The sequence below is a fragment of the Carcharodon carcharias genome, chromosome 5 (assembly GCF_017639515.1).
Source record: "Carcharodon carcharias isolate sCarCar2 chromosome 5, sCarCar2.pri, whole genome shotgun sequence".
Taxonomy (NCBI): Eukaryota; Metazoa; Chordata; class Chondrichthyes; order Lamniformes; family Lamnidae; genus Carcharodon; species Carcharodon carcharias.
Window position 1 is genome coordinate 184,393,481 of NC_054471.1, and position 288,358 is coordinate 184,681,838.

The following is a 288,358-nucleotide window of genomic DNA, read 5'->3' on the forward strand; positions in this document are numbered from 1 at the left end:
GTTGGAAGTCAGGGGGTGTAGGAGGTCGGGGGGGTGTGGGGTATGTCAGAGGTCAGGGTTGCGGCGGTACCGGAGGTCAGGGGGTGCAGGGTGTCAGAGGTCAAGAGGTGGGAGGTGTCGGAGGTTTGGGGGTGTGGGGTGTGTTGGAGGTCAGGGGGTTGGGGGGGGAGTCCTGTGTTTGGGGTAGGGCAGTGCTCAGTGGTGTGGGGGAGTCCCATGGGGTCAGTCTGGAGCTTTACAATAGTTACCCAGAAGGTAGAAGAGGTTTTAATTCTCCCAACTTTTTTTAGGTAACTATTGGGATAACCCCGGCAGAGCCATCGAAGTTTGCAGTTTTTAATCTAATTTTCGAATGGTTCCCAGTGCAGCACAATTGTCCAGAGGAAGTTAGCACTTCTGGGCAATTGCCATGCAAATCCTTACCTGGGAACCTGCCAGAGGGATACCCCAGTGCGTCTTCGGGTATCCCCCAAATCCGACGATGGGGAGCGCGGAAGTTACAGAGCCATTATAACACACACGACAATCGTGTCTGATGTGTATTCTAACTCCATTAACTTGCCTTAGGTCCATATCCCCTAATACCTTGGTTAGTAAAAATCTATCAATTTCAATTTAAAATTATTCTTTGTGCTAGCATCTACTGCTTTTTCTGGGAGAGAGTTCCAAAATCCTATTACCTTTTGCATGAATAAGTGTTTCCCAACTTCTCTCATGAATTACCTGGTTTGATTTTGAGGATGTATCCCCTCTTCCTTGACTCCCCTATAAACAGAAAATGTTTCTCTTTATCTATCATATTAATGCCTCTCAAAATCCTAAAAACCTTGATCAAATCACCCCCTTAATCTTTTCATTCCAGGTAACACAAGTCTACATTATGTAATCTCTCCTCATTACCTAACCCTTGAAGCCCTCACAATATTCTAGTGAATCTCCCCTGCTCTCTTTCCAAGGCCAATGCATCCTTTCTAAGGGCCAGTGCTCCGAACTATGCAAACTGCTCCAGGTCTAACCAGGACTTTTTATAACTAGCAAAAAGTTAAATCTTGCCTAGTTATAAAGGCTAATATTCCATTTGCTGTTTTGATCATTATTTTAGTGATCTGTGTATATGGACACCTAAAGCTCTTTGGACCTCCACTGTTTCTAGTTTTTCATTATTTTGGAAAATATTTGAAGTTATATAGGCCAAAGTGGATAACCTCACTCTTACCTGTATTGATATCTAGCTGCCACTGTTTTGCCCGCTCAATATATTGATACGTATTTTTCTTATAATTTAACGTTCCCACCTACATTACTTTCTATGCCATCAATTTTTGTGTCATCAGCATCTGGCTCTCTATTGTGTAATCTAGGTCATTAATAAATGTAATGAATGGTTGAAGCCCAAGTACAGGTCATTGTGTGAACAATTGGTCACCTCCTTCTACTTTGAGTACTATCCATTATTCCTACTCTCTGTCTTCTACCACCGAAACAATCTTCTAACCAGGTCAATAATTTGCTTCCAATTCCATGAGTTTTATTTTTACCTAGCAGAATCTTATGTGGAACCTTAATTATCAAATGACTTCTGGAAGTCTATATAAACTACATTTATAAGCATTCCCCTGCCTCCTACTTCAGTTACTTCCCTTCAGTTACTTCCTCAAAAATCCAATTAGATGTGTTAGACACAATCTACCCATTACAAATGGATTCTGTTAATTAGCTCAAACTTCTTCAAGTGCTCATTCACTCTGTCTTTAATTATAGGTTCCAATGACTTCCCCACAAAAGATATTAGACTAACAGGTCTATCATCTTCTGGTTTCTCTCACTTTCTCTCTTGCCTTTGTTAAGCAATGGAGTCACATTTGCAATTTTCCAATCCTGAAGGAAGATTCCTGAATTGAGTTTTAAAAGGTTATGGTTAGAGCAGCAGAAAATTCATCATGTACTTCATTTAACTCGCTGGGGTAGAAGTCACCAGATCCTAGGGATTTTTCAGTCCGTCGCATTATTTTTCTAATACTGTTTTCTTGTTTAAATTAACTTTAGTGAAAACAGTCCTTGATTCATTATTAGTTTCCCTGGAATGTCAGGTATATTATCCTTTTCCTTAACTGTGAAGAATGATACAAGGTGATTATTCAACAAGTCCGCCATTGCCTTAATTTCATTTTCAGTATTACCTGCTCTGTATTTAAAGGTCCTGCATACTATTGATTATCTTTTTCCCCTTAATATAATTCTGAAAACTTTTTGTGTTAATTTTGATATCCCTCACAAGTATTTATACATTATCCGAGAAAAAAAAATTATGGTGATGTAATCAAGTAATCGTATAATATTAATCTCTTGTAATGAGGTTTCACAGAGCTTTTAATTAGTTGCTTTCAGATAAAGCATCAGTGAGTGCCTTCAGTATACCTTGAGTATTATAGTGCTGAATTTTAGTTCCAATTTTCACATCTTTAGTCTCAACAGTATGGATTTGTAATGTTAGAAATTAAATTGAGAAACTGCTGAACAACAGAACAGTCCTATGTGCACAATTCTAGAAAAACTGAGAATGTGTCAGGTTTTTTTTTCTACATTTGGGAATCGGATGTTCTTATATCCTCAGATAATTAACTTACCATGCTTGTTTCTTTTCCCCATGCACCAAGCTTTCTAACAGACTTTACTGTGGGCCTATAAAATGGCATGTAATGAAATGTATATTTTTAGTGGTCTCACGACAGCTTTCTCCCTTGTATTCCTGAGCTCATTAAATATGTCAAATCTCAATGCAGTTACAATAAAACTGCTGCTGCCATAACACATCTACAAATTCCTTTGTTGTTTCCCATTCTTCCATGCGTCAGTTGGAGGGTTACTGTTCCCACTTCAGCAATGAAATGTAAAATAACATTTGACTGTAGCAGACTCATTGTTGTAAAAACATTTCAGATTAACATAAATCAAGTGACAATAAAAATGAAGGTTGTCAGCAGAAATACCACAATGAAAATGTGGCTGTGATAACCTCAGGGCAGCTGCAACCTTTATCAACTTTGAGTAAGCTCGTAACAGTTAACACTTCATTTTATTTGCTCGCTATAAAAATGTTTTTAATGTTGAATAAAGCTGTAGCACACCAACTATGTAAAAACAGCTGCTTGAGTAACAGTGTGGTACCAATGCTGCAAATAATTAGCATGTGTTTAATAAAATGTTGAATCACTATAATAATGAATTAGTAATGGACCAGTGAAGCTATGCGTACAGAAGCATAACTAGCTCATAAAGGTTTTATAATGTTGTGTAATGTGTTATTAATTTTTATTCTATGGGAATTAGTGATAATTTCACAGAGCAAGTAAATATAGGTGGAAAACAGTAATTCAAAACAGTACAGAGGAACCATACTGGGTTAGAATATTCACTATATCTGGTATTTGCACCAAGAGGAGGTGCAGAATTCATAGGAAGAAGGAAAACATTAAGGAAATACTTATCTTTGATTCCTAAGATCAAGCTGCAGAAAGAATGCCAGAAAAGTCTAACATTGGTCACCTATTATCAAAGTTGGGTATGAAAGGAGAGAAAATGCATAAATGTTTGTGTAGCAAAATAACTGAGACAGATGTTATTATAGAAGGTAAAATATCAAAAGTAGCATGGCACAGATTCAAACTTTGTCAGAAGTTTGTCAGAAATTCTGGTGTTCCAGAATTTCCATCTGCTCACAGCACCATTACTAAAACCATCCATTACCAGACTTCAATTTCACTATGTTTGAAGCACCCTGGAGAGCAAAGGTTCATTTTAGGCCCTTGTCCTTGCTGCTGCCCTCCCTTTCCCTAGACCACCAAGACAAATTTTCCCTAAGGTTTCCTTCCCCTATACCCTAGCCCTGAACTTGCACCTCTCTCTAGTTTATCTCTCATCTCCCCTCATGCTCTCTCTGATCTCATCTTATCCAGTGAGACCCAGTTCCTGCTCCATCAACCCACTTCCCATCAAACTTCCCTTCTTGGTCCATATGTTAGCTAATATTGTTAATGGTTTCCGCTCTTCAGGAACTGTCCTCTTCTCCATCAATCTACCATTATCACACCCATCCTTCAAAAAAAAACACTCTTCATCTCTCTGTCCTTGCAAACTATCACCCCATCGCCATTCTTCTTTTCCTCTCCAATGTCCTTGAACATGTTTGTCACTTCCTAAATCCATGCCCATCTTTCCTGCAACTCCAAGTTTGAAACCCCCAAGTTTGGTTTCTACTCTTGCCATAGCACTGAAATGGCCCTCAACAAAGTGACTAATAACATCTGATGTGAACTGACCATGGTAAATTTCCTTCCTAATCCTTCACAAACTGTTTGCAGCTTTCGACACAATAGATCTTCCTCCAGTCCTTCTCCTCCACTGTCCACCGAGTTGGACTGCCATCACTTGGTTCCAATCTTAATACCCGTAATGGCTTCACTCACCTATCATGCACCATTGACTCTGGAGTCCTCCAAGGATCTGTCCTTGTCCCTCCCCTGCTTCCCATCTACCTGCTGCTCCTTGGAGACATCCTCCTCAAACATGATGTCTGGTTTCACACACACACTGATAGTACTCAGCTCCATATCTCATAGCCACATCTTTCAACGGTGGCCCTGTCTGATTTGTAATGCTGCTTGTCCAACATCCAGTCCTGGATGAGCAGAACCTGCAACTAAATATTGGGAAGCGTGAAGCTATTGTCTTCAGTCCTCACCATAAGACTATTCCCTAGCCACTGACATCATGAACTGACTATTCGGTCCCTGCTGGGGCTGGGGTTAGAGCGGGGGTTGGGAGCTAAAAATAGCTGCCTGGGTCTATGTGCAGTTCCCTGGCTCCATCCTGCTTTCAGGCCATTTTTGTAGAGATGGGAACAGGGTTGGCAGAGCTACCCACCTCCCCCCATGTGATGGATACCTAATCAGGTTAATTAAGAGCTTTACTGAGACCAATTAAAGCAAGCTGCCTGGAATTTTCCAGTTGACCTCCAGGTTCTCACACCAGCAGGGACCAGTTTAGGTGCCTTGAAGTGGGCACCCAGTGGCTGACCAGGAGGCCAGCACTTCAGACAGACCTAGAGGCCCTTCCTGCCTGCCTGAATACAGGGGCAGCCACATACTGTCATGTAGAGGGATAACCCTGCAAACTCCATGCCCCGCCTCCCTCTTCCACCCACCACAGTGGTATCCTGGATGTTGAATCTATTTTTTAATTAAAAATTTGATAAAGGTTGGAGAGAAAGTGCCTCAATGTTGAAGTACCCTCTCTCTTACTTACCGTCCACTACACAATGCTGCACCTCTCAAACCAGAAGGCCTCTCTCTGGCCCGCCAGCTTCCTGTCCCCGCCGTCCTTAATTCAATGGCCAGATAAGTGGGTAGCCCTGTGAAAATCCCAATAACTAACTGCTTTCCCCTGTGGGGGCAGGTTTAGGACTCAGGGACAGAAACAGCAGCAATCTCTGGATTACTGCTAGTACCACATGCAAGTGAGTACAGAAATAGGAGGATAAGGCAGATGAACGCATGGCTGGAAAGATGGGGCAGAAGAGAGTGTTTTAGATTCTTGGGGCATGAGGACCAAGGTAGGGAAGATGAGACCTGAACAGGCCAGATGGGTAGCACCAAAATAGAGCCAGGACTGAGTTCCTTTCAGGAGCGTTGTTCTAGTGTAATTGGGGATGGTTTAAACTAACTTGGTAGGGGTGTGGGAACCAAGCGATATAGGTCAGAACTTCCATGGAGTGGCAATCACAGTTAGATTACCATCCCGCTACCTTTTTTCCTAGCTTAGCCGGGAGCTGCAGCTTGCTCTTCTGACCTTCCAATTCAGGCCAGATGAGAAAAGTGCAGTGCAGCATGTTCCTGAGGCTTTCAGGGCAGGGCAGCAGTGCCAAGGTAAGTGAAAGCATGCCCCCTTTTTACAGCACTAGCTGTAAAAGATTCCACCCAGTTTGAGAAGACAGGGAGAAGGATAAGTGTTTAAGGTAAGTGGGTAGGATTGAGGGGGCTGGAGGACAGAGGGATGGAGGGAAAGGGGGTGGGTTGGGGAGTTAGGATGAAGTGGGAAGGGGTAGGATGAGGTAGGGATGTAGAATGGGTCTGGGGGGAGGGTGATGGTAGGCGGTGGGGGAGGGGTGGATGCATCGGCCGGTAGTAGCATGGGTCGGGGGCATAGGATGGATGGGGGCGAGGGTGTTTTAGGACGGGAGAGAGGGTAGGATGAGGTAGGGGTGTAGAATGGGTCGGGGGGGTAGTAGGATGGGGGGAGGAGGTAGGATAGTTTGAGGAATAGGATGGAGTGGAAGCAGGGTAGAAGTGGGGAGGGATTAGGATGTGAGTTGGGGTGTAGAATGTGTCGGGGGAGTGGTAGGATGGAGGGAGGCGAGTAGGGTGAGTCAGGGATAGGGGGATATTAGGATGGTTCAGTGTGGTAGACAATGTCCGGGAGGTTAGGTATCCCAGAAGGAAAAAACAGTAAAAACTGGGAAATAAACGTACAGGTCAAAACTGTTTTTTCCGTCAGTTGGGAGCCAGGGAGGGCCAGTCGTGGTTCGGGAGGGTAATCGGTGGTGTGGGCAGTGGTCGGGAATTGGGAGGCTGGGGGTGGTCAGGGGTTTGGGAGGATAGTCAGGAGTCAGGAGGGTAATTGGGGTGATGGGGTTAGTTGAGGGTGGGGCGGATTAGTCGAGGGTTCTGGGGGGTGGTCTGGGCATGGGAGGGGAAGTTGGGGAGATGGCGGGGGGTTAATTGGGTGTGAGGCAGGTCGGAGGGTGGTGGTCAAGGGGTCCAGTGGGGTTCGGGAGAAGGACAATACTATAGCTACCCAGGAGTGAGAAGTGGTTTTATTTTTTCTACCTTTTCCCAACTATTCTGCTAAGAGTGTCGGAACCATCTAAAAGTGCAGGGTAATTGCCCATTGGAAGTTTAAACTTCCTGGGCAAATTCCATGCAATCCTTGCATCGGGGCTTCCAGAGAGATTCCCCCATCCCCCCAGTGCATCATCTGGGGTACCTCCCGGGTAAGACTACCCCGGAGATTGGATGTTATGCGCTATTACCAAAGAGGAATACCAACGTGTACAGAATTTTGGGAGATAGCACTAGAATATGGAATATTAAGTTAATAGATGGGTTCAGAGATAAGGGAAAAAGTAATAAAGTCTAAATCAGGGTTACTGTGCGTGAGGAATCTGGACAGAGTAAACAGGGAGAAACTGTTCCCACTCGTGAAAGGATCAAGAACGAGAGGGCACAGGTTTAAAGTAATTGGTAAAAGAAGCAAAAGCAACATGAGGAAATTTTTTTCATTCAGCGGGCAGATAAGGTCTAGAATGCAGTACCTGAGAGTGTAGTGGAGGCAGGTTCAATAGAAGCGTTCAAAAGTCAACTAGACTGTTATCTAAAAAGGAAGAATGTGCAGAGTTATGGGGAGAAGGCGCGAGAATGGCACTCAGTGAATTAGTCATTTGGAAAGCAGGTATAGACACAATGGACTGAATGACCTCCTTCTGCTCTGTAACATTTGTGTGAATCTGTGATTCTGTGATTCAGTCCTGACATCTGTTTCCCACCCCTGGAGGGAAAATCCAGCCCCAGCTCTCTCCCTGCCCACTGGCTGAAGCTGAACCAGGCCATCTGCAAGCTTGGTGTCCTATTAGACCCTGGGGTGAACTTCCAACCACATATCTGCCCCATCACTAAGACTGCCTACTTCCACCTCGGTAGCATTGTCCTTCTCTGCCCCGTTTCAACTCATTTCCTGCTGTAACTCTAGTCCATGTCTTTGTAACCTCTAGATTTAACTATTCCAATGCTCTCCTGGCTGGCCTACCATATTCACCCTCCATAAACTTGACTTCATCCAATACCCTGCTGCTCGAATCCAATTTCGCACCAAATCCCATTCACCGATTACTATTGTGTTCAACAACCTACATTGGCTCCCAATCCAGTAACCATAAGGTTTCAAAATTTTCATCCATGTTCCCAAATCACTTCATAGTCCTATCCTTCCCTATTTCTAACCTACTCTGGCTTTACAACCTTCATAGGTCTCTGCACTCTTCCAATTCTGGCCTCTTGTCACATCCTGGATTTTAATCCCTCCACCATTGGCGGCCATGTCTTCATTTGTCTGTGCCCTAACCTCTGAAATATTCTCTCTAAGCCTCTCCATCTCTTTACTCTCTCTCCTTCAAGACATTCATTAAAACCCACCCTTTTGACCTCGTTTTTTTGTTATCTGTCCTAAAGTCTCCTTCAATCCTGGCTGGAACATTTCCTTTGATAATCCACTGATAAAGCACCTTGGGATGTTTTACTACATTAAAGTCACTATATAACTGCAAGCTGTTGTCATATCTCTGCTGCCATGGACATCCTTAAACCTCTCTCTCTTGCCCCCTCCACCTCAAACAACGATTTTCACTTACCTGTTTGGTGAGCGCACCTCAGTGTCCCCGAGGTCACCAAGCTGCCTCAACAGTGCCAACCTCTCCTATTGGTGCTGCTAAGGCTTCAGAGCTGCTGGCCCTCTGCAGGTGGCAAACAACGCGTGCAGGGAGGACATACGTTTTTTCATTCTCAAAATAGAAACCATGGGCCCGAATTTTACCATAGGCTTCAGGACCCCAATATCAGGCCGAAAAGCAGGACTGAGTCTGTACTTGCCAGCTGCAGGACCAACTCAGCAATTTTACCACAGGCTGTTTCCTAATTGGCCACCTGCAGAGGGCCAGCAGCTCTGAAGCCTTAGCAGCACCAATAGGAGAGGTTGGCACTGCTGAGGTAGCTTGGTGACCTCGGGGACACTGAGGTGCGCTCACAAACAGGTAAGTGAAAGTTAAAGTTCAATGTGGACAAGGGGGGTAGGCCCCGCCGATTGGAGGAAAACTGCTATGGAGGGATCAATGGGACCATGGGAGGGTGCTGCATTTCTTATCTGCAGATCTCTACGTGGGCCGTGGAACCTTCCGCTTTGATGGGCCTCCCGAGTTGCCAGAGGAAGCCGCCTCCTTAAAACTGGCTGCATCCCTACACAGTGAGAGGCTGCTCTCCCACCGTAAGAAGACCCCTAACTGAACCCTTACACAAATCCGCTGACCACTCATGTGGAGTGGGCAGCCAATCAATCACACAGACCGCTGCTGGGAAATTTCCCCAGTGGAGGGACAGTAACAGGGAGCTGACCCAAAATTGCATCCTGTTATTTTACCAGCCCACCCCCCGCCCCCCCCCCCCCCCCCACCCCCCCCGCCACCCGCAACAGCCCTCCACTTCTGTTCCTGACACCTTGGCGCCAGTAATGTTCAACTCCACCAATCAGATACCCCTGCTGGTTCTCCTCTTCTCTTTGCCAATCATCAAGCTGAAGCTTTCTCTTTCCACCCTTACCCTGAACCCCTGTCCCCATCAACCTTTCAATGCTCCTCGTTCACCTCACCGATGAGACCCACTTCCTGCATTGGCTTCAGCCCATTAAACTCATGACCAGCCATCTTTTCTTCCTGGTCCCATGTTAACTGGCATTTTAAATTGTTCTATCTCCTCTGGCATTATTCTGTCTTTTATAACAGTTATCATCCACCTCCTTTAAAAGAGCAACTCTTGATCCTTCTATTCTAGTTAATTGCTGCCCCATTTCCAGCCTCCATGAGTTGCATTAATATGTTGCCATCTCCCAGATCCGTACCCATTTTTAACATAATTTCCCAGTGGAATGCTCCCACTCAAGTTTCTAAAAAGCTACGGTACTGAAAAGATCTTCGTCAGAGCCGTGAATGACACTCTTTGACTGTGACTGTGGTCCTTCAACCTCTGAAGGCTTTAGGCGGAATCATCTCAGATTTGCACTAAGTGAGGTGGCAGGCGGGTAAAATGATGGGCGTGCTCTCATCTGCCACCAGGGCATCACCTCGCCGCTTCATCTCACAGGGCGCCATATTTAAAGTTCAACCATGCGCAAACTGCTCAGTGCTCCCATTCCAGAACTGCCACATGAGGACTGGATGATCCTGAAAGGCAAAAAGACCGCAGCCTCCTGTTTCAGTGATGTGCCCCTCGAACGCCTTTTGAACGCTGTGGAGGCCCGCCATGATATCTTCTACCCCTGCTCTGGCCACCGGATGGGCAGCTGCATCACCAATCCAGCATGGGAGGTGGTGGCAGTGATGGTCAGCACCAATGCTCTGAAAAAGAGGGCAGACACCCAGTGCCACTACAGGATGAATGGTCTCCGTTCTGCCAGAGTAACTCACTCTTCTCATCACTCTCACTTCACACACTCACAAACCCTGTACACATCCACAGGGATCTCACAGCTCAAGGGACATCATCACTAACTCTCACACACACCCTCACATCTCCATCAGGCTCATCTCCTCTCCTGTCCCCATCCTGTCCATCGCTCCGCTCACCACACAAACATTCCACGCAGTGCCATGTGTCCTGTTCACTCTCTTTCCATCTGTTTTCATGCAGGAAAAGCCTGCTCACATCAACAGGGAGAAGTCCCAGACACAAGTGTGGAATGGTCCACTTTAGGCCCCTCAATCATTTTGGGGAGCATGCTATCCCGCTGACTGGTGAGGACATGAATAACGATTGCAATGACGGTTAGGTCAGTGGTGCACACTCTCATGAGGATCCTGCAACACACTATCCCCCTCTCAATACAAATGTGAGTGCTCCCTCTCTTGCTTCTGACTCTGCTGCCATGCACTAATTATCTCTACTTTGGTTCACAGGGAGCTCTGCCAAGGGACCGACACCCCCAGCCAGCCAGTCCCTCAGCTCCATCCAGGTCTTCACCTCCAGCCAAGAGGACACGTCCTCCATTGAAGAGCTGGAAATAAGCAGCTTGTAAGACCCGTCACAGTGCTTACCCAGGCCCTGCACCAGCGCAAGAAACACACCCCAGTGGGACCTAGATCTAGAGCAGGTTCGGGTTCACAACCTGGTGGTGGCCGCATAGACATGTGTCTGCAGCAGAAGGAGGCAGGTTTGGCTGAGCTCTCCGGCACTCAGAGGACTGCTGGGGAAGAGACATCTTTGAGGTCTGAGTCAGATGACGGGTCTCTGGATTTGGCCTTTCAGCTCATCCTAGAGAATCAACAGAAGACGTGGGAACATCACACAGCTGTTGGAAGACCTCAACAGATTGGCACGGGAGTCAGGGGAGTGCATCCACATGCTCCCTGATGAAGTGGTGCCCACATATGCATGTATGGATGTCTCCATGGGGAGGATGGGGCGGACACCATGGGAATCCTGGTCCAGCAGAACGCAGAGATATGTGGAGACTTGCACTGCATCGCGGGAGCCATGGATGAGTTCCTGCAGTGGCAACGCAAGAGGGAAACGGGGCAAATTGACATCCCTCCAGGTGCTCCTTCTCCTCAAGGTGCCTGACCAGGGCCCCCAGGCACCCCAACAGAGGAGAGGCAGCTGGAGACCCCTGGGTCATCCACTCTGAGTCCCCTTTACCCCTGAGCCCTTCAACCTCATCCTCCGTCACCGCAGAGGGAGCAGCTGGCCAATGAGTGATTCTGGAGGGAGAAGTGTGTGTGTGTGTACGTGGCCGGGCCTTTTAGAGCCTCGTGCAAGCATTCTCCCACAAACACGGATCCTTCACGTATCACACTCACCTCAATGTCCCAAGCATTTTCAATGCTGCCTGCTGGAGTTCACTTTCAGTTGTCCATCTGAGCTGACCTGCATCTCCGCCCACCCACTGATCACACTCCCATGCAGCACCTGATCTCGCCCACCATGACTGTTGTTTCACTTTTGATTTAGACAGCATGGCCTTGATTTGGTTTCTTGTGCCCCCCCATATTTTCCCCTCCGCCATTCACCCATTTCCTTTCCCCCATTACACTTGACCCACTGGCTTCACCTTCCACCTCTCCTCCGTGACCTACCAGCCACAGCCCTTTTCTTTTGGGGATGCCCAGGTGAACATGCACGTTCCCTTCCTTCCCAAAAATCCCACCTCCATCCACATTCACCTTCCCGACCTCCTCCTTCCCACCCCCAGGTCCCGTGTCTGCCTCCAAGTTCCCACTAACCACCCTCACCGCCCCTCCTAACATTACCGTTGAACCCTCACCTTCCCACCTCCCTCTGCCCTTGGTCATTCTCACTATTTGCTCATTCCATGCCCACTCTCGGTTCACTCCCAGGAGGTAGTAATGGACCCATCGGACCCCTCTCTTGCACAGCACCTGGATATTCTGCTTGATTTGTGACCCTCCTGTAATCCTATTGTATCTGTTTAAAACGCCAAATATTCACTTTGAAGTTCACTAATTTTAGTTGCTTTGGGGATTTTTTTATCACTTATTCTCAGCATGGCACTAATCAAAATCAACCCAATTATGCTCAATACTGTACTTTCCAGGTAATTAACTGTCTGTTGTTACTGACAACAGAGCAGCTGTGATTGCTGGCGGCCATCAGTTATGGCAAATGTTTACAGGAAAGTCCAAAGGAAAATGTTTTGCAGTCTTGGAAGAAATGTATATCTTTTATGTTTTCTTACTTTCAATGCATCTGCAGTGTTGGTTGTTAGCTTAGTGTGTTATATTATAGACTGGATCAGACTGGCACGGAATGCTGGCTGGCTGCCCAATTCAATTGGCGGAGGGGCCTGGATCATAGAGATGAGCTACTCTGTCATGCCACCAGTGAACTACAGGCTCCAAAGGAGCACCCCGGCTGCAGCTCACTAGTTCCAGGCTGACTTAATATCTAAAGCCAATCATGCAGGGGGGGGTGACCTCAGGGTGGCTGTGGTGCACATTCAGGCCCATAGCTTCTGATCTCCATGGGGTTGTACCCCAGAAGCAACCCAGAAGATGAATTGAGGGACCCGCCCACCCCAGAAGTCCCCTTGCAAAGACTGCACGGGAATTGCCCAGGAAGTTCAAACTTCTGGTGGGCAATTACCCTGTACTGGGAACCATTTGAAACTCCAATTTAACTTGGAGACTTTGGGTGGTTTGGACTATTAAACTCATTGCACAAAAGCTGCTGCTAACTGTGTAGGAATTGGCTACAAAGAGAAACATACGAAGTGGAGCAACAGGGAAGAAAAAACCCTTTGGTTCTTTGATGTGGTGTCAAAAATATTAGTCTAAAAGGTAGAAAGGAAGGAGATACAGCAGGGCCACAGAAAGCCTGAATGCAAACTCTGAGGAGGGAATGGGTGAAGGTGGTGCAGTTGTAATTTTATTAAGCTAGTATTCCAGGGGTCAAGCTAATTACATGGGGGTACGGGCTCAAATCGCACCATGGTGGTTGGTGAGATGTAAATTCAATTAATACTCCTGGAATTAAAAACCAATTTGAGTAATAGGGACCATGAAAAACTATCATTCATTTTTTTTTGAAAACCCATCTGGTTCACTAATGCCCCTTAGAGAAGGAAATCTGTCATCCTTTCCTGGCCTGGCCTACATGTGAATGCAGGCCACCATCAATGTGGTTGACTCTTAATGCCCTCTGAAATGGTCTGGCAAGTCACTCAGTTCAAGGGCAAATGCTGGCCTTGCCAGCGACCTGCACATCCCATGAAGTAATTTTAAAAAGGCAAAGAGTCTGGTCTTGAGGACCTCGCAGCAGTATCAGAAAAAGTTCAATAGCAGATCTCATAGCTGGCCGAGGTCACTAATACATCATCACATGATATTTCCTTCTCATCCCTCCACCAGCTTTTCTTGATGCACAAACAAGACCAGCTGAATGGCCTCCTTCTGGGATGTAAATTTTTCTATCTGTAATGGTGGCAAGGGCTGATCCCTCATGATCGCGAGCTTGTGGAGGACACAGCAGACCACCATAAACTTGGGCACATTGCTCTGGTGAATATTGGAAGGCTCCTTCCAATTGGCCCAGGCAGCTGAACCATTGCTTCAGGATGCCAATGGTTTGCTCTACAGTTTTCCTTTTGGCTACATGGTTTCCAGTTTTGGCACTTTGTTATTGAGTGGTAGTGGAAAATCATCAGCCAGAAGCGGAGAGAGTACCCCTATCTCCAAGCAACCAGCTTCTGGTTGGCTATGATGACCCTAAGATGATGGGAAAGGCATTTTGCGTCAGGATGGAGGTGCCCTGGCAGCTGCCAAGATAGCTGCATTCAGTGACTTTCCTGGGCATGGCTGTACATCAACTTCCCACTCCTGGAACAATAGTACTTTTGGATCCTGTTTAGATGCAGGGCACATGCATAGAGTTGTTGAAGCCTGTTATCCCGATAAAGCCAAGAACCCATCAATCCTACTTCTCTCTCATAGGAGAGAAGATGATGATGTCCCATCAGCTGCTCCTGCTGGAAGAATCCACTTTCATAGAAGTTGATGGAGATAGTGACCTTGATGACCACTGGCAGTGCCATCCTTGCTTGTTGTATGGCACTAGGTCCTGTTAACACAGTGGCACAGCTCTCCTGACTAAATCATAGACACCTCAGATGTTGCTCCTGGCTGAGGTGGAGGTAGAAGTGCTTCCTGAAGACCCATGGTGGGTAGGGCCTTCTGTGGAGAGCCCTCCTCCTTCTCTCTCTATGGGTAGCTTTCCCTCTGCAGCCTGAGCTCCATATGCCTGTTGTATTGCAGCCCAAGAGCAACTGCATTTATAGCCCCCATAACTCTAGGAGGATTTCTATTGACAGTGTACGGATGGCACACTCGGACTAGCATGCCCACAAGTATACCATGCAGGCCATGCCAGAAGTGGCTCGAAGCAGTCCACCTGTAATTTTGCAGCTACTCCGGCTTCTGTCGTGCCACTTCAGACAGTGCTCCAGAGCCACATTTTGTTTTTTACATACTCCTACATTGCTATATTTTGCAGAAATTAAGTAAATGCTGAATGTCATCCATGAAATATCAAACTGTCTCATTAGACCCGGAACAAACAAATAAACTCTGTCAGTCACAAGTCATTGCTCTTGCATGCATGTCCAGATATGAACTTTAATTGGTGTAGTGATAAATATCTGCAGGTTTTTTTTTTCCTATTTCCAGATGGAATATTCCTCAAAGAATAATGAAAACAATATGAGAGACCTTGGAGTATAATTGCTTACTCCCATCAAGGGCTGACCTTGTGTTTGATTAACAGTATTCAAGTGTTAGTACATTTAACAATACCTGGATGAATTCAGGGTACCAGCCAGGTTAAAACAGATATTTATGTAAATTTTATTTCTAATACAAGCGAGAGGACATTTGCAGATTACTTTTATTAAAATCATATGCAGCAAAAAGCATGGGATAACGACATCACAATTGTTCTACTAATGCTTCATTTGTGCAGTCCAATTTCTTTAAAAATAAGTGGCAAATGTTTCACAGCAACAATAACATTTTGAAAGTACATTGCAATCGCATTGATGTCACAAGGTTATTATTTTGTAACAAAATTGCAAGTTATAAATAGCTTCCTAATGTCATTAAAGATTAGTTCCGTGGATATTTATATGGCAGCTATTTGACCCTGTATTATGTTCAACATTGTAATCTCATCCTGTTAGGTGCAGACTCCATTTAATTTAAAAAAAACTTGCATGTATGTAACAACTTTGAAGAAAAGAGAGACAAAGGATATTCTAGTCAACAATATAAATGAGGGAATGATAGTAGAAGGAAGTCATTAATTTCCAGCTTTATATATCCAAAAGTGAAGATAGCTGTCATATTGTAACTAGGTATATTTCTTTGGCTATGTTCTGTAAAAGATGATAAACATGTTCTTGTGTTAGGCCACATTAGGCACTGATATTATTTTCCCTTTATTACACACTGAAATCACAGTTTTATAATACTGACAAAGTATGTATTGTGAAACAAAAATTGCAATCTGTTTTGTTTTATTGCTATCGCAAAAGGCTATCATATTTGCTGTTCAGGGGCTACCAGATGAGATAGCCTGTGAGGTACTCCACCAGCCATGTGAAAAGCAAAGATAATAGCACAATCGTTCTTTGATACCAATCATTCATCATAGTTATATTTTCAACGTTGTCTCTGTCTGCAACCTCTATCAATCCTCCATTAAAGATGGTAAAAAAAATCTCAAATGAATTACAGAAAGTGCTGCAAACATTCAGCCAGTCAGGAAGCATATTGATGGAGGGAACAGACAAGTTAACTAAGGGATAAAAACAAAAAAACTGCGGATGCTGGAAATCCAAAAACAAAACAAAAACAGAATTACCTGGAAAAACTCAGCAGGTCTGGCAGCATCGGCGGAGAAGAAAAGAGTTGACGTTTCGAGTCCTCATGACCCTTCGACAGAACTTGAGTTCGAGTCCAGGAAAGAGCTGAAATATAAGCTGGTTTAAGGTGTGTGTGTGGGGGGCGGAGAGATAGAGATAAAAACAAAAAAACTGCGGATGCTGGATTGCCCTTTACCAGGTGAAGCGAGGGCCTCATTGCCAGAGTGAAAAGTGGGTCCCGAGACCTCACCTACCAGCAGCAGGACCTGTTGGGCAATTTTACCTCAGGAGGCCTCCGAACTGACCACAGACGGGCTCGCTGTCTGGTTAAGGATTGCAAGTGAGCTCTCATGCTCTTGGCCCTATCAGAGGTCACCGGAAGAATTGATTGCTGCTGAAGAATGCAGGAGACCTCAGCGGGTAGGCAGTTAATGAAGAAGAAAAAAAAAAATTCACAAGGCCAAGGGTCGAAGGGCAAACCACTCCGCAGAGGTCATTGGGGTCGCAGGTGTTACCTTCCCTGCCCACAGATCCATGGAGCCTTCCCCGCTGACCACCCAAGCTGCCACTGGGAGAGTGTCTCCATTGAGATGGCAGCCTGCTGACATGCCGAGTTCGCCCCGCTGTGGGCAAAGTGCCAACAGCAATGTAAAGTGGCCCCTAATAAGGTCTTTAATTATGTAACTTGACTGGTCTCCCCATTGGAGTGGGCAGCCTGGCCACTTCCAATCCCACCATTGGTGAATTTGCCCAATGGTGGACCCGTGTCAGGGAGCCAATCCAATCCGGTTTTCTGCAATTTTACTGACCTTATAGCTTCCAAGCCTGGCTCCCGGGGACCAGTAAAATTCAGCCCAAGACTTCAGGTGTGGGCCCTTTTTATAACTGGATTAAAAATGAAGATAAAATATATGGGGCTGAATTTTCAGGATGTCAGGGGCTTGGCCGACTCCTGCAGCCCTGATACCATGTTACGTTCTAATGAGTGTTGATTGGCACAAGGCGGGAATTCCGCCCCTCACTCAGGAGGAAGTCCCACCTTGAAGATCTGCCGGCCAATCTGGTTGGCCAACAGCCCTCCATTCCCTCCAGGCTCGGAGCTGCAGTGGTCAGAAGAGGCACTGCAGGGAGCTGCCTGGCACCAAGTCCCAGGAACCGGAGGACAGGTAAGTGGCGGGGGTCCCAGGGCAGAAAGATAAGGAAAGCCCCGTGGAGTCCTGAGGGGAGGTGATCTGGGTCGGGGGATAGGGCAGGGGATGGGGGAGGGAGGTCCCGGGGGGGTCACCAGGCCTTAAGGGGAGGGCTTCCCCTATCAGAAGAGGGCTTCTGATGGAGGTGCCTCTCCCCACAACCTTCCTGCCCAAACTTACTTTATTTTTCCATTTCCCACCACCGCCCCCCCACCGCCCCCCCCACCCACCCCTCCCCTACCCCACCCTGAGCTGTCATCTGCCCGCCAGCCTTAACATTAAGGCTAAGTGAGAAAAGGCCCATTATTGGTCATTAAGTGGCCATTCGAAGGCCCTAATTGGGGAAAGGGTGGGCTTCCCATCCAAGGACCTGCCCGCCCCAGCGAAAAATCACTACCGGGTTGGTAGACTTAAGTGAGGGCAGTGAAGGTATGGTAGCTAAATATGCAGATGACACAAAGGTAGGGTAGGAAAGTATGTTGTGAAGAGGACATAAGGAGGTTGCAGATGGATATAGATAGGTTGAGTGAGTGGGCAAAAATATGGCAGATGGAGTATAATGTGGGAAAATGTGAAGTTGTTCACTTTGGCAGGAAGAATAAAAAAAAGAGTATTAGTTAAGTGGCGAACGGCTGCAAAATTCCGAGCTGCAGAGTGATATCATGTTCGAGTGCATAAGCCGCAAAAAGTTAGCAGATGCAGCAAGTAATTAAGAAGGCTAATGGAATGCTATCCTTTATTACAAGAGGAATTGAACATGAAAATAAGAGTGTTATGCTTCAGTTATACAGGGCATTGGTGAGACTACAGCTCAAATACTGTGTGCAGATTTGGTCTCCTTATTTAAGGAAGGATGTAAATGCGTTGGAGGCAGTTCGGAGGAGGTTTACTAGATTGATACCTGGAATAAGTGTGTTGTCTCATGAAGAAAGGTTGGACAGACCGGGCTTGTTTCCACTAGAGTTTAGAAGAGTGAGGGGTAACTTTATTGAAGTATATAAGATCCTGAATGGTATTGGCAAGGTGGACATGGAAAGGATGTTTCCTCTTGTGGGTGAGTCCAGAACTAAGAGGCACTATTTTAAAATTAGGGGTCGCCCTTTTTGGACTGAGATTAGGAGAATTCTTTTCTCTCAGAGGGTTGTGTGTCTTTGGAACTCTGATTCAGAAGGTAGTGGAGGCAGGGTCATTGGATATTTTTGAGGCAGAGGCAGACAGATTCTTGCTAGGCAAGGAAATCAAAAGTTATCGGGCGGAGATGGGCATGTGGAATTTGAAACACAAACAGATGGTATTAATGAATGGTGGAGCAGGCTCAAGGGGCCGAATGGTCTACTTCTGCTCCAGTTCACATGTTCGAATCCCGTCCTTACAATTTCACGCTCCCCCTCCTTTCTCAGAACCAGCCAGTGGGGGGAGGGGGAGCGTAAAATTCTGGCCATAAAGGAACAAGACCATTTGCCATAAGATTATGGTTGATCTGATTGTGGCCTTCACTCCATTTTCATGTCTGCCCCCCTCATAAACGTTGACTCCCTTGTAGATCAGAAACCTGTCTGAATATATTCAATGACCCAGCCTCTGGGAGAAGAAATTTGTCCACAGCTCCATCTTAAATGGGAGAGCCTTAATATGAAACTGTGTCCCCTAGTTCTAGATTCCCTCACAAGGGGAAATATCTGCTCACCACCTACCCTGTCATGCTCCCTCAGATTTTTAGCCACTTCAATAAGATCACCTCTTATAAACTCCAATGATGAGTATAAGCCTAACCTGCTCAACCTTTCTCCCTAAGACAACCCCTTCAGCACAGGAATCAACCTCGTGAACCTTGTCTGAACTACCTCCAATTCAAGTATATCCCCCCTTAAACAAGGAGAGCAAAACTCTACACAGTATTACTGGGCCTTGATTTTACAGCACCACCCCACCCCCTCCCCCAACCCCGGTGAACCTGTTTTTGGAGGGGGGCACATAAAATAAGAGGGGTGGAAAGCCCACCACCTTCCTGCCCATCCCCAGCCTATTCCCCATAATACGGTAGGTGGGCAGGCACCAATGTCAGCAGCACACTTCACCCTTTTAAACTAAATAATTAGGGGCCAGTTGAGCTTGTTACCAAGCCAATTGACCCAGATAATACACTGCCCACACCATAATATGGTTGGCCTCCGGGCGGGCAGGCAGGAGTGGACTGGCATTTTCTAAGCAAACTGCTTCCAAGGCGGGAAGGAAGTGGGGACAAAAGCAAAATACTGCAGGTGCTGGAAATCTGAAATAAAAACAGAAACTGTGAAGAAGGGGAATATGGACTCAAAATGTTAACTGTTACTCTCTCCACAGGTGCTGCCAGACCTGCTGAGTTTTTTCCAGCATTTTCTGTTTTTTTTAGGAGGTGGGGGTACATCATTTGGTGGGGTGGGGGGGGGGGGGATGGTCTTGTGTACACTGGGGACACCTCACCCCAAGATGATACTCCCCATTCCTTCCATCTGGCCTCCAAACACTACCCCCCCCAACTACTTCATGCCCCTCCCTCGGTTGCCAGATCCCTTCCCACCCTCAAAGCTCAGGTCTTACCTCATTCTGAATGCCATCGCCCTTCCTCATGGGCATACTTGCGATCCTAGCAGAGGCCACTACTGAGCTCAGGCGCTGCTGGGAAATGATAGAGCTGCCAGACAATCAGATTGTCTGACAGACTCTTGAGGGTGGGACTTCCTCCCACTGAGGGGCAGAAGTCCCACTCTCAACCTGGTTAGACTGCCAGCAGCGCGCTAAGGGTGTGGGGCGGGCTTAGGTTAGGTGTGTCGGCTGCTGGTCAACTCTTGCAATGGGTGGGGTGTGGGGGGTGAGGCAAGGAATATTCCCCCCCCCACACCCTGTGAAATCCAATTGAGGTGCGGTCTCACCAATACCCTATACGGTTGGAATACTTCACTACTTTTCCATTCCCCTTCCAATAAAGGCCAAGTGCCTGGTCATCTCAGAGCAGAACACACCATCAGTGGGGCAACCTTCACCCTTGTTGACCAACTTTTTTCTTAGACTCTTGGGCCAGGTTTTCCAGTTTACTTATCTGTGCTTTACCCCCGCAACAGAAGCAAAATACTGCAGATGCTGCTTTACTCCTGCCTCAGTTATTCGCACATTCTGTGTCTTAAATGTGTTAATTTTTTTTTGTTATACCTCTTCCTATTATTTTGTTACTATTCCTTCAGCTATTTAACTATTCCCTTTTCTCCATTTAAGCACTTGAACAGTCATTTTACTTCCAGTCTTCTATCTGTGTTTTTCTGTTCCCCTACTTGCTGTTCTATCCCTTTCTTTAAGCACCCTTCTTCAGTCCATCAGGCTGGCTCCTGGACAGGGAATTTGAGGAAATTGAGGCCTTGACATTGGCCGACCATAATTCCTATCCTTGCTTCAAAGCCTGGCCCAGTGAATATCAGGGCCCTGCTATTTGTATTTCATATTTCTGGCGTTAGGGGAGATAATAGCGCATTGGTAATGTCACTGGGCCTAGTAAGGCTGCATGCCCTGGGGACATGGGGTCAAATTGCAGCATGTGGAATTTAAATTCAATCAAAGAAAATCTAGAATTGAAACTTAGGGGCTAAATTTGACATCCCACGGGCAGGTGTGCGCCCAACCCGATCGGGCATAAAATCACGCAAGAAGATGACGAGCCGAGCATCCTGATGTCATCACGCACCCGTACAATATTTCTCTCGGCAGGCACACGCAAAAGTTGGAAGTGTACCCACCGGCAATTAAGAAGGCAATTAAGTCCATTAGTGGCGCAATTGTCTCCAATTCCTCGTGGCCCATCCAACCCTACGGTTGGCGGATGGGCAAATCGGCCAGGCGGCCTTTGCATTTCTCATCAAACCTCATCAAAGGGCAGGATGACATTTTTTGTTATGAAATAAAATAAAAATAAATATCTGTGGGCAGCATTTTTATCAGTTCTATTTTCAGGTCATTGATTGTGATGCACGGACATTCTTTTCGAGCTTTTCAAACCTTTATTTTAACTTTTTCAGTTCCGTAGCTCCCTGAGGCAGCTGTCCGCCTTCAGGGAGCTTTCTTGCAGCGCTCACCCCTGCCCGTGGTATTGTGGTTGTCTGCTCTCTTCCTGACCCCACCCCGGCAGCGCTGAGCTTTTCAGTGCCTTGCACGCTGGCTGGTTGTTAATTGGCCAGCCAGTGTGAAATTGCAGTCGGGGGCCCTTTTCCCTACTACTCCCAGGCCCGCTGATCGCACACGCCAGCCAAAGGTAAAATTCAGTGTCAGTATGGCAATGACTGTTGTAAAAACCCAGCTGGTACACAAATGTACCAGTGAAGGAAGTCTGTCCTACATGTGACTCCAGACCCATTGCAATGTGCTTGACTCTTAACTGCCCTCTGAAATAATTTAAAGTGGTAAAATTCACCTCTGGTGAGAGAATAAAATGGATGGTAGTTAATCAGCTGCCTGTTATTTCCCACCAAGCAAAATATGTAACCAGCAGCTGATTCACTATTGCTCAGTTTACATTCTCCAGAGTTAACTCTCGCTCCCCAAAAATCCAAACGCAGTATCTGTACATTCAATATCATATCTAATCTATATGGTAGAATCTTCCCCTCCCACTATCGAATTTAGACTCCAGAATGGAAGATTCTGCCCATTGTGTCTTTTCACAGTAGAAAGTCATTGACAAATTTATCCTCATAAATGTAGCGCAGGGAAGGTTGATAAAGGAAACACTGTTGATATGGTTTATATGGATTCTCAAAAGGAAATTGACACAGTGCCACAAAACAAACTTGTGAGCGAAATTCTAGGTCATGGAATAAACGGGAAAGTAGGCACTTGAATAAGAAATTGGCTGAGTGACAGGAAATAGTTGTTTTCAGACTGGGGGAAGATTTGTAGTGTTGGGTGTTGGGACCCTTGCTCTTCCTGATATATATTAATGACCTAGACTGTGGTGTGCAAGGCATGATTTCAAAATTTACAGATGATATGAAGATTAGAAATGTTGTCAACTGTGATGAGGATAGTCTTGAACTTCAAAAGGACATAGACACGTTGGTGGACTGGCCAAACAAGTGGCAGATGAAGTTCATTGCAGTGACGTATGAGGTGATTTGTTTTGGCAGGAAAGATATGGTGAAACATTGAAAAATAAAAAGAAAGCCTCGAGGTGCAGGAACAGAGGGACCTCATTTTATATGTACATATTGAAGGTGGCAGGGCATGATGAGAGAGCAGTTAAAGAAGCATTTAGTATTTTAGGCATTATTAATAGGGTGTTGAATACAAGAGTAAGGAGGTCATGTTGAACTTGTATATGACACTAGTTAGGCCTCATCTGGAGGACTGCATCCAGTTCTGGGCCCAAATTAAGGAAGGATGTGAAGGCATCAGAGAGATTACAGAGAGATTCACAAGAATGATTCCTGAGATGAAGAACTGTAGCTATGAGGATAGATTGGAGATGTTGAGACTGTTTTCCTGGAGAAAAGAATGTTGAGTAGAGACTTGATAGAGGTATTCATACTCCTAAGGGGCATGGACAGGGTAAATAGTGAGAAACTGTTCTCACTCAAGAGAACATCAAGAACTAAAGGGCACAGATTCAAAATAATTGGCAAAAGGCATAAGTGTGATGTGAGGAAAGATGTTTTCACCCAGAGGGTGGTTAGAGTCTGGGACAAACTTCCTGGAAGCGTGGTGGAGGCAAGTTGGATCGAGGTATTCAAAAGGGAATTGGATTGCTATCTGAAAAGAGAGAATGTGCAAGGTTACAGGGATAAGGCAGGGGATTGGGACTAGGTGGAATGCTCTTTCAGAGAGCCCGTGCGGACTCGATGGGCTGAATGGCCTCCTTCTGCACTGTAAAGGTACTATGATAGTGTGAAACTATGAGTAATCCGCTCAGTTCAAGGGCAATTAGGGATGTGCAACAAATGTTGGCCTTGTCAGTGATGCCCACATCCCAGCAAAGAATAAACATAATTTGTGCATTTAATTTATAAATGCATTACATTTATGAGGGTAAATTTGTCACAGACTACCTATTGTGAAAAGACATTATGGACGGAATCTTCCATTCTGGAATCAAAGTCCGGTTGCAGGAGGGGAAGGTTCCATCCTATAGATTACATATGATACTGAATGTATGGACCCTGCGCTTGGATTTTTAGGGAGTGTGAGTTCATTCTGGAGAATGTAAACGGAACAGTAGTGAATGGGCTGCTGGTTATATATTTTGGATAATGGGAGGTATCAGGTGGCGGATTTATTACCATCCATTTTATTCTCTCACCAGAGGTGAATTTTACCCCTATAGAGTCCCTCTCCTTACAGGAATGTTTCCAATGGCAAAACTCCTGTCAGGAACAACCAGGGAAAGGATCTTCCGGTCAGTGACTGGGGGCGGGGCCCGTTCGCCAACACATAAAATGACGCGGGATGACATCAGGTGGAACTCCCGAAGTCACCCCGTGTCATTTCCATTTTCAGATTGGCGGGGCCACAGCCGAGTCAGCTGCTCGCCCGCCGACCTGTCAACAGCCTACTGAGGCCACTGAAAAGCTAATTAAAATCATTAATGGATGCGCCCATCCAACCTTAAGAAAAAGCACAGGATGAGGTTTCATGAGGGTATTTATATTTTAATAAAGGTTTCAGTTAGTTATAGACATGTCCCAACTCATGTGACACCGTCATATGAGGAGACATGTCAGGGAAATTTCTCTACCATTTGTATTTCAAATTTTAATTGGAGCTGATCTCCCTGAGGCAGCACTTAGCCTCAGGGAGATCAATGTGCTCTTTCTTGCGCATGCCCACATAAAATGGTGGCGCACCCCCAATTGGTGGCGCCAATCAGAGACGCACCCACCCGCGCCCGCTCCCACACATCCCCCCCAACAGGGCGGGGGGAATTTTTCCCCAGGTAATGATGTAGCCCATCAAGATAGCAAGCTCCCCTCATGAGGTAGTGCCCCTGGGTGCCAGTGTACCACTGGTGATAAAGCTAAACGGCCACTGTCACTTACATTTCGAATGTATCAGCTCAAGGCTGTTGTAAGATTAACAAGTTATTGGTATTGGAAACCAGAGGTATTTTGTGAATACCCAACGTGATTGTGTGAGTAAAGTTATTTATCTTGTAGACCAAAGTGGAAATAATGTTGCTGTAAAATTGTTCTGTTGTAAGGTTTGGCAGAGGTGAATGAAGTGGTTTTTCCGCATCCTTTCATAAGGAACATTCAGCTTTATCTGGTATCCTATATTTTCAGTTGCTAGTGAGAACTGGCATGTGGTCTTATTACATTTATTATACATCTGTATTTTTGTACAGTTGCAATATCCATGTAGGAGCCCCTTAAAGGAAGGATTAGATCTGAGCTACAGCGTTTTAAAGCCATAAAATTCACGGCTCAAAAACACAATAGCTCAGCTTCATAACTTGCAGCATCTCTTTTTATTTTACTCCATTGAACATTGAAAGCTTCTTCTATTACGTTTTGCATTCTAGAATTTATATGTTCCGTTTCTTAGGAACAAAAATGGCTTTTATTAACAATTATGTAGAACAATAACAACCTGAATTTATATAGCACGTTTAATGTTGGAAAACATCCAATATATCTCTACAAGCAATCTATGATTTCAAATTGCACTGAATCTCCTTGCAACCCCATTATTTTATAGCATGCTCATTGGCTCAAGTTGATATAGTAACATACAACACATAACTTTTCTCATGAATTGTATAAATGTGCACGTAAGATTGTCCCTAATAGGGGCAAGAGGCCAAGCAATGTTTAGGATTATAGATTTTAAATTATGAGAATTGATTTGCAGCTGATGAAAATTGAAAATTGCATTGCACCTGCACTGACGTTAAAGAAAAATAATTTTATGTCCATTGTAGGAATGTGCTCACCCAAAAAACTAGGCTGGCTGGCAGTAAAATTCAACTTTATTGGAAGCACAAAAGCAAACAGTAGTGGAACAGCCTCCTGATGTTCACCTCCCTCGAATTGCCCAGGTAATCAGGCAGGCTGTGCAATGGATTTCCGACTCCCTACCACCTTCTTACCCTCCTCAGGTGGCCGAAATTGAATTTCACCAGTCCCACGCTGATTCTAAACTGAGCAGGTAGTCAGCTCCATATGCACCCAGAATACACAGGGTTGTTGTACCTTAACCAGATGGGAGCTGCAGTTTGTACTTGAACATACGAACAAGTTGTAGGAGTAGGCCATTCAGCCCCTCGAGTCTGCTTTGCTATTTAATAAGATCATGGCTGATCTGATAGTAACATGAAACTTATATCCCACTTACCTGCGATAACCTTTCACCCCCTTGCTTACCAAGAATCTATCCACCTCTGCCTTAAAAATAGTCAAAGACTCTGCTTCCACCACCTTTTCAGGAAGAGAGTTCCAAAGACTCACAACCCTGTAAGTGAAAATAATTTTTCCTCATACCTGTTTAAATGACCGATGCCTTATTTTTAAACAGTGACCCCCAGTTCTAGATTTTTCCACAAGAGGAAACATCTTCTCTACATTCATGCAAGCAAATAGATATGCTTTTGTCTTTGAATCAAATCGAAGTTCATCAATCAAATTTAAATCCTTTATTCAGCACCGTCAGCTGCAACTGTTACAGAGATGTTAGCACAGATTGAAAGGTCCACTTAATGTCAAAAAATAATTGCAGTATTTTATGAGCTAGGATTGTACCTTCTTTGAGATCTAGATTTTAACTTCAGCTGCCTGATCCAAATGGGGGGTGGTGGGGGGGGGGTGGGGGGGGTGGGGGGGTGATGGTGGGGTAGGGGATAACAGTCCAAAAATGTCATATCACCTATTAACGCCAACACTCCAGTCACTGGCATCCTCGAAAGAACCTTCCACTGGCAGCTACGCGCCTTCCTGTTTCAGACCGTAGGGTTTTATAATATGGACGGTGAGGCTCTGCCGAACACTGATTGCAATTTTGATTGGCAATGGGTTGTACGGCAGAAGAGGCACCCAAAAGATAAATTAAAAACCAACACTGTATGGCCAGCAGGAGTCCATAAGAATAATAATGTTGTCGCATCCTGGCAATGGCCACTCCACCCCACCCCAGATTGACTTTCCTGCTGGCCAGGAATAACCCTCCGGACTGCCTGGTGCTGTGTCAGCCAGAGCTGAGAGCTGCAGAGGATTGCCTGTTTGGTGCCTGCAACTCACCAGCAAAATCTACCTCATAAACATTCATTTCACTGCATTTCTCTTTCAAAAATAATCCATTGGCTTTGAAAAAAAACTTTGGGAAATGCTGAGGACAACTTCATAAAGTCAAGTCCTTCCTTCCTTTCTTTACATATTTCTGATTGACAAGTGACGGAGTATTCTGAGTATTACAGACTATAAGTGAAAATGCAAAACATACCAGAATGCTCAAGAGTAGCCTGGTAGAATTTGGATGTGCTTTGTGGATGCTTCACATCCCAAACCTTACAAGACTAAAACTACAATTTGGCTCCTTTTCAAGAGAACAATTATTTTAATTTGTTCTCAGTTCACTTCAACAAACATCCAGTTATAAAACATCCAAACCTCTTATAAAACTAAATGCTACAAGAAATGAAAGCTCAATGAGTCAATCATTAATTGAGGGGACAAAAACAACAAATGCTGGAAGAACTCAGCAGGTCTGACAGCATCTGTGGAGAGAAAGACAGAGTTAACGTTTTGAATTCATATGACTCTTCTTCAGAGCTAAAGGGAAGTAGAAGTGTGGTGAAATATACACTGTTGAAAGGGGGTGGAACGGATGATGCTGGATAAAAGGCCAGCAATAGGTGGAGGCAAAGGAGAGGTGGAAAAGATGTCTTAAACAAAAGGTCAAAGGGGTGGTAATGGTGGTGGTACTGGATGAAGGAGGTGCTAATGGTGACATTAAGAGTAGAAAGCAGAATGTGATAATGGCCTGGCCAGGGTAAGCACTCTGGAAAGAACAACATGAGCAAGTGGTTCAACCATGGACAAAAGAGCTGAATTCCTGAGGTGAGGTGAGAGTGACTGCCCTTGACATCAAGGCAGCATTTGACAGAGTGTGGCATCAAGGAGGCCTCGCAAAACTGGAGTCAATGGGAATCAAGGGGAAAACTCTCTGCTGGTTGGAGTCACACCTAGCACAAAGGAAGATGGTTGTGGTTGTTGGAGGTCAGTGATTTCAGCTCCAGGACATCACTGTAGGAGTTCCTCAGGATAGCGTCCTTGGCCCAACCATCTTCAGCTTTCTTCCATCATAAGGTCAGAAGTGGGGATGTTCGCTGATGATTGCACAATGTTCAGCACCGTTCGTGACTCCTCAGATACTGAAGCAGTCCATGTCCAAAGGCAGCAAGACCTGGACAATATCCAGGCTTGGGCTGACAAGTGGCAAGTAACATTCGTGCCACACAAGTGACAGACAATGACCATCTCCAACAAGAGAGAATCCAATCATCACCCCTTGATGATTAATGGCATTAGCATCACTGAATCTCCCATTATCAACATTCTGGGAGTTACTATTGACCAGAAACTGAACTGGACTAGCCATATAAACACTGTGGCTACAAGAGTAGGTCAGAGGCTAGGAATCACCTCCTGATTCTTCAAAGCCTGTCCAGCATCTACAAGACACAAGTCAGGAGTGTGATGGAATACTCCCCACTCGCCTGGATGAGTGCAGCTCCTGCAGCACTGAAGAAACTGGGCACTATCCAGGACAAAGCAGCCCACTTGATTGGCACCACATTCATAAACATTCACTCCTTCCACCATCAACACACAGCAGCAGCAGTGTGTACAATCTACAAGATGCACTGCTGGAATTCACCAAGGCTCCTTAGACAGCACCTTCCAAACCTACAACCACTACCACCTAGAAGGACAAGGACAGCAGACACATGGGAACACCACCATCTGGAAGTTCCCCTTCAAGTCACTCACCATCCTGACTTGGAAATATATCGCCGTTCTTTCACTGTCGCTGGGTCAAAATCCTGGAACTCCCTCCTTAACTGCACTGTGGGTGTACCTACACCACATGGACTGCAGCGATTCAAGAAGGCAGCTCACCACCACCTTCTCAAGGGCAACTAGGGATGGGCAATAAATTCTGGCCTAACCAGCAAAGCCCACATCCCGTGAATGAATAAAAAAAAGTGACAGATAGCCCTAGTAGGTGTGGGGTGGGGGGAGGGGACGGTGGTGAGAAAAGAATCGAAAATAGGCTAAAAGCTGGGGATAAAACAATGAATAAAAATGGAAATACATGCTCATGCTCCATCTCTCTACTCCATCCTCACTCCCTTTTATCCCCTTTTTTCAATATTCATTTTTATTTTTAAATATTTATTTACAAGTTTTTTCCACTTATTTCTATTATTAACATTTTTTAAATGTATTTCCATTTTTATTTCTCTCCACAAATGCTGTCAGACCTGCTTAGTTCTTCCAGCATTTTTTGTTTTTTGTTTCAGGTTTCCAGTATCTGCAGCATTTTGCCTTTCTCATTAATTGAGGGGATTTAACTACTGAATACCAAATGCAAACTCAGAAATCACAACGTGAGCTCTCTCTTTGACCCCTGGGCTTACCATATTTACCTAACTATTGGATGGATAAATATTTACATGCCAGGCTGACAGGCGTAACAGAGTGCTCTGTGACAGTGAACCCAAGGAACATTTCCAATGGAAACTTTCTGACTCATGCCCCGGCCCAGAGACTTACAGCACACAATGCACAAATTGCCCGAGGTGCATTTTAGACGGTGGAACTCCCTATTCAACTGTGGAAAAGCATACCCCTGGTGTTAAAACCCAAAAGCTTAACAGATGCAAAAGAGATTTATCTTCCCATTTGTTAGAGAAGCAGCCTGGCAAGTAAAAATAAGCCAAGACAGGAAAACTGAGAAAACACTTGTTAAAATAATTTATGTGGAACTGTATCCTAACCTAAAGTGTAATTCACAAGATTGAAAGATCATTGCAGCTATACAATACCAACTGAGGACTGAAGCAAGGATATGTCAATACAATTTACAATTCCCTGTGGACACTACTATTTCATATTGTTAAATGTGTTTTATTTACCAGACTGAAAAATCTGAATCAATAAATCAGTGACTGCACTGTTTCTAAATGGAATAAATAGAACCTCTCACATACCATCAAGGACGTGGCTAAACCCCTTGGCAGTCTTATGACCAGGTGCGAGGAGTGAATCGGCTCCCCTCTATTTAGCTTCCTCAGTTGCTCACAACAAAGGTTAAAGTTTCTTTTCTGCGAGGGTATGCCTTTCCCGAATCAGACTGCATTTTACTGGTTATGCAGTGAGCTATAAGGAGCCAATTGAACAAGGTTTTCTTGAGTTAAAGCAAAAGAAAATTTATTAACCACTATATCTGAGGAAAAATAATAAAAAGGTGATGTCTCACACACACACACACATCAGAATAAGGGAAGTTGGAATCCAATAAAAAAGTTAAATAATATACGGTTAAGTGTCCTTTGGTTGTCCTGGAGGCATAGATTCTTAAACGTTGTGGCTGATTTGGATTGGCTGGCTTTGTTGATGCAGTCAGATATAGAAGATGTTGCATTTATTAAGAGATCTCAGTTCGCTGGTAGATTTCTAGTAAGATTGTCTTCCGAACCAGGTAATACACTTGGCCCAAAAGAGAGGGAGGGATAGGGGGAGAGCTTTAAGCCTGTCTCTTCTGCTGAAGTCTTTCTTGCATTCTCTCTGCATGGGCTGCAGCCCGAACTGCTATACTTCATCCATTGTGCATTTTCAAGGGGTTTTGGGTGGGTCTGCCTCTGGCAGCCATTATTTCAATATCCAGCACTTGGCATTTTAATGTCTTTCTTTAGGCACTGAAGAGTTTCAGTGGGTCTCTGAATTAGAGGAAATGTCCCTCTCTTCACATTCTCCTTGTTTGCTTTTCACCTTCACTTGAATGGTGGCCTTGCATTTTTAAGTAACTTGTTCTATCTCATTTCAAATTGAAAAATGTGCAGTCAATTGACAGTTGAAAAGTCATATTTTCAAAAATAAAGGGGTACAGCATTGTGACAATAGAAACAGAGGCCTTAACTCCCTCTGCTCTGTGGAACTCAGACAGAGTACAGCTCAAACAAAGGCAGTCAATTACACCCTTTCACTCTGTTGCCTTCTTGCTATGTCTCAATGTTAATCCATTCTTTGGAAGAGGCTTGCAAGATACCTGCAGCAAGAAAATCCAAAATCGGCTGTTGGGGTGGGGTGGGGAGAAGGTTGTTCTCCAGCAACAGAGCTCACCTGATTTTCTCCCTTTTGATATTAATAGAAGGAAAGTCCAACTTTTTCTGTTTCTGCCATGTGATCTTCCAGTCCCATTTAACCTCTCTGCTTGCCACCCAGGTATGCTCCAACCCAAAAAGACAAAAGTCTGTTGAGGTCAAAGTCCAATCTAAACAGATGGCTTTAATCGATATTATCCATTTATGACAGCTTTTCTAGTTAAAATGCTCAATTACATAAAATCTAGTTCAGTTTCTAACCATCTGTTGATAAATTAGACCCTCAAGTCCTAGAATCGGCATTAACTATGTTTCTTGAACAGTTTTGAAGCATATTAATGTTTTCATGAAGTTAGGTTACCCATATCCTGTACACATAGGGTAAACTCACTGATCCCGCAATTTGGGGGAAATTGTCTCCTCTTGACTTCCTTCATAGTGCAGGGTTTGATTTCCATTTGACTCCGAAATCAGGGTCCTGCTCCAAAGGTCAAAATGCTGCCACACATCTATACAATACCGTCTATGTGCTATCTTAGTGTTGCTGTGTATTTTTATTTTCATCCCAGTAAGCTCTTCCCCCTTTAATTCCCCCTTCAGGGTATATATTTGATAATCTCATACAAATGGAAGTCGAATTGCTACACATCAAGGAGGTCAGAAATGATCAGGGAAGGTCTCTGACCATTACCAGCATTTAATGTAAAACACTAAGGCACTAAGCACACTGGTTCCCTGCCTCCCATTGCCCATATATAGAAGCCCATCCATTCCATTTTCACCCTCCAGAACTGGGGCAGAACTTTTCTCTCGCCGAGCGAGCGTGGGCCCGACCCGAACAAGGGTAAAATAACACGTGGTGACGTTGGGTGAGCGTCCCGACATCATCGCGCACTCATGATGTTTTGCTTGGCAGGTGCGCCGAGAGGCAGCAGCGCGCCCGCCAACAATTAAGAGGCCTATTAGGGATCTTCGTCAATCAATTAAATCAGAGTTTTCTCTGCCTGTCGAACCATTCAGTTGGTGGGTGGGTGAAAAGGCCAAGCGGCCGTTGGATTATTTCTTTTTGAATGAAACTTCATCCATGGGTGGGATGAGACTTCCAACAGGGATTAAAAATAAAAGTGTTTAAATCTCATAGATGGAGTCACATGAGGGGGATGTGTTTTTAACACTTTTAAAGTCCGTATTTATGTTTTCAAGAATCTTCAGCTCCCTGAGGCAGCTCTGTGCTTTCAGGGAGCTCTCAGTGAGCGCATACCCAAACCTCCGCCCTCACCCTGGCACGACTCATGTTGACTGGCCGATAATTAGCGTGAAATCGCAGTCAGGGCCCGATCAGGGGCGGCGGTAAGTTTTGCAACCACTCCCGGGTCTGCTCATCCGACGAGGTGAAAATCCTGCCCCAGGTTTTATTCCTGTGTAACTATGTTTTCCTAATTTTGCCAGTTTATCTCAGACGATACATGCACAAAGGGCCCCTAACCTTTGAACTCTGTCAAATAGTCTGCATTCTGGCCTTCACTTTCCACCTTAACAAAGGTGCCCCTTCTTGCCTTGACTATGTTACAGTCTCCCAAGCACTGTGATCCTTCCTTCACCTAACCCAAATTATTTTTTCAGGGGGCCGTTCAGCAGCATGCACATACTGAAGCCAGTTGTCAGTCTATGGGTTTTGGGAAAGGATGTCCTGTGATTCACTGCGCATCCAATTAACAAGGAACAATGGTAACATCACACTGTTGCCCTTGTACTATGAAGGTTGTTCTTTGGCTTTAGCTGGGCCTCTTTAGAACCTATATGAGCTAGAGAAATAAGGAGTGTTACAGAGCACTCTGAATTTGGAATATTTGGCTTAACTGTGGTGTGAGCAATGGAGTATATCATCATCATTGTGGCCATCAATTACTACTACAGATTAATGCAATGGATACACAGGTAGGGTATCATTTGTGTGGGTGTGCAGTGGAAAATGGCACATCAGTTGTTGGTCAGACATTGTGATTGAAAACTGAGGACACATTAATATCAATAGCACACGTGGTTTGCCTTCGTACCTAAACTATTTTTCAAAAAATGAAAAGGTGCAGCCATATATTCATCATCCACTGCACAGAACCCCACCCTCAGAGGGATAGGAGCAATCTCTGGATCCATATGTCTTTACAGCCGGCGCCCTGATATTATAGGCCAATAAAGTCATGTAGGAAACAGGTGGGAGAGAGAAAGAACATTGGACACAAACAGTTATGTAGATCATTAGGTTGATCAGTATTTAGAAGAATTCAAATTGCATTATGAAAAGAGAATGGTTAATTTATAGTAGGATTGAGACTTTGGGGGAATTATCCCAGAATTGCACAAAGTGCGATAGTGGGTGTGAAACCACTTTTACATGCCTGATGCAATGGCAGGTTTTCACGTTGTATCATTCGCTTCCCACCTCATTAATTATGCAGCCATGGGAAACTCGCCATCTCGCTAGCGAGCCGCCTCTGAATTGCCCACCACGTCGTTACCTCACTGTTCCCTCACTCCGGGTGCTGTATTTAAACTGCAGCCACCCACACAGTTCTCAATGCTTGCAGCCCAGGACTGCTCCAGTGAAGACAGGGCCCTGAAAGACAAGAAGAGTTCAGTAACCCGTCAGTGGAATGTCTTTTGGAGGCCCACCATGATGTCCTCCACCCCCACTCTGGCCGCACGAGGTCCAGCAATCTCACCGCTCCAGCTTGAGAGGGGTGGCAGTGGCGATCAGTGCCAATGCTGCACAGAAGAGGTTGGTCATCCAGTGCAGAAAGAGGATGAATTATCTCATCTGTGCCACCAGGGTAAGGAAACCATCTCATCACTCTAAACTCACACACTCAAAAGACCATCACACACTGGCACCTCATTCACTGCCGGCTCAAGGGACATCACCACTCAGTCTCTCTCACACACACCCTCACATCTCCATCTAGCCTCCTCCTCTGGAGACTGACTCATCAGCCCTCACCATCTTGAGGTCACTTGCACAGGTCAACATGTGCCCCCACACACACCTTGGGATAACCCCTTTCCCCAGTACAGCCCTCGCCCTGCAGCCTCTTCCATCACCTGAAACCACTTCTCCCCCCTTGGCAAGGAAGCCCTAGCTCTGTAGCCATTGAAAAGCCACCCCTCTTTACAGCTGGTTTGGGGGAGACCTGCCTGTGAGCACACACCCAAAGTGATGTGGTGCTGCCTGTGAAGCCTGGCGCTGATGACTGCGAGTGCTGACCGAAGCAAGGTAGGCAAACAAACCATGAAGCCCTGAGCAAAGTGCAGTCCGCCAGGTGCATGTCTCTGATGTACTTTCATGGAACACGTCGGCATGGCCTGGATGATCCAGTGTGGAGGGGGCAGGGTGTGAGGGGGTGGGGGGATGATTCCGGTGAGCAGGGCTTCTAATGAGATGCTAAAGTGTTAAAATTAAGTTCTCTATATGCAGCGGCGGGAAACACAGCCCATCACTGACAGGTGGAGCGAACAATCTCAAACTGTTCTCACGAGGGTGTAAAACCAATGATTGATCTTCTTGCCATATTGTTCACTCATGCCACCACCAACAGGAGTGGAAAATTCAGCCCTTGGAATTGATTGCTGCCACATGCCTGCAGAGTGAAGCAATATGTTTGGTCACTTAATATTCCAATAGATAATGTTTTGTTGTAAGCTTATTCTGGGGCAACTGAAAAATTGCGACCATGTAGGAAATTGGACAGACAATCTGGGGAAATAATTTAAAAGCAGACAGATCTACCAGAATATGCAAAGGAGCAAGTGAATAAGCAGCCTCTGTTTAGTCACAATATCTAGTCCAGTTAAGCTTCTGGTCAATGGTGGAAAACCTGATAATGGCGATGCTGTTTAAGGTCAATGGAGGCCATTGAGCTCTTTCTCACTGCTGCTAATAGAAAAGTTCTTATAATGTCCACAATGGAAAAGTAAACCAGAGGCTGAAATAATAAAATATCCAAACATAAAATCTAAATGGTGGCTTTCTGTAGCGAGGAAGGTTGATCATTCTTGACCCCTACAGTTGTCCCTATAGTAACAGACTTTATCTTTTTAAGTATTCTAGAGGCGACACAGTATAAAAACCAGCTGTAGACAGGAATTGTTTTTCTCTTTTTCTCAAGCAACAGCAAAATGTTTCTGGAAAAGGAGCCAGGCAGTTGAAAATCTCCACCTTTGCCTTTTCCCTCCTGTATGTGCGGTGAAACATTACACATGCAAAAGAGATAATGTGCCAATGCATTGCTGGGCCATTTAGAATAAATAACATTCGATGCTACGTGCAGCCAGTGTGAGTGAGGCCAGAAATGCTGATTGTAGTATGCAAAATAAGAACAGTTGGAAACAATAGGTTCTTACGTAACTACCCAATACGAATGACAGAAAGGGCTCTGTAAACCAACAGGATTGTTTCATGGGGAAGGATTTTCTCCTCCTTCGGTGGGAAAGTGCAGGAGCGGGCGTAGGCTGGCGCACCTCCGATAGGCGCCATTTTATGTGGGTGGGCCAATTAGGCCCGCCCAGCGTGATGTCCGCCAGGAAGCGCTGAGCACTCCCTGTGTGAGCAGTGGGGATTCCCTCAGCCGAGAGTGGGGATTCCCTCGTCGGGCGGGCGCACACCTGAGCCGACTGATTATATAAGTAACGCACGAGGGTGTTGGACGGGCGTCCTGATGTCATCCCCGTGCAGTATTTTGGTTGGCGGGCAAGCACAGGAGTTGGCAGCGCCTCCCACTGACAATTAAAAAGACCTATTAAGGCCATTAAAGATTTAATTAAATGTTATTTTACGCCACCCGCCCAGCCTTACGGTTGGCGGGCAGGTGAAAAAGCCAAGCAGCCTTTGCACTGTTTAGGAAACCTCATCCACGGGCGGGACGAGCATTTCCAACAGCAATTAAAAATGGAAAAAAAAAATTGACATTTCATTAAGAGCATGGCCCTGCTCATGCAATCAAGGGGGACATTTTTTTTTTAACACCTCAAAACGCTTCATTTTTTTATTTCCAAAACTGTTCGTCTCTTCCGAGGTAGCCCTGTGCCTGGGGGAGCTTTTCCGGCGCGCGCCTGCGTGCGAGCGTGAATTTGCACCCTTGCCCTCCTCTCCCCCACCCCCCCCCCCCCCCACCCCCCACCCCCCCCCCCCCCCCCCCCACACACACACAGGCAGCAGCGATCGCTTCCACGTGCCTTTCATGCCGGGCGGGCCTTAATTGGCCCCGCCGGCGTGAATTTGTGGTCCAGCCCCGATCGCAGGTGGCGGTGGGCTTCCCAATCGCTGCCGCCACCCCCCCCCACCCCCACACCCCACCCGTCGAGGCCACCTGGCCAAGGGAAAAATCCTGGCCTGAGCTTCAGGAATTGACAGTCATTTCTCAAGCAGCCAAATTGGCTGAAGGGATTTCCATGGAAACAGAAGCGTTCTAAATAAATGGCAAACGGCAGTAAGGTAGCGAACAAGAGGAAGCTGCAAAACTTAAAAAAAACCAGAAAACGCTGGAAAATCACAGCTGGTCCGACAGCATCTGCGGAGTGAGAAACAGAGTTAACGTTTCAAGTCTGTATGACCCTTCTTCAGGGCCGATCAGCATCTGCAGTATTACACATTTATTTTTGCTAAATTAAATGTTTAGCAACTTACAGCTGACATTTTTCAACTGTCTAGTCAAAGCTTTGCTTCCAAAGAAACAGGATTTCAATGCATTCACCTAACTTTAGAATAGTCACAGAAATGTAACTTCTTTATTTGTCTGGGTGGATCGATGTGATTGCAGTTAAGAGTATTTGCCAATTTATGTATGTTTTGTACTTGATAGATAAAATGATTTGTTATTGTTGGTAATGGCTTACTGCCCATAAGACAGAACTTGGTTATCTGCAGCAGGTTGGCACGGTAACAGACCCATCATCAAAACCTTTCATTTTTATAACTTGTTAGTGGTGATAAAACCATCTTAAAGGCTATTTTTCTGTCCTTCAAGAGGCAGAACTGCCAATCACATGTTCAAACAGAACTCAGGCAGGAGAGGAATGGCTCAAGGAAAGTAGTCCCATCTTGTTTTTATTATTTCAGCCTCTGGTTTACTTTTCCGGTGTGAACATTATAAGAACTTTTCTATTATCAGCAGTGAGAAAGAGTTCAATGGCCTCCATTGACCTTGATCAGCACTGGTGCTATATCAGGTTTTCCACCACTGACCAGAAGCTTAACTGGATTAGATATTGTGACTGGACAGAGGCTGCACTGTCTGTTGAATGGCTCACCTTTTGACTCCTCAAAACCCTGCCACCATCTATAGGATCAGTTCAGAAGTGCGTGATGGACACTCACCTGGATAACAGCAGCTGTCACACTGGAACAGAGTAACCTGCTTGTAATCTGCACCCCTGCTGCTGGATTCAATATGCCCAGTGTCCACCAGTGGCACACAGGATGTACCGTCTGCTCAGTCTGCCAGCAGTAGAGCAGCAAGGCAAACCTATGCCACGCAGACCACTCATTGCCATCTTCTCAAAGGCACTTAAGGATGGGCAATTATTATTAACCTACCACCACGTACCATGAGTGAATAAACAAAAGTATACAGTTGTCTCTGGCTGACAAGCCAGTCTCAAATTGTGCTGTTGGGATCCCTTACATGAACACAGCAGGTAGGCCATGTTTGTATGAGTGCATCAGCAGAGTCCACTGCAATCCATTGATGGAGAGCAGAATGATTCAAATCAGCTCCAACAGGATGAGCTTGAGGCTTATCTGGGCCTAAAGGCTTAAAAAAAAAGCCAAAAAGGACTTCAGCTTTTTCTAAGGTAGCCATTAGGTATGAAATGTAGTAATCAATTCTTTCCAGAATTGATCCCCTTTGTCTGTGCAAGGTCTGGGGCTTTCTGAACTTATGCTAGCTGTCAGGCGGAGGACGTTACATTGAGACATATCAAAGGCGTAACAAGTCGCATTGCTGCCTGAATGACCCAGGAACTTTCTTTCAGGTGTGCTTCCCGATGCAGGGGAAGGAAGCAGGCAAAATATTTGACCGTCCCTTCCTTCAGAACTTCTGAAGCTAGTATATTGTGATGGAATCCCAGAGCCAGAAAACAAATCCCACTACAAATGTTGGTCTCAGTTGAGTCAGTTACCAAAAAGAAGGAGCATTACTTAAATATTGTAATGAACGTATGGTAGCATTTTTTTTAAAATAACGCTACAGACCGTTTCAATATAAGTTGTTGGGAAAGATGTATTGAGATGAGTTTTCATGGCTACTTTAAGAGGCTGATCTGAAATCCGAATGAGATGCTCCTGCCGCTAATGTGCAGCCCTGCTGCCAGCATCAGTTCCGACTACAATGGCGTAATCGAAAGAAATTAAATAGTAGCATTGCTGCCTGGGGCAGTATGAAGAGGCACCTCACGTGTTTTCCTGCATTTCATTATACAGAATATAAAATGAGACCACAGACATGACTGACCATCATGGGTAACATGTTTTCTCCTGTCTAGTGCTAGTCTGATCTATGTCAAGTTTTATAATGGCTGTCAGATTCAAACAGCCACAGCTTATTAAATAACCCCCCAAAACAGTTACTTGGGCTTAAGTCCTCCATTTAAATAAGTAACTGCAAATAACCAACCATCAGTCACATAATGGAACAATTCACACAACTAGCTGCCAGATCACTACAAAGTTAAAGCGATTTTTAGCATAAACTCACACTGTGACCATGGCTGTTGGAAATCAGTCAAATGTGACATTTGAAATAAAGTTGAGTTAGTGAGCACTTTTAAGGCAGTTTCCACTTTGTGTAAGTGGGCTTGCGGGAATGGGGAGGGGTATGTTGCAAGCTTTCAACTTGCTGGGAATTATTCTGTTGTTTCATTTCTTTCCTGGGGCTTCATTCATTCCGTCAATGAGTTGACCCCAAATGTAACCCATATATTCATGAAATAAAAACAGAAGACGCTGAGAAACCTCAGCTGCTCCGACATTGTAGGCAGCTTGTATGACTCCTCTTCAGAGCTGGGCTCGAAAAATATCAGCTCTGTTTCTCTCTCCACAGGCGCTGTCAGGCCTGCCGGGTTTTTCCAGCACTTTCTGCTTTTATTTCAGATTTCCACAGTATTTTTGCTTTTAACATATACTCATGAGCTGTTTTGTGAAATAAAAGGAGATCCAGTCGTCAGGACAGGATGGGATGCATCACAGAATTGATACAAGTGCAGGGAAGGCCATTCAGCCCATCGTGTCTGTACTGGTTCTCCGAATGAGCATTCACCGACTGCCATTCTCCTGCCTTCACTCCATAACCCTGCAGGTTGTTTATTTTCAAATAATCATCTGATTCCCTCTTGAAAGCCTCGATTGAACCTCCTAGGGAAGCAAGGGTGCAAGCTGCAGGGACTCTGGTACCACTTCCATATCTAAGAAATGTTGGAAGATTGCAGACAGAGGACAAGAGGATTGTAAATGTTACACCACTGTTCAAAAAAAAAAGGAGAAACAGCAGCTACGGTGGGGGCGGGGGGGGGGTTGGTGCAGGGGGTGCAGGGAGAGACGGCTGGGGATCTTGATGGAGAGGCTGGTAAAGGGGAAAGGGCGGGGATGGGAGGGGTCACCCGCAGGCGGAACACCTTCAGGGTGCACTCAATATGGCAATGGGGCTCTTGTGTTAGGTGCCCCACCCTTCCCACCTGAGGCCCAAGCAAGGTGACCTGCCAGGAATCTCCCCCCACCCACCTCCCTGCCCCGCCCCCCCCCCACCACCCCTCCACCCCACCCCTGTCCTGAACCCCTCCCAGCGCACAGAAGATTGAGGCCGGGTGGAGCCTCAATTTGGTTGAGGGCAGGTGGGTCACCCTAGGCCTCGCCCACTAAATGTAAAATTGCCGGCAGGCCAATGCCAGGAGGGAGGGTGACAGGATGGCCACCTGGGGAATTCTACATGCATCCCTCCCACTGGCGGGGACCATAATGTGCTGCCCTAAAGACACTAATCCAAGCTGAAGTTAATAACTGGGCCTCAAAAAATATGGGCAAAGAACCATAAGTCAGCATGGGTTTGTTAAAGGCCAATTGTCTTTTATGAACTTGACTGAATTCTTCGATGAACAGAATGCTGATAGAGGCAGTTCTTTTGCTGTTGTTTATAAGGACTTCCAAAAGGCATTGATAAAGTACCATGTAATGGACTTGCTAGCAAAATTAAAGCACAATGGGACAAACCTGATACACAAAAGCCAAACTAACCATAATGCTGATGGTTCTTCAGGAGCCACCTTTATGCAGTGTGCCCAATTTAAATTGGACTGTATAAAAGATGACATTCCGCAGTAATTAATGCCAGGAAAACCTAATTTGTTGCATGTCCCAAGGTGTCACCCACTATACCTGCAGAAATCGGTGCATCCATCTGGCATCAACTGGCTGTGGGAACAACTATGTGAAACTGGCTTTAATTAGACAGACGCAGGGTGGTGCCATCTGCCCCAAGGGTACATTGATAACATAAACAATAAGATTGGCACTGCAAGTGACAAAAATGGTAAGCAAGAACAAGTTGCATTTATATAATGCCTTTAACATAGCAAAATGTTCCAAAGTAATTTGGGGAGGCTCAAGGATAAAGAAACAACATTTCAACAAAGAGGAAGGAGACGGCCAAAAGTTTGGTCAAAGTAGGAGGTCAAAAAGGAATAGAGGGAGGTGTAGAGGGGTGGGATTTATGGAGAGAATTTCAGAATTTGAGGCCTAGCTAGCTGCCAATGGAGCAAAGGGTGAAGGATGTGCATGAGGCTGGTGTCAGAAGAGTGGAAAGTTTTCTCGAGATGTAGTTGTGGTGAAAAAGCATAGAGAGAGATGGAAGGCCAAATACATAAGAGTGATTTAGATACAGGGGTGAGAATTTTAAATTTCATTTTTCGGGGGATCAAAAGTCAGTGTAGGTCAGCGAGAATGAGGTGATCACCAAGCAGTGCTTGGTGTGGGATAAGGTACGGGGGACAGGGTTTTGAATGAGCTGAGGGTGGCAATTGGGAGGTTAGCCAGGAGAATATTGAGCTAATTGATTCTGAATGTGACAATTGAATGGGTGATGGTTCCATCAGTCGATAAGGAAAGAGCAAAGGTGGATATTGTTCTAGAAATGGAAGTAGGTGATCTTCATGATGGAGGAAATGGGGTCAGAAGCTTAGCTAGGCATTGAATAGGATGTCATGTTTGCAAACTGTCTGATTCAGCCTGAGACAGCAGCCATAGAAGAGGACAAAGTCTGTTTCAAAGGTATAAATTATGTCTGCAGATGACATTGCCAAGAGGGGCATATAGATGCAAGATGTAAATAAGGCCAAGGATCGATCCTTAAGGGACCCTGGAAGTTACAATGCCAGGATGAAAAGGGCAGTCATCGCTAGAAATTCTTTGATTTATGATCAAATAGATCAGAGCGGAAGCAAGTGCAAGCAGACCCACTGGTTATGGATAATGCAGCAAAAGCATTTTTTAGGAGGACCATGTGGTCAACCATGGCAAAGGCTACAGAGAGGTCAAGGAGGGCAAGAAGGAATGATGCATCAAGGTTATAGTCACAGAAAAGGTTGAAAATGAGACACTGTGGGTGCTGGAAATCTGAAATAAAAACAGCAAATGCTGGAAGCACACAGCAGATAAGGCAGCATCAGTGGAGAGAGAAAGAGGGGAGGGGGCTGCTTTAGTACCCCAAAATAGGTGGATTTGGGATGGAGTATGGAAAAACAATAAAATCCACCTCTTACCTTCCTCTTCTGGCTGTAACAGAGGCAGAATAGATTGGGGGAGGGGCCCAGGCACCATCAGGAGGCAGCTTTACTCTCTGTTTCAGTTTTAAACCTAGCTGACTTGTTTCCTGGAGCCTCAGGAGACCTGGCAATTGAAGGGAGGTGAGAACTGCTTGATGGAAGAGGTAACTGTCTTTCCATCATTTCTTGTCGGCCAGGAGGAGCAGAAATGCTTCCTCACAGCTCATTAAGCAATGTTGTTAACCTCCCCAGTGATTGAGACATAGAAAGTCAATCCTGGAGTGCTGCAATGCACAAACAATGGGAATGATGCCCGGGAGTGACAAGTAACCTGCTCAGAAGTATTTCATGCAGAGTCACGTGCACTTCACCAGCCATTGAACAAGGGGCCAGGTTCTGGCTTGCCCCACCACTTATCTGCAAACTACCCTCCTCCACTTTGAATTTCCATCCTGCCTGTCACTTCTTTTCTCTATTTCCCCTTCAGCCTTGCCTTTTGAACCTTATTTGAACGCCTTCCGGCTCTTCTTTTGCAAAAAGTATCTGCCTACCTATAAGTTGCATCTACGCCAACATTTCTAACCTCCCAAGAATGGTGAATGAGTATGCAAAAGATCTGAAAATTTAGCACCAGTTCTTAACCAGGTCTAAATGATGTCAATGCATTATAGTTGGCCTGAATCATTTGTATGTAATAACTGGGGCCAGCTGGAGCCAAGATGTCCTTCTATTTGAAGACAAAGTTTTATGATACAAAAACGCTGCAGGATTGATTTGGACTAGAAAGATTGACATACATTGTTCAACCATGAGAGCATAAGGCAAACAAAAGATTGAAGGGATTATCACTACCACAACCCCCAGACCATTTGGACTGCTAAGGCCAGAGTGAGGAAATACACACCTTCCACTAGACCACCAGGATGCAGAGAAGCAGAATGAGTTCCTTCCTTTGTCATTCTACTGGAAGCAAAGACAAATAACTTTTCCAATGAGTTGGTAGTCGAATACGTACATGACACCTTTCTATGTAACATATTTTAGAACCCAAAGAAATCAGAAGAACAGCCCGAGCCAAATCTCTTTAAAAATTACAATTTTTAAAGATGTGCTTAAGCCAACTGTCCAATTATAAAATCAATGGACTCCCTATGGTAATGACAACCCTGTGAGATGCTTTAAACACAGTTCTTACATGATATATAAACACGTTTTTTTTCTGAACCTGTTTATTCATTGAAACAAAAATGGCCAACTAATATGCTGCTACTTTCAGCTGATATTAAGTGTAGAATAGAATGCATGTCATCATAGTGAAAACATGAATAACCAATATATACATGCATAAATACATCAAATAAAGCACCAATAAAAACGGAACATGCTGGAAATACTTGGCAGGTCGGGCAGCATCCGTGGAGAGAGAAACTCTGATGAAAGGTTATCAATCCGAAATGTTAACTCTGTTACTCTCTCCACAGATGCTGCCTGACCTGCTATGTATTTCTAGCATTTTCTATTTTTATTTCAGACTTCCAGCCTCCAACAAATTTGACTTTTGTGTCAAATAAAGTCCATCTGGATTAGGAATTCCATAAAACCAAAATGATTGGGAAGGAATTTGCGAATTTAACCTAGAAAATGTCAATTCTAACACAAGAATTACCCATTAATTGCACATTTCAAAGCTATTGCTGTTCAAAGTGGTATTAATGAAGCGTTCATTCTGAAAAAAACAGCGATTCTCACATTTTTCAACAATGGTAACTTCCGTAAGATGTTAATATTATTCAGAGCCAGACTATAACCAGTACTTGATATTTCTTCTCTTCTGCTGCATGATATATGTCCAACACAAGGAATAAACAAAATCATCAGTGGATAGAAAAAACAGTAAAACAGGAAAAAACTGGCATCAACATGTCCTTCTGAACATTTGCTACCTAAGTCTATTTAACACATAATTTGGTTAGAATGATTGACTATACCTATAGAGATAATCAACTTAATAAATTTGAGGGCAATGTTCATCTTTCAGTTGCCTGTTGTCTGCTTAGCAGTAGTTAAAAAACAGGATGAGGCATGTCGGACATCAGGGCTTGTCAATGAATGGAGCAATGCAGGGTCCCAAACAGGTAGCAGGCTATTCAGATATGCACAGGCGTCCAAAGTCATTGTAGGACATTGATTTTACTGTTGAAATATGAATGGGCAGAGTAAGCATCCTGAATACTCCACCCATTTGTAACAGTCGGTGAACAGTCTAAGAGTCCTTAAAGGGACCACTAAAGGTGACTCAACAAAAAGGTCCCAAACTTTTTTTTTGTGTGGAGTGAAGGAGATAGAGAGCTACTGTGGGGTCTACAGGAATAACGTGGCTCATCATTGCCCACTCTGGCATTGGTTCCTCCCTCAGGCTTGAGCTGACAGCCTAGTGTAAGACTTGTCCCGGTTCTTGCATTCCACTACTGGTAAGCTCAGCAGAGTATCTATTCGGCACCTGCAGCTCAACAGCTACAGTCAAATAAAGCACAGATTTGAAAATGGTGCAGGCATGCCACATCTTGGGTGGAAGTGGATGATTTCCCACCCCCATAATGACCTTTAAATTAAAGAGGGCATTTTCAAGGTAATCTAGCTGGTTTCATCCAGAAATAATTTTTATAACCAGTATGCAAATTTAGCTTCAATAAAAGGAGAAGATGAATTAATATTCATAGAGAAAAGTAAAATTGCAGTATGCTAGCATTTGAAGATCACAAAAACCATTTTCTAATCCCTTCTGTGTCCTTTCCTAAATATATTTACCAGAAATAATCATGACACCATTGAAAGCTCATCATTTGAGAGAAACAGAAGTAGATGCAGGAGATGATTACAGCTGGTAAAATGAAGTCACTATATCTATTGAGGTCCAGTTTCATTTAAGGTTCAAAGAAGTCTAACCATCTCATCTCAATGTGCTGTTGCTATTTCCCTGTAAATAAGGATTGCTGCATTATTATCTTTACAAACTGCAATTTGGCTCTTTCTAATTCAGTCTCTTAGTAAGTTTACATCATCATTTCGCTTGACAGTTGATGAAATATTTTACAATACGATATATTTGTATTTGAATTTTTCAGCATTGAAACTTGACAGGTATTTTTACTGTTTAAAACAAGCGGAGTCAGATAATGCTATTCATCAATTCATTGAAATTCTGTATATTAAATATGTCTGGCAATTCTTAAAAAGCTTTTTATGAGGAATATTATATAATTAATTATTATTAATTTAAGTCATTCGAAATGGTCTGATGTCATACTCATGCGGTATGGACTCATGGACTTATGAAATATAAATTCTAAATAGACACTTTTGCCTGGATTTACCTGACTCGGGAGTCCTTTAAAAATGGTGGGCGGGTTCCGATTCCAGGATTCCCAACCCCATTCCCGGGCTGTCTGATTTTCAGGAATGCCTTTAAAGGGTGAGGGCTGGGTCCTGTCAAAAGCCCACATCCAGCACCCCTGACCTGGCTGGTTCCATTACGGGAATAGGAATGTCCTAATCCTCTGCAATTTTCATGGAGTTGGGCCCGGTTTTTAAAGAGTTGTTATTCAGAGGAGTTGTGAATGCTGGTGTGCATGAGAGAACCTTTTAACAGGTAAGTTCAAAAGGTCCTCCTCATGCCTCCTATGCCAAGCTCTGCCCTTCTACCCACCCCAAGGCCCCTCATGCATCTTCATGCCAAGATCACCTAACACCCCCCATGGCCCCTAACGCCACCAACGTTTCCCCCCGCCCCCCACCCCATGCAAAGCTTTGGCACTTCCAGGCCCATTGATACACTATGCATGTAATAGATCCAATGAACATAATAGTGACAGGTGGTGTTGTTAAAAAATAAAGCTCTAAAAACAGTAATTCATTCATAAGTTTCTCATATGTTGAAAAAGAGTAATTTCACTACAAACCAACAAAAGTGTCAATCATCCAGGCTCTTTCAAGTGTCAATAACAAAAAAACACAAGCCCTTGAAACCAGTTAATGTTGGGTAAACATTGTATGTTGTATTCATTTTGTATGCTTGACTGAGAGCCCAGGCAACTATTACTCTTGTTGAAGCACCTGAACCCTGGAGAAAACATTGTTTAATTGACAGATCAAACTTTATGTTCTCTGCTGTCAATGTCACAATGTTTGTTTACACAACATTAAGCGGCTTGTGATTTTTAGACCCACTTGGACCCATCTTGAGATTGATATGCCTCAGCTCTCTTAGTAACCTGGTCTCCGGTTCCTCTGCTGGGTCCTCACCAAGCGCAGAAGTGAGAAATTCTAGCATAGTGAATCCCTGCCTGAGGTTTCACTCCATTGGCTTGATCTCATTGGTTTGTAAGGGATGGCTGAAGGTTTCTCCCCTTAGAAGGCCAATAGAACATTTCTCGAAGTGGCAAGGACTTAGTACAAAAGAATCCCTGTCACTTTCTGGTTGAGTTTGTTGGACCATGGCTAAAGTTATGGTAGAACTCATGAGGTTAATGGGGGCCAAGTTATGGAGGCAAAGGCTGAATAGGGAAACATTCTTTTCTAAATTACAAAGTCTGGCAAGCGGTGAATAAAACATGTGAAATGTAGTTAAAAGCAAAATACTGCGGATGCTGGAAATCTGAAACAAAAACAAAAATAGCTGGAAAAACTCAGCAGGTCTGATAGCATCTGCGGAGAGGAACATAGTTAACATTTCAAGTCCGCATGACTCTTCAGCAGAACTAAAGAAATATGGAAATGTGGTAAAATATAAGCTGGTTGAAGGGGGGATGGGATAGGTAGAACTGGATAGAGGGCCAGTGATAGGTGGAGGCAAAGAAGAGATTGCCAAAGATGTCATAGACAAAAGGACTAAGGGGTGTTGACGGTGGTGATATTAGCTGAGCAATGTGCTAATGGTGACATTAAGGATAGAAAGCATGACAAGCAAGTGGGTGTGGGGTGGGGGGAAGGGATCGAAATGGGCTAAAAGGTGGAGATAAAATGATAGATCGAAATAAATTTAAAAATAGGTGGGAAAAGAAAAATATATTTTAAAAGCAATAAATTATTGGAAGAAGGGGGATCGGAAATGGGGTGGAGATGGAGGAGAGAGTTCATGATCTGAAGTTGTTGAACTCAGTGTTAAGTCCGGAAGGCTGTAGAGTGCCTAGTCGGAAGATGAGATGTTGTTTCCTGTTCCTCCAGTTTGCGTTGAGCTTCACTGGAACATTGCAGTAGGCCAAGGATGGACGTGTGGGCATGAGGGCAGGCTGGTGTGTTGAAATTGCAAGTGACAGGGAGGTCTGGGTCATGCTTGCAGACAGACTGAAGGCGTTTCGCAAAGCGGTCACCCAGTCTGTGTTTGGTCTCTCCAATGTAGAGAAAGCCGCATTAGGAGCAGTGAATGCAGTAGACTAAATTGAGGGAAGTGCAAATGAAGCATTGCTTCACTTGAAAGGAGTGTTTGGGCCCTTGGACGGTGACATTCCTCCATCACCCCCTACACCTCAACCCCCTCCCACAGCACCTTCCCATGCAATCGCAGAAGGTGTAACACCAGCCCCTTTACCTCTCCCCTCCTCACCATCTAAGGGTGCGGAGGAGAAGGGTAAAAGATAACACACACACGGAGGGCCAAAGGGGCAGGAAGGCTTTGCAAAGGGGTGGAGGATGAAGGGGAAATGATGGAAGGCAGAGGGGAAACCAAGGGATGGGAAGCTGGAGCCTGACAAAGGAAACTGAAATGCTGACAAACAAGGGGTTGAGTGGGGTCCACACTATGAACATATATAACAGGAGGGAACTCTACCTTCACATCGTGAGATTGCAGGTAGATTTCTGGGATGTGGGCAGTGAGAAAGGGAGCATCTAAGCTCCATCATCTTGCACTATCGAAGTTCTGGCGCAGTTATAAATCAAAAGTAGAAGCAAATCTGAATGGTAGGGGTCTGAGGCAGTGCAAGAGGAGTGCACTGCTGGACTAAAGGGCCCTTTCTGGAGGTGCTCTCCAACTTGTTGCTGCCACAAATGTAAACTGGAGTCTGAGTAGAGAGAAAGGAGGAAGACCTCCTTGAGTAGATAGCCATTGGAACCCATGCCTTTTTCAGCACTGTAACAGGGATATTTAGGAGGAAATGGCTTAATATCTTAGTCACTGCAATTCAACATCAACACATAGGAATGTGAAATTTGGAAATTCAGGCGACCCATTGAGGCACATCAATGAAAGACTGCCATGTGCCTTCCAGAATTGGCATTCATAACAGACCAAAGGGCATCCAGTCATTATCATGAGCAACTCATTGTTAATTGCAACCCCAGATCAGAGATTGGAGCACTGAGTAGGTCAGGTTGCATATGTCATTCAAACCTTCTCCAACCACTGAGGGATTCAGATGTTAGGTCTCAGGGATAGCATCTTGGTCACCTCAATGTATCTGTTAGCACCTCAGATACAAGGCTGCATCAGCAGCAAGGCTAGTGGGGCAGAAGCCACAATAGACCAGTTGCTATTGGTAACAGACTGTGAGATTCTTTCACCTGCTATTCATTAATATCTTCAATCTGTTATTACAGCAAGAAGGATAAAGCAATTATGGATCCAGGGCTCATTGCTGCCTTTTTGATTGTTCTAATTCAATGGAGGAAAAGAAAGGGGTAGAAGTGACACCGAGCACAACTTCAGGAGGTCCACGGTCTAGGGGAGCCACAGCAAGAACATGAGGGTCAGGAGGATAGACCTAGATAACCAAGATGACTTGTCAGACCAAGACTATACCAAAGAAAACTCTCCTATTTACAGATGAGTGAGAGACAGTGCCATGCACATCTGCAGTTGTCCCGAGCTCTGGTGGACCACATCTGCCACATTCTTTGCGAAGACCTAATGCCAGGGTGAGTAGGAGGCTATCCACTGCCAGCGGCTTTAAAAGTGGCTGTGGTGCTCAATTCTTTGCCTGTGGATCATTTCTGGGATCCAAAGTATAGGGGGTGGTGGTGTGTGTCAGCTTCACCTCTGACTTCTGAACGGTCCGAATTGCTCCCACTCTCTGGGTTCTAGACCTTGGACTTGTGGGTTGTGACAAAATGCAGCAGACAACTGGTTTTGGTGCAAGAAAAAAACTGGGTTTATTGAAATTACAAATGAATGTATAACATTAGGATTACACTGAGATTACACAGACCTACAAAGTACACTTAGTTAAGAGTGGGGAACACACTGCATAACGAGGGAAAATCATGCTACTAATCCCCTTACCCTTGTCCCACCCCCAAAACCTAACTAAATTGAACTAGGAGAGGTCAAGGATCATGCTCACCAACCAGGGTTCCTTGACAGTTCGAAATCCAGCCAGGTAAGCCGGTTGCAGCTTTGAGGTACACTCTTTGTGTCCTCTGGGGCCTGCCGTCCCCACGTGGTCCTGGTCTGTGGAATCTGTGAAGGTTCTTCAGTTGGGTGGAGGGCGTGGTTGTGGGTGGTCAATCTTCATGGAGGGCTGCGGTTGCGGCCTTGTTGTCTTCGGTTGAGCCTGTCACCCCATTTCCCTCGTCGTGATGTTGCCTGCGGGCCTGCAAACCTCCAGATCTCCTTCCTCTACTTGGATCAGCTCCCTGCTTGAACTCTGCTTCAGATGCTCCAAAAACTTCTCCCCATCCTGTGTCGGCTTCACCTTCCTAACTGGTGGCCCAGTTATACTGTTTTTCGAATTTCTTATCTCAATCCAATTCAAGGTTAGTTCTTTGTCTGATTTTGGTGGACTTCCTCAGGTGATTGTTGTCTCGTTGTTTTTAATGGGCTTGCATGATATTTATCGTTGTCTTTCTGTCTCCATAACTAGTCTTGAACTGAAAGCCATTGTATATGTGGAGTATTGATAGGTTTGCATAATTGCATTGATTGCAGCCTTCCTGCCTTAGTAGTTAGTAGCGATTATTTATGCAAGATTTTGATGGGCTTTAGTTTTGTGTAAGATGAAGTCTTTCTCTGAGTTGATTGTTTTAAAGGGAAGAATGCATATTCTGTCTCCTCTCATTGTCTGGATTCAGGCAACAAACCACACTGCACTCAACAAGCCCGAGTATGTCCATTCCCAGGCCTTCATGAGCTGCAGGGTTCTACACTTAATTCAGCAGTTGGGCCTTCTGCCATAAAAGTCCAAAAGTCATATCCTTGTTGATGATATGAACAATGTGGGAATTTTGAGAACCCTTCAACACACAGGAGACCTGTGTGGCATCTCGTAGTCGGCCACATAGATGCATCATAGAGGTCACAGATGCGCTCTACAGAAAGGCACATCACTATGTGAGGTATACACTCAATGTAGATAGTGAGGCTGCAAGACTCAACAGCTTTGCAGCTATATCAGGCTTGCAAAGAGTTCAGGATGCAATTGACTGTACCAATGTGGCTTTAAGGCCTCCATGGCAGCAGGCCCTAGTGTTTATCATCCATAAAGGCCTTCAACTGGTGTGTGATCATCAGAAGCACATAATGCATGTTTGTGCCGGGTACCTTGGGAGTTGCCATGACTCCTACATCCTGAGTCACTCCCGGATGCCTCAGATCTTCAAAGGGCCTGAACACCTGCAGGGATGGCTGCTTGGGGATAAGGGGCACCCACTGAAACACTGGCTGATGACACTGGTGTGCCAGCCTCAGAATGGTTCGGAGGAGAGGTAGATCACAGCTCACAGCTTCATTCAGTCTCTAATCGAGCAGACCGTGGGCATTCTGAAGATGCACTTCAGATGCTTGGACCACTCAGGTGGCTCACTATAATACACTCCGAACAGGGTTTCCCACATCATCGCAGTGTGTTACGCCCTTCACAATCTGGCACTGCAAAAAGGTGATCCCTTGCCAGTGGGTGAAACGGAGGAGGCTCCTCGGAGGAAGAAGATCAGGAGGGTCAGGAAACTGGAGAGGGTGATGAGGGTCAGTTTGAATGTGACAACACTATAGAAAAAGCAAGGCATGGGAAAAATGCCCAGAATATTTTAATAGCTACCAGTTTCCAAGAGGAGTAAAGTGAAGGCAAGGACAAATGGCCACATTTCTCCTGGCCCTGAATGCTGTTCTATTTCATTGAAAGGGATGTCTAACCTGTCGCATTGACAGTTAGTTCATCATCAACAATTGCACCTTCTAGCCTTGTGGTTCACCAGGACTCTAAGAAGGTCAGCGGTGCTCCTGTGTGTGCTTGTTCTGGGAAGTGAGAATCCACTCAACAGCGAGAACACTGTGAAAACTCAGTTAAAGCAGTTGTCACCACATACTGTGGCCAATGAGATAAGGGCATGGTTGGGGAATTCCTCCTCCCGCCCAGGTCTTGTCCTTTGGCACAACGACCGAGGAAACACAACTACCGCTAATCCCTTAAGGCTGCTGAGCTACCCTCACACAATGGTGTAACATGCGAGTGAAGAGTCACAAACTCTTTAATCACTCTCAATAAAGATTCTAACACGTCACACAAGAGTGCAGAGACTATCTTCAGTGAGGCTGACATCACCTGAATGTGAACCTCACAGAGGGGAACTATCATTGCCTGGGAGGATAGCTAAACCTCAAAATAAGAGGATTCAAATGTACATAATCACAACGCCTTCAGCTGACCAAGCCATTCACATAAACATCAAATGTATTTACAAAAGTGCAACATTTAAACAGTGGTTACACAATCATGACCCAAAAGTGGTTTCAAAGTTTCATAACTGGCCTGACCCTACCACCACGCCTGGGTGCAGCCCCAACATCTGCAGCAGAGGCGGAGGCCGCCTCCTGACTGCTATGTCCTGATGTCTGTGATGACCTTGGCGGACACCCTCGGGTGGCCCGAGGCCTTGAGAGCCCCGGCCTGATGATGGTCTCCTGCTCAGGGGCAGGTGCACCGTCCTCATTCTGAGCAGCTAGAGTGGGTGAAGTCCCAGGCAGACAGGATTATGAGCGCCTAGACGTCCTTGGAGTGTCCTGAGTGGAGGCCCCGAGGGGTGTCCGGCTGTTGCCCATCCTCCCTATGGGTGCCCCGCCCTTACGCCTTGAGGAGAAGGGGCACCTGGAGGGAGGTCAAGGTGCCTTGTCCCCTCTCACCTACACACTGATGGTGCCCACCAGGGTGTGTGGCCATGGAGTCCGGGGCTGAGTGCAAATTTGGCAAAACCTGTTGGACCAAGGTCTCCATAGCGTTCGCCAGCCTTCCCATGGTCACCTCAAGGCACTCACATGTCGGAGCCAAGACATCAGACAGAACTTGGATGGACTCCCCCATCGTTCGCGCTAGTCTGCTGAGTGACTGTTGAATTGCTACCTGATGTTCCACCGTTTACCGTTGCACCTCCAGCATTGAGTCGGCAGTCGCTGGCAGAGGCTCATCGTCTGACTTGGACTGAGTGGCTGGCTTGTCCCTGTCAGTGGCAGAGACCTGGGCTGCCCCTGCCTGTGACCACTGGGACGTGTCAGGGAGGTGTTCTCCAGTAGCGACGCCCCAAGCCCAATCTAGAACTACGCCCCGTCGAGGTGTGTGTCACTGCGCTGGTGGAGGATGCGAGTGAGTGCAGCTTTCTCATCTGATGTGGCCTGGAGGCCTGGGACATATGTTGGCCAGCCTTGTGGGCCTCTATCTGCTTATAAGAGACAGAAAAGAGTTTTCGTTCATGGGCATGCAGATTGCAAGATTGCATGACACTCACTGTGATTGTCAGGATGCGATGAACTGATGGAGGTGTGATCTGCTGAGACAATCCGATCTCCCCTTCCCCACAGGAATGGTCCCTGTCCTCCGCAATGATCTTGAAATTCTGTGAGGGGTACGATGTCGGCTGTCCCTCCTCTGGTCTGTGACCTTTCCCACCTGTTGTGGGCAAGCTTGCCCTGGATGAAGACAAAAGAAAGGCCTGTGATGAGAAGAGATGGAGCAGAGGCTGAGGGAGATGTATGTCCCCCTGTGTGTTGTGGTCCCTCTCCAGGAGGGCCAGAGGATGGAGCGCAAGCAACATGATAGATGGGATGGTGGTGACGTGAAAGTTCCATGAGACAATCAGTGATGATATGTGTCCCCCGCTAATGGTTGTGTGGGATCCCTGAAGAGAGTCACCCTTTGATTACATGCTGCCTCGATATTAGAGGGAGTTGAAGGATGACTTACCCTGGTGGAGCAGGTGAGGTCATTCACACTCTTCCTACACCAAGTGGCATTTTGAGCGTGGTGGCCAGCCATGCTGATCTGCTGTGATGGCCACCCAGGCCGGAGAGGTGAGGCTAGTGTGCTTCCTGGAGCTGTCCCTGGGATAGAGCACATCCCTATGCGCCCGCACTCCTCTTATCAAGGCCTGGAGGGCGTCGTGGCTGAAGTGGGCTGCAGCCTTCTTCTTTTCGTTGGCAGACATCTCCTGGAGATAGGTGGGCTGGAGACTGTGAGATGTGTGTGCTCCGCTGGCATTTAAATCTGGCGCCCAGACCTTCAACCCCGCCCGCGGGCTGGACGAATCAGCTCCTGACCTGCCAGGTGATTCAGAGAGATACTGGCCTGTGCATAATTAAAGAACTTCCAAAGGCAGAATCGGGCACAATTCCTCACCATTCCGAATGGCGGGATATGTACCGCTGAATCCGTCGGCCACCATACTTAGTTTCAAAACCCACAGCTTTTACTCATCGCCATCTTTATTTCATTATATAACTTCCATTAATTAAAGTGCTCTTTATTGTTTCATTTCTGTAGGGAAAGTATGAAAAGTTGAACCTCAGATTGATTATTTTTGTGATTAAACTTTTCTCAAAGAATTACTAGAAAAGAGCAAAGTATTTCAAACTTCTGGGTTGTGGAGTGAATTATTCACTTGAAACAGTTGTGGGTTGCTAATAATTTGCTGTACTGCACACTTCATTTATACTATGACAAAAACATTGGGTGGAATTTTCTGCTCCCACCAGCAGTGGGAATCGTGATGTGTGGGGACATAAAATTTGGCATGGTGGAAAACTGACTTTTCCCATCAACAGGAAATTAGTGTGGAATTTAGTTCTCCCGGCTATGATTGCAGGTTAAAGGCGGGCTGAGTTTCCAGCTGAACCATATTTACATTCATTTGCATCTCACGAATGCTCATTAAAAGGCTGACTCCGCTGGATTTACGTGCCCCCTCCAAATTAAGTGTCCAGCCAGCAGATAATTAGAACATTCTCTTTCCCGACTGTATCTAAATGTCATGCACCTGGCGAGTTTCAGTTCACCAATTACCTCAAGGTACATAGACGTTGCTTTTGCCTACCTTTAAGAGCATTGAGGACTCAGGTGCCTGTAGCACAAGCTATGCCAAGTCTAGGCATGGGAGGCAAGAACCAGTGGGGAGGGAGAAGATGGTGGAAAGACTTGGGGAATGGGGAGGTGGTGGGGATGTGGAACAGAGGAGGGGAGGGGGGAGCCAGAGGCAGGACTTGGGGGTGATGGTAGAGCAAGAAAGGGAATGGGGAAGACAGAGGCAGAACAAAGTTGAGTCGTGAAAGACTCTTCTGGGGCATGCGTTTTAAAACTGTCCAAGGAAGAGTCAGAGACTGTCCTGGGGCTGAGGCCACACTGTCTGGGGGGAGACTGAAGAGACTGTCCTAGGGTTGAGGCCAGGCTGTTGAGGGCAGATTGAAGAGACTGCCCTGGAGTTGTGTGGGCCACGTTAGAGGGCTCTGCATGGCACATATTTATTGATCCTGGTCTTGGGTGGGGCATGACCTCTCTAGGCAGTGACCATCATGCACAGTATGGTGTGCAAGGTGTGCTCAGTCACCTAAGGAATTTGTTCTTGGGGGTTTGAGTCATGGCATTTTGAGGCAGAGGCACAGTAGTGTTTAAGGAAAGCACCTGGATCCTGCAAGTTGGTAGCTGAGAAGTCTTTGGGGAGGGTTGGTGTATTAGATTGTCTCATGGGGAGGATTTCTTAAAGTCAGGGCACCTGTGGCCTCAAGGAGGGGAGGGGTCAGGTTGACAGAGGGCATGGGGACATCTACATTAAAGGGCTCGGGGGGAGAACAGGAATATCCACATGGACAATGATGGGGTCAAGGGGAACAGGGGGAGGCTGGATAATGACAGGAGGAAGAGCAATTATGAGGTGGTGAGTATGGAGGAGGATTGGAGGGACTTGGTGGGTGATAGAAGGAGGTTGGAAGCTGCTCGCCCAGATGAAATTCAGCAGCATCATTTTTGATCTCACTTAATGAGGAGGGGACGCATAGCAGTATTGTCACTGGCCTAGTATTCCACAGACCCAAGGTAATGCTCTGGGGTCCCAGGTTTGAATCCCACCATAGCGGTATTGGATGGTCTCATGGGGAGCATCCCTATGCAGGATTGGATGCAGGGTCCAAGAATCGAAGGCCATGTCCGCTGCACAGAGTCAGCATGGGCCCTACAAGCCTCCATGTTCCTAGTGCGCTGCTGATGGCAAGGCGCCATGCTTTCAGTCATGACATAAGTGCAAGGGTTGGGTATCTATAGTTATTGTCAAGGCCACTGGAGGACAAGAAACTCAAGGCTGAATGTGGATCCTAGGACTTGGGTCTTTTGACCTGAATTAAGACTCTCCTCTGAATGCGCAGTCATGCCTGAGGGGAAAGCTCAGTCACCTGTCATTCTCCAGGGTGATATCATCCCCAAAGGGTTGGCCTTGATATGCGATGTCCAGACCATGGGAAAGTCAAGGGCTGGAGACTGCATTCCTGTCTTGTATATGGAAGGAGACTATTCCATGGGATTACCGTTCATTGTTCAATATTATCCGTTCACAAATGTAAGGTGGGGTGGAGAATGCAAGCTGCAGGCAATGTTGCCTTCTTGTTAGCTTTGATTAGCATGAGGAGGAGAAGGGCCTTCGCCTATTGGCACAGTTCAGGGAAGACCATCGCCTTGAGGAACAGGAGCCAGCAGGGCCCCAGGAAGTCCCAGGTGCTTACGAAGAGGGACCAAATCCATGAAGACGTTTGGCACAACCAAACGGTCCACATAAGGTGTAGCTCATACATGGAAATGAGCGAGAGACAGTGCTTTAGGTGAACATACAAAGGTATGAATTAGGAGCTGGAGTAGGCCACTCAGCCTCTTGAGCCTACTCCGCCATTCAGTAAGAGAATGGCTGATCTGACTGTAACCTCAACATTCACATTCCTGCCTCCCCTGATAATCTTTCACCCCGTTGCTTATCAAGAAACTATCTACCTCTGCTTTGAAAATATTCAGAGATTCTGCCTCCACCACCTTTTGAGGAACAGAGTTCCGAAGGCTCATGACCTCTGAGGGAAAAAATTCTTCTCATCTCTGTCTTAAGTGGACGACCCCTTATTTTTAAACAGTGACCCCTAGGGTGGAATTTTCCCATCCTATCCATGGCGAGTTTCGGGGAGGGCAGGAGCGGAGAATCCAGCGACAGGCAAAAAGTCAGAAAACCGCCGGTGAAAGAATAACTTGTAATTCTCCCGATGGTGGGTTTATGGGGGTCGGTTATCCCGCTGACTAATGGGGTGATCGCCATTTGCACTCATTAACATCTCGTGAATGTACATTGAAACATCAGTGCATAAAGGAGGTCACAGGAATCACAAGGTCATGCCTTCCAACCTTGCATCACGCCAGCAGGAAATTACATAGGCCTTAAACCCGTTTGAAAAGGGGTGATGTGCACAAGTCTGACCTCAGTTCGCTGGTAACTTCTAGGTGAGTGGAACATGCATAGCCCACTTGCCATAGCGCTGCACCGGTCTTGTTGCGATGAGCACCACACTGCTCAGGCTGCAGGGTTGGTCTGCTCCTGCTTTTTGCCTACATTGTCCCGAAGAACACCACCATGCTGTGCAATGTCGGGGAGGGGAAAGGGCGAACACACGGTGGCCATTCTGGGATCGCCCTCTAACTTCTTGTTGTTGCAAGAGTCCGCTTAGAAAGAAGGGAGGAAGACCTTCTTGCAAGGAAAGCCACCAAAATCCGATGCCTTCATTAGCACTGTTAAAGGGCTACTCAGAACTCAGTGGCTTCACATCACTGTCACTGCATCTCGAGAGTAACACATAGGGATTTAGAATTTGGGAATGCAGGCAATAGTGAAGGAGGCATAGCTGTATCATACATTGCATTCTATCAATGAAGGACTGTCATGTATTCACAAAATTTGACAATCCTAACGAGCCAAAGTACATCAACTCATTGACCATGTTGTGGCGCTTGGAGGTCAACCATCTCAGTTCCAGGACATCACTGCAGGAGTTCCTCAGGATAGTGTCCAAGGCCCAACCATCTTCAGTTGCTTCATCAATGACCTTCCTTCCATCATAAGTCAGAAGTGAGGATGTTTGCTGATGATTGCACAATGTTCAGCACCATTCATGACTCCTCAGATACTGAAGCAGTCCATGTCCAAATGCAGAAAGACCTGGACAATATCTAGGATTGAGCTATCAAGTGGCAAGTAACATTCACGTCACACAAGTGCCAGGCAATAACCATTTCCAACAAGAGAGGATCTAACCAAGCCCCCTTGACAATCAATAGCATGACCGTTGCTGAAACCCCATTATCAACAATCTGGACAATCTGATTCTGAGTTACAACTGATCAGAAACTGAACTGGACTAACCATATAAATAGAGTAGCTACAAAAGCAGGTCAGAAGCTAGGAATCCTGCAGCGAGAAACTCACCTCCTGACTCCCCAAAGCCTGTCCACCATCTACAAGGCACAAGTCAGGAGTGTAATGTAATACTCCCCACTTGCCTGGATATGTGCAGCTCCCACAACACTCAAGAAGCTTGACACCATCCAGGACGAAGCAGCCCATTTGATTGACACCCCTTCCACAAACATTTACCCCCTCCACCACTGATGCACAGTGGCAGCGGTGTGTACCATCTACAAGATGCACTGCAGGAATTCACCAAGGCTCCTTAGACAGCACCTTCTAAACCCAGGACCACTATCATCCAGAAAGACAAAGGCAGCAGACACATGGGAACACCATCCTAACTTGGAAATATATCACCGTTCCTTCACTGTCGCTGGGTCAAAATCCTGGAAGTCCTTTCCTAACAGCACTGTGGGTGTACCTACACCACGGGTACTGCAGCAGTTCAAGAAGGCTGCGCACAATCACCTTCTCAAGGGCAATTAGGAATGGGCAATAAATTCTGACCTAACCAGCGACACTCACATCCAGTAAATTAATTTTTAAAAAGCTGATTGGCCATTAATATCCCACATCAGGGATAGGAGCACAATCAGAGTTGGATAACTTATCTCAATTAAACTTTAGCATCCCATGCAAGGCTTAAGAAGTTGCGTACCTGCGATGCCAGCTTAGTCACCTCCATGTGTGTGCCAGTGTCTCAGGGACAAGGTGGCATCAGCCACCATGCAAGTAGGGCAGGAAAAACTATGGACCCTTACAGTTTCCATAAGTTTCATCTTTTGAGCTTCACTTTCATTCCCCTTGAATCATTAATGATTTCAATGTTTCTTTTCAGAGGGGATATAAAAGCACATATGGATCCAGGGCTCAACACTGCCTTTGTCAGGGTCCTAATGTGATGGAGGAGGTGAAGCGGGGGGAGAGGCAACTCCGCACCCAGCTCCAGCAGGAGGGACATAATCAAATGGAGCCAGAATATGAACAGGAGGGTCAGGAGGAGAAATCCAGACATTGGGGCCGACTCACCAGGCCTAAGGTTTATTGTAGAAGAGTCTCCTATTTACAAATGAGTGAGAGGCAATGCCTCCGCTTGTCTCAAGCTCTGGTACATCACATATGCCACATTCTTCATGGAGTCCTGAAGCCACGTGGAATTGGAGGGTATCCCCTGCCAGTGGCTTTGAAGGTAACTGTAGTGCTAAACTTCTTTGCCTCCATTTCTTTCCAAGGATCAACAGGGGACCTGAGCGGCATATCTCAATCTGCAACATATCGATGCATAAAGAAGGTCACAGATGCCCTTTACAAGAAGGCCCATTATTATGTAAGGTTTGCTGTGGACGAAGATATCCAGACTGCAAAAATTGCCAGCTTTGCTGCCATCTCAGGCTTCTCATACTGTGTCATTCCCCAGTGCCTGAGATTTTTGGGGGCCATTGTGCCTGCAGGGATGGCTGCTTGGGAATAAGGAGTGCCCCCTGAAGTGCTGGCTGATGACACTGAGGGCATTGCCCTCAGAGTCGTTCTGAGGATTGATACAATTCTGTTCAGAGCTCACGCATTCCTTTATAGAGCAGACCATAAGGCTTCTGAAGATGCACTCAGGTGACTCACTACAATACACTCCCAACAGGGTTTCTCGCATCATTGCAGTGTGTTGCACCCTTCACAATCTGGCAATGCAAAGAGGTGAACCCCCTGCCAGAGAATGAACTGGAGGAGGACGAGAGCTCATCGGAGGATGAAGAACCAGAGGCTCAGGAGGCTGCTAAAGCTCACCATGAGTCCAATCACGCCATGGGGGAAGGAAGGTGTGGGAGACGTGACCATGATATGTTAATTGCTGATGGGTTCCAGCAAGACTAAAGTGAGAGTATATGACTGGATCTCTCCTAGTCCTCAATGCTATTTACTTTCATCTCCAGGGATGTCCACCCACTTGCAGCGAGAACAAGTCCTGCATTCACACTTGTGCGTTCTGGCCTCATGAATCGCCAGGCCATGATCTTTGCTTTGGTCTATGGGGCCCTGTGAGGGAGCTCATTCTGGAAACTAAGAGTCCACTTAAGGAAGAAGAGCAATGCAAGAGAAGACTCGAAGCCTTCGCTGCTATCTAATGATGCGAACACTGCTGCGACTGAGATGTGGACATGCCGAGGGATCTCCTCCTCCTGTGCATGTCTTTCCTTATGCCATTAGCACTGGAGAGAAACAAATGCCACGAGAATATCAAGGCTGATGAGGTTCCTTGAGGAAGAAGGGTTAGAAACGCTTACATCACACACTTCCAATAAAGAAGACACATCGCCCTGACATCACACAAGGGGTGCAGAGATTAGTTCCACTGTGGTTGACATCACAGGAATGTGAAACTCACAGTGGGAAACTATCACTGAATTGAAGGATGGCTAAACCTCAACAAAAGGGATTCCTGCTACATCCTGATGTCTGTGATGACCTTGACAGGCATCCTATGGTGGCCCAGGGCCTGGAGGGCTCCAGTCTGATAAGGGTCGCCTGCTCAGGGACCAAAGTGCCCTCAGTGGCCTGAGAAGCTGGAGTGGATGGGGTCACAGGCAACGGGGGCTGTGAGCGGCTGCACACCCTTGGAGTGTCCCGAGAGGAAGCCCCCGGGGTGTCCGGCTGATGGCCATCCTCCCCGTGGGTGCCCAAGGTCCCCGCCTCGACTCCTGTAGGAGAGGGTGCGCCTGGAGGAAGGTCAATGTGCCTTATCCACATGCTGCCTGTGTCCTGATGGTGCCCACCAGGATGTGTGCCCATGGAGTGCAGGGCCGAGTGCAAATCCGGCAAGACCTGCTGGACAACGGTTTCCACGGTGGTCGCCAGCATCCCCATGGTGACCTTGAGGCACTCGCATGTCAGTGCCACAATATCAGACAGAATGAGAACGGACTCCTCCATCGTTCGCTCTCATCTGCTGAGTGACTGTAGAATCTCTGTCTGATGTTCCACTGTCTGTCGTTGCATCTCCAGCATTGAGTTGGCAGCCACTTCCAGAGGCTCATCATCTGACTTGGACTGGGTGGGTGTCTAGTCTCCAGCAGCCTACCGAGTGCCTGAGACTTGGGCTGTCCCTGTCTCTGACTACTACAGGGACGTGTCAGTGAGGGTTCTTTTTTATTCATTCATAGGATGTGGACTTCACTGGCTGGGCCAGCATTTATTGCCCATCCCTAGTTGCCCTTGAGAAGGTGGCGGTGAGCTGCCTTCTTGAACCGCTGAAGTCCATGTGGTGTAGGCCACATACCAGGAAGGGTATTCCCCAGAAAGTGAGCCAAGCCTAATCTACAACTATGCCCCACTGACGTGTGTGTCTCTGAGCTGGTGGAGGGTGTGTGTGAGTGCCGTGATGGTTCTTCTGGAGCTTCCTCTTCGGATGTGGTCTGAGGGGCTTGCAGAGGTACTCGAGTAGCTAGGGGACCTCGATCTGCTAGTGCCTAGAAAATAGAAAATGGAGTTTCAGTTAATAAGCATGAGCTAGATAAGACTGCATGTGACTCACTGTGAATGTCAGGGTTTGATGAGGTGATGGAGCTGTGATCCATACCGGGTTGCTGGGAGAGGTCGATCTCCACTTCCCCACAGGAGCGATCCCTGTCCTCTCCAGCCAGCTCAGTTGCAGCCTCCTCAAACTCACTGAGGGCGAGGATGTCAGCCGTCCCTTGCCCAGTCAGCGGTCTCTCGCTCTTTTTATGCACCAGCTTGGCCTGTATGAAGAAGAAAGAAAGGCATGTGATGACAAGGGATGGAGCAGAGGTTGGGTGAGTCCCCTGTGTGTGGTGAGCCCTCCCCAGCAGGGCCAGAGGATAGAGCGTGAGCAACTATTAGATGGGATGGTGGTGATGTGAAAGTCTCGGTGAGAGAATGAGTGTTGATATCTCCCCCCCCGCTAATGGTTGTGTGAGATCCCTGAAGTGAGTAGCCATTTGAGTGCATGGTGCCATGATGAGAGTTTGATATTGGAGGGAGTTGAAGGATGACTTACCCTGGCAGAGCAGATGAGATCATTCACCCTCTTCCTGCACTGGCTGGCATTTCAGGCACCGTTGTCAGCAGCTTCAACTTGCTCCGCAACAGCCTCCCAGGCCAGAGAGGTGAGGCTGCTGCACTTCCTGCAGCCATCCCTGGGATGCAGGACTAGCCTATGCGCCTGCACTCCTCTAATCAAGGCCGGGAGAGCCTCATGGTGAAGCGGGGTGCTGCCCCTTTCTTGAGCCTCTTAGCCTTTTTCTTCTGGCTGCAAGACATCTCTGCGCATGTCCAGAAGGCAAGTGGGCTGGTGTAGAAATCTGATGTATAATATACCTTTAAGACAAATGTTGCAATGTAAGATCACATGATCTTGATACCCAATAACAGAGTAGCCCAAGGCTACCTATGTGGTCAGTAGTCTTGAGTTAGGGTCTGAAGAGAAAAGACAGAGTTTTGAGTTGTAAGCACACAAGTGCAACTGCCAAGTTCCTTTTGTAAATCAACAGAACGTGTTTCTTCTAAGAATGGTCTATGGAGGTTCTCTGTCTTGGTACCAACTCAGTCACTCTGAAACAAGCATGCAATCCAGATCCTTTAGCCCCAACAAACCAGGGCACTGGACCCAACAAACTAGTGATGAGAGTGAAAAGCAAGAAAGAATGAAGGAAATCGGAAGAACCAAAATCGGGCTGTACCTCACATGGTAGTCGTAAGTAAAGGAAAATTTCCTTCTTGATCGTTGAAGCAATCCTCTCAGAGCATGTCGCAATTTGGAAGAGTTGAGCCTTTCAGTCCAACCTCGGACGACTGGTCTCATTATATCAGACGCCACACGTTCTTCTTCCAGATGAACAACATCGTGGGGGAGAAGAAACACGTGATCCTTTTAACAAAATGTGGGAGTTAGACATATGGATTAATTCAAAATTTGTTGGCACCCAGTGCCCCAGATTCGAAAAGTTTTGATGACTTAGTGAACCTCGTAAAGAATCATCACCAGCCCAAGCCATCGGTGACGATGCAATGGTTCATATTTAACTCAAGGAGTAGAACCGCGTCAGAGTTATTTGCTTGTTATGTGGCAAGCCTGAAGCAATTAACTGAATATTGCGAATTTGGTCCATCTATGAATGGTACGCTTAGAGATTGTTTGGTGTTTGATGTAAACAAAGAGGCGATTTGGAAGAGATTACTGTCTGAAACAAATTTCGATTTTCAGAAGGCATTGGAAATCACTCTAGCAATGGAAGGTGCAGTGTGAGAATTGAAAACCACACAGGGAATGCAAAATGGCACTGTCCTCCATGTTGCACTGGGAGCCTCAGACAAAAAGAGTGTGAAAGTGCAAAGCTTTACGCAGAAGTGGGAAGCAGCCACCACTAGCAGACAAATTAAAAGCGATAACTTAGCAGCAAAAACATGGCATAATGGTAACAGAGGTGGAAGCAGACAACCTTGTAATGAATCACAGTTTAAAAAGTCCAAAAGCTTTTATTGTCATCGAAATGGACACGTCATGAAACATTGTAAACATAGAATCAGGCAGATTTTCAGACAAAAGCAAGAACCCAATGAGATAAATAGTGTTTAAAAGCCTGAAGTAATAGAGTCTGATATTCATTTGTTATACAATTTAAAAGTAGGAAGACCAGAATCTATCTATGTAAACATGAGGGTGAATGAGGGGCCAATCTGAATGGAGGTGGATACTGGAGCAGTCACTATGGTGATAGGTGAACATACTTTTAAATGTCTAAATCATGGGAAATGTTAGCTAAATTTGGAAGAAACTGAAAGCTTATGTGGGACAAGACGTACAAGTCAAGGGCGTATGTAACGTCACAGTACACTATGGAGGTCAAACAGTGAAATTACCCTTGATGGTGGTAGCAGGCAGAGGACCAAGCACACTAGGATGAAACTGTGGCTAAGGGAAATGAATCTTGATTTGTCACAGAGATCGCAAAAGAAAAGTGAAAACCTGCTGAAAGACCTTCACATACCATCAGTTTCCCTCCTGTCTCGTATGTACCCCTGGAAAAGTATGAAGAGAAACAGAAAGAGTTCTGCACTTCTCTAATTAAAATGAAGGATGAATTGTCAGAGAAGACACAGCAATGCTTAATTTTCCAGGAGGCGGTACTCCAATGCAAAAAAGAGATGGAAGAGCTGAAAAATCAGCTATGTGAAACCAAAGAGGCTTTGGAGACAAAAGTTGTAGAATTTTCTAAGAAGCAGACAGATGTTGGAATTCTGGAAAACTCAACCACTGAGTTCATTCAAGTTGAGCTTACACCTGAGACTAGTCTGGCCAATATGGAAAAGAAGGCTGAGAATAAAGGCAGTGTCGGAAAGAAGAATGTCCATCAAAAGAAGACACAGAAGCTCAAATAATACCGTTGATCTTGGCAGCGTATGAGTATACTTTCATTCAAATTGCAAATGCAGATGCATTCAGTTGATTGCCCACGCAAGTAAAAGATGAGGATGTTGCAATTCCTCAAGAATTCCTTTTATTATTGAACTTCCTGGACTCATCACCGATATGTGCCAGACAGATTAAAGATTGGACAAACCGAGACGCAGTCTTATCCAAAGTACGAGATCAATTTCTTCATGGTTGTTCACAAAAATAAAAATCTGATGAAACAAAACTGTATTTCCAGACAAGATATGAAATAACCAGCCAGGAAGGTATTTTATTGTGAGGAGCTTGAGTGACTGTTCCTCCAAAAAGACGAAAGCCTTTGTTATCTGAACTTCACAGTGCACATCCTGGAGTTTCCAAAATGAAGGTGATAGCATGTAGTTATATGTGGTGGCCTGGGATGGATGGAGAAATAGAAATCTTAGTGAGAAATTGTAAGCAGTGTCAGCAAGCACAAAAATTACCTTCTACTGCTCCGTTACACCCCTGGGTGTGGCCAGGAAGGCCATGGATGTGAGTACACATCAACTATGTGGGACCTTTTATGGGAACAATGTTTCTACTTATTGTTGATGCTCACTCAAAATGGATGGACTTACAAGGAGAAGTTGCCAACATCTGCTACAATTGAAACGCTATGACAAAATTTCGCAATCAACGGACTATCTGAAGTAGTCATATCAGATAATGGAACAGTGTTTATGAGTGCTGAATTTCACCGAGTTATCAGCCTCAACGATATTACTCATGTGAAAACTTCACCATACCACTCCTCTTCAAATGGACTGGCCAACAGAGCAGTTCAGGCATTCAAATCTGGTGTGAAGAAATTGTCTGGAGATCCTATAGTGAATAAATTAGCACGATTTTTTTTCCGTTATAGAACCACCCCTCATACGACAACAGGTGTCACACCAGTGGAATTGTTGCTGAAGCACCATCGCTGATCGAGATTGAACCTAATTATGCCAAACTTGGCGGTGGGGGGGAAGATGGAAAGGAGACAGGGAAGTCAGAACATTGGGCATGACTGTCATGGTCATGACAGGATGCTTAACGTAGGAGAGAAAGTATTTGTGAACGATTTTAGAGAAGGACCGACATGGTTGTCGGTTGAAATAACTGCAGTAACAGGACCTCTTTCCTACCACGTGACAATGGAAGATCGAGTCATACGGAGACATGTAGATCATATAAGAAGGGGAGAAACAAAATACTCAGAAATTATTCCACCAGTGTTCGTGACTGAATCAATGTCTCCTGTTGAAAGAACTCAACTGAGTACAGATGTGTCTCAGGGGCCAACTGTACCTGAATGAGTCGAAGAAACAGATTTGCAGATACCTCCTGAAGAACCAGATACTCAGGCGACTACAGCGAGGGAGGATCCGGATCAAACACCAGAAGCTGTAGAGCTGAGACGTTCTACACACATAAGGAAACGCCCAGAAAGACTGATTTTGTGAATTATTTATTTGTGTTAATAATTTGATATTTTGAGAAAAATTGTAAAATGTATTTCTGAGTAAAAGGCGAGGAATGTAGTAATCTGATGGGTAATATATCTTTAAGACAAATGTTGTAATGTAAGATCACATGACCTTGATTCCCAACAGCAGAGTAGTGCGAGCTACCTCCGTAGAGTAGTCTTGAGTTAGAGTCTGAAGAGTAAACACAGAGTTCTGTGTTGTAAGCACACAAGTGTAGCCGCTGAGTTCCTTTTGTAAAAAAGCAGAATGTGTTTCTTCTTAGAACAGTCTACTGATCTTCTCTGTCTTGGCACCAATTTGGTCACCCCGAAACAAGTGTACAATCCGGATCCTTTAGCCCCAACAAACTAGGGCACTGGATCCAACAACTGGAGAGAGTGAGATTATGTGCTGGACTGGACTTTAAACATGGTACCCAGGCCTTTGAACCCGCCAGCTGACGTGGGTGGATGAATCAACTCCTGAGCTGCAAGGTGATTTGGCCCGATGCTCACCTAGGCATAATTAATGACCCTCCAAGCGCAGAATTGGGCAAGGGCTCCAGCCATTTTGGAGAGCGAGGTGGGCACCGCCAAAACCTCCCACCACCGCACTTCATCTCATGAATGGAAAACTCCGCCCCTAGTTCTAGATTCTCCCACAAGAGGAAACATCCTTTCCACATCCACCCTGTCAAGTGCCCTCAGAATCTTATATGTTTCATTCAAGTCACCTCTTACTCTCCAAACTCCAGTGGAAACAAAAACAAAAAAACTGCGGATGCTGGAAATCCAAAAACAGAATTACCTGGAAAAACTCAGCAGGTCTGGCAGCATCGGCGGAGAAGGAAAGAGTTGACGTTCACTTCCTCTCTCCTCACCGTCCAAGGACCCAAACACTCCTTTCAAGTGAAGCAGCATTTCACTTGCATTTCCCCCAACTTAGTCTACTGCATTCGTTGCTCCCAATGTGGTCTCCTCTACATTGGAGAGACCAAACGTAAACTGGGCGACCGCTTTGCAGAACACCTGCGGTCTGTCCGCAAGAATGACCCAAACCTCCCTGTCGCTTGCCATTTTAACACTCCACCCTGCTCTCTTGCCCACATGTCTGTCCTTGGCTTGCTGCATTGTTCCAGTGAAGCCCAATGCAAACTGGAGGAACAACACCTCATCTTCCGACAAGGGACTTTACAGCCTTCCGGACTGAATATTGAATTCAACAACTTTAGGTCGTAAGCTCCCTCCCCCATCCCCACCCCCTTTCTGTTTCCCCATTCCTTTTTTTTCCAATAAATTATAAAGATTTTCCTTTTCCCACCTATTTCCATTTCTAAAAAAAACCCCCACTAGAGCTATACCTTGAGTGCCCTACCATCCATTCTTAATTAGCACATTCGTTTAGATAATATCACCAACTTTAACTTTAACACCTATGTGTTCTATTGTACTATTGTCGTTGACATCTTTTGATGATCTGCTTCTATCACTGCTTGTTTGTCCCTACAACCACACCCTCCCCCCCACCTCTCTCTCTCTCTATCTCTCCGCCCCCCACACACACACCTTAAACCAGCTTATATTTCAACTCTTTCTTGGACTCGAACTCAAGTTCTGTCGAAGGGTCATTAGGACTCGAAACGTCAACTCTTTTCTTCTCCGCCGATGCTGCCAGACCTGCTGAGTTTTTCCAGGTAATTCTGTTTTTGTTTTGGATTTCCAGCATCCACAGTTTTTTTGTTTTTATCTCTGTGTTTAATTGACTGCCACTGCTCTTCAAGAAATGCCTACCTCCTTGAAGAAGTTTTGTTCCTCTCTGCGACAAGATTTCCGTTCCTCTCTTTTGCCCTGCTCACCTTCCTTGCTTTCCATTTCCCTCCTAGTGTTTGACAAGGTGTTTACTAAAACCCGCTTTCACAGCCATATCTCCTTTCTCAGTGACTGTCTCCGTCTCCGACTTACCCCACGTGGATTTCAACTGAAATTCCACCCCACATGTTTCGAACCCACCCAGGATTACAGGTATCTCCGGGACATAAAACGTTTCTCGGACTGCTGTTCCCGTCACATTCTGAAATCCACTCTCAGTGCCATGCGCCGCCATATGAACACACTCGACCTCTCCCTCCAGCAGTACCGCCGTACCCTTTTTCAAAGCTGCGCGTGCCCCCAGTTTCATTTTATTCTTCGGCTCATCCGACGCCTCAACAAGAAACTTTTTCTCTTTCTCTCAAGTGCTAAGAAACGCAAGCTCCAACAACTCATCGACACCAACACCCATCTAGGACCCTCCACCCCTGCCTGTCCCTCCGTCCCCACCCTTTCTTCCAATCCCAACCCCAGCCGTGTATTCACTATACCCCCTGACCTTCCCCTCTCCGATGCTGAACGTTCAGTGCTCAGCAAAGGACTTAGTTTCATACCCTTATGCCCTCATCTCAATGAATTTCGGGCTCGGCATGATACAGAACTCTTCTTCTGCCGTCTTCGTCTCCGGGCTCACTTCTTTGGGCAGGAGTCCTCTCCCAGTTCAACGGATCCTTTTACCCATCTCCAATATTCTCCCTCCACCTGGACCCCTCCCTCTGGATTCTTACCTTCTCTCGATCTTTTCATTGAGAACTGTCGGTGCGACATTAGTCGTCTCAATTTCTCTGCTCCTCTCACCCATTCTAACCTGTCTCTCTCTGAACTTACTGCACTCCATTCTCTCAGGTCCAACCCTGACATTGTCATCAAACCCGCTGACAAGGGTGGTGCTGTTGTTGTCTGGCGCACTGACCTCTACCTCGCGGAGGCTGAGCGTCAACTCACAGACACTTCCTCCTACCTCTCCCTGGACCATGACCCCACCACTGAACATCAAGCCATTGTTTCCAGGACTGTCACTGACCTCATCTCCTCTGGGGATCTCCCTCCCACAGCTTCCAACCTGATAGTCGCCCAACCTCGGACGGCCCGCTTCTATCTCCTACCCAAAATCCACAAACAGAACTGCCCCGGTAGACCGATCGTCTCAGCTTGCTCCTGCCCCACAGAACTCATTTCTCGTTATCTTGACTCCCTTCTCTCTCCCCTTGTCCAGTCCCTTCCCACCTACATCCGTGATTCCTCTGACACCTTACGTCACATCAGCAATTTCCAGTTCCCTGGCCCCAACCGCTTCCTCTTCACCATGGACGTCCAATCCCTCTACACCTCCATCCCCCACCAGGATGGTCTGAGGGCCCTTAGCTTCTTCCTCGAACAGAGGCCCGAACAATCCCCATCCACCACTACTCTCCTCCGTCTGGCTGAACTTGTTCTCACGCTGATCAATTTCTCCTTCAACTCCTCTCACTTCCTCCAAATAAAAGGTGTGGCTATGGGTACCCGCATGGGCCCCAGCTATGCCTGTCTCTTTATGGGGTATGTGGAACGTTCCTTGTTGCAATCCTACTCCGGCCCCCTTCCATAACTCTTTCTCCGGTACATCGATGATTACTTCGGTGCAGCTTCATGCTCTCGTCGGGACTTGGAAAAATTTATTAATTTTGCTTCCAATCTCCACCCCTCCATCATTTTCATGTGGTCCATCTCTGACACTTCCCTTCCCTTCCTTGACCTCTCTGTCTCAATCTCTGGTGATAGACTATCCACCAATATCCATTACCAACCCACCGACTCCCACAGCTATCTCGAATACAGCTCCACACACCCCGCTTCCTGTAAGGACTCCATCCCATTCTCTCAGTTCCTTCGCCTCCGTCGCATCTGTTCTGATGATGCTACATTCAAAAACAGTTCATCTGACATGTCCTCCTTCTTCCTTAACCGAGGTTTTCCACCCGCGGTCGTTGACAGGGCCCTCAACCGTGTCCAGCCCATCTCCCTCGCATCCGCCCTCACGCCTTCTCCTCCCTCCCAGAAACATGATAGGGTCCCCCTTGTCCTCACTTATCACCCCACCAGCCTCCGCATTCAAAGGATCATCCTCCGCCATTTCCACCAACTCCAGCATGATTCCACTACCAAACACATCTTCCCTTCACCCTCCTTATCGGCATTCCGTAGGGATCGCTCCCTCCGGGACACCCTGGTCCACTCCTCCATCACCCCCTACTCCTCAACCCCCTCCTATGGCACCACCCCATGCCCACGCAAAAGATGCAACACCTGCCCCTTCACTTCCTCTCTCCTCACCGTCCAAGGACCCAAACACTCCTTTCAAGTGAAGCAGCATTTCACTTGCATTTCCCCCAACTTAGTCTACTGCATTCGTTGCTCCCAACGTGGTCTCCTCTACATTGCAGAGACCAAACGTAAACTGGGCGACTGCTTTGCAGAACACCTGCGGTCTGTCCGCAAGAATGACCCAAACCTCCCTGTCGCTTGCCATTTTAACACTCCACCCTGCTCTCTTGCCCACATGTCTGTCCTTGGCTTGCTGCATTGTTCCAGTGAAGCCCAACGCAAACTGGAGGAACAACACCTCATCTTCCGACTAGGCACTTTACAGCCTTCCGGACTGAATATTGAATTCAACAACTTTAGGTTGTGAGCTCCCCCCCACATCCCCACCCCCTTTCTGTTTCCCCCTTCCTTTTTTTTCCAATAAATTATAAAGATTTTCCTTTTCCCACCTATTTCCATTATATAAAAAAAAACCCCACTAGAGCTATACCTTGAGTGCCCTACCATCCATTCTTAGTTAGCACATTCGTTTAGATAATATCACCAACTTTAACTTTAACACCTATGTGTTCTATTGTACTATTGTCGTTGACATCTTTTGATGGTCTGCTTCTATCACTGCTTGTTTGTCCCTACAACCACACCGCCCCCCCCCACCTCTCTCTCTCTCTCTATCTCTCTGCCCCCCACACACACACCTTAAACCAGCTTATATTTCAGCTCTTTCTTGGACTCGAACTCAAGTTCTGTCGAAGGGTCATGAGGACTCGAAACGTCAACTCTTTTCTTCTCCGCCGATGCTGCCAGACCTGCTGAGTTTTTCCAGGTAATTCTGTTTTTGTTCCAGTGGAAACAAGCCTAGCTTGCCTAGCCTTTCATCATAAAACAGCCCGCCTATTCCAGGTATAAGTTTTATAAACCTTCTCTGAACTGCTCCCAAAGCATTTCAATCCTTTCTTAAATAAGGTGACCAATACTGTACACAGTACTCCAGGTGTGGTCTCACTAATGCCATGTATAACTGAAGCATAACATCCCTACTTTGGTATTCAATTCTGCTCGCAATAAATGATAACATTATATTAGCTTTCCTAATTGCTTGCTGAACCTGCATACTACCCTTGTGATTCAAGGGCAGTTAGGGATGGGCAATAAATGCTGGCCTGGCCAACCATGCCCACATCCCTTGAATGAATAAAAATAAATGCACTAAGACACACATCTCAGACGTCTGCAATCTCTCACCATTTAGATAAATATGTTTCTTTTTTATCCTTCCTGCCAAAATGGACAATTTCACATTTTTCCACATTATACCCCATTTGCCAGAATTTTTGCCCACTCACCTAACCTATCAATGTCCTTTTGTAGCCTCCTTCTGTCCTCTTGACAGCTTACTTTCCGACCTATCTTTGTGTCATCAGCAAATTTAGCAACCATACCTTTGGTCCCTTCAACCAAATCCTTTATGTAAAATGTAAAGAACTAAGGCTCTCAGCACTGATCCCTGAGGCGCCTTTGCTTGTTTAGGGATGTGATGGCTCAATTGTGCCACATTCTCCATGAGGAACTCATGTCTCATGGACTTGGTGGTCATCCATGCTGGTTGCTTTGAAGGTTACCACCGCACTGAAATTTTTTGGCCAGCAGATCCTTCCAGGGATCCACTGGGGACCTTTGAGGAATCTCACAATCAGCAACACACAAATAAGGGAGGTGACAGATGCCATTTTCAGTAAAGCTCACCATTACATGGAGGTCCGCATGGATGAAGCAAGCCAGGCTGCCAGAGCTGTGGAATTTGCTGTGATATCAGGCTTCCCACAAGGTCAGGGCACTGTCGACTACACACATGTGGCCTTGAGAGCTCCCTGGCAGCCGCCTGTGAAATTCATTAATAGAAAGGGATTTCACTCTCTGAACATTGTGATCACAGAAAGCAGATCATGCATGTTTGTGCTCGGTACCCAGGGAGCTCACATGACTTCTGCATTTTGAGTCACTCCCAGGTGCCAGAGCTATTTGAGGGAGCTCAGTGGCTGGAGAGTTGGTTCCTTAATGATAAAGGTCTGAATTTTTCAGATGGTGGGGTCTCGCTTCCCGCCATCTGAAGAGTTGGTGGGGAATACATCCCCGCTGACTCTGAGTGCTCCGCAACCATTTCATGCCTGATTGAGCATCGATTGGCTGGAGGTGGGACTTCTGCCTCTCACTCAACAGGAAGTCCTGCCTTAGTGCGCTGCCAGTCAATCTGATTAGCCAGCAGCTCTCCAGTCCCTGCAGTGACAAGGGCTGCAGTGGGCTGAAGAGGAACTTCAGGATGATACCAGAGCCTAAGTCCAGGACCAGGGGGCAAGGCAGGCTTAAGGGGCCAAAGGGTGGGGAGGGTAGGGAAGGCCTGGGGTCAAGCAAAGGGGTCGATTGAGGTGATGGAGGAGAGGCTGAGAGTGGTGTGGAGGGAGGTCCAGTTACACCCAGACCTTAAGGGACCTGAAGTCAGAAGAGGGCTTCTGATGGAGGCACCACTCCCCTAACCACACAAGATCTAAGCCTGTTCATTGTCAGGCTTCCCCCACTCCAGGTAAATCCTCCCACCAGCCTAGAAATTGAAGCTGTGTGGGAAATGGCCCTTAAGTGGCCAATTATTGGCCACTTAATTGCTTCAATTGGAGCAGGGCTGGCTATCCCATCTGAGACCTTGTCCACTCTAGCGTGAAATTGCTGCGAGGTCAGTGTGGGCTGGAACCCAGAAGGAATCCTGTCCCTTCAATTTCACGCTCCCCCCACCCTGCCTAAACACTCGCTGGTGGGGAAGCGTGAAATTCAGGGCAAGGGATACATCTAGAAGACATAGCTAATGAGGCCCATTTGTTGTGCACAGAGTGCATCTGAGGAGAGATACAATGCTGCACATTAAGCCATGGGCCTCTTAAAGATGTATTTCAGATGTCTGGGTCGATCAGGTGGGCTCTCCAACACTCACCACAGAGAATGTCCTGCATGTTCGTTGTTTGCTGCATCCTGCATGCCTTACGCTGCTAAAGCGGGGGTTGTTCTTCCACAGGGAGATATGGAGGAGCTAGACATCTCCTTGGACAAAGAGGTTGTTGAAGGGGATGAAACTGAAGATGGTAAGGGTTCAGATGAGCCACATGTGGACGTCACTGCACAGGCATGAAGCAGAAGATGTGCCCGTGACAACCTGATAGTTACAAGACTGCAGGAGGAATAAGGTGAAGACAAGTTGTTATAAGCACAGTTCTCTTCACACTTCAATGCAGGTGACACTACAGCACCTTCATTGTCACCTTCAATATGCCACGAAAGGTCATCAATCTCCCAATGAACACTAAGGAAGCATGAGTCACCTTCAATCTTAAAGATCCTTGGAAGGCACAGTAACCTAGGGACCATGTGGCCGATGTGGAATGGGATAAGCACTCCACCAGCGTGTATTCTCAAGCAGTCCTTTCAGTGTAGTCCTTTCAAACATGCTGCCAACAAGTCAGTGGCCATGGCATACTTCAAGAGGCTGAAACACCATTTCACACATTGATGCACTCCTGCCAATATGGCAGCAGCATATCAAGGCGGCTCCATCATGAGAAACATTTGTCAATGGTTAGAGCTGGATTGTCTCAAGAGGGATCTCCATCCAGACTTGAAGAGGGATAAATGGAAAATATATTCACAGTGGTGCCGATTATGTACAGTGAATGACCAACTGTGCCACATTGTGCATTCAAAACTTTTTAATTTTCCTCACTCAATTGCCATGTCTAGGGGCAGTCTCACCATCCACAGCAGAGGGGGAGGCAGCCTGCTGACTGCTATGCCCTGTTGTCTGAGATGACTTTGGTGGGGGGCGTCCTCAGAAGGCCAGAGGCCTGGATTGCCTTGGCCTGCTAAGGATCTCCTGCTCTGGAGCAGGTGTACGCTCCACGGCCTGACCTGCTGGAGCTGATGGAATTACAGGCAGAGGGGATTTGGAGTGGCAGGACACCCTAAGAGTGCCCAAGGACCCCTCCCTGACTCCTTGAGGAGAAGCGGCACCTGTAAGAAAGCAGGGATGCCCCATCCCCCTCTTGCTTAGCCACTGCTGAAATGCACCCATGGCTAGCATGATGGTGTGCAGATCTGAGCGCAAATCCGGCAGAAACTGCTGAACCTGGGTCTCCAAGGTGGCCACAACCCGTCCCATGGAGACTTTGATGTGCTTGCGTGCCAGTGTCACAACATCAGACAGGATATGGATGGATTCCTCCAACCTTCATTCCAGTCTGGTGACAGCCCCTGACAACTCTGCTTGATGTACCCCTGCCTGTCTCTGCACCTCCAACATTTCTCTTACAACCAATTGCAGAAGTTCATCATTGGACTTGGACTCAGCAGGGGCCGGGTCACCAGCAGTCCTCCAAGTATCCGAGACTTCACCTGTCCATGAGCTGATCGCCAAATAGTGATCCCAGGCGTACTCTAGAACTAGGACCTACTGAAGTGCACGTATCTGCGCTGGTGGAGGGTGCAGGTGAATGTAGTGGCAGCTCTTCACCCAATGGTTCCTTGGCATCCTCATCTGAAGTGGTCTCGGGGCTGGGTCTCAGGTGCTTGCTCAAACTCTTCTTCCATCTTTCCTTGCAGGTGGCTGGAATAGAAAGAAGACACAATTAGTGATTGACTAGGTAGGCTCATACATTATAGGTCATTCAGAGTCAGTGTCCACATGTGGCCGATGTATACTGGATGGACACTCACAGGCTTGTTGTGGGAGGCCGATCGTGCCTTCCATGCAGGAACTATCTCTGTCCTCACCAGTCAGCCCTGCTGCCTGCTCCTCTTGAGAGGAAAATGACCTTAGTTCCTCGGTATCTCCATTGTCTTCACGCTCCCCCATCGATTATAGGCAATCTTGCATAAAAGCAGATGGATTGACTATGAGCACTATGGATAAAAGAGAATTTCAGAAGCCTGCATGCTTATTGTGTGCGCTGAGCCCCATAGTAAGGGGTTAAGATACTGGTTGTGCAGAGTCTTACATGAGATGGTGAGCTCACAGTGGCTGGCAGACATTCAGTGCTGATTTCCCACCTGCTGGTAGTGCGTGACATCCCTGTGGCCTCTAACCCTTATACTGCCTGATTCCCTTTTGAGAGTGTGAATTTGAAGCGAGACCTTTTTTTGGGTGCCAAGGGCATGACCTCCCTGACCTCCGAGGCCGATGTGGTCGGATGGCTCCCATCCTGAGGAAGGAGGACCTCCCACCTTCCCTGAACAGCCTGGAAGAGAATCCCCAGGGAGGCCTCTCTGTACCATGGAGCCCAAGGTGTTATACGTTTGGTCAGCTTGCTAGTGGTAAACATTCAGCCCACACTTGGCCTGCAGAGAGTGAATGTCTGTCCAGGTGCTGGTTAAATATGGCGTCAGGTCTTTAGACCACATGTGGTAACCGGTAACCGCGGGGTGGAGTAATTAACGCATGTGCCGCTACAAGATTCGGCAAGGTCCTCATTGATGCATAATTCATGAGCTGAAAAGTGGAAAATCCACCCCACAGTTCAGCAGGAATCACACTGACTTTCCTACCGACCACTGCACTTTGTTTCCAGAATGGAAAATTCAGCCCACTGCCTGGCAAAATTGTGCGCAATTCTTGACGTTTGTCATTTGACAATCTGATAATGTTTTAAGTCCCATTCTCTCAGGGACAGTCAGTTCACACAATCATTAAACACCAAAAAAAACATTTAAGTTGCTTTTACACCTGTGTCGAAACTGTTGGCTGAGGAGATTAAAATCAGTTAGAACACAAGTGACATCATGTTCTCTGCACCATACTTCTTACCTCCAACAATCATGTGTCTTTCACTGGAGGACCTGGAGAATGAACCAAGCCATCCAAAAAGTCAAGCTTATCAGATTTCACAAGAATTTCCCTGTAACCTCTTAGAAAGTTTGCTTTGTTTAATGCGCCTAAATTTTTCTTTTTGTTTTGTCATCTGAACATGTGGACGGATAAGCTGCTTAGGTAGAAATTAAACAGTCTCACATTGATTGTAAAATCTTCTGATAGCTGACCATAATTTCAATATTTACTACAGAACAAATGCAACAACAAAGAAGAGAGGGCAATTAAAGCAGTCGCTGCTTTATCGTTTTAGCAAAACAGACTGACTCGGTGTGAAAAACTCACAAATTGTAGACTCCAAAGTCCAATGGGATAAGAAAATGAATGATGGGAAAAGCACCTGGTCACAACGGCTGATCGGGAACAAAATGAAAATCACAAAACAACATCAAGAGCAGCAATGCCCTCTCCCATTATGATTATGACACCACTGACAGGAGTCCTAGCACACCTCTTTGGCAATGACCAAAGGCTCCACGTCAACCACTGAAAGCAACTGCATACTTGTACCATTTGCCTGCAGCCAACCTACAACCAAGCGACAATACCTCCAGAGGCAACCAAAGATATCACTGCCCACAATAACTCAACCTGCACCTCTTCTTGGCTCAAAGCTTCTGATACTGACAGTGGGGGGTGGGAGGGGGGTTCTAAGCCAGTAGGGATATAGGGGCAAAGTTTCAATCACAAAAGTGCAAATCTGTGTTTCCCACATGCGTGGGGTTTTAACTCCAGACTCTTTGCATTTCTTTTTAACATGATCCCTGCCTAGAATTCTGTGGGAACTGGCAACAGCCCCAAGTAAGGAGCTTGCTGCAGCAGTTAGTGAGAACATGGGGCTTCCAATCATTAACCCTTGCAGACAGTTCCAATCTCAGGGATGCAAGTGAGCTTTAGTGGGTTGGGAAGAAGAACTCCTGGTCCTCTTGGCCCACAAGCAGTGTTGCAAAGACACTTACCTTTTTTCCCCAAAGCTGCCTTCACCTCCCTTGAGCTCTTAGGCTTCCCAAGGCCTGAGAAACCCAGTCAGGAAGGATTACCCCAGTAAAGGAAGTTAAATATGAGACACGCAGCCTCATTATAATATTTAAGTGGCCAACTCAAGCCCGAGGAGCAAGTTAGCAGCCCGCCCCCAGTCCTGTCTCTGTTAAACCCAGAAATGAATGATTAGGAGACTTATTTTATTTGTAATTACACTTCCTGGGCAGTGCAGATTCTACAGATCCATTTTAACACAAACTGGCAGGCATTCTGTACCAGTCTCCTGTGGGAAAGATGCTCCGGAACATCCAGCAGGACTCCTTCCATCAACCCTGCCCATCTTGCAGTTCTGCCAAAATTGCTTTGACCCCCCATAAACTAGCAAACTGCCGACCAACACCTTCTCAAGGACAATTAGGCATGGGTAATAAATGCTGGTTTTGCCAGTGTGCTCACATATCAAGAGTGAATTTTTAAAAAAAATGACCAAATCTTCACCACAAAGGTTTATCTGCAAAAATGGACCTGCCTTTTAAATAACAGTAGCCCTTAAAATGGCTGCAGCTGAATCAGATATCTCAGCCCTAGATCAGCAGCAGCAGAATTGTACACAATCACAATCTGTAACCTTATGGCCTGGCATATCCCCCACGCTACTATAACCACCAAGCCAGGCAATTAACCCTGGTTCAATGAAGAGTGCCGGAGGACATGCCAAGAGCAGCACCCAGCATACCTAAAAATGAGGGGATGACCTGGTGAAACTATAACACAGGACTATTGCATGCCAAACAGCATAAGCAGCTGGTGAGTCCACAACAACAAACAGGTCAGATCTAAGTTCTGCAGTTCTGCCACACCCAGTCGGAAATGGTGGTGAACAATTAAACAACTCACTGGAGAAGGAGGCTCCACAAATGTCCCCATCTCAGTGATGGAGGAGCTCAGCAATCAGTGCAAACGATAAGGCTGAAGCATTCGCAACAAATCTTCAGCCAGGAGTGCTGAGTGGATGATCCATCTCCTCCAGAGGCCTCCAGCATCACAGATGCCAGGCAGCCCATTCAATTCACTCCACATTAAATCAAAAAATGGCTGAAGGAACTGGATACTGCAAACGCTATTGCCCTGACAATATTCCAGCAATAGTACTGAAGACTTGTGTTCAAGAATTTGCTGCGTCCCTAGCCAAGCTGTTCCAGTACAGCTACAACACTGGCATTCGCCCAGGTATGTCGCAAATTGTCAATGTATGTCCTGTACACCAAGAACTGTACAAATCTAACCCAGCCAATTACTGCCGCATCAGTCTACTCTCGATAATCAGTAAAGTAATGGAAGGGGTCATCAACAGTGCTATCAAGTGGCACTTGCTTAGCAATAACCTGCTCACTGACGCTCAGTTTGGGTTCCACCAGGGCCACTCAGCTTCTGACTTCATTACAGCCTTGGTTCAAACATGGAGCAAAGAGCTGAACTCCAGAGGCGAGGTGAAAGTGATTCCCATTGACATTGCGGTAGCATTTGACCGAGTGTGGCATCACTGAGCCCTAGAAAAACTGGAGTCAAAGGGAATGAGGGGAAAACTCTTCATTGGCTGGGATCATACCTAGCACAAAGGAAGATGGCTGTGGTTGTTGGAGGTCAGTCATCTCAGCTCCAGGGCATCACTGATGGAGTTTCTCAGGGTATTGTCCTCGGCCCAACCATCTTCAGCTGCTTCATCAATCACCCTCCTTTCAACATAAGGTCAGAGGTGGGGATGTTCGCTGATGATTGCACAATGTTCAGCACCATTTGTGACTCCTCACATACTGAAGCAGTCCATGTCCAATTGCAACAGGACCTGGACAATATCCAGGCTTGGGCTGACAAGTGACAAGTAACATTCCCACCACACAAGTGCCAGGCAATGACCATCCCCAACAAGAGAGAATCTAACCATCGCTCCTTGACATTCAATGGCATTACCATTGCTGAATCCCCCACTATCAATATTCTGGATGTTAACATTGACCAGAAACTGAACTGGACTAGCCATATAAATACTGTGGTTACAATAGCAGGTCAGAGACTAGGAATCCTGCAGTGAGTAACTTGCCTCCTGACAAAGCCTGTCCACCATCTACAAGGCACAAGTCAGGTGTGTGATGGAATACTCCCCACTTGCCTGGATATGTGCGGATCCAACAACATTCAAGAAGCTCAACACCATCCAGGACAAAGCAGTCCATGTGTTTTTTTTTTAACTCATTCACAGGATGTGGGCTTCGTTGGGCTGGGCCAGCATTTATTACCCATCCCTAGTTACTCATGAGAAGGTGGCGAGAGCTGCCTTCTTGAACCGTTGCAATCCATGTAGTGTAGGTACACCCACAGTGCTGTTGGGAAGGAAGTTCCAGCATTTTGACCCAGTGACAGTGAAGGAACAATGATATATTCCCAAGTCAGGATAGTGAGTGACTTGGAGGGGATCTTCCAGGTGGTGGTGTTCCTATCTATCTACTGCCTTTGTCCTTTTAGATGGTAGGTTTGGAGGTCATTGGGTTTGGAAGATGCTATCTAAGGAGCTTTGGTGTATTCCTACAGTGTATCTTGTAGATTGTACACACTGCTGCTACTGTGCATCGGTGGTGGAGGGAGTGAATGTTTGCAGATGTGGTGCCAATCAAGCGGACTGCTTTGTCCTGATAGGGTCAAGCTATGAGTGTTGTGGAAGCTGCACTCATCCAGGCAAGTGGAGAGTATTTCATCACACTCCTGACTTGTGCCTTGAAGATGGTGGACAGGCCTTGGGTAGTCAGGAGGTGAGTTACAACCCATCGCACGATTCCTAGCCTCTGACCTGCTCTTGTAGCCACAGTATTTATATGCCTAGTCCAGTTCAGTTGGTAACTGATTGGACTGGTTCAGTCCAGTCAATGGTAACTCCCAGGATGTTGATAGTGGGGGATTCAGTGATGGCAATGCCATTGAATGTCAAGGGGCGATGGTTAGATGCTGTCTAGTTGGAGATGGTCATTGCCTGGCTTCTAATGGGTTACCTGCCCTCAAATCTTAATAAGTTAAAGTTTGCTATCCCCAAAGAGTGTTGCATGATGATATGAGTTACAGTTGCGTTCCTTGCCCCGACCCTTCACGTTCTCAGATTCTGCATGCATCATTGGTTATACCAAGGGACCTTTCTACTGTCAGTTTACAATAAGGTTTATAATATTATTCTTCTGTGCGGTAAATTACATCAGGCAGGCAGCCACCCATATTCATGTCGAAATGTCAGCTGTGACACAGTTCACTTCATTATGCATTATTCATGGTGCAGGGCAGAGAATGAACTGTATTACAGTCTTTTCAAGGGCTCTAATCTTACCATAATTGTGGAAAAGTTGAATAATCACTCAACAGTAGCTCTTTGTTAGAAACTGGGCAGAGCTGCTGCTTTTTCTCATGCTGGTTTCTGAAACTGGCCTTACACCAATTGTCTTTGTCCTCGAGTTACCTTGTTTCTGTGAACTCTAGTTACTGACCCACCTGCTAGCGGAAACCATTTTCTCTTACTTTATCAACGCCTCTCAAAATTTTGACCACTGCCATTAAATCTCCACTTGCTCTTCTTTCATTTAGGGAAAGCAATCACTAGATAACTAAAGCTCCTCATGCAGCATACGCTCTGAGCTAACATTCTGTCAAATCTCTCCTTTCCAAATTCAAAGGAAACATACGCTCACAACTACTGCAGGAACTAAGTTACAAAAACTACCACGGAGATGGGTTAAAAAAAAGTCAATGGCAGAGGAGCAGCCACTAGACATGTCAGATTTTTCAACCCTTCAACCTGCTTGCCATCGGAAGAACATACTACTCTTCTCCAGCTCCACTCTTAATACCCCAGGTCAATTACATGGTCCAGCAACGTCCTGCTCACAAGCCCGCACCTCAGCCTGAACTCACAAGAACAAAGGCTTCCTTTGAAATTGAGATAATGGGATGAACTTCTACTGTTACCACTAAACAGAACTGGGTGGTAGCATATTGACCACGGGCTGAATCTTCCGGGCGGAGGGCGGGGGCGGTCCCGACTTGTAAAATGACACGTGATGACATCATTGCGTGTCATCTCGAGATTTCATTCAGCAGCCATGCGCCAGAGGCCGTTAAGAAAGCAATTAAACCGGTTGAGAACGCTGCCTGTCCTACTTTAAGGTTGGCGGGCAGCCGAAAAGCCCAAGCGGCCTTCGCGTTTTTCAGGAAACCCCACCCACAGGCGGGATGAGGTTTCCAGAAGCTTTTATAAAATAAATAAATAATTTTCCCCAACTCCACAAACATATCCCAACTCATGTGACACTGTCACATAAGGGGACATGTTTCAATACATTTTTACTTCATTTATTAAAATATTTTATAATCTATTCAATCTCCCTAAGGCAGCTCCATACCTCGGGGAGATTGCTGCTCTCTTCCACTCTCACGTGATGGTGGTGGGGAGTGGGGAGTACCAGACCACTAGAAGCCTGGATTACCATTGTGGGGCCTAGATGAATACTCCTACTTCTCTGGGCTCCTCAGAAATAATTTCAAAATTAATTGCTTGGACACATTGGAGCGTCCATGACACAGATTCAGAACAATTCTGACCGAAAGTGGCATTTTTATGAGCTGGATTTGCACATTACAAAGAACATGCTTCACTTGAAACAGGCAAACACAATGGACACCCATTGATGCCCTTTCAAAATGGTGCTGGTCTCCTAATCAATGTTAACAGGGTAGTAAAACTACATTTTGAGGCTGTTACTGCTTTGTTAACCCTTTGTCAACTCTAGACATAGCAAATGAAATCAGTCACAATGCTTCTGTATATTTTTGTAAATTTTCCTGTGGCTACCAGCTGAGAAAATTATGAAACCACATTATTAGCTACCGATGAATGCAGAAAACATGGTTGGGATTTCTGGACCGTGTTAACCCGCAAATGCTCTTTCTCTAATCATTGGCCTTGCAATAACTGGTTACACCCTAAAAAATACTTGCAGCGATTTACTCACACTTGTTTACAGTGTTGTAGTTTTAATTACACTGCGCACTTTCAATGAAGAAATGTGGCATATCATTTCTCTCAGTCTCTTTTCTTGAAGTATCATTCCCTATTTTGCTCCCTGTGCCTTTGTAAAGGCCATGCTTCTGTAAAGTCGTGGGCTAAGATTTAATAATGCAAGTTACCAGGTTCTGGGATCACAATGAACGCTGAGTGATTTCGGTGCCAGGGCCCTTAGAAACCTGGCATGGTGTGTGGGCTGCATGGACTGGAAGGGGCCTGAAGTAGTACAGTCACCATTTTTGGGTCTCCAGACTTACATAGCGCAGACACCAGTTACACTAAAAAGCTAAATTTTACCATGCAAATACAAGAACGAGGAGCAAGAGTATGTACCACAGACCAATCGAGTCTGCTCCACCACTCAAGATGATTGTGGCTGATCTTTGGTTTCAACTCCAGTTCCCTGCCTGTCTCCATATCCCTCTGTTCCCTGAGAGACCAAAATTCTGTCTATCCCAACTTTAAATGTATTCAACAATGGAGCATCCAAAAGCCTCTGTGATAGAGGATTCCAAAGATTCACAACACTTTGACGAAGTAAATTCCCCTCCTCTCAATCCAAAATGCTTGGTCTCTTACCATGAGACTGTGCCCCCATATTTTAGATTCCCCGACCACTGGAAACAATCTCTCAGTGTCAGAATTCTGTATGTTTCAATGAGATTAACTCTGATTCTTCTAAACTCCAGAGAAAATAAGCCCAGTTTACTTAGCTTCTCAACAACCCCATCCAAGGGACTGATTAAGAAGGGGAAAATAGAGTACGAGAGTAAGCTTGCAGGGAACATAAAAACTGACTGTAAAAGTTTCTATAGGTATGTGAAGAGAAAAAGATTGGTGAAGACAAATGTAGGTCTCTTACAGTCAGAAACAGGGGAATTTATAATGGGGAACAAAGAATTGGCTGACCAACTAAATACATACTTTGGTTCTAACTTCACAAAGGAGGACACAAATAACATACCAGAAATGTTGGAGAACATAGGGGTTAATGAGAGAGAGGACCTGAAAGAAATCAATGTTAGTCATGAAATTGTGTTGGAGAAATTGATGGGATTGAAGGCCGATAAGTCCCCAGGACCTGATAATCTACATCCCAGCGTGATTAAGGAAGTGGCCGTAGAAATAGTAGATGCATAGGTGGTCATCTTCTGAGATTCTATAGACTCTGGAACAGTTCCTACAGATTGGAGGGTAGCTAATGTAACCCCACCATTTAAAAAGGGAGATAGAGAGAAAACAGGGAATTATAGACCAGTCAGCCTGATGTCAGTAGTGGAGAAAATTGTAGAGTCTATTATAAAAGATTTAATAGCTGAGCACTTGGAAAACAGTGGCAGAATCGGACAGAGTCAGCATGGATTTATGAAAGGGAATCATGCTTGACAAATCTACTGGAATTTTTCGAGGATGTAACCAGTAGAGATGAGGAGGGGGAGCAAGTGGATGTGGTTTATTTGGACTTTCAGAAGTCTTTCGATAAAGTCCCACATAAGAGATTAGCATGTAAAATTAAAGTACATGGGATTGGGGTTGGGTATTGGGATAGCTGGAAAACTGGTTGGCAGACAGGAAACAAAGAGTAGGAATAAATGGGTCTTTTTCCGAATGGCAGGCAGTAACTAGTGGAGTACCGCAGAGATCGGTGCTGGGACCCCAGCTATTCATGATATATATTAATGATTTAAATGAGGGAACTAAACATAATATCTCCAAATTTGCAGATGGCACAAAGCTGGGTGGGAGGGTGAGCTGTGAGGAGGATGCAGAGATGCTTCAGTGTGATTTGGACAAGCCGAGTGAGTGGGCAAATGTATGGCAGATGCAGTATAATGTGGATAAATGTGAGGTTAACCACTTTGGTAGCAAAAACAGGAAGGCAGATTATTATCTGAATGGCTAGAAATTGAGAGAGGTGAGTATGCAACGAGACCTGGATGTCTTCGTTCACTAGTCGCTGAAGGTAAGCATGCAGGTGCAGCAGGCAGTAAAGAAGGCAAATGGTACGTTGGCCTTCATAGCCAGAGGATTCGAGTACAGGAGCAGGGATGTCTTGCTGCAATTGTACAGGGCCTTGGTGAGACCACATCTGGAATATTGTGTGCAGTTTTGATCTCCTTATCTGAGGAAGGATGTTCTTGCTATAGAGGGAGTGCAGTGAAGGTTTATCAGACTGATTCCTGGGATGGTGGCTCTGACATATGAGGAGAGATTGAGTCAGTTAGGATTATATTCACTGGAGTTCAAAAGAATGAGGGAGGATCTCATAGAAACCTGTGAAATTCTAACAGGACTAGGCAGGGTAGATGCAGGAAGGATGTTCCCGATGGTGGGGGAGTCCAGAGCCAGGGGTCACAGTCTGAGGATATGGGGTAGACCATTTAGGACTGAGATGAGGAGAAATTTCTTCACCCAGAGAGTAGTGAGCCTGTGGAATTCGCTACCACAGAAAGTAGTTGAAGTCAAAACAATGTATGTTTTCAAGAAGGAGTTAGATATAGCTCTTGGGGTGAAAGGGATCAAAGGATATGGGGAAAAAGCGGGAGCAGGCTATTGAGTTGGATGACTAGCCATGATCATAATGAATGAGGGAGCAGGTTTGAAGGGTCAAATGGCCTACTCCTGCTCCTAGTTTTTATGTTTCTATGTTTATGTTTCTCTCCCAGGATCCAATTTAGTGAACCTTCCCTGAAACCACCTCCAATCCAAGAATATTCTACCCTAAATATGGAGACCAAAGCTGCATGTGAACCATCTTACTCTCAAATTTGGGATGGTCTAGTTTGACTGTTGAGCGAACTAATCCTTAGGCGTGAGAATTCAGTTCTTCACTACTTAGTACTGGTAATATGTTTACTGAATAAATTCACGGAATTGCCAGCACGGCTCATATGGAACCAAATATAAATTACGCAACTTCTTTGGCAACAAGATTATCATTAATCTTACATTGCTGTTGTTTAAATGCAGTAGACGATATTGGAAGTGAGTCACGTTGGAGACTTGCATGTGATTTATTGAAAGAAAATCACAGGATCATGGAATCACGCAGTGCAAAGGAGGCCCTTTGGCCCATCGAGTCTGCACTGACACGTGAGAAACACAATGAATACAGATGGAAAAAGTAAAAATCCAAGAAACATTTTTGAAGTTATTTTTGATATTCTTTTACATTTCATTGTTCTACCGTTGAAATTACCTATTGGATTGTCCCTTTTCAGTGCTTATCTGAAGGAATAGTTGCCAGTTGAAACTTTAGAAGAAGAGGGAAGATAGCCTGCCAACTAAATATCAGAAGATACAACTTTAATTTTTAATTGAGATTGATGTTTTTGCTGGCCATGCTTTTTCACTGCAGGCAGAGTAATACCGCTTGGGAGCTAATTAGAGTAATTTAACTGCAAACTACTGTAGCCCACATGCAATACATTCATTTTCTTTCTCTTCCATTTAAAACTCATTTACATCAGGATTGTAATTTAGATACAAAATAATTCCAGGCTAATTGTTTCTACCAAATACTTAGACTAAAAGAGTAAAACCATGCCCTTAAGCATAATTAGACATTATTATGCACCTCAATCTTTAAGAAATATTCCTGAGCTGCGCTATCGTGCAGACTATAGCAAGGCAAAAGAAAAATGGCACAAAAATGAAGCAGTACCAGAAATCAGAGCAAAATAAGGCAGTGTGATTATGCCTTGCACGGAGATGATGGCCTGAGGCCCACTCAGAATTGGTGCTCAAGGCCTGTTTGCATCAAAGCTGTAAGCTGCAGGTGTCAATTTTGCCTAGAGCCTTAGGAGATTCATCTTGCTCCAACAGAAAGTAGAGTCTGGCGAGGAAAGCAAGCCAAATGGTAGGCCAAGCCTGGGAATGGAGCAGCCTGCTGCATCCTTGTGGAGCCAGGAAGAGCACCCCTGGTTCTCTCAACTCCAAAGAAACAGCACACTATAATACCTACCTTTTTTGCCAGTGGTCTCCCCTGTTCAGGGTCATCAGATACACCACTAAAGTCCAACATCAATATCAGATACACCACTAAAGTCCAACATCAATATCAGATACACCACTAAAGTCCAACATCAATATCAGATACACCACTAAAGTCCAACATCAATATCAGATACACCACTAAAGTCCAACATCAATATCAGATACACCACTAAAGTCCAACATCAATATCAGATACACCACTAAAGTCCAACATCAATATCAGATACACCACTAAACTCCAACATCAATATCAGATACACCACTAAAGTCCAACATCAATATCAGATACACCACTAAAGACCGGGGTCAACATCAGATACACCATAAAAGACTGGGATCAACATCAGGTACACCATAAAAGACCGGGATCAACATCAGGTACACCATAAAAGACCGGGATCAACATCAGATACACCATAAAAGACCGGGATCACCATCAGGTACACCATTAAAAACTAGGATCAACATCAGATACACCATAAAAGACTGGGATCAACATCAGGTACACCATTAAAAACCAGGATCAACATCAGATACACCATAAAAGACCGGGATCAACATCACGCACAGCATTAAAGACTTGGATCAATATCCAGTACACCACTAAAGACTGGGGTAAATATCAGATACACTGGGCGGAATCGTCTCAGGTTTACACTAAGTGTGGACGTGGGCATAGAAAATGATGTTTTACCTGCCGGCCGTAGCGGCAGCTTCTCATGCCATATCATCCCAGACATGCCGCATCACTTATGCATTCCCGGGAAACATGCCGTTTCGATGGTGGGTGCTCTCTCATTCGCCCGCCACACCACCAGCTCGCCGCTTCATCATGCTGGGCGCCACATTTAAGGTGCAGCCGTGTACACAACTGTCAGTGCTCCCAGCCCAGGACTGCAGCACAGAAGACAGGATGGACTGGAAAGGCAATAAGACTGCAGCCCCCCACCCCTGTTTAGTGATGCATCCTTTGACTGACCTTTGGATGCTGTGGAGGTCTGCCTTGGTGCCCTCTACCCCCGATCTGGCCGCAGGATGGACACTTGTATCACCAATCCAGCATAGAAGGCAGCAGCAGTGGTGGTCAGTGCCAATGCCCTGCAAAAGAGGACAGCCACCCAGTGCTGCAACCGGATGAATGCTCTCATCCTTTCCGCCAGGGTAAGTCACTCTTCTCATCAATCTCAACTCACACCAGAAGGACCACCTGGCATCGACCTAGGCACTGGAAATGACAACGGCAAACTCAGCCCTGTCAGCCCTGCAACATCCTCCTTACTAACTTCAGGGGGCTGGTACCAAAACTGGGTGAGCTGTCTCACAGGCTAGTCAAGTAACAGCCTGACGTAGTCATCCACACGGAATCATAACTTACAGATAACATCCCAGACACCACCATCACCATCCCTGGATACATCCTGCCCCACCAAAAAGACAGACCTACCAGGGGTGGTGGCACTGTGGTACACAATCAGAAGGGAGTTGCCCTGGGAGTTCTCAACATCGGATTCCAGACCCCATGAAGTCTCATGACATCAGGTCAAACATGGGCAAGGAAACCTTCTGCTGATTACCACTCACCACCCTCCCTCAGCTGATGAATCAGTGCTCCTCCATGTTGAACATTGCTTGGAGGTAGCACTGAGTGTGGCAAGGGTGCAGAATGTACTCTGGGTGGGGGACTTCAATATCCATCACCAAGAGTGGTTCAGTCGCACCATTACTGAGCGAACTGGCCTAGTCCTGAATGACATAGCTGCCAGACTGGGTCCGCTGGTGGTGAGGGAAGCAACAAGAGTAAAACACACTTGACCTCATCCTCACCAACCTGCCTGCCGCAGATGCTTCTGTCCATGTCAGAATCAGTAGGAGTGACCATCGCACAGTCGTTGTGGAGATGAAATCCCATCTTCACATTGAGGACCCTCCATCGTGTGGTGTGGCACTACCGCAGTCCCAAATGGGATAGATTATGAACAGATCTAGCAAGTCAAGACTGGGCATCAATGAGGCACTGTGGACTATCAGCAGCAGTAGAATTGTCCTCGAACACAATCTGTGACCTCTTGGCCCGACATATTCCCCAATCTACCATTACCATCAAGCCAGGGGATCAACCCTGGTTCAATGAAGAGTGCAGGAGGGCATGCCAGGAGCAGCACCAGGCATACCTAAAAATGAGGTGTCAACCTGGTGAAGCTACAACACAGGACTACTTGTGTGCCAAGCAGCATAAGCAGCAATTGATAGACAGAACTAAGTGATCCCACAACCAATGGATCAGATCTAAGCTCTGCTATCCTGCCACATCCAGTCGTGAATGGTGGTAGACAATTAAACAAGTCACTGGAGGAGGAATCTCCACAAATATCCCCATCCTCAATGAGTTGGGAGCTCAGCACATCAGTGCAAAAGATGAGGCTGAAGCATGTGCTACAATTTTCAGCTAGAAGTGCCCAGTGGATGATTCATTTCAGACTCCTCTGGAAGTCCCCAGCATCACAGATGCCAATCTTCAGCGAAATCAATTCACTCCACATGATATCAAGAAATAGCTGAAGGCACTGAATACTGAAAAGGCTATGGACCCTGTCAATATTCTTGCAACAGTACTGACGACTTGTGCTCCAGAACTTGCAGCCCCCCTAGCAAAGATGTTCCCGTACAGCTACAACACCGGCATCTACCCCGTTATGTGAAAAATTGCCCAGGTATGCCCTGTACACAAAATGCAGGAGAAATCCAACCCAGCCAGTTACTTCCCCATCAGTCTACTCTCCATCATCAGTAATGGAAGGAGTCATCAACAGTACTATCAAGGGGCACTTGCTTAGCTATTACCTGCTCACTGATGCCCAATTTGGGTTCCACCAGGGCCACTCAGCTCCTGACTTCATTACAGCCTTGGTTCAAACATGGGCAAGAAAGTTGAACTCCCGAGGTGAGGTGAGAGTGACTGCCCTTGACATCAAGGCCACATTTGACTGAGTGTGGCATCAAGGAGCAAAACTGGAGTAAATGGGAATCAGTGGGAAAACTCTCCGCTGGTTGGAGTCATACCTAGCACAAAGGAAGGTGATTATGATTGTTTGAGGTCAGTCATCTCAGCTCCAGGACATCACTGCAGGAGTTCCTCAGGGTAGTGTCCTCGGCCCAACCATTTTCAGCTGCTTCATTAATGACCTTCCTTCCATCATAAGGTCAGAAGTGGGGATGTTCGCTGATGATTGCACAATGTTCAGCACCATTCGTGTCTCCTCAGATACTGAAGCAATCCATGTCCAATTGCAGCAAGACCTGGACAATATCTAGGCTTGGGCTGACAAGTAGCAAGTAACATTTATGCCACACAAGTGTCAGGCAATGACCATCTCCAATAAAAGAGAATCTAACCATCACCCCTGGATGTTCAATGGCATTAACCATGACTGAGTCCTTCGCTATCAACATCCTGGGGTTACCATTGACCAAAACCTGAGCTGGACTAGCCATATTAATGACTGTGGCCAGAAGAGCAGGTCAGAGACTAGGAATCCTGCAATGAGTAACTCATCTTCTGACTCTGCAAACCCTGTCCACCGTCAACTAGGCACAAGTCAAGAGTGTGATAGAATACCCCTCGCTTGCATGGTGCAACTCCCACAACACTCAAGAAGCTTGACACCATCCAGGACAAAGCAGCCCGCTTGCTAGGCACCACATCCATAAACATTCACTCCCTCCATACCAACCCACAGTAGCAGCAGTGTATGCCATCTACCAGATGCACTGCAGGAATTCACCAAGGCTCCTTAGGCAGCACCTTCCAAACCCATGACTGCTACCATCTAGAAGAACAAGGGCAACAGATAGATAGAAACACCACGACCTGGAAATCCCCCTCCAAGTCACTCACCATCCTGATTTGGAAATATATTGCCATTCCTTCACTGTCGCTGGGTCAAAATACTGGAACTCCCTTCTAACATCAGAAGGTAGAGTTCTCAGACCTGGGGTGGATGGCCCACATTAGACCCTTCACTCACTTTGCGGAGTTTGCCATCATTCTGCCTGGTGAGGACATGGACCGTGCCTGTGATGATGGTGAGGTCGGTGGTAAATACCCACATGAGGATCTTGCAGCACATCATCCCTCTCTCAATACAAATGAGAGTGCTCTCTCTCTCCTGATTTTGACTCTGCTAAAATGCATGAATCATCTCTACTTTGGTTCACAGAGAACTCTGCTAAGCGACCAACCAGGTCTTCACCTCCAGCCAAGAGGACACGTCCTCCATTGAAGAGCTCGAAATAAGCAGCCTGGAAGATCTATCACAGCGCTTACCCACACCCTGCACCAGCGCAGAGATACATACCGCGATAGGACCTAGATCTGGAGCAGGCTCGGGTTCACAATCTGGTAGTCAAAGCACGAACATGTGTCCACATCAGGAGGAGGCAGGTTTGGCCGAGCACTGTGGCACTCGGAGGACTGCTGGGGAAGAGGCAGCTGTGAGGCCCGAGTCATGTGACGAACTTCAGGATTCGGCTTTCGAACTCACCCTGGAGAGTCAACAGAAGGCAGGGGAACATCATGCAGAGCTGTTGGAAGCCCTCAACAGAATGGTTCACGAGTCGGAGGTGTGCATCCGCCTGCTCTCTGATTAAATGTTACCCATATGTACGTATTTGGATGTCTCTATGTGGAGAATGGCGGATGCCATGGAGACCCTGGTCCAACAGAATGTGAAGATGCGTGCAGACCTGCACTTCATTGTGGGAGCATCGAGTGAGTTTCTGCAGTGGTAACATGAGAGGGAAATGGGGTACCTCGATGTCTCTCCAGATGTTCCTACCCCTCATGTTGGTGACCCCAGGCACCCGAAAGGAGTTGGAGCAACAGCTGGACACCCCTGGGTAAACCACACAGGAATCTCAGAGGCTGTCCTCTCCCTCCAAGTCCCCTTTACCTGTCAGCCTCTCAACCCTGTCCTCTGTCATCGCAGAGGGAGCAGCTGGCCAACGAGTGATTCTGGAGGGAGAAGTGTGTGTGTGTGGCAGGGCCTTTCAGAGCCTCGTGCAAGCACTCTCCACCCACGCAGATCCTTCACGCATCACACTCACCTCAATGTCCTGAGCATTTTCAATGCTGCCTGCTGGGGTTCGCTTTCAGTTGTCCATCTGAGCTGACCTGCATCTCCACCCACCCACTGATCACAGTCCCATGCAGCCCCTGATCTCGCCCACCATGACTCTCGTTTAGACAGCGTGGTGGTGATACAGCATTTCATTTGCTCCCCCCTCATTTCCCCTCCCCCTGTCACCCATCTCCTTCCCCCAATCACTGTTGGCACCCCTGGCATCACCTTCCACCTCCCCTCCACGACCTACCAGCCACAATCCTTTTCTTTCGGCGATGGCCAGGTGAACATGCACATTCCCTTCCTTCCCGAAAATCCCATTGCCATCCACATTCACCTCCCTGACCACCTGCTTCCTACCCCCAGGATTTGTGCCTGCCACCAAGCCTGCCACCCTTGCCATCCTTCCTAGTGATACCATTGAACCCTCATCCTCCCACCCTACGCCTCATTCAGCCCGTGGTCATTCTCACCATTCCCTCGTACCACACCCACACTCAGCTCGCTCCCCAGGAGGCAGTCATGAACTCATTAGAGCCCTTCCTTGCACGTTCACCCGGACATCCGGACATCACCCCCTCCAGAGCCCTTTCTTTCTTGGAACCCCTTTTCCTCTTGGAACTGCTTCCCCCCACTGGACTCCTCCTGACTTAATCCTTACCCCCTTCCGAATCCTTCCTCTGGCCTTACTTCTCCAGCCTTACTGCTTCTCCTTTCCCAATCCTCCTTCATCCTCCCTCTGGAACCCCTCCCCTCTCCACACTCCTTCTTCCCCCTGGACTCCCTCCCCTCTCTGCACTCCTTCCTCCCACAGGACTCCTTCTCCCCTCCACACTCCTTCTTCCTCCTAGACTGCCACCCCTCTCCACACTCCTTCCTCCCTCTGAACTTCTTCCCTTACTCCTTCCGCTCCTCTTACACCTACCTCCCCAGTTGCTGTCTCCTCCCCCATTACCCCCTCCTCCCCCTGTACTCTCTCCACCCCTCCCACTTACCCACCCAATGCCTTCAGTCCCTCCTTCCCAACTTCAATCCCCAATGCCTTTGTTTCCTCCCCTCCCAACTTCAACCCCTGACACCTTTGTTCCTCCCTTCCAACCTCACCCCTCCAACAACTTCGACTCCCCCAACCCCCATCCCCCAACCTCACCCACCTGACACCTCTTCCTGTCCCACACAATCCCAGACCATCTCCTTTCATCGTCTGGCGCATCTTCCTCTCCCAAGCATAGCCGGACATTCCCCTCCGCCCCCTCACCATCATCTGTTGTGAGCAGACCCTCAGCGGTGACTTTCCAACTTCCGTGACCTGCTTCACAGCAGAGCCAAACCCATGAAAATCCAGCCAGCATGCCATGGTCATTCCTCCAGTGTGCCGTTGCTGTCGAGTTACAGCATCTTCTGCTCCTTGGATGTCTGTGATATGAGCAAGGCCCTGATGGTAATTCCCAACTTCTGAACGTTACACTTGTCAAGACATGTTCTGTATGGGCCTGTTTTCCCACTGACGTGGGCGGACGATCCAGCGGTGGTGGGCATGATTCCGGCGGGCTGGCTTTATAATGATAGGCAGATGTATTACTAACGAGGCTCCTGACATTTGATGTTGGAGAACGCGGCCCACCATCGAGGGGCTGAGCAGATGATCGCAAACTGGTTTCACGACATCGTCAAACCGATTTCTGGCCTTCTCGCCATGCTGTCTGCTCATGCTACTGAACACACCCGATGCCAGAGGACACAGAAAATTCTGCCCACCATTAAAGACTGGGATCAACATCAGATACACCATTAAAGATCGGGTTCAATATCAGATACACTATTAAAGATCGGGTTCAACATCAGACACACCATTAAAGAGCAGGATCAACAGGGGAAAACACGTATAGCACCAACTCAATATAATTAATATCCAAGGTTGATGAAGCTCCTAAACCTTTCCCCCTCCCCTGATCTTTTTTATCTTTTATTAAAAGTGCTATGATCTATGTTCCATTAAGGTCTTATGCCTTGCTGCTGCTAGGCTGCTCCTCCCTCCATTCTCACTTTGTCAGCCAATTCACTTCTGGGGAGATAGTGACCCAAAATTTACCCCCACTCCTGCCTTTACCATTCATCCCCACCAACAATCCTTGTTCACCCAGAAAATCAGCATGACAATGTTCAATTTCTGCCCCTGGTGTCTTCACTATACAAGTCAAAGCGTTCTTCCATCATTTTGTATAAACAATATCTCAATATTTAGTAACAAAATTTTCTCTATTGTCCAATTATAATTTATTAGCTTATAAATATATAATTTTACAAAGCAGAAAATAATTGATAATGTCACGCAAGCCCCTTTCCTTCAAAGGGATGCTTTTAAGTCTAATGCACCTAAATGATACTTGTATCTGCCATTCTCCTTTCCAGCAAATCTTCGATAGCAGAAATCCTGATGTAAAAGAGGATATGAATCATTATTATAAAGGGGAAGTAGCAGTAATTGAAGGTAGAAAGTTGAACAGCAAAAGCTATCACTGAAAGTAAAGAATAGGTCTTGTGAACAAAATCCTTTTAGTGCTAATGGGCGATATAGAAGAACATAAAAAAAAGATGTTATCCTTATTATTGTACTTTCCAAGTGGCGGTAGGTTGATGTCAGTATAACAGGCAGGCAGCAAATTGTCTTCATCTACTCTTAGATATTTCTGCTATGGTTATTTGCCTCCTACGGGCGATTAAAGGGGTGATATTTTTGCCTTGAAGGCTTTAATGCTCTGTAAATGGTAATGTGGCAGTAATTGGCTTCATGCTTTTTCCCAATTCGAAACACTGCAATTTGTAAAACACAGCAGCTTAACTTTCTCCCCGCAGTAAAATTTCCTAGCAACAAAGCTAAGACATTCAGTTAAATATTAGCTGGTGTTATATGAATCTACTGTTCTAATGATCCACTTTTCACATCTTAATTTATGCTAATGATTTCAGTACTGGTAAATGTGATATCATAAACTATTGGCAGTGGAGGACATAAAAATTCAAAATAGAGTTGAGAAGGAAGCAGAGGTGATCAAATTGTGCAGAATCTGAACTGTTTACTTTAGCCAAATAGTTCAGAAGACATAAGGGCACTTCCTTTGGACTGCCTTCAATTGTAACCATTTCAGATAGTAAAATTATGCATTGAATAAAATTTCAAAAAATATAAATAAAATATTTAAAATTTAGCAATACCATCAGACTGTGGTGAATTCTACAGCACAACAGAAAATGCTAGAACCAAGTCAAAAGCCTGTGAAAAAAAGTTTAAGACCCACTACGTCAAATTGCTCCCTGCTTGAAAGAAAAGCAGTCACACGACTTAAATACATGTGGATTACATTTTCCTCCTGGTACAAGTAGCCCAGTACACATTTGTATTTGTTGATGGGATGTGAGCATTCCTGCAAGGCCAGCATTTATTGCCCATCCCTAATTGCCCTTGGGAAGGTGGTGGTGAGCTGCCTTCTTGAAACTCTGAAGTCCATGTGGCGTAGGTACACCCATAGTGATGAAGGAGGACTATGGAATAACAGCATTATATTTCCAAGTTAGGATGGCATGTTATATGAAAGAAACTTGCAGGTGGTGGTCTTCCCATGTGCCTGCTACCCTTGTTCTTCTGGGGAGTAGAGATGGCAGGTTTGGAAAGTGCTGCAGAAGCCTTGGGAGTTGCTGCAGAGCATCGTGTAAATACTACACACTGTTGCCACTGTGCACTGGTGGTAGAGGGGTGAATGGGAATTCACTAATACATATGAAGGAAACCCCTTGGAAATGTTCCGTATCTGCACTTGACCTGCATGGATGAGTCTCTGCTTGTATGGTTTCAAGAGCTGTCATTTTACCTTTCCAGTGCAAGAGCCCTTTCAAGTAATGATGCGTTCAAAGTTCCTCTTGTATTCACAAAAATGTTATCCTCATCCAGCCATAGGGCCATAAGTATTTTGGATTATTGTAACAAGATGCAGAAAGGTAGAAAATATACTGAATGTACTACTCCACGGTGAGCAGAAATAAAAATTGGGAGTGGTATAAACAAGCTGCTAATTCGCTTACTTTACACTATCAGACAAAATCTGAATTATCCACAATACTTATGTCTTGCATCAATTTTCTTGAAACCTATTTTTTAAAGCTATGATTGTTTTAAGTGTGTCACATGTTCAGTAGTAAATAGGCAGTTTAACATTGTGTAGCGTGATATTTATAAAAAGGTATTACATTTATTTGGGATGCCATTACTGTATGTTCAAAGAGGAACAATTGATTATGGTGAGATTGCACATTCAGCATATATTGTGTTATACTACTGTGAAATAAAATTATACTTTCTAAATAGATTGTTGTTCGTGGAATTTAAAACAATGCATTGCCAAAAAATAATAGTGCTCAGAATGTCTTTCTAGTACAGCAGGGTGTAGGCAACACTAGCTAGAGTTAAAGGTAAATGTAAGTTATGTGCAATGGTTATAACTTTAACAAGACTGGCCTTATTTTTAAAAATGCTGACAGGAACTGAACTGAATTGATATTTCAGTTAATAGCAATGATTGGACTGAAAATACTTTGGAGGTTAAGTTGTAGAGAGAAAAAAACACTTTTGAGTATTTTACAAGATTAATGTGAGCTGATTTTCTGTTAGGATTAGTTGACCTTCAGGCTGCCATATAGCTTTGATGCCAATATGTAAATTATATGACTTTGCATTGAATAGTGACATCTGTGCAATATGATTGATAAAAGGGTGCAGTTGCATTTGCCTTGGTTTAGTTCTCGGTGAGAACATGATGGCTTTCACCCTTAAAAACACAAATTCATAAGATTCCCATTAACTCAGTATGTAAATACACCATATACTGAGCCATGGAGACCAGGGAAATTGGAGGTTCAATTTTAATGTTTTTAGAGTTAAGGATAAAGAAAGCATGGAATAAGAAAATACCATTTGACCTATCAAGCCCACTTGTTCCACAGGCAATGTACAATTAATTCTAATGCTCACTACTGACTCAATTATGTGGTCTCACTTTGAGCAGTGATGGGAGAATTATAATTAGCATTGATTTTTATAGTCTAGGGATTTCTAGTCCTTTCATGATCCAATAATCTTTGTCAGAAAATGGTTATGTGAGGAGTAATGCTTTTCATGGGTTAATAGCCTGTCAACACACATATGATTGTACTTAGAACTATATAGAATGTACAACATAGCAACAGCCATTTGACCTAATAGGTATATGCCAGTGATAAAAACAAAAAAACTGCAGATGCTGGAAATCCAAAACAAAAACAGAATTACCTGGAAAAACTCAGCAGGTCTGGCAGCATCGGCGGAGAAGAAAAGAGTTGATGTTTCGAGTCCTCATGACCCTTCGACAGAACTTGAGTTCGAGTCCAAGAAAGAGTTGAAATATAAGCTGGTTTAAGGTGTGTGTGTAGGTGGCGGGGGGGGGTGGGGCGGTGGTGGGGGCGGAGAGAGAGAGAGAGGGAGAGAGAGAAGTGGGGGGGGGTGTGGTTGTAGGGACAAACAAGTAGTGATAGAAGCAGATCATCAAAAGATGTCAACAACAATAGAACAAAAGAACACATAGGTGTTAAAGTTGGTGATATTATCTAAACGAATGTGCTAATTAAGAATGGATGGTCGGGCACTCAAGGTATAGCTCTAGTGGGGGTGGAGGGAGCATAAAAGATTTTAAAATATTTAAAAATAATGGAAATAGGTGGGAAAAGAAAAATCTATATAATTTATTGGAAAAAAAAGGAAGGGGGAAACAGAAAGGGGGTGGGGATGGAGGAGGGAGCTCACGACCTAAAGTTGTTGAATTCAATATTCAGTCTGGAAGGTTGTAAAGTGCCTAGTCGGAAGATGAGGTGTTGTTCCTCCAGTTTGCGTTGGGCTTCACTGGAACAATGCAGCAAGCCAAGGACAGACATGTGGGCAAGAATGCAGGGTGGAGTGTTAAAATGGCAAGCGACAGGGAGGTTTGGGTCATTCTTGCGGACAGACCGCAGGTTTGGGTCATTCTTGCGGACAGACCGCAGGTGTTCTGCAGAACACCTGTGGTCTGTCCGCAAGAATGACCCAAACCTCCCTGTCGCTTGCCATTTTAACACTTCACCCTGCTCTCTTGCCCACATGTCTGTCCTTGGCTTGCTGCATTGTTCCAGTGAAGCCCAACGCAAACTGGAGGAACAACACCTCATCTTCCGACTAGGCACTTTACAACCTTCCGGACTGAATATTGAATTCAACAACTTTAGGTCTTGAGCTCCCTCCTCCATCCCCACCCCCTTTCTGTTTCCCCCTTTCTTTTTTTTTCCAATAAATTATATAGATTTTTCTTTTCCCACCTATTTCCATTATTTTTAAATATTTTAAAATCTTTTATGCTCCCTCCACCCCCACTAGAGCTATACCTTGAGTGCCCGACCATCCATTCTTAATTAGCACATTCGTTTAGATAATATCACCAACTTTAACAACTATGTGTTCTTTTGTTCTATTGTTGTTGACATCTTTTGATGATCTGCTTCTATCACTGCTTGTTTGTCCCTACAACCACACCCCCCCTCCACTTCTCTCTCTCTCTCTCTCTCTCTCTCTTCGCCCCCACCACACACCTTAAATCAGCTTATATTTTAACTCTTTCTTGGACTCAAACTCAAGTTCTGTCGAAGGGTCATGAGGACTCGAAACATTAACTCTTTTCTTCTCCGCCGATGCTGCCAGACCTGCTGAGTTTTTCCAGGTAATTCTGTTTTTGTTTTAGGTATATGCCAGTGTTTGTGCACCACACCAGCCCCTCGCAACTTATTTCACCTCCTCCTATCAACACTTCATTTTATTCCTTTTCCCTCATGCACTTATTGAGCTTCTACCTGTCTTCACAGTAGAAGGCAAAAAGAACATCCCAATAATAATAGGACAAAATTAAAGGACAAAAGGGAACGAGAACCTTGAAACAATCACCATTACTGGAGAAAAAGTACTAGGAAAATTAACGGAACTAAAAACTAACGGAACTAAGGGCTGACAAGTCACCTCAACCTGATGGCCTGCATCCTTGGGTCTTAAAGGAAGTGGCTGCAGAGATAGTGAATGTATTGGTTGTAATCTTCCGAAAAAAATCCTTCATTCTAAAAAGCTCCCAGTGAATTGGAAAACCATAAATGTAACATTTCTACCGAGAAGGAGGGCGACAGAAAGCAGGAAACTATGGGTTTAATGCAGCCTGTCACAGCGGGAAACATGGCAGCCGGGCCCACTGGATCATGGGAGAGGCCCCACATTAGTCTCCTGGTAGCAGCAAAACATCCCTTGATTAATCAGAGGGCAGAAGGAGCTGACACTGGATTCCTGGCCACCACTGGCAGGATGTCAATCAGACTCATTAATGAGCCAATTGACACACATTATTCATGAGCCTATTCATAATTAGTGGTGGCTCAGGGCTTAAATGTGGGCCTCACAGTTTCCTGCGTACACAGAAGGCCACCCAGCAAACCCTGTTGGGTTTCCCAGTAACCCCCTGGGGGTCCCTCCTGGTCAGGCACCCTGTGCTGCTGAAAGCCATCCCCTGATATCGCCTCTGAACCACCCCCCTCCCTTCCTATGACCCCCACCCCATGACCCAATCCCGCCCTCACTCACCTTTGGCCCCGGGTTCCATGATGTTAGTGTTTGGAATTCTCTGCCCCAGCAAGCAATGGAGGCTGAATCTTGTGTTCTTATGCTCTTATGTTTTCATGCTCCAATGTTCCTTCTAAGCTGTGCGCAATGATCTGCATGCAGGTCATGCACAAGTCGTCTGTCTTAAGTTTCCATGCATGCGCAGCTGCACAAAAAAATGTAGTGCACAAAAAATGTAAAGGTACTGTGCACTTAATAGAGTAGGGTGTGCACAACAAAGCAAAAAATTAGAGGGGATTTTGCTAGCTTTTTCATAAGTAGTGAGTTCCACATTCTCAACTCTCACCAATTAAAGAAGCTTCTTCTGTATTTCTCATTGGTTTTATTAGTCACTGTCTTATTCGCAAGTTGAAAGATCTTTTTCACATCTACCTCATCAAACCCCCTCATAATTGCAAAACAGTTATCGGGTCACCACTTAGCCTTCATTTTTTTAAAGACAGGACCCCCGGCCAAACTGTCACTTGAGTTAGATAGTAGATGGATGCCGGTGCCCATTTGGCTACTTTTCAGCATTAGCTGCCATCTTCAGGTTGGATAGGTGAGTCAGGAGGGGAAGGGGAAACGCGAGGAAAAAGATGAAATCCGATTCAACATCACAGAATATCAATCAAATACCAAAGTTATGATTGTATCACTTTGTAAAATGTTTGTTGTTAGAAATAGTTCTTTAATGAAAATGGAAAAAGATTCTTTTCTTTACCGTAATCAATTCAAAGTACTGTAACAGCATTTGCTATGTTTGTACTAATACATATGGATCCTAACACAGATCAAATGGAGTATTTTAAGATGCTAGGAACATAGCAAATAGGAGCATGAGTAGGCTAATTGGCCTCTTGAGTCTGCTTAGCCTTCAGTAAGATCGTGGCTGATCTGATTGTGGCGTTAACTCCCCTTTCCTGCCTACCCCCTCGCCCTCCCTAACGCTTGACTCCCTTGTAGATCAAATTTCTGTCTAACTCAGCCTTGAATACATTCAATGATCCAGCCTCCCCTGCTCAGTGGGGGAGAGAATTCCAAAAGCTAACCACCTTCTTAGAGAAAAAATTCCTCCTCAACTCTATGTTAAATGGGAGACCCCTTATTTTTAAACTGTGCCCCCTAGTTCCAGGTTCACCCACGAGGGGAAACTTCCTCTCAGCATCTACCCTGTCAAACCCCTTCAGGCTCTTCGATAAGAGCAAAACACTGCAGATGCTGGAAATCTGAAACAAAAACAAAAATTGATGGAAAAGCACAGCAGGTCTGACAGCATCTGTGGAAAGAAAGATAGAGTTAACGTTTTGAGTCCATATGACTCTTCTTCAGAACTCCCACACCAGACAGACCTGCTGAGGTTTCCCCTCAGACCCTTATTTGTTTCAATCAGATCACTTCTCATTCCTCTAAGCTCCAATGAATATGGCCCAATATCTGTTCAACCTTTCCTCAAAAGACTACCCAAGAATCATCCCAAGAATCAACTTAGCGAACCTACTCTGAATTGCCTCCATTACAAGTATATCACTCCTTAAATAAGGAGACTAAAACTGTACACATTACTCTAGGTGCAGTCTTACCAATGTCCTGTATGGTTATAACAAGACTTCCCTACTTTTATACTCCATCCCCCTGGCATTAAAGGCCAGCAGTCCATTTGTCTTCATAATTATTTCTGTACCTGTATGTCAACTTTTTGATTCATTTCATGATAAGGGCTATTTGGCTATTAGAAGGATCATTACGCACACACACACACATGTCTCACATCTGTTAAATTTATCACATTGTATCTCATTAAGCATTTTTCAACATGGAAGCTGGTCGCACACCATCTGTCAGCATGGCTTGTAATTGTCCATATGCAGTAATATCCTGATTGAGAGCACAAGGAATTAAAAGGCACCAGAGCTCCTGATTAAAACAGTACAACCATTATTTTGTAAAATTCAATTTTCATGAGACCTTGTTTGAAGCCGACTGGCACGGTGGGTGCATAGTGCTTTCTTGGTCTATGGTGTTGCTGAATCTCAGATCATTATAGGATCTGTTATTTTATTCCATGCTTTAGCACACTACTGGAGCAGCAAATTGCATGTGTGAGAAGAGATTTGGCAGTTTTGTGGTGAAGTACACTCTCACAAATCAATATAATGATATAGATAAACTTCTGGTTGCATTTTGTAAAACAGTTACATTTTACATCAATCTTTTTTTGTGAACAAATAAATTCTAATTATAAGACAGCCAATTGTTCCTGCCTTTCTTTCTTAATTTTTGTACTAATGCAAATATTATTTTTCACTGAAATGTATTATATTTCATGGAATTCAGCAGTACTTTGCTTTCTTCAGATTAATGGGCAGAAATTGAGCTATGAAATATTGGAAACGATGTGACCTGATGTGATTATGGAGCACAATCCTCACATACCTGCAGCCTTTGATGGAGTCAACCACATCATCTTCCTCCAAAGGCTCTCTCCTCCATTCTCCAGCTGAGCGGGTCTGCCCTCACCTGCTTCTATTCCTGTCTATCCAGCCATGGCCTCACTTCCTGCTTCCACACCATTACCTCTGGAGTGCCCCAAGGGTCGATCTCCTTTGCCCTCTCTTGTTTCTCATTTACTTGCTGCCCCTTAGCAACATCATCCAAACATATGGCATCATGTTCCATATGTGTAATGATGAAAGGAACCTTTCCACCACTACCCTTGATTCCCCCACTGCACTTGAGTTGTCAGTTTGCTGGTCTGCCTTCCAATCCTGGATGAGCCAGGTTTACTCACAGTTAAACATTGTGAAAATAAGAACCATCAAGCAGAATCGCCCCAGATTTGAACTAAGTGCGAAAGCAAGTGGGGAAAATGACATTTTACACGCCAGCTGCAATGGCAGCTTTCCACACCTTTTTCATGCAAACCCGCCACATTAATTATGTGTTCCTGGGAAACACACCCTTTCCATGGCGGAACTCGCTGCTTCATCACGCCGGGTGCCATATTTAAAGCACAGCCGTGCGCACACCTCTCAGTGCTTCTAGCCTGCGACTCCTGCAAAAGAGACATGGCCATCAAAGGCAAAAACACTGCAGCCCCGGTTCAACAATGCGTCCCTCGAGCACCTTTTGGACACCATGGAAGCTCGCCGTGGTGTCCTCTACCCCCTGCTCTGGCCGCAGGATAGGCAGCAACATCACCAATCCAGCTTGGGAGGCGGTGGCAGCGGTGGTCAGTGCTATCGCCCTGCAAAAGAGGACAGCCACCCAGTGCCACAAGAGGATAAATGATCTCCGTTCAGCCAGGGTAAGTCACTCTTCTCATCACTCTTAACTCACACACTCACAAACCCATCACACATCCACAGGGCCCTCACTCACTGCCAGTTCAAGTGACATCACCGTTCATTCGCTCACACAAACCTTCATTGTCCTCATCCGATCGATGGGACCACTCACCACCCACAGATGCCAGGCATACTTATCATCTAGCCTGGCAGGTATCCTGCTTATTCTTTCTCCATCTATATTCATGCAGGACAAGCTGGCACACAACAGTAGGGAGAGGTCACAGACCAGTGGAGGAATGCCTGAAGTCAAAGTCCTCATAAACTTTGAAAATAGTGCCATCCAGCTGATCAGGGAGGACCTGGACTGGTCCTGTGCTGACGGTGAGGTCAGCGCCTCTCTATGAAGTGACGATCCAGCAGTGCAACATCCATCAGACAACATAGGAACATAGAAACTAGGAGCAGGCATAGGTCATTCAGCCTGCTTTGCAATTCAGTATGATCATGGCTGATCCTCTATCTCAACGCCGCTTTCTCGCCATACCCCTTAATGTCCCTAAGGTCCAAAAAATTACCAATTTCTTCCTTGACTATACTCAGTGACCCAGCCCCCACAGCTTTCTGTGGTAGAGAATTCCATATGTTGACCACCCTCTGAGTGAACAAATGTTTCCTCATCTCAGCCCTAAATGGTTTGCCCCTTATCCCGAGACTATGGCCCCTGGTTCCAGACTCCCCAACCAGGAGAAACATCGTCCCTGCATCCAGCCTGTCTAGCCCTGTTAGAATTTTAGACATTTCAAACAGGTCCCCTCTCATTCTTCTAAACCCTAGTGAATAGAGGCCCAGTTGAACCAATCTCTCCTCATACGGCAGTCCTGCCATCTCCAGTATCAGCCTAGTTAACCTTTGCTGCACTCCCTCTATGGCAAGTATATCTTTTCTTAGGTAGGGAGACCAAAACTGCATGCAGTACAACCATGCTGTGAGTGATGTGTCCTGTTTCACAGGCCACTGCCATGCACTAATTATCTCCCCTTGCTTTCGCAAGCACATCTGCCAAACAGCCGATGGAGTCCACAACCCAGGGCCTCCAATCAAGCCCTGAAGAAACCTCTGAAGAGGAATCTGAAGACATTCTCCCTGAAGGCCCTTCACAGCGCTCACCCACACCCTCCACCAGCGCAGAGACAAACATCCCTTTAGACTAGCCACGGGATCACTATCTGGTGAGCACATCACACTTTCTGATCCGCAGCAGGGACTTCTCAGATGTCCAGCACTCGGAGGGCTGCTGGAGGGCAGAAATTTGCTGAGCCCGAGTCAGATGACGAGACTCTGGACTCAGTCATGTCACAATTGCTGGAGCTGCAAAGGCAAGTTCAGGGGCAACAATTTCTAGCAATTGATCATAATCCAGCTATTCCTCAGCCAGCGGCTACTTCTTGTAACCTCCATGTCTGAGGCTGCCGCAAGGGTGTCATCAGCCACATCCTCTGTGTCCCCGAGGAGCCAACCCTGCAGCATCTGTGGACCCTGGAAGACTCCAGGGATCTGTGACTGACTGAGAACGTAAGAGTTGTGCACACTCACTGGAAACCGTGCGCAGACCTGCAGGATGTGTCTGTGGTGGTTGTAGCACACCAGCTGCACATTCAGCAAATGGAACCCTTGCAGTTGACTATGTGTTGCGAATGGAGATCTGGACAGTATGTGAGTACAGTCAATAGCACCCTGCACCTGTGGGAAACCTGAGATCTGGGCAAATCCAATCGCTCTTGCATCCTGGCTGTCCTGGTCACGGGCAAAACGCACAAAGTTGTGTGCCCTCATGAAGATGGCATCCATGACCTCATGGATGCATTTGTGGGAGGAGGCTTGTGATATCCCACAGGGGTCACCTGTGGAGCCCTGAAAGGAGCCACTGGCATAGAAATTGAGCGCCACTGTCGCTTTCACAGCTGCTGGCAGTGGATGCCCTCCATGTCCCATGGAGCCAAATCCTGCAATGGCTGGCAGCTGTGACCAACCAGTTCCCTAGACATGCTCAGTCTTCGGCGACACTGGTTCTCGGTTATCTGCAGGAATGAAAGGCGGAATTTACAGATCCTGGATCTAGCTCGGCACTGACCAGTGACGGCTCACTGTGGATCTTCAGTGGTGTGTACAGGAGCCCCAGCTGCCCCTTCTTCCAGAGGGTGTTGCTCCTCCCTTTGTGCAACCAGCTGCCTCTGTCATTCTCTTCTCTGTTGTTTTTGCTCTCTCTATGCCACGAGGCATACAGTTAGTTCTCCAGGCCCCATGATCCTGGTGTACTCCTCCTGCAGGGTGAAAGCGAGACACATGCGTTAACATGGGTGTACTAAGAACCTCTCTTGGTTAAGTCTGAAGGTCCCTTAATGCATCCCGGAGAGTGCTGGCCACCACTTGGAAGGCCAGAGTTTAGTGAGCTGCATGGCTGTCCAAAACCCCAAACACCTCCGCCCCACTCCACCTGACCGATTGGCAGCAGCTTTGCCCACTGGACTGCATGTTGTGCTCTCAGCTCAGGCACAGGCATGCTCCTAACCCACACTGCAAGGCTCCACTGTTGAACCATGGGGGAGACTGTTCCAAGCCGGGATGCTGACGTTACAAGGGGCTGTGAGTGCCTCCCACAGTGACTGCTCCTTGGCCAACTTTAGCAAGGAGATTGTACAATGTGCCCAGTCATCCAACTGTTCTGCAGCCCACTAAAATACTATTTGGTTTGCAGCCTGCGCTCAAGGGGTGAAAAGCTCTGTCGCTTAGTGGTACTTTGATGCCTCTGTGTTGCTTGAGTGGGCAGATAAGCTCGCAGCCTGACACCAGGCATGTCAATGTGGCTGCGCCTGAACTGTCTCAGCTGCAGAGGAATGCTCACTTTATACAAGGTTTCCCGAATGTGTGGCTGCTTCACTCCCCACCACTTTGCATGTTCTTATGTAGCACCATCAACCGCTGGGCAGTCCTTGCCCACACCCAAGTCTTTGAACCGAACTGCAACGCTTACCCACCCACCCAAATCGCCTCAACTGCAGTATAGCCCCTTGCACCCACCCACCCCACCCCCCAATTCGCCTCAGCCACAGGGCAGTCCTTGTCCCGGCACCGCACTATTAGCCAGCAGGGAAAATTGTGACTCGACTGTGCCCTTGCCTGAATATACAACGCCTCAGCCTTGAAGTCCAACAGGTGACCCTGCAAGTGCTGCACGGTATTACTGTGCACTCACCTCTGAGTTCCCTGCCAATGCACGCCCTATATATGCTGTTGTGACATGTCGGCGGAGTGGACAATACAGCAAGGGGGGATGTTTCCGGCGGGTTGGCCTTATAATGATATGCAGATGGATTACAATGAAGTCCCTGATGTCCAAAGGCCGGAAACACTGCCTGCCATTGACGGGCAGAGCAGATGATTGCAAACTGGTTTCAAAACATCATGAAACCGATTTTTGGCTTTCTCGCCATATTGTCCGCGTACACTGCCAAACACGCCCGACGCCAGTGGGCACGGAAAATTCCGCCCATAGTCTTATATGGCGACGTGAGCCTGCAGTTCACCAGCTCTATATACCATGCTATGTGCATTTCACACATGGTCTCTCAAACCCATCTTAGGTTGTCTTGCATTTGCCCTCTAAATAATTCCTCCTGCTTCTGAACTACACTTTACTCCAGTGTTGTTTGTCTTTTGCAGTCCTCTTTGCACATTGCTTTATCTCTCTCATATTTCACTCTGATACTTAGCCCCTTTATGATTAGCCTAAACTCTACACCACAGCACTAGCTAGCCTCCCCATAAGGGCATTAGACCCCGCTCTGTTGAAGTGCAAGCTGTTCACCATGAACAGGTTGCACTTCAACAGAGCGAGGACTAATGTCGTCATGAACAGGTCCTTCCTGCCCCAGAACTGATCCCCAGAACTCAGAAATTTAATGTGTTGTGTATTCTCCAGTTTGCTGTATATCTTTGATTTATCTCAGAACAATGCAGAGATAACACTGGTTCTAAATCTGCAACAGTTTATTTATAATACATTTTAAACATCTTAGGACCCACAGGATTCTCCATACACACATATGGTCTCAGCTTACAGCTTCAGTCTTTCTGGAACTTTCTCTGAGTTTTGTTTTTTTAGTACTCTAGCTCCACCCATAGGATTAAGAAATTTAGCACAGTGAATAAGGATCAGTTATCAGAGTAACATAATCAAACACAGGTCAATCAAACCATTGAATATTCATAATTCTTTCCCTCCTGTACCATTTCTCCAGCCATACATTAACTTCTCTTACCTTACTATTTTTATACTCACTAATGTGTGACACCACAGTGTTGAATATTGGTAGGGTGAACAAATCTTGAAGGAACACAATCCAGAGTATGACAGGTGGGGCTAAGACTGTATGAAGTAGGTTCATGGCAAAGGGGGAATTACTGCCATTGAGGTCCTTCTTTTTAATTTCATCCCCAGCCCAAAAACTCTAACTGCAGGACTTTAACTCTAACTGCAGGACTTTAACTCTAACTGCAGGACTTTAACTCTAACTGCAGGAATTTAACTCTTTTTTTTGCTATGCCTTTGGTTCCTAAATGGGGCATGAATTCTAGTTGTTCCTCTTACCCCCTCCTGCTTCAAATGTTATGCGTCCCCTCAATGATGCCTTTTGCCCTGGCACCAGAGAAGCAAGGACCTTGTTCTCCCTCCCCGACACCCCTTGCTTGCCAACTCCATCCCCACCACCCCTGCCACTACCACCCCACCCCAAGCAGTCTATTACCCATGATGTCTCTGGGTTATATTCCTTCCAGGCATCGGCTCCCTACCCATATTCAATACTGAAAAACTGTGAACACCACAGTCCCAGGGGATTTCTGCACTGCCTGCTTCTTCCTAGCCTGGATGGTCACCCACATACTGCCCTGAGCTCCCTGTGTCTGTGGGGTTATCGCCCCATGGAGAATATGCAACTTGGTGGCTTCTAGTTACTAGTCAAGCTCAGAAATGGTGAGTTTGACCTTGAGATGCTGGAAGCACTTCCTGCAAGCATGGTCACCCAGGACATCTGAAGTGACCTGGAGTTCCCAAGAGAATTAGGAATTGTTGACAAGGGATTTCATCATTCCTGCCATTCAATTTAGAATCTACTTGTAATAGCACCATATTGTGAACATCTGTGTGTAGTTATATGTATAAGAAAAAACTGAATAAACCAGTGGCTTCTGCCTGATCTCCATGCTGTACACACAAGTGATGTTGTCAGGAAAGATACGACACTACTTATATAAACATGTATATGCCCATTATGTAATTTATACGTTTCATCTCTTTGACACTTCTTTATTAATTCTTTATTTAATATGTATGTATACCAAATTCTTATTTAATATAACTTTGGATGCCTTTCATGCTGGTATCCTCTACCTTGTTTATTCTATCCTCTTAGCTACTTATCGTCAATAGCTATCTTAAATACTTGCCTGTAATTTCTTGGGCTGGCTGTAAAGCCACTTCTTCAGCTTTTCCTCCTCTGCGTGTTTTACGATGCTGCCTGCTGTTCTAATCCCACCTGCATTGTGCTTATGCTTCTCTGACCTCCTTTGAATAATGTCCTAATATCATCTTCTTTAGCTCAGCATCTATTTTTTTTTGTTTGATTAAGCTTCTGTTACGTGCCAGGATATGGTTTACTACATAAACAGTGCTGCATAAATGCAAGCTGTTGTTATTCAACATCCCATGTGTGCACCTGCTGTGATTGAACATGCCTGCCCAATGCACAGGCCTGTTTTCAGAAAACAAGATTAGGTTAGTCTCAGCTTCTAAGTACCATTCTCCAAATGTAGGTGTCAAGTTAACCGATCTGTAATGCCCACCATTAATTTTCTGGTCTTTTTCAATAATAGTGTACAAAATTATGAGGGGAATAGATAGCATGGACAGGATAAAATTGTTTCCCTGGGTGGAGAATTCTAGCACCAGGGGACATAGATTCAAGATAAGTGGCATAAGGTGTAGGGGGGATATGAGGAAGAACTTTTTTACGCAGAGGGTAGTGGGTGTCTGGAATTCGCTGCCCAAGTTGGTGGTAGAGGCAGAAACTCTAAACTCTTTTAAAAAGTACCTGGATCTGCACCTAAAGATGCTGTAAGCTGCAGGGCTATGGGCCTGGTGCAGGAAGGTGGGATTAGGAAGGGCACCTGGTGTCCTCAGGCTGGCATGGACAAGATGGGCCGAACGGCTTCCTTCTGTGCTGTAACTTTTCTATGGTTCTAGTGAAAAGCTTGCAATATTCAGAATTTCTAGTTCCCTGCCATTGTTTAACCAATGCTTGGGGTGGGTTTGACCTCTTGTAGTATATAACTGATAGATATGTGGAAAACTAATCTAACTCATTGGTCGACTGCATCTGTCATCCATTTTCTTCTTTGCTTCCCTCTCCTATGTGCTCCATTGATCTTTCCTTCCAATAATTGTCTCTGTCTACCGTCTGCTCTAATGATGTGACCAAAATAACGTTCTTTTCTCTCTTTGATGTTACACGCTAATTTCCTCTTTTCTCTAGCCACTTTCAGCACTTCCTGATTAGTCTTTGGAGTGAATTTAATGGTGGGACATTGAGTGGGGAGGGGGTGGGGTGCATATTGCTTGCCCCCTGGTAAAAAGGTCAATTGGCAACTCGCTGACTTTGAAAAGGGCTGCCCCACAGCAATAATACGCTGCGGGTGGCCTTAACAAGGTGAGAGTGAGACTTCTACCCCTGAGGGACAGGAAGACCCCTTGAGAACTGATTGGCCAATCCGATAGGCGAGCAGCTGAGTAGTCCCAGCAGTGCCAGAATGCATAGTGGCTGCTGCTACAAGGAGTCCCAAGAAGAAAGAACATGGATACCATGGACTTTCACTTAAGTCCCGGGTTTTTGGTTGGGGAGGGATTGGGAGCCGTAGCGAGTGAGGGCAGGGTGGTGGGGTGATAGTGTTCAAGAGGCTACGGGGAGTACCTTTGTGGGGGGAGGGGAGGGGGGGGGGTTGCCTCAAATGGACACGGGGATCCCCCCAAAGGAAGTATCCCCATTCCTTCCTGACTTTTACCCTGAATAGGGAAAGTTGTGGGCTGGCAACTTCGCTTCTGCCTTCCCCCGCCTGTCATATTATGGTGGTGAAGGCAGAAAGCGGCCTTTACTTGGCATCTTCAAAGTCTCGATAGGCTGAAGATTGGACAGTGTGGCTGACCCCTTTACCTGCACATCGTAATATGGGGGTCAGCTCGGGGGGCGAGCAGGAACACATTGGATTAGCCACCCACTTTATCTTACATTCCCCACCCACCCGTGTATGCTGGCAGGGGGTGTGGGGGTGCATAAACTCCCCCCTTTCCCTCTGTGTAGGATATGAGGAACATCCTCCTATATATCAACATCACAGCTGGATCTTCAGCTAGAGACTAAAAAACTGAAATGAATGTTGCAGGGAAAATCCTTATAATGGCGAAAAATAGTTGACATATTGCTGACTGACTGACACTCTAAGGGTTTCAATAGTACTAGTAGGAGAAAAGGCGTGAGCTGGACATCCCTTCCCTGGTGTCTGCAACGTAAAATTCATGCCTCTTTGGAACCGCAAAGTCTTTCTTTCATTTACTCACCCAGGCAGTAAAGCATCTGTTTGTTAATCTAAATCTGAAAATATAGTGCATTTCAGGCCAGTCTGCAATAATTTCTGTTGCTGCTAAAGAGGGCTTGCTTCTTTATCATGCCACTAACCTGGTTACTGCTAATCATTACAATATTTTCCGGCTTGAATCCTTCCCATGTAAATATGCTTCTGTACTGTACATTGTTTATTATATTGCTTCCTCTCAGCGTGAACAAGTGAAAATTGAATGATCATTGCCCCTCATGATTTTTGTCATAATGTTTCCTATGTCTGTATGTCTGTCATGTATGTTGATTCAGTCAAGTCTGTTAGCTGCATCAATCGTTAGTCAAATTTCCTCTTCCTCACTGGGTTAAGTGTTTTAAGTCTTTGCATTTTTGCCTTTTTTCCACTTTGTTATTTTCGACTCCAGTATTCACAAGACATATTAACTGAATCCTTTTGTTCCCCTTTTTCAATTCTTCCTCAAGTCATATTCCTATGGAAAAAAAAAATTCCATCTTACCAAAAATAAAAATCTCCCCTAGCAGCAAGCCCTTTTTACCACCTACCTTGTCTGGTCATATAAGAGTTAAGAAACACATCAGAACAGTTGGAGAGGACATTTTACATGCACTCGACACAACCTACAGGGCTGAATGATTAAGAAGTGGATTTCACATGCCTCATTTCTTGTAGGTGAAAATTGGCTCAGCGTGCCAAAAGAAATCTAGTCACCAGCTTTCAGCAGGAATTCTGTCTCACGGAAGCCTTTTTTTTGAGGACTGTAGCAGCAACTGTTTTTATTTTATTTGGTCATACAGGGCATGAGCTACAACATCAAACATTAACCAAATTCAGTTCTAAAGCTGTGAAAACAAGCTGATAGTTTTTAGTGCAATGAGGCGTTAGATGCAGACGGCAAACCCCGCCAATATAATCATACCTATTGTTCATCTGAACTACATGGCACGTATACTACGTGTATTAGAGAATAAATCTGTAACCCAATTGATTAGAGTGCAAATGGCTTTCTTTAAACTGTAGTTATATTTCTTTGTTAAGTCAGTAAAAACCATTGCTTGTGTGAAAATGTTTTAAAAATCAAATATCGTTAAACTCCTCATTTGTTTGGTTTCATTATTTTGTAATCTTATTCCACAGCAATTGAACTGAAAGGAAGTTGATGAATGCTGGAAATAAGAAATACCAAGAGGAAATGATGGAGATACAAAGAATTTTAGTCAATAATTTTTAAATGGGTTTTATGTTTCAAATCCAAGTGCTGTCTGTTGGTAATAAGAGGGAAGGATTTTAAAGCTAAATAAAAATGCGCTTTATAACCATCTGTGCAACCATCTTAAATCTATACTGCAGCTGTTAAGCATACACATGCATCACCCGGATACCTCCTGTACACAACATTTAATTCATATTATTGAAGCCATAACATAATTTATTGTTTCATACCAACAAGACTGTTAATGTGTTTTGTGATAAATTATTTCTTTGTTAAAGGTAGCTTTCATGGTGGGTGAGTAGGTGTGGTATATGGAAGGTACAGGTTACCTTCTAACTGCTCCTCCTTAGCCAGTAGATTTTGTTTCTTGAGTTTTGATAATCTATCCACTATCATAGTGCACAGAACTCATTTCTCGTTATCTTGACTCCCTTCTCTCTCCCCTTGTGCAGTCCCTTCCCACTTACATCCGTGATTCCTGACACCTTACGTCACATCAACAATTTCCAGTTCCCAACCGCTTCCTCTTCACCATGGAAGTCCAATCCCTCTACACCTCCATCCCCCACCAGGATGGTCTGAGGACCCTTAGCTTCTTCCTCGAACAGAGGCCCAAACAATCCCCATCCACCACTACTCTCCTCCGTCTGGCTGAACTTGTTCTCACGCTGAACAATTTCTCCTTCAACTCCTCTCACTTCCTCCAAATAAAAGATGTGGCTATGGGTACCCGCATGGGTCCCAGCTATGCCTGTCTCTTTATGGGGTATGTGGAACATTCCTTGTTCCAGTCCTACTCCGGCCCCCTTCTACAACTCTTTCTCTGGTACATCAATGATTACTTCGGTGCCGCTTCATGCTCTCGTTGGGACTTGGAAAAATTTATTAATTTTGCTTCCAATCTCCACCCCTCCATCATTTTCATGTGGTCCATCTCTGACACTTCCCTTCCCTTCCTTGACCTCTCTGTCTCAATCTCTGGTGATAGACTGTCCACCAATATCCATTACAAACCCACCGACTCCCACAGCTACCTCCACTACAGCTCCTCACACCCCGCTTCCTGTAAGGACTCCATCCCATTCTCTCAGTTCCTTCGCCTCCGTCGCATCTGTTCCGATGATGCTACCTTCAAAAACAATTCCTCTGACATGTCCTCCTTCTTCCTTAACCGAGGTTTTTCACCCACGGTCGTTGACAGGGCCCTCAACCGTGTCCGGCCCATCTCCCACGCATCTGCCCTCACGCCTTCTCCTCCCTCCCAGAAACATGATAGGGTCCCCCTTGTCCTCACTTATCACCCCACCAGCCTCCACCATTTCCGCCAACTCCAGCATGATGCCACCACCAAACACATCTTCCTTTCACCCCCGTATCAGCATTCCGTAGGGATCGCTCCCTCCGGGACACCCTGGTCCACTCCTCCATCACCCCCTACTCCTCAACCCCCTCCTATGGCACCACCCCATGCCCACACAAAAGATGCAACACCTGCCCCTTCACTTCCTCTCTCCTCACCGTCCAAGGGCCCAAACACTCCTTTCAAGTGAAGCAGCATTTCACTTGCATTTCCCCCAACTTAGTCTATTGCATTCGTTGCTCCCAATGTGGTCTCCTCTACATTGGAGAGACCAAACGTAAACTGGGCAACCGCTTTGCAGTACACCTGCGGTCTGTCCACAAGAATGACCCAAACCTCCCTCTCGCTTGCCATTTTAACACTCCACCCTGCTCTCTTGCCCACATGTCTGTCCTTGGCTTGCTGCACTGTTCCAGTGAAGCCCAACGCAAACTGGAGGAACAACACCTCATCTTCCGACTAGGCACTTTACAGCCTTCCGGACTGAATATTGAATTCAACAACTTTAGGTCGTGAGCTCCCTCCCCCATCCCCACCCCCTTTCCGTTTCCCCCTTCCTTTTTTTTCCAATAAATTATATAGATTTTTCTTTTCCCACCTATTTCCATTATTTTTAAATATTTTAAAATCTTTTATGCTCTCCCCACCCCCATGAGAGCTATACCTTGAGTGCCCTACCATCCATTCTTAATTAGCACATTCGTTTAGATAATATCACCAACTTTAACACCTATGTGTTCTTTTGTTCTATTGTTGTTGACATCTTTTGATGATCTGCTTCTATCACTGCTTGTTTGTCCCTACAACCACACCCCCCCTCCACTTCTCTCTCTCTCTCTCCGCCCCCCCGCCCACACACCTTAAACCAGCTTATATTTCAACTCTTTCTTGGACTCGAACTCAAGTTCTGTCGAAGGGTCATGAGGACTCGAAATGTCAACTCTTTTCTTCTCCGCCGATGCTGCCAGACCTGCTGAGTTTTTCCAGGTAATTCTGTTTTTGTTTTGGATTTCCAGCATCCGCAATTTTTTTGTTTTTATTACTATCATAGTGTTCTTGGTTCTAATGGTTCATTGATATAAATTGTATATGTTGAATAACTGGCATCTACAACTGATCCATGTCCATTTGAAATAAAATCGGATAACACTGGAAACACACAGGAGGTCAGGCAACATCTGTGGTGAGAACAAACATTTTGGATATAGATGTTCTTTGAAGGAAAGAAAGACTTGCATTTCTATAGCACTTTTCATGACTACTGTATGTCTTAAATTGCTTTATGCCAATGAAGTACTTTTGAAGTGTAGTCACTGATGTATAATGCAGGAAATGTGACAGCCAATTTTGCACACAGCAAATCCCCACAAACAGTGATATGATAATGATCAGATAATCTGTTTTTATGATGTTGATTGAAGGATAGATTTTGGCCAGGACACCAGGGATAATTCCCTGTTCTCCCAAACAGCACCATGGTGTCCTTTACAGACACCAGCACAGGCTGAGGGGATCTAGTTTTAATGCCTCAGACAGCACCACCAGTAGCACAGCACACCCTCAGTACTGCACTAGAGTGGTAGCTAAGTCCAGGGGAGGGACTTGGCCAGAACCTTGTGACTCTGAGGTGAGAGTGCTATCAACTGGAAGACAGAGATGTATACTTGAAGCAACATTAATGAAAGTCTCTAGATCAAGGCCAGAGTAGGAAGCAATATCAATCCAGTCATCAATATAATGGGGGGGAAAGGTCAGAAAGGTAACTGTGAGGCTGCCTGTGAGCACTTGTTCAGTGCTTGGAGCCTGCTGGTTAAATGGAAATGAAGTCCAAACAGCTAAATTGATCTTGGATTTTTATCAAAAGCATCAGGCCTGCAACATGACATAATCACATTGTCCACACAAAGTTAATGTTGGTCTCTGCACTTCTTCCTAAGTTCTTTTTTTCAGTTTCATTGATGTCAGCACACCAGCTTCACATCTGTGGATGAAAGCTTTAGAAATCAATTTTGGTTCTAGTGAAAATCTCTTAACACATTATTCTGTATGTCAATAGCTATTCTGGGGTAGGTTTTTATCTGACCACCCAAGAATCAAACAGACATTGCAGACTGGCTGCCTGGTAAACAGGCTGCCTGATTTGAATATCCATTTAAACAATGGAAATCATTACCTGGTAGTTTTTAATAATAGAGGATGATCCCTGTTGTCAGTTTTATGTCTAGCCAGAAGTTGAAAATCAGCCTCAGGGCTTGTGACCAGGCTTCCAACTACAACCCACTGTTTTATGTTCTGGCTAGGTTTCCAGCTTACTTACAGTTAGAAAGTTTCATAAGAGTTTTGACCCAGTTGTTGAAAGAAAGAAGATAAGAAAGAAAAAAAATTGCATTTACATGTCTTCCTGACATTAAACTGTCTCATTTATATCTTTCATTTGTTTCACAATCCCCACAGAACCATCCATTTTGGTGAGAACATCAATGTTAACCTTGTCCTCAGTGCCTTTTGGCCAATCTAGCAAGTAGTGTAGTTATGGTATTTCTAACACTTTCTGAATGCTGAGTAACACATGATCCAATCTTATAGCTGTTCCATATTCTATGTAAACTTTCAAAAAAATTACCCACCATTTCTGGAGTTGTTGTGGAGGCCGCATGTTGTATGATAGCCTTAGAGTGATTGAATTCTTAGGAATCCACACAGAAGTAAATCCAGTGTAGTGTTTATTGTTAGTTGGCAGTCAGTAATGAACACCAAAACTACGGAGTTGAAACAAAAGCAGAAAATGCTGGAAAAATTCAGCAGGTCCAGCAGCACCTGTGGAGAGAGTAACAGAGTTAATGCGGTCTGTCCGCAAGAATGACCCAAATCTCCCTGTCGCTTGCCATTTTAACACTCCACCCCGCTCTCTTGCCCACATGTCTGTCCTTGGCTTGCTGCATTGTTCCAGTGAAGCCCAACGCAAACTGGAGGAACAACTCCTCATCTTCCGACTAGGCACTTTACAGCCTTCTGGACTGAATATTGAATTCAACAACTTTAGGTCGTGAGCTCCCTCCTCCATCCCCACCCCCTTTCTGTTTCCCCCTCCTTTTTTTTCCAATAAATTATAAAGATTTTCCTTTTCCCACCTAATTCCATTATATAAAAAAAACCCCACTAGAGCTATACCTTGAGTGCCCTACCATCCATTCTTAATTAGCACATTCGTTTAGATAATATCACCAACTTTAACTTTAACACCTATGTGTTCTATTGTACTATTGCCGTTGACATCTTTTGATGATCTGCTTCTATCACTGCTTGTTTGTCCCTACAACCACACCGCCCCCCCCACCTCTCTCTCTCTCTCTATCTCTCCGCCCCCCACATACACACCTTAAACCAGCTTATATTTCAACTCTTTCTTGGACTCGAACTCAAGTTCTGTCGAAGGGTCATGAGGACTCGAAACGTCAACTCTTTTCTTCTCCACCGATGCTGCCAGACCTGCTGAGTTTTTCCAGGTAATTCTGTTTTTGTTAATATTTTGAGTCTGTTTGACCCTTCTACAGGGCTGAATGAGTTTAATTGTTTACCAGTAAGTCATCTTAACTCTACACGCCAGCTGTCAATCATACCAGCAACCTCTAGGTCAGAGGATACAGTCAGGGTCTCCATTCCTTTCCTGCTCCGACTTTTCTGTCCTCCCATACTTTTCCAGTCTGCACATATGACCCTGGGCTTCCTATCGCCTGTCATTTCAATTCTCCACCTTGCTCCCACTCTGACCTTTCTGTCCTTATCCTGCTACAGTGTCCAAAGAAGGACAGTACAAGATCAAGGAACAGCACCTGATCTTTTGAATTGGCAATACAGCCTTCTGGTCTCAACATTGTGTTCAACAATTTTAGACCCTGCCACCATCTTATTCTGTGTCTTTTTTTTTTGCTGGTTCATTTTTTTTTTGTCTTGTTTATTTCTTAATCCCTTTATTTTGTATCTGGATGGCAGCTATCCAGCCATTCACCATTTCTACTATTCTTCAGTTCTGATGAAAGGTCATAGACCTGAAATATTGGGCAGAATTTTACGGCCCTGTCATGGATGAACGGGGCCATAAAATGTGGCAAACTATTCAAAACTCCATTGACTTTGGTGGGACCGGAAGATCCCACCGGGCTGGAGCGGCTGTAAATTTCCACTCATTAACCCTGTTTTCTCTCCACAGATGCTGCCTGACATGCTGAGTGTTTCCAGCATTTTCTGTTTTTATTTCTGTTCCAGTGAAGTTCAACTCAGGTTTGAGAAACAGTGCCTAATTTTTCGACATGGGGTTTTACAACCGTTTGGTCTTATCATTTAGTTTAACAACTTCAGACAGTAACCACAGTACCCATTTTCTCTGGGACAGCTGGTAAATAGGATGTGTGCTCCTGGGCTGGCGATTGACTTTGGAATCCTCTATCAGTATACAGCTGGATAGGTTGCCTGTACCCCAGTTCACTTGTCTTATTCTCCCACCATACTCCTAGGCCCATGGAGCTTTCTCCACTTTGCTGGAATCAGATGTCAAATTCCTGAGAATGACACAAAATTAGAGGCTATTATTAATACTGAAGAAGACTTCATGCAAATACAAGAAAGACAATGACAAAAGTGCACAATGGACCTGTAAATGGCAAATGAATTTCAGTACACTGAACTATAAGGTAGTGAGTTTTGATAGGAGGAATGCCCTCTTCCCCTTGCAAAATAACACCTCGAATTTTACGATGGCCGGTGGTGGCAAGGCGTGGGGGGCGGTAGGGGGAGGTGTATATGGGATGGGAAAGGTGCAGCAGGCAACGAACCCTGCAAGGTGCAAGGTCAGGGGTGTGGAGGCCTTGCTGATCTAAATGATAACGTAGAGCAGAATCATCCAAGATTTGCACAAAGTGCAGTAATGGACAGGGAAAAACCTGCCAGCCGCAAAGGCAGCTTTTCGCACCCTATTGCCCCATTCCCGCCTCATTGTTTATGCAGCCACAGGAAACCTCTGTCTTGCAGGTGGGGGACCTCCGATTTGTCCGTCATGCCGTTACCTTGCTGTCTCCTCACGCACAGCACCATATTTAAACTGCTGCCAATGCTGCACACAAGAGATCAGCCATCCAGGGCAGAAAATGGATGAATGATCTCATCTGTGCCACCAGGGTAAGGCAAAGATCTCATCACTCTAACCTCACACACTCACAAGGCCATCATACATTCACTGGCATCTCACTCACTACTAGCTCAGGGGACATCGCCACTCAGTCTCTCACACACAGACTCCCACAGCTCCATCTGGCTTAATCTCCTCTGGAGACTGCCCCGTCAGCCCTCACCAGCTTGAGGCCACTTGCACAGATCGACATGATCCCCACACACACACACCCTGGGTTCCCCCTGCTTCCCCAGTACGGCCCTCGTCCTGTAGCATCTTCCCTTCCCTGAGGCCACTTCCCTCCCTTCCCCAAGCAATCCCTAGCCCTGCAGCTGTTGAAAAGCCACCCCCCGCTTTACGGTCGGTCTGGTAGGTAGAAAGTGATGTGGTGCTATCTGTGAAGCCTGGTGCTGATGACTGCGAGTGCTGACCGAAGCAAGGTAGGCAAACAAACATCAAAGTCCCAAGCCAAGTGCAGCTCGGCCAGATGCATGTTGCTTATGTACAGTTGTGAATCATGTCAGCATGATTCTGGATGATCCAGCATTGGGGGGGGGCGGGGGGGTGCGATTCTGGTGAGTGGGGCTTACAATGAGATGCTAGACTATTGAAATTAGGTTCTCGACGTGCGGCAGTGGGAAACACAGCCCCGCCATTGACAGGTGGAGCGGACAATCGCAAACTGGTTTCACAACGGTGGAAACTGACTTTTGTGCGTCACGCCATATTTTCTACCCCCACCTGTCATGACCGCCAATGTTAAGTGGGCTGGAAAATACAGACGTAGTTCTAAATTCATCTTTTTTTTAACTACCATTTTATGTGGTTCACATAAGTAAGCTTCCTATTCAATAGGATTTGATGGTGTATGAAAGCACTTCTTGCAACCTGTCTTTCAGGAACATTTTGCTGGCAGCAACAATAATATTCGCAGAGAAATTCCCAAAATATTAATAGAAAACTGTATTTTAATAGCTAGCAACATTATGGCAACATGGCACAAGAGCCTGATTTAGATCCGTTAATGCATTTAGCTCTTACACCATCTGAAATATTATACAGTACCCTGCTCTCATGCTCATTTGTGGACAATAAACCAATAATCTGAGAAATTTAATAGCCTTATGTGATGACGCATTTTTGTGTTTTGCGTTATATTTTGTTGAAGGTTTACAATATGGAAAATAGAACTATTAATGCTGCAAGTCAGAAACAAAAAGAGAGAATGTTGCAAATATTCAGCAGGTTCATCAAGATTTGAAAGAAAATGATGGTTTAATGTTTCGGCCCGATTTTTGAAGGGTGCATTAAGAAACTGCCAAGTTTTGATTCCAATGTATATGCATTTCTGAACTGGTACATCGGTGGTTACTATTGCAGAGTTTCTCATCAATTTTACAATGACTGATATTATTAATATGAACATACTGTTGTTAAAAAGGCATCACTCAAGATTTCTTGGTGTTGTATTACTTTCATAGACCGGTCTGACATCTCCAGCTCTCTGAGATTTAAATGTAATGAGTAAATGCTTTAAGGATGTATACTGGAGTTAAGAGGATTTAGTGTTATACTCATACGATATATGCAGTGTGAGAGCAACCATTGCTATCACCTTCTATTCAGCTCATACCTTTCATATTCCTGTCAGAGCAAATACAGGCATTAGTCAGTCAGTAATGCCTAAATTAATTTCTTATGTCACTATTGCTTTGCTCAAATGTCAATTTAATCTTACAACGTCTCTGGAATAACAAAGGTGTTTTACTACTGCTGCATTTCCCAATTCCTATTTCTTTTTATCAACTTTTCTCTCCTTTCATGAAGGTGTCCTGGGCTCCTTGAGGTTACTTAATTTAAGGGAATTTTCTAAATGCCAGAGGCTTGAGAGCTACCGCTGATGGCAGTTTGACTGTGGGGATCATCGTACTTGAATCCCAATGTTGCATGGCTTTAGATCAGCAGCCACCAATTAAAACAAATGCTGCCAGATAGCGATTAAGAATGGGAAGTTTGGCCTAGTTACTCCTCCATCAGTAATCCAGGTGAAAGTAGATGATTTAACTTTAGCTGTGAGTATAGAACCAAAAGGCTAGAAGCAATGAAAATCACATTTTTATCGCCACTTGCAGTAGTGTATATATATCCAGCAGAAAAGGTTAATGCCCAATCACCTTATTCAAGAAGAATTGACAAGCATATCTGATTAGGAATGGGATTGAGGATGTAAGAATGAATGGAGATAATCAAATACTCTATGGAAAATTATGGCACAGGTACTGCTGTGCTGTGGTTAATGAATAAAAATATAGTCACTTTTAATAGTGGAGACAGGGGACCAGGTAGATATTGAGGCGTTTTTGATCAAGGGAATGTACTGCAAATCATTCCCCTGGAGATAAATAAATAAAGTGGTATTGAGTCCTTGGTGTGTGTGGTTATGCAGGGTTTGTTCAAATGGAAGGGACTTTGAAACAAATAATCATAATGATACAGAACATGAGACAATTCAGCCCTGTGTGCCGGTATTGGGTCTCTGAAAAGGCTGTCTAATTAGCCCCATTCTCCTGCTCTTTCCCCATAGCCTTGCAAATTTTTCTCTTCAATTATTCATCCAACTCCCTTTTGAAAGTTGTTATTGAGACTGCTTCCACCATCTTTACATGCGGCGAATTCCAGATCATAACAACCCTCTGTATATATTTTTTTCTCCCCTCATACCTGCCTCTGGTACCTTTGCCTGTCACCTTAAATCTGTGACCTCTGGTTACAGGCATTCTGCCACCGGAAACAACTTCTCCTTGTTTATTCTGTAAAGATCCTTCATGATTTTGAAAACCTCGATCAAATCTTCTCTTAACCTTCTCTGCCCTTGTTGCAGCCTTTTCTATGCTGAATGGTCTTTTCTTGTACTTTTGTTTCCTTAACAACACAAAGGACCTTTGTTGTATGTTGCACATTCGACATCACCAACTCTTGTGTAAATCCCTTTGGTAGGTATGTGTGGCAGCAGTTTGCACCGAGCAAGAAAAGTAAATTTGGAAGGATGCAGAGGTGCGACCTTTAGGCCCCACTGGGACCAAGATCAGAGATGGGTGGGTGGGTGCTACAAATTGCCCCGCCGGCCTGCATGCCAGTTCACAAACTCCATCATGACGCAGGTCATTTTTGCAGAGGCGGGGTGGGGAGGTTGGCAGGGATTGGCAGGGCTACATGCCTGGACATAGCGGGTAGGTGATCCGAAAAGGCCAGTTAAAGCCACTGAAGGAGTCGGACAGGAATTTTTCAGTTGGCCTCCAGGTGTCTGCGGGTGTCTGGGACCAGTCAGGACGTCTGCAGGTGGTCTGCCGGTGGGAGACCGGGGTCGGGGACGGGGGTAGGGGCGGGGGGAAGGGGTTGGTGGGGGAAGCTGGTGGAGGGGGCAGCACTCCAGGCAGGTTAGAGGCCCTCCTGTCTGCATGGGTGCTGCAGCAGCCACAGGCCATTTTGTAGAGTAGCTCCCCCAACTCCCCAGATGGGTAGTTGCAAAATTTTAATTTCAAAATGTTGGAGGGAGAGTCCCTTCATTTTGAAGTGTCCCCTTCCTTACTTACTTTCCATGACAGTCTGTTATATTGTTATATCATTCAAATATGTAGGACCTATATTGTGATATGCATGCATACATATATATCCAGAATGCCATATCACTCACTACTGCACTATAGACAGTGTACCAAAGGAACACTGCATCATTCCACCGCACATGGTCTGAGAAATATCTGTGCAAAACATTGTGATTATTTTAAACCTTTGGGAACCACAAGACATAATATAACCTGCTGCTCCTGATTGGTCCTTCAGCTTCAAAGGTGTGTGCCCACGGTCCTTAATGCACAAAGGCATTCTGACTTAGAGCAGCAGTAGTACGTGCCATCTACAAGATGCACTGCAGAAACCTGCCAAGGTTTCTTTGAAAGTACCTTCCAAACCGGAAAACTCTACCGTCTAATAGAACAAGAGCAACAGATGCAAGAGAATACCACCACCTGCCGGTTCCCCTCCAACCATCCCAACTTGGAAATATACGGACAACAAATGCTGCCTTTGCCAGGGATGCTCCTATCCTTAAGGAGCCTGTCCTCTGCTTATTAATTGGCCATCCCAAAGAAAATCATAATGAGCAACTGTTGTTGTAGGGTGTTGGATACCATTTGGTAGGCCTTAATGAAGTCCTTGTGGTTTTAAGTAGATTAACTGTATGCATTTATTAACTACAAGAACTATGTACATATATACAGTAAAGCCTTCGAACTAGAGCTGTCTCCATGCTTGTTTGTGCACAGACTGACCCCTCAGTGCAGGTCATGTGTCCTCTTACTCATTGGCCTGAATTTTCCCGTCGGTGAGTTGGGGGTGGGGCCCGCTCGCTGATGGGAAAATGATGCGGAATGACATTGGGAGGAACCCCTGACGTCATCCCGGTCCCTTTAAATTTTCAGGAAGGCGGGCGGACAGCGAAATCAGCTGTCCACCCGCCGACGTGTCAATGGCCAATTGAGGCCATTGACAGGATAATTAAGATAATTAAAGACCTGCCCGTCCAACCTTAAGGCTAGCAGGCAGGCCAGGAGCCCCAGCGGGCTTCTGATAATACATGAAACCTTATCCACTGGCGGGATGAGGTTTCAAGTCTGTTTTTAAAAACTTTAATACATTTTATGTGATATTTATTAACATGTCCCATCTCGTGTGACATTGTCACATGAGGGGGACAGGTTAATAATTTTTTAATTTTTCTATTTTGGAAGTTTTTTTTACCTGTCAGTAATCTCCTTGAGACATCACTTGGTCTCAGGGAGCAGTGCGCACTTTGGCAGCTGGGTAATCCCTCCCCCCCTGCACAGGAAGTGCATAGCGCTTCCAGTCGGGCAGGCCGCTGGGTGGGACTTAATTGGCCCGCCCACTAAAAATGGCGGCGGGCCCCGTTTCGGCGGCGGGTGTCGGCTGTCTGCCCACTGCCGAGCCGGTGGGGCCCGTATGCCCACCAAGGGCAAAATTCTGCCCACTGTGTGGGTGGTACTGTACTCGGTGCCACATTAACCCTTATATGTACCAGACGCTTATATTAAAGCTGTTTCTTACATAGTAAGGGCTTTAGATCCATTTTTCAGCCTGATGGCAGGGTTCAGAATCTCACAAGGAAAATCCTGTCCCATGATACAGATCCAGATATATTATGGTATGAGTCCCTGCCAAATATTGCATCTTCATCAGTACACATAAACTGTCAGACATAAACAGGTAAAACTTAATTCATTGCTTTCGCCCTGCATAATTTGTACTGTCCTCTATCTAAACAGTTCTCATTCTCCTTCTTCTAAATAATTTTAAACTAAAGCTACAAATTATCTCAAGTTTATTGTGTTACACAAAATTCAGAAGTAAAGGTTTTAAAATCGCCTGTACACATTTGGCAGGGCTTATCAATTATTTAACAAGCTTTTTTAGAGAAATAGTAAGTAGTAATTGGAGGATTTTCTCTCCTATTCTATTCCTAGGCATTATGAATATGGATTATTTATGAAAAGCACAGTTTTCTCATTTATATTCTGAAGTGAGAATTCAGAGGGACTGCAAAAAAAGCGTTTTATTTTGCTACTCGCATACCAAAATAAATAATTCTCACTTATACTACCAGATTTTTAATCCTGATGATCCAAATTCAGACCTGTAACTACACTGCCGAAGACTTCCAAACACTGCATTCCTGTAAACGAAGACTATGATCTCCTGCTGAATGGGTTTAACAGGCTATTTTCGTTCAAACTTTTCTTCTCACCACTCTTATTTTGGAAGTAAAGGGAGCCTTAACTTAAAAGAAAATCTGCAAAATAGGCAAACATACCATAGTAACAAAGCACTAAAGAAATGTTGACTCTTTCAATTGCAAAATAAATGTGCTGAGATGATGAATGAAGGTTAAAAAACAAAATTAGTGTGTTTTTTTGGCAAAGGTATCCCTGATTTGATGGACAATGGTGGTGCAGTAGCATTATGTGTTTGGATTCACAGTTTAATGCAAAGTTCTGTCTGGGTGATTAAAGGATAAGGTAGGGCATCATTCAATTCTAAGAAATATGACACTGATTAAATGATTCCCCTAACTGGGGAGAAGTCATTATGCAAAAATGGGATGTGCTGACTGAAGGGAACATTTTCATTAAGGCTCATGCAAATTAGCATTATTGAAACATAAGGCTAATTTCACCTCAGCAAAGCTAACACATTCTGGCTGCAATCTTTTCCTAAGGGAAACTCCGTGACACCAGAGGGCAGAATTTTAGGTTCCCCTGCCAGCAGACTTGAGGTGGGGAAGAGGCTGTAAAATTTCTCGGATGGCGTTCCCCACACGTTCCCGTCCCTCCTGACCTCTCTGCAGTTAGATGTTGGGATAGGCGGCTCCTAGGCTGGCCAGCCTGCCCTTGCTCCAATTGAGGCCATTAAGTGGCCAACTATTGATCGCTTAAGGGCTGTTTCCTGCCCAGCCTCAATTTTCAGGTTAGCAGGCGGAGTTCAGGAGCAGGGTGAAGTCTGAAAAGTAACCTATTCAGGCTGGGGGAGGTGGAAGCCTTCTTTTAACACCAGGAGACCATCCCCAACTTCACACAAAAGACTGACCCCTGCAGGTCCTCCCTCCTCCCTAGCCTCTCCACCAACGCCACCCCCCCCACCCCCCACCTTCCCACTGTCCTGGGCCCCACCTTTCCACGTCACCCTGAGACTCCTAAAACATCCTGGACTCCCGGGACTTAGGTTCGGGGGACTGGCACTACAGGGGCTAGAGAGTTGCTGGCCAATCAGATCTCTGAGGCGGGACTCTCTCCTGGATGAGGGGTGGATGTCTCCAGCCCATCAATGCTTGTTGGAACGTTAAATGGCCATGGGGCATGTGTATCAACATGGATGTGTTCTCCACTGACTCCTCGGATGGCGGGAAGGGAAATACCGTCATCCTAAAAATCCTGGCCAGAATATTTTACAAGTGAACAACAACTTATTGTTTAAGAGCGTCCGACTGTACTTCCGTTCATAACTTAAATTCCTGATATTTGTTAACGCCGTCGTTCCTTACCTGTATTCATTCATGATCAATACTATTTTTCTTATGATCAGTGCCTTTGCAAATGAAGTCCAGAGTTTAATTTGTTCTCTTTAGGTAGTGCAATTTAACCAGTGGTGGTTTCATAGATTTATCCATCTAATTCCATTATACCCTTCCTGAGTAACATGGTGTTTGACTTTGGTTTGGGAAACTAATTATTTTATGTCTGTCTATACTGGACCGTATCTGCTATGGAACACATTGTCCCTCATTAATTGCCCCTATTTTGATACTTTCAGCAAATTTGAAGATTTTGCTTGCAATTTTCAAAGTTATGTAATCAAGCAACATAACTGATTGCAATCTATTTTAGTGATTGGAACTGGGCATTTTGCAGCATCAGAAGGACAAGTGGGATTCTAGGAAATCGGGAAGTCTTCAACTGACTGATCCAACATGCTTGGTCTTATTTTTTAATTGGCTTGAATTGACTGCTTTGATCCATCCTTGGTATAAAAGACCTGCGGCCAGCAAGCAATTGAAGTCACACAGGCGTGTCCTGAACTGCTTTAATTGACTGAATCTGGACTAATTTAAACTGAAGTTAAGTACTTTAAAGTAATTACGGCAGCAACGGGAGAAACATAACATGGTTAGATTTTAATTGCCTGGTGATCACTGTAGGTATGGATGATTAAAGTAGCCAGAGGCCTATGTGCATCCAAGTTCCTGAGGGAATGGCCAGTTTTGTGCACGCTGACCCTTTGGTGAATGGTCTTTTGTACTAGAGTGACAGATTGTGGGGGTTATTTGAGTGTGAAGTAGTTGTTGCCACTCAATTACATTTGAAGTTCTGCTGGATTGTGCACTATTCCATATAATTGCATCCAGTTTCCACAATTTTCTAGGCACACCAGAGGGACAGCAAGAAGGCGGCTCATCATCATCCCCAAAGGCAATTAGGAAGGCAAAAAATGCTGACCTTGCCAATGACACTCATGTCCCATGTGTTAGGAACTAGAGATAGTTCCACTAAGTTATATGTGTATTTGTGTGTGTTAGGAATAAGGTATACTTTTAAGTGTAATAAGTTTTTCTGTGTTGGAGTGTTAAGAAAGGGGGAACTTGAGTTTTAGTTTCACTTTAAAAGATGCCTGCATTCTAATAAAGTGTTATGGCTCTTGAAGGGAAGTTATATCAAACATAATGTCAAAAAAAACTGCGCTGTTGCCTAGCAACAGGGTTCTAGCAAGAGGGGCCCACAGACACAGAGAAATAAATGCAGTGTGAGTTCAGTTGGTCACTATTCTCTAAGGTGGAGGAAATAGTTTAATTCTTTCTCCAGCTGGACATACTAGAAGATTGCTGGGGGAAATAAGTCTAAGAATCTTAGATCAGTTGCTCTAAAGTTAAAGTAACAGTGAATGTTGAGTGAGTTCTAGATCTCAAGGGAAATGCCAAGTTGTCAGCAATCTACTAGGAGAGGGAACTGCAGGGAGCAGGTGCTAAAGGAAAAAGAGAAGGTCCCAGAAACCCTTTAAGTTAAGTCAAAGGACAAGGACAGGAATCTGGATCAAGACCCGGTTCAGTGGAAGTGAAGCAAGGAGCAGAGAGGAAGGCTCCAAATTTAGAGACAGAAAGCTACAGGAAGCAGACTCAAGGCAAAATAGGCTTGCAAGAAACCAAAAGATCCAAGGAGACAGCCAGGTTTGTGACACCTTAATATGGGCATGTGAAGCTGTGGTGTTCTGTTGGCATGGCTGAGTATCTGAGAGAGAGTGCGTGGAAGACATCCAAGAGAAAGCATCATTTGAGAGAAGATTCCAAATCAGGTTCTTCAAGAGTGGAGATTGGAAACCCTTGTGTGAAAGATAGGATTCAGTAAGACCAGCTAGCTTGCGGTATGACTAGCATCTGGGGGGGAGTTGATGAGAGATCCATAGCACTTGTTTGGGGTGCCATCCATCACTTGGTTTCAGAGTGTGTTGTGCCTGACCACAGGTTGCCTATTGGTTTGCATGGACTGTGTACTTACTGTGATCACAGGAGTATAAGATAGCTTTTGCAACTTGTGTTACCCTTATGAATCTGTATATATCTGTATAGTTGTTGGTGAAGGAGTATTGTAATATAGTTCATCTATTCTTGTTTATTAATTTTTTTTGTTAAAGGTTCAGCAGCTGCCTCCTGTGACTCTGTTCAGTAGCCGCCCTCCACGTTTCTGAACAAAAAATAAAAGTTAGAATCTACCGAGCTGGGAATCTCCAGTAATGACATCAGCTGAGATCATAACACATGAAAAAGACAACAATTAAATAAATCATGGGGCAGGAATTTGAAGTCATTAGGCGGGCCCAGGAATGGCCGGAAAATGGTCCACTGCCTGCGATTAGCCCCTGATCGCAATTTCACCCTGGCAGGTCAAATAAGGCTCACCCAGCGTGAAACATGGCTCCGCACTGGCTGGGAAGGGGGGGTGGGCTGTCGGCCACCTGGTCTGGTGGCGACCCGGCGGCCTGTTTAAAAAAAGCCCAGGCAGCCCCTGGAAGGCTGCCACAGAAGGACGTGTGTTAAGTGTTCCCAATGGAGCTGAGTGTGGCCGGACATAGCAGGGCAGGTCGGGTGGGCACTCGGGGCCCCCCTCTTTTCCGGCGAGTGCCTCGCCGTCCTCCTGGGGGAGGTGGCTGACAGGAGGGGCACCCTTGCCCCCAGAGTTGGGAGGAGGAGGCCACCGCACCTCACCAAGAGGGCATGGGAGGAGGTGGCAGCGCTGGTCAGCAGCCATGGTGTGGTGCGGCACACATGGGTGCAGTGCCGGAAGCGCTTCAATGCCCTGCTGTGCTCAGGAAGGGTGAATACCATGTTGGCATAGGCCAGTGTGCATAAGTGTTAAGCTGTGGCCTTTCCCCCCCCGCTACATGGAGCTCAGGGGTGCTAGAGTCTGAGTCTGAATGTCAACTGTCAATGACACCAGAGCTGGCCAAGGGGGTGAGCCCTGGCTGCTTGGACTGAGTGACTTGCATCTCAAAAACCACTACTTGGAGGTGCCCAGTGAGGTGTTCCTCAGCTGGGGCTGGCCAAGCTGCAATGGCACGGCAGGTAGACAGTGGACTAATGAAGGGTTCTCAAAATTCCCACATTCTTCATATCATCAACAAGGATATGACTTTTGGACTTTTAAACTGTTGAGTTAAATGTAAAACCCTGCAGACAGGAGGCTGGGCCCATGAAGGCCAGGGGCTGGACATGCCTGGGCTTATTGAGTGCAGTGTGGATTGTTTTGCCTGTAACCAGACAAGAGGAGACAGAATGCGCATTCTTCCCTTTAAAACAATCAACCCAGAGAAAGACTTCACCTCACACGAAACCGAAGCCCATCAAAATCTTGCATAAATATTCACTACTAGCTATGAAGACAGCAAGGCACAATCAATTCAATTATGCGAACCCATTAATACTCCACACATACAATGGCTTTCAGTTCAAAACTAGTTACTAGGACAGGAAGGCAATGATAAACATCATGCAAGCCCATTAAAAACAACGAGACAACAGTCATGGTGGGGGAAGCCCACCAAAATCAAACAAAGAACTTGATTTGGATTCCGATAAGAAATTGGAAAGACAGTATAACTGGGCAGTCAGTTACGAGGGGGAGAGAGAAAGGGAAACCAAATAGCAGGCAGTGAGTAGTTGGGAGCGGTTGAAACAGAGTTTAAGCAAGAAGATCTGGAGGTTTGCAGGCCCACAGGCAACATCATGGCGAGGGGTACAGGGTGACAGGCTCAACCGAAGACAACAAGGCTGCAACCACAGCCCTCCATGAAGATCAACCACCCACAACCGCCCCCTCCAGCCAACTGAAGAACCTTCGCAGATTCCACAGACCAGGACCACGTGGGGACGGCAGGCCCCAGAGGACACAAAGAGCGTACCCCAAAGCTGCAACCGGCTTACCTGGCTGGATTTCGAACTATCAAGGAACCCTGGTTGGTGAGCATGATCCCTGACCTCTCCTAGTTCAATTTAGTTTTGTTTTTGGGGTTGGGACAAGGGTAAGGGGACTCGTAGCATGATTTGCCGTGTGTTCCCCATTCTTAACTAAGTGTACTTTGTAGGTCTGTATAATCTCAGTGTAATCCTAATGATATAATTTCAGTTGTGACTTCAATAAACCCAGTTTTTCTTACACCAAAACCAGTTGTCTGCTGCACTTTGTCACAGCCCCCAAATAAGTCCAAAATCTAGAACCCAGGGAGTGGGAGTGATTCAAACCGCTCAGAAGTCAGAGGTGAAGCTGACACACAACACCACTCCCGACACTAATCAATGTTCCTCTGTCCTTTCAGGAGAAGACAAGCAGAGAGGTCACATACAGGCGGAGGACAGCCCAACCTCCTGCTGCTCAGCAGGTTCGAGCAAGATGCCCTAGAGCTCAAGAGCCGGCATGTTCCATGTGCAACCAGGTGTGGAGAGGCAGGAGTACCAGATGAAGGTAAGAGTGTAGTGTACAGAGTGCAACCATTCTAGTGTGGTGTCTTCATTCGTTTGAGCCTCGAACCTGGAGTCCCCATTGACCATTGAAAGATGATGGCACCATGATGCACATCTCCATTGTCTCACCCGTGTGCCTGGCATGCACAGTGACAGTCTGATGACTTTAATTAATGACATGTCCTTCTTTTCCCTTTTAGGTTCACCAGCAGGTGTCTGATCTGCAGACCCTGAAGGGTGACCCCTGACACCGGGGGACCACTGGGTGTCATTTTGACCTGCATCAAACCCGCTCTCTGAAGCAGGCACCAGCGCAGATACCAGCACTTCGGTGGGCATTAGTTCTGTGGCTAGTATCTCGGTGTACATTGGTGAGGACACTTCACACTTGATTGAGATGCAGACAGAGGCAAAAGAGCCCAGGATGCCAGTAGTCGAAGGAGTGCTAGGGCCAAGGACCATGCTCGGTCGAAAGCTTATGATGATGCTCTGGAGTCATCCATTAGGTGGCAGATGCTGGATGTCCAGCGAAATGTACTGGAGGATCTGGCGGAGATCCATGAGGGTGTGCATACCATGGTCTCCATTATGGAGGGGTCAGCATCAGCACTGCGTTGACCCTCATGGCCGAGAACACTGCCCTATCCATTGAGAGAGCGGCGACTCTCATGGTGAGGCAGGTCCAGGAACAGAATCAAGGATTCCTGGGGTTATGCTTGGATCTGCAAACTCTCACACAGGCAATGACCTCAGATGGTGAGTGCCAGTGTGGGAGATGGATGTGGTATTCAATATCCCAGCTCGGTGCCCGTCCATCAATGGTGAGCAGGGAGGTTGAGAGCGACTTCACGTTGGCAGAAGAGCTGTTTGTCATCTCTGTGGGTTCCTTTCAGGGCGCTCTGGGTGATGGCAACAGCTCCTCCTCTGCCAGTGACCATGGCATCTGATGAGGCTGCAGCGACTGGGGAGATGCCAGCCGTGGCACTGATCGCTCCCTCCCAGGCTGGACCAGCACAGGCTCCACTGGTCAGAGTACGACTGCCAAGGTCATCAAGGCCAATGAGACAGCAGAGTCAGTAGCTTTCTCCAATGCTGGTGCCAGCGAGGCTGGGGGAGATGGGGGGATGGTCACCAAGATGTAGCACTTGCAAACGTAAGTTAAAGGTACAATGAGCATAAGAGGGGCAGGTCACAAGTGATTTTATGTTAATTTATGTTTACTTTATCGATACTGGTCTGGGAACGAAGACCAGAGAAATTTATGAAAATAGTTTGGATTTGTCAAGACGAGATCATTTTTGTTTTTGTCATCATGGCCTGAGGGTGCTTCACTTTTTTAGTTTATTGGTGCAGGGTACACCAGTCTATAATGCTGGATGTGAGTGGCTCTGAACTTTATTGCACAGGCACTGAGTGTTCTGTGTGTTCAAATGACAGGGTCATTTCAAACACCCAGGATGGAGGCAGCAGCCCTGGCATGTGGTTGAAGCTGATTCTTGGCAGCCTAGCTGAAGGAGCATTGGATCAAGGTGTCCCTGGTGTCCCTGCCTCCCTGGAGGTTACCGAGTTCTGGCTCCACACCCTCAGCATTCTCCTCACCGTGCTCCTCTTCGGACTCATCATCTGTGGCCTGTGCAACTGTGTCAACATCATCTTCCTCCAGTGGGTCCCCCCTTGCCAGTGCCAGATTGTGGAGAGCACAACATGTAACCACTATGACTGACACCCACTCTGGAGGGGTATTGTAGTGCTTCCCCTGAACAATCCAGGCATCAGAAGCACATCTTGAGAAGACCTATGATCCTCTCTACCACTGGCCTTGTGGTAGCATGATTTATATTGTACCGCTTCTTTGTCTCTGTTCTTGGGTGGCAGAGAGATGTCTTGAGCCACCTCTTCAACAGATAGCCCTTGTCATCCAGCAGCCTTCCATCCTGTCGGGCTGGAGCACTGAAGAGCCTCGGCGTCCGGGAGTGTCTCAGGATGTAAGCATCATGGGAGCTGCCTGGGTACCTTGCACTGACTTGCAGAATCTGTATCCTCTGGTTACACGCTGTCTAGATATTCATGGAGTGGGAGCCCTTCCTGTTGACAAAGGCACCCAACTGACCCCTGCGCACCTTGATGGCCACATGTGTGCAGTCGAATGCACCCTGGACGTGGGGGAACCCAGCAATCGCTGCAAAGCCTTTGGCTCACTCAGCCTGGCTGGTCTCGTCCATACAGAAAAGAATAAAGGTCAGTACCTGCTTGAACAGAGCTTTTGTCGCCAGCTTAATGCAACTATGGACAGCTGACTGGGAGACTCCACTCAGATCCCTCAGTAACTTCTGGAAAGAGATGAAGGCACAAAGGTTGAGGTCCGTTGTGACCTTCAGAGCCACTCGCCCAATCATCTGACAAATGAAGGTCACTGACTCCCTTGAGAGATGGAGCCTCCTTCGGCACTGCAACTCGGACATATTCTCTAACCTCTGGCAGCAGGATAGTGGCGTCTTCTGAGGTCCCTTCCACCTTGGACTTCCTGATGGCCCTGCACCCCTTGTGCCTGCACCTCTCCTTCCACAGGTCCCTCCCCTGAAAGCTTCATTGGGACACTTGGCCTCCTCTCCCTTCTTCCCCTCTCTTCCTCCTCAGAGGGGGTCCTTCCAACAGAGACCACAATCCCCATCACCAGGGTAACGGGTGACTGTTTGATTCCTGGAAGGGTCCACACTGTCTGAATCTTCCGGTGGCCTTTGCAGATACCAAAGAGTGCTGAAGTGAAGCCTGGAAATGCTAAGAATGAAGCCATGAACAGAGATGAAGCTGCCAAGCACCAATAAGCAACCAGCAGCAAACTATCTACCAAACTCCTCACTACTCACACTGGCAATGCTACTGAGCATTTTTATCCCACCTTTGGGTGAGGTTTTTGAAAATGTCGGCTAGCTGCCAGCCTGTTTTGCCTGTGCGATGAGCGCAAAATCGCACGGGCAACGAAAAATCGCCGTCACTTGGAGTGTTAATGTCCTTAAGTGGCCTGTCAACTAATAGTGGACATGCTCCGGTATCTGCTTGCGCCTGCCGAGTGAAATATCGCACGATGACAGTGGGACGCTTGCCCAATGTCATCACGTGCTATTTTACTCCCAATCGGGTCAGGCGCACACCGGCCCACAGGACGTAAAATTCTGCCCATGCAGAATCGCGACCTCTCTGTTAATAACATATTGTGGGCATCATACAGAGAAGTTGAGGATCTTATGTATCATTGTCTGAATCATGCTTTGGAACTACAAAATTCTGTAGAGTCAAAAATTATGATGATGGGACAAGATAAAATAACCTAATCTATCTCCATTACAATTAGAAATGACACCAAATTCTACAGTGACTAATCTCTGTCATATTATGACCGACACTGAAATTTGCAATGGCTCTTGACTGAAAATGTTGGGCATGCACACCATGATTTTTTTTTTAACAACTGCAGATTGCATCAGCTAATGGACTTACTTGCTAGCTTTGGACCATCTAGCCAAGGCTGCAGGAAATCTGGATATTACATGACTTTATCTGTTATCAGGGAAGATTTTCAGTAGCATATAATCTCTTCCATGACAGCCTTTCAGTAGATCAAAGCCTCACTGACAATGTTATTCTATTACTGGCATGAAAGCTCTTTGAAATTTCAATTGCAAGGATCCAAAAGAGAAATCAATTTAAATTTTCACAACCCTACAATTTTCATTACTTTTAAGTTTATCTGCTGGAAGTGTAATTTTTTATTCATTGAAGATGGCATTGCTAAAATATATTAACAGTTCGACAGGATGTACAAGAAGGCAGCTCACCACCACCTTCTCAAAGGCAATTAGGAATGAGCCACTCACATCAAGTGAGCAAATAAGTAAAATAAAGCTAAGTTGTAGACACAGGAATTGCACATAAATGCTTTTCAAAAAGCAAATAAAAAAGCTTCAGTTCTTACAAGATTGTAAAAACTCAATAATGCATTTTTCAGAATAGCGTAACTTTGCTGATGTTATTATATTGTCTTAATTTCTTGCATTTCATTATTGTTTGAAATTTGGGCCTGGTAGTCTCTTCATTTTATAACCTTAGAGAAAAAAAATCCCTCTAGAATAATCACAGTTCCTTTGCTGCCAAACCCTTTCTGGGTGATTTTCCAGCCCCCATTAGGGTACTACTTGTGTATTTTGAGTAGCGCATCAAGCAAGAGAGCCTAAAATCTGGTGGTTCCACCACTGGGCTAAGGCAATATGGAAAATGTAATGGGAGGTGGTTCCAGAGAATGTTTGCTGTATTTCGGGAATTGAGTTTGGGGGATCTATCTGTTTCTGTTAATTTAAAAATCTGTTTTTGAGTCTTTTTTTCAGCAGCCTGCAGGGACTTCCTAAAGACCACAGGTTAGTTTGCTCAACACCAGATAGCAATGAACAGAGCATGTAACTCTTTTGAGTACAAACACATTTCCCTCTGTTCCTATTCAGATGAAATTACATTGTTTCATAATTGGCCATGGTGAGATTTAAACTCTTGATCCTGGGGTTACAAGCCCAGTACCATAACCATTTGGCTATCATACCAGAACTTGAACAGAGCATGTACACACACAGTCTGTCCACTGATGCTTAGAAGCATGTCAAGGTCTTATTGACATCATTGGACTACAATTTGCATGGGCTAATGAGACTCCAGCCAGCTGTGTCATCCATGTCAACAAGCACAATAAAATGATGCCTGGTTCATTGGGTGAACCGGGTGGTAAATATTGCACCATGCTTTGCAGCATACAACCATGCTATGCCAGCCTGGTGGGGGGGATTAACCTCAGTACCTATGCCCCAGTTTGTGCTCTCCATGCTCCCAACCCTGTATTCAGACAAGTTTAAAGAAAGGCTGAGCAATTCATTAGATTGTTTCAGCGATGGGAAATACCTCATATTGAATGTATATTAGAATTTATTTGATCCCATTTTCTGGTGGTGAGCAACAAACAATAAGATGGAGCGCTGGGAGACAGGCTTTTTTAAAACAGGGAGGCTAGAAGGGAATTCAGCTATTTAAAGAGAAAGCTGCATGAACATTCAGTGATTAAAAACAAAAAACTACGGATGCTGAAAATCCAAAACAAAAAGAGAATTACCTGGAAAAACTCAGCAGGTCTGGCAGCATCGGCGGAGAAGAAAAGAGTTGACGTTTCGAGTCCTCATGACCCTTCAGCAGAACTGGCAGTTCTGCTAAAGGGTCATGAGGACTCGAAACGCCAACCCTTTTCTTCTCCGCCGATGCTGCCAGACCTGCTGAGTTTTTCCAGGTAATTCTCTTTTTGTTTTGAACATTCAGTGAGATGCCAGATCAGAAATGCTGAAGGAATAGTTAAAATCATCTTGTTTAGGCCATAAACTGTGTGGGGAAGCATGGCATCTTCCTTAATTTGTATCATTATAAAAAGATAAGATTGTATAGCTTGCATCAAGTAAGTCCAATTATAGCTGTCAGTGTGCATATTTATCTTACTGTGTAATGAAGCAATTTATTGCTGCGTGTCAAGCTTCATTTTCACAAATATTTGACCTTTCCATTTGTGGCTTTAAGCATAAGAAACCCTATGGTTGTGGAGCAAACATTTCAACACTTGTTATTAAAATGGATTAATTCAGAACAGACAGTAGGAATTCTTTCTGCATAGTGATTGTTTCTTTTTCAGTTCACCCCTTGGAGAAGGGTATGAATTAGCGGGAGAATTCACAGGCTGTTTAACACTCCTTCCGTGGCTGGAGTCATTTAATTCCAGCTGATCTGTGGGTTGGCCTTTAACTGGGAGAGTTCTCTGGGTAAAAGCAAAAGTAAGGGGGCTTAAAAAATGATAGAGAGAGCGAGACTTGCTCTGCAGGAAACAGCAAGAGCAGTGAGGCTTAAAAAATGGCAGAAAGAGTGAATCTTGCCTTTCGGGGAACAGTGAAAAGAGCGGGGATAGATGCCTGTAACCTGAAGCCAGTCAGAACCCACATTCTAAAGGAAAAGGTCAATGTGTGAAATCACAGGGAAGCAGGTAGGTGAGTATTTCCTACTTGTCTTATCTAAACCAGGGAATTTCAACCGGGGTAAGTAGAGCATTCACAGAGATATTAAAAATATAGGCACAGGCAGGACTAGAGACATTAATTAAAATTTAATTTGTAAAATAATTAATTAAAGTACTGTAAAGATGGTAAGGCAGGTGATGTGATGCAGCTGTTGTATGTGGGTGCTTGTGGCTGCCCCTGTGACCCATGGCAACCACATCTTTAGTAAGAATCTGCAGCTTGAGGAATTTCAGCTCAGATTCATTGAGCTGGAGGCTGAGCTGCAGACATTACGATGCATCCTGGGAAGGGAGGGGCAGGTGGGGGGGAGTTATCTGGACTCTTTGTTCCAGGAGGCAGTCACACCCCTTAGGATAGGGTCTTCTAATTTGGTCAGTGGTTAGTGGGGGTGTACTGTAAGTGAGGCAGATATGGGAACCCAGAAATGGAAATGGGGGAGCCTCAGCCTTTATAATTTCCCAACAGGTTTGAGGTTCTTGCAACTGGTATGGATGAAAGTGGGTGCTGCAGCGTGGATGAGCAGACTGACCATGGCATCGTGGTACAGGAAGCCATTCTAGTGAGTGGAGGTAATAGCAATTTAGTGATAGTAGGGGACAGTATAGTCAGTGGGATAAATACAGTTACCTGCAATCAAGAGTGAGAGTGCTGGAGGCTGTGTTGCCTGCTTGGTGCCAGGGTTTGTGACACCTGATCTGGGCTGGGGAGGCACTTGCAGTGGGAGTGGGAGTATCCTGTTGTCATGGTCCACGTAGGTACCAATGACATAGATAGGACTAAGAAAGAGTTTCTGCTTATGGAGCATGAGCACCTAGGGACTAAATTAAAAAAAACAGAACATCAAAGAAGATTATTACCTGAGCTTCAAGCAAATTGGTTTAGGGAAAATAAGATTAGAGAGTTGAATGCATGGATGAAAGATTGTTGTGGGAGAAATGGGTTTCAATTCATGAGGTACTGGCACCAGTACTGGGGAAAGTGGGAGTTGTACTGTTGGTCTTCACCTAAACTGTGCTGGGACCAGTGTTCTGGCGAGTGGTATACCTGTATCTGAATGCACATAGCATTGTAACAAAACAGATTAACCATCAGCTCAAATAGAAATAAATATGTATAATCTGATAGTCATTACAGGGACATGGTTGCAAGATGACAAAGGCTAGGACCTGAATATACAAAGGTACATCACATTTCAGAAGGACAGGAAGCTAGCAAAAGGAGGTGGGGTAACTCTATAAATTAAGGATGACTTTAGTACAATGGCAAGAGGCGGACTTGGTTCTGAAGATCAAGAGATAGAATCAGTTTGAGTAGAGATAAGAAATAGCAATGGTAAGAAGTCACTTGTGGGAGTGGATTGTAGATCCCCTAATGATCACTACACTGTAGAACAAGGTATTGGAAGACATAATGGGAGCTTATGGGAAAAGGCACTATGATAATCATGGCTGATTTTAATCTATACATAGATTGAGCAAATCAGATTGGCCAAGGGAGCCTGGAAGATGAGTTCATAGAGTGTTTTGAAGACAGTTTTCTAGGGCAGCATGTTCTAGAGCCAACCAGAGAGCAGGCCATAATAGACCTGGCAATGTGCAATGAGACAGGATTAATTAATGTCCTCATAGCAAAGGCACCTTTAGTTAGCAGTGACCATAGTAAGATTGAATTTCCTATTCAGTTTGAGGGAGAGAAAAGCCAGTCTAAGACTAGTGTTTTAAACTTAAATAAAGGCAACAATGAGAGCACAAAGACAAAGCTAGCTAACGTGAAGTGGAGAATTAGGTTAAGGGACAGATCAGTAGAGAGGCAGTAGCAGACATTTCAGGAGATATTTTGTAACACTCAGCAAAAATATATTCCAGTGAGAAAGAAAGACATTAGGGGGGGAATATTTCCTATGGCAAGCGGGCTGGGCGGGAGTGGGCAGGGGCAGGCACGGAGCTGATCGCTGCCCCCGATCGGCTGTGTGCCGCCAGTTTACACGGATGAGCCAATTAAGGTGCGGCCTGTAGCACTCAGTGTCACCTGTGCAGGCCGGGAGAGGAGGGAGAGTCGGGGCCTGCACTCTTTCACACGCATGCACATGAAAGAGCACAGCAATCTCCCTGAGGCACGGAGCTGCCTTGGGAAGATTAAATGGATAATAGAACATTTTAATAAATGAAAGTAAGAATTCATTTAAACATGCTCCCTCATGTGACTGCGTTAAATGAGTTGGGACATGTTTGTGAAGTTGGGAAAATTTGTTTAATTGCTTTATAAAAGCTTCAGGAAATCTCATCCTGCCCATGGATGAGGTTTCCTGAAAGATGCTCTTTGCCTGCCCGCCAACGTTAAGGTTGGACGGGCAGTGTTCTAAAGTATTTTAATTAATCCCTCAATGGGCCCTTAACATCTCGCAGGGCGCACAGCTGACTCCAGCGCACGCCTGCCAAATGAAATATCGAGATGACGCACAATGATGTCGGGACGCACGCCCGACGCCATCGCTCGTCATTTTACACATCGTCATGTCAAGCCCACCCCCACACGCCGACTGGAAGATTCAGTCCTAAGGGAAGGATATACCATCTGTGGCTAACTATGGAAGTTAAAGATAATATCAAATTAAAGGAAAAAGTGTACAATTCCACAAAGGTTAGTGGCAGGTCAGAAGATGGGACAAAATATTAAATAAAGCAAATAATTACAGAAAAAGTAATGAGAGAAAAATTAATGTGCAAGAAAAAGCTAGCTAGACATATAAAAATAGGGAGTGAGTTTCTACAGGTATTTTAAAAGGGAGACAATAACTACAGCGAGCATTGATCCTCTAGAAAGTGGGTCTGGAGAATTAATAATGGAAAATAAGGAAATGGGCAGATGAATTGAACAGATAGTTATGCCTGTCTTCACTGTAGAAAACACAAATAACATCCCAGAAATACATGTAAACCGAGAGGTGAAAGGGAGGATCTTAAAACAATCACAATCACCAGGGAAAGGGTACTGAGAAAATTACTAGAACTAAAGGCTGATAAGTGCTCGGGTCTTGGTGGACTTCATCCTAAGGACTTAAAAGAAGTGGATGCTGAGATAGTAGATGCATTGGTTTCAAATTTCCAAAGTTCCCTAGATTCTGGAAAGGTCGCATCAGATTGGAAATTAGCAAATGTAACTCCTCTATTCAAGATGGGAGGGAGACAGAACGCAGGAAACTACAGGCCAGTTAGCTTAACACCTCTCATAAGGAAAATGCTGGAATCTATTATTAAGGAGGTTATAGCAGGGCACTTCGCAATTCTTAATACAATCAGGCAGAGTCAGCATGGTTTTGTGAAAGGGGAATTGTGTTTGACTAATTTATTCGATTTCTTTGAGGAAGAAGCAAGCAGTGTGGATAAGGGGGAACCTGTAGATGTGGGGCAGGATTTTACGTTCCGCGGGGGGGGGTGGTGGGTGGGGGGGGGTGCGCACCCAAGCCGATCGAGCGTAAGATATTTTGCGATGACATCAGATGAACGTCATCGCTTACTAGTGCTGTATTTTGGTCAGCGGGTGGGCGCGAGAGCCGGTAGTGCGCCCACCGACAATTAAGAGGTCTATAAAGTCCCTTAATCAACTAATTTAAACATAATCTTCACTGCCAGTCCAACCTTACGGTTGACGGGCAGACGAATCGGCCAGGCAGCCTTCGGACCTTTTAGCAAACCTTATCCACGGACGGGATGAGGTTTCCACAATTAGATAAAGAACAAGTCTAAATTTTTGGGCAGAATTTTTATCCTGTTCATTTTAATGTGAGGTAGTCCCGAGTTGGGACATTTTTTCAGGTTTTAAAAGTCTTTATTTTTGATTTTAAAATCGTTCAGCTCCCTAAGGCAGCTCCCTGCCTTCAGGGAGCTTTCACTGTGCGGCTCCCCAAAGTATGCGCAGACTTTTACGCTTGCACTCTTCCCGGCCCCAGCCCACAGAGCTGAGCTTCCCAGCGCACGTTTTGCGCCGGCTGGCTGTCAATCGGCCAGCCAGCGTGAGATCATGGTCTGGGGGCCAATCGCAGGCAGCGGACCATTTCCTGGCTGCCCCTGGGCCTGCCAAAAATCCTGCCCATGGTGTACTTCGATTTCCAGAGGCATTTGACAAGTTGCCACATCAAAGGTTACTGCACAAAATAGGATCTCTTGATGAAGGGAATACTACATTAGCATGGATAGGGTTAGCTAACAGACAAACGAGCAGGCATAAATGTGTTATTTTTGGGTTGGCTAGATGTAATGGGTGGCATGTCACAGTTATCAGTGCTAGGGCCTCAACTATTTACAATCTATATCAATGACTTGGATAAAGAGACCAAATTTGCTAAATTTGCTAAAGTTGCCAAATTTTCTGATGACACAAAAGTAGGTAGGAGAGTATGTTGCAAAGAGACATGTGGAGTTTGCAAAGGGATTAAGATAGGTTAAGTGAGTAGGCAAAATTTAGGCAAGTGGAGTTTAATGTGGGAAAACGTGAACTTGTCCACTTTGGCAGGAAGAACGGTAAAGCAGCAAATTATCTAAATGGAGAGAGATTGCAGAACTCTGTGCTACAGAGGGATCAGAGTTCCCTGGTACATGAATCACAAAAAGTCACTTTGCAGGTACAGCAAGTGATTAGGAAGGCAAATGGAATGTTATCATTTATTAGAAGGTTAATGGAATTTAAAAGTAGGGAACTTTTGCTACAGTTGTACAGTTGGTGAGACAACAACTAAAGTACTGTGCACAGTTTTGGTCTCCTTATTTAAGAAAGGACATAAGTACGTTAGAAGCAATTTAGAGAGGATTCACTTGTCTGATTCCTGGGATGAAGGGGTTGTCTTACCAGGAAATATGGGACAGGTTGGGCCTGTATCCATTGGAGTTTAGGAGAATGAGAGGTGATCAATGAAGAGTACAGGAGGGCATTCCAGGAGCAGCACCAGGCATACCTTAAAATGAGGTGTCAACCTGGTAAAGCTACAACACAAGACTACTTGTATGCAAAACAGCATTAGCAGCAAGTGATAGACAGAACTAAGTGATTCCATAGCCAATGGATCAATTCTAAGCTCTGCAGTCCTGCCACATCCTGTCGTGAATGATGTTGAACAATTAAACAACTAATTCGAGGAGGAGGAGGAGGTTCCACAAATATCCCAATCCTCAATGATGGAGGAGCCCAGCACATCAGTGCAAAAGATAAGGCTGAAGCTTTTGCAACAATCTTCAGCAAGAAATGCCAAGTGGATGATACATCTTGACCTCCTCCAGAGGTCCCCAGGATCACAGATGTCAGCCTTCAGTCAATTCTATTCACTCCATATGATATCAAGAGACAGCTGAAGGCACTGGATAGTGCAAAGGCTAGGGGCCCTGACAATATTCCGGCAATAGTGCTGAAGACTTGTACTCCAGAACTTGCTATTCCCCTATCCAAGCTGTTCTAGTGCAGCCACAACACTGGCATCTACCTGGAAATGTGGAAAATTGCCCAGATATGTCCTGTGCACAAAAAGCAGGACAAATCCAACCCGGCAAATTACCTCCCCATGAGTCCACGCTTGATCATCAGTAAAGTGATGGAAGGGGCCATCAACAGTGGCACTTGCTTAGCAATAATCTGCTCACTGATGCTCAGCTTGAGATCCGCCAGGGCTACTCAGCTTCTGACCTCATTACAGCCTTGGTTCAAAAATGGACAAAAGAGCTGAACTCCAGAAGTGATGTGAGAGAGACTGCTCTTCACATCAAAGCAGCATTTGACCAAGTGTGGCATCAAGGAGCCCTAGCAAAACTGAAGTCAATGGGAATCAGAGAAAAAACTCTCCACTGGTTGGTGTCATACCTAGCACAAAGGATTGTGGTTGTTAGTGGTCAATCATCTCAGCTCCAGGACATCACTGCAGGAGTTCCTCAGGGTAGCATCCTAGGCCCAACATCTTCAGCTGCTTCATCAATGACCTTCCTTCCATCATAAGGTCAGAAGTGGGGATGTTCGCTGATGATTGCACAATGTTCAGCACCATTTGCAACTCCTCATACACTGAAGCAGTCCATGTCCAAATGGTGCAAAACCTGGACAATATCCAGGCTTGGGCTGACAAGTGGCAAGTAACATTCACGCCACACAAGTGCGAAACAAAGACCATCTCCAATAAAAGAGAATCTAACCATCACCCATTAATATTCAATTGCATTACCATTGCTGAGTCCCCAAATATCAACATCCTGGGGGTTAGCATTGACCAGAAACTGAACTGGACTAGTGATATAAACACTGTGGCTACAATAGCAGGTCAGAGGCTAGGAATCCTGCGATGAATAACTCACCTCCTGACTCCCCAAAGCCTGTCCACCATCTACAAGGCACAAGTCAGGAGTGTGATGGAATACTCCCCAGTTGCCCAGATGAGTGCAGCTCCAAATATGCTCAAGAAGCTTGACACCGTCCAGGACAAAGCAGCCCACTTGATTAGCACTTCATCCACAAACATTCACTCCCTCCACCACCGTCACACAGTGGCAGCAGTGTGCACCATCTACACGTTTTACTATAGAAGCTCTCCAATGCTCCTTAGACAGCACCATTCAAACCCACAACCGCTACCACCTAGAAGGTCAAGGGCAGCAGATAGATGGGAACATCACTACCTTCAAGTTCATCGCCAAGCCACTCACCATCCTGATTTGGAAATATATCGCCATTACTTCACTGTCACTGGGTCAAAATCCTGGAACTCCCTTCCAAACAGCACTGTGGGTGTACCACAACATGCAGACTATAGTGGTTAAGATGGCAGCTCACCACCACGTTCTCAAGGGCAATTAGGGATGGGCAATAAATGCTGGCCTAGCCAGCGAAGCCCACATTCTGTAAAAATGAATTTAAAAAAGTAAGATTCTGACTAGGCTTGACAGGGAGGACAATGAAAGGATGTTTCCCCTCGTGGGAGAGACTAAAACTAGAAGACACAGTTTAAAAATTAGGTGTCCCTTATTAAAGATGGAGATGAGGAATTTTCTCTCTCTGACAGTCATTAGTCTGTGGAATTCTTTTCCCCAGAGTGTGTTGGAGGCATGGTCATTGAATATTTTTAAGACTGAGTTCAATAGATTTTTGATTGACAAGGGAGACAAAGGTTTAAAGGAATACCAATGACACAGGTAGAACGAGGGGTGAGGTCCTGCAAGCAGAATTTAGGGAGCTAGGAAGCAGATTGAAAAACAGGACATCAAAAGTAGTGATCTCTGGATTACTTCCGGTGCCACACGCTAGTGAGTATAGAAATAGAAGGTTAGTTCAGGTAAATGCGTGACTGGAGAGATGATGCAGGGGGGAAGGCTTTAGATTTCTGGGACATTGGGACCATTTCTAGGGGTGGTGGGAGCTGTACAAGGCAGACAGGTTGCACCTGAACCGGAATGGGACCAATAGCCTTGCAGGGAGGTTTCTATTGCTGCTGGGAAGGTTTTAAACTAACTTGGCAGGGGGATGGGATCCTGAAAGGAGGTTCAGCAGGGGGAGATGCACAGCCAAAATTAGAAGAGAAAGCAAGTGAGTCTGGAAGGCATAGAAATTATAGGCCAGTTAAGGCACAATGGAGTTTGGCAAGGTTGGATGGTATTTATTTTGATGCAAGGAGTCTGAGGAATAAGGCAGATGAGTTGAGGGCACAAATTAACACATGGAAGTATGATGTCATTGCTGTCACAGAGACATGGTTGAGAGAGAGGCAGGATTGGCTGCCAATATTCCAGGATATAGGGTCTTCAGATGAGATGGAAAAGGAGGTAAAAGAGAAGGTGGTATCTCAATATTGATCAAGGAATCAATTACAGCAGTAAGGAGGGATGACATCTTAGAAGGCTCCTCAAATGAAGCCATATGGGTAGAACTGAAAAACAAAAAAGGAGCACTCGCATTGCTAGGAGTGTACTATAGGCCCCCAAACAGTCAGAGAGAAATAGAAGAGCAGATATGTAGGCAAATTTCAGAGAAGTGTAAAAATAACAAGGTAGTAATAGTGGGGGATTTCAACTTCCCCAACATTAACTGGGTTAGTCATAGTGTGATAGCTTTAGAGGGAGTGGAATTCTTAAAATGCATCCAGGAGAGCTTTTTAGCCAGTAAGTAGAAGGCCCTACAAGACAGGGGGTGGTCCTGGACTTAATTTTATGGAATGAAGCCGGGCAAGTGGTAGAGGTATCAATGGGGGAGCATTTTGCAGATAGTGATCATAACTCTGTTAGATTCAAGGTTGTTATGGAAAAGGATAAGGATGGGCCAGAAATCAGAGTTCTAAATTGGGGGAAGGCCAATTTTAATAAGATCAGATATGATTTAGCCAGAGTGGACTGGGAGCAGCTACTTTTAGATAAATTTGTTTCAGAGCAGTGGGACTCATTCAAGAAGGAAATAGGGAGAGTACAGGGCCAACACATTCCAGTAAAGACATAGGGTGGAACCAAAAATCCAGGGAACCCTGGATGTTGAGGGATATACAGGATTGGATAAAGAGAAAAAGGGAGGCCTGTGGCAGATACCAAGGGCTCAAAACAATGGGAGCCCTAGAGAAGAATAGAATGTGTAGGGGGAACTTAAAAAGGAAATTAGGAGAGCAAAAAAGGGGGCATGAAAAAGCATTGACAGGTAAAATAAAGGAAAATCCAAAGTTATTTTACAAGTACATTAAGAGTAAGAGGATAACTAGGGGAAGAGTAGGGCGCATTAAGGGCCATAGTGGTAATTTATGTGTGGGGCCGGAAGACGTAGGTAGGGTTGTAAATGAATACTTTGTGTCGGTGTTTACAAATAAGAGGGATGACGTGGGTATGGAAATCAGGCAGAAGGATTGTGATATAATTAAAGAAATTAGCACAGAAAGGAAGAAGGTTCACAGTGGTCTAGCAGGCTTAAAAGTAGATAAATCTCCAGGCCCAGATGAATTGGATATATCCCAGGCTGTTGCATGAGGCAAGGGAGGAGATAACAGGGGTGCTGGCGATAATTTTCAATACCTTTCTGGCCACAGGAGAGGTGCCAGAGGACTGGAGGACAGCCAATGTAATACTGTTATTTAAGAAGGGAGGAAGGGATAAACCAGGGAATGACAGATCAGTCAGTCTAACCTCAGTGGTGGGGAAACTATTGGAAGCAATTCTGAGGGACAGAATTAATCTACACTTGGAGAGGCAGGGATTAATCAAGGATAGTCAGCATGGTTTTGTTAAGGGGAGGTCATGTCTGACCAATTTGATTGAATTTTTCGAAGAGGTGACCAGGTGTTGTTAGATGAGGGCAATGTAGTTGACATAGTCTACTTGGACTTCAGCAAGGCTTCCGATAAGGTCCAACTTGGGAGACTGTTAACGAATGTAAGTGCCCATGGGATCCAAGGCAATTTGGCAAATTGGATCCAGAATTGACTGAGTGGCAAGAAGCAGAGGGTGATGCTCGAGAGGTATTTTTGTGACTGGATGCCTGTGTCCAGTGGGGTTCCACAGGGATCAGTGTTGGGTCCCTTGCTGTTTGTGGTATACCTAAACGATTTAGGCTTGAACGTAGAAGGGTTGATCAGTAAACTTTGCAGATGACACAAAAATTGGTGGTGTGGTAAACAGTGAGGAGGATAGCCTTAGATTACAGGAGGAAATAGAAAGGTTGCTCAGATGGGCTAATCAGTGGCAAATGGAATTTAATCCGGATAAGTGTGAGGTGATGCACTTGGGCAGGACAAACAAGGATAGGGAATACATGATGAATGGTAGGACCCTGGGAAGTACCGAGGATCAGAGGAACCTTGGTGTGCATGTTCACTGGCTCCTTAAGGTAGCGGGACAGGTAGATAAGGTGGTTAAGAAGGCATATGGGATACTCGCCTTTATTAGCTGAGGCATAGAATATAAGAGCAGGGAGGTTGTGCTGGAACTGTATAAAATGCTGGTTAGGCCACAGCCAGAGCATTGCGTGCAGTTCTGGAATCTGCAATTTAGGAAGGATGTGATTGCACTAGAGAGGAGATTTACCAGGATGTTGCCTGGGCTGGAGAGTTTTAGTTATGAGCAGAGATTGGATAGACTGGAGTTATTTTCTCTGGAGCAGAGGAGATTGAGGGCGACATGACTGAGGTGTATAAAATTATGAGGCACATAGATAGGGTAGACAAGGAGGAACTTTTCCCCTTGGTGGAGGGATCAATAACCAGGAGGCATAGATTTATGGTAAAGGGCAGGAGGTTTAGAGGGGATGTGAGGAAGGATTTTTTCACCCAGAGGGTGGTAGGAATCTGGAACTCATTGCCCGAAAGGGTGGTAGAGGAAGAATCCCTCATAACATTTAAGAAGTATTTGGATGTGCATTTGCGATGCCATGGCATACAAGGCTATGGGCCTAGTGCTGGAAAATGGGATTGGAATAGTTAGGTACTTGTTTGACTGGTGCAGACTCGATGGGCTGAAGGGCCTTTTTCTGTGCTGTAGACCTCTATGACTATGATTCTATAAGGAAGTAGAGTTGAGGCTATGATCATATCAGCCATAATCTTATCAAATGGCAGAGCAGGGTCAATGTGTCGGTGACCTATCCCTGCGCCTAATTCACATGTTCATATGCTCAATGTACCTTCCAAGGGGTTGAGGAAACACGCTTCCGAAAGATACCAATATCATGTCCTGATCTGGATTATGCTATCATGTAAGCTGTTATTGGACAATGTGAATCAACTCTCGTTAATGTAAGTGTCACACACCATTTATGCTCATCACTGGCACCACTAAAATCAAGAAGATATGTACACCTAAGCACTTGGCTTTCCAATATCTTGTTCTCACAACTGCAAGATATGTTATTTTGTTTGTGCAAGATGCTATAATTTTCTTTACTTTTAATAATGAAGTATTCCGAAAATAAAAGTAAAATACTGTGGATGCTGAAAATCTGAAACAAAAACAAAAATTGCTGTAAAAACTCAGCAAGTGGAGGGAAAGACAGAGTTAACGTTTCGAGGTCATATGACTCTTCTTCATACGGACTCAAAATGTTAACTCTGTTTTTCTCTCCGCAGTTGCTGTTAGACCTGCTAAGTTTTTCCAGCAATTTTTGTTATTCCTAAAATAATCCTGATTTGACAAATCTGTCTGAAATTCCTGATTATATTGGTGTCTCTAGGATCATGAGTTTCATTCTGGCAGCAATCTGTGAATTAATTCATTATGTTAGTATGTAAGAATGGTAGGACTGACTGCAGCCGTTCATCCAACAGCAGTTGCCACATACTTAAATGTTCTCAGTTTAGGTCTCTGTATCAGGACCTGGCAGTTTTAATGATCTAAATTCAGGAGTCAGTGCAAGTATTGAAAACATGCAACTTCGGATTTTTGTTTTGCTATAGTTGGTGAGGCCACATCCGAAGTACTGTGTGCAGTTTTGGTCTCCTTATTTAAGAAAAACTATAAATGGATTAAAGCAGTTCAGAGAAGGTTCACACAACTGATACCTGGGAAGGGAGGCAGTTATCTTATGGGGCAAGATTGGAGGGGCTGGGCCTGTATCCCTTGGAGTTCAGAAGAATGAGAGGTGATCTTATTGTGTTACGAGGATGTATTTTTTTTTCTCAAAAGAAAAGATACAATTATTTCTAATGCCTTTTTCTGGCTGGACTTTTAAGAACTTCAATCCCATTAAGACAATGGAGGGATTTCCAGCCAGCAGAATATACAACTTGCCTTTCACCTGAGTGGAATGAAAAGGAACATACTCTCAAAACCTCTGGAGAGTGTGAAAGACCCTGTCTCTTGTTGGCTTTTACTCTTATTACTCTTTGAAAGTTTCTGAGATGAGACATCAAAATATAATTACAAAACAGTGGCAAAAGAAGACGTAGTAATTGGATTCCTCTGGAATATACAGCTTTTATGAACTGTTACAAGGCTAGAGAGCAGAGATTGGAAGGCTATTGAAAGGCTGAAAAGAGACCTCTCTCTCTCTCTCTCTCACTCTTTCTGAAGTATTGTGCACAGATATTGCAAAGAAATCATCCCGAGAAGAGGATTCTACTGCAAACCAAGATCTTTAGGAGGTAGAACATGGAAATCTGCTCCATACAACTATACCCAGGAAAACAACTGAACAACATAGCTACAATGTGGAATCATCGCATCAAGACCAGCCAAAGAGCACCTAACTGTATATTTCTTTGATTGTTTATTTTCTTCATAAACTGTTAAAATAATCTTGAAGTCTACCCTTGTATTCTACCATCTGTACTAGTGTGTATGTGTGGGGCTGAGGGAATGTGTATGACTTATGAATGGTGGTTGAGATTTACCTAGTCTTTCTCATTCTGGAAGTAGGATCGATAAACTTATTTTTTTCTTTGTTTTAAACTCAGAAAATTGCTCTGATTAATTCTTTATAATCTGAACGCATACATAAAGGGACTCCTGCAGTACTGGCAAAGCACATCCTCATTAAATTCACAACAAAACTCTGTTATAATAAAAGCAAAATACTGCGGATGCTGGAAATCTGAAACAAAAACAAAAATACCTGGAAATACTCAGCAGGTCTGACAGCATCTGCGGAGAGGAATACAGTTAACTTTTCGAGTCCGTATGATGAAGAGTCATTTGGACTCGAAACGTCAACTGTATTCCTCTCTGCAGATGCTGTCAGACCTGCTGAGTTTTTCCAGGTATTTTTGTTTCTGTTTCAAAACTCTGTTACGGTCAGACCTGGAGTGGTAAACTAGGGGAGTCAATTTTTGCAGCTCCTCACGTGGACGTAACAATTGAAACATATATAAGACCCTGAGGCAACTTGGCAGGGTAGGTACTGAAAGGATGTTTCTCCTTGTGGGAGAGGCTAGAACTAGGGATCATAGCTTAAAAATAAGTAGTCTCCCATTTAAGATTGAGATGAGGGGAAATTTGTTTCTCCCAGAGGGTCATGGCTCTTTGGAACTCGCTTCCCCGGGGACTGGTGGAGGCAGGGTCATGGAATATTTTTAGAGGTAGGTAGATTCTTGACCAACAATGAAGTCACATGTTACCAGGGATAGGCAGGAATGTGGAGTTAAGGCCGCAATCTGATTAGTCATGATCTTATTGAATGGCAGAGCAGGCTCGAGGGGGCCGGTTGGGCTATTCATATGTTCGTTCGTATGTTTGTTTTTTGACCAACAAATTGTGCTGTCTTGTATCATAAATCATTGAAGCAGAGTGCAGACTAGCACATTTAAGAAGTCTGAAGGAAGGTAGTCCAACCTTCACTTTTGCTACTGAAGAATCAGAATTAGGCTTCATATCCACCCACTAAAATGCATCTAAAATACAAACAAAGCAAATTATTAGATGCATTTTAGTGGGTGGATATGAAGCCTAATTCTGATTCTGATTCATATGCAGCTCTTGCTGTTATGGGTGCAAAATGAGGAGAGCAATCTCGCTTTACAAACCAGTGATATTAAAAACTCCCAGATTTCAGCTCCAGTTAAGTTCCGTGACATCACTTTGATTGACTGCGCAGTGATATGCTTGTTACATTTGCAATTTCACCTCATATTGATGTCAATCTAGCATGAAATTGAGAGTATATTACCAGTATTTCTCAAGGCAAATGGGGTGGAGGCTAACGTGTATTCAGGTATAGATAGGCGAATCAGGGTTGACTGAACCTAAGCATAAGCAAATCTAGGAGAGCTATTTCAAGCTGGGTCACTGGTGTATGCCAAATTAAACTAAAAGCTCAGTGCTAAGAGGGGTACAAATCCTATCAAAGTCCCTCTTAAGGAAGAATTGAATGCATGAATACAAGTGAACTGGTAAATTTTAAATGCCTAGGTAATAGCCAAGAATGCAAGAAGGGGCAAATGAAATTGATTAATGAAACTAAGGTCCCAAAGCAGGTGATTGGGGTTGATAGCGAGCAATGTGTATGCTATTATGAGATACGTTGGACGTTCGATTTCAGTGGTATGCCTCATTATCATTTTATTTCTGAGCTTTGTGTTTCCAATGCGTGTGAACAGGCGTGATGTGAGCTTGCATAATGTTACTTCACCTCAATTATACAACTGCCTAGTTCACAGGTGCAATGGAGGAGGGCATCTGGAGATTAATGGTGAGGTGCTTAAAGGAGAAAACTAAAATAATTGGTATATTCACATTCACAGAGTCATCTCTGAATGTTGTGCTGGGCATAGTAAGCGCTGAAGGGAGCTGCTGTTCCCAGCAATATGAAAAATACTGCCTTCACCTCGAAGATGAAACATCACGTTACTCCACACATCCACTTCACTGTCAACAGTGCCCATCATTCCATTTCAATGCACTTCATCACCTTCCCCTTTTTCCATTCACCATTGCCTCTCATCCAAATCCGCATGTAATCAGTAAACATCTTAGTCAGCTCCCTCACTCGCAGTACATGTCGTCAAATGGAATTGTCAATACATCCTCAAATTAGCATCACTCGCCATGAATCTACCTGATTGTCACCCTCATCAAATGCACTGCATCCACTGAACACACACACACACACACACACACACACACACACACACACACATGTCTCTCAGTCACTCACAGGTCATGCCACCCTTGCAAGAGAAGTGCGCACAGAATATTAGGGAAACGTTGAGGTCTAGATTGTGAAGCTTTACCCAGCAGGGAAGAGCACAATTAGAGACACAAGGGGCGCAGGATCAAGTGATAGTCCAAGGTGGAAGGGGCCACAGAAGATGCCACTATCCTGCTGCCAGGGTATACAGGTGGCGGAGCAGTTATCTCAATGTGTCTGAGGTGCAGTGCCGAAGGAGACTTCAACTCTCAAGGGAGACTGAACTTTATCTGTCAGATGACTGGCCCTGAGATCTCTCCTAACTGTGTGGGCGGACACCCCATGCAGTGGCTCTGAAGGTCACAGCTGCCCTCAACTTCTATGCCTCTGGCTCCTTCCAGGGTTCAGTGGGTGATCTTTGCGGTGTCTCTCAATCAGCTGTCCACACTTGCGTCAAGAAGGTTACAGACGCTCTGTTCAGACATGCACTGACCTTCATTCACTTCCGTTGGGACCAGGCAAGTCAGGCACAGCGAGCCAGAGGCTTCGCGGCCATTGCTGGCTTCCCCCGTGTCCAGGGTGCAATAGACTGTACACATGTGGCCATCAAGGCACCAGCAGGTTAGCCCAGTGCCTTCATCAACAGGAAGGGCTTCCACTCCATGAACGTGCAGATAGTGTGTGATCACAAGATGCAGATTCTACAAGTCTGGGCAAGGTACCCAGGCAGCTCCCATGACGCCTACATCCTCAGACACTCCCAAGTGCCGGGGCTCTGCAGTGCTCCAGCCCGGCTGGATGGATGGCTGCTGGGTGACAAGGGCTATCCCCTCAGAATGTGGCTCATGATGCCTCTCCACTATCCAAGAACAGAAGCTGAGCAGCGCTACAATTGAAGGCATGCCTCCTCAAGGACTGTGGTGGAGAGAGCCATCGGTCTTCTCAAGATACGCTTCCAATGCCTGGACTGCATAGGGGCCGCACTCCAGTACCCCCCAGATCGTGTGTCAGTGATAATGGTTGCATGCTGCGCTCTCCACAACCTTGCACTGGAAAGGGGGGACACAGTGGATGATGAAGATGTAGACGCAGTGGCTGGGGCTGCACACGATGAGTCCAGCAGTGCGTCCGAGGATGAGCACACACAGGGAAAAGCTGAGGGCGTAGGTGCTGACCCAGGCACACTCCAGGGAGGCAGGGACACCTGGGATGCTTTAATTCAGCAAACCTTCAGCTAGCACACCACAGATGGACCTCCAGGACAAGCCTGGGCTGCCACCTCGATACTCGACACTTACTGCCAGGTCATCAGCAGTAACTAAGGGCCTTGTACAGAAAGAAGAATGTCCAAATAAACACTCATGACACTTTTCTTAAACGTACACATGCAGAAGAAACGAGCCATCCTCAGCCATGGTCACATATCAGGGATTTAATGTGTGAATCAGAAGTTCTCACAATTATTAAACAATAGTGTAAACAATCCAAAATGAATCATAAGGACCTAATCTCGGGCCAGCAGAAAAGTACCAACAAAAAACCCGTGGTGTGCCTAAGGTGCCTTATGCTTATGTTTCCAGGTGCTACATCTTGGTGCTTCCCCATCGCTCTGAGTGGTATCTGAGCCAGCCTGCTGACTCTGCTGTCCTGTTGGCCTCGATGACCTTGACAGTCATCCTCTGGCCCGTGGAGCCTATGCTGGCCCCACCTGGGAGGGAGCAGCCAGTTCCACAGCTGGCATCTCCCCAGTCATCATAGCCTCACCGGATGCAGCGGTCACTGGGAGAGGGGCGGAGGAGCTGCCACCCTCATCCGGAGCACCCTGAGAGGAGCCCGCAGAGACGACAGGCAGCTGCTGTGCCGACATGAGGTCACCTTGGACCTCCCTGCTCATCGTGGATGGATGGGCACTGAGCTGGGAAACTTGATGCCAAGACCATCTCCCACACAGACACTGACCAGCTGAGGTCAATGCCGATGTGAGGGCTTGCTGGTCCACGCGCATCCCCAGGAAGCCCTGACGGGCCTCCTGGAGTAGGCTCTCCGCAAGTGTCACCACGCTCTCCGTGGAGGACACGTGGCTCTCGGACATGTGGCTCATTGCATTGGCGATCATCCACGTAGAATCCTCTATCACGGACACCCAGCCAAGCATAGCCTCATGTATCTCACCCAGATGCTTCCGCACACCCGGCTGCAATTCCTGCCCCTGCTGCATCATGGACGACTCCAGAGGCACATCATCAGGCACCAACTGAGCATGTGCCTGGTCCCCTGCAGCCCTCAGACTGCTGACACCATGGGCACTCTCTGTCTCTGCCAGCTCCTCCAGTGACTGTGAAGTGCCCTCACCACTGTGCCCCGGGACACTAGCCGATGTTTAAATTCCCACCGAGGTGCTAGTATCTGCGCTGGTGCCTGCCTGGCAGGAATGGTGTGACGCTGATGAGACTTCAGGCCCCTCAGGTGTGAGAGGGGGGCATCTGCTGCTCCTCCTCCCAGCCCTGCTCTGATGATACTGAAAGGAAGAACGAGGACAGTGGATCAGTTAGCATGCACACGCTGACAAACTTCATCCCTGTCCCCCTAGCTCATTGTGCGCTTAACCTTCCAGAACCAATGGCCCAGCAATGTTGCAACCATAACTAATTTAACAATCTTCAGTGCTATGGCAGTTGGGAGGACAATGCTGACCTCACTGTTGGCCTTAAATAGCTGGTCAGGCCACCCCAGCCTCACAATACCAGTAAACCTGGGTGCATGGTGCCTCTCCAGCTCAAGGGCCTCCTGCTTGAAACAGCTTAGTATGGAGAATTGTGCCTGGCCGCCTTCAGTCCTCGCACGCTCAGCCATGTTATGAGCATTCTTCTCCTGAAAAAGAGAGAAGACCATTCTTTAGGGCAAATTGCAGATGGACTCTGCTCACGCACGCCACACCCCAACCAGAATGGGGCATATCAGGCCTCCAGTGCCTCCTCACCCCGCTGCTGCCGATCACTCAGAACAAGATGCTAGGCCTGCTCCCCACCCTCCCCACCTTGGACACATGCTGCGTGCTTCACATTGGGAATCACACGGTATTTCCTCCCATAGCAAGGAGGCGCAATCATGTGCAGCATAGAGGGCAGCAGATGGTTCGTTGCCACGCCACCTTGAAGCTCCCCTTCCACCATCTCATCACCCTGAATAGGACATGTCCTCGAGTTCTGAGTATGCATCTAGCTGCAGCTCCTCCAGGTTGCCCCCAAACTAGTCATGTGTGACTAAGAGCAACACATCGTGCGAGGGCAGAACACATATCCTTATGATCCACTCAGGCTGACCTCAGCATGGGCACTATCTGCTTGGCCAGCCAGCAAAGGGAAAATGCCCTAAATGATTCAATGCAATCACGACAGTAAGACTTAGACGGGGTGGCGAGGTGGGGGGGTGCTCAGAGGACAAGGCTACCTGCTGGGTTAAATGCCCAATGCCAAGATGGTACTCACCCTGCCAGAGCACAACAAACCATTGAAGAGCTTGCGGCAATGGATCCAGGTGCACCGCACCACGTTGCGGGAGCTCACCACCTCTGCCACCTCCTCCCGGGCACATTTGGTCATGTTGGGGTGCCTCCTCCTCCCATCCTGGGGGACCAACACCTCTCGCCGTGCTGCCATCCCCCTGCTGCCCTACCCTACAGCCTGGCCTGCTCCTCTGGCCTACCCTGCAGCCTGGCCTGCCCCTCTGGCCTACCCTGCAGCCTGGCCTGCCCCTCTGGCCTTCTCTGCAGCCTGGCCTGCCCACTCAAACCCCTCTGGCGTGGCCTAGAACTGGCCATTGTGAGCAGCCTACAAAAGGCTGCTAGGCCTTCTTTTAAACAGTCTGCCTGGTCGCCATTGGACCCAGCGGTCTATGCATGCCCGCCGCTGTCCGCACACTCCTGCCATCCACAGGAGTCGGCAAATACGCTGGGCAGGCCTTAATTGGCCCACCTGCGGGTGATCGATTCTGTGCCCACCCGCGCCTGGTCCCACTACCCCGACCCCCCCCGGCAAAGGGAAAACCCTGGCCATGAGTTCCCCTTTACAAAACCGTGTTGGCTCTGCCTAATTGCCTTGAATTTTTCTAAGTGCCCTGCTATAAAGTCTTTAATAGCAGCTTCCAACATTTTCCCTATGACAGATGTTAGGCTAACTGGCCAATAGTGTCCTGCTTTCTGTTTCTCTCCCTTTTTGAGCAATGGAGTTACATTTGCTATTTTCCAATCTAACGGAACCTTCCCCAAACCTAGGGAATTTTGGAAAATTAAAACCAGTGCATCAACCATCTCACTAGCCAATTCTTTCAAGACCTTAGGGTAAAGTCCATCCGGGCCTGGAAATTTGTCAGCCCGCAGCCCCAACAAATCCCTGGTGATTGCAATTTTCTCAAGTTCCTCCCTCCCTTCCATTTCCTGATTTACAGCTATTTCCAGGATGTTACTTGTGTTCTCTATAGTGAAGACCGAAGCAAAGTGCTTGTTTAATTCATCTGCCATCTCCCCACTTTCCATTATCAATTCCCCAGACACACTCTCTCTAGGACCAACGCTCACTTTGTTAACTCCTCTCTTATTTAAATATCTATAGAAACTCTTACCAACCATCTTTGTATTGCTAGCTAGCTTTCTCTCATACTCTAATTTTTCCCTCCTTATTAATTATTTTGTCATTCTTTGCTGTTCTTTATATTCTTTCCAATCTTCTGACCTGCCACCTGTCTTTGCATAATTATATGCTTTTTCTTTAAGTTTGATAGTGTCTTGAACTTTTTTAGTTAACAATGGATGGTGGGTCCTCCCCTTAGAATTTTTCTTTCTCATTAGAATGTATTTATTCTGTGTATTCTGAAATATCCCTTTAAATGCCTGCCACTGAACTTCTATTGACCTATCCCTTAACCTAATTTGCCAGTTCACTTTAGCTAACTCTTCCTACATGCCCTCAAAATTGCCCTTATTTAAGTTTAAAATATTAGTCTTGGACACACTCGTCTCTCCTTCAAAATGAATGTAAAATTCAATCATATTATGACCACTGCTGCCTAGGGGTGCCTTCACTAGGATGTCATCAATTAATCCTATCTCGTTGCTCAATACCAAGTCTAGTATAGCCTGCTCTCTGGTTGGCTCCAGAATGTGCTGTTCTAAGAAACTATCCTGGAAACATTCTATGAACTCTTCATCTATGCTACCTTTGCCCATCTGATTTTTCCAAACTTTTTATAAAGTAAAGTCCCCATGATTATTGCTGTACCTTTCTGACAAGCTCTCATTATCTGTTCTTTTATAGTCTGTCCTACTGTGTAGTTACAATTAGAGGGCCTGAACCACTCCCACAAGTGACTTCTTGCCTTTATCATTTCTCATCTCAACCCAAACCACTTCTACACCCTGATTGCCTACACTTAGGTCATTCCTTTCTAATGTGCTAATACCATCATTAATTAACAGAACCACCCCTCCACCTTTTCCTAAACTCCTGTCCTTCCTAAATGTCACATACCCTTCAATATTCAGAACCCAATCTATGTCATCCTACAGCCATGTCTCTGTGAAGGCTACCAGATCGTACTTATTTATTTCTCTTTGCACTATCAGTTCATCTTGTTTGTCTTGTTTTGAATGCTACATGCATTTTGATACAGAGCCTTTAGTTTAGTCCTTTTAGTATTTTTGTAGAATCTAGCCTTATCTGCTGATTTACTCTTAGACCTGGACTCTCTGTCCCTTCTTGTCACAGACTGTTTATCATTTGTCATATTAATACCTGTTTCTCTTGCCTTGTCCCTACTCTTTAGTTTCTCACACCTTCCAAAATTTGATCCCTTGCCCCCACTATTCAGTTTAAAACCATCTCTACTTCTCTAGTTAGACAGCTTGCAAGGACACCAGTCCCAGCACAGTTCAGGTGTAGGCTGTCCCAATGGTACAGATCCCACTTTCCCCAATACTGGTGCCAATGCCCCACAAACTGGAACCCACCTCCCACGTCAGTCTTTGAGGCAATCATTTCTCTAACCTTATTTGTCTAATGCCAATATGCACGTGGCTCAGTTAATAATCCAGAAATTATTACCTTTGACGTTCTGCTTCTTATTTGGTGCCTAGTTCATCATACTGACTATATAGAGCCTCCTTCTTCATCCAGCCTATGTCGTTGATACATCCAGGATTACTCCATCAAAGTCCTGACTTGTGCCTCGTAAACAGTGAACAGGCTTTGGGGAGTCAGGAGGTGAGTTACTCACCGCAGTATTCCTAGCCTCTGACCTGCTCTTGTAGACACTGCATTTATATGGTTAGTCCAGTTCAGTTTCTGCTCAATGGTCACCCCCAGCATGTTTTTTATTGGGGAACTCAGCAATTGTGATGCCATTGAATGTCAAAAAGCGATGGTTAGATTGTCTCTTATTGGAGAAGACCATTGTCTGGCACTTGTGTGGCGTGAATGTTATTTGTCATGTCAGCCCAAGCCTGGATATTGTCCAGGTCTTGCTGCATTTGGGCATGGACTGCTTCAGTATCTGAGGAGACGCAAATGGTGCTAAACATTGTGCAATCATCAGCGAACACCCCCACTTCTAACCTTATGATGGAAGGAAGGTCATTGATGAAGCAGTTGAAGGTGGTTGGGCCTAGGACATGACCCTGAGGAACTCCTGCAGTGATGCCCTGAAACTGAGATGATTGACCTCCAACAACCGCAACCATCTTCCTTTGTGGTAGGTAAGACTCCAACCACTGGGCAGTTTTCCCCCTGATTCTCATTGACTACAGTTTTTCTATGGCTCTTTGATGGCACACTTGGTCAAACGCTGCCTTGATGTCAAAGGCAGTCATTCTCACCTCATCTCTGGAGTTCAGCTTTCTTGTCCATGTTTGAACCAAGACTGTAATGAGGTTAGGAGCTTACTGGCTCTGGCAGAACCAAAACTGAGCATCAGTGAGCAGGTTATTGCTAAACTAATGCCACTTGATAGCACTGTTGATAATCCCTTCCATCACTTTACTGATAATTGAGAGTAGACTGATGGGACGGTAGTTGGCCAGGTTGGATTTGTCCTGCTTTTTGTGTGCAGCACATAACTGAGCAATTTTTCATATTGCTGGGTAGATTCCGGTGTTGTAGCTGTACTGGAACTGCTTGGCTCGGAGCATGGCAAGTTCTGGAGCACAAGCCTTCAGTACTATTGCTGGAATATTGTCAGGGCCCATAGTTTTGTGGTATCCAGTGCCTTCAACCATTTCTTGATACCACTAATGTGCAAAATGTATTTCAGAATTCCAGCAGCTGCAGTATTTTGCTTTTATTTTGGAGTCTTTTGTTCATACTGTTAATTTATCAGATCACATTAAATTTATTATTCACCCCAGTTTGCCGTATTCCCCATTCTTGAAAAGCGAGTGCCAATTCTGTTTCTATTTAATATAAATGCAAAACACTGCCAATGCTGGAAATCTGAAATAAAAACAGAAAATGCTGAAATTACTCAGCAGGTCTGACAGCATCTGTGGAGAAAGAAATGATAATGTTTCAGGTTGATGACATTGTGTAAGGTCTGCCAATGGGGCTGCCAAGACTCCAGAGCTTCCAGATCTCTGATTGGGCCAACAGCATTGAGAGCCCCTCCTCCCTCCTTATTTGGATGGCAAGCTCGGAGGCTCCCAATTAGGCGGCCAGTTCTCAGAAGATTCTGAGTCATTTTCACTGTCAGCAAGTGCAGATCAGGAGTCCCATTTGGTCGTAAAGCCAGGACCATGGCACCCACAGAAATATCCAGCCCAGTGTCCCAAACAGAAAGAAACATTTGGAATCGTAAATTTTACAGGCTATCACCAGTTTCCTGCTGTAACTCCAGCGATGCCAATGAATAAAAACAAGGAAACAGGGAAAACCACTAGAGAAAAGTTGTAAATGACTGAAAGCTGCCAGTTACACCATTGCTTGGTGGTTCCTGCTGGTCTGCTGTTTGAGGTATGGTGGAAAACTGATAGTTGTCCTGCTGGTCTTCTCTTGCAGTTATGGTAGAAGACCAATTATGGCTTACTGATGTCTTGCTGGGCCTTACAGCGGAAGATTGATAAAAGTCATGTGGAAATTTAAAACCATATATTTAAAAACTGCAAAAGCTGAAAAAAAACCAGATGCTGATAGGCAGGTGGATTCCAAGTTTTCTAATTTTAGTAAAGCATTGAGCATTAATATAGTTGGTTCTATGGAGCACGTAAGAACTAAAATTAACATCATGCATTTGGCAATGAAACTTATTTTGTCACTTGCCCAATGTTATCTCAAAATAATGTGTTTGTTAGGTTAAATCCTTTCTTGAAAATAAAAGAGGAGCAAATGTACCAAGGGAATATACAGAGCTGCTTCACTTAATTCAAAGGAATGTCCCTCTAATCAAACTGCTGTACACATTAAGCACTTACATTTCAATGCAAATTGCCTATCATCCTGGTAAATGCTGTAAATTTCATTGGAAACAGTTTATTGACTACGCTCCAAGCCCACCACACATAAGATCACTGCAGGGAAGATATTTTTGCTTAAGGAGACAACCTTAGAATTACAGAATGATACAGCATTGAAGGAGGCTGTTTGGCCCATCATGTCTTTGCTATCCAATTACTCTGCTCTTTCCCCATACACCTGCCAATACTTCCTTTCAAGTATTTATCCAATTCCCTTTTCAAAGCTATTGTTGATTCTGCTTCCACCACCCTTTCTGGCAGGTCATTTGAGATCACAACTCTCTCCGTAGAAGAGATTTCCTGGAATGGTACCAAGAATGAGGGACTTCAGTTATATGGTTAGAATGGAGAAACTGCAATTGTTCTACCCAGTGCAGAGTTGATTTAAGAGATTTGATAGAGGTGTTCAACACCGTAATTGGTTTTAATAGAGTGAATAGCAAGGAACTATTTCAGTGGCAGAAGAGTGAGTAAGCAGAGGACATAGTTTTTTGAAAACTGGCAAAGGACTCAGAGGCAACATGAGAGGGAGTTTGGGGGGCAGGCGGGTGGTGGGAGTAGTGGCATGTTTTTTATGTAACAATGGCTTGCATTTATATTGGGCTGTTAATATAATATCCCATGCCGCTGTGCAAGGACCGAGCCAAAAGTGGAGATACTAATGACAGGTGATTTAAAGCTAGACCAAGGAAGTAAGCTTATAGGAAGATATTTAAGGAGGAGCAAGAGATGGAGAGACAGTAAGATTTAGGGAGAGAATTCCAGAGCTTAGTGCATAAATAGCTAAAGGTGTGGCTGTTAATTTGGTGGGGTGAAGAAGTCGGAGGGATGGACAGAAGACAATATTGGAAAAAACGCAGATTTCTCAGATGATCACAAGGGCTGGGGGAAGTCGAAGGAGGGTTGGGGCTATTGAGCTGTATTGAAAAAAGCATAAGGATTTTAAATTTGATGTTTTTCCTGACCGGATACCAGTGTAAACCAGTGAGCACAGGAGTAATGAATCAACAGGACTTAATGAGTGTTAATAAACAGGCAGCAGAGTTTTGGATGAACTCAAAATTATGGGTCATGTAGAATTGAATCCTGCCCAGGAGAACATTAGAATTGTTGAATCCAGACGTAATAAGAGCATTGAAGAGGGTTTATGGGCTTACATGGGGCAAAGCGAGGCATTATAATGGAGGTGGAAGTAGACAGTCTTTGTGATGAAGAGGATTATGGGGCTGGAAGCTTACACCCAGGGTCAAATAGGATACTGAGTTTTCAATCAGTCTGGTTCAATCTTAGACAACATTTGTGATGGGGTCGGAGGTGATGGTTTCAGTTTTCCCAGTGCTTAACTGGATGAAATTTCAGCTCATCCAGGACTCAGAGTGAAGCATCAGCAATAAGACAACACAGAGACATTAGTGGTGTCGGCTGGGGAGGTGGAGCTCAGTGGAACCTGCTGCCTATCATTAGGTGATGTTGCCAAGGAATAACAGCAACAACAACAATGTGTGTTAATTTGTTGGGGTGAAGAAGTCAGGGGGATGGACAGAAGACAATATTGGAAAAAACGCAGATTTCTCAGATGATCACAAGGACTGGGGGAAGTTGAAGGAGGGTTGGGGCTATTGAGCTGTATTGAAAAAAGCATAAGGATTTTAAATTTGACATTTTTCCTGACCGGATACCAGTGTAAACCAGTGAGCACAGGAGTAATGAATCAACAGGACTTAATGAGTAATAAATTTTGATGTAATAAAAAAAACCCCAAGGTGCTTCAGGAGCATTATAAAACAGAAAAAGACACCGCATAAGGAGTCATTAGGGCAGATGACAAAAACTTGATCAAATATGCAAGGCAGAAAGTGAGGTAGAGAGGCAGAGAAGGTAAGGGAGGGAAGTCCAGAGCTTGGGACCCATGCAGTTTAAGGCACAGCCACCAATCATGGAGTGATGAAAAGATGAGGTTCTTGAGGGTTAGAATTAGAGGAGCAAAGATGTCACAGGGGTTTGTGAATCTGAAGGTAATTACAGGGATAGGGAGGGGTGAGGCCATGGAGGGATTTGAAAACAAAGATGAAAATTTTAAAATCGGGAGCCAATAGAGGTCAATGAGCACAGGGCTAATGGGTGAATGGGAATTTGTGCAAGTTAGGACACAGGCAATAGAGTTTGGGGTGATATCAAGTTTACAGACTGTAGAATATGGGATGCCAGCAATGAATACTTTGTAATAGTCAAGTCTGGAGGTAACACGGGCAAGGATGAGGGTTCCATCTGCAGCTGAGTTGAGTCAGGCAATGTTATGGAGGTGGAAATAGGTGATCTTAGTGATGGTGGAGATATGTGGTCAGAAGATCACCTTCAACTGTTACAAACTGTCTGATTCAGAATCAGATAGTCACCAGGTGAAGTGTGGAGTGTGGAGTTGGTGGCTAGGTAGTAGAGTTTCTGGCTCCAGTCTTGCCAAAGTTTATTTGGAGGAAATTTCTACTCATCCAGTACTGGATGTCAGACTAGCAGTCTGATAATTTAGAGACAGTAGAGGAGATGAGACAGGTTGTGGTGAGGGAGAACTGGGTATTGTCAGTGTACATATGAAAACTGGTAGGTTTTTGGATGATGTCAGTGAAAGGCATGTAAATGAGAAATAGTGGGGGACCAAGGACAGATCCTTGGGAATGCCAGGGATTACAGTGTGGCAGCATAAAGAGATGTTCCAGGTAAGTGTCTGGCTATTATTAGATAGGTAAGAATGGAACCAGATGAGTGCAGTCTCAATGAACTGGGCAATGGTGGATATTGGAGAAAGATGGTATGGTCAACTGTGTCAAAGGCTGCAGGTAGAAGGCTGAGAAAAGATAACTTACCCTGGTCACAGTGTACATACGATGCCATTTGTGACTTTGGGAAAATTTGGCTCAGCATGTAGATGAGAACTACTCTAGAAGGAAACCAACAATGGTGCAGAAGCAGGAAGAGAGATATGTTTTATTATTTAATAGGATGTGGGTGTCGCTAGCTAGGTCAGCATTTATTGTCCATCCCTAATTGCCCTTGAGAAGGTGATGGTGAGCTGTGTTCTTGGGTGCAGTCCATGTGGTGTAGGTACACTCACAGTGCTGTTAGAGAGGGATTTCCAGGATTTTGACCCAGCAACAGTGAAGGAAAGGCCATATAGTTCCAAGTCAGGATGGTGAGTGTCTTGGAGGAGAACTTGCAGGTTCCCATGCATCAAGTGCCCTTTCCTTCTCGGTGGTTGAGGTCACAGGTTTGGAAGATACTGTCAAAGGAGCATTGGGAGTTGATGCAGTGCATTTTGTAGGTGGTACATGCTGCTGCCACTGTGCTTCAGTGGTGGAGGGAATGGATTTTGAAGATGGTGAATGGGGTGCCATTAAGCAGGCTGCTTTGTCTTGTATAGTGTCCAGCTTCTTGAGTTTTGAAAGAGCTGCACTCATCCAGGCAAGTGGAGAGCATTCCATCACGCTCTTGACTTGTGCCTTACAGATGGCGGACGGACGTTGGAAAATCAGGAGGTGAGTTACTCTCTACATAATTCCCACCTCTGACCTGCTGTTGCAGCCACAATATTTATGTGACTGGTCCAGTCCAGTTTCTGGTCAATGGTAACCTCCAGAATGTTGATAGTGGGGTATTTGGCGATGATAACACCATTAAATGTTCAGGGGAGATGGTTGGATTCTCCCTTGCTGGAGCTGGGCATTGCCTGACACTTGTGTAGAATGAAGGTTACTTGCACTTATCAGCCTAAGCCTGAATATTGTTCAGGTCTTGCTTCATGTGGGCACAGACTGCTCAGTATCTGGGGAGTCGCAAATGGTGCTGAATATTGTGCAATCATCAGCGAACATCCCCACTTCTGGCCTTATAATGGAAGGAAGGTCGTTGATGAAGCAGCTGAAGATGATTAGGCCGAGGACACTACCCTGAGGAGCTCCTTCAGTGATGCCCTGGAACTGAGATGATTGACACCCAGCAGCCACAACCATGGGAATCTAGTTGGAATCATACCTAGCACAAAGGAAGAATTTTTTTTCATTCATTCATGGGATATGGGTGTAGCTAGCTAGACCAACATTTATTGCTCATCCCTAATTGCCCTTGAGAAGGTGGTGGTGAGCTGCCTTCTTGAACCGCTGCAGTCTGTGTGGTGTAGGTACACCCACGGTGCTCATAGCGAGTGAGTTCCAGGATTTTGTCCCAACGACAGTGAATGAACGGCGATATATTTCCATGTCAGGATGGTGAGTGGCTTGGAGGGGAACTTGCAGGTGGGAATAACAGCACACTCAGACAAGGGCTGCCACTGTCACCTCACCTTGGGAGTTCAGCTCTTATGTCCATATTTGAACTAAGGCTGTAATGAGGTCAGGAGCTGAGTGGCCCTGGCAGAACCCAAACTGAGTGTTAGTGAACAGGTTATTGCTAAGCAAGTACCACTTGATAGCACCGTTGATGACCCCTTCCACCGCTTTACTGATGATCAAGAGTAAACTGATGGGGTGGCAATTGGCCAGGTTGGATTTGTCCTGCTTTTTGGTGCAGGATATATCTGGGCAATTTTCTGCATTGTTGAGTAGATGCCAATGTTGTAGATGTGCTGGAACAGGTTGGGCGCAGCTAGTTCTGGAGCACAAGTCTTCAGTACTATTACCTGAATATTGTCAGGACCCATAGCCTTTGCAGTACCCAATGCCTTCAGCTGTTTCTTGATATCAAATGGGGTGAATCGAATTGATTGAAGACTGGTATCTGTGGTGCTGGGGACCTCAGCAGGAGGCCGAGGTGGATCATCCAGTTGGCACTTCTGGCTGAAGATTGTTTCAAATGCTTCAACCTTATCTTTTGCACTGATGTGCTGGGTTTCCCCTTCATTGAGGATGGGGATATTTGTGGAGTCTTCTCCTCCTGTTAGTTGTTCAACTGTCCACTACCGTTCAAGGCTCGATGTGACAGGACTGCAGAGCTTAGATCTGATCCATTGGTTGTGGGATCACTTAGCTCTGTCTATCGCATGCTGCTTTTGCTGTTTGGCATGCAAGTACTCCAGTGTTGTAGCTTCAGCAGGTTGACAATTCATTTTTAAGTATGCCTGGTGCTGCTCCTGATATGCCCTCCTGCTCTCTTCATTGAACCAGGGTTGATCCTCCAGCTTCATAGCAATGATAGAGTGGGGGATATGCCAGGCCATGAGATTACAGACTGTGATTGAGTACAATTCTGCTGTTACTGATGGCCCAGAGTGCTTCATGGATGCCCAGTATTGAGTTCCATAGATCTGTTCAAAACCTATTCCAATTAGTATGGTAGTAGTACCACACAGCTCAAAGGAGAACATCCTCCATGTGAAGATGGGACTTCATCTCCACAAGCTATATGCAATGGTCACTCCAACCAATACTGTACGAATACTGCCATGGACATTTGCATCTGCTGTAGGTAAATTGCTGAGGACAAGGTCAAGTAGGTTTTCCCTCTTGTTGACTCCCTCACTACCTGCTGCAGACCCAGTCTAGTAGCAATGTCCTTTATGACTCTGCCAGCTCGGTCAGTAGTGGTGCTAATGAGCCACTCTTGGTGATGGACATTGAAGTCCCCCAGCTAAAGTACATTCTGCCCCCTTGTCATTTTCAGTGATTCCTCCAAGTGATATTCAACATGGACCAGTACTGCTTCAGCAGCTGAGGGAAGAAGCGGTGGGGGAGAGTGGTTGTGGAGCGGGCGGTTGTAATCATCAGAGGTTTCTTTGCCTGTGTTTGGCCTGGTGCCATGAGACTTTGTGGGGTCCAAAGTTGATGTTGAGAACTCCCAGGGAAAGTCCCTCCTGACTGTTTACCACTGTATTTGCACTTCTGCTGGGCTGTCCTGCTGGTGGGACACGGCATACCCAGGAATGGTGATGGTGGAGTCTGGGAAATTATCTGTAAGATATGATTCCGTGAGGATGGCTATGTCAGTTGCTTGACTAGTCTGTGGGACAGCTCTCCTAATCTTGGAGATGTTAATAAGTAGGACTTTGCAGGGTCGACTGGGCTGGGTTTGCCATTTTTGTTTCCAGTCCCTAGCTCGATGCTGGGTGGTCTGACCGGTTTCATTCCTTTTTTTGTTGATTTTGTGGCAGTTTTGATAAAACTGAGTGGCTTGGTGGTTATTTCAGGGGGCATAGAGTCAACCACATTGCTGTGGGTCTGGAGTCACATTTAGGCCAGACCAGGTAAGGACAGCAGCTTTCCTTCCCTAAAGGGCATTTCTGAACCAGATGTGTTTTTATGATAAGCGACAATGGTTTCATGGCCACTATTGCCAAGATCAGCTTTTTAATTCCGGGGTTATAAACTGAATTTAAATTCCACTAGCTACCATATTGGCAGCTCCCATATCATTAGCCTGGACCTCTGGGTTACTAGTCTGGTGATCATTGAAGGTGATTCTGTGACAATGACTAGATAGATAAGAACATAAATAGGCAAGGACAGTCCCAAAACAAGGAAGAGGCATTGGAGGAGGAGAATGTTGACAACTGTGACAAAGACTGTAGACAAGATGAGAGGGAAGAGGAGTGATAGTTTACCATGGTCACAGTCAACCAAGGTGTAATTTCTGAATTTGATAGTGCCAAGGAGACAGAATCCTGGTTGGACGGGTTCAAGCATGGAATTGCAAAAAAAATGAACATGGATTTTGAAGACGAAGGTATGTTTCAGGACTATGAAGAGGAAAGGCAGGTTGGAGATCAGCTATAAAAACAAAAAACTGCGGATGCTGGAAATCCAAAACTAAAACAGAATTACCCGGAAAAACTCAGCAGGTCTGGCAGCATCAGCGGAGAAGAACAAAGTTGACGTTTCGAGTCCTCATGACCCTTCAACAGAACTGAGTAAACTTAGGAGAGGGGTGAAATATAAACTGGTTTTATGTGGGCCACCTTAAATGTGCCACCTTAAACCAGCTTATATTTCACCCTTCTCCTAAGTTTACTCAGTTCTGTTGAAGGGTCATGAGGAGTCGAAACGTCAACTTTGTTCTTCTCCACCGATGCTGCCAGACCTGCTGAGTTTTTCCAGGTAATTCTGTTTTGGTTTTGGAGATTAGCTAACCTATCCAAAGCTGCTATTTTGATGCCTTTAACAGTTGAAAGGCAGACCATTCAACTTTGGCAGAGGCAGAAATCTGTGGCAGTTTTTCTGCCTATTGGTAAGGGTCTGAACTGTTAATACAGCCACAAACTGCCAGTAGTCAAAAGTTGGCTAAAGAAGAAACTTACTTAGATATTCATGTCAAGACATCCCAAAGTACTCCACAGCAAATTAATTATTTTGAAGTGTAGTCATTGTTGTTATCTAGGTAAATGCAGCAGCCAATGTGTGCCCAGCAAAGTCCCATAAAATGATATAAAAGATCTGATACTCTGTTTTGGTGATATTGGTTAAGGAGTAAATGTTGGCCTGGCTGCCAGGAGAATTCTCCTTTGAATAGGGCAGTGGGGTCTTAATGACCTCCCTGAAAAGGCTGACAGGATCTTAAGCAAACAGCAAAATCATTTAAATACTTTTTGAAGTAAACTAAAGACTCACAAGAACTTTTCATACCAGGCAGAACTGTTAAGTGGCTATGTGATTATTTGATGTGCCAGTTAAACTATTTGCATTTTTTATGTCACACAGACACAGAACAGGAGCCAATAAAGCTCTCGCTTGTTTTATCTTGCATCACTTTTAGATTGGCTTACCCAACAAGCATGATATGCAGCAGATTGTGAATTTTTTTAACGCCAATTTTCCTCATGCTATTAAAATCGGATTTAAAATTACATTTAAAATAATGACATTATAAGTCATTATTACAGATCTATATGCCTTTATTGGACTATGTCAATATGATTACTTTATGCTAGCAATTTAGTGTGTGATGCTAAAATTAATTTATAAATCAAAAGGTTGCAAAATCTAGTATATTAAATGCTGAAGTCCAAAATCTCTTCAAATTAATTTCCGTATGAACCAATTTGTTATGGATTGTCATTACGTTTAATTGTATAATTTTAAAACATTAAACTCTTGCACAGCTGAACACTGCCATCTGCTACCACAGATTATCACTTTATCACTCTGTAGTCCAGAAACAGTGGTGCTGTGTGAGTCTCAATGTCAAAGGCACCACACAGCCCTGAGTTTTAAGAGTCCGAATTACAGTTGCCCCTGCCCCACGGGTGTAGGGGGAGGGCCAGGCTGGATCTTTGACCTGAGGTCATTTCCTACATTTTACTGATCTCCCTCACATCGAAAGTATAAGAAGGGAATGAGACCTCAAAGCAGGAACTGTGAAAACAGGCATGGGAAAGACAGCAAAATTCAATTATTAAATGTTTAGATGAGGGAAATGCATTAACGGAGACTAACCCTCAGCAATCCAAAAGGCTATTTCCCTCTGAAACCAATGGATCAAGTTCCCAGGTCTACGATCAACTATAGAATAAGTTCTGTGGTATCAGAATTATTATGTATGCACTTTGGGATGTATAAACATACTTTTTATTTAAATTCATCTTCCTAACATTAATTGATTGCACTTGAGATTGGATCATGCAAGCCAAAACTGTACTTATTAGTGTGCCTTGCACAATTTTATGCAACAGTAATAAGTCCAAAAATGGTTGGAGACTTGTTAATTTGTGCAAGTTGTCCAATGTGCAGAAAATTTGTATAATTGGCAAATAAATATCAATATAGATGAGGTGGTGGATTTTGATAGGAATAATACGGAGTCCATAAACTGCTTAGATAGTAAGAATCTAAATGGGATAATCGAGCAAAGGGATCTTGATATAATGATACACAAATTACTAAAAGTAGTGATGCAGATATAAGACCATGAAAAAGTAAACCTAGCGCTGGGGTTCATTTCTACAGAGCAAGAATAGAAAAGCAGGAAATTATGTGTAATAAACCTGGAGTGCAGGGCAGGTTTCTTATAAGAAACAGTAAACTTTATTTACAGAGCTCCTGATGAAACTACGTGTTTGTACTGAGACCAAGGTTCACCCCTAAGATTACCCACGCTCAGGGCTGGTTCATCTGTGCACGATCTCCATAACAGGATGAAAGGTTTAACTTACAATTACTACATTAAGTTAAACATGGGCCGGGATTTTTCAGGTGGCGGAGTTTCTCATCCTGCCATCCAAGGAGTCAGCGGGAAACACATTGCTGCCGATCCTGCCTGCGTCACCACCATTTAATCCCCCAACAAGTGCAAATTGGCTGGAGGCAGGACATCTGCCTCTGACTCAGGGGGAAGTCCCGCCTCAGAGACCTGGCGACTAATCTGATTGGCCAGTAGCTCTCTAGTCCCAGCAGCGTCAGAAGCAGCTGCGAACAGGACTGGGACTGCAAGTATCCTCAGAGTCTAAGGGCAAGTAGGGGAGGTGAGGCTCAAGGCCAGTGGGCAGAGGGATGTTGGTGGAGATGCTGGGGGAAGAAAGTTCCCATGATAGTCAGATCTTTTGGAGGGGCAGGGCGGGCTCCATCAGCGGCATCCTTTCAAAATTGAACAACCTCCTCCTCCCATTTAGATTCTTACTATCCAGTCAGTAGGGGAGGGGTAGTGCTCAATTTTGATGGAGGGACACCCCCCCCCCCCACCCCCCCACCCCACTCACTTCCTGCCCGAGGCCTGAGCAGGTTCCGAGCTGCCTTCTTCCTCGAACTCCTCCCACCAGCCTGGATATTGAGGCTGAATGGGAAATGTCCCGTAAGTAGTCATTAGTTGGCCACATGATGGCTGGGGGGGGTCGGGGCCAGCCTAGGCCTCATTTGTCCCACCGTAAAATTGTGGAGAGGTTAAGGCGGGCAAGGGTCCTGTGGGAAGGCCATCTGAAGAATTTTAGATCACCCCTGCCTACCAACCTGCCAGCGGGGGAACGTAAAACTCTGCCGATACATAGAGACTTGGTTAGACCACACTTGGATTATTGTGCATCTTTCTGGTCTCCGTAATATAAGGGCATTGGAGAAGGTATTTAAAAAAAAGAAGGGTGATAACTGAACTGAGAGGTTTTAAGCAGCAGAAAGGACTGAATAGGCTGGGACTCTTTTCTCTAGAAAATAGAAAGCTGAGGGGAGAGGCAGTAGTGGGAAGTGGGTACCAGATAGAGATCTTTACAATAGTATAAGAGTTTAATAGGATAAATGTGGAAAAAATGTTTCCAGTTGTGAGGGAGATGAAAACTGTGGGTTATAAATATAAGATAGAGACTAATAAATCCAACAAAGTAGTCAGGAAAAGCTTCTTAACCTAGAGAGAGTTAAGCATGTGTACATGCTAACACATAGAGCAATCAAGATGATTGTTATTAATGTATTTAAGGAGAAGCACACCTTGTTACATCCATAAGGGGAGTTACATCCATGAATGAAATCCAGGTTAGATTTGTTACGCAAGGGGTGTGACCAGGGTTTAAGTAATCTGAGGTAGTCCAACTGCATCAGCTTGAAGCTGAAAAAGGTCTAGCACAGTCACTAGTGTGGAGTGTTGCACTCTTTGGATGTGAGGGTTAAACTCTACAGAAAGAGGGTGAGAGGAGCATAATCGGTCCTGAAACGTGGGCATGGTGGACGGTGCTCAGAATCAGGATGGGCAGAAAGACAAATGAGTGGGCTAGAGCAGGAGTAGAAGCTCAAAAATCTAAAGGGTGGTCAAGTACAGTTAGAGAGAGAAAGATAGCCAAGTACAGACATTGGAAATGAAGAGCCGGCAGTCTTGACCTGTCAACAACAGGAGGACTAATGGAAAGTAAAAACAGAAGAGGAAGAAGAAAAATTGGATAACATTGAGATGGGAGAGTGGCTTGAAGAAAGCCAGAGAAGAAGCAAGATGATGCCATTGATCTCACTAAGGCTGTGGTGACAACGACTAAACAAACATGAGGGAGGAAGAACTAGAAGGACATGCTGATGCCATTAAATGGAGAGGTGTAGGAGGAAGCTCATGTGAAGCATAAACATTGGCATTGACCATTTGGGTGTATGCTGTAGATTCAATGTAGATATAGTTGCACTAAAACATCCAACTTAAGAAGTCCCAAACTACTAGAGAGAAAATAGCAGCTAGCCAGAATTAAAAGAAGTGCCAATGCAACCCAGGCCAATTTCAAACATATGCACCCATGTATAATGCAGATAAAGAGCTCACTGTCCGTAGAATCTTGGCCAAATTCAAAAATCCACCCGCAGCAATAATACGCTATGGGCAGAAACAACTAGATAAGTGTGGGAGGGATCAGGCACCTTAGGGAGGGGGTGGGTGGGTGGTGGGGGGGGTGGTCCGAGGGGGGGTGGGGGTGTAGATTTTGCAGTGCAGGTGGGGAGGAAGGAAAAAGGGGATACTATCTTTGGCGGGGGTGGGGGTGGTGTGCTCACGATGTGCAAAGGGTATTCCTCTGAAGATAGTGCACCCCCATTCCTTCCCGCCCTTTTAAAACCTTTTGTGAAAGAGCAGTTTGTCCACTCCCACCTGTCTGCCCATGCCAACTGTGTTATGGCGTGCACAGCGTAATATTGAGGTCAGTTGGCTTGTTAACAAGCTCAGTTGACCCCTAATTATTTACTTACGTATGGTGGGTGGGCTGCCAATTTCAGTGCCTGCCTCCCATATTATGAGGTCAGTTCAGGGGTGGGTGAGAAGGTAGAGGGCTTGCCTCCCCTCATATTTTACATGCCTCTCTCCTAATGAAAATATACCTGGTGAGGGGGCATAAATTGCAGCCCATGATGCGAACTTTATTCTCATAATATGGAAAATAGGAAATTGGGTAACTGTTGACAGCAGACCACAAAATCAGAAGCTTTATACCCTGGCTTGGTGTGTGAATAATGAATCTCCATGCAGTATGCAGGTGCAGAGCCTCAGAAATTTACCTTGATGTGTACTCTCATCAAGCCATGCTTTTATCTAACATCCTTTCTACACAATGCTCTCTGATTCACTGTGTGTTTTAGCTAAGTGCTCAAATATCAAAGAAGATTGTGTGTGAGCTTAGGAAGAATGAGCCACAAACCATTTACAATTTCCTATCAAGGCAATAATCCCCAGCTAATGTCATTACTCATCCTATACACATTTCTTGATCCTGTTTAAATCAAACAAGAATGAAAATCGTGGAAGCATTCGGTAGGTTACAGAACACGTGTGCAGAAAACAGACAAGTTAACATTTCCAATATGAGAATACCCTTTTTCCAGTGTCTGCACTATTTTGCTATTATCCCCATTTGAATCGTATTGTTTCAATCTGGCTGGTGTATATAAAAGAATATTGATTGTGTTACATCAGTTGTTGTTATGCAAGAAAGCATTTAGATTGAAATCACACAGCACCGTATTAGTAATGTTCAACTCATATTCTTTTGCCTGCTAATAATTGAGTTAAATATGAAATATTGGGAAGATCAAAGCCACTGTCTTCAGCCCCTGCCACAAACTCTGTTCCCAAGTCATTAATTCTATCCCCCTGGCAACTGCCTGAGGTTGAACCAGATTGTACAGCTCTGTTGTCCTGTTTGACCCAGAGATGAGCTTTATTTTATTCATTCACAGGATGTGGGCATCGCTGGCGAGGCCTTACCGATTGAAAAGATGGTGGTAAACCACCTTATACAATGGCTGCAGGCCATCATAACAGCTCTGATGCAATTGAGTGGCTTGTAAGCCCATGTCAGAGGGCAAAACAATCAACCACATTGCATTGTGCCTCTGTAGTCACATTTAGGCCAAACCGGATAAGATTGCCAGATATCCTTCCCTAAAGTATATTACTGAACCAGTTGAGTTTTTCTGACAGCCTGGTATGTCATTACTGATGCTAACTTATATTTTAAAAGTGTAATTTTATTTAATTAACTGAATTGCACTGCCTTTTATTGGCACGGCCCTCTGTGCTACTAGTCCATTAACATAGCCACAACACTATTAACCCCATACCCTCTCCCTAAGCAGGATATTCTGTTTCCACCTCTGTAATATTGTCTGTCTCTGCTGTTGCCTGAGCTTATCTGCTGCTGGAACCTTCAATCTTTGTTAGCACCAGACTACCTAGAAGGAACAAACAGTAAAAACTGGGATATAAGCATACTGGTCAGAACTGGTATTATATAGCTTAAAATGGAAGACCAGTAAAAAATGAGAAATAAGAGTACTGGTTCAAGCTGTTTTTTCCTTACACAATTCCAATACTCTCATGATTCCTGCGATTCCTGCATTAAAAAGTGATTACACATCCAAAGTACTTTGTTAGCTGTAAAACACTTCCCTTCAGCTCTGAAGAAGGGTCATACGGACTTGAAACATTAACTTTGTTTTTCTCTCTCCACAGATGCTGTCAGACCCACTGAGTTTTTCCAGCATTTTCTGTTTTTGTTTCAGATTTCCGGCATTCGCAGTATTTTGCTTTTATCCAGTACTCTCATATCAGCTGCTGAATTTGCACCCTCCATAAAGTTGTGCTCATCAGGAATTCAACCACCCGGATCTTTACTTGTGCTAAGTACCATTCATCCATCACCCCTCTGCCCACTGATTTACATTAGCTCTGGTCCTGCAACATCTCAATTTTAACATTTTTAATCAATTCTGTCTCATTGGGTAGCATTCCTGCATCTAAATCTGAAGGTTATTGGTTTGAATCCCTCTCCAGAGGCTTAATATAAAAGTCAAGACTGATACTCCAGTGCAGTACTGAGGGAGTGCTACAATGTTGGAGATGCTGTCTTTCAGATGAGATGTTAAACTGATGCACTGGTGAGTGCAAAAGATCCCATGGCCCTATCATGAGGACTGGTTATCCCTGGTGACCAAGCCAGTATTTATCCCTCAATCAACATCACAAAAAAAGATTGTCTGATCATTTTCACATCACTGTTTGCGAAAGTTTGTTGAACACAATTTGGCTGCTGTGATTCCTGCATTATAAAGCAATTACGCATCCAAAGTACTTTGTTGGCTGTAAAACACTTTGAGACAAGCAGTGGCCATGAAACGTGCTATATTAATGCAATTCTTCCTTCCTTTCTTGATCTCTTATCATAAGCCTGCTATTTTGGTCTGTTACTAACTTTACAGAGCATAGTTTCAACCCTTTAATATTTTAATAAACATGAATTAGGCTTTGACTTCAGTTAAAATTAGTTTATTCAATAAGTCAAAATTGAAGCTCTAACCTATTGGGCATTTTTATTTTAAATTTTCTCACTATCATAGACTTGACCCAACCCACTTAATCTACAAAAGAAAGCCCTGCAAAGCTTCCTGTGATTCCACAAAGATAAGCAAAACACGAATATGCTTATCTGAGTTTACAGGGTTAATTTTACTAAACACAGAATTGCTTGGAGCATGCGTGCTGACAGGGGTGTGGTTCCATATCTCCCACATCTGACGTTGTCCTGCCGTGTCCAAGTTTCTTCATTTCTTTGACATCCCCATGTTCCCAGAGGCTCAGATTCATCATGTTCCACAGAGCGTACTATTTTCTCCAGATGTACTTATCTGTATAATAATGTTGCCAATTCAACCAACTCTTTTTTTAAAGAAGGCATCAATCATCCCAGCATTAATTGTTTTAACTGAGTGCCTATTTTCACATATGCATCACTTTGTGAAAGAAAATCCATCTAATCTCAGTTCATGATTGAGTATAATGGTAGAGTATTCTCAACTGCCTGGTTCTGCATTCATAACATCCTTGAATCTCCATTTCTCTCAGCATCCTAAAAGCCTACATTCTAAAAGCTTGTATTTCCTCTCAATTTTTTTCACGTTAATGAAAACACATTCACTACTATGGATGACTTCTCAGAATGCTTTCTTCTCTCCAAAGGATCTATTTTGCATCAACTTACTTTTGAAGAGATAACCCAAACTCTAACTAATAAGGGGTGATTCCAAACCTTTCAGTAAGGGATGGCTCTTGTGCATCTGGAAAAGTGCAGGCTCTACAGAATTTCCAGAATGACACTCCTTGTAATTGCTGCTCCTCAATGGGGCCCATGGATTACAGAAGCACCCCTGATATTTCAAGTGTGATCTATGCATGACCATTTCCCACTTATCCAGTTGCATCATAATTCAGGTTAATCTTGTGGTTTACAGCTTTGCTTTGATTGGAATTTTTTTTTTGAATTGAATGTTTTGTTTTTCCTTTTCTATCATTGTTATTTGGCATTATAATTTTTATTATTTAATTATTTTTATTGCTATACCAATTTTAAAGTTCTTCTTTCCTCTTGCATCTATCCTTCTCCTTCTCTTCCTCTCAGAAAAAACATTGGAGCTGATTTTCATTTCCGGGTCAGGTCTCAGGTGAGCATAGGGAGCTTCCATTCAAAGTAAGCAGACACTTCATGTACAATGTAAAATGGGGTGATAGGTGTGGGGAAGCGATAACATCCTGTATGCAGCACACCAAGTGCCAGGTTGCTACGGGCTGACAGCTCAGGTGAGAGCTCAATGGGGGAGGCAGTGGCATGGTGGTAAAGTCACTGGATGAGTAGCCCAGCAGCCCAGGTGAATGGTCTGGGGACATGGGTTCAAATCCCATTACAGCAGCTGCTGTATTTAAATCCAATTAATAAATCTAATCTAACGGTATTCCCCAAAACCACTGTCATAAAAACTCATCTGGCTCACTAATGCCCTTTAGGGGAGGAATTCTGCCATCATTACCTGCTGTGACCTACATGTGACTCCAGACCCACAGCAATGTGATTGACTCTAAGCCACTCAGTTGTATCAAACCAGAAAAGGAAAGGAATAGTAAATAAGAAATGAAACCAGGCAGATCACCTGGCACCACTTCTGATTACCACCTACCATTCCCCCCTCAGCTAATGAATCAGTATTGCTGCATGTTGAACATCACTTTGAGGAAGTGCTAAGGTGCAGAACGTACTCTGGGTGGGGGACTTCAATGTCCATCACCAAGTGTGACACCACTACTGACTGAGCTGGCCAAGTCCCAAAGGACATAGCTGCTAGACTGGGTCTGCAGCAGGTGGTGAGGGAAAAACCTACTTAACCTCACCAACCTGCCTGCTGCAGATGCTTTTGTCCATGACAGTATTGGTAGGACTGACCAACGCTCAGTCATTGCGGAGACGAAGCCCTGTCTTCACATTGAGGATACCTTCCATCATGTTGTGTCACTACCACTGTGCTAAATGGAATAGATTTCAAACATACCAAGCAACTCAAAACTGGGCATCTATGAAGTGCAGAAGCACAATTCTAGACAACCACAACCTGTAACCTCATGGCATGGCATATCCCCCACTCTACCATTACCATGAAGCCAGGGGATCAACCATGCTTCAATGAAGAGAGCAGGAAGGCATGTCAGGAGCATCACCAGACATACCTAAAAATGAGATGTCAACCTGGTGAAGCTATAACACAGGACTACTTGCATGCCAACCATTGGAAGCAGCATGTCATAGACAGAGCTAAGTGATCCCACAACCAATGAATCAGAACTAAGCTCTGCAGTCCTGACACATCCAGTTGTGAATGGTAGTGGACAATTAAACAACTCACTGGAGCAGAAAGTTCATAAATATCCCCATCTTCAGTGTTGGGGGAGCCCAGCACATCAGTGCAAAAAACAAAGCTGAAGCATTTGCAGCCATTGTCAGCCAAAAGTGCTGAGTAGATGATCCATCTCGTCTGCCTCATGAGGTCCCCAGCATCACAGATGCCAATTCTTCAGCCAATTTGATTCATGCTACATGATATCAAGAAATGGTTGAAGATGCTGCTAATGCTATGGACCCTGACAACATCCTGCCAATAGTATTGAACACTTGTGCTCCAGAACTAGTTGTGCCTCTAGCCAAACTATTGCATTACAGCTACAACACTGGCATCTACCCAGCAATATAGAAAATTGCACAGGTATTACCTGTCCATAAAAAGCAGGACAAATCCAACCCAGCTAATTACCGCCCCATCAGGCTGCTCTCAATCATTAGTAAAATGATGGAAAGTGTCATCAACAGTACTATGAAGTGGCACTTACTCAGCAATAACCTGTTCACTGATGTTCATTTTGGGTTCTGCCAGAGCCATTCACTTCCTGACCTCATTACAGCCTTGGTCCAAACATGGAAATAAAGAGCTGAACTCAAGATGTGAGGTGAGAGTGACTGTCCTTGACATCAAGGCAGCATTTGACCAAGTTTGGCATTAAGGAGCTCAAGCAAAACTGAAATCAATGGAGATCAGGAGGAAAAAAACTTCACTGGTTGTAGTCATACCTAAAACAAAGGATGTTGGTTGTGGTTGTTGGAGGTCAATCATCTCAGCTCCAGGACATCGCTGCAGGAGGTAGCTTCCAAGGCAGTTTCCTAGGTCCAACCATCTTCAGCTGCTTCATCAATGACCTTCCTTCCATCATAAGGTCAGAAGTGGGGATGTTCGCTGATGTTTGCTCAATATTCAGCACCATTAGTGTCTCCTCAGATACTAAAGCTGTCTGTGTCCATATGCAGCATCTACGAGGCACAGGACAGGCATGTGATGGTATATTCTTCACTTGTCTGGATGAGTGCAGCTCCAACAACATTCAAGAACCTCGACACAATCCAGGACAAAGGAGCTTACTTGATTGGCACCCCATCCACCACCTTCAACAGTCATTCCCTCCACCACCAATGCACCATGGCAGCAGTGTGTGCCATCTACAAGATTCACTGCAGAACCTCTCCAGGGCTCCTTAGACAGCACCTTCCAAACCTACAATTGCTACCATCTAGAAGGACAAGGGCAGCTGATGCATGGGAGCATCACCACCTGCAAGTCCCCTTCCAAGCCACAGACCACCCTGATTTGGAAATGTATCACTGTTCCTTCAATGTCACTTGGTCAAAATCCTAGAACTCCCTAACAGCATTGTAGGTGTTCCTACGCTACATGGACTGCAGCAGTTCAAGAAGGCAGCATATCACCAGCTTCTGAAGGGCAATTAGGGATGGGCAACAAATGCTGGCCTAACCAGTGACACCCACTCCCCATGAAAATATGAAGAAAACTTAATGACCACAGGATGACTAAATGTTTACTATTACTTTCTGGTCCATTTTTTTTATTGTTACAGTCTGGTTAGGGACCAGTAACTTTCTTTAAAATAGACAAAGATTGAAATCCCAGTTACCCATTAAGAGAATAAAGTCACAAGATTCTACAGTTTTAAGCAAACAAAGTCAAAAAAGTAAAACAATTTACAATATCTACCTTATACTCTAGCATTTAGAATTAACACACAGTGATTATGAAATAACAAGCCAAATATGGTCAAACACACAACACTGCACATTAAATGGCAGATGCAACCTAGATAGATCCCGTGGATTTCTCAACAACCTACCAGGACATCAGTGACCATTATGAGTCACAAAATCTTATTAAAACTCTGTCTCCCTCACGAGGGATTTCAATTTCTCACTTTCGATAATTCAGCCTCTGAATTCCCAAGCTTTGACTTGGACTGCCTCAATGATTGCTCATCTCCCAATGACTCAATCTCTCCTCCTGAGACTGCATTCCACAGGATTCACAAAGGTGCACTCCCACCTCTAATTAATGGCACACTTCCAACTCCTTCACAGACCACTAGCTTCACTAAGCTGACACTACCCCTAAGTTTCTCTGAACTCCAGGCTCCCAGCTGCACAAAGCTATAAATGGCTCCCAGAGCTACTCTAAACCCTAATGGCCTGACATAAAGCCAGAGGCCTTCGGCCACTTTCGCAGCTCCCAAGGACTTCACTGAGCCCTAACTGCCTGGAGCCTGCAAACAGCTCCCAAGGCATCCCAGTGAGCTGCAAACGACACCAGGTCCAAACTGCCACTAACCCTCGCTGTACTAAGTAGCTCCCAGGGATTTTTTGAGCCCTGTCTGCCTGGAGCCTGCTAACAGCAGCACCTTTTCCGCATGGAGCCTCTTCCACTGCTGCAAAACACTCAGTCCCCCAGCAAACGCACAAATAAATTGAAACTTTCTTAAGTTTCACCCATCTCCATGATGATGTAGCTTTTGAGGGTTCACTAAATGCCTGTAAACTAATTCAGTTCTAACTCCCAAAACAAAGCATCTCCCTGGCCTGCACTTCTTTGCAATCAGTGTAGACATCACGTCTCCAGCTCTCCAGATTAGTAAGCCAATCAACTGTTTTGTGGCCCTCACCTTTCTAGCTTTCAATCCCTGAAGTCGACATGGCCTCAAACTTTTAAGTGTAATAGACTCCAAGTTGCTTTAGTTGCATTTATCCTGTTTTCTACAGTTAAACTTTAACCTTCCCACAACTAAATATTACCTCTAAAAATATTAACATGAATGATGAACTAGATATTGGTCACATTGGGCAGAATTTTGCCCTCGGTTGGTAGGTGGGCCCCACCGGCTCGGCGGTGGGCAGACAGCTGACCCCCACCACCGAAACGGGGCCCACCGCCATTTTGAGTGGGCGGGCAAATTAAGCCCCACCCCAGCGGCCTGCCCGGCAGGAAGTGCTATGTGCTTCCTGTGCGGGGAGGGGAAGGATTCTCCATCTGTCAAAGTGCACTCTTTCGCGCGTGCGGGTGAAAGCGCACTCCCTGAGGCAAAATCCTGTTGCAAGGAGATTCGTGACAGGCAAGTAAAGTCTAAAAATAGATAATCATTGCAATTATTAACATGTCCCCCTGATGTGACAGTGTCACACGAGATGGGACATGTTAATAATAAACACATAAAATTTATTAAATGTTTAAAAAACGGACATGAAACTTCATCCCGCCAGTGGATGAAGCTTCATGAATAACCTGGAGCCTGCTGGGGCTCCTGGCCTGCTCGCCAGCCTTAAACTTGGATGGGCAGGGTCTTTAATTATCTTAATGAGCTTGTCAATGGCCTCAATTGGCCATTGACAGGTCGGCGGGTGGACAGCTGATTTCGCTGTCCGCCCGCCTTCCTGAAAATTTAAAGGGACCGGGATGACGTCGGGGATTCCTCCCGACATCATCCCGCATCATTTTCCCCTCGGCGAGCAGGCCCCGCCCCCAAATCGCTGACGGGAAATTCCTGCCCGTTATCTTTTTTGACATTTGTCCTTTTGGGTTTTTTGGCAGTAATCCTTAATTATTATTTTTTGCCCTCCCCTACAGTTGCATGCAACAATAGGAATTCTCTAAACTGACATGGTCAGAAGAAGCGGAGAAGACCTGCAGTGGGATGTTAAGCATGTCAGGCTATAGAGGAGATGTTCCTTACCTACACAGCAACATGAGGCTCCCACATCTGCAAATAGTTTTTGCTTTGGCAAACACAGTGCTATTGGAGCCTGATTAACCAAGAGGAATCTGTACCAGCCAAGTTCCAATGGCAGAACTAAGTGGTCTGACTGTTCTGCTATATGGTTTGCCAGGATAATCGAGAGCCACCATTGTCTGATTGGCCACATTCATAATAATGCCAGCCAACATTTCTGCAACCTCTGGCCCACCTCTGATAAATACCAAGTTATGCCACGTATTATAAGAATATCTACAATCATCATGTAGTACAGAGTTGGGATAAACAGGAGCACCGATGGTCTGTTGTGGCCTGAAGCTTCATTGAAACATCTTGCAACCATACTGCAATACTGTCCTACGGTAGTGGAACCACAGGGTGGTATAGAGAGCAATCCTCCTCACAAGTAAATAATGCAGCACCACATCGGTGTTAATAGCCATGAAAGAGGGGGTCAGGTGAAAGGCTTCATCTTCCCTTGTCTGCAGACTGATGTAGGCATCTAAGATTCACTACTCTGTCTTCATTTCACTGGGCCTCAGTCTGAGGAATGCTAGCTATCTGGGACACCTGACAGAGGTCCATGAGTAGGTCCTCAGAGGGGAATAGGCCGCTGAGAAACTCATCGTGGCCCAGTCATCAGAGTTAATAGGGTTGAATGATTAACAACTCCATTTTTTGGTCCTTACTGCATATTATTTTTGCATATTATGATTATGCTCCAGATCCTTGATTTCCACAAACCTTACTGGAAATTTAGGCAGTGTATCCCTGATTTTCCAATGTGTGCTTATGTCAAGCAAGCTACGTCACAAAGGGTAAGGACAATATTGCATTTTTACCTGGCAGGGAGTTCATGTAAAAGTGAAAGCGATTTGGAAACTTGGCTCTTGTGCACCTTTAAGATGTACATTGTAGTCAAAGTAGATCAGTTGCTCATGTGTGAATGTGTGAAAGGCATAATCATATAAAATACCATTGCTAATAAATAGGTAACATCCCATTACCCAATTGGATACATTCAGCATTCATCTGTTAATATTGCTGGAAGTAATTTCTAACCAGCAGTTTCTGTAATTGTATAAATCTCAGAAAATGTTCTTTATGAATTAAAGAAATACAAGTTTCGGACATTGTGATCATAGATTGCTAATTTATTTTTCTTTAATGGCCATGTTTTAGTCAATATCTACTTTATGGACAGGATCTTCCCCTCATCTGGGGGAGGTGGTTGTGCGGGAGTGGGCGTGAGCGGACGGGTTCCCAATCAGCACCACCGCTCGGGGTCGCGCTGCCATTTTAAGTGGGCATGCCAATTAAGGCCCACTCAGCGTGACTTGCACCCGGACGCGCTTTGCACTCCCTGTGCGGATGGGGGTGGGGTGTGGGGGGGATTCCCTGATCCGGGAGTGGTCTCTTTCGCTTATGCGCGTGAAAGAGCGCACAGATCTCCCTGAGGTAAAGTGCTGCTTCGGGGAGATCGACTCAAGTGTGAAAAACAGATGAAAGAATAGAAAAAATTTTACTGACATGTCCCCTCATGGGACACTGTCACATGGGTTGGGACATGTCCATAACTTTCATTTGGAGCGCATGTTAAGATTTTAAAACCCTCATGAAAGCTCATCCCGCCCTTGGATGAGGTTTCATGTTTTTTCTGAAGGCCGCCTGGGCTCTTCGCCTGACTGGCCAAGAGAGGCAGGTCCATTACGTGTTTTAAGTACCTCACTAATGGTCTTAAGTGGCCGTTTCGACAGGTCGGCGGGCGCACAGCCCACCTGAAAATCTGAATGACGCGGGGTGACATCGGGACATCACGCCCGACTTCTCCCCCGCGTCATTTTGCATGTCGGCGAGCGGGCCCCGCCCCCTCTCGCCAACCTAAAAATTCTCCCCTGTGAAACATTTCTGTCTGACATCAGAATTGTTGGCACTGTTCAAAAGGTGAGATAGAAATGCTGATGTTCTGGATCCCCTAGGATTTTTTGGTGATATGTTTTATTGCCATACTCCCCCAATATTTTACCTATATTTTACAAATCCCAGATACAAGTTAAGCAAAAAAAAAGGAATAATCAGTGTCAAGCTTCCCATCAACCCCTTCTCAATTGCTCAAGGGCTCCCTCCCACTGAACAAACCTCTGAGCAGATATGACAGTAACCTAAAATAAAAGCAAAACACTGCAGATGCTGGAAATATGATGAAATAAAAACAGAGGGTGCCAGAAATACTCAGCAGGCCTGGCTGCATCTGTGGAGGCAAAAGAAACAGAGTTAATGGGCTGGATTTTCGCCGAGTCAGGATGAGTTGGGAGCTCCTTAGAGCTGGTCCCGATTCCAGGATTCCCAACCCCATTGCCCGGGTTTCCAATTTTCAGAAGCACCTTTTAAGGCTGCGGGCTGGTCCAGGTCCTAGGCCCGCACTCTGCCAGAAATCAGTTGTTTTGCCTGCCTGCTACCGCACTTAGTGCAAATCTGGGATGGTTCAGCCCTAAGTATGTGATAGCTACTATACCCTATCCTTTTCTACTCTTTCGTTTACCTCGCCACATAAGCCTATCAGGTTAGTTAAACACGACATAGCCTTTCTGAAACCATGCTCTATTTTATTGAGTTCAAGAATTTTAGATCATGAACTCTTTCCTCCATCCCCACCCCCTTTCCGATTTTCCCCTTCCTTTTTGTTTTTTCCAATAATTTATATAGGTTTTTCTTTTCCCACCTATTTCCATTATTTTTAAATGTATTTCCATCCATTGTTTTATCTCTAATTTTTAGCCTTTTTCAATCCCTTCCCCCCACCCCATCCCCACTAGGGCTATCTGCACCTTGCTTGTCCTGCTTTCTACCCTTAATTAGCACATTCCTTTAGATAACATCACCACCTTCAACACCTCTTCGTCCTTTTGTCTGTGACATCTTTTGGTTATCTCCACCTATCACTGGCCCTCTATCCAGCTCTTCTTGTCCCACCACCCCCCCACCACCACCACCCCCCCTTAAACCAACTTATATTTCACCTCTCTTTTATTTTTACTTAGTTCTGTTGAAGGGTCATTCAGACTCGAAACGTTAACTGTGTTCCTCTTCGTAGATGCTGCCAGACCTGCTGAGTTTTTCCAGGTATTTTTGTTTTCGTTTTGGATTTCCAGCATCCGCAGTTTTTTGCTTTTATCTCTATTTTATTGTGCTTTCTTTCTCTAGCTGCTCTTTTATCACTTCTTTTAGTATAGCTTCCAGTATCTTTCCCATTACTGGCATTTATCCTAATGCTTTATAGTGCCCAGGTTTTGTTCTATCTTCCTTTTTGTATGTAGGAACATGATCCGTTGCTCACCAGTCCTCAGGCACTAGCCCGCTTCAATGGAACTTTTGCATATTTAAACTTGTGTTTCTGCTATATCTCTTCCCTGATGTCCTTGAGCATGCACTTGTGCGTACCATCCATATTTCAGGTTTTATTCTCTTTTGGTTTTACTAGTTTGTCAATTACTGTCTCCCAGCTTTATTAATGTTCTTTTTAAGCTCAACCTCCAGTGAAGTGTGTATTTTGTTACCTATAGTAAAAACAGAGGTGAAGCAATTATTTAATACTTCCCTCATTTATCTATCATTACCCGTGAGTCTCTTTTGCTCATTCTTCAGTGACACTATCCCTACTTTAATTTTCCTTTTCTTATTTAGGTTTCTGTGAAACACGTTTTTGTATATTAATAATAATTTGATTTGCTAATTTCTCTTTCTCTTGCTGATTTTTTAGGTGCTTTGCATTTTCCTTCGTCCTCTCCTTTAGTATCTACATGCTTCTTACATGGCTTTTTCTTCAGATTGATTTTTTCCTTTAGTTCTTTATTTATCTACAGTTTCCTTTAATTAGCTTGCTTGTTTTTGGATTTTAGTAAAATACATTTCTATTGAGCACTATTGATTACCATTTTAAAGATTTCCCTTTGCTTTTCTGACTCTTTTTTCAAGATATTTCCCCAGTTTATCTTCTTTAGTTCCACACTCATTTCCTCATAATTTACTATTTTCCAATCTATTACTTTAGTTTATGTCCTACTTAGGTCACTCTTAATTCCATGATGTTGTGATCACTAGTACTAAGGTGCTCTCCTATGCTCTTACCTCTCCTATCTGATCTGATTTATTGCCCATTACAAGATCTAGCAGTGTTTCTTTTCTTCTTACATACGGAGTGAAAAAGGGTCCCGTGCACAATCGACACTCAATTCCCTTTTTATCCTTTTGCTGCTCCTTCCTACCAGTTTATTTGGGCGTTGAAATCATTCCAAACATTATTCTATGCCTGATACTGACATCATAGATTTGCCTAAATATTTCTTCCTCCAATTCCTTTCCATTATTTGGTGGTCTATAGAATACTACTGTTAGGGTGATGGATTCCTTATCTTTTAACTCAATCTATATCGATTCTGTATATATCTATCTTACTGCTAGTTCTATCCTTTTTTTATCAGGCACAATTATGTTAACTATAGCTAACACAAATTTTTCACCTCCCCTCCCTCCTAATGTATTCCATCCTTAGTTGTCAATAATGTTCTCTTTGTAACCATGTTTATATCATTTATACTGTGTCTGGATCCTGAATGCCTATTGTTTGGAACACTTTGTTGTACCAATTTTTAAAGGTTTTGATTTATTATTGCTCTCTCTGTTAGATCTTTTAAAAAGCTTTGAACTGATTATAAACAAATTAGGGTTTTGTACAGAAAAGAGTAATTTTATCTTTATCTATTCACAAACAAACTCCCACTATGTTTACCAGGAAATATCACTTTCCTCAGCACTTTGCAAAGCAGAGCTCGATTATACATTCTAAAAATTTTTTTTTGTATGGTTTATTTAGGAGCATTTATTTGTTTCTTTTGTTTGTGTGGAGTCTTCATGTCTTGCTTTGATCATTGTAACTGGGTATATTGTGAATCTTAAAAGGAAAAATTAACTGAATCAAAAACAGCAAAATTTGAATGTGCCATTCATTTTAATGTACTAATATAGAGAATGTATTCTTATGCCTCCTTCCAATTTTATTACAATGCTGCTTCCTACCATTTTAAAAAGTTGTTTATTATCATTTAATAAAGATTTTTCATCATAGTATGTTTGCATTGTATTGTTTTGAATAAAACAATGGGGATGGTTTGCATATCTCAAGCGTGAATGGGCATTTACTGCAATTCCCTGAATATCACAAAACCTGAAAATGAAAAGACTCCAGTGTTAAAAATATCATGAATTGCCTTCAAGCAGTAAATGTTTTTAAGATGCAATCTAGGATCCTATGATGTCCTAAAACTCTGACTGCCATTTGAAGGCTCAACAATGGGCTGCACAAAAACATCCAAGGCCCCTGCCATGTTTGGTTCATTCTATCCACCACCTAAGAACAGTCACTTAATTGTCCCAGACATACCTTTTATCTGGGGCTGAGACTGGCTGGACTACCTGACATAGTCTGCTGGCTCTGGGTAGCTACAATCACACGGTATTTATTTTTAATATGGTAGCCCTATGTTAATGAGGTCCAAACTTGAAATGGACCATGGCGTTCTCTCAGGGCTACCAAGTGACAGGATGGTATGAGCACTCTATTGGCTGGATCTCACACAAAGAAAAAAAACTATCCTTTTATCTCTTAATTCTCCTCTGTGTTTCCTCAATAACAGGAAGTTTGGATGTAGCTGTCTGGTGCTTTGCAGCAGAAACCATTCGTGCTCAGTGCTGCTCCTGATCGTTCATGCTCAGTGTTAGTTACCATGTGCAGTCCAATCAGTCTTACTAAGCACGTCATCCTTACCCGCACCATCCCTCCCACCCCATCCACCCTACTGCAAAGGCGTGTGGTCTGATCCTGACAAAAAACAAAGAATAGTAGCAAGGGTAAAGAGGAACTGCTAGAGGCTGCAAACTAGGGGCCAGACACCTCTTGGAGACACTCCTCAGCTCCCTTGCTACTGCACACCGAGGGTGGCAGAAAAAGAGAGAAGGTTAGTATTAATAGAGCAGGTGCACAATAATTACATCTTTTACTGCATTATATGCACAGTGAACCATTTGTGTAATACTGTGGTGACGGTTTGAAGTATAACAAATGGCCAGCAGGCTACCATCTATCTTGTAGCCCTTCAGTGGTTGAATTTCACCCCCGTTATCACTGGAAGAGCAAAGGGGCTATTTGGAAGAAATCTTTTCAGACAATGGATTCTTAGAGCATGCCCTGTTTTTCAACTGACCACATAAGCAGAGACTGTGAATTAAAAGGGGGTTTGATAAGAATTTACAAATACTATACTATAAAAAATACTATAATGAGACTTAGCAAAAGAAATGAGAAATAGGATCAAATTAATTAGCTCCAGCTACAGAGCATGGGTTCAATGGGCTGAATGACCTGCTTTGATGTAATTTCTATTGGGAATTTGGTAAATACTTCAATGGGGGAAAATTGCAGGACTATGGAGAAAGAGCTAGAAGAGTGGTACTAATTGGAAAGCTCTTTCAAAGAGCCGGTACAGACATGAAGAGTCAAATGACCTCGGTCGGTATTGTCTCATTCTATGATTCTCAGTATACATTCCTGCAAATAATTCAACACAGAAAGAGGAAATGTAAAGTAGTCCAGAATACAAAGAATTTCATTGTAGCTGACTCAATTGTTGCTTTGGTTAAAAAAAGTAAAACAATTTCTCCATCCACAATTTCCATGTTCAAAGCTATGGGGCTAAGTATTTCATAGCCGCCAAAAATGAGTATGGGAATCACAATTAACCTGATTAACGCACATCCACTCAATGGGAATGGACAGCCACAATCCTCCCGACAAGCATTGTTGCCCCAAAGACTGGATGCAGTGCCTTGTCATGAGCAATTTTAAGATGTTACCTTTTATTGCCTGTGATTAAATATATTCATATGTGTATTTTTTTTACCTTCAGGGCAATTGAGTCAATTTAAATAACTCAGCAGTGAGCATTTAAAAATGAAGAAAGTTAGTTGATTTCTCACATACTTGCCCTGGAGGTGAACAAAAACATGGCGTCTCAGTCACGCAAACTATCACGCACACAAAAAACAATAGTTAAAAAAATGGAATTTAACTCGGTCTCTATTTCAGTGCAGGCCTGGTGTTTTGTAGCCGAGGTTGCTTCATTCTTTCATGGGAAGGAGGCACCGCTGGCCACACTAGCGTTTATTGCCTATCCCTAATTGTCCTTGTGAAGGTGGGTGGTAGGCCACCTCCTTGATCCTCTGCAGTCCACGTGGTGTAGGTACACCCACAGTGCTGTGAGGGAGAGAGTGTCAAGATTTTGGCCCAGCGACGGTTAAGGGAAGATGATAGGCAGAATTTTGCCCTCATCGGGTGGGTGGGCCTGGGACTGGCTGCTGCCTACGATCGGGCCCCAACTGCGATTTCACACCGGTGGGCCAATTAAGCCCCACCTAGCTTGAAATGCGGCTCATTACTAGCCAGGAAGGGCCGATTGGGGGCAGGGGGCCTGTCGGTCACCAGGTCCAATGGCGACCTGGCAGCCGGTTTAAAAACGGCACAGGAAGCCCCAGAAAGACTGCCAGGGAAGGACGTCTGGTTGCCATTGTAAAGGTGGACTCGAGTGCGGCAGCAAACTGCAGGTGAGAGGACAGTTCAGGTGGACACCTGGCCCCCCCATGTTTCCGATGTGTGCCTCGCTGTCCTCCTGGAGGAGGTGGCTGCCAGGAGGGACACCCTTGTCGCCAGGGATGGGAGAGGAGGCCACCACACCTCACCAAGGGGGCATGGGAGAAGGTGGCAGCCCTAGTTAGCAGCCATGATGTGCTGCTGGAAGTGCTTCAATGACCTGCTGCACTCAGGAAGGGTGAGTACTGTGTTGCTGTGGGTCGGTGTGCAGGTGTGTTAAGCTGTGACTGTCCCCCCATGGACCTCAGGGGTGCTAGAGTCTGAGTGCCAACTGACAATGATGCCGCAACTGGCCAATGAGGTGAGCCCTGGCTGCTTGGACTGAGTGCCTTGCGGCTCGAGGGCCACGACTCAGATGTGCCCTGTGAGGTGTTCCTCAGCTGGGGTTGGCCAGGCTGCAATGGCGATGCAGGTAGAGAGTGGACTAAACAATGCTCCACTGTCCTTTCAGGAGACGACAAGTCAGAACCAGGCAGAGAGGGCACATACAGGTGGAGGCCCACCCAACCTACAGCTGCTCAGCAGGTTTGAGCAAGATACCCTGGAGCTAGAGAACCAGCACACTCCCTGTGCAATCGACCGTGGAGAGGCAGGGGTGCCAAACGAAGGTAAGAGCACAGGGCACAGAGGTGAGACTTTCGGATTGTGCAACCATTCCAGTGTAGTCTCCTCATTGATGGGACCCTCAAACCTGGAGTCCCCATTGATCATTGAAAGATGAGGGCACCGTGATGCAGATCTCCATTGTCTCACCAGGGTGCCTGGCATGCACAGTGACAGTGTGATGACTTTAATGACATGTCCTTCTTCTCCCTTTTAGGTTCGTTATCAGGTGTCCAATCTGCAGACCCCAAAAGGCCACCCCTGACACCAGAGGACCACTGGGTGTCATTTTCACCTGTGTCACACCCGCTCTCTGAAGAAGGCACCAGCACAGATACCAGCACTTTGGTGGACATTAGATTGGCAGCTAGAATATCGGTGCACATTCATGAGGGCACTTCACAGCTGCATTCTCCTCATTGTGCTCCTCTTTGGACTCACTACTGGATTCATCATCTGTGGCCTGTGCAGCTGCATCAAGATCCTCTTCCTCCAGTGGATTCCCCCCTTGCCAGTGCCAGATTGTGGAGAGCGCAGCATGGAACCACTATCAGTGACACCCGCTCTGCGGGGTATTGCAGTGCTACCCCCTGAACGGTCCAGGCATTGGAAGTGCACCTTGAGAAGACCTGTGGTCCTCTCTACCACTGCCCTTGTGGAGACATGACTCATATTGTAACACTGCTCTGCCTGTTTTTGGATGGCGGGGAGGTGTCATGAGCCACCTCTTCAATGGATAGCCCTTGTCACCCAGCAGCCATCCATCCAGTCGGCGGGAGCACTGGGAGTGTCTGAGGATGTAAGCGTCGTGGGAGCTGCCTGGGTACCTTGCACAGACTTGTAGAATCTGCATCCTGTGATCACACACTATCTGCACGTTCATGGAGTGGAAGCCCTTCCTGTTGATGAAGGCACCGGGCTCACCGTTGGCGCCTTGATGTGTGCAGCCTATTGCACCCTGGATGCGGGGGAACCCAGTGATTGCTGAAAAGCCTCTGACTCACTCAGGCTGGCTGGCCTTGTCCATACAGAAATGAAGGAAAGTCAATACCCGCCTGAACAGAGCTTCTGTTACCAGTTTGATGCAACTGTGGACAGCCGATTGGGAGACTCCACACAGATCCCCCACTGAGCCCCGGAAAGAGCCAGAGGCATCGAAGTTGAAGGCCACTCTGACATTCAGAGCCACTGGCATGGGGTGTATACCTGCACAGTCAGAGCTGATATCAGGCCCGATCCTCTGACAAACGGAGGTCAGCCTTCCCCTTGAGAGCCGGAGCCTCGTTTGGCATTGCACCTCCGACAGATTGAGGTAGCTGCATCTCCGCCTGTAAACCCTGGCAGCAGGATAGTGGTGTCCTCTGTGGCTCCTTCCACCTTGGACTTCCTGTTGGCCCTGCGCCCCTTGTGCCTGCGCCTCTCCTCCCACAGCTCCCTTCCCTGAAAGCTGCATAGGGACACCTGGCCTCCTCTCCCTTCTGCCCTCTCTTTCTCCTCAGTGGAGGTGCCACCAGCCGATCCCCATTACCAGGGTAAGGGAAGGTTGGCTGACACCTGGAAGGGTTCACATGGTCTGAATCCTCTGGGGGCCTAGCAGACAGCAACAAGGCCTGAAATGAAGCCTGGAAATGTGAAGAATGAAGCTGCCAAATTATAAGCAGCCAACTGTAAACTACCTCCATTACTCATGCCGGCAATGCTGCTGACCCTTTTTATCCCACCGTTGGCTGACGTTAATAAAAATGGCTGCCTGTCCATGCAATGAGCAGGAAATCACACAGGCAAAATCACAGGCAATTGGACTGGTCAGGGCCATAATTGGCCTGTTAATTGGCTCACCCAACCTCACCTATCCAGGTCAGGCAGGCTCCCACGGGAAGAAAAGTTCTGCCTGATATATTTCCAGGTCAAGGTGATGTGTAGCTTGGAAGGGAAATTGCAGGTGCTGGCATTCCCATGCATCTGCTGCTTTTGTCCTTCTACAGGGTAGTGGTCATGTGTTTGGAAAGTATCAAAGGAGCCATGGAGAGTTCCTGCAGTGCATCTTGTATATGGTACACACTGCTGTCACTGTGTGTCAGTGGTGGAGGGAGTAAATGTTTGTGGATGTGGTACCAATCAAGCGGGGCTGCTTTGTCCTGGATGGTGTCAAGCTCCTTGAAGGTTGTTGGACCTACACTCTCCAAGCAAGTGGGGAGTATTCCATCACACTCCCGACTTGTGCCTTGTAAACGGTGGAAGGGCTTTGGAGAGTCAGGAGGTGGGTTACTCGCCGCAGGATTCCCAGCCTCTGACCTGCTCTTGTAGCCATAGTATTTATATGGCTAGTCCAGTTCAGTTTCTGGTCAATGGTAACCCCCAGGATGTTAATAGTGGGGGATTCAGCTATGGTAATGCCATTGAACATCAAGGGGTGAGAGTTAAATTCTCTCTTGTTGGAGGTGGTATTTACTTGGCACTTGTGTGTCATGAATGTTACTTGCCAATTGGTAGCCCAAGCCTGAATGTCGTCCATGACTTCCCGCATATAGATGTGGACTGCTTCAGTATCTGAAGAGTCGCAAATGGTGCTGAACATTGAGCAATCATCAGCGAACATCCTCACTTCTGACCTTATGATGGAAGGAGGATCATTGATGAAGCAGCTGAAGATGGTTGGGCCTAATGCACTACCTTGAGGAACTCCTGAGTGATGTCCTGGAACTGAGAGGGTTGACCTCAAACAACCACGATCATCTTCCTTTGTGCTAGGTATGACTCCAACCAACGGAAAGTTTTTCTCTGATTCCCATTGACTCCAGTATTGCCAGGGCTCCTTGATGTCACACTCGGTTGTACGCTGTCTTGATGCCAAGGGCAGTCACTCTCACCTCACCTCTTGAGCTTAGCTCTTTTGATCATATTTGGAACAAGGCTGTAATGAGGTCAGGAGCTGAGCGGCCTTGGTGGAACCCAAACTCAGCATTAGTGAGCAGTGATCACTTTAGTTGAAGTGAAGGTCACAACTATGTTGAGATTTCTCAGTAGTTGTAATGGTTCCTGGAATTGATCTGCCCAGAGTTTGTTTTCACAGATAGGCTTGAAGATAGAACAGATCAGAGGAGGGGGAAAGAGAGAGAGAGGTTTAGTTTCTCTTTTGAAATACTATAGGTAATTACTTTCTTGCTTAACCGACTGCAGCGATCAATGGCTTTGCCTGTCAGACCCCCTCTCTCTCTTTCATTCACTCTCTCTCTGATGGAGTTCTACCTGCATCTCTGAAGATGCCTCTGAAGATGTTTCTCAAAAAGCAGTTTAAATTTTCTGCTTTATCTTTAGCAGGGACCCAAGGTGGCCCCTGTATCACATGACCTCACAACAGTGTTGAATCGTGGACCCAAATAAGGGATTCTGTCATTTAATTTAACAGTATGTGGTCTTCTCCCACCACCTGTGTGATTTGTTTAAGTGGCCAAAGCCTTTAGATTTGACAAAGCAAATGTTTATTTTTCACAATGAAGGTGTTGATGGTGTTTTGTTTATCTCCTGGCTGAAACAACAGTGAGTCAACATCAGGAAAAGGTATAAGCAAAATACAGCAGATGCTGGAAATCTGAAACAAAAACAGAAAATGCTGGGAAAACTCAGCAGGTCTAACAGCACCTGTGGAGAGAGAAACAGAGTTAACGTTTCGACTCTGAACAGACTGGGGAACAATATGGCGAGAAGGACAAAAATCACTTTTAGGCTGTTGTGAAAGCAGTTTGCGATCGTCTGCTCCACTCATCAATGGCGGGCCACATTTCCCATCACCGCATGTTGGGATCGTCATTTTACTACATTTGCACCTAACGGTGAGCCCTGCTCACCGGAATCATCCCCCTCCCCACCCACCTTAGATTTGCTGCAGGCATATGTATGACTTCAGAACGCCGTGTTTCACCATTACACCTGGTGACCTGAACTTTGAGGGGAACTCGGAGGTGAGCGCACACAATCTTGTGCAGCGCTCACGAGCATTGGCCAGAGGACATCAAGGAAGAGGTGCCGTGCATTCACAGGAGGCACAGCCAAGTCGCTTTCTCCTGGCTGGCTTTCAGTGCAGTACCAGAGCAAGGGTCAGACTGGAGGGCTGGGGGGAGACAGCAGGGGAGAAAGCCGCACCCACGGACTGGAGAAAATACTCAACCACATGCCAGGGGAGGTGGTGGGCTGGTAGAGGGGGAGGGGGAAGTGGCCCCACACTTGGAAAACCTTATCAAAAGTGAGCATTCTTCCGCAGCTGAGACCATTCACCTGCAGCTCCAGTGACACGCTTAGAGTCAGGTCTCTGAATTTTTTTGGCTACTGAAGCAATTCAAAAGCATGAAAGTGCCACCAGATGCTCCAGAACTTTTCACCCCTCGGGCACGGACTGTAAATTAATATGCGTTTTTAGGGACAGAAGAACCATTGGCCATCTGGGCAACTTGTACAATCCCATCACAAAGCTCGTCATGGCACAGTCACTGGTGCAGGGCGCCCACAGCCCCTGCAATGTCTTTATTAATGTTCGGACCAGTATCCATCACGGTTCAAGCTAACAGTGCAGCCTTGCAGTGTGGGTTAGGAGAATGCCTGTGCCTGAGCTGAAAGCACAGCATGCAGTCCAATGGGCAAAGCTACCGCCAATCGGTCAGTGGAGTGGGGCGGAGGTGGGTGTAGTTTTGGACAGCCAATGAGTGCACTGCACACTGGCCATCCCAGTGGTGGCCAGAACTTTCCTACATGCGTGACAGGGCCTTCAGACATAACCAAGGGAGTTACACCCTTGCTAACCCACGGGTCTCTCTCTTTGATCCTGCAGGAGAAGGACATCAGGATCGTGGAGCCTGGTGATTTAGCGGTATGCCTCATGGCTTAGAGAGAGCAGAGAAGAAGAAGAGAGCACCCTTGAGATGAAAGGGCAGCAGGGCCTGCTGCACACACAGCTGAAGATCCACAGCGAGCCATCGCTTGTAGGCCCCTCTCCAAGCCCAATGTCCATAGACGGTGCCTGTCATTCCTGCAGATGACTGAGAACCAGTGTTGCCAAATTCTATGCCTGTCTAGGGAACAGGTCAGTCACATATGCCACCGGTTGCAGGATTTGGTAGCATAGGGATATGGAGGGCATCCACTGCCAGCGGCTGTGAAAGTGACAGCAGCATTCAGTTTTTACACCAGTGGCCCCTTCCAGGGCTCCACAGGAGACCTGTGCAGGATCTCTCAAGCCTCCATGCACAAGTGTATCCAGGAGGGTACAAACACCATCTTCGCAAAGGCACAGAGCTTTGTGCATTTTGCCCAGGATCAAGAAAGCCAGGAGGCAAGAACGCTGGGATTTGTACAGATCTCAGGTTTTCCCCGGGTGCAGGGTGCCAGCGACAGCAATCACATGGAGTTTAGATCTCCGGAGCAACAAGCAGCCAACTACATCAAGCAGCAGGGCTTCCACTCGCTGAATGTTCAGCTGGTGTGCGACCACCACAAACACAATCTGCAGGTCTATGCACAATTCCCAGGGAGCGTCCACAACTGTGCCCTTAGCAGATTACAGATCCCCGATATCTTCCAGGGTCCAGAGAGGGTGTAGGACTGGCTTGTCCCATGGGAAAAGGGCTACCTTAGAGGACATGCTGATGACAGCAGCCTCAGACTGCAGCACAACAGTACAACGAGACTCATGCCGTGACCCAGGTTTTGGTGGAGCAAACTATAGGCATTTTGAAAATGAGGGTCCAGTGCCTCAACAGGTCCGGCGGAGAACTGGGGCACAGTCCCCGGAGGGTGCTGTGCGTCATTGTAGCTTGCTGTGCGCTCCACAACTTGGTGCTGCAAAGTGGGGAGGAGCTAGCTGAGGAGGAGATCGAGGAGCTACACATCTCCTCCGATGAATTTTTTTGCTTGTTCTTGGGATGTGGGCATCGCTCGCTAGGCCAACCTTTATTGCCCATCCCTAATTACCATGATGAAGGTGGTGGTGAGCTGCCTTCTTGAACCACCGTGGTCCATGTGGTGTAGGTACACCCACTGTTCTGTTAGGGAGGGAGTTCCAGGATTTTGACCCTGTGGCCGTGAAGAAACAGTGATATTTTTCCAAGTCAGGATGGTGAGTGGCTTGGAGGGGAACTTCCAAGTGGTGGCGTTCCCATATGTTTGCTGCTCTTGTCCTTCTAGATGGTAGCAGCCGTGGGTTTGGAAGGTACAGTCTAAGCCGAGATCATGCAGTTCAACTCGTAGGTGGTACACGCTGCTGCCATTGTGTGTTAGTAGTGGAGGGAGTGAATATTTGTGGATGTGGTTCCACTCAAGTGGGCTGCTTTGTCCTGGATGATGTCAAGCTTCTTGAGTGTTGCTGGAGCTGTACTCATCCAGGCAAGTGGAGAGTATTCCATCACACTCCTGACTTGTACCTTTTAGATGGTAGACAGGCTTTGGGGAGTCAGGAGGTGAGTTACTTGCCACAGCATTTTTTTAAATACATGAAGAGCAAGCACAAGAGAATAACTAGGGAAAGAGTAGAGCCAGTTAGGGATCATAGAGGTAATCTGTGTGTGGACCTGGAAGATGTGGTTTCAGTCCTCAATGAATATTTTGCATTGGTCTTCACAATGGAAAAGGACGACGCAGGCATAGACATCAGGGTGGAAGACTGCAAAACATAGAGAGGGGGGTACTAGCGGGTTTAGCAGCCTTGAAAGTGGATAAATCCGCAGGAGGGGATGAGATGTATCCCAGGCTGTTGATGGAGATAAGGGAGGAGATATCAGGGGCCCTGGCAGTAATTTTCAAATCCCCTCTGGCCACAGGTGAGGTGCCAGAGGACTGGAGGACTGCTAACATTGTCCCATTATTAAAAATGGGAGGAAGGGATAGACCAGGAAATTAGACTCACCTCAGTGGTGGGGAAGGTACTGGAAATAATTCTGAGGGACAGAAAATATTTGCACTTGGAGACACAGGTTATTCAGGGATAGTCAGCAAGGATTTGTTAAGGAAGGTCGTGTTTGACAAATTTGATCAATTTTTTTGAGGAAGTAACCTGATTAGGTGAGGCATAGGATACAAGAGCAGGGAGGTTAAGCTGGAACTGTATAATATGCTGGTTACGCCACAACTGAAGTACTGGATGCAGTTATGGTCACCACATTATGGGAAGGATATAATTGCACTGGAGAGGGTGCAGAAGAGATTTACCAAAATGCTGCCTGGGGTGGAGGGCCTGAGCTATGAGGTAAGATTGGATGGGCTGAGGTTGTTTTCCTTGGAGCAGTGAAAGTTGAGAGGGAACCTAATAGAGGTGAATAAGATTATGAGGAGCTTAGATATGGTAGATAGGAAGGCACTTTTTCCATTAGTAGAGGGGTCAATAACCAGGGCACATGGATTTAAGGAAAGAGATAGAAGGCTAAGAGGGAAGTTGAGGAGAATTTTTTTCACCCAGAGGGTGGAAGGAGTCTGGAACTCACTGCCTGAAAGAATGGTTGAGTCAGAAACTCTCGTAACATTTAAGGAGTATTTAGATAATCACTTGCATTGCCATCACCTCCAGGGCTATGGACCAAGTGCTGGAAAATGGGATTAGTGTAGTCAGATCTTTGTTGACCAGCACGGACACAATGGGCCGAAAGGCCTCCTTCAGAGCTGTAAACAACTATGAGTCTATTCCAAACCTCTGACCTGCTCTTGTAGCCACAGTATTTATATGGCTAGTCCAGTTCAGTTTCTGGTCAATGGTAACCCCAAGGATGTTCATAGCGGGGGATTCAGTGATGTTAATGCCATTGAATGTCAAAGGGTGATGGTTAGATTCTCTCCTGTTAGAGATGATCTTTGCCTGGCACTTGTGTGGCACGAATTTTACTTGTGGGTTGTCAGTCAGAGCCTGGATATTGTCCAGGTCTTGTTGTATTTGGACATGGACTGCTTCAGTATCTGAGGAGTTGCAAGTAGTGGGAACATTGTGCAGTCGTCAGCGAACATCCCCACTTCTGACCTTATGATGGAAAGCAGACCATTGATGAAGCAGCTGAAGATGGTTGGGCCGAGGACACTTCCTTGAGGAACTCCTGCAGGGATTCCCTGAAACTGAGAAGACTGACCTCCAGCAACGACAACCTTTGTGCTAGGTATGATTCCAACCAGCGGAGAGCTTTCCCCTTGATTCCCATTTACCCTACTTTTGCTCAGGCTCCTTGATGCCACATTCAGTCAAATGCTGCCTTGACGTCAAGGGCAGCCACTCTCACCTCACCTCGGGAGTGCAGTTCTTTATTCCATGTTTGAACCAAGACTGTAATGAGGTCAGGAGCCGAGTGGCCCTGGCAGAAGCCAAACTGAGCATCAGTGAGCAGGTTATCGCTAAGCAAATGCCACTTGATAGGCCTGTCGATAACCCCTTCAATTACTTTACTGATGATTGAGAGTAGACTGATGGGGCGGTAATTGGCCGTATAGATTTGTCCTGCTTTTTGTGTACGGGACATATCTGGGCAATTTTCCACATAGCCGGGTAGATGCCAGTGTTGTAGCTGTATTGGAACAGCTTGGCTAGGGGATGTGGCAAGTTGTGGGGCACAGGTCTTCAGTACTATTGCCAGAATATTGTCAGGGCCCATAGCCTTTCCAGTATCCAATGCCTTCAGCTGTTTCTTGATATCATGTGGGGTGAATTAATTTGGCTGAAGACTGGGCACATCAGGAGGAATCCGAGATGGATTATTCACTTGGCGCTTCTGCCTGAAGATTGTTGCAAATGCTTCAGCCTTATCTTTTGCACTGATGTGCTGGGCTCCTTCATCATTGAGGATAGGGTTAGAAACATAGGAACATAGAAACTAGGAGCAGGAGGAGGTCATTCAGCCCTTTGAGCCTGCTCCGCAATTCAATATGATCATGGCTGATCAATGCCATATTCCTGCTTTCTCTCCATATGCCTTGATGCCCCTAATATCCAAAAAATTATCAATATCTTTCTTTAATATAGTCAGTGGCCTCCACAGCCTTCTGTCAAGTCGACGTCAAGTCGACAGCTGTACCACCCTCTAAGTGAGGAGATTTTACCTCATCTCATTTTTAAATGGCTTGCCCCATATCCTGAGCCTAGACTCCCCAAGCAGGGGAAACATCCTCCCTGTATCTAGTCTGTTGAGCTATGTTAGAATTTTATACATTTCAATCAGATCCCCTCTCATTCTTCTAAACTGTAATGAATTCAGGACCAGTCAAACTAATTTCTCATCATACGACAGCCCTACCATCCCCAATATCAGCCTAGTGAACCTTCGCTGCACTCCTCTATGGCAAGTATATCCTTTCTTAGGTAGGGAGACCAAAACTGCAAGCAATACTCCAGGTGTGGTCTCACCAAGGCCTTGTATAACTGCAGTAAGACACCCCTACTTCTGAACTCTTGCACTGAAGGCCAACATACCATTTGCCTTCCTAATTGCTTGCTGCACCTACCTGTTTACTTTCATTGACAGGTGTACAAGGACACTCAGATCCCTTTGTACATCCACATTTCCCAATATATCACCATTTAAATAATACTCTGCCTTTCTGTTTCTCAAACCGAAGCATATAACTTCACATTTATCCACGTTATACTGAAAATGCCTTGTGTGTCCACACACACAACTTGTCTAAATCGCCCTGAAGCCTCCTTGCATCCTCCTCACAACTCACAACCCCACCCAGTTTTGTGTCATCAGCAAACTTGGAAATATTACATTTGGTTTCCTCATTCAAGTCACTTATATATATCGTGAATAACTCAGGCCCAAGCATTCATTCCTGCGGTACATCACTAGTCACCGCCTGCCATCAGAAAAAAGGCCCATTTATTCCTAGTCTTTGTTTCTGGTCTGTCAACCAATTCTCAATCCATGCTAGTATATTGCCCAAATCCCACGTGCTTTAATTTTGCCCACTAGCCTCTTAAGCGGGACCTTATCAAAAGCTTTCTTGAAATCCAAATATACCACATCCACTGGTTCCCCCTTATCTATTCTTCTGGTTACATCCACAAAACACTCCAGTGGATTAGTTAAGCGTGATTTCCCTTTCATAAACCCATGTTGATTTTATCTAATCCCATTAATGCTTTCCAAGTGTCCTGTTACCACGTCTTTTATAATAGATTCTAGCATTTTCCCCACTACTGATGTTAGGCTATCTGGTCTGTAATTCTCTGTGTTCTCTCTTCCTCCTTTTTTAAATAGTGGGGTTACATTTGCCACTCTCCAATCTGTAGGAACTGCTCCGGAGTCTCTAGAATTTTGGAAGGTGCCCACCAATGCATCCAATATTTCCAGGGCCACTTTCTTTTAGCTCTGTCTATCACTTGCTGCTTATGCTGTTTGGCACGCAATTAGTCCTGTTTTGTAGCTTCACAAAATTGACACTTTATTTTTAGGTATGCTTTGTGCTGCTCCTGGCATGCCCCCTGCAGTCTTCATTGAATCACGGTCAATCTGCTGGCTTGGTGGTAATGACAGAATAGGGATATGCCGGGCCATGAGGTTACAGATTGTTTCCAAGTGCAGTTCTGCTGCTGCTGATGGCTAACAGCACCTCATGAATGCCCAGTCTTGAGTTGCTGGATCTGCTTGAAATCTATTCCATTTAGCATGGTGGCTGTGCCATAGAACAAGATTGAGGGCTTCCTTAATGTTAAAGAAGACTGGACTTTGTCTCCACAAGGACTGTGCGGTGGTCACTCCTACTGATACTTTCATAGACAGATTCACCTGCGGCAGGCAGGTTGGTGAGGATGAGGTCAAGTGTGTTTTTCCCTCTTGTTGGTTCCCTCACCACCTGACGCAGACCCAGTCTAGCAGCTAAGAGCTCAGTCTGTAGTGGTGCTACCAAACCTCTCTTGGTGATGGAGTTGGAAGTCCCCACCCAGGGTACATTCTATGCCCTTTTCACCCTCAGTGCTTCCTCCAAGTGGTGTTCAACATGGATGAATACTGATTCATCAGCTGAAGGAGGGCGGTACGTAGTAATCAGCAGGAAGTTTCCTTGCCCATGTTTGACCTGATGCCATGAGGCTTCATGGGGTCCAGCGTTGATGTTGAGGACTCCCAGGGCAACTCCCTCCCGAATGTACCACCACCTCTGTTGAGTTGTCCTGCTGGTGGGGCAGGACATCCTCAGGGATGGTGATGGTCATGTCTGGGACATTGTCTGTAAGGTATATTTCCATGAATATGACTGTCAGGCTGTTGCTTGACTAGTCTGTGAGACAGCTCTCCCAATTTTGGCACAAGCCCCCAGATGTTAGTAAGGAGGACTTTGCAGGATTGACAGGGCTGAGTTTGCCGTTGTCATTTCCAGTGCTTAGGTCGAAGCCAAGTGGTTCCATTCCTTTAGACTTTGTAGCGGTTTGACACAACTGAATGGCTTGCTTGGCCACTTCAGAGTTAATCACATTGCTGTGGATCTGGAGTCACATGTAGGCCAGACCAGGTAAGCTTGGAAGCATTCCTCCCCTCGAGGGCATTAGTGAACCAGATGGGTTTTAACAACAATCAACAATAGTTTCATGATCATTATTAGACTTTTAATTCCAGATTTCTATTGAATTAAAATTCCACCATCTGATAGTGGGATTCAAAACCGGGTCACTGGAACAATAGTCTAGGCTTCTGGATTACTCATCCAGTGACAATACCACTATGCCACTACCTCCCCTAATTGAAAATTAAAGAAGTTATTGTAAACCTGTATCGAACCTCAGTCAGATCACACTTAGAGTTGTGTGTGTAGTTCTGGTCACCATATTATAAAAAAGGTACAGATGCACTGGAGAGGATTCACAGAAGGTTTACAAGGGTGATAACAGGAGTAAAAAAATAAAAACAAAAAACTGCGGATGCTGGAAATCCAAAACAAAAACAGAATTACCTGGAAAAACTCAGCAGGTCTGGCAGCATCGGCAAAGAAGAAAAGAGTTGATGTTTCGAGTCCTCATGACCCTTCAACAGAACGGGGTATACAAATCAATAAAGGGTTGGCTTGAGTTTCTTGCTTTCTTGAAATAGGAATTCTGAGGGGGTGACCTAATAGAAGCTTTTAAAAATATGAAAGGTTTTGATAAAGTGGATAATTGGAGAATATTTCTTCTTGTGTGGAAGACCATAGCTGGAGGCCCTCAATATAAGATAATGACCAAAAAGTCCAATAGGGTATTCAGAAGAAACCTCTTTACCCAAAGAGTGGCAAGCATGTGGAACATTCTACCACAAGGAGAGGTTGGAGCAAGTATTATAGGTGCATGTAAGGGGAAGCTAGACAAGTATTTGAAGGATAAGAGAATAGATGGTTATGATGGTAGATTTAGATCAGCAGGCTCGAATGCCGTATATACTATAGAAACCTATGGAATGTTGGAAAAGTTGGATCTCAACTTTAATAAAACTACACGAATGGGTTAAACAATTGAAGTCTCAGTTAAAGGAGCAGGATAATGAGGTATATGTCCACAGGGGGGAAAAGGAATGCCAAGAATAAACTACCTGATGCAAAACTGAACAGAAGCCCAGATTGATTTGAGATCCTAAAGTTAAGAAAAAAATGCTAGAGTTCAGGTAAATGAATTGCAGGTAACAAACTTGGTTTAAAAAAAACAAGTTTGTCACGTGTAAACATAGTGACTGAAATAGCGACTGAAATACTAGAGGCAGACGAACAAGATGACTAGCAATTTCCTATAATTGGAGCGTTTTGAAATAAACTATTCCAAAGGAATTGTTTGTGAGCGTAATAGTTAATGATAATATATATGTTATATTTTAGTTATAATGTGGAGCCATTTACAGTTTATTTCCTCTCAAAGGGGGTGAAATTCAGTCCAAAGGCTTGGTATTTTTTTGGAGGGCTGAGGAAAAATGTTTACCCTGCTGACATTTATAACTTCATCCATCATATGCTAGTACTATCCAACTTATTGGCTGTAAAACATATTCACTGGAACGTGTGATATGCCAATGCTAGTTGGGTCAGCCAACTGGAGTCAGGTTCTGGAAAGGCTGTGAAAGTGAAGTAATGTCAGGCATAGCAGCAGAAATTGGGCTGGGAGTTTGGGAATTTTTCATTGGGTTATTTCAGTTAAGATTTTCATACACTGCAGCTGGATTAAAGAACTGATCTCCAGATTTCCTCAATACAAGCCAATTTAGGTATATGAGAAATGGAAAATCAATTGTTATTGCAGTTGGGTCCTGATCGGCCAGTTTGCATTTGTTCACAATAATTGATTTGGATTGCATGTAAACTTCAGAAGCAAAGTCAACAACATCTGTCACCTTGATTTTGAGTTTTTCATTCCGACTTTTAGTGGGAAATCAATCCTTTATTCATCAAAAGGTCAAATGGCCTGTGTGGTCTCAGGTAGGAGGCAGCTCGGTGGATTTTTAATTAAAGGCAGGGATTTTACTTGACCTGGTGGGAAAGGGAAGGTGGAATAGCAAGTGGGTGGTAAAGGCCCTCCACTCCATCTCCTGATTCTCAGGGTGATCTGGCATCACCCAGCCGATTAGCAGTCAGCAGGTGAGGTAGCCGATCACTCAATGGTTGGAGGCAGTCTATCAGGCTGCAGCACATTACCTTCTGACACACGAGGAAGTGCTGGCACCATGTTAAAGGGCCCCTCACAACCAAGCCACGATGCCTCATTTGCTGCAGCACTCATCCCAGCAACTATCCCCCAAAAGCTCAGGGCTGCAAGATTCCAGCTACCAATGGTCCTTCCCATACCCTTGGGAGAAATCATCAGCAGAAAAGCGCTTGTCGGCATGCAGAACGAAGATCCCGGGTGAGGTCAGAAGTCAGTCACAGGAGAGTCAGTAGCCTGATGACTGGGCACTAGGGAGCCTTAGCCAAGCATGAGGGATGGTGTTCATGGGTTCTCCAAAGTGCAGAGATTGATGTGAACTTCAGCCAACTCTTTAGGTTCCTTCCTGGAGGGGTGGGAAGAACTAATCATTCTGTTCTATCTACCTGTCTATCCACAAGAACAGGGAACTGCCATCTCTGGAGGACCAGGGGGCATTCAACCACCTCTGAGTAGGAGGAGGGACGCTCTGAGGGTGCAGCGCCACATCACTCTCCTGCACCCTCCACCAGCACAAATACTTCCATTTCGGTTGGTACACATTTGGAAATAGATTCGGGCTCATAAAATGGTGAGAACATCACAATTGCCTGACCAGCTGTCAAAGGTATGACAACTGAGGCAACTGACACTTGGAAGAGTACAGGAAGCCAGGCTGAGCCCCAGGCTGATGGCGACCCTCTGGATTTAACAGTTAGACAACAGATGCTGAACGTGAGGAGCGTGAAGGAGTGCAGAGCTTCAGTGGATATCTGCACCCTGGCTCGGACACTGGAAGTGTCCATCCAGCCAGGAGGGCTGCCATTTTCCTCTCACCTGAGTCTGTGGCCTCCTCCATCAAGAGAACGGGTTCCCTCATGGAGACCCATGGCCAACAGACCAGTCGCTGGATGCTGGAGATGCTTGCAAGCCTGCATGCCATCAACTTGTCCATGAGTTCAACACAAGAGGGGGAATGAGACACTGGAGTGTCTACCAGGTGCAAGTCCATCTCGAGTCAGTAAGGAGGTGTAAAGGAGGAGGAGGAGCAGCTTCCTTCTGCTTCTGGGGTTTCACACAGGGAACTCTGACTGACGACTGCAGGTCCTCAGTCTGTCTCAGTGAAACCTTCAAGTTGCCACAACATCAGAGGAGGATTCTGCACCTATGCACAAGCCCCTCAGCATTCCAGGGACCTCTAGCCTCAGGCAACGAGAGGACAGCCACCAAGGTCATCCCAGGCCACTGGGCATCACAAGCCTGCCTCCATTGCAACTGGCAGCAAAGGGGAAACACACATAAAATAATGAAGGAAAAACACTGAATTCACTTGGGCCTTATGGGTGATCAGATAATTAATGATTCTCTACTTGTGCTCTGGCAGTACAAGAGTGATAAGTCCCATCCCAAGGGCTGGCTGGGGGAGACTATGGTGTATGTGTTCATCATTTGCACAAGGCAGAAGCACCAGGTGCTAACGGCCATGGGGCTCTGGGCTTAGAGCAGAGGTGAATGGCGAAGGGTTGGTGGGATGTGAACCTTTATTTAGCTGGTTGGCTACAGTAGTAAGGGTCAGGTCTGCAGACGCTGCCAGACCTGCTGAGTTTTTCCAGGTATTTTTGTTTTTGTTTTGGATTTCCAGCATCCGCAGTTTTTTGCTTTTATATCAGTCAAAATGAGTGAGTATACATGCTGTCCAAGCCTCCCTTGCACCCATACCTTAGTACACTCCATGTGGCCCCTTTTGTCTATCAGGATCAGAGAAGCAAAGAAAGATTACAGCACAGATGGCCATCAGCACTCAGCCCATTGTGTCTGCACCGGCTGAAAGATGAGCCACCCAGCCTTATCCCGCTTTCCAGCATTTGGTCCATAGCCCTGTGGGTTACAGCACTTCAAGTGCATACCCAGACACCTTTTAAATGAGTTGAGGGATTCTGCCTCTGCTACTCTTTCAGGCAGTGAGTTCCAGGGCCCGACCACCCTCTGGGGGAAAAACAATTTCTTCATCTCCCCTCTAATCTTACTACCAATCACTTTAAATCTATGCCCTCTAGTCACTGAACTCTCTGCTAAAGTAGATAGGCCCTTCCCATCCACTCTATCCAGGCCCCTCACAATTTTATACATCTCGGTCAAATCTTCTCTCAGCCTCCTCTGTTCCATGGAGAACAACTCCAGCCTTTTCCAGCTTTCCTCATCGCTGCGATTTTCCATCCTTGTAAACCTCCACTGCACCCTCCCGAATGCAATTACACCCTTTCAGTAATGAGGTGAACAGAACTGCCCACAGTACTCAAATTGTAACCTAACTAATGGTTTATGTAGTTCAAGCATAACCTCCATGCTCTTATATTCTATGCCTTGGCTAATAAATGAAAAGATTCCATATGTCTTCTTAACCACCTTATCAACCTGCCCTGCTACCTTAAGATATCTGGATTCTGCAGCTGATCATTAGCTTCCTCGTTTTGCTCCTTATCTGAGGATGTCTTGTGCTGCACAATGTCTTCAGTAGCCAAGCCCTCCCCCGTCTACAGTGCCAGGTTGTGTAAAGTGCAGTATACCGCCACAATACAGGAGACCTTCATTGTAACACATTTAAGTGCCCCACCAGAAAGAGCCAGGCACCTGAATCTCATCTTGAAGAGATTAATGATCTGCTTGCTGGTTGCTCTGGTTGCAGTGTGGCTTGAGTAGCATTATTCTTCTGCCTCCAGTTTATGGTTTCTCTTGGGTCTCAGCAGTCATCACTTCAGGGAACAATTCTTGTTGGCAATTATCCACCCTTTCAGGTGAGCAAGCGGATGAAAAGCTGGGGCACCTGAGAGCGCCAGACAATGTAATCATCATGGCTGCTCCCAGGATAATGAGTATAATTCTGCAGGATCCATTGGCCATGGTTGCAGATGAGTTAGACGTTGAGGGAATTAGACGCCTTCGGGTTAATGAAGGCGCTGTTTGGCTTTTGAGAGCCTTGATGGTCGCATGCGTGCAGTCTATGAGGCCTTGCACCTCAGGAAAATCTTTGGCTCTGGCTCGGCCTGATGGTCCATATCAGTTTGGCAATTTATGCACTGGTTGGTCTTCTGAAGAGAGCATCTGTCACTACCTTGATACAATGATGTATCACTGATTGGGAGATGACACACACATCTCTGAATGAACCTGAGCCATGGAAATTCAGGGCCACAGTGACCTTGACGACCACTGGCATTGGATGGCCACCAATGTAATCAGAGCTCACCTCCTCTGCCACCATGCCATGCAGTTCAGTCATGGTGTCTCACGGGACTGGCATACCTTTTGGTGTCACTGCCTCTCTGACATCTTGAAGTAGCTGATCTTTTGCTTAGACTAGGTCACAAAATAGCTTTGTCTCCGCGCTGGTATCTACTCATGGTCCCCTGCATAGCCTTCTGCCACTTGCCCATCACGAGACTGTGCCTTGTAGATGGATATGAAGGCTGTTGTTTTCCAGACCCACGTGCCCACACCTGTCTCCACTCCCAGGTTCTCCTCTTTGTTGGAGGGCCTCCTCTGAATGAACAATGTCCATTGCCGGTCTGACTGGCACACCTTGCCAGTAGCTGCTGCATGCTAACAAACCCACCCCACTCTCAGGCCCCCCCTATAGTAAGCTCCCTGCCAGGAGCATGATCTCATCAGGGGAGCCTTGACCCCAAAGCAATGGCTGCCCAACTCCTTTCAACCCACAAAAACATCCGAGTGCAGCAATAACAACAGATGCTGCCCCATTTCTGCTCTTTAAAGGCTTTCAAAACTCTGACATTACCATTAACTCTGGAGGGGCTGATACAATCACAATGCATTGACTTATTAACGAGATTAAATGCCGGTCAGTTGCTGTTTTTGAGAGCCTGAGTGGGGTCCCCAAATGGCTTCCTATCCACCGCTTGTAAAATTTGAGCCCAGCGTGATGAAATGGGGGAGCAGATTCGATACCATCTCACACAACTTTACAGACTCCCCACAACCCGCAGCAACCTTCACACCCCACACCCCCGGCTCTCCGACCACTTCCATTGCAAACCATTTCTGCAGCTTAAAATCTCGGTTCAACTTTCTGACAGCTGTCATTAGTCAATAGTTGCTCTCGCACATCCTCCTTTTATCATAATGTACAGCCAGCAGATGTGAGCTGTGCAAACTGCAACTGCTTAACAACAAAACAGCTCTGTGCATGCAGAGACGCACACATGTTCTGTGGTGCAATAAAATTTATCAGGATTGACACACCACAGCGCCAAAGTTCTGCTAACATTAAAACTATTTAAAAAGAAGCCTCATAAAAAAATTTTTAAGCTTGGCTTCATGCAAGGTGAGAATTTTGTTGTATTCACTGTGATGATGGGAGATCACTTACTCAAGGTGTTCTTGCACCTTTTGACAAGAACACTTGGAAATCAGAGCCATATAACACTATTATGGTAAAAATATGCAACAAAATATGGTGAAAATATGCTTTAGTGTCCAGTGTCCAGTGGCGTACCACACGGATCTGTGCTAGGTCCCCTATTATTCGTAATTTATATAAACGACATAGATGACTATGTGGCGGGTAGGATTAGTAAGTTTGTGGACGACACAAAGATTGACCGGATGGTTAACTGTGAGGTTGAGTGTCTTGGGCTACAAGAAGGTATAGAAGACGGGATGGTCAAATGAGCAGATAAGTGGCAGATGGAATTTAACCCTGAATAGTGTGAGGTGATACACTTTGGAAGGTGTAATTTGACAAGGAAGTATTCAATGAATGACATGACACTAGAAAGTTCTGAAGAACAAAGGGACCTTGGCGTGTGTGTCCATAGATCTCTGAAGGTGGGGGGGCATGTTAGTGGGGTGGTGAAAAAGGCATATGGGACACTTGCCTTTATCAATCAAGGCATAGAATACAAAAGTAGGGAGGTCATGTTGGGGTTGTATAGAACATTGGTGAGGCCGCAGCTGGAGTACTGTGTGCAGTTCTGGTCGCTATATTATAGGAAGGATGTGACTGCACTGGAGGGGGTGCAGAGGAGATTCACCAGGATGTTGCCTGGGGTGAAACATTTAAGTTATGAAGAGAGGTTGGATAGACTTGGGTTGTTTTTGTTGGAGCAGAGAAGACTGAGAGGTGACCTGTACAAGATTATGAGAGGCATGGATAGGGTGAATAGGGAGCAGCTGTTCCCCTTAGTTGAAGGGTCAGTCACGAGGGGACACAAGTTCAAGGTGAGGGGCAGGAGGTTTAGAGGGGATGTGAGGAAAAACTTTTTTACCCAGAGGCTGGTGACGGTCTGGAATGCGCTGCCTGGGAGAGTGGTGGAAGCGAGCTGCCTCACATCCTTTAAAAAGTACCTGGATGAGCACTTGGCACGTCATAACATTCAAGGCTATGGGCCACGTGCTGATAAATGGGATTAGGTAGGTAGGTCAGGTGTTTCTCACATGTCGGTGCACACTCGATGGGCTGAAGGGCCTCTTCTGCACTCTGTGATTCTGTGATACTGTGAAATTGTGGTTCCCTTTCAACTCTGCCTGCCTGGTAGGAACAATACAAGTTGGAGGGAAGGAGTCGTGGGATCTGGGCGGATTACAATGACAGTCAGGTGTTTTTTGCTGCATTCTCGACACGTGTGTGCTTGTTGTGGTTATAACTCCCAGATTTGCAACATTCGTAATACTGCCCACTACATTCAGGTGGTGGCCTTATTCATATTCGTATCCCAAAGTGATTTTAACTGGGGATCATGACTGTGATGCCCAGTGCTAGAGATGTGAGAGAAAGCTGGCAGCAGGCAGGATTCTGGCCAAAGAGGCCCAGATAAGAGACTACTTATATGTTTTTAAAGGTTTTCTTGTGGACTAGGGAGACCAGCATTGCTGCTTCCAGCCCCAAAATGAGGGGGAGCGCAACAAGAGGTGCTGGCCTCTTGCCACCCAAAATCCCCATCCTGCCTCCACCAACCTTCATGCCATTCCAGGCTGCTTCAGCTGGGAAACTTTACCGCACTTAAAATTGGAAAATAGTCTGGCCCTCATGCTGGCACCATTCCTAGGCTTTTCCCTTCCACCTTTGCAGACGGAACTGTGTAAGCGTTGAGTGAATCTACTAAATGGCGTATCGACGGAGTTAGATGAGAGTGGGAATTCAGTGCAGAGGAGGAAGGAGATGCTAAGTATTTTGAACCAAGGGGGAAAAGTGCATAGATAAGTAATCGGAGTAATTTATTAAATCAAAGGCGATGACATTAAAATTAACTAAGCAGAGGGTACCAAATTAAAGGGATCTGAATAACATTAAATAGAATTCTGGGGCCAAATTTTTGTCTGGCTGTGGAGGAGCACTTCCATCTATGAATGGCCACACGTAGTTGCTTTTTTGAAGGAAATCTGATTTTCCTTTGTATTCTTGATCCCTTGTCATTTTCCTCTGGACTTATTGCAGGTCGGGAATGCTAAGGTATGGATTTTCATGGAGTCAGGATGACACTGGAGCTACTTAAACATGGCAGGCAAGACTTGGTTCCAGGATTCCCGCCCCCATTCCCGGCGCAGTCAATTTTTGCCAGCACGGGATAAGGGTAGGGATAGCGAGACTGCATCCTGCAATCCTGACCTTCCGGCTCCATTATGGGTATAGGCATATCCTAGCCACCCCACAATTTTCATTCAGCTGGGCCAGATACTCCATGACTCATGGTTCTCTGCCCCTCAGAGGGGTCTGGATTCAGGAGCCTTTTGAGAAGTAAGTTGAAACCCAGCCACTCCACATGGCCCCTCATACCCTCCATGCCAACTCATGCCTTCAGTCACTCCTCATGGCCTTATAAAAGTCAATCAAACAGACAATTAAAGTATCAATAATATAGGTTAAAACACTTCAGGCTTCTTAATCTTTGTCCAAATAAACATTGAGACATTGACAAAAGTGATCACTGAAAGGTCAACTTATTATAACCACTTAAAGATGTCAATCAAGGAAAGTCAACAATTCACTTCACTTATAAAAACAGACTCCTTGCAGAGCTAACACTTTTATTGTCTGGGCTCTCAGTCAAACATGTATAATGAGAACAGGTTGAGATTAGAATTCCTCCTACATACCATTTTCATGTGGTGGAATACTGGTAATATTACTGAACAGGTAATCCAGAGGCCAAGGCTCTTGCCCTGGGGACATGGGTTTGAACCTCACTCCCGCAGCTAGTGGAACTTGAATTCAATTCATTAATCCGGAATATAAAGCTAGCCTAAGTAATGGTGACCATGACAGCTATCATTGTTCTAAAAACCCATCGGTTCACTAATGTCCCAGAAATCTGCCTTGCTTATCCAGTCTGGTCTATATGTGGCTCCAGACCCACAGAAAGGTGGTTGGCTCTTAACTGCCCTCTGAAATGGCCTAGCAAGCCATTCAGTTCAAGAGCAATTAGGAATGGGCAACAAATGCTGGCCTTGGCAGTGACATCCACATCCCATGAAAGGGGGAAAAAAAAAGGTACTAATGGGTTTCAGCACAGTGGGTGTTCCATTCATCTGAGAATGAATTATAGTTTCAAGAAGTTATAATAACAGGTTGCCCCTTTGAGATAATGTCTTGTTTGTTGACACAGGCTAATAGGATTGCAAGTATTGCAAGGTTTTTTTGCACATGGCAGAATTCATTCTTTTACTATCAGTGATATGGAAGCTTTTATTCGATGGTGAGAGGTTTTTTTTTTCCAAGGAATATAAAATAGTTTTCTTTTATACTGCATGGAATCTGAGCAGTGTACATCATGCATACTGGATGGTTGACTAGGGAGGATATATGAGGGGCATAGAGGCGGCGTGGAGTGATCAGAGGGAGCATGGAGGAGATACGGCTGTATGGAATATAGGCTGACATGGTGGGGGGTGAGGGGTGAGGTTTGTGGGGGGGGCGGGGTGTCTTCAAACACTGTTGGAAGCTGGGACACTGCGTTGAGGAACCGAGGCGGGTCTTCTAACGGGCTAGTGTCTGCACCCGCCCTCCTCCTGCAGGGCTTCACAGTTTGCAAGCTGCATTGCGAACTTAACCCCAGTGTGAAAAGACAAAAACGGAGTGTGAAATCCTACATGGGCCGGTTATGAAGTTTGCGAGCTGCATAAGTTTAAAGGTCCAGCCACTTTCAAACCAGGGAGAAGGAAAGTTTGTCAGGTAATTAGTTAGAATTTGGGGAGGGGAGGGGGTATCATTGGGCAGTCGGGGGAGTGGGGGCCGGGCAGTCATGGACAGATTGGGCAGTCGGTGGGGGTATGGGCAGTCGGGAATGATGTCGGGCAGCCGGAGGGTGGGGAAGCCCCGTGGGGTGGGGGGGCAGTATAACTGGCAGCTGGGATGGGGTATCAGGCAGTCGGTGGGGGTCGGGCACTCAGGGGACATTGGGGAGGGGTCAGGCAGTCGGAGGGTGGGGAGCCCCGTGGGGTTGGGGGCAGTGTAAGTGACCCATGTAGGATTTCACACACTATTTTTGTCTTTTCACACTGGGGTCAGGTTAACAATGCAGTTTGCAAACTGTGAAGCCCTGCAGGAGGAGGGCGGGTGCAGAGATGGGCCAGTTAGAAGGCCCGCCTCATAGGGGCGGTGGGGACGGGGTGGGTGGGTGGCGGGGCATCAGGCAGTTGGGGGCCGGGCAATCTGGGGAGGGGTGAGAAGTCAGAAATGGGGGCCAGGCAGTCTGGATGGGTTGTGGTCGGACATTCGGGGCGAGACGTGCGTTGGACAGTTGGAGATGGTGGTTCGGATAGTGAGGGTGAAGTCAGACAGTCGGCAGGTGGGGTTGAGCCTGGGGGGTGGGGGGGGGGAGCTGGGGGGGTGGGGGTAGCAGCCAGAAGTTGGAGGGAGTCCTGTTGGGGTGGGGAGTCCCATGGAGAGGGTAGTTGGCGGGTGGGGGTAGTTTCCCAGGGGAGGGGATGTGGGGGAGTCCTTAGGGCAGTAGTTGGAGGGGTGGGGAAGTTGGCAGGGGTGGAGGAGCCCTGTTGGGGATGTAGGCAGGAGTTGGGAGCAATCCCCTGGGTGTTTGCAGATGTTGGGGCATCTCCCGTAGGGATCACTGTGGGTCTGCGCAACAGTTACCCAGAAGCCGGAAGCGATTTTAATTCTTCTAACTTCTTCTGGGTATCTATTGAGGTAACACAGTTGGCACCATATGAATTTTGCTATTTAAATCACATTTTCGGATGGTTCCCAATGCAGGGAAATTGCCCAGCGGAATTTTGCAATTCCCAGACAATTGCCCTGCAAACTGTACTTGGGAATGTATGTAAGGGGTGGGGCGGGTGGGGCTTGGCTCCCCAGTGCATCTTTGGGGTACCCCCCAGTTACATGGCCCTGGAGCTGCCAAGTTACGGCCCCCAAGGGAACTGAATTTTAAAAAGACAAGTTGATTACAAATTAACCTGAAATCAAGTTTAAATCCAACGTACCAAATATAATCAAGAATGACATAATTCCATTAAAATTACATTTCAATTACCAGTAACAAATAAATAAATAAGAGCTGGAAATGGTAGTGGAGCCTGCGTGTCAAAGCTGTGATATATGGGAGTTTGTGGAGCGTGAGGCTGCAGGAGATGCCCCTGCCTTGAATTTATCCAGCTGAGTGTCCATGAGCTGGAGCGTGAGTTAGAAACGCTCTGACATATTAACGAGCTAGAGGAATTCCTGCATATTTTTCCCCTGGTGCTATCATAGGTTCAGGAAGGGAAAAGATTTTCTTGTCAGTCAGCAGGGTAGAAAGGAATGAGGGGAGAGTGAGGAAGAGAAGGCATCAGAAACACTCTTCCTATCCACTTGATAACTGTAAGGATTAGGAGGAAGAATGCAGGGAGGTTAGCTACATTGGTATTCTGGACATCGTGGAGCAGAGAGCTGTACAAATTTGAGAGGAGCAGAACAGGAATGTAATGGTTATCAGGGATTCAATAATTAGGGCAATTCTACCAACCTCTGCAGCCCATGATCAAGAGCCCAGTAGGATACGTTCCCTACCTGGTGTTAGGGTAAGGGATATCTCAACGCATTTGGAATGGGCTCTGGAGATGGAGGAGGAAGATCCAGTTGTTGTGCTCCCCATGAGGACCAATGGCATGTCAGAAAAGTGAGAAAATCCTGCTGAAGGACTATCAGAAGTTCTGAGCTAAATTAAAAAGCAGCACACACCTCAAGGGTTGCAATCTTAGGATTATTATCCGAGCCACGTGCTAATTGGCATGGACAGAAACAGATCAGGAAGGTGAACACTGGACTAAAGAAGCTTTGTGACAAAGAGCGGTTCCATTTTGTAGGATACTGGCACCAGTACATATAGGAAAGTGCAGTATCATTGAGATGGGCTGCACTGGAAACAGGTTGGGACTAAGGTCATAGCAGAAATAGTGAAGAGGACTATTAGCTAAGTGGGAAGAAGGGGGAAGGAAAGCTCAGTGAGAAGCAATAGTAAATGTGATAGTTTAAAGATAATATATAAGGGGTAAAAGAGCAGAGTTCAGACCACAAACAATGCTGTAGGTACTCCAGGTGAAGGGAATACCAAAAAAACAAAAGTAATTACAGCAGAAATGATAAAAAGAAACATGATGGGCAGAATTTTCCTGTTGGCGTGCAGGGGCAGGACTCACATGCCCACACATAAAACAACGCGTGGTGACATTGGATGAGCGTCCTGATGTCATCGCGCGCCATCGCGATATTTGGGAAAGCGGGTGCGCTATTAGTTTGGATGCGCGCCTGTCATTAATTAACGGGCCAGTTAAGGCTCTTGAGGCAGCAATTGATCGCAATTTTTCACAGCCCTTGCGATCTTTAGGATGTCACATGGGCACAACGGGCAGGTGGATAGGAGACATTGGTATAAACCTCATCCACGTGCTGGATAAGAGGGGTGAGTGGGGTCGTGAATGTGATCTTTCAGGTATTTAACTGTGAAAGCAACTTATGCTTGCCTGTGTGAGCAGGAAGACTACAAAACTCATACCAGCTGCTTGGACAGGAGTAGAAGCTTTGGTCAGGACTCTACAATAACGATCATTTTTAGGGCCTGCAGCTTTCAGGAAGCCTTCCCTTAGCCTGGGAATGGAAGTTGTGCTCTCCAATAGAGGCACTTCCTCTGAGGAGGAGGGGAGGGCCAGATGGGAGAGAGGAGGCCAGGAGCCCACATTCAGACTCCAGGGGAGACACCTTTGAGAGGAGAGGCACAGGCACAAGGGGCGCAGGGCCAACAGGAAGTGCAAGGTGGAAGGAAACACAGAAGACACAAAATCCTGCTGCCAGGGTATACAGGTGGTGAAGCAGCTACCTCAATATGTCTGAGGTGCAGTGCCGAAGGAAGCTCCATCTCTCAAGGGAGACAGTCACCTCCATCTGTCAGATGATAGACGCTGAGATCTCCGCTAACTGTGTGGGTGGACACCCCATGCCAGTGGCTCTGAAGGTCACAGCTGCCCTCAACTTCTATGCCTCTGGCTCCTTCCAGGGCTCAGTGGGTGATCTCTGCGGAGTCTCCCAATCAGCTGTCCACACTTGTGACAAGCAGGCGTGTGTTGAAAGTCCATCTGTGCTGTGCTAGCTGAAGGTTCTTTGGATTAAAGCCTCCCGGGTGTCCCTGCCTTCCTGGAGTATGCCCGGGTCAGCGTCTACTCCCTCAGTGTTCTCCTGTGTGTGCTCATCTTTGGACTCACTGCTGGACCTATCGTGTGCATCTGGAGCAACTGTGTCTACGTCTTCCTCATCCACTGCATCTACTCAAACGCGCATTGACCTCCACCCACTACTGCTGGGATGAGGCCAGCCAGACACAGCGAGCCAGAGGCTTCGCGGCCATTGCTGTCCAGGGTGCTATAGACTGCACACATGTGGCCATCAAAGTGCCAGCAGGTGAGCCCGGTGCCTTCATCCACAGGAAGGGCTTCCACTCCATGAATGTGCAGATAGTCTGTGATCACCGGATGCAGATTCTACAAGTCTGTGCAAGGTACCCAGGCAGCTCCCACGACGCCTACGTCCTCAGACACTCCCAGGTGCCGGGGCTCTTCAGTGCTCCAGTCCAGCTGGATGGATGGCTGCTGGGTGACAAGGGCTATCCCCTCAGAAGGTGGCTCATGACGCCTCTCCGCCATCCAAGAACAGAAGCTGAGCAGCGGTACAATAGGAGCCACGCCTCCACAAGGGCAGTGGTGGAGAGAACCATTGGTCTTCTCAAGATGCGCTTCTGACCGCTCAGAGGGTGCACTCCAATACCGCCCAGATCATGTGTCACTGATAATGGTTGCATGCTGCACTGTCCACAATCTGGCGCTGGAAAGGGGGGACGCAGTGGACGAGCCTGAACCTAAATTCCCATCTTATCTCTGTCACCCCAGAGTGGGACATTGCAGGACTCCAGTTCTTTGTCACCCCGCAGCTGCCACACACTCACCCAGACAAGCCAGGACTGACATCCCCGCCATTGCCCAAATGCTGCTTCCTTCACATGTGGCAGCACAAGGTGTCACTTTGCTAAGCAAGGAGGCACAAGCACGTGGAGCACAAATACCAACAGATAGATTGATGCCCCGCTGACTGGAAGCTCCCCTCCCAGCATGTTGGCACCATGACTCTGACGTGCTTCATGGTTCCAGCACTCTGCCTAGGTGCAGATCCTTCAGTTTCACCCCCATTCTGCACTCTGGGTGTCAGTGTCACACATGTTGCGGATACAGAACACATCCTAGCTCAACCCTCTCAGGGTGAACTGGGCATGGACAATCTCTGCTGTCACACCCAGTGAGGGATCCATGCCGTGAGGGATTCAATGAGTTACAGTACTCAGAGTTGCTGGTAGGGGTGTGGGGTGTGGGGAGGGTGGGGGGGGTGGGAGGTGGTGTTGGGTGGGTGGTGGGGGGCCAGTGTTGTGGGGAAAGGGCAACGGCTTCAATAAGTGACTTGAGGCAACATGGTGCTCACCCTTCCCGAGCGCAGGAGATCATTGAACCTTTTCCAGCACTTGAGCCATGTGTGCCGCACCACTCCATGGGAGCTCACACTCTCGGCCACCTCCTCCCACACACATTTAGTCAGGTGGGAAGGCCTCTGCCTCCTGTCCCTCGGAAGAAGAGCCTCCCACAGCGCTGCCGCCTTCTCCAGGAGAGCAGCTCAGCACTCATCGGAAAAACGAGGGGCACACTGCCCCCATGGCCTACCCTCCGGCCTGGCCTGCCCCCATGGCCTACCCTCCAGACTTGCGTCACTAACATTGCCCCTCTGCTGAGCCCTTCTCCCAGCCATTGTGAGGAGCCTTACCAAGGCTGCCGGACCTTCATTTCTACAGGCCGCTGAGTCACCATTAGACCCGGCGGCCTGAGCGCGCCCATCACCACCCACCCACTCCCGCTATGCACGGGAGTCGTGAATTATGCTGGGCGGGCCTTAATTGGCCCGCCTGGGTAAAATGTTGGCACGGACCCAATCCCGGGCGGCGATCGGGTCTGTGCCTGTTTTGACACGGCCTGCCCGATGTGGAGAAAATTCTCCCCTATAAGTTAAACGGTGTGAGAAAGGTAGCGTCAGGGCAAAAGAACAGTTTAGGGTCTCATGCCCAACCAAGAGTTTTGTACACTAACGCAGAATATAAATTGAGTGAATTAGAGGCTCAGATAAAGATTCAGGAGTATGATATGGCAGCCTTTACAGAGACACGGGGCAGCATATTATGATGGGGCGGTGGGGGTCCCCGTTCAGCGGAAGCAAAGACGGCATCGAGCTGACTGGCAACATGCCAACCCGCCTCACAGCCATAGCAGGCTGGGGCAGGGCTATAGGCTGGATTAGCTGGCAGTCCTGGTAACACCAAGAGCACAATTGTGGGCACTGCCAGGATGCAAGCAGGCCTAAGAAGAAGGCCTATGGATCCTGGAGCAAGGTAATTCCAGGGTCTTGGGCCAGGATGGTTCGGGCAATTTAGGGAGGAGTTAGTGTATTTTATTAAGTAGATGGGTAGGAAGAAAGGTGGAGTTGGGGGGGGGGGCGGTGGTGGGGGGCTACTATCTTAGAGGGTTGTCCTCTAATGTGCAAAGGGTACCCCCCCAAAGATAGTACCTTCCCGTTCCTTCCTGCCCTTCTAAAATATTATTTTAAAAAAGCACCTGCCCACTCTTGCCCAGCTGCCCACGTCAACTGTGTTATGTAGTGGGCAGCGTATTATCAGGCTCAATTGGCTTGTTCAAAAGCTCAATTGACCCTTGAGTAATGATATAAAGGAAGTGGGCGAGCGCCAAAATCAGCAGCCCGCCCGCCATTTGTTATATGGAGGTGAACTAGTGGGCTGGAAGGTGGTAGCATTGGCACCTGTCCTATTTTTCATGCTTCCAGGCCGAAACTAAATCTGGGTGGGCTGGTTGGGGGGAGCACGTAAGATCCAGGCTATGGTTGCAAAATGGTCATAATTAGGAGTTAAACATTTTTGGCTACAGGATCTTTAGAAAGGATACAGAAATTGAAAGAGGAGAAGTGGTAGCCGGACTGAAAATACTACGACAACATTAGTAAGGGGGAATATAGCTAAGGGAAAGCAATCAGGCCATAATCTCAGTGATGGAATTGAGAAATAAGGGAGGACTTAAAATGGGAGTTGTCTACAACCTCCTGATAGTAGCATTGCGATCACAGATTTAGAGAAGTTTGTACCAAAGACAAAAATATTTTACTGTGGACTTTAATTTTCAAACAGGTTGGGAAAAGCAGAGTAGCGCAAATCAGAAAGGTAGTGAATTTCTTGAGTGCACTAAAGTTAGTTTTTTGTATTAATATGTTCGAGAACCAACAGGGAAGAAGGCCATATTAAATTTAGTTACAGAAATGAGTCAGACTTCATTAGTAATCTAACAATAATGATACATTTATGTAACAGTAATCATCATCTTATTGAATTCAATGTTAGGTTTGTAAAGGAGACATAGTTACAAAGGGCCTCCCTTGGCCAACTAGTCCCACAGCCATTAAACAGCATTGGCTTGAGACAGGACGTCCACCCCTCACCAGGAGGAAGGGTACAACTAAAGGCCACCACTATAAGATAGTCACCAAGAAATCCAATAGGCAATTCCAAAGAAACCTTTACCTGCAGAGTGGTGAGGAACTTGCTACCCCAGGAGTGGTTATGAAGTAAATAGTGTAGTTGCATTTAAGTGGAACCTAGACAACATAGAAGGAAAACAGAATAGATATATTTAGATAAGGAAAGATGGGAGGATGCTTTAGTGGAGAATAAACATTGCATAGACTTCTGTTGAAGAGTCATATGGACTCGAAACGTTAACTGTATTCCTCTCCGCAGATGCTGCCAGACCTGCTGAGTTTTTCCAGGTATTTTTATTTTTATTTTTGTATTGGCATAGACTGGTTGGATGGAATGGCCTGTCTTTGTGCCATATATCCCACTTAAACCTATGAATAGTGTAGATGCATGGAGAGATATAAAGGACAGCAAAGAAGGACAGAAAAGATAGTAATAGCTGCAAAAGGGAATACAAAAGAAACTTGCAACAGCCATTAATATTAACACAAGAAGTTTTCACAATTATATTAGAAGCAAAAAGATAGTAATGTGCAAGTTTTAAAATCAGATATAGATGATACTGCAATTTAAAATAAGGAAAAAGCAGACTTATTGAATCATTACTCTCTGTCAGTATTCACAGTAAAGTAAGGGGCTAATACACCCGGGGGAAATTAATAATAAATCAAGGACTGGAACTCTCAACAATTTATATAATCCAGAAAACAGCATTAGCAATAAATAATGGTATTAAAGACTAACAAATTCCCAGGTTAAATAGGGCTGGATTTTCCTCTGTGACCCTGCTCCAAATGTGGGAGTATAGCAGCAGGGAATGGGGCAAATCAGGCAGCAAGGCCTACATCTACATTGCCAACCAGAATTAAAGTTTGATTCCCACTCCTGTTAGAAATACCGCACCTGTCCCTTCTCCTTTCTTGCCTATCCTGCCTCACCCAATCTCGAGGACCACCAGGAGAAAGTTTGCGATATGTCCTGCGATATGTACCTGACTGCATGAAGGGTAAAGCCTAATAATGATCTCCTCTCCTTGTATAATGGCCCCTGAAACTTACCTGCCGAAGGCCTCAGTCCAGTTCAGCCCAGTAGTTTGGAAATTGTCGGGGCACATTTTCCCCATTTAGCCCTCTTCTGGTTCCGCAACAAGTCTCCCGTTGCAGCATCACCTGACTACTTTCATCTACAACTGTAGGTGGGGAGATCTCACTGGCACCCATACCCTGCACCCTTAATAGTCCTAACGCAGGAAAGTGGGTCAAAATTTGGCAGGGTCAGGGTGGATGGTAGAAATACTGTTCCATCACAGTAACACCAATGGGAAGGACACCAGTAATTATAGCATTCAGACAGCATAGCTTCAAGTCCTGTAAAAAATGTTGGGAGCAGTACTCGAGTAAAGCTGAGCTAATGCTATTTGATTGATAGGGAAAGAAACCAAATTATAATAAAGATATCCTGATGGAAGACCTGAGCACAGGGATGTCATGAAGAAAAATCTATTCACCTTCACGTTTTCTTCTTGATGCTTAGGGAGTCAGTCAGGGAAGATTGATTGTGATCCTGAATCAATATAAATTATTTCACTGAATGGAATATCTTTTGAAATATGTATATATTGTGTTGGTTGAGATTCAAGGAGCAGTTTCTTTAGCAGGGCTTTTGGTTAAAGCTTAAAAACTACAGTAACCACATGGGACCCAAACCTCTATTTGCACAAGACAGATCCATGGAACTGATCCTACTCTGCCATCCGGCATTTAAAAAAAAATCTATTGAACCAATTAGATGGTTTTTGTAATTGCAGTAAAAGGATTTATCTTTTCTGCATTTCTCCCCTTCCCCTCCATGTTTTGATCTGGGCTCTAAAGGGATTGACCTGTTTTCCTTGATCTGTACACTACCCAAAATACTGACCTTTTGCATTCATTTCCAAATGCTGACAGATCATTTGATTTTATTTTGGATTTCTAACATTTGTCGTTTTCTCTTTTGTCTTGGATTTCAGGCCTAACTACTGAAAATATAAAATCCATCTCAAGGTCACCGGATGTAACCTTCGGCCAGTGTCTTCTCATTTCCGGACAGATTTCTTCATTACTCTACTATTACTCTTCATTTAGCTACTTTGTAAGTAATATCTGTTATGTCCTTTAATCTGCTCAATTATTTCAAATGTGTTGCACTGAAGCAAATCTTAACTACAATGGGTCTCCCTGGCTTTTCCTTACAGCCACCTGAATTCTGATAAGGCAATTTATTTCCCTCAGGTCTAATCAATAATCTGTGGCACAAATGTTTGATTGCAACATTAAGAACCGTAAATTAATATATCAATAATACCTGTGACATCAATTAATTGACCAAGGAAATTAACTTTCTCCTGGAAAGCACACTCCTCTGTTAAAAATTCATTCTGTTTGACCAGCAAATATTCCTCCGTCCTTCAGGAAAAACTATTAGAACAATACCACTGTCACTTTCATTTTGAGATGTGCTTGATCTAGCATGTCATGGACCCAGAAGGCTTGCCTGACAGCTGTCAAAGGTCAGACAATCAGGCAAGATTTCGACATCAGTGTCTCTCTCTCTCTCTCTCTATATATATATATATATATATACACTTTAAAATGAAACACCAGTGAAAACTGGGAAATAAAAGCACTGGTCCGAAATGTTTTTTCCTTCTGAGTCCTCACAGTGGCTCAGTTGGTTAATGTCCTTATGAACTGAGCCATATCAATCAGAAAAGTTTGAGATTCAATCTTTGACCTGCACTGCTTCATTTGGCCTTAGCTGGATGGTAGTAAGGGTGACTTCTGTTCTCTGCTTTAGAGAAGGGAAAAAACAACCAAATATTCCTGACCTTCTACTGAAAGCGCATGTTTGCAGGCATCAGATTGGGCAGAAGTGGAGCTCGGCTGCAAAATCGTGCACAGCTGCGCAGCTTGTCATCCCTCAATGCACATATTCACTGCTAAAGTCTGGTCACTAGGCTGGAGTACTTGATGCCCAATGCTGGGAGATGGTGGTGTCGTAGCATAGCGGTATTGTTACTGGAATAGTCATCTAGAGACTCAGGGTAATTCTCTGGGGACCTGTGTTCAAATCCCACCCAAACAGATGGTTGAATTTAATAAAAAAATCTGGAATTAAAAGCCTAATGATGACCATGAAACCATTGTTGTAAAAATCCAATCTCTGAAGAAGGGTCATACAGACTCAAAACATCAACTTCATTTCTCCCTCTGCAGGTGCTGTCAGACCTGTTGAGTTTTTCCAGCGTTTCCGGTGTTTGCTTCAGATTTCCAGCATCCGCTGCGTGTTGCTTTTATATTATGTTGTGAAAACCCATGTGGTTCTTTAGGGAAGGAAATCTGTTGTCCTCACCTGGTCTGACCTGCTTGTGACTTCAGGCCCACAGCAATGTGGTTGATTCTTAATTACCCTCTGAAATGTCCCAGCTAAATGGCCACAGACAAAATGCCACAGAGTTTGGAAATCCGTGATCCTTCCGCTGTCAACTTTATCAGTAAAGTGATCCCTTTTAGGACTAGTTTAGAGTCTACACCCACTTGAGGAGCTCAAGGCATAGCTTGTCAAACTTTTCTGGCGTAGGCTTGTTCAAAATGCCTCTGACTTTCCTGAAGATTCCATCTTGTCGTTCTTTCTCTTTCAAGGAGTTGGCAACTCATTTAGTGCTGTTGCTGGCAGTCTTGGGATAGTGCTGAGGTGCAGCTCTGCCTCCTCCTCCTCCGCCCAAAGAAGCATTGAGACGAGAAGAGTGCAGCGACGTCATCAGCGCATACGCAAAGTGGTCCTGGCAGGCAGGGTGCAGCATTGACAACACTGAATTTCCACACGAGCATGGAGCAGTATGCACGTGCAGAAGTACTGTCGGGGGCCAGCTTGCGTCAGCAGGAGTTACAGTGCTCATTACCTGTGGTGTTCGGTGACGGCTGAGGCTGACCTGTGCCCGGAAGGTTCTTCTGCAAATGAGAGATGATACTATAGACAATAGAGTTTTGGATGAATTTTTGGTTCAGGAGGTCCTCTCCTTACATTTCTCTTTCCCTCTGATATGCGCTTGCTTTCGAAGGAGCAAAAGTGAAAGGCAGAGAAAACAAGGGTGAAAAACAAATGGGGTCAGAGTGCAAAATAAAGCTAAGATGACCAACAAGGTTAAAAAGACAAGTCTAAAGGCATTGTATCTTAATGCGTGGGACATTCGCGATAAGGTAGATGAACCAACAGCGTGAATATATATAAACAGTTATGATATAGGTGCAATTATAGAGACATGGCTGCAGGGTGAGCAAAGATGGGAAATGAACATCCATGGTATTCATTATTTAGGAAGGACAGACAAATAGGGAAAGGAAGTGGGGTAGCATTGTTAGTAAAGAGGGAAATCAATGCAATAATGAGGAAAGATCTTGGCTTGGAAAATCATGATGTGCAATCTGTTTGGGTGGAGATAAGAAACACCAAGGGGCAGAAAACATTGGTGGGGGTTGTCTATAGGCCCCCAAACAGCAATGGAGATGTAAGGGAAGGCATTAAGGAGGAAATTAGAGATATATGCAATGAGGGTACAACTGTAATTATGGGTGACTTTAATCTTCATATAGATTGGATAAACCAAACTACCAATAATACTGCAGAGGATGATTTCCTGGAGTGTGTACATGTTGGTTTTTTGGACCAATACATTGAGAAACCAACTAGAGCCACATATGCACGAATTACAACAATTTTTCATTCCTGTCTGGTGCAAAAATAAAACAGTAAAGGCGGCTCAACCATGGCTTACAAAACACATTAGGGTTAGTATTAGGTCCAAAGAGGAGACGTATAAAATTGCCAGAAAAAGGAGCAAACCTGAGGATTGGGAGCAGTTTAGAATTTAGAATTAGCAAAAGTGGACAAAAAGATTGATCAAGAGGGGGAAAATGGAGTACAAGGGTAAACTTGCAAAGAACATAAAAACTGACTGCAACATGTTCTATAAATATGTGAAGAAAACAAGATTAGCAAAAGTGTAGGCCCCTTACAGTCAGAAACGGGAGAAATTATAATGGGGAGCAAAGAAATGGAACAAGAATTGAACACATATTTTGATTAAAACAAAAAAACTGCGGATGCTGGAAATCCAAAACAAAAACAGAATTACCTGGAAAAACTCAGCAGGTCTGGCAGCATCGGCGGAGAAGAAAAGAGTTGACGTTTCGAGTCCTCATGACCCTTCGACAGAACTTGCGTTCGAGTCCAAGTAAGAGTTGAAATATAAGCTGGTTTAAGGTGTGTGTGTGGGGGGCGGAGAGATAGAGAGACAGAGAGGTGGAGGGGGGTGGTGTGGTTGTAGGGACAAACAAGCAGTGATAGAAGCAGATCATCAAAAGATGTCAACGACAATAGTACAATAGAACACATAGGTGTTAAAGTTAAAGTTGGTGATATTATCTAAACGAATGTGCTAATTAAGAATGGATGGTAGAGCACTCAAGGTATAGCTCTAGTGGGGTTTTTTTTTTATTTTTTTTTATATAATGGAAATAGGTGGGAAAAGGAAAATCTTTATAATTTATTGGAAAAAAAAAGGGGGAAGGGGGAAACAGAAAGGGGGTGGGGATGGGGGAGGGAGCTTACGACCTAAAGTTGTTGAATTCAATATTCAGTCCGGAAGGCTGTAAAGTCCCTAGTCGGAAGATGAGGTGTTGTTCCTCCAGTTTGCGTTGGGCTTCACTGGAACAATGAAGCAAGCCAAGGACAGACATGTGGGCAAGAAAGCAGGGTGGAGTGTTAAAATGGCAAGCGACAGGGAGGTTTGGGTCATTCTTGCGGACAGACCACAGGTGTTCTGCAAAGCGGTCGCCCAGTTTACGTTTGGTCTCTCCAATGTAGAGGAGACCACATTGGGAGCAACGAATGCAGTAGACTAAGTTGGGGGAAATGCAAGTGAAATGCTGCTTCACTTGAAAGGAGTGTTTGGGTCCTTGGACGGTGAGGAGAGAGGAAGTGAAGGGGCAGGTGTTGCATCTTTTGCGTGGGCATGGGGTGGTGCCATAGGAGGGTGTTGAGGAGTAGGGGGTGATGGAGGAGTGGACCAGGGTGTCCCGGAGGGAGCGATCCCTACGGAATGCCGATAAGGGGGGTGAAGGGAAGATGTGTTTGGTGGTGGCATCATGCTGGAGTTGGCGGAAATGGCGGAGGATGATCCTTTGAATGCGGAGGCTGGTGGGGTGATAAGCGAGGACAAGGGGGACCCTATCATGTTTCTGGGAGGGAGGAGAAGGCATGAGGGCGGATGCGCAGGAGATGGGCCGGACACGGTTGAGGGCCCTCTCAACGACCGTGGGTGGAAACCTCGGTTAAGGAAGAAGGAGGACATGTCAAAGGAACTATTTTTGAATGTAGCATCATATTTTGATTCTGTCTTCACAAAAGAGGACACCATTAATTTCCCAGAAATGTTAGGGAACCAGGGTCTACTGAGAGTGAGGAATTGAATAAAATCAGTATTAGTAAAAACATATGGTGCTAGAGAAACTAATGGGGTAAAAGGCTGAAAAATCCCCAGGGCCTGAAAATCTATATTCCAGAGTACTAAAGGAAGTGGCCCTGGAAGTTTGGTGGTCATCTTCCAAAATTCTATAGCCTCTGGAGCAGTTCCTACAGATGGGATGGTGGCAAATGTAACCCCACTATTTAAAAAAGAAGGGAGAGATAAAAACAGAGAATTACAGACCAGTTAGCCTAACATCAGTAGTAGGGAAAATACTAAAGTCTATTATAAAAGATGTGGTAACAGAACACTTGGAAAGCATTAACAGGATTAGGCAAAGTCAGCAAGGGTTTATGAAAGGGAAATCATGCTTAACTAGCCCATTGGAGTTCTTTGAAGATGTAACTAATAGAATAGATAAGGGGGAACCAGTGGATGTGGTGTATTTGGATTTCAAGAAAGCTTTTGATAAGGTCCCACATAAGAGGCCAGTGGGCAGAATTAAAGCACATGGGACTGGGGTTAATATACTGGCATGCATCGAGAATTTGTTGACAGACTGGAAACAGAGAGTGGGAATAAATGAATCTTTTTCCAGGTGGCAGGCGGTGACTAGTGGTATACCACAGGGATCAGTGCTTGGGCCCCAGTTATTCTCAATATATATAAATGACTTGGATGAGGGAACCAAATGCAGTATTTCAAAGTTTGCTGACAACACAAAGCTGGGTGGGGTTGTGAGTTGTAAGGAGGATGCAATGAGACTTCAGGGCGATTTAGACAAGTTGTGTGTGTGGACAGACTCATGGCAGATGCAGTGTAACATGGATAAATATGAAGTTATATGCTTCGGTGTGAAAAATAGAAAGGCAGAGTATTATTTAAATGGTGATACATTGGGAAATGTGGATGTACAAAGGGATCTGGGTGTCATTGTACACCTGTCAATGAAAGTAAACAGCAGGTGCAGCAAGCAATTAGGAAGGCAAATGGTATGTTGGCCTTCATTGCAAGGGGACTTGTGGTCATAAGTAGGAATGTCTTACTGCAGTTATGCAGGGCCTTGGTGAGACCACACCTGCAGTATTGCATGTGGTTTTGGTCTCCTTACCTAGGAAAGGATATACTTGCCATAGAGGGAGTGCAGTGAGGGTTCACTAGGCTGATACCAGGGATGACAGGACTGTTGTATGAGGAGAGATTGGGTTGACTGGACCTATATTGACTAGAGTTTAGAAGAATGAGAGTGGATCTGATTGAAACATATCAACTTCTAACAGAGCTAGACAGACTAGATTCAGGGAGGATATTTCCCCTATTTATGGAATTTAGAACCGTCTCAGGATACAGGGCAGACCATTTAGAACTGTGATGAGGAAAGATCTCTTCACTCAGAGGGTGGTCAACCTGTGGAATTCTGAACCACAGAAGGCTGTGGAGGCCGTGACATTGAGCATATTCAAGAAGGAAATTGATAATTTTTTGGGTATTAGGGGCATCAAGGGGTCTAGAGAGAAAGTGGGAATATGGTGTCGAGATAGAGGATCAGCCATGATCATATTGAATGGCAGAGTAGGCTCGAAGGGCTGACTGGCCTACTCCTGGTCCTATTTTCTATTTTTCTATATTTCTATGAAGGAGGCTGCACCATTTCTTTATTTGGTTGCATGATGTGCAGCAATCCTGGGTGAGTGTCGAAATTATCGTTTTATTTACTGCGCAATGTACCTTTAAGAATAATACTTGTTAGGAAAGATCACATGATATGTATGAGCCAATAGGGGAGTAGCACAGGCTACCTCAGCAGTGAGTATAGAGATAGAGTTAGAGTTGAAAGGACATGTGTAGTTGCTGCTGAGTATGTTGTAAATAAGCTTAATGTTTCCACTTAAGTGTCTGCTAATCAACTCTATTACTAATAGCACAACTTAGCCACCCTACAACTAACTGGTGATGAGAATAAAACAGGATTGAACAGAAGCAATAGAGTTGAAAAGAAATTGGCTCTGTACCTCGCCCAGTGGTTGTAAGTAGCAAGCTACGTTAGAATTGAAGAAATTATCCCTTCTCAAAATGCCACAATTTGGGAGAATTGATCCTTTTGAACTAGTCACAGATGATGATTGGTCTCAATACATAGAATGCCTCATGTTCTTTTATCAAGCAAATGAGGTTACGGGGGAAGAGAAGAGGTGAGCGATCCTCTTAAGTACATGTTGGAGCAAAACCTACAGTTTGATCCGAAGCTTGATGGCACCCAGTACCCCAGGTTTGAAAAACGTTGATGAATTGATGGGCCTTGTGAAGGATTACTTTCAACCCAAGCCCCCAGTCACATTGGAGAGGTTCAGTTTTATTTTGCGAAATAGAGCCCCAGGTGAGATATTTGCATACTACATGGCAAACTGAAGCAGCTAAAGGAACATTGTGAGTTCTGTAAGACTCTAAACTCAGAGATCATTTAGGGTGTGGTATGAATGAGGACACTATTCAGAAAGGATTAGTGTCTGAATTTGGATTTTAAGAAGGTGCAAGAGATAGCATTGGCCACAAAAAGCACAGTTAGACATTCAAAAGCAATACAGGATGCGCAAAATGGCGCCATCCTCCACATCGGCTGGGAAACCCAAGCCGAAAAGGGCACAAAAAAGCAAGACTCTGCCAAGAAGCAGGAAACAGCCTCCGACAGCCAAAGAATAAAGAAAAATAACTTAGCAGCAAAATTGAAGAATAATTTAAATAGAGGTGGAAACAAGCAGTCTTTTAATAATTGGCAGTTTAAAAAATCGAATGCTACTGTTGTCACAGAAATGGACATATGATGAGGCAGTGTAAGGAAAGATTCAAGCAGGCTTGTAAACAAAAGAAGAAGCCCAGTGAAATCTACAATGTAGAAGAGTCTGAAACAACAAATTCAGACATTTACTTATTGTTTAATCTGAAAGTTGGAAAGACAGAACCAATATTTGTCACAGTGAAAGTAAATGGTAAACCTGTTAGAATGGAAGTGGACAAGGGAGCTTCCACCACAGTAATTGGGGAACATACCTTCGGATATCAAAATAGTGGTGAACATCAATTAAGTTTAAAAGAAGCAGCTGCCAAGCTAAAAACACACATGGGTGAAGGCATTCAAGTAAAAGGCATAAGCAGAGTAACTGCCCATTATGGAAGCCAATCGGCAAAGCTACCCTTAATGGTGGTAGCAAGTGAAGGGCCAAGCCTCCTGGGGTGAAATTGGTTAAAGGACATTAAGTTATAATGGGCTGAAAATTTCCAGTTGAGAGCAAGTAAGCTACCAGAGCTACTTCGAAAGTACGTCACCGTCTTCAAGCATGAACTGGGGAGAATCCAGGGCCTGCAGGCTGCAGGATTCATGTGGATCCGGAAGCAACCCCTCACTTCATGAAGGCGAGACTGTTACCATACGCACTGCAAGGAAAAATCAACACTGAACTGGACAGGTTAGAGAAACTGGGTGTTATATAACCTGCGCAGTTCTCAGAATGGGCAGCACCCATAGTCCCCATTCTTAAACCTGACCAAAGCATCCGAATTTGTGAAGACTACAAATTGACGGTTAATAAAGTTGCTAAGCTAGACAGGCATCCCATTCCAAAAATTGAAGACCTGCATGCCAAGCTGTCAGGAGGGACAACATACAGAAAGCTTGACATGAGTCATGCTTATCAACAACTGGAGTTGGACAATGCGTCCTGGGAACTTGTCACAATTAATACCCACAATAGATTGTACCAATACACACTATTGCCTTTCACTGGTTGCCTAACTACAGGAAGGATATCAGTAAGATTGAGAGAGCGCAGAGAAGATTTACTAGGATGTTGCCGGGTCTTAAGGAGTCGAGTTACAGGGAAAGATTAAACAGGTTAGGACTTTATTCCTTGGAGCATAGAAGAATGAGGGGAGATATGATAGAAGTTTACAAAATTATGAGGGGTATAGACTAGGCTCTTTCCACTTAGATTAGGAGAAATAAACACAAGAGGCCATGGCTTTAGGGTGAGAGGGGAAAGGTTTAGGGGGAACATTAAGGGGAACTTCTTCACAGAGAGTGGTGAGAGTGTGGAACAAGCTGCCATCTGACGTGGTAAATGCGGGCTCACTCTTAAGTTTTAAGAATAAATTAGATAGATACATGGATGGGAGAAATTTGGAGGGTTATGGACTAGGTGCAGGTCAATGGGACTAGTGGAATAATATTTCGGCACAGACTAGAAGGGCTGAATGGCCTGTTTTCTGTGCTGTAGTGTTCCATGGTTCTATGGTGTCTCCTCAGCTTATGCCATCTCTCATAGAACAATGGAAAGCTTACTGCAGGAACCAACCCAGGTTGTAGTCTATTTTGACGATGTATTGGTGACAGGCTTCAATGAAAAAGAGCATTTGGCAAACTTAGAAGAAGTCTTAAAACGTTTCTTGCAAGCTGGAGTGTGTGTAAAAACAGATAAGCGCATGTTCCAAGCGAGGGAGGTAATCTATTTGGGTCACCGGGTAGATTCACAGGGCCTCCACCCGGCTGAGGGGAAAGTGAGAGCCATAAAAAAGGCAACTGCACCAAAGAACACCTCAGAGCTCAAACCATTCCTAGGAACGATCAACTATTATGGGAGGTTCTTACCCAATTTGTCGACGTTGCTGCCCCCCACCCCCGCCCCCCCCTGCATTCTCTACTCAAAAAGAACCAAGGTTGGTCTTGGGAGGCACCCCAGAAAGAAGCTTTCATAAAGGAGAAATAGTTGTTGCATTTGTCCAATCTATTAGTGCATTATGACCAGATAGAATATCCATGCTGACATTTGGTATACAAATGCAAGCTTTTTTAAATTTAGTGACTAGATAGAGATGCAGTGAGGTTAATACATTAATAATGGCAACAGCCAAACATATAATTTAAATTTTAAATGAAAATAATTTAAACAGCCGTGGAGATTTCTGCATATAAACATGCATAGTATAAATTTGGGCTAATCCTGCACTTTTTCTCATCTCTTTAAAAGTTTTGCAGCAAACATCACCATTGTAAACTTGTATGCAGCTGCTTTATTTCATGTACAAACAGGGGCCTAAATTTTAGGTTCCTCTGCCTGCAGGTTTGTAGGCAGGGACGTGAACATAAAGTTCTTCAGGTGGGCTTCCTGCTGGATTCCCACCTGCCCCAACCTCTCAGCAATTTTACTTGGGGCGGACGAAGCCTTGGACCGTTTGCCTGCCCTTGCCCCAATTGAGGCCTCAAGTGGCCAATTGCTGACCACTTAAGAGCCGTTTCCCACCCAGCCTCGTGATTTGCTCCCGAGGGAGAAGTCCCACCTGCAGCCAATTAACACTCGTTGGAGCGTCAAATCGCTGCAGATGGCAGAAAGGGAAACCCCGCCATCCTAAAAATCCTGACCAGGGAGTATATTGTATATGTGGTTTTATGTCATGTAATACAGTGTAACTGATGTCACAGAGGTCTTCTTTTACTATGTGGCAAAACATATAGGCAGCTAAACTGAGGAGCCCCCAAATCAGACACGCTGACTGCGATGCAGGGTTAACCTGTACCCGTTCAAAGTAATACAGGCAATGCCAAACTTCCCCCATTTCATATTAAACAAAAGATACAAACGTCCCCTTTTTTCCAGCAAACAAAAGATACTGGGAGTTACCCAAGTTACCCAAAATATACCCGCTCTACTCATGCATTAACAATTGTTTGCTCTACTGGTCAGTCACTGCACATGATTTTCACACATTGGTGTAGGTCTCTTAATGGAATGCCTGAGCATTGCCATTGGCTGTTCGCCTGGGTGATATTCCTAGTCTGGAGAGTGTCGTTCCCGTAGCTCTTGTTGTCTTGGTGACTGTTGTTGTCCCGTTGGGGTTGTTGGGGCACATGCACCTCTGGTATTGATGGTACTTCTGTACTCAGTACAGCTGCTCCCTGGCTGCCCAAATGCAGTGAAGGAACAGCTTCACTCTCAAGTTTATATGTGGACTGACTCTAGTTGAGAGCACTGAGGGTCTGTACCCTGACTGGCTCCTCATGTTTCCCCATGGTTACATATTGATTCTTCAAGGAGTCTTTCCAGGTCACAACTTCTTTGTGTACCTTTTCTGCCCACCGTTTTGGCCTGGCTGTACATCTGGTTGAGTTTTTTCAACTCCTGCTTTGAGTTGCCAACTGTGGATTTGTGAGTCATTCTTTCCTCCTGGTACTTTAATGTTTTCTCTGAGATTTGCTTGCTCTGATCTCACACAGCTTAGTTCATTGAAGACTTCAGTTTATCATACATTTTCAATGGGATAACTCAGCTGGAATTTTGCCCTTCAAGTCATCCAGTTTAGCTCTGATGTGTATATTTTCCTATAGAACTGCTCAGTTTACCTTCTGCCTGTGAGTTTCCTTGCACCAAAGTGGTTGGCAATCATCTTGTGGTTTATTTACATATTGCCTCCCTCACTCTGGAATCTTTTGTTTCCCTTTCCCTAAGGCACATTTAGGGTTACCAGTCTAAGCTTTAGGTTTGTTTCAGCTGAGATCAGTGGCCGTTGTGTCCCATCTATGACCTGGAACTCCAGATCTTCCTTTTTGCCATTACATTAGGTTGTCAGACTCATTTTCCTCTCGGTGTGAGTGCAAAATGGATCACCATGTTGAGTCACTTCATACAGATCTGTGAAGGTCATTATGCTTCATGCCATACCAGTGCCTATTTCTTGTTTGCCTGATACTCTCCCTCTCCCTCATCATGGTAACAGTCACACACCATTTGTTGCCCATAGAACTGACTACACCATTCTGTTTTATGATATAGTTCTTCATCAGACACGTCTGCTGATGTCTCTCCAGTGGCCATCTGTGTAGGCTGGTGATGCTTCTTTCTGGCCAAGCACTTGTGTGCACAATGATGCTGCTTCTTTCAGTTAAAACACTGCTTTCCTCATGCTAGGCTACCCTTCTTCTCCTTTGTGTGATGTCATCCACAGTATTTACATGCTGCCTTTTGTCTGTGATTGCTCTGCTCTTTTGGCCTTGAATGTCTCTCAGCATAATGTATTAAGCCTGTTGCAATTTCATAGTTTTGCCATTACAAGTGGAAAGACTACCAGTTTCCCCATGTGTCACCATTCATTTCAACTGGAGATGGAAGTGGAAAATTTACTGCAGCCATGTTTACTCAGTAATTTACTTGCAGGCTTTGTTTGCATTCCTTTTGTCACCTTGTGTCTGATTTTTCTTTGTTCTTTTTCAGTAGCGGTCTGCAGCCTTAAACTTTTCTGTGTGCCTTTGCTGTGTGTCTTCTCTGTAGCTAGTATTGTACTAGCTTGCAGCTTTTCTCTTTGTCCTTTTTTCTGCAGCCTTTTTGCAGATTTGAACCTTTCCTCCTTTCCTCCTTCCTTCACGGTATCTCCTCTGCATAATTTCCAGGGTTGAAAAATCTATTTTTTCTCCAATTTCCAGCACCATGTGTCATGTATGAGGATAGCAGTGCTTCATCAGTGCTTCTCAGTGAGACGTCTTTATTGAGCTGGTTAGAAATGGCAGCCTCAGTGCTTGCCTCATGGCAAAGTCACATGACTATGGCAAGCCAGGTAGTTCACTGGTAGTACACTTATTAAGATTGCATTTCCAAAACCAGAACACCCATCTAGACCCTGAACCCATGACAAAACAGGGGGCCCTCCAGAAAGATAGTGAAAAGGCAATGTGAGCAGCCATTGCAGTCAATGTCAGCAGTCTAGCCTTGAGGGCCCAGATGCAGTGCCATAAGTGGTTTAATGACCTCACAGGAGTGGTCATGGTCATTGAATGCATTTTCACATGTCATACCCTACCAGCTGAACCACTAGGCTCACACATTGCTCCATTCACTAATCCCTCTTCACTCACCTACCAACAAACTCTATGAACCATGGCACTTACCACAGAATCATGTCCTCACCTCACCCTCATACACTTCATACTGCTGCAAGCCTCACACTCACATCACACAGCTTAATTGCACAGGGTGCTTAACAGTGATAGGCACATCCACTTAAACAGATTACACCACACTCACTGACACACTTCCCTCTCTCTTGCAAGACAAAATGGCACATAATTGGAGGCAGCTATAATAGTTCTTAGCATTCAATTCGTCAGTTTTCTCCACGTAGAGAAATAGCCTTTGAGATACAAAGGTCTCTTCAATCTGAAATTAGATCTGCGAATCTGGAGTTGCAGTTCTGTGTGATCAACTTGATGAGGTGGATGATCAATATCAATCAAAGGATAAAGATATGTACCCCCACAATCATTGTCCTAGAAATATCCTGGTCGGCTCCCAATGCCTAATAAACAGCAGCAGTGAGCCATGTTGTGCTCCAGTAACTTCTGTTTTCATAAAGCAACATGCAAGAAGAACTTAGTATAATGAAAATAAAGCTTTGATTTTATTTTCTTAAGCCTTCAAACTGTGAGAGCAGACTGTGCTCCTCGTCTTCTCGCGTTAATTCATATTTCTGTTGAAACTTCTGCAGAGGGCTGTCAAGGTCCTTCAGTTAAAAGAGGACGGCTGGGGTTGAGGTTCTGCAAATAGGCAGGGGCAGCCACAGAAAAATCAGGGCAAATTACAGCTCTACAGGTGACAACACTTGTGGCAGAAAATCATGCTGGGCATGCAGGCACACGTCCAACATGCCCGAGCGTGAAATAAAGCGCGTTGACATCAGCTGACGTCAATGCATACTCTCGCACAGTTAGGTTGGCGGGCATGCGCCAGAGCCAGAAGTGCGCCCACCAACAATTAAAAGGCCTATTAAGGCCATTAAGTTAACAACTGTCCTGAATTTTTCACTGCCCTTACAACCTAACGGTCCTTGGCCTAAATAGCCAAGTGGTTGTGGTACTGGGTTTGTAATCCCAAGATCAAGAGTTCAAATCTCACAATGGCAAACTATAAAACAATGTAACTTCATCTGAAACAGATGGAAGCGGGTTTGTACTCAAAAGAGTTACAACCTAACGGTTGGCGGGCAGGCGAAAAGGCCAAACGGCCTTTGCATTTGTTAGGAAACCTCATCCACGGGCGGGATGAGGTTTCCGAAAGCAAATAAAAATCTAACGCTTGAATTAAAAACATGTCCCTGCTCGTGTGACAGAGTCACGTGAGGGGACATGTTTTATGACGTTTTTATTTTCCTTATTTTTTTTTTAAACAGCGCTTCATCTCCCCGAGGCATGGTGCAGCCTCAGGGAGATTATGAAGCGTTCTTTTGCGCCCATGAGTGAAGCTCGCGCTGGGACCGCTCGCCCTCCTGCCCCGGCCTGCCCATGGTAGCACTGAGCGCTGCCACTCGTGTTCCACGCCAGGTGGGCCTTAATTAGCCCGCCTGCATAGAATCGCGGTGCGGTGCTGATCGCGGGCGGCTTCTTGACCGCCCCTGCCTGCCCCCACCAAGGGCAAAATTCTGCCCTTGATGTATTAACATCAGTGTCTGGGATGGTCCTGGCTGCAGTTTTTGCAGGCTTAGTGCTTTCCAACGCGTTGCCTTCTGTCAGCTTGGTATGGCATTGAATGGGCTCATGCCTGTGCTCTACAAACACTACCCATGTAGTCCACAAACTCAATTGCCTCCTGATGTTTAAAACTCATATTGAGCCTTAAGCTTCAGGCAACAATGAGTGTTGTGAATGCTTGTCTCACGGTTTCCTCAAATGTATTATCTCTGAAGGTTAACATTACTCCTGAACAGCTGTTGCATCAGTGGAAGCTGCCCCAAGAGAGGGTCCCACTACATGAAAGTTATCACAGCAGATGTCACTGCTGATGCTATTTGCTCGATAGAAAGCTATTGTGCATCCAATTTCTCTGTGAGATTTCTCAGGTTTGCAATGCCAGAGCTGCTCAGAAGATTTTTACATAAGATTCAAAGAAACTATCAGTAGGTGGTCAAGAATTCCATTGGCTGGCCAATTGACCCCCTGTGCTCCAGCAGCCTTCATTTTAAATAAATTCAACTGCGGTTTACATCTTGTGGGTATGGTTACGTAGGGCGGAATTTTGCCATCGGTGAGCAGGGGGCGGGGCCCGCTCATTGACATGTAAAATGACGCGGGATGATGTTGGGCGGAACCCCCGAAATCACGCTGCCCCATTTAAATCTTCAGGAAGGCGGGGGCGCAGTAAAATCAGATGTGTGCCCGCCGACCTGTCAATGGCCAATTGAGGCCATTGACAGGTTCAATTAAACAATTAAAGGACCTGCCCATCCAATGTTAAAGGAGCCCTGGCGGGAACTAAAAAAGAGCATGAAACCTCATCCACCGGCGGGATGAGGTTTCAAGCAGGGTTTAAAAAAGTTTAGTAAACTTATTATGTAAATTATGAACATTGTCACATGAGGGGGACATGTTAAGGAAAATTGTTCTATTTTTAATATTTTTTTAAAGTGTCAGCCATCTCCCTGAGGCTGCACTTAGCCTCAGGGAGATGTGCACTCTTACGTGCGCATGCGGGAAAGAGCGCACTCTCGCTTTTGGGGAATTCCCCCCCCCCTTCAACTACGCAGGGAGTGCATAGCGCTTCCCGTCAGACGTCACTCTGGGCGGGCCTTAATTTGCCCGCCCACATAAAATGGCGGCGGGGCCCACTTCTCCGGCAGGGATTGGCTCCCCAGCTCGTTGGAGATTGGGTTGGGCCCACTCGCCCGACAGGCAGAAATTTCTGCCCGTAGGGTTTTGTTATTGGAATGGTAATCCAGAGGCCTGGGGTTGACTATCACAAGGGGGCAGGCAGCTTGCCTCCCCACTGACCCCGCCCACACCTCCCCCCTGGAAGCAAAGTCGGCATGGAGCTGACCCGCTGCATGCCGGCCTGCCCTGCAGCCATAACGGGTGGGCTAAACAAGGGCCGAGTGGGATTCCCACCCCTCAATCGGGGGGGAGGTTCCACCTTCGGGAGCTGCTGGCCAATCCAACTGGTCAGCAGCTTCATCAGTCCTGGCAGCATCAAGAGTGCATTAGTGCACGCTGTCTGAACTGTAATGCGGACCAAGAAGAAGGAGCAATGGATCCCCGGCAACAGCGAAGTCCAGGGTCTTGGTTGGAGAGGATTTGAGCAGGTTAGGAAGTGGGGGGGCGGGCAGGGGATTGGGGGTAGAGGGTTTAAGGCTGCAGGTGGGGAGGAACAAGGGGGGAGTTCTACATTAGGGGAGCTGCCCCCGATCTGCAAAGGGCAGCCCTTAAGAAAGAACAGCTCCCACCCGCTCCTCAACCCCCTTCCACAACCATTTCCTTCCAGCACTCTGAAGAATTTATTTTAAAAATTGGGCTGCCCACTCTCACCCAACTGCCCACGCCAAACGTTTTATGACATGGGCAGTGTATTATCAGGGTCAATTGGCCTGGTAACAAACCTAATTGACCCTTGATTACCTATTTAAATTTGATGGGCTGGCACCAAAATCAACAGCCCAGAGCTCACGGCTGAGTGGGAAGGCGGTGGGGTGTGCCCACCTACTTTACTTGCACCTCTGCTGAAAACACACCCGACGGGACACGTAAAATGCAGCCCCCCCCGGTAATAATCCAAATAACATCAGTTCAAATTGCACCTTGAGAGTTTGAAGATTCGATTTAGTTTTTTAGAAGTTGGAAATAAAATAAAAAGCTGGGCATTGATCATTTTGACCACAAACCTGTCAGATTATCATAAAATCTTTCCTGGCCTGTATGTGATTCCAGACCCACACCGATGTGGTTGTCTCTTCTCTAGTGGTCTAGTAAACCATGTTGATGTATCAAACCATTACCAAGACCCTTACCAACAATGGCCATATCTCAAGAATGTCTTTATAAATTCTCCCCTTTGGATGAAGCATTGAGCCATTCATCACTCCCCATTATTTACACCTCTTCCTCAACAGTGTTTTGTGACTCACTGACCTGTTGTGCATCCATTAATTCATTGTTTGTGTCAAATTCAGCGGGAGCATCTCTGCTGGTGCTCAATGTTATTGACGATCTTGATGGAAGTTACAGTGATGACGCATATTCTTCTCTGTGTCTCTCAAGGCAATGGATTCCCTTTTCTCTCTGAAACAGGCACATGGCATTTCAAAGAGCTTTTCAAAATTGATATGTATGTAACTGGAACATTGTTATTGCAATTACTACACTGGCAGTGTTTAGGTCAGCCTGACTGGTCTATAATTCACTGTTTTCTCTCTACCTCCCTTTTTAAATAGTGGGCTTACATTAGCTACCCTTCAATCTGTAGGAACTGATCCAAAGTCTATAGAATCTCAGAAGATGACCACCAATGCATCCAATACTTCCTGGTCCATTTCCTTAAGAACCCTGGGATGTAGATTATCAGCTCCTGGGGATTTATCGGCCTTCAATCCCATCAATTCCCCCCAACACCATTTCCCTACTAATACTTTTTCTTTCAGCTCCTCCCTCTCATGAAACCCTGTGCTCCCCAACATTTCTGGTATGTTATTTGTGTCCTCCTTTGTGAAGATAGAACCAAAGTGTGGTCAGCCATTTCTTTGTTCCCCAATATAAATTCCCCTGTTTCTGACTGTAAGGGACCTGCATTTGTCCTCACCAATCCTTTTCTCTTCACATACCAATAGAAACTTTTACAGGCAGTTTTTATGTTCCCCGCAAGCTTACTCTCGTACTCTATTTTCCCCTTATTAACTAATCCCATGGTCCGCCTTTGCTGAATTCTAAACTACTCCCAATCCTCAGGTCTGTTGTTTTTTCTGGCCAATTTGTATGTCCCTTCCTTGCATCTAATACTATTTCTAATTTCCCTTGTAAGCCATGGTTTGGCCGCCTTTCCTTTTAACTTTTGCGCCGTCAAACAGGAATAAACAATTGTTGCAGTTCACCTATGCACTCTTTGAATGTTTGCCATTGCCTATCCACCATCATCCCTTTAAGTAACGTTTCCTAATCCATCAGAGCCAACTCATGCCTCATACCATCGTAGTTTCCTTTATTAAGATTCAGGATCCTAGCCTCTGGAATCAACTACGTCACTCTCCATCTTGATGAAGAATTCTATCATATTACGGTCGCTCATCCCTAAGGGGCCTCGCACAACTAGATTGCCAATTATTCCTTTCTCATTACACAATACCCAGTCTAGGATGGCCTGTTCTCTAGTTGGTTTCTCAACGTATTGGTCCAGAAAACCATTCCGTATACACTCCAGGAATTCCTCCTCTACAGCGTTGTTACTAATTTGATTTGCCCAACCTATATGCAGATTAAAGTCATCCATAATTACAGATGTTCCTTTATTGCATGCGTCTCTAATTTCCTGTATAATGCCATTCCCCCGCTAATGGTTTTTGCCCCTTAGTGTTTCTCAGCTCTACCCATACAGATTCCACATCGTCGGAGCGAATATCTTTCCTCAATATTGCATTAATTTCCTCTTTAACCAGCAATGCAACTCCACCACCTTTTCCTTTTTGCCTGTCCTTCCTAAATACTGAATACCCCTGGATGTTCAGCTCCCATCCCTGGTCACCCTGCAGCCATGTCTCCGTAATCCCAACTATATCATACCTGTTTACAGTTAATTCATCCACTTCATTGTGAATGCTCCTTGTGTTAAGACATACAGCCTTCAGGCTTGTCTTTTTAACATCACTTGTCCCGTTCCTACTATTTTTCACTGAGGCCCTGTTTGATTTTTGCCCTTGATTTCTCTGCCTATCACTTTTCTTATTCCCCTTTCTGTCTTTTGTTCTTGTCCTTGATTTCCCCTTCCTCTGACTCCTTGCCATTTTAGTTTAAACCCTCCCCAACCACTCAAGCAAATATTCCCCCTAGGACATCAACCCTGGTCCTGCCCTGGTGTAACCCGTCCAGTTTGCACTGGTCCCACCTTCCCCAGAACCAGTCCCAATGTCCCAGGAATCTGAAACCCTCCCCTCCACACCATCTCTTCAGCCACATATTCATCCGATATAACCTGCTATTTCTACTCTGACTAGCTGGTAGTAATCCTGAGATCACTACCTTTGAGGTCCTACTTTTCAACTTACTTCCTAACTCCATATATTCTGCTTTTAGGACCTCATCCCTTTTTTTACCTATGTCGTTTGTACCAATGTGTTCCACAACTATTGGCTGTTCACACTCCACCTTCAGAATGTCCTGTAGCCGTTCTGAGACATCTTTGACCCTAACACCAGGGAAGCAACATATCATCCTGGAGTCTCATTTGCGACCACAGAAACACCTATCTATTCCCTTTACAATTGAATCCCCATAACTATTGCATTCCCAAATTTTTACTCCTCCCCTGTGCAGCAGAGCCAACTGTGGTGCAATGAATTTGGCTGTTGCTGCTTTCCCCTGAGAGGCCATTCCCCCCAACAGTATCCAAAGCGGTATATCTGTTTCGCAGAGGAATAGCCACAGGAGATTCCTGCACTGCCTGCCCAGTCCTCTTGCTCTGCCTGGTGGTCACCCATTCCCTTCCTGCCTGTGGACTCTTAGCCTGCGGTGTGACCACCTCTCTATATGTGCTATCCACAATACTGTCCGACTTGTGGATGCTCCACAGTGTCCCCAGCCGCCGCTCCAGCTCCGAAACCTAGGCTTCCAGGAGCTGCAGCTGGAGACCTGGCCTGGGCACTGGAAATGTTCCCAGCTTCCCACATAGAGCAGGAGGAGCACACCATGGCTTTGAGCTCTCCTACCATGACTTACCCCTTTAAAATTAAATTAAACTTTTTGGAAGGTACTTAATATCAAATAATATCAATTATTGTAGGGTCCTTCTTTTCTGCTCCTCATTGTTACAGAATATAGCCCTTACAAATGATGAACCACAAAATAAGACCTTAACAATTAAAATTATAAATACTTACCCGGCTGTACTCATGGGAGTCAAAGGATCACTTCATTCCCTCCTCACCGACCACCCTCAGTCACCAAACTCCAACTTAGGCACTCTAACGCAGCCCAAAGCAGCACTGCAGTGTAGACAAAGTCAGCACTGTAAGATGGCCTGTTTTTGTGCTCTCTGAATCTAGCCCCTGAAAACCAGTTTAAGCCAGTTATCTAATTAACTCGTTGTAGCTGCAAGCAGAGCCTGTATAAACCCTGTTTTAAAGCTAGCCTAAAACTCATCTTCTTCCAACCCAAACAGCAACTTTTAGTTAATTACTAAAATAAAGACTAGACTTTAGATAGACATTAACCCTTAAATTCCCTCAGCCACCAAACTCCAACTTAAGCACTTTACTGCAGCCCGAAGCAGCACTCCAGTGCTGATTCCAGTTCAAAGGCACACCTACACTTTCTGTGAATCACAACTTGATTTATGCATTTAACTCAGGTTATATGTATTAATTACATTTTTGTAAGAATATAAAATTACTTTCAACCAAATGCAACTAAGTCAGGTTTTATTGAAGAAGAAATTCTATTCCATATGACTTCCTCTGATCAGCATTTCTAGCAAACTCATAAAAAGAAAATATTTACCACTGCATCAATAATACTGGCCAAAGGATATCTTGGTGAATGCTTTGCACAGCAACTAGAACAATTCTTCCACCCACCATCATCATCCCTTCCATCTTTCCTGGTCATAAGTCATTTCTCTTGGTTGGTGCCTGCTCACTCACCCATTCAACCAGTAAAGAAAAAAGCCCTTCCGATGATTTAATTGGAATTGATTGTTTTTTTTAATCACCTCATGAAATTACTTTCCTATAATGTCTCTGAAACACAACTCATGTGACATAGATGTGGATCGATGGAAGAACTGAATTAAAAGCTATTTGGAAAAAATGACCAAACCCTGAAGTGTGGAGCCTGTGCTGACATTTCAATTGATGGAAAATCCTAAAGAGTCCTCTGACCACTAAGTCCGAATTACTCATGCCTTCATTGATAAATTTATATAATCTACCAATATATGTACTTTCTTAAGTACATACTGCACTTTGAAGATTTAATGTTTATTCCTGCTTCATAGTATTTAACATTAAATTAATATATTAGTAATATATTCATGTAAGTCTCTGATCCACATGAAAATATCTACCAAGTCAAATAAATTTTGGAACAAATTTTAAGACCAAGGACGCAATTGTCTGGTCCCGTTGGCGTTGGGCGTCATGGCGGGTGATGGGGGGGTGGGGGGAGGGGTACAATATGGCGGGAAGGCCAAAAATTGGTTTCATGCCATCGTGAAACCAGTTTGCAGTCGTCTGCTTCACCCGTCATTGGAGGGCTGCGTCTGCCACCACCACATGTCAGGAACCTAACTTCAATACTTTAGCATCTCATGATAAGCCCTGCTTGCCGGGATCATTCCCTCACGTCAAATTTACCGTGCACATTGGCGTGACTTCAGAGCAGCGTGGTTCACGGCTGCCTTTAAGAGGTGTGCTCCTGGTGAGCTGAACTTCGAGGGGAGCTTGGAGGCGAGTGCACACGACCTTGCGCAGAGCTCCTGAGCATTGCCCACAGGGTATCAAGGAAGAGTGCTGCACATTCGGGGGGGGTCACAGACATGTCGCTTTATCTCGGCTGGCTTTCAGTGCAGCGCCCGGGCGAGGGCTCCAGTGCGGGTCAGGCTGGGAGAAGGTGGTGGGTGTTGGGGGTCAAGGCAGCACAGAGCACAAGCTGAAGGAAATACTTAAGCACATGCCTTTTTGAGGGGGTGGGGGGGGTGGTGGCAGGGGTGTGAGGGGCAAGGCAGCACAGACTGAAGGAGGTACACAAGCACACGCCAGGGCGTAGGGGGTGGGGAGAGGGGGATGAGGGAAGCAGCCACATGCTTGGAAAAGCTTGTCAAAGTGAACATTCTTCCGCAGCTGAGGCCACTTAGCAGCAGCTCCATTGAGATGCTTGGAGCCGGGTCTCTGAAAATGCTCTGCCCACTCAAACAATGCAAAAGCATGAAAGTGCCACAAATGCTGCAGAACATTTCACCCCACGGGCACAGGCTGCAAATTAATGTGCGTTTTAGGGGGCAGCAGAGCAGTTGGCTGACAGGGCAAGTCGTAGATTCCCTTGCGAAAGGCGTCCATGGCGCAGTCACTGGTGGAGGTGCTCACAGCCCCATTACAATGTCTTTATTCAGGTTTGGACCAGTCACCCCCATGGTTCAAGCTAGCAGTGCAGCCTTGCAGCGCGGGTTAGGAGAATGCCTGCGCCTGCACTGAGAGCACATGTTGCAGTCCAGTGGGCAAACCCGCTGCCCACCGGTCTTGTGGAGTGGGGCGGAGGTGGGTGGGTCTCGGACAGCCAATGAGCACACTACATACCGGCCATCCAAGTGGTGGCCAGCACTCTCCGGCATGTGTGAGGGGGCCTTCAGAATTAACCATGTATGCTAACCCATGCATCTCTCTCTTTGACCATGAAGGAGGAGAACTTCAGGATCATGGAGCCTGGCAATTTAGCCATGCCTCATGACTTACAGGGAGCAGAGGAGAAGAAGAAGAGCGAGGTGGAGGCACCTGTCTTGGCAACAGGAGGAGCACCCGCCTCTAGGTGAAGGGGCAGCAAGGCCTGCTGCACACACAGCTGAAGATCCACAGCGAGCCATCGCTCATAGGTGCTTCACTAGACCCAGGGTCTTTAGACGACACTTGTCATTCCTGCAGGTGACTGGAACCAGTGTCGCCAAAGACTGTGCATTTCCAGGGAACTGGTCGGTCAGATATGCCACTTGCTGTAGGATTTGGTGCCACCGGGACATGGAGGGCATCCACTGCCAGTGGCCGTGAAAGTGACAGCAGCATTCAGTTTTTACACCAGTGGCTCCTTCCAGGGCTCCACAGGTGACCTGTGCAGGGTCTCGCAAGGCTCTGCGCACAAGTGAGTCCAGGAGGTCACGGGCGCCATCTTCGCAAAGGCACACAACTTTGTGCATTTTGCCCAGGATCAAGAAAGCCAGGAAGCAAGAGCACTGGGATTTATGCAGATCTCAGGTTTTCCACAGGTGCAGGGTGCAATCGACTGCACTCACATGGCGCTTAAATCTCCATGGCAACAAGCAGTTAACTACGTCAATCACAAGGGCTTCCACTTGCTGAATGTTCAGCTGGTGTGCGACCACCACAAACACATCCTGTAGGTCTGTGCTCGATTTCCAAGGAGCGTCCATGACTCCTACATACTTAACAGATCTCAGATCCCTGACATCTTCCAGGGTCCAGAGAGGCTGCAGGGCTGGCTCCTTGGGGACAAGTGCTACCTGCAGAGGACGTGTCTGATGACACCTGTGCAGCAGCCTCAGACCACAGCAGAGCGAAGGTATAACAAGGCTCGTACAATGACCCAGCCTCTGGGGCAGTAAATAATAGTAATATTGAAAGTGAGGTTCCGATGCCTTGGTAGGTCTGGTGGAGCATCGCAATACAGCCCACAGAGGGTGTCACACATCATCATCACTTGCTGCACCCTTCACAACCTGGCGCTGTAACGGAGGGGGAGGACCTGGCTGAGGAGGAGATGGAAGAAATGCATGACTCCTTCGATAAGGAGGATGTCAAAGGGGATGATGACGATGAGGTCCTCAAAGTCGAGGATGCCGGCGTTGAGGCCATCGCACTGATCAAATGAGGTACACGTGCTCGGGAGGCCCTCATGACGCAAGCTACATGGAGGATGATGATGAGATACAGTGAGGACACTCCGTAGATCTCTATATAGCCTCTGTGAATGTCTGACTCCTGCCTGGCCGAGGGCAGCTCGCTTGCACTCTGTGATCAGGGTCACATCACAGAGACGCAGCCGTGAAACTTTAAAGGCATCTAACTCTTTGTCAGCCTTCAGCAGCTGTCCCCCTTCGGGAGCATAGTACCACTGGTCACAGATGCTGAAGAGATGGGGGCCAGCCCCACCTTAAATGTGCTGCGAGGACATAGAGAGAATGGCTAAATGCCATGATGCCTGCCCACTACATTCTGGCAGCAATGACAAGCACCACCGAGCTGCAGGCATCAGTAATGTGTCCAGGGAGTGTGAGGCTGGACCATCACTTTGGTCTGAAGGCTGCACAAAGCACAGGGAAGAGGTCCTGGACTGAGACGCCTGCCTTTATCTTGTGCAGAAAGGTTTCACATCTGAGTGACAGGAACACCACTCATCAGAACAAGGAGCTATAAATAGGGAGACATTTGTGGGGGTTTATTTACAATTGTGAACTTTATGTACATGTGATTCACACCCATGCCCAGGCTGTCCGACTACATTTTCTTAATCTTCCTAATCCTGCCGCTACATCTTCGTGCTCCCCTGACATCCACAGTGGAGGTGGAGGCAGCCTGCTGAGTGCTACGCCCTGTCTATGATGACCTTGATGGGTGTCCACTGGTGGGCCAAGACCTGGAGGGCCCTGGCCTGCTTTCAGGGTCCTGCTGTGTGGCAGTGACACCCTCCTCAGTCTTTGGCGCTGGAGCTGCTGAGGTCACAGGAAGTGGGAATACGGATGGGTCGGATGCTCCTGGAGTCATCTGGGTGGATGGTCACAGGTGTGCACCTGCTGATCCTCTTCCCTATAGTTGCCCAAGAGTCCCTGGCTGACTCCTTGAGGAGAAGAGGAAGCTGAAGTGAGATCAGGTCACCCCGCACCACTCTCTTGTTGACATTGTTGGAGGCCAACTATGGCACCAGTGATGGAATTCAGCCCGCTCAGCAGTGCAAGACTGATGTCCCGGACCAAGGTCTCTGTGGCAGCTGCCATCCTACCAGTGGTCCTTTTACATGCCAGCACTATCACCTAAGACTGAAGGCAGATGGACTCCTCCATCGTGCCTGCAATTTGAGGAGTACAGCAGACATCCCTTCCTAATGTTCCCGAGCTTGCCTTTGCAGCTCCAGCAACTGAGACCTGACCGAGACCAGATGCTCCTCATCTGACTTCTGGCCTCCAGAAGTCCTCCAGGTGCCAGAAACTGGGAAGTCCCTGCTGCTGCCTGCTGTGGATCAGACAGTGTGATGTCTGCAGACATCGCTCACCAGATTGTGACCCCAAGGCTACTCTAGACGTAGGTCCCACCGAGGTGTGTGTCTCTGCGCTGGTGGAGGGTGTGGGTGAGCGCTGTGACCGGTCTTCAATGAGGGTGTCATCAGATTCCACTGCCGCGGTGTCTTAGGGCTTGAGTCGAGAACCTAGCTTGTGGACCCCCTTGGCTGCTTCCCAGATATTCCTGCAAAAGCAAGGAGAGATAATTAGTGCATGGCAGGGGTCTGTAGAACAAGGGAACTGACTCAAAGCATGGTTGTCTGATAGATGTTACACTGCTGGATCCTGCTTTGCTTGAGCACCACATCTTCACCGTCAGCACTGGATTGGTCCAGATCATCGCCAGCCAGCTGGATGGCTCATTTTCAAAGTCTGTAAGAACCTTGATTTCAGGCATTCCTCCACCAGTCTGTGACTTCTCCCTTCTGCTGTGTGCCAGCTAGTCCTGCATGAATACAGATGGAGAGAGTATAAGCAAGACACCTGCCAGGCCAAATGAATAGGATGCCTGGCATGTGTGGGTGGTGAATGGTGCCCTGGACAGGATGAGCGCACAATCCATAGGGCAGATGACGGTTTGCATGAGAGAGTCAATGGTGATGCCTTTTGACCTAGCAGGGAGTGAATTCCCTGTGGACGTGTGATGGGTTTGTGAGTGTGTGAGTTGAGAAGAGTGACTTACCCTGGTGGAGCAGAAGAGATCATTCAACCTCTTTCAGCACTAGGTGGCTGTCCTCTTTTGCGGTGCCTTGGCACCGCCTCCCATGCTGGATTGGTGGCCTTGTTTGCTGGTCTTCGCCCAGAGCTGGGGTACAATACTTCAGGGCAGGCCTCCACTGTGTCCAGTCAGTACCCACGGGAGGCATCGCTAAATTTGGGGGCAGCCTGTTTCGCCCCTTTGGCAGCCATGGTTTTCCAGCAACCTCCGATCCCTTAGAGAGAGCTAGCTCTGTGCAGGGGCACCCTTTCAATATGGCACCCAGATTACTGAAGACCTGAGGTGACGGCGGGGAGGGTGAATCAGAGGCCCCCTGTCAACGATCTGGCATGTTTCTTGTGACTGGATTATTAATAAGGCAGGATGCGCCGGGAATGGGATGATACAGTGCGAAAATTCACCATTGCAGCCAGCGGGTAAAATGACTTTTCTCAAGCCCACTGCCGCCCTTAGTGTAAATCTGGGACGATTCCGTCCTAAGTTAAATCCAATAAAAGATTATTGCAAGTGTCTAATTATTCACTCCTTGACTCTGCATCTCTACAAGATTACAAATCAGTAAGTCTTGGAGGCAAAGCTTTCTCACAGAAGTTGCTATTATGCCTTGATTTGAAAACATTACAATACAAGGTAAATGTTACAAGGCTCCATTAGTGATATGGGGCTTCACTGATGATATGCCTGATGCATAAACATAATGCATTGGAGTAATATGAGGCTTTGACACGGGCAAGTGCCAGCTTTATTAGCAATGAATATTTAAATTAGGTCCCTCACTGAACTGCATGACTTCAGATGAGGCTCTGCCACAGTGCACACTTCATCCTTTAAAATTAATTTTGTGTCAGTTCTGGGATCTGGCTTGGCTAGTACGGTTCTTAAAAGGAAATTATTGTTTGGGTTTAACAGGTTTATTTTACATTTTCAATTACATTTGCCATGTTTTATTATTTTCATTAATTGGTTTGCTAAGCAACCTGCTATATTTGCCTTTTGTAGTAAGTCCACCAAACAAGAGCAAAAACAAGGCCTGAAACACCTGAGGCATTTTGTTTGCACCTATTACTATTCTGGACCCTGTATTTATAGACCCCCACCCTTTATGTATTTGCCCATGTCTCAAGAAACCTCTTTTATTGCCTTTACCTTTCAGTAAACAGATTCTGACAAGAGTTGCACAACGTGCAATAGCATAGCTACCAGACAAGGTCTGAAAATACAAAAGAAATGTAGAAATGAAAGTCCCTGCAGCTTAAAGATTTAATGCTACCTGCTCTTTCCAAGCCCCTTCAGGGGACATTTGCCACAGCAGACCACATTTCCAGAGGTACAAAACCCTTGCTTACTTTCTGTCTGAAAGGGAGCTATCAGCTGCCCAGGGCACAAAACTTTCACTTAGAGATAGGCTTCCTTAGAGTGCAGGATATTGTAGGTGCCACTCATGTGAATTTCAGTACTGTAGCCTACATGAAAAGAAACTGTTTGGTCATAATTAACGCTCAGGTGGAATCCGACCACAGAAACTTGTTCACGTCAATGACTATCATCCAGAAAGCAGCTGTGCTGCCTTTCTTATGTGACAGTTCTGTCTGCATTATTTGAAGGAAATGAAATACTGAGCAGATGTCTCCTAAGGAACCATGGATAACCTCCACACCTATGATTGGTTTCTCCACTGAGGAATCCCCTAACAGCAAACCAACACATGGCGGTCCAAGTATTTATGTGCTGTTGCACATCTGCCATCTCTGTCAGTAAGATGAGTGTGTCCTGCATCTTTGGCACAATGAAAAGCTGTCTGCTAAAGGGCAAAGTTGCTCCCAATGATACCTCACTGAAAGTGTCAGAGTGCCCAGCTGAAAGTTGTGCCCATGCTTGATGGGACCAACAAGAAATGTGTATGAAAATTGAGGAATCGGATATAATTTGAAAATTAAGTGCAAAGTCTATCTGTTCATCTAAATCATGGTGTTGATCTGAGGTCCAGATTGGTGGCTCCTATACTGCAATTCCCTGCAATTCCTCATTTGCAGCAAGATACAAAGGATGACCGCAGTGGCCCAGACAGTGACCTCCCTGGATGCAGATAACATCTGCGGTTTTGAGTATTACTGAAAAAATGACACCTGTGTGCAAAGGAAAAAGACTGGCGGATCATATGAACAGCGTGTCCCATCAGCTGTTCACAACACATAAGGTACTGACCAAAGCCAACCAATCCATGCTTGCAAAACTCAAAACGCAGTGTCCGACATTAGATGTGATTCCGCGATTGGACAGCACTTGCTAAACAATCCTGACTGTGCAGAGAATTATGCTGACAACCAATTTAAGATTGTCAGTTGGGCTCACAATGTGGCTTACTTACACATGCGAGAAGCTACATACATTAATACACAGGGCCCTATTCTTTGCAGACAGAGAACGTATAGACACACTGCACCTGTTTCAACTCAACATAATTGGCACCAGCCATTCACTGGGCAATGCCTTGACCAATCAGAGTCAACCTCCCTGGTTTGAATTCAAACAAAGCTTGGTAGTTAGCTGAAATAAAAACAGAAAATGCTGGATAAACCCAGCAGGTCTGACATCGTGGGCAGAATCTTCTGCCTGTCGGCGGGGGAGGGGTCTTGCAGAAGTAGGCACGCTGCCCAGCGTGACGTCTGCCCTGAAGCACCATGCGCTCCCTGTGCGGAAGTCATGGGTGGATTCCCTGAGCAGGTCTGTATGCTCTTTCGCACATGCATGTTGAAGAGCACACATATCTCCCTGAGGCAAAGTGCTGCCTCAGGGAGATCAGTTGAACTTTGAAAAATTTATTAAAGGTATGAAAATTTTTTCCTGACATGTCTCCTCATGTGACACATGAGCTGGGACATGTCCATTACTTTTATTCAAAAATTTTCCAAAAGTTTTAAATCCCTCACAAAACCTCATCCCACCTACGGATGAGGTTTCATGCTTTCTTGGAAGGCCGCCTGGTCTCTTCGCCTGCCCACCAGCCATAAGGTTGGACAGGCAGGCCCATTAAGTTCATTAATTAGTTTTTTAATGGCCATAATAGCAGGTCGGCGGACACGCAGCCAAGTTGGCTGTGTGCCTGCCGAACTGAAAATCTAAATGACGTGGGGCATTTTACACATCAGCGAGTGGGCCCCTTCCCCACTTGCAGACTGGAAAGTGTTGCCCCATCTGTGGAGAGAGAAATAGAGTTAACATTTCGAGCCTGTATGACCCTCCTGAAGAAACATTAGGTCTGTTTCTCTCTCCACAGATGCTGTCAGACCTGCTGAGTTTTTTCCAGCATTTTCTGTTTTTATTTCAGATTTCCAGCATCCGCGGTATTTTGCTTTTATTTTGGTAGTTAATTGTTAGTCATCAGTTATCTGGTGCATTCTCCATAGCAAAGCCTCATTCAAAGACCACTTGCCAACCAATCAGCACTCCCTTCTCGCAAAGTTCAAATTGTTGTTCCCTTTACATTTGGTATTCTTGACAATGTCCTGATGAGTGCAAGATGAAACGCTTTGACATGTGTCTTTCTCCAGCAATATTTGAGTACTATTCTACCCAATGACTATTTGTATGCCTATGTTTTCATTGGACTGTCATCATCACCATTTCAAACTGACCCCCCCCGCTGAAGCTGTGCGTTGCCACCACAACTTCGCCCATTGCAAGCTGCATTATATGCCTCCAAAAACCTGACACATGTCATCTTTTCTCGTAAGGGCAAAGTTTTTATCTCGACAGGTGGGAGCATACCCGATCCGCTCGAGTGTACAATGACACGCGTTGACGTTGGGCAAGAGTCCCGATGCCAACGGTTGGCGGGCAGGCGATAAGGGCAAGCGGCCTTTGCATTTTTTTAGAACACCTCATCCACGGGGTGAAGTTCCCTAAAGCAAATAAAAATAAAATTAAAATTTTAACACGTAATCAATAGTATGTCCCTGCTCATGTGACAGTCATGTTTTATAACATGTTTAATTTCTTTTTTTTTAAAGCTCTGTGCCTCAGGGAGATTACCAAGCACGCACTCACGTGTATGCGCAAAGTTCACGCTCGTCCCATTTGCCCACACCCCCCCCCCCCACTCCTCCCCGCACTGGGCGCTGCCACTCGTGTTGCGCGCTTGGTGGGTCTTCACTGGCCGGCCTCAATCGCAGGCAACAGTTGACTTCCCAACCACCCCCATCCGTCCAACAAAGGCAAAATTCTGCCCGAAGTGTGTCTGTAGCCTCTCTAAACCAGAGACAAAGCATTCCTAGCTCGCCATTTAGGTGCCAGTGCGGGTTAAATTGTATCTGGCTGGTTCAATTCTACAGGACTTTGAATCTCTAGAATTAGGTGGTGCTTCCAACTCCATCAAATGAATGTTTTAATCTCAGCCTTCTCACTTTCAGTGCTGGGTTGAAGTCAGAAAGCAGGGGGAAAATGACAGTGAAAACGTTATTGTCTGATCTGTTCCGTTTCACTGATTTATCTTCACAGCTTTCTTCGGTTTTGTGTCCCAGCCTCCGTACATTCTGCTATTTTTGCTTCCAGCCTGATTCCGTTATTTATGTTCTCTTGGGTCTAACTTAGAGTTTTCTCTTCTGGCATTTATTACCACTGTTCTTCACACTGTGTGCACCATCTGCTCCTGTCTTTATCTTATTTGCTTCTCTAATCTTCCTTCACCCATAATTTTGCTGCATTGTGGTGTTGTGTGAACCCTTTACTCCACTGGCTACACAGAGCGTCTGAGGCACATAGGTTTAGCCTCATCAAATTAATGTACAAAGATGAAATGTGATTGCTTGAAACACCCTGGGTTTCTTGTCAGTAGATGATATGAGCTTATCCCTAATAGCAAAAAATAATGCCCTTGCCATAGCTTTTTCACAGCTGGCTGCAAACCTACTATTTTAATTTTCACATTTGTGCTGATCTGGCGGAGTTGTACGGAATTGAATTCTAAGTGATCCTTGCACAGCATGACGTTCTGACCATTCTTTCAGGCCAATTTAATTTAAATAGTAAAATAGATGTGCTTCGAATGTGGATGAATATTAGCATAATGGGCAAATGTTTTACCTCGGAGGGCCGGCGCGCGCCGGACCCACTCGAGGGTAAAATGACGCGTGTTGACCTCGGGCAAGCGTCCCGACGTCAGTGAGCAGTTGTGCGGTATTTCGGTCAGCAGGCGTGCACCGGGTTCGGCAGCATGCCTGCCGGCAATTGAAAGGCCTATTAAGGCCACTGAAAAGGTACTTAAGATAAATTTTCCGCTGCCCGTCCAACCTTATGGTTGGCGGGCAGGCGAAAAGGCCAAGTGGCCTGTGTATTTTTTCGGAAACCTCATCCCCGGGCGGGATGAGGTTTCCAACAGCAAATAAAAATAAAATTAAAAATGTTATATTTTGTTTATAACATGTCCCTGCTCGTGACAGAGTCACATGAGGGGACATGTCTTATTACATTGTTGAAATTGTTATCTTATATTTGGAAAACCGTTCATCTCCCTGAGGCAGGTCTGTGCCTCAGGGAGATTCGCGAGCGAAGTTGGCACTCACACTCCCCCCACCCCACCCCCCAACCAGCTCACACAGGCAGCACTGAGCGTTGCCGCTCATGTTTCACACTTGGCGGGCCTTAATTGTCCCGCCAGCATGAAATCGCTGTCCGGCCCCGATCACGGGCGATGGTGGCTTCCTGACCAACTCCGCCGAGCCCAGCCCACAAGGTCTATATTCAGCCCAGTGCCTCGCAGCAATATTTGGGCGCTCAGCTCACCTTTTAAACAGGTGAAGAATATCAGGTTTTCAACAAATCAATGCTTGAAGAGCGACCTACTGCACTTTTTTCCAAGAGCACTTTTTGATTGTTGGGCTTCAACTTTGGATTTCTTCTGAGCTACATCGGTGATGGCTGATGGGGAGCGGGAGGAGGGGCTGAATGTGTGTTTGTTTCATCATTTTGCTGGGTTTCATCTGCAAGGTCCTCTGATTTCTCCCATTAAAATCCAGATGGAGGGGTTCTTTGGAGTGTCCTGCTCTTCTTCTGCTTTTTGGAGAAGAGTGCAAGAAGGTTCATGAGCCAGATTCAGACTTGCACCAGAGATGGAGTACCTCAAGCCTTAATCGTGTCGCCATACCTACAGACCAGGCTCACTCAGAATATCCAATGAAAACTGCCTTCACAGCTCCACACTGGCAGTGCTGGAGTTGTGCCTGTGCTTTCAGGGCACAGCACTATTTTGGACAACCAGTCAAAGCCAACATCCCTCTGAACCTTTAGACTCTTTCTAAGCTCTTTCCAAGCTATCAAGTGGACTCAATAGCAAAATTAATCAATCTATCAAGGAGGTTTCCAATGTTCTGTTTGTCAATGCAAAGAACTTTATATTTATACCATAGAGCATCACAGGAATGTGAAAGTGTTGTAATTTCACTCCAATGTAATTTCCAAAATGTTGTTAATGGTACCCATATATGTCCATCTTAAACAAAAAGGGCAGAATTTTATTCTCCCCCACCCCCCCCCCACCCACCACCGCCCCCGCAGCCCGTGCCGGAAATGGACTGAGAGACATAGGCCCATTTAATCAGGCCAGAAAATGCAGGGTGGGGACCACACTGCCTTCTCTCCTCCCTCCCAATAAATCCATGGTAGAAAGACTGAAGAGCAGCGTTCCTGCCCGAAAGCCAATTCAGCCCCTTAAGGGACCACTTGGTGGACAACCCACCAAGTAATCCACAACGGGTATGCCTTTGGCCTTGTGGAATGGGGTCCCTTTTACTTGGGCAGCTTGTGCCCACTGAAGAGATCCACTAGAGGCATGGGCCACCCACAGGTGAAGCCCCCAGGCTGCCCAAAATTCTAACCGCCCCCAACCCCTCTTGCCAGGCCCTCCCTGATTGGGTCTGCCTCACCTACCTTCACTCTAAGCTCAAGCGATGATTCTGCAGCCTGGGCCTCCTGCAGTACTGGTGGTGGCCACCGCTGCTGGTGGCGCCTCCGGTGTTTGATATCTGCTGACCTCTGATTGACTGACAGCTTGGGGAGGCAGAAACTTCCCTCTGAGGACAGTGAGGATCCTGATGCCAACCTGATCAGCACAAAATCCGGTCGGGGATGCAGTATGACTGTGCCGGGGTTTACCACCTGCTCTCCAGCCAGTGGATGGGCCCACCAATGAGAGCATTAAATTCTACCCAAATCCCTGGTTCCCATGAATTGCAAGGAATTCTAATTCATCAATTGTTGGTCAGTGATCCACAGTACAGGATGACCAAGCTCTCCAGGCAGCAGTCAGAATGCATCAATTCTTAGCTCATTTTGAGGGTCAATTTGCACGTTGAGTCTGAAAGAGGCAGAGATGCTGGTGGGGAGGAGGGGTGTTGGTTTGGTTGGGAGGGGGGAAGACTGTGTTTCAAATGGGCCAGCAATGGAAGATTTTTGGGGGTTGAAGGAAGAGCACTCCTGGTCATCCTGAGCACACCAAAATAAAATGTAAAAGCTTCTTCAAGTATTTTTTGAGCAGTTTCCAGTGGCTCTTTGCAGGGATCTTGATTCAACTGCTCAGCATCTGCTAAAAATCTGTTACAATGCCCTGAAATGTGTACACAGGGTTTAGGGATGAGTAAGGGCAGTCCTGGTGAAAGACAGACGCTCAATATATTTAAAGTTGCTGATTGATCTGCGCATTTCTAGTATTTTCTTTATTATACACATTTTTATATAGACGCCAACTCTCTTTTAGTAAATGTTGTCACTATCTCTGCAAATTTCAAACAGGGTTCTGTGTATCTGGTGCATGAGGTCTGTCCTTGAAGTGAAAGCATATCATAAGTCACTGCTTAATAATTATGAAATATATACATAAACAAAGTAAGATAGTGTGGAGATAGAAAAAGCCTGCCAGAATAACAAAATGGGGAGTTTCTGTATTTAGGTGTGATGTGTATGCTTCAGTGTTTGTAACAAAATGTGACAGAAGCATTGCATTTGACAAACCCCAAGTGACTTAGAAATGTTAAAGGCTTCAGCCTGTCATGAGGCATTGGCCATGTGAATATGACTGCAGAATAATTACTTTAGGTTCCTATCTGTTCACTGAAAGAAGGCTACTGAAAATAATGGAAAACTACCAACTTTTCCTCTCTGCAATGGGAAGTATTATTAAGGTTAGGACCTTGTTGAAATTGAGCTCCCTTATTGCAAACACTGTTGCGTTGAGAAAAATATGTTTTCCTACTTGAACAATATTTATGTAAGAAGAAAAGGATTTAATAAAAGTTAATATGACATGTCAAGAACAATTGCTTCACCAGTGTATAAAATTGTGACTGATTTTCAAGGGCTGGAGGCATATTTATTTAACTTCTTCAGGTCACAATATGCTTCAGTACAAATGTCACTGTTAATGAAAAATAAAACCCAATAATCTTGAATTGCATGTGACAAGTGCCACTCCTTTCAAAAAGATTCAGTATGACCGGACTTCTGCATAAATGGCTTTGAAGGTTGAGAAAATAAGAACATATTGGTTAGAATTTAGTATGCTTTGCAACCTTTTCCAGGTGTAAAATGGCTGGCAAGGTATGCGAATTTAGCAGTGGGACAGATTGTACCTAATCTGCACAACCATCCAACCTACAGCTAACTTTGTGAGGGCCTTTTATTAGCTATCCCATGTGCATACCCAATCAGGCATCTTAAGTATGTAAATTAGGGACCTCCATTTGAAGGACCTCCATCAGGAAACTTATTTTGGCTGAGTGAAACAGGTTTCTGGTGAGACCTACTCAGAATTCTTTAAAGGCTCCTGGGGCTGCCAATGAAAGATAGGTGATTTCTATTTTTTTTTAAAAAAGTGTTCCTGGGGTGCGGAAGAAACAGGAGTGCTTGACCATATCCATAGGAGTTGCGCTTGCATCACTGCCATCAACCACCTTGGTTGTGATGTCGTAGTCCCATGACTGGTATTCAGTCTGCAATAGCACATGATAGAAGTCAGACGTGTATACTCAGCCTCCTAATTAACATTATTTGTATATAGTCTTATTTTCAAATAAAGCACCCACGTTATTGCTTCACCAATCCTTGTCGTGTGATTGGTGCATTTACTACGAATATAAGAATGCAATGGCTCCACACCAAGATCTTGGGCAAGCTGCCCATGGAGGTGCGGCTGGAGCTGCTAAAGCCCGTAAGCTACCGGTTTCCATTGTTCCTTGGGATGCTTGGTTTGGATGCTCGCTGATCGATATCTTCAACACATTGTCAGATTACAAAAGAATTACATAGAAAATATTGTTCGATGAGCTAGCCTCTCATCAAAAAAATGCAGAGACCTATGACCATCTGTTGTTAGGAATCTTGTTGGATTTTAACCCGTCCCTTAAAATTTCACCTGCATGCAAATTTCTGGGCACACCATTAATATGCTCCCTATGAACATTCAAACTGCACCTGAAGTGATACGAATGAGTTGACCTCAGAAAATTTCTAGCAAAAAGGACACTTCCAAACTATCCAAAGCTCATCAACAGCCCCTCGTTTCTAAACTACAGCAACAGAGTAAAACCTGGTGTTTACTTTGCATTGAAACTTGAATTTCAATCAAAATAATGCAAAAATTACCTTGAAGTCATATTCGGGGTGTTGCAGAAATGTTACAAGAAATTTCTCTTGAGGGAGGTAATATCTTATTGTTTCATTTTAAATCATGTAAAATCTGTTTACGCGATTGTAACAAAGAGCATCAGAGTCTTTTCTACCTGACATTTTCAGACTCTGCAGACCATAAAGATCAGATAAACATTGTGCTATCATTTACAGGACAAGACAATGGTGCCCCAAGTCACACAGCAGGCAGCTTGGGGACTTTGCTGGCTTCAACAATCATCACTGCTGAGCTGTGCAGACATAATTATAAATAGCTGACTGCTTCTTGTCTGTCATGCATAGAAGTTCCTGGAAAAACTCAGCAGGTCTGGCAGCATCGGCGGAGAAGAAAAGAGTTGACGTTTCGAGTCCTCATGACCCTTCAACAGAACTGAGTGAATATTGGGAGAGGGGTGAAATATAAGCTGGTTTAAAGTTGGGGGGGGGGGTGCTGTTGGGGGGAGAGAAGTGTGGGGGGGTGTGGTTGTAGGGACAAGTCAGCAGTGATAGGAGCAGATAATCAAAAGATGTCACAGACAAAATAACAAAGAGGTGTTGAAGGTGGTGATATTATCTAAACGAATGTGCTAATTAAGAATGGATGGCAGGGCACTCAAGGTACAGCTCTAGTGGGGATGGGGTGGAAAGACTAGCAAGGCATAAAAGATTTAAAAATAATGGAAATAGGTGGGAAATATAAATTATATAAATTATTGGAAAAAACAAAAGGAAGAGGGAAGAAACATAAAGGGGGGTGGGGATGGAGGAGAGTGTTCAAGATCTAAAGTTGTTGAATTCAATATTCAATCCAGAAGGCTGTAAAGTGCCTAGTCGGAAGATGAGGTGCTGTTCCTCCAGTTTGCTTTGGGCTTCACTGGAACAATGCAGCAAGCCAAGGACAGATATGTGGGCAAGAGAGCAGGGTGGAGTGTTAAAATGGCAAGCGACAGGGAGGTTTGGGTCATTCTTGCGGACAGACCGCAGGTGTTCTGCAAAGTGGACGCCCAGTTTACGTTTGGTCTCTCCAATGTAGAGGAGACCACATTGGGAGCAACGAATGCAGTAGACTAAGTTGGGGGAAATGCAAGTGAAATGCTGCTTCACTTGAAAGGAGTGTTTGGGCCCTTGGATGGTGAGGAGAGGGGAAGTGAAGGGGCAAGTGTTGCATCTTTTCCATGGGCATGGGGAGGTGCCATAGGTAGGGGTTGAGGAGTAGGAGGTGATGGAGGAGTAGACCAGGGTGTCCCGGAAGGAATGATCACTTCAGAATGCCGCCGGGGGGGTGAAGGGAAGATGTGTTTGGTGGTGGCATCGTGCTGGAGTTGGCGGAAATGGCGGAGGATGATCCTTTGAATGTGGAGGCTGGTGGGGTGATAAGTGAGGATAAGGGGGACCCTATCATGTTTCTGGGAGAGAGGAGAAGGCGTGAGGGCAGATGCGCGGAGGTTGAGGGCCCTGTCAACGACCGTGGGTGCAAAGCCTCGGTTAAGGAAGAAGGAGGACATGTCAGAGGAACTGTTTTTGAAGGTAGCATCATCACTACAGATGCAATGGAGGCGAAGGAACTGAGAGAATAGGATGGAGTCCTTAAAGGAAGCGAGGTGTGAGGAGCTATAGTCGAGTTAGCTGTGGGAGTCAGTAGGCTTGTAATGGATATTGGTGGACAGTCTACCACCAGAAATTGACACAGAGGTCAAGGAAGGGAAGGGAAGTGTCAGAGATGGACCATATAAAAATGATGGAGGAGTGGAGATTGGAAGCAAAATTAATAAATTTTTCCAAGTCCCGATGACAGACTCCCTTCTCTCTCCCCCTGTCCAGTCCCTTCCCACCTACATCCGTGATTCCTCTGACACCTTATGTCACATCAACAATTTCCAGTTCCCTGGCCCCAACTTCTTCCTCTTCACCATGGACGTCCAATCCCTCCATACCTCCATCCCCCACCAGGATGGTCTGAGGGCCCTTAGCTTCTTCCTCGAACAGAGGCCCGAACAATCCCCATCCACCACTACTCTCCTCCGTCTGGCTGAACTTGTTCTCACACTGAACAATTTCTCCTTTAACTCCTCTCACTTCCTCCAATAAAAGGTGTGGCTATAGGTACTCGCATGGGCCCCAGCTATGCCTGTCTCTTTATGGGGTATGTGGAACATTCCTTGTTCCAGTCCTACTCCGGCCCCCTTCCACAACTCTTTCTCTGATACGTCGATGATTACTTCAGTGCTGCTTCATGCCCTCGTTGGGACTTGGAAAAATTCTTCCTGTGCAAAAATGGGACAGGGAACCTCGAGAACAATTTTGAAAAATATTTTCTCTAGGCCTTGACTTCAACGGAAGCAAAAATTGGGAGAGATGTAAAGTGGGCTACTGACTCACCATCGTCTGCTTCACGTTATTGCACAATATTACGATCTAGCACAAGTTTGCAATGATATGATCACACCACGTAGCAAGCTCAGTTTTATATTTGTCTCAATCAGTATTATTCACTTTCTACAGGCATTATAACTGACAGCAGGTATAGAATTCAAACCCATAGCTTTTTTCATTGTTTCACTTTATATTGTAATTGAACTTGAGGTGACATGTGGTAGCAGCAAATGAGTAACCATTCTGAATTGTTTTCAAAATCATTGATGAAAGGCCCCGATCTTTCTGGAAGAGGCTAAGTCCTGATGTTGGGACCATATTTGGGTCCTGAGCCTACATGAGCGGGCAGCAGGATCTCAGCGAAAACCTTCCTGACAGCAGCCATTGTCCAATAAGGATAGCAGACTGGCTCCTCATGCGGCTGGTCCAATTATTTATTTATTTTTATTCAATTACGGGATCTGGGCTTCGCTGGCTGGACCAGCGTTTATTGCCCATTCCTAACTGCCCTTGAGAAGGTGGTGGTGAGCTACCTTCTTCAACTGCTGCAGTCCATGTGGTGTAGATGCACCCACAGTGCTCGTAGGAAAGGAGTTCTAGGATTTTGACCCAACGACAGCAAAGGAACAGCAATATAACTCCAAGTTAGGATGGTGAGTGACTTGGAGGGGAACTTCCACAGTACTGGTATTCCCATCTATCTACTGCCCTTGTCCTTCTAGATGGTAGTGGTCTTTAGTTTGGATGGTGCTGTCGAAGGAGCCTTGGTGAGTTCCTGCAGTGCATCTTGTAGATGGTATACACTGCTGCTACTGTGCATCAGTGGTGGAGGGAGTGAATGTTTGTGGATGGGGTGCAAGTCAAGCAGGCTGCTTTGTTCTGGACGATGTCCAGCTTCTTCAGTGCTGTTGGAGCTGCACTCATCCATGCAAGTGGAGAGTATTCCATCACACTCCGGACTTGTGCCTTGTAGATGATGGACAGGCTTTGGGGAGTCAGGAGGTGAGTTACTTGCCACAGGATTCCTAGCCTCTGACCTGCTCGTGTAGCCACAGTATTTATATGGTTAGTCCAGTTCTGTTTCTGGTCAATGGTAACCCCCAGGATGTTGATAGTGGGGGCTTCAGTGATGGTAATGCCATTGAATGTCAAGGGGTGATGGTTAGATTCTCTCTTGTTGGAGTTGATCAGTGCCTGACACTTGTGTGGCACAAATGTTACTTGCCATTTGTGAGCCCAAGCCTGGATATTGTCCAGGTCTTGCTGCATTTGGACATGGTCTGCTTCAGTGTCTGAGGAGTCATGAATGGTGCTGAACATTGTGCAATCATCAGTGAACATTCCCACTTCTGATCTTATGATGGAAGGAAGGTCATTGATGAAGCAGTTGAAGATGGTTGGGCCGAGGACTCTACCCTGAGGAACTCCTGCAGTGATGTCCTGAAGCTGAGATGACTGACCTCCAACAACAACAACCATCTTCCTTTGTGCTAGGTGTGACTCCAACTAATGGAGATTTCTCCAGGATTCCCATTGGCTCCAGTTTTGCGAGTGTTCCGTGATGCCACATTTCGTCAAAGCCAGTTACTGTCACCTCACCTCATGAGCTCTTTTGTTCATGCTTGAACCAGGGCTGTAATGAGGTCAGGAGCTGAGTGGCCCTGGCAAAACCCAAACTCGGCATCAGTGAGCAGGTTATTGCTAAGCAACTTCCGCTTGATAGCACTGTTGATGACCCCGTCCATCACTTTACTGATGATGGAGAGTTGATTGATGGGGTGGTAATTGGCCGAGTTGGATTTGTCCTGCTTTGTGTGTACAGGACATACCTTGGCAATTTTCCACATAGCTGGGTAGCTGCCAGTTTTGTAGCTGTACTGGAACAGCTTGGCTAGGGTCATGGCATGTTCTGGAGCACAAGTCTTCAGTACTATTGCCAAACATTGTCAGGGCCCATAGCCTTTGCAGTATTCAGTGCCTTCACCCATTTTTTGATGTCACATGGAGTGAATTGAATTGGCTGAAGACTGGCATCTGTGATGCTGGGGACCTCCGGAGGATGCCGAGATGGATCATCCACTCGGCACTTCTGGCTGAAGATTAGTGCAAATACTTCAGCCTTATCTTTTGCACTGTTGTACTGGGCTCGTCCATCATTGAGAATGGAGATATTTGTGGAGACTCCTCCACCAATGAGTTGTTTAATTGTCCACTACCATTCACGACTGGATGTTGCAGGACTGCAGAGCTTAGATCTGATCTGTTGGTTTGGGATTGCTTAGCTCTGTCTATCACTTGCTGCTTATGCTGTTTGGCATGCAGGTAGTCCTGTGTTGTAGCTTCATAATGTTGACACCTCATTTTTAGGTATGCCTGATGCTGCTCCTGACATGCCCTCCTGCACTCTTCATTGATCCAGGGTTGATCACATGGCTTGATGGTAATGGTAGATTGGGGGATATTCCAGGTCACGAGGTTACAGGTTGTGGTTGAGTACAATTCTTCTGCTGCTGATGGCCCACAGCGCCTCATGGATGCCCAATCTTGAGCTGCTAGATCTGTTCAAACTCTGTCCTATTTAGCACAGTGGTAGTGCCACACAACACGATGGAGGGAATCTTCAATGTGAAGATGGGACTTCAGCTCCACAAGGACCATGCGGTGGTCACTCCAACCCATACTGTAATGGACAGATGTATCTGTGGCAGGCAGGTTGGTGAGTATGAGTTCAAGTGTGTTTTTCCCTCTTGTTGGTTCCCTCACTACTTGCCACAGACCCAGTCTGGCAGCTACATCATTTAAAACTAGGCCAGCTTGGCCTGTGGTTCTGCTAGCGAGCCATTCTTGGTGATGGACATTGAAGTCCCCCACCCAGAGTACATTCTGCATCCTTGCCACATTCAGTGCTTCCTCCAAGCAGTGTTCAACATGGAGGAGCACTAATGCATTAGCTGAGGGGGAGCAGTACGTGGTAGTCAGCAGGAGGCTTCCTTGCCCATGGTTGACCTGATGCCATGAGTCTTTATGGGGCCAGAGTCAATGTTGAGGACTCCCAGGGCAACTCCCTCCTGACTGTATACCACTGTGCCGCCACCTCTGCTGGGTTGGTCCTGCCGGTGGGACAGGACATACCCTGGGATGGTGATGGTGGTGTCTGGGACATCATCTGTAAGATATGATTCTGTGAGGATGACTATGTCAGGCTGTTGCTTGACTAGTCTGTGAGACAGCTCTCCCAATTTTGGCACAACCCCCCTGATGTTAGTAGGGAAGACTTTGCAGGGTCTTTTCCGGTGCCTAGGTCGATGCCAGGTGGTCCGACCCATTTCAATCATTTTGAATAATGTTTTAGCAGTTTGAAGCAGCTGAGTGACTTGCTCAGCAAGTTAGAGCATTTAAGGGTCAACCACATTGCTGCAGCTCTGGAGTCACATGCAGGTCAGACCAGGTGAGGGTGGCAGTTTTCATTTCCTAAAGGACATTAGTGAACCAGGTGAGTTTTTATGACATTTGACAATGGTTTCATGGTCAACATAAGACTTTTAATTTCAGATCCCATGGTGTGATTCGAACCTGGGACCCCCGAACGTTACCCTGGGTCTCTGGGTTACCAGTCCAGTGACAATACCATTACACCACCACCTCTCTGGCAGCCCTTCAGCCTTGCCAGCACCACCTAAAGGGCAGAATTTCCTACCTGTCGGGTGGGCCGGTCGGGAGCGGGCGCAGGTGGGCAGGCGATCAGCTATGTGCGGCCATTTTACATGGGTGGGCCAAGTAAGGCCTGCCCAGCATGACGCACAACCAGTAGTGCTCAGCACTACCTGTGCAGGCGGTGGGAGGAGGAAGAGTCAGTGCTTGCACTGTTTCACCCATGAGCGCGAAAGAGCACAGAAATCCCCCTGAGGCATGGAGCTGCCTCAGGGAGATTAAGTTCAAATTGAAGATTTCAAATAAAGAATGATAAAAAATTATATAGACATGTCCCTGATGTGACAATGTCACATGAGCTGGGACATGTTTATGAATTGTGGGAAAAATATTTATTTATTAATAAAAACTTTGGGAAACCTCATCCTGCCTGTGGATGAGGTTTCCTATAAAACGCGAAGGCCGCTTAGGCTCTTTGCCTGCCCGCCAACCTTAAGGTTAGACAGACAGCGTTAATAAAGGCTGTAATTGGTTTCTTAATGGCCTTAACAGGCCTTTGACAGTTTGGCAGTCGTGCAGCCGCTTCCGGCACGAAAGATCTGAATGACGCGCAGTGAATTCAGGACACACGGCCGACGTCACCACGCATCATTTTACATGTTGGCAGGCCGATGTAAAAATTCTCACCAAAGAGGTGGCTATTCCTGAGGTCACAAGAGGACAAGAGGGCATCGCCATGTTGAGGCGTGCTGGCAGGGGAGTTGGAACGTTTTTTTACTCTTTCAGGGCCAGGCAGGCCCCAGTGATTGGAGAGGTAACCCCTCCAGCAGCAGCATTGGAGCCGCAGATGGCCTTTGCCACTGGGGGCCCCTCTTTGCACCCCTAGGAGGCTGCCTCATGCAGCTGGTGGTCTCCCTACCTGGGCGGGAGGGTGGGGGTCATGCCGCTTTGGCACGGGCAGACGGCCTGAGAAGATTACTTTTACTCGAGCCTTTAATTGACTAAATTGGTCACCTGTCTCCAGTAGATGTGTGGCCAGACCGCTGCTGTTCTCACCACTGGGAAAATAGCCTGGCAGCAGGACTGCATCATAGAGTCTTCCAGATGTGGCTTCCTGTCATTTTGCCAGCACCCCGGAGCCTCTTTGCCTGCCATTTGGGCCAATAAAATCCCATCCATAACTTTTTACTCTCTTCAGCCTATATGCTAGTCGATGCCACTTTTATCTCAACTTTAACGCACTTTTAAGTTTTGTAAAGAATAGCTACAGTTAAACTTAGAACAGCTAATAATAAAAATAAGTATGGATTTGAATGATTAATTAGAAATGAATCAGCACTAACATTGACGTTACTATATCATTATTTAATAATTACATATTAGTAATGATTAAATTATCAGGTTGGCACAATGAAATTGACAAAATATGTATAGGTATACCTCACAGATGACGGCAATGCAATAATTAATGATCTTACGTGTGGCTTTACTTGCTGCTGTTGTTGCTAAGCAAAGTAAAGTGTAGTGCTATATATTTAGCACAAATTGGATTTGTTAAGTGAAGTGCATGACGTCAAAAAACCTCATGGAATTCATTATTTTTTTAAATCAATGAACTTCATAGAACTGTGCATTCATTTTAGAAGCTATTGATAGTTTATGCAGTGTCTTCAGCTTCACGGGACTTCATAACAAATAGTAACCATTGAAAACCTAAAGGTTTCTTCATGGGATTGATTCCATCACTTCTTTCAATATGACTTGCAGTATAGATTAATAGAAACCTTTCATTTAATGTGGTGACCCATTTTTAAATCAAAATAGATAAAGCCAGGAAAATATAATCATACATTTGCACTCAATTTTAAGCTCATTAAGTCTCACGCATACTAATATTTAATATATACTAGCAAACTTCTGGCGCTAAGCCAAATGTTTTATACTGGTGCTGTGCCCAATGGAAATTGGTCCTCAGCAAAAGCATGAAACAGATGATGGTGAATCAACCAGGTATTTGATGCCACATTAAAATCTCTTTCCCACTTCAGATCATAGGGAAAGAGGTTTGAACACAATGTGAAATAGGCTGGTAATGCATGGTCACCACCTTGTTACATTATCAAATACCAATTTCACTCCCATTGAATTATCAACAAACAATCCTCCTTAAATAAAAACAGAATTACCTGGAAAAACTCAGCAGGTCTGGCAGCATTGGCAGAGAAGAAAAGAGTTGACGTTTCGAGTCCTCATGACCCTTCGGAATCCTCCTTAACTGATGTCTCATTCTCTTTAGTTTTATTTCCTCTTCCACCATCATTCTGAACCAATTAATCTCCACTGGAAAGCCCTTGGGCAGGATTTTTACCAGGTTGGGCGGGCCCGGGAGTGATCTTGAAGCCGACTGCGATCGGGCCCTGACCTTAATATCACGCCGCCTGGCTAAGTATCGGCCAGGCAGCGTGAATCATGCGCTGCAACGTTGAGCGCTGCCTCGGTAGGCGGGGGAGGAGGGCGAGCGCTGACGCTTGTGCATGCGCGCGGGTGCACACACTGAAAACTCCCTGAGGGCACGGAACTGCCTCAGGGGAGCTGAAGATTTTTTAAAAGCGCAAATAAAGGGCTGAATTTTGCCGTCGGTGAGTTGGGGTGGGGGGGGGGGGGGTCCGCTTGCCGATGTGTAAAATGATGTGGGATGGCATCGAGGGTTCCCCCTGATGTCACCCCGCCCCATTTAAATCTTCAGGAAGGCGGGCCCGCGGCAAAATCAGCTGTGTGCTCGCCAACCTGTCATTGGCCAATTGAGGCCATCGACAGGATCATTAAAACAATTAAAGGACCTGCCCGTCCAACCTTAAAGTTGCTGGGCAGGCCAGGAGCCCCTGGTGGGCAGTAGAAGAGACACCGGCGGGATGAGGTTTCACGTAGGGAATTATAAAGTTTAATAAAGTTTTAGCGTAAATTATGAACATGTCCCATCTCGTGTGACATTGTCACATGAAAGGGACACATTGAGGATTTTTTTGTTTTCTGTTTTTAATGTTTTAAAAAATTGTCAGCAATCTCCCTGAGGCTGCACTTAGCCTCAGGTAGATGTGCGCTCTATCATGCGCATGCGCGAAAGAGCGCACTCTCGCTTTTAGGGACTCCCCCCCCCGGCTAAAATGGTGGTGGGGCCCGCTTCTCCAGTGGGGCTCAGCTCCCCGCCCACCGGAGATTGGGTCGGGCCTATCTGCCGGGCACGCAGAAAATTCTGCCCAAAGAATTTTAAATGTTAAAAACATTTCCCCTCATGTGACTCTGTCACATGATCAGGGACATGCTACAAATGAGATTCGAACATTTTTATTGTATTTTTAATTCCTGTTGGAAACATCAACCGTAAGGTTGGACTGGCAGCAAAAATTTCCATTTAATCATTACTTTAAGGGCCTTAATAGGCCTGTTAATTGTCGGCAGACACGCTGCCGACTCCCACATGTGCCCGTCGACCGGAATACCAAGCAAGTGCGTGATGAGGTCGGGACGCTCGCCCACCATCATCGTGCCTCATTTTACACTCAAGCGCGCGCCCACTACTCAGCTGAAGATTCTGCCCTTTGTTGCTAAATAAATAGCCCTTAATCTGGAACAGGGTCTATTTTCAAGACCTCGGATTACCAGATTGAAGTTCACTCCTGCATCTGATGAAAGCCGATGAATAAAATAGTTGTCCAACATCTCACTGTAGCTGGAGATATACTGAGGGGGTCCCTTTACCTGGGCTCTGAGCTGTGCGCGATCTTTCAGTGCGTTTAGTATGTCCTGTAAAATGCAATGCCTATTTTAAATAAGCTTCACTCCTGCCTCACTCCTGCCATACAAATCCTGGACTTTCTGGCATTCAGGAACATCCTATAGTTTGCCTATTATTTAAATACCTCACATGTGAAGGGCTGGGTAGAGGAAGCAGCCCACTAAACTAGAGTTTATGGCAAACTGAAAATGGGAAGAAACCTGGTGTTAGCAAATGCTAATCCAAATTACAACTCTGAACAGGCACTCCACCATTTTGACTATCTCACTGCAGTTACCAAGTAAAATACAGATGAAGTGCAGCATTGTGCCACTGGAAGCCTTTGCGAATTTTGGCATCAGACACTTCCTGAAATATCTGGAAATGCCTGGCACCACATTTTAATTCCTCTTAGAATATGAACAGTAATGAACTCTGGACTTTTCTACCAAACAAAAAAAATCATGCAGCTGCCAGGACTGAGAGAAAGGACGTGAGTTAAAAAAAAAAGAAAGAAGTTGCATTTATATAGCACCTTTCGTAGCTTCAAATGGCCGAAAGCACTTCGCGGCTAATGAAATAATTTTTGAAGTGTGGTCACTGCTGAAATGTAGAGATTACGTTGTAATTTAATTGCAATGAAAATATTAATATAGGGGTAGATAGTTCAAGATTTAACCACTGCAGAAGTTCTTGACTTGGCATGTGATTGATCCATCCTTCAATATTCCGATCTACCTCCATTGTGGAAGATGATCCACTTAAAGAAAATTCTTTCGGTGCTTTAAGAGCATCGGGTGACCAGCAATGTTGGGGAGGCTGGGAGAACAGAACATGGAGTTGTGCATTGTGATAAATGAAGCAGGATAGCAACATGCGCCAACAAAAACCTACAGAGTGAATTTTACATGAGCTCCTCATTACTGCTTTCAGAAAATTATTGTGGTGAATTAAAAGAGATTCCATTCCAAAAAAATAAAGATGAATAATGACATTGTAATTTTAAACAAATGCTTTTAAACTAAAAAAAATGGAAAAATTATGAACCTGCATTCTCATATAAAATAATTGGCAACATGACTCCCTTGATGAATTCTACCCTTCACATGAGTGATTATAGTAGCTCTGAAATGTTTGGGCTTCAGAGGATTGAAAGTCAGATTTCCACCCAGCAGGAGTTTCTGCTCTTATTCTGCCCTGTTTTCCCTGGCCCTTAAATGCCTGCTGAGGGCTGGTGGGGTGGGGCAGGGGTTGGGGGTGTGGGGAGTGGGGTGGTGGGTGGTTTGTGCATGTACAGATGTAATGCCATCCCCCTACATTCAAGACACTTATGAAGAACACAGCTCATGTATCCATATTGGTATCCGTGGCCCATCTGGCAGGGCAAGTTGCTCTCATCTCCAAGAACTAGCACAAAGGGCTCGATTTTCCTGTCCTGATGTGGGGCCAATGTGAGTTGGGTGGGCTTTAAAAATGGCAGGCAGGCCCCAAATTTGGGATTTCCACTGCCATTCCCAGAAATTGCCAATTTTCAGCGGAGTGGGAAAAGGGGGCAGGTTGGGAATCTGCATGCTGAAGTCCTGACATTTCCGGCATCTTTACAAAAGTGGACATTTCAGGCCATCCACAATTCTGGTAGAGTCGGGCTAGTTTTGGAAGGTAACATGATTCAGACCAGAACAGAGGTATCATGAACCATGAAAGAACCATGGTTTAGAGGCAGAAAGGTAAGTACAAAAGCCGTTGCCAATGTCATATGTTATAATGAAATGCTGTTGCATAAGTTATATATGTTTTTAATTAATGGATAATGATGGGGCTTGTTTTTAAAAAGGTAATTGACCATTAATCAACAACCGGGTTGACAGTTTTGTCATCTAGAAAGCTTTCAAGGGAATATACAGCATTGTGAAAGTGGAAAATTCTTTGGATGCATTACAGTATATTATCCAGTGGATAAAGTGCTACACTGCATTGTACAATGGTAAAATCCAGAACTGATGGTATGAAATGTGTCCATTACTTTGATTTTTTCTTTGAATTTAAGCTTTGCCATCCATATGGCGGTTTCAAAACTTTGGTTGTTGGCTGAACTCTGGCTGCATTCAAAAGTTTTAATGGATTCAGTTCAGAAGGGTTTGTTGATGCAATCGTTCAACTGAATCTCATTATGAATGTTTGGCTGACTTACAAACCCATTAATGGATTCAGTTCAGTAGGAATTGTTTGTACAGCTGTTCAGCGTAATTTGATTATGAATCCTCAGATGAATTCCAAACACACTAATGAATTCTACTCAGCAGAGGGTGTTGACTGAGCTATCAAAGAGAATGTAAGCTTGTTTATTTTGACCTATTTATGAACTGTTAAGATGATAATGGTTTTTAAGTGGATATCAAAGTAAAATATGTTTATTTTGACAGATTTCTGAATTTCTCCAAACCTTCCAATGTTATGATAGAGTGGATATTGGTTTAATAGTTGGGGGGTGTATGGGGATGAAGGGAGGCATGGGGTATATGGTTGGTATAGGGTGCATAGGAGGTTAGGGTGTATATGTGGATATTGGTTGGTGAGGGGATAATGGGGTGGGGGTTAGGGGGGCCTCATATGTAGCTCCAGAACAAGGCCAATGTCTCAGTGAGTGGAGGCAGACCTTTTGTAACCTTGTCACCTCCAGCAGCAGGCCCAATTCCAGCCGATCCCTGCCTCCTTAGCATGGACAAAGCATTGACGGGCACCGCTGGTTATGGAATCCCGATGCTGTACAAAATCCTGTCTCCTGTCTCCAGCCTCCATGATGAAAATATGGCCTGAAGTCTCTGATCTAAGGTAGGGAAGGGTTTTGCTCTGCCATGCTTACACCAACAGAATGGACGCTCAGGAATTTCAGGACCATTACATTTGCAGTTAATTTAAAGTAGATAAAGCTCAATCTAATCAGCCTAAGCTACAGTAAGAAGGTATCAAGCAGCAACCTGTCAGTTTCAACATCGCACTTTCATAGAAATTCAATGAAACTTGCAGCAAAACATGACTGAAATAAGATTTTTTTTAAATGCAATGAATATCACATTATGCTTGAATAAATCTGAGCATTGTATTAACCCTTTCTTATTGTTAGGTCTAATCCACATATCTGCTTGCTTTATATAATCAGAGGAAATTGAGTTTATATTTAGGCTTCACACATCTAGGGCAGAATTTTGCCGTTGGTGAGCAGGGGGCGGGGCCCGCTCGCCGACATGTAAAATGACGCTGGGTGACGGGCAGAACCCCCGATGTCACCCCGCCCCATTTAAATTTTCAGGGAGGTGGGGGCTGCAGCAAAATCAGCTGTGCGCCCGCCGACCTGTCAATGGCCAACTGAGGCCATTGACAGGATCAATTAAACAATTAAAGGACCTGCCCGTCCAACCTTAATGTTGGCAGGCAGGCCAAGAGTCCCGGCGGCAAATAGATAAAACATGAAACCTCATCCACCGGCGGGATGGGGTTTCATGTAGGGATTTAAACATTTTAATAAACTTATTCTGTAAATTATGAACATGTCCCATCTCATGTGACATTATCACATGAGGGGGACGTGTTAGGGAATTTTTTTTTTCTATTTTTCATATTTTTCAAAGTGTCAGCGATCTCCCTGAGGCTGCACTTAGCATAGCACTTCCTGCCAGACGTCAGGCTGGGCGGGCCTTAATTGGCCAACCCACGTAAAATGGCAGCGCGGCCCCGTTCGCTGGCGGGGATCGGCTCCCCGCCCGCCCAACAGGCAGAAAATTCTGCCCCGAGAGACATGTGAGGCAGCCAAAGAACTAGTTTATTTCTATTTCCACAGCTCACATTTCATGCAACAGGCCGCTAGCCTGGAGCTATAGCTTGTGGGACGCCATTCCGCATCAAGCTTGGCTAACCAGGAGACTGTGCCATAAGCTTTTTGGAAGGTTTGGCACGTTGATAATCCACTTGTTTGGCCACATTATGAAAGCACTCATCTTTTTTTTATTATTCATTCATGGGATGTGGGCCTCGCTGGCTGGGCCTTCAAGCCCTGGGGGAAGAATTTTCTCCCCGTCAGGTGGGCCAGTTGGGACTGGGCGCAGGTCGGTGTGGAGCCAATCATCGCTGCGATCGGCTGTATGCCGCCGGTTTATGTGGGTGGGCCAATTAAGGCCCACCCAGCATGACGCACAGCCAGAAGCACTCATTGCTACCTGTGCAGGCGGTGGGAGGAGGGAGAGTCGGGGCCAGCGCTCTTCCGCACATGCACGCGTAAGAGAACAGAAATCTCCCTGAGGCAGCTTGATGATCTGATGAAGAGTCATATGGACTCGAAACGTTAGCTCTGTCTTCCTCTCCACAGATGCTGTCAGACCTGCTGAGTTTTTTTCAGCAATTTTTGTTTTTATTTGAATTTAGGTCACCTGGACTCTTAAAAAGCTCTTCAGCATAAATACAACAGCCAGTGCCTCTCAAGCAGTGCGATTGCAACAACCAGGTTTTCACAGAGCTGCTTTCATTGTCATGAGCTGAAGCTTACCTACTGCTATTTTCTTCCCTGGAGTTGACTTTAATGAAAAAAACAAGTAAAACGTTCCAAGCTACAAAATACAACCAGTAGAAAAATACATAAAAGGGATAGATATTTAGAAATATATTAGACCTTGGTTCAAAAACAACAAAACTAATGAAAATCAATAACATTTTACATCACAATGAAACTTGTTCCCTACAGGTCCAATACCATATGCCACTTGGAGGACATGTTCATGGTCTTGACTAAACACAGCCGTTTCACGTTGGAAATTGAATGTTGCAGTGGGTGGATGCATTGTTGATTCATCTCTGGATCATAATCTAAATTTAGTCGAGAGGAAAAGTGTATTGTTGCAGTTTCGGCTTTTCTCCAATATCTCTTCCTGTGCAAAGGCTTTGCATACTTCTGTAAGTCAACCAAGCCACTTACAAATTCAAACCGGTAGCTTTATTCCCGTCTTTCTATTTGGATTTGTCTAGCAACTAACTTCAATCATAGAAAAATGATTTGCGGATGAATGCACAGGATATCCTTTACATCTCTTGTCAATCTAAACAACAGAAAGTGACACTCCATTAGACCATTTTGTATAAACTAAATTGCCATTATAGATTTGTTTACAAATAAAATTATACACAGCAGTAAAAGTAGCAATATTAAATGAATTAACTGGAATCAGTCCGCAGTGGATTAATACCCCCTTTACAGAAAGCTGTTTTTTAAAAGCTTCTTCTTTTGAATGTTGTGCAGCCCAATGTTGATGGCAGTGTAATCTATTGGAGTCAAAGTTTTCAACATAGTAGCCTTAAGCATTAGAACATTAGAAATAGAAGCAGGAGTAGACCATAAGGCCTATCGAGCCAGCTCTGCTATTCAATACAATCATGGCTGATCTTGGGCTTCAACTCCATTTTCCCGTCTGCTCCCCACATCCCTTAATACTTTGACAGACCAAAAGTCTGCCTATCCCAGCCTTAAATGTATTCAATGATGGAGCATCCACAATCCACTGGGGTACAGAATTCCAAAGATTCACAGCCCTTTGAATGAAGAAATTTCTCCTCGACTCAGTCCTAAATGATGGGCCCCTTATCCTGAGACTGTGTCAGCATGTTTGGGGTCTCTTATTAATTGTATGCTAACCTCTCCTGAAGCAAATTTAAAATGGGCTAGTGTGTGCCCTGTTGAAGTGTTCTGAAAATGAGTGAGATGGTTTAGCATAGCGTACATGCTGAGAGGAAGAACCATCAGGTCTGAGCAAGAGAGAAAATGCATTGAGAGGGCGAGAGTAGATGTTGAGTGTCTAAATGCACTTCTAGTTCATACAACTCTTTCTTCAGGATAAAAACAAAAAACTGTGGATGCTGGAAATCCAAAACAAAAACAGAATTACCTGGAAAAACTCAACAGGTCTGGCAGCATCAGCGGAGAAGAAAAGAGTTGACGTTTCAAGTCCTCATGACAATGCAGTAAGCCAAGGACAGACATCTTGCCATTTTAACACTTCACCCTGCTCTCTTGCCCATATGTCTGTCCTTGGCCTGCTGCATTGTTCCAGTGAAGCTGGAGGAACAAACTGGAGGAACAGCACCTCATCTTCCGACTAGGCACTTTACAGCCTTCTGGACTGAATATTGTTTCAACAATTTTAGATCTTAAACTCCATCCTCCATCCCCACCCCCTTTCCATCTCTTCCCCCTCCTTTTTGTTTTTTCCAATAATTTATATAGATTTTTCTTTTCCCACCTATTTCCATTATTTTTAATGTATTCCACCGATCATTTATCTATACCTCTTAGGCCCTTTTAGTCTTATTTCACCCCACCCCCAACTAGGGCTATCTGTACCTTGCTTGTCCTGCCATCCATTCTTAATTAGCACATTCTTTTAGATAATATCACCACCTTCAACACCTCTTTGTTCTTTTGTCTGTGACACTTTTTGTTATCTCCTCCTATCACTGCTTGCTTGTCCCAACAACCACCACCCACCCCTGCCCCTTCTCACCCCCCTTAAACCAGCTTATATTTCACCCCTCTCCTATTTTTACTTAGTTCTGTTGAAGGGTCATGAGGACTTGAAATGTCAACTGTGCTCTTCTCCGCCGATGCTGCCAGACCTGCTGAGTTTTTCCAGGTATTTTTTATTTTTTATTTTTTGTTTAGTAAACAAGTGGATTACTAGTCCATCAACATAACCACTACATTATCATACTCCACAATGCCTGATGGCTACCAGCCCAAGTCATCACCTTCTAACAAATGATGTAAGATACTTCACTCTATTTTCCAAAAAGTTCAAGTGAGTAGCCTGCACTCTGCTGTGTTGAGATTCAAAATACAGCTAGTGAATCTGAAAACTCAGATTATTCCCATGTGCCTTTTACTTGTAATGGTCACGAATTAGATATTTATTCTCAAAACTCTGGTGGTTCACCTTGGTAATTAACATGGCCCCTGGGTTATATTGCACAAATGGATTTTCTCTAAATGTGCTGAGGCCATGTTTCAGTGTAGTTTATTTAAATTACTTTGTTCAGAATTGTGATCAGATCTAGTTTCTATACAGAGCATTGTTACATCTTGTAAGAGTCAAGTATTAATAGGTGATTGCAGGTTTTTATTGACAATATGACTGGTTAAGGAGTTACAAATACATGTGTGTTTGGACTGGTATGTAAATGGCCCAGACATCATTTAGTGCTAAGGGAACGACCCAAACAGATATATTCAGGCTTGTGTCAGAACAACATTTGAATTAGATGTATGTTAGTGAAGTTATGAAATATTTGTTGCATTCAATAGAGGCACAGCTTTAAACAGAATCAGCCATGCAAACTGCCATTGTGTTTGGAAAACTGTTTAGATCAAATAAAGAATAACTGCGCTGATCATGAGGTTGCATTCATGCCAAAATGAAAAGCTTCTGTTAATTATATCTTAGCACGTTCAACATTCTCCAAAGCAAGGTGACAAAGTGCCCAATTATTATGACACTGAAGTAACTTCTTAAAATAATTTCTGCTGAGATCTCAGCTTGGCCAAACTTTTAAATGTCATGAATTACAATGTACGCAAGACACAAAGAAAAGGCTCATCTTTCCATTAACGTTAATCAAGCAAGTTCGCTGAGTTTGCAGTGATGAAGAGCTGATGCAGCAGCTGAAAAATAATCACTTCCTTACTTCATTTGCCAAGATTTGCAGGCCTGATGATGCAGAAAGGATCAATGGGTGAGAGGAGGGATTGAAGTGTTAACATAAAACCTCCAGAGCTTTCAAACCATCAACTGTCATAAAGATCACTGTAATTAGGCCGCAAACAGCTTGAGGCACATCATCGTGTAGGTTGGTGAATCTATATATAAAGTGATCTGCAGGGAAAACAAGCTTTTAAAATTTAGATTTATTTATCAATGGGGTGCTGTGTGGTGTTCTCACATGCCGGGCCATGGAATGACAGTAATATAGCTCAAACATTTGATTCCCAGCTAGAAAGTTCCAAAATTAGTTGTCCCAATAGGGAGAAGTGCCAAATGGAGAACAGAAGCTTTGCCACAGGGAGAGAAAGAAAAGGAAAAACAGAGAGACAATTAGCTGTGCCTGTTCTCATACACTTCCTTGTGTCCCGTACAGACTAGCATTAGAAGGACCTTAGCTCAGGTTGTCTGTATGTCCTGGGAAATGCTGCATGGTATATGTGGAGAAAGCAAAAGTAGATGAGAAAATTAAGCTCTATTTTTACATCTGTTTCAATTATCTGAGAGCGATGATTCATAAAAAAAATACTTTATTCAGTTTGTTTCTATAGACACACATAGAAACATATTGAATGCAATGAAGCTTACATCTTGTCATATTATAGGACTAAAACTCAAACCATCTGTTCTTCATTATTATTTATCAAACATTATAATACAAACCAGTGTATTCTTTTTTGATTTCATTGTGCATAGCTTTTAGGAGGCAAATATTCAGGGAAGTGTGTAATAATCCGTCTTGTCTTACTACAGTGTTATGTCACAATACTTTATTTAATGCCCCTTTGTGGATTAAAATGTAGATTTTAACAACATTGTGTTCTTCTTGTGGAAGATGTTAATGTTGCATTATGATGCAGGAATAATTCAATGAAAAAAAATTGCTTAATGCCACCTTTAAAATAGCATAAAGAGGAAACTCCTGTGAATGCATTAATGTTCTCAACAATTATTCTTTTCTCATACCTTGTGTAGTATACAGTTGATCAGTGTTTGATTATGTGTGTGTTGACTGTTCTCTGGGGGGGGGTGGTTAAGAGAAACAGAAACTAAACTGAAGGAGGATGCTGGAAGCATGGGAGCAGACATTTAACAAAAGCATTGTAAATAAAACTCCTGTTCAGACATAGAAACTGGTGTCATCCCTGCATACCCCCAGGAAATAAACCACAGCAACTGGTGCCGAGATGGAGAATAGTTTACATTTACTGGCTCCAGCACCGTTCCTTTCTTCACCAGGAGATCTATTCAAACCAAGGGATTGATGGGTTTTGGGGTTCAAGGCCTCATTGCTTGTTATTGGGATGGGCAGACCAGATGTAGCAGCAATCTGAAAGAAAGCCATACTCATACGTTGTCTTAGAGAAGAAGGCCAGCGAGTATTTGAGCAGCTCACAGAAGTCTTGTCTACATTTGATATGGCAGTAAATGTCTTGAAAAATATTTTGGGCCAAAGAAAAGTGCAATGATTGAACAGTATAGCAGGGATGTCAGAAAGCCCATCACTTTTGGATCCCCTCACACATATGTCCAACTTGTGGAGTTACCCATCAACCCCCAGCAGCACGTCCAGCTCAAGGGAAGAAGTGTAACTAATGCTTGAAGAGGAACTGCTTCACAAATGAATGCAGGTTGTCGAAGAAGGGGACTTCATCGGTTTAACACATGTGGGAGTCTCTTCCTGAGAGTGAGGTACTGCATGTATAAACCATCGAGGATGATAAAACACCAGGGCCAGAATTCTTCCCTCGCCTGGCGGGCTCGGCTGGGGTGGGCAGGAAGCCAACTGCCCCCCGCGATCGGCTCTGCACCACAATTTCACGTGGGCCAATTAAGGCCCACTCTGTGTGTATTGCGAGCAGCAGCACTGATCACTGCCTGTGCAGGCGGTCGGAGGATAGAGAGCTGGGCCTGGCGTGCAGTTTGCGCACGGAGCTGCCTCAGGGAGGTTGAAAAACGTTTTTTGAAAAAATTAATAAAGACTCTGTCACATGAAATGGGACATGTTTTTAATTCCAAAATAAAGTTGTTATTTAATGTGTATTAACTTTAGGAAACCTCATCCCGCTCGTGGATGAGGTTTCTTAAAAAATGTAAAGGCCCCCAACAACTGTTAGGTTGGACAGGAGGCATAAATTTCAATTTAATGAGGCTTTGAATGGTCTTAATAGACTTTCTAATTATCGGTGGGTGCGCAGCCGACTCCGGCGCACTCCCACCGAACAAAACATCACGACACTGAGCAATGATGTCGGGACACACGCCTGCATGGCCAGCATAATATTCTGGCCCAGGTAATTTTAAGAAATGCTCAGTTGAGATGGTGGGCACCTCAGTGTCATTCCTCATCAGTGTTGGTGCAAAAGTATTTGTATTGAGGGGCAAACTCTACCATCATTATTTTACACAACTTTCTCTCATTCTTGCAACAGACACTCTTCAAACTTTCAATGACCCTATTATTCCAGTTTTGGGAATGATAACAGTTCCAGTGTCCTACATAAACATCACCTGAGACAGGTTCATGCTCTACATAGCCAATGGCAGAAGCCTTATGGGGGTAAACATTTTCCAAAAGCTTGGCTTCAAGCTTAAAGACACCATTGGAGCACACATTAACACGATCAATGACATTATTATGTACAATACTATTCTTCCTTATTTACAAAATTTAGGGAGATCAAGGGGTATCAGTTTAGGGAGATCAAGGGAGATCAATGCTTCTCGCATTGAACTTCAATTCCCCCAGTTTTGCAAAATTTGAGATGGTTGCCATTTGCAATCCATACCCGTGTCACAGGAGTTGAAATGACTTGAAGCAGACAGTATCATTGGCAAAACAATTCATGGACATGGATATCAAACCTAGTCATTGCGTGATGCAAAAATGACAACCTTAGACAATGCATCGGCCTTAAGGCAGTTAACAAAGCAATCATTCCAGACAAGAATCCACATCCCAAGACCCAAGAACTACTGGCATCATTTTATAACACCACAACCTTCATGATGCTTGATGCAACAAAGTTATTTTCAGATACTACTAGTGGAGCATAACCAATTCTGTGCCACTTTTGTTACTCATAAAAGTGTGTTTCAGTACTGCAGAATGCCTTAGGGGCTAAGTTCAGCACCTAGTACACTCCAGAAGATCATATTCCTCAGGATTGTCAGATGTTGAGGGGATGCTCAATCTACTTAATGACGTTTTCCCCCATAGAAGGGACAAAGCAAACATGATTAGCAGCTATCAGTGTTACTCCCTCAACCTGACCAATACAATTTGATGCTCAACAAAGAGAAATGCACATTCGCAGCACCTGAGGTTGACTTTCAAGGTACAGAGTAACAGCAGCTGAAGTAAAGCCTATACATGACAATGTCAAAGCCATTCATGTGCTTTTATCCCCATCTAATGTGAAAGTCGGCATTATTCCTCAATACTACAATTTTACGCACAAATTTGTTTCTAGATACTCAGAGATTGCGGAACCTCTTCGAAAGCTACGACACAAAGGTGCACAGCGGGAGTGGGCAATCACACAGCAAACAGCATTTAACACATTAAAGGCGAAGATAGTATCTCCACCAGTCCTCACGCATTTCAACTCACATGCAGAAACGTTATGTCACAATAGACACGTCAGGCATTACGATTGGAGCTCTACTCTCACAGTACACTGAAGGAAAGGATCGAACTATCATTTAGGTGTCACACCCATTGTCAGAAGCTGAATGTAAATACTCTACTGCAAAGCAGAAGCACCAGCTTGCATCTAAGCATGTGAACAATGGCACGTGTATCTTTATCATAGAAAGTTCACTCTCTGCACCAATCACCAAGTGCTGGTTACAACGTTAGCCACATCAGGGTCTGGTCATCAAACTTTACGCGTCTACAAACGGTCAGATTATTTTCCTCAGTATAACTTTGACGTCGAGTATCTTGCAGCTTCACACAACTGATTGGCTGACAGGCTTAGTTGTATTACTATTGCAGACAGCATTAATGATAGCGAAATGACTTGTGATGCTGAAGACTATGTGATAGTGGTGATTTTGCATGCGATCATGAATCTTGTTACGCAAGAGGAGTTGAAGACAGTGTCAGGGACAGCTTACTGCAGAAGGTAAGCCGAAAGATGGAATTCATAGAATGCTTTTGAGATAATTTCCTAGAGCAGCATGTTCTGGAACCAATCAGAGAGCAGGTTATATTAAACTTGGTATTGCATAATGTGACAGGATTAATTATGACCTCAGGGTAAAGGCACCCCTAGGTAGCAGCGACCAACAATATGATGGAATTTTACACCCAGCTTGAAAGAGAACAGAGTGGGTTTAAGACTAGTATCTTAAAGTTAAATAAGGGCAATTATGTGAGGATGAAAGCTGAGCTAGCTGAAGTGAACTGGGATAGAAGACTAGAGGCTAGATCAATAGAGAAACAGTGGCAGACATTTAAGGAGATATTTCAAAATACTCAGAATAAGTATATTCCTACTATAAAGAAAAACTCTAAATGGAGGACCCACAATCCGTGGTTAACTAAAGAAATTAAGGAAAGCATCAAACTTAAGGAGAAAGCTTAAAAAATAAGTACTCAAAGGTGAGTGGCAGGTCAGATGATTGGCCAGAATATAAAGAACAGCAGAGAATGAATAAAAGGTTAATCAGCAGAAAGAAATTAGAGTATGAAAGGAAGCTAGCTAGAAATGTGAAAACAGATAGCAAGAATGTCTATGGGGAGAATTTTCCCCATGTCATGCAGGCCGTGTGGGAGCAGGCGTGGAGCCAATCGCCACCTGTGATTGGGGCCGCGCCGCCATTTTACCCAGGCAGGCCAATTAAGGCCCACCCAGCGTAGTTCATGACTCCCGTGCAAAGCGGGAGTGGGCGGGCGGTGGTGGGCGGGCGGTGGTGGGCGCGCTCAGGCCACCAAGTCCAATGGCGACCCGGCAGCCTGTAGAAATGAAGGCCCGGCAGCCTTGGAAAGGCTCCTCACAATGGCTGGGAGAAGGGCTCATCAGAGGGGCAATGTTAGTGACGCAGGTGTGGAGGGTAGGCCATGGGGGCAGGCCAGGCCGGAGGGTATGCCATGGGAGTAGGCCAGGCCGGAGGGTAGGGCAGTGGGGCAGACCAGGCCGGAGGGTAGGCCATGGGGGCAGGCCAGGCCGGAGGGTAGGCCATCAGGGTAGGCCAGGCCGAAGGGTAGGCTACTGGGGCAGGCCAGGCCAGAGGGTAGGGCAGCGGGGCAGACCAGTCCGCAGGGTAGGGCAGTGGAACAGTGAGCCCCTCGTTTGTCTGACGAGTTCCTAGCTGCCCTCCTGGAGGAGGTGGCAGTGCGGCAGGAGGTCCTTCTCCCCAGGGACGGGAGGCAGAGGCCTCCTCACCTGACCAAACATGCGTGGGAGGAGGCAGCCGAGTGTGAGCTCCCATGGTGTGATGTGGCAAACATGGCTCAGGTGCTGCAAAAGATTCAATGATCTCCTGTGCTCGGGAAAGGTGCGTACCATGTTGCCTCAAGTCACTTAATGCAGTCGTCGCCCTTTCCCCAAACCCCTCCCCCCACCCCCCACCCATACCCCACTCCCCCCAACACCCCCGGCAACTTTGAGTACAGTAACGTCATTGAATCCCTCATGGCATGGACCCCTCACAGGGTGTGACAGCAGAGATTGTCCATGCCCAGTTCGCCCCGTGTGGGTTGAGCGAGGATGTGTTCTGTATCCGCAACATATGTGACACTGACACCCAGAGTGTAGAGTGGGGGTGAAAGTCAAGGGTCTGCACCTAGGCAGAGTGCTGGAACTGGGAAGCAAGTCAAAGTCAGAGTGCTAACATGCTGGGAGGGGAGATTCCAGTTGGTGGGGCACCAATCCATCTGTTGGTATTTGTGCTCCACGTGCTTGTGCCTCCTTGCTTAGCAACGTCACACCTTGTGCTGCCACATGTGAAGGAAGCAGCATTTGGGCAATGGTGGGGATGTCAGCCCTGGCTTGTTTGGGTGAGTGTGAGGCAGCTGTGGGGTGACAAAGAACTGGAGTCCTGCAATGTCCCACTCTGGCTGGGAATTCAGGTACAGGCTGGACTAATCAATGCTCCTCTCTCCTCTTCAGGAGAAGACTGCGCACAATGCCTCTGAACAAATGCAGAGGGGCAGAGGGCAGGCCCAGTTGACCATCCTAACCGCTTTCGAGCAGCAGGCCATGCCCCCAGGTCCAGCAGTGGCAGTGAGGCTGGGGTGCCTGGGGGAAGTATGTTTGCTGAGCACGCAGGTCACTATGTGTGTCTCAGAAGCCATGGCGCTGCTGAATGCTCAGTGATTGAAGTGACCAACACAGGTTTGCCATTGATCTTTTTTTATTCATTCATGGGATGTGGGCTTCGCTGGCTGGGCCAGCATTTTTTGCCCATCCCTAGTTGCCTTTGAGAAGGTGGTGGTGGTGATCATGGAAGGATGTGTGCATAATGATCCAGGGGAGCAGCCTGCAAATTGACATTGTCTGCACTGTAACTAATCAAATGTCCTTTTGCTTCCTTTCAGCATCACCGGAACAAGGCCGGGAGGAGGAGGCAGAGGGCCCACCCCTCACCCCTGAAGCCCCCGAGCAAATGCATTCACCAGCGTCACAGCATCTGAGCCTGGCAGGCACCAGCACAGGTACTGGTACCTCGGTGGGAATTAGATCTTCGGCTAGTGTCCCTGGGCACATGGCGGTGATGGCACTTCACACTCGCTTGAGGTGCGGGCAGAGACAGAGAGTGCCCAGGGCGCCGGCAGTCGGAGGACTGCTGGAGACCAGGTACATGCTCGGTCAGTGGTTGATGATGTACCTCTGGAGTCGTCCTCTCCCTGTTGCAGAGCCAGGTTGTAAAGGGTGCAGCAGGCGACGACGATGCGTGACACCCTCTGTGGACTATTGCAGGGCTCCACCAGGCCGATGCAGGCACCATACTTCATATTCAGCCTCTCGATAGTTTACTCCACCAAGCTGCGAGTTGAGGCATAAGCATTGTTACATCTGCTCTGCTACAGTCTGAGGCTGCTGCATGGGTTTCATCAGCCACATCCTGAGCAGGTAGCCTCTGTCCCCGAGGAGCAATCCCTGCAGCCTCTGGAAGACACCAGGGATCTGTGACCTACTGAGAATATAAGAGTCGTGGACACTCCCTGGAAACCATGTGCAGTCCTGTTTGTGGTGGTCACACACAGCAGCTACACATTCAGTGAATGGAAGTCCGTGTGGTTGACATAGTTGACCCTGTGTTGCAACAAAGATCTGAGCTCCACGTGAGTACAGTCAATGGCACCCTGCACCTGTGGGAAACCTGAGGTCTGGGCAAATCCAAACGCTCTTGCATCCTGGCTCTCCTGGTCCTGGGCAAAATGCACAAAGTTGTGTTGCCCTCACAAAGTGTGCATCTGAGACCTCATGGATGCATTTGTGGGTGGAGGCTTGTGATATCCCAAAGAGATCACATGGGGAGCCCCAGAAGGAGCCACTGATGTAAAAATGGAGTGCCACGGTCACTTTCACAGCCACTGGCAGTGGATGCCCTCCAAGTCCCTGTGGCACCAAATCCTGCAGCAGCTGGCAGATGTGACCAACCAGTTCCCTAGACATGCACAATCTCCAGCGAAACTGGTTCTCGGTCATCTGCAGGAATGAAAGGCGGCATCTATAGACCCTGGGTCTAACTAGGCACTGACCACCAACAGCACACTGTAGCTCTTCAGCAGCGTGTGCATGAGCCTTCCTAAGTGTGCTGCTCCTCCCTCTGCGCAGCCAGGCACCTCAGTTGCTCTATTCTCCGTCTGAACATCACGAGGAATACAGCTAGTTCACCAGGCTCCATGTTCCTGATGCACTCCTCCTGTAGGATGAAAGAGAGAGATGCCTGGGTTAACTTGGGTGTTCTAAGAACCTCCTTTGGTTAAGTCTGAAGGTCCCTTAACGCATTCTGGAGAGTGCTGGCCAACACTTGGATGTCCAGAGTTTAGTGCTCTGCATGGCTGCCTGAAACCCCACCCACCTCCACCCCACTGCACCTGACCGATTGGCAGCAGCTTTGCCCATTGGACTGCCTGCTGTACTCTCAGCTCAGGCACAAGCATTCTCCTAACCCGCACTGCAAGGCTGCACTGTTAGCTTGAACCATGGTGGAGACTGGTCCAAACTGGGATGATGATATTGCAAGGGGCTGTGAGCACCTCCAGCAGTGACTGCTCCATGGCCAGCTTTAGCAAGGGGATTATACAATGTGCCCAGTCATCCAACTGTTCTGCAGTCCACTAAAACGCTCACTCATTTGCAGTCTGTGCCCAAGAGCTTTGGACTTGTTGGCACTTTGATGCCTGTGTTGTTTGAGTTAGCAAATAAGCTAGAGCGCTAACTCCACGCATGTTCATGTGGCTGCATCTGAACTGTCTCAGCTGCAGAGGAATGGTCACCTCATACAAGGTGTTCCTAATGCATGGCAGCGTCACTCCTCCCACCCCGAACGCGCTTGTGCACTACCTTCAACCACAGGGCGGCCCTTGCCCCAGCAGTCCACTGAGCCTCAACCACCAGGCAGCCCTTTCCCACCTCCCCACCTCCTACAGACCTCAACTGCAGGGGCAGCCCTTGCCCCCCTCCCCATCTCCAACACATCTCAACCGCAGGGCAGCCCTTGCCCTCCCACCCCACCTGCAACACACCTCAACCGCAGGGCAGCCCTTGCCCCCCCACCCCAAGTCACCTCAACCTTGAAGTCCAACAAGTGACCCTTGTGAGTGCTCCACAACGTTAATGTGCACTCGACTCCAAGTTCTGCTCAAATTGCAGCCCGCCAAGTTCATGCCTTATATGTGCTTTTCTGAAACACGTTGGCATGATTGCACGCCAATGTGGGCATCCAGCGGGGGAGTGCGGGGAATGAATCTGGCAAACTGGCCTTATAATGATATGCAAATATATTACAATGAGGTTCCCGATGTCCGATGGCAGGAAACATAGCCTGCCATTGACGGGCTGAGCGGATGACTACAAAAGGGTTTCACGACGTCATCAAACCGATTTTTGGCTTTCTCTCCATATTGTCTGCTCACACCGATGAACACACCCGACGCTAGCGGGCACAGAAAATTCCATCCATAGTTTACAATTGTTCAATTGTTTGCTTGTAATGCCCCATGCATGGTGAGCCCCATACCCCTGCACCCAACTCTGGGTTAATACCGGCCACGGTAGGGTGAGGCCCTTAATGGGCATTAGTTGCTCACTTAAGGGCTTCAGTTGTCAGTGTGGCATGAAGGCCATCCACAGAAACATAGAAAATAGAGCAGGAGTGGGCCATTCAGCTCCTCAAGCCTGCTCCACCATTTAATATGATCGTGGCTGATCCTCTATCTCAACGCCATACTCCTGTTCTCCCCTTGATGCCTTTAAAGTCCAGAAATCCATCTATTTCCTTCTTAAATATATTCAGTGACTTGGCTCCACAGCCTTCTGCGGTAGGGAATTCCATAGGTTCATCACCCTCTGAGTGAAGAAGTTTCTCCTCATTTCAGTCCAAAATGGCCAGCCCTGTATCCTGAGATTGTGACCCCTTGTTCTAGACCCCCAGCCAGAGGAAATATCATCCCTATATCCAGTCTGTTCATCCCTGTCAGAATTTTGTAAATTTCAATGAGATCCCCTCTCATTGTTCCAAACTCCAATGAAATACAGGCCTAGTCGGCTCAATCTCTCCTCATTTGACAAGCCTGCCATCCCAGGGATCAGTCTGGTGAACCTTCACTGCACTCCCTCTTTGGTAAGTATATCCATCCTTAGGGAAGGAGACCAAAACTGCCCACAATACACCAGGTGTGGTCTCACTAAGGCCCTGTACAGTTGCAATAATCCATCCTTGCTCCTGTACTCAAGTTCTCTCGCAATGAAGGCCAACATACCATTTGCCTTCTTAACTGCTTGCTGCACCTGCATGCTTGCTTTCAGTGATTGGTGTACAAGGACACTCAGGACTCTTTATACATAACATTTCCCAATCTATCACCATTTAAATAATACTCTGCCATTCTGTTTTTCCTACTGAAGGTCTACTGCATCTGCCACATATTTGCCCACTCAGTCAACTTGTCTAAATCGCCTTGAAGCCACTTAACATCCTCCTCACCACTCACATTCCCACCAAGTTTCATGTCATCAGCGAACTTGGAATATTATCTTTGGTTCCCTCATCCAACTCATTGGTATATGTTGTGAATAGCTGGGGCCCAAGCACTGATCCCTGTGGTACCCCATGAATCACCACCTGCCATTCTGAAAAAAGACCAATTTATTCCTGCTGTCTGTTTCCTGTCTGCTAACCAATTCTCAATCCATGCCAATATATTACCCCCAATCCCATGTGCTTTAATTTTACACACTAACCTCTAATGTGGGACTTTGTCAAAAGCTTTCTGAAAATCCAAATACACCACACCCACTGGTTCTCCTTTTTCTATTCTGCTAGTTACATCCTCCAAAACTCCAATAGGTCAAACATAATTTCTCTTTCATAAATCCAAGTTGACACTGTATAACCATGTTAATATTTTCTAAGTGTCATGCTGTCACATCCTTTATAATAAACTCTAGCATTTTCTCTTCTACTGATGTTAGGCTAACCAGTCTGTAATTCTCTGCTTTCTCTCTCCCTCCTTTTTTTTTAAACAGTGAGGTTAAATTTGCCGCCCTCCAAACTGCTGGAACTGTTCAAGAATCTACAAAATTTTGGAAGATGACAACCAACACATCCACTTTTTCCATGGCCACCTCCTTTAGTTTTCTGGGATGAAGATTATCAGGGCTCAGGGGATTTAATTGGCTTTCAGTCCCATTAATTTTTCCAGCATGTTTTTTTTTACTGATACTAATTTCGTTCAATTCCTCCTTATTATTGGTCTCTTGGTTCCCTAGTTTTTCTGGTATGTTTTTTGTGTCTTCCTCTGTGAAGACAGAACTAAAGTAGTTCTTTAATTGCTCTGCCATCTCCTTGTTCTCTATTATAAATTCTCTTGTCTTGGACTGTAAGGGACCTACTATTGTCTTCACTAATCTTTTATCTTCTTACACACTTATAAAAGCCTTTATAGTCCGCTTTTATCGTTCCTTTCAAGTTTACTCTCATACTCTACTTTCCCCTCCTTTGCTGAATTCTAAACTGCTCCCAATCCTCAAGCCTGCTACTTTTTCTAGCAACTTTATATACCTCCTCTTTGGAACTGATACTATCCTTAATTTCTTTTATTAGCCATGGGTGGGCCACTTTTCCTTTTGTGTTTTGGCATCAGAAAAGAATGTTTAACTGTTGCAATGCATATATTCATTCCTTAAATATTAGCCATTGTCTATCCACTGTCATGCCTTTTAATGAAGTTCCCTAATCTATCTCAGCCAACTCATGCCTCCTACCTTCGTAGTTTCCTTTGTTTAGTTTTAGGACCCTAGCTTCGGATCAGACTATTTCACTTTTAATCCTAATGAAGAATTCTATCATGTTATGGTCACTATTCCCTAAAGGACCCCATGCAACAAGATTATTAATTAACCCCTTCTCATTGCACAATACCAAATCTAGGATAGCTGTTACCTCATTGGTTCCTTGATGTACTAATCTAAAAAAATCTTGTACACACTCCAAGAGTTTATCTGCCATAGTATTATTGCTAATTAGATTTGCTCAGTCTATATGCAGATTAAAGTTACTCATGATTTCTGTAGCACCCTCATTACATGCATCTCTAATTTCCTGTTTAATGCTGTCCCCTACCTTACCACTACTGCTTGGAGACCTGTGGGCAAGTCCCACTAATGTTTTCCACCCCTTGTTGCTTCTTAGCTCCACCCAGGGTGATTCTACACCTAGATTTTCTGAGCCAATCTCCTCTCTCACTATTGCACTGATTTCATCCTTAACTAACCATGCCACCCCACCTCCTTTTCCTTTTCCCCTGTCCTTCCTAAATTTCGAGTACCCTTGGATATTCAGTTCCCAGCCTTGGTCACCCTGCAGCCATTTATATCTATTTGCACAGTTAATTCATCTACCTTATTGTGAATGCTCCATACATTCAGATACAGTGCTTTTAGACTTGTCTTTTTAACATTTTGACACTTTTTTTGTACTATGGCCCTATTTGCTGGTTGCTCTTGTTTCCTCTGCCTTCCACTTTTGCTTTTTACTTTTCTGTTCACGAACCGAACTGCCACGGACTTAATCAGGGTGAAGGCAGGGAGGTGGCAGGCTCTCCACTTGCCACCCTCATGCCTGATTTAATGCCCCTCCACCACCAAACTCGCCACAGGGGAGAGCACAAGATTCCACCCCATGGGAGCCAGGAGGAGAATCTGCATCATCCATGCTTTTGTTATCTTTAGTTCAATGATCCAACACTCTCCTGGCCAGCTTCCCACGTTCTACCCTCCATAAACTTGGGATCGTCCAAAACTACATACTGTCCTTGCCGTAACTTGGACCGAGCCCCGTTCGTCCATCGCACCTCTACTTGCTGATCTGCATTGGCTTCCGGCTCAGCAGCTCCTGGAATTTAAAATTCTCATTTTGATATCACCACTCTCCAGGGTCTCCCCTCTCCCTATCTTTGTAACCTTCTCCAGTCCTACAACCCTCTGAGATCATCATTCATCGCTGAAACAAATTACCTGGGCCATTATCACATTTCCGTTTTTGGGCACCTTACTGTGCACACGTTGGCTGCCAGATTCCATACAGCAGTGACTGTTGTACTTCAAAGGTGTTTCATTGACTGTGAAGCAATTTGGGACAACCTGAGATCATGAAAGGTGCTTAATAAATGCAAGTCTTTTCATTGCACCCTGGCCTATGGCAGCTTTTCCAAATATTGCTTGAAATCTGTTGGATTACAATATTTAACAGCCATAAATGAACACTTTAATTTAGCGGCCATTGAAGTATTGTACTTTCAGAAAGAAAATTCTATTCAGATTCTATTTGGTTTGCTTGAGATTAAACATTTTAAAACAATGTCTGAAATTCATGGAACAATATCTAAAATATGCCACAATATGTAGTATGTATGATCAATAATACAGTCACAGCTTAAAACACACTTAAGGGGTTTAACCAGTAGAAGCTTTTGAAAAGCTAGTGGAGCTTTGGACGTAACGACTTGTGAAGTATGACTGCAAACTGAATGACCTCCAACTGGTTTGAAGCAGAAGGATTATTGATTTAATTGTCCAGCCTCAAGCTGTAGAGAATAAAATATATACTTGTACAACCCCTGATTCAGCACTTTGCCTTTTAAATTCATGAAATGATGATTTCTGAAGAGGTTGCAGAATTTTTGTACACATATATATATAAATATATATATATATTAGGAAATTACACTTTTTGTAGATTTACTGAAAGGTCAACTACCATTGGGAGCAAGTGATTTACAGATCCCTAATAAAACATTGCATTCATCATACAGATAGTTTAAACTATAGTATTTTTTGGTTTGTTTAAATTCCTAATTTCCCTGGAGGGCTGTAGTGATTGAAGGTAAAGCCGTTGCAGACTGCCTATCAGAGCTCACGTGGTTGTTCTTGTGCACTCCAACGAATTAACGCAGGTAATCCAGGGGTGCCGCGGCTTTTCTAGTTGTGGACCTGGTTCAAGCATGTAGCTTCAGAAAGAGCTCTCTGTAATAAAGTTATCTGTTTCAAGTAGAAACCTGTCTGGTATGTCAAGTCATTACATTTGGCGACGAAGGTGAAATAGAGCCGATGCTGCACCTCGCCTTGTGAATGTGAGTACATCAGTTCATAAGAAACAAAAGAGAAGTATACTCACCAGTCATGCCACTCTTCAGCAGAATCGACCCTGAAGGCATGTCTATGGAAGACTAGAACAAGCATGTAGAACATCTAGGTTTTTATGCAGTGGCGAATGAAATTACCATGGAGGAGAAGCAGAAAGCAATCGTTTTGAGTGTATGTGGTAGCAAGACATATATAGCCTCATCCACAGTCTGACAGCCCTGATCCTGTCCAATTCTAAATCTTTTAATGAATTGGTAGACCTCATGAAGACGTAGTTTCAGCTGAAGTCATCCCTAATAATGCAGATGTTTAAGTTTAATTCCGGAGTAAGGGCCCTAGGAGAGTCCATCGCAGCCTTATATAGTTGAAGCGGCTGACTGAGCACTGCGACTTTGGAGTAACACTCATCGATATGTTGCGGCACCGGTTAGTTTGTGGAGTTCAGGATGATGCCATCCAGCACTGTTTACTTGCAGAAGTCAACATCAATTTGAAGCATGCCATGGAAATAGTGCTAGCCATGGAGAGTGCTGTGAGGCACTCGCAGGCTTTACAGAGGGTGCAACATGACACGGTTCTTCATGTGGGGCGGGAACCAACTGCTGGGTCGGGTGCATAAACCAGAGAGACAGCAGCGAAGTGGGAGACAGCCTCTACTGAAAAATGAAAAGGCCTAGTGGAAGCATTTCAGTAGCAACTCCAAAGTTAATCTGTTATAGATGTGGGGATAACCACGTACCGGAAACCTGCAGATTCAAAGAGGCAAAATGCCATTTCTGCCATAAAAAAAGGTCATGTAATAAAGCCCTTAAGGCAAAAGACCAAAATGATTGGAGTGAATAACATAACACAACCTGAAGCTGCTGATACCGACACCTATTCCCTACATAATATTAAAGCAGTAAAAACTGAACCAATAACAGTCACAATTCAAGTGAATGGGAAGCCACTAATACTGGAGATAGATACGGGAGCCTCAACCACAGTGGTGGGAAGGCACATATTTAAATACCTAAACCACCCAGCCACTGAATCTGGAGCAAACAATGGCTCAGTTGTAAACCATGAGACCATAAGACATAGGAGCAGAAATTAGGCCAATCGGCCCATCGAGTCTGCTCCGCCATTCAATTATGGCTAATAAGTTTCTCAACCTCATTCTCCCACCTTCTCCCCATAACCTTTGATCCCCTTACCAATCAAGAACCTATCTATCTCGGTCTTAAATACACTCAATGACCTGGCCTCCACAGCCTTCTGTGACAATGAATTCCATAGATTCACCACTCTCTGGCTAAAGAAGTTTCTCCTCATCTCTGTTCTAAAAGGTCTTCCCTTTACTCTGAGGCTGTGCCCTCGGGTCCTAGTCTCTCCTACTAATGGAAACATCTTTCCCACGTCCACTCTATCCAGGCCTTTCAGTATTCTGTAAGTTTCAATCAGATCCCCCCTCATCCTTCTAAACTCCATCGAGTATAGACCCAGAGTCCTCAACTGTTCCTCATATGTTAAGCCTTTCATTCCTGGGATCATTCTCGTGAACCTCCTCTGGACCCTCTTTAGGGCCAGCACATCCTTCCTGACATACTGGGCCAAAAATTGCTCATAATATTCTAAATGTGGTCTGACCAGAACCTTATAAAGCCTCAGCAGCACATCCCTGCTTTTATATTCTAGTCCTCTCGAAAGAAATACCAACATTGCATTTACCTTCCTAACTACCAACTCAACCTAGAAGTTAACCTTAAGAGAATCCTGGACTAGGACTCCCAAGGCCCTTTGCACTCCAGATTTCTGAATTCTCTCCCCATTTAGAAAATAGTCTATGCCTCTATTCTTCCTATCAAAGTGCATGACCTCACACTTCGCCACGTTGTATTCCATCTGCCACTTCTTTGCTCATTTTCTTAACCTGTCCAAATCCTTCTGCAGCCTCCCCACCTACTCAATATTACCTGTCCCTCCACCTATCTTTGTATCATCTGCAAACTTAGCCAGGATGCCCTCAGTTCCTTCATCTAGATCATTAATGTATAAAGTGAAAAGTTGTGGTCCCAACACTGACCCCTGCGGAACTCCATTAGTCACCGGCCGCCATCCTGAGAAGGACCCCCTTATCTCCACTCTCTGCCTCCTGCCAGACAACCAATCTTCTATCCATGCTAATACCTTGTCTCTAACACCATGGGCTCTTATCTTACTGAGCAGCCTCCTGTCCGGCACCTTGTCAAAGGCCTTCTTCTGGAAGTCCAAGTAGATAACATCCATTGGCTCTCCTTTGTCTAACCCACGCATTACCTCGTCAAAGAATTCTAACGGATTTGTCAGGCATGAACTCCCCTTGATGAAACCATGCTGACTTTGCCCGATTTCACCATGCACTTCCAAGTATTCTGAAATCTCATCCTTATTAATGGACTCTAAAATCTTACCAACGACTGAGGTCAGGCTAATCGGCCTGTAATTTCCTGTCTTTTGCCTCACTCCCTTCTTAAACAGGGGGGTTACATTAGTGATTTTCCAGTCCTCTGGGACCCTCCCTGATGCCAGTGATTCCTGAAAGATTACTGCTAACGCCTCCACTATCTCTTCAGCTATCTCCTTCAGACCTCTGGGGTGTAATCCATCTGGTCCAGGTGATTTAAGACGTACCCTGGAGAGTCCATACAAGTAAAGGGCATCGCCTCTATACCTGTGCCCTATAGGCAACAAACAGCTCAGCTTCCAGTGATCATTGTAACAAGTGAAGGACCTGGTCTTCTGGGCTGAGACTGATTACAAACAATTAAATTCAGCTGGTCTGAAGTATTTCACATGAGAACAGGAGGTATTCCTGAGCTCCTGAAGAAATACAACAGTGTATTTTGCAATGAATTGGAAAAATTAAAAGGCTTGCAAGCAAAAACATATGTGGATTCTCAGGCAACATCCTGTTTCTTTAAGGCCAGACCTGTACCTTATGCCCTAAAGGAGAAGGTGGATGCAGAACTGTGCCGCTTACAGAAGCTAGGCATGATCCAGCCAGTCCAATGTTCAGAATGGGCAGCGCCCATAGTCCCTGTGATGAAACCTGATCAAACTTTTTGCATTTGTGGGGACTACAAGTTAACTGTGAACAAGGCAGCCAAACTAGATAAATATCCTAACCAGAGGAAAGATGACTTATATGCAAAGCCAGCTGGAGACAAACTCTATACCAAACTGGACATGAGCCATGCATCCCAACAGTTAGAGCTGGATAGCATGTCCAGAGGGTATGTAACCATCAACACACATAAGGGTCCGTACCAATATTCAAGCCTACCTTTTGGATTATTGTCTGCATGTGCAATCTTCCAATGGATGATGGAGAGTCTTTTGCAAAGACTTCCCCGAGTAGTAGTATACCTGGATGATGTTCTGATCATGGGTCAACTGAAACAGAACATTTGAGCAATTCGGAAGAAGTGTTACTTACCTGGGTTGCTGGGTGGATGCCATGGGGTTGCATCCAGTAGAAGAGAAAGTTAGGGCAATCAAAGAGGACCTCTCTTTATCCAGTGTAACTAAACTCAAGTCATTTTCTGGGCATGATCAACTATTATAGCCGTTTCTTGCCAAATTTGTCAACAGTGTTAGCACCATTACACTTGTTTTTAAAAAAGAATCCTCTTTGGTCATGGAATTCGCAACAACAAGAAGCCTTTGTGAAAGTTAACAAGCTATTAACCTGTGATGCACCTCCTTACGGTGTGGGAGCTGTGTTATCACACAGGATGAAAGATGGTTCCGAAAGGCCAATAGGCAATGTCTGCAGAACCCTCTGTGCAGCCCAGAAGGGTTATTCCCAGCAAGAAAAGGAAGGTTTATCAGTAATATTTGGAGTGAAGAAATTCCACCAGTTATGGACGACATTTCACCATAAACCATTAATGGCTTTATTCAGTGAGGTTAAAGCCATTCCACCAATAGTCTCAGCAAGAATTCAACATTGGGCTTTGATATTATCTGCGTATATGAGTACACCTTTATGCAACGTCCTGCTGTGCACATTGCAAATGTAGTCACACTCAATCGTCTTCCATTTCCAGATACCATTGTACATGCTCCAGGGCCACAAGAAGTTGTGCTTGTGCTGATTTTCTTGGACTCTTTGCTTTTGTATGTGTAGCAAATAAGGAATTGGACAAACAGGGATCCAATTTTTTTTCAAAAGTCTGAGACCTTATATTTCAAGGATGGTCAAGTTCACCAGTGTCTGAAGAGATAAGGCCATTCCATGCCTGAGAGTCAGAGTTAAGCTGTCAAGATGGATTCTTGTTGTGGGGATCAAGGGTCGTTGTCCCTTCGCAAGGAGGAGAACCACTCTTGACAAAGCATCACAGTGCGCATCCAGGCATATCAAAGATGAAAATGTTTGAACGAAGCTATGTCTGGTCAGGCGTAGACAGTGACATTGAAAGCATGGTCAAGCACTGTCTCCAGTGTCAGCAACAATAGAAGTTGCCTGTTTCAGCTCCACTGCCTCAGTGGGAGTGGTCTGGTTGACCCTGGGTTAGACTACATATAAATTATGTACGTCCATTCTTAGATACCATGTTTTTATTGATCGTAGATCCGCATTCTAAATGGTTGGATGTGTATGAAGTCAGATCACTGATATTGAGTGCAACTATTGAAAAACTGCACCAATGTTTTAGTAAATATGGCTGACTGGAAATCATCACCTCTGATAACAGTAGTGTGTATAGATATATATATATATATATGTGTGTGTGTTGTGGATTAAAATGTTCTTTATAAATAGGAAATGTAAAAATAAACTAAAGAGGGAGGAAATGAAGTGATTGAAGGTATAGCCTTTTCCTACTGCCTATCGGGGTCACATGATTGCTCTTGTACATTCCAACGAATGAGCCCTAAGCGCGGGTAACCTGGAGTGTGTGGCTTTTCTAGTAATGGACCTGGTTCAAGCATGTAGCTTTGAAAAGAGCTCTGTAATAAAGTTATCTGTTTCAAGTAGAAACCTATCTGGTACGTAAAGTCATTACAAAAGTCTTAGCTAAAGGTTAGAAATTGAGGGGAAAGGATAGGCAGGGAATAATCATGTAGCACTCAATACTTGATGGTTAGGTGCCTTTCAGAATAAGACAGAGTTTCCTTAAATTTATAAAGTACTACTTAAGTTT